General features: G+C 37.2%; 3 protein-coding genes across 18 annotated transcripts; 2 read left to right on the top strand and 1 right to left on the bottom strand.

Moving 5' to 3' along the window:
• Window positions 1-69,980: 69,980 nt before the first annotated feature.
• PAM (peptidylglycine alpha-amidating monooxygenase) lies at window positions 69,981-198,598 on the top strand. 3 transcript variants are annotated; one of them, XM_090130690.1, is made up of 27 exons: window positions 69,981-70,107; window positions 83,316-83,377; window positions 125,743-126,252; window positions 127,319-127,439; window positions 131,496-131,553; window positions 138,448-138,535; window positions 145,631-145,716; window positions 147,431-147,514; window positions 151,262-151,310; window positions 151,801-151,868; window positions 152,554-152,634; window positions 152,750-152,826; window positions 153,152-153,255; window positions 159,098-159,285; window positions 160,490-160,558; window positions 172,890-173,192; window positions 177,433-177,562; window positions 182,268-182,384; window positions 182,932-183,004; window positions 183,563-183,770; window positions 184,446-184,646; window positions 187,039-187,157; window positions 189,787-189,886; window positions 191,218-191,271; window positions 194,486-194,689; window positions 195,993-196,049; window positions 196,493-198,598. In XM_090130690.1, the coding sequence occupies exons 3-27, from the start codon at window positions 126,161-126,163 to the stop codon at window positions 196,672-196,674; spliced, it is 2,913 nt and encodes a 970-aa protein (XP_089986816.1). In that variant the 5' UTR covers window positions 69,981-70,107; window positions 83,316-83,377; window positions 125,743-126,160; the 3' UTR covers window positions 196,675-198,598. The 3 variants fall into 3 exon arrangements, with proteins under 3 accessions (XP_089986816.1, XP_089986815.1, XP_031450380.1); XM_090130689.1 differs by lacking the exon at window positions 83,316-83,377; XM_031594520.2 differs by lacking the exons at window positions 83,316-83,377; window positions 172,890-173,192.
• Window positions 198,599-204,356: 5,758 nt separating this feature from the next.
• Window positions 204,357-217,362, bottom strand: GIN1 (gypsy retrotransposon integrase 1). 3 transcript variants are annotated; one of them, XR_016462299.1, is made up of 9 exons: window positions 217,206-217,362; window positions 212,692-212,837; window positions 211,556-211,749; window positions 210,185-210,490; window positions 208,834-209,022; window positions 208,569-208,736; window positions 207,859-208,147; window positions 207,292-207,414; window positions 204,868-204,950 (listed from the first exon to the last, which is right to left on the bottom strand). XR_016462299.1 is itself a non-coding variant. In XM_090132624.1 (8 exons), the coding sequence occupies exons 2-8, from the start codon at window positions 212,828-212,830 to the stop codon at window positions 204,652-204,654; spliced, it is 1,584 nt and encodes a 527-aa protein (XP_089988750.1). In that variant the 5' UTR covers window positions 212,831-212,837; window positions 217,142-217,362; the 3' UTR covers window positions 204,357-204,651. The 3 variants fall into 3 exon arrangements, 2 of the variants coding, with proteins under 2 accessions (XP_089988750.1, XP_031450379.2); XM_090132624.1 differs by lacking the exon at window positions 207,292-207,414 and having other exon boundaries at window positions 204,357-204,950; window positions 217,142-217,362; XM_031594519.2 differs by lacking the exon at window positions 207,292-207,414 and having other exon boundaries at window positions 204,357-204,950.
• PPIP5K2 (diphosphoinositol pentakisphosphate kinase 2) lies at window positions 217,058-270,062 on the top strand. Of its 12 annotated transcripts, none has more exons than XM_031594509.2 (31): window positions 217,058-217,197; window positions 225,563-225,966; window positions 227,655-227,850; window positions 228,579-228,669; window positions 229,541-229,626; window positions 232,615-232,769; window positions 233,247-233,348; window positions 235,976-236,137; window positions 237,197-237,318; window positions 239,316-239,417; window positions 239,923-240,009; window positions 240,868-240,943; window positions 241,033-241,142; window positions 242,131-242,216; window positions 242,865-242,990; window positions 243,090-243,211; window positions 246,111-246,293; window positions 247,958-248,099; window positions 249,176-249,399; window positions 251,514-251,641; window positions 251,837-251,951; window positions 253,236-253,343; window positions 253,429-253,545; window positions 254,249-254,422; window positions 256,742-256,915; window positions 258,165-258,234; window positions 260,208-260,327; window positions 261,209-261,271; window positions 265,080-265,211; window positions 266,732-266,860; window positions 268,258-270,062. In XM_031594509.2, exons 2-31 carry the CDS (start codon window positions 225,823-225,825, stop codon window positions 268,365-268,367), a joined length of 3,756 nt encoding a protein of 1,251 aa, XP_031450369.2. In that variant the 5' UTR covers window positions 217,058-217,197; window positions 225,563-225,822; the 3' UTR covers window positions 268,368-270,062. The 12 variants fall into 12 exon arrangements, with proteins under 12 accessions (XP_031450369.2, XP_031450368.2, XP_031450375.2 ...); XM_031594508.2 differs by lacking the exon at window positions 217,058-217,197 and adding an exon at window positions 217,342-217,466; XM_031594512.2 differs by lacking the exon at window positions 217,058-217,197 and adding an exon at window positions 217,498-217,583.
• Window positions 270,063-270,461: the final 399 nt, after the last annotated feature.

The raw sequence follows: 270,461 nt of genomic DNA, 5'->3' as shown, positions 1-270,461 counted from the left end.
ACAAACTGATTCCGCTGAAGAGTATATGCTTCTGGAACAGTGGTAGTCATCAAAGGGAAACTTTGAGAAGGAATTAGGCAGAATGGAAAGCATTATAAATAAATTAAGACTGGCATGTTATCCAAGAGATAGATGCCTCAACTTGAATGGAAAGGCAAAGAAAGAACAGAGCTTGCTTAAATATACCAGCTGAAACTAGTTGACAGAGACCACACATTAGGAATTTGCCAGCAAGCCCTGCGCCATGTTAGCTTGTCCTTGCTATGATTCCATTATTTTTGCAACTAGTGTTACATGTCAAAATTACAAGTTGCAGTAGTGCATGCCCCAGCAGACACTGGGAACTGGTGTATTGTCAGGCATTTTCACAGAACTATTACATAATTTTTCACAGGTAAAATGTCTTAAATCAAATTCTGCTGAGGGATTTGTTCCCTGGGGAAATTGTACATACAGCTTCATGCACCGTTGTCTGGGTAGAGCATTCAAAATCATGAGTACTAGGATATAATGTAACTATGCATTTGAAACACTGGTTTAATGGAATCAATCTCAAAAGAGAATTTAAATTTGTTCAGAAAGAGGGGAAAAGGGAAAGAGAAAAAGCTTTTCAGTAAATAAGTTTTATGGCGGAATTGCAAATGCTGATTCTCAGTTGAAGCATTCTAGAAGTACATATCGCAGAGATTGGACTTATTTCAAAAGCCTGACATAAGAATGACAATGTGATATTTTTGAAGCTGAAAGATATCTTGTTTTTCACATCACTGAGCAAGGTTTATTTTTCCTTTGACTATAGTCATTTCGTACACTTTATCTATTCTAATGGTCCCACCCTGACAGCAGTGGGACTGTCTATGTGAGTAGGAACACCACAATGTGTATTCTCCAATGAGCAATCATCAAAGACAGCAACATCCTTCCATAAATATAGGTGAACCTGTTGAGGAAATACTTTGCACAGGATGTGAAGGGGCAGTATACACTAATATTAATAAAAAATAGTAAATGCCTTTAACAATAGATAATGTGAGTGAAAAACTCATTTTGTAAAAACAAGAAAGATAGTAGCTTTAGTTTTTTGCTAATTCTACAATTAGTTACTTGACCCAGTGAACAGTCTTTGTGTCAACCCATGGGTTCCCACACTTTTACCACTCTGATTCTTTTTCCCATCCTGCCCAGGGCAAGCAGTAAGTGAGCAGCAGTATGGAGCTCAGCTGTCTGCTGGGGTCAAACCATAACACCTTAAAACTAATTTCATCATCTGTATGTTTCAGTGGGGTGAAAAAAAGCTGCTGAATGTTTTCATGACACATGTTTCACAGGGACAGCTGTGGTGCATGTGACATCTTTGAAAATGTAGTTCACAAATGCAATCCACAGAATCTACAAATTATGTGGCAATAAGTAATTGGTAATCTTATGTCATATTTAATTTATTTGTAAGCATTAAGTTACATCCACAGTACTAAAGCCAACAGGGAAGTTAATGTCTAAAATGTTCATAAGAAAAAAATTAAATACAGAAACAGTTATGCAAAATAATTTTTCACACAGTCAATGACTGGATTTGCATCTAGCCTGAATAAAGTAGGTAGGCAGTGTCCACCCAGGTATCACCTTGTACATCGCTGTTATTCCACAGTTTCTCTTTCAGAACTAGATTAAGCTGTAAAAAATTCAGGTTTTGACCTCATGAAAAAAATCTGATTAGTCAGATCTGCTGGAAATAGCCAAAATAGGTGTGGAGAAGATGGAGAGAGGGGAAAAAGAAATGCAAGTTTTAAAGGAAAAAGAGTATTTATATTTATTCCATTCCACTGTTGTTAATTTTCTCAATTTGTACTTTACACTGTGATCAGCCACATTGAGCCATTAAATAATTCGATTTTTTTTATAAATTCTCCTTTGAGGAAGGAAAAAATATAAAGACAGCTTAATTTCAAATCTATATATCTGAGTGAGAACTTTTCCAAAAATTTCTATAAGTGTTAGGACTCTGCGTTGTAAGCATTATATTCCATTCAAATGTTGAAGGAATAGACTTATATTCAGTTAAGTTCATGACTATCACTTCAAAATTCTAGTATTTATCATTTACAGGTGTGAGAAAGAAGTCCTTCTCTCTGCTGGCATTTTTTTCAAAGAACTGAAATTTAGATTGATGCTAATATTAAGAGAATAACATTTCAGAATATATAAATCAGTAGTTTGTCTCAAATTGTCAATTCTCTACTTTCCTAAAATGGATAATAGATGGAGAATTCTCTCTGTTCCAGTTTCAGTAGTACAATGGATATATGTTTTGGTATTTCAGATGGAACTGCCATGCAAATGGAACTCAAATACAGTGAAAGAGTGAAGAAGCACTGATTCTGAGAAAGGATAATGACAGTGTGAGGTCTCAAGCATTCAGAGTTATCTGGAATTTCAGCTGGCATTCCTGATGCTTGAAAGTTCAAAGAGAGGACCAGAAAAAGTAAATAAATAAGATTCCTAGGAAGAGAAAGAAAGAAAGAAAGGGGGAAAAAAAAAAAAAAGCACCTTTGGTGGAGTTTATGATCATCTCCACATTGTGTGATAGCACCAGCCCAGATTTTGAAAAGACTGATTTATTTATTTCATTATTATTTTGTTTAGGCTTAGATTCACAAACATTAGTATACTCTGGAAACACTTAACCTACAGCTATTCTGGTTTTCATCTGTTTGCAATCTAGCACTTGATCAGCCACATGTTATGGTTTAACACCACATTAATTGATTTAGACCTCTAACTTTTTGTTAATTCTGTATTTAGGAAAGTGTTTACTTATTTCATAAAAGAAATGCTTTAGAATCTCTGCAGCTTTTTTTCCCTATTTTGTTTGCTTACCAGTATTTCCGTTTTCAAAGGCAAAATTAAAAATACAAATTTGTCTTACCAAAAGTTCTTAGAAAAAGAAGGATGGAATTCAACACATTAAATATCTTTCAGTTATTTGAATTGAGTTTCTAAATTTTTAAGGCCTAAGAACACTTTTGGGCAAATATTAATAGTGTGCTTCATTTCAGCAGTGGTCATTACACTGTGATTCCAGCATGAATTGAAAGCACATGCACCAGGTTTAGCCCATGCTATGAGTCAGTAGGTCTTAGATTAGTTTCTGTGCCTCAGCCAACTGTGGAAAAATTGCCCCGTTAGACTGGCAGTGGTCAAGAACTTGCATATCCACTAGTCATCACAGTATTGATCAGCATGGTGTGATCAACAGGCAAAACTGGCTTCGTCAGGGTGTGCCTCCAAAGAGGACAACTTTACTACAGTTTCATAAATCTTGTGAAAACAAGTGAACTGCCAAATGCATATGATATAAATATTCAACAGACACAAGTTCCAACAGTGTTCGCAGCTGCAGCTTCAGAAAGTATTACAGCTTTTCTTTGAAACACCAGCAGAAGCAGGACCCAGTGATAGTCTGCTCTGTGGTAACTCCTTTGTTACTGTGACGCACACTTGGTACCTACAATAATATCAGCTATATATTTACTTTCACAGTGGTACCTTTCCTTAATACTAAGGAAACTGTGGAGTTGCTGTTTGTTTTGGTTGGTTGGTTTTCTGGTTTTTGTGGTTTTTATTTGGGGGATTGGGGGGCATAATATTACAACTGACTGTATGAATGCCACTTTTTTAGATATTATTTCTGAAATTATGTTGCAGTATGAAAACAAGGGTATTACTGAAACCTTTTGCAGAACAGAATACCTATAAAATTCCCATATTCATATGTTTTTCACAATATTTTCATATATTTTCAGAATATTCATGTTATTCATAGCAGACACTAGCAGGTACTTATTTCACAGTTACCTCTGGGGAAAATGCAAAGGAACTCATTATCAAGAAAGCAATTATTTTTTTCCAATTATGACCTGATAGCATTGACTTTTTATGGTAACGTTTCATTCTTAGTTCTAGCTGTGCCTCTAAGATAGAGCTCATTCTGTTGCCAAAAAGAGGCATCTAGTCTCAATGATAGTTCTGGAAGAGGTGAATTCCTGCTTTGCTATTGAAAACAGAGAGAAGAATCTGCAAGACTGTGCAGTTTATTTTACATCCATTTATGCAAAGTGCGTTAGTCCATGTTTTTATCCAGCAATGGGCCTTTACAGAAACTGCACTGAATGAACATTTCAAAAGCTGTGTTTGTGATAGCAGGCATGGAGTAACAGAGATCAGTTCTGCTGTCACTGTATGCCCTTCTCAGAGAAGCTTAGAGCAGTAATCAGTCAGCTAGGGACAGCTGGGAAGGTGGGTTGTCAGGGAAGTTCCTTATACCTTTTCTTCCTATCTCTAGCCTTTCCCACTTCTACTTCCAAAGCATGGCAGATTCTTTCTCTCTGAAAATACAAAAACACATACAAAGTTTTAATTCAGATTTTAAAAAATTCCACTTCTAGATAAAAGAATAGTTAATAGTCAAGGTGCTTCTGGTGGTGCCACTAACTACCTTACCAGTTCAAAGCCTTCAGAACTCAGGCAATAAGATGTCAGATGGCAACTATTCCAGGGGCATCAAATCCTCCCTTCTTTAATACATGGGCCGCTGTGTCTGCCACCTTCCTGGTGTCAAAGAGGCCTGACTGAGACTTTCCATCTCTGCTCTGGCATTTTCCTGCCTCCGAACTCTTTGGATTTTTGATGCAGAGAAATTATGAGCTGGATTGTCATGCTTGTAAACTGAAAGAAATGTTGATGGTATGTTTTTTTAATAGAGACTTATTTTAAGTATATGAAGTCTGTACAAAGGGTATAAAATATTATAAAAAAATATGCATGTGTTTGTTGCTTGAGTAAAATGACTCTTTTCACTAAAAAAGTCTTTGAACATTCTATGAAAGGTTCAGTATTATTTTGAATAGATCGTTTATGTTAGTATATTTAAATGGCCCAGGCAATGAATAGTGCTACATTTAACTTCACTTCTTCCTTTACAGTGGGCTTGGCTCAGCAAAATTTTTTAGCCAAAAGGAAGTCATTTTCCCCTATTTCAACATTCCATCTCTAGTCTCAGAAATCTTTTTGGGTTTCAGTTGGCTTGAAACTAGAGGGAAGGTTGAGCAGATTTATTCCAATTTTAGGCAGTGCAATTTCTCAAGAAGTACTTGAATAGCAGCCCAAAGTGGAGAAAGTAAATACAAAAAGCTCAGTACCACTGCTTGGAACAGGGGTCTAAGAAGCAATTTTTTGTGTTTGTGTCTAGTTAAAACTATTACCTGAAGATTTAAGGGCAGTAAGCTATAGTAAAGCAAGATTAAATGGAGTATCTTAATGGCACTCCAAACTGATGCTCTGGTCATTGTCAAGACAGACTATAATCTGAATCAATTACAGGACAGAGGAAACTTAGGTATATAGTTTACATATTTGATGTATTACTTTATAATTAAGTAATGTCACTGGATTGGATGCTAGTTATTTGCTAGTGGATTTGATTTATTCATACTCTGAGCTTAAATAAGATGGGAAGTCTTAATTTGCATTATTCATTCCTGGGATGATGAATTGCAGGAATTAGAGTTCATATGACTATTTTCCAATGTGTTTTAGGCAATTTCTTTGCTTAATAGAAAATAACTAAGAGAAGTACCATCTTTGGGAAATGTTTCTGTTCACTTTCGAAGTTCCCTGACAGGATATCACAGTAAGACCAGCAATACTTTTTTCTCCTCAATCACTAAACAGAATATCAAAGTACACATCATTCTGTCTCTGCAGGCAAATGAAAGTTCAAGAAAGTCTTATTTATGGATTGGGTATAAACTATATGGTTGTAACAAATATTTTGCATTTAGTAATGTCATTGTTTCATTAGAAATTTGTTTCTTTTGACATTCCACATTTATTACTGTCACTGTTTCAATTGACAAGTTGATACTTTTGCCAGAGCACACACACACAAAAAAAATGATTAATTACCTGGGAACTTCTAATAATCTATTAAAAGAGAGAGAGAGAGAGAACAACTATGAAACATAATAAGGTCACAATTAAAAGTTAGTGAAAGTACACGAGAACTTCATTTGACCTTAGATTTGTTTATTAAAACAAGGTGCAGCAGCTTTAAAAAAAGTATTTCCTCTGCTACTGCTGCTTTCTGGTGCATTTGTTTTCCTCTGATACTGCTTCTTGGATTTTGTAACTAATTTCCCAGGGAAAGCCCTTCCAGCATGAGAGCCCACCAGTGTGAATGGGTACAAGTACCATGAGAAGGAAAGCTGAAGCATGCTACACAGCAGGGGAGAGCCCATCCCTTGCACTGCAGGGGCCAGCAGCTCTGCGGAATGCAGTTGAGGGGCAATACCCTATGGGACCTGTCCCAACTGGGGGCAGAATAACCCCAGCCCTGATACTGGGCACCTCCACGAGGCTGGACAGGCAGGGTATTTTGGAGCTGGAGCCCAGTAGTGCTGTGGCCTTGCTGGGGCAGAAGGTGATGAAAGCAAGGCTGGCATATGAATCTGGGCTTGGTCATATGGGACAGCCCTGGGGGACAAGCACAGGTATGTCAGTGCCTTCAAACACACCCAGCACTTGGTTTAAAAATTAATAATAGGCAACTCTATTCAATAGAAGTTACTTAGGATTTCCTAATGCTTCTTCAAGGCTATTGTTAACAGCAAAAAAAAAAAAAAGAATTCAGTCGCTGTGGCTGCTTCATCTTTTGTGGAAGCAGCAGCCCCTTCACTAAACTGAGCTGGAGTTAAATGGAGGTTTGTATGTGGGCCTCTCTGACCTTTATTTTCAGTAATTAGCAATTACACAAGAACTAAAATGTTAAAATAGCAGTGAGACCAGATGTCTGGATTCGGGTGGACTAATGGTTAGGGAAACTGTACTTTTTTGTGCTGGCATTTGCATGGATGGAAACTCTTTTAGTTACTACAGTAACAGAACTTCTATCCTCAGTGATCTCAGTGGTAACTGAGGAAAAAGATGAAAATGGAGAAACTAAATAGTAGATATTATTATAAAAGTTTCCCAAATTTCACAATTTCACATCTACCTCCCAGCATTTACTTCTCTAAAGCATCTGTTTCGGAAAAAAAAAAAAAAAAAATTACTTCTGTATTAAGCAATGATTCACTTTATTGCTAGCAGGATTAGAACTGAGGTAATTTATTTTTTTTTTTAGGACAAAAAGATTTTCAGATAAAAGGAAGTTGTAAAAGCTGTAATACCAATTTGGTTACACTTAAAATAGAATTTCACTCTGAATTAAGAAACTACATTCCTGTATTTTGTGTTGCCCCTCATTTTCTCCTACATGTCCTCATAACATGAACAAAAGCAAATACCACATCTTTTCTCTGAAATCCTCTACAAGTCATGCTGCTGTTTTCACTGTTACCCAAAGCCCTAAGGAAAGAAAGTTTGTTAATTCATTTACTAAGCTTTCTCACCCCTATGGGTCCATTAACTGTCGTCTGTACAAAATGGTATTGATGAGATAATTTTCTGGATTGTCAGGTAGACTTTCATCTTTATATGAGTTGCTCCCACTGATTCTTCTTCTCTTCCCCACCAAACTGGAAGTTTATTCCTATTCTTTCCCCTTGTATTTAATTGTTCTGATCTATATTATGCCCCGTCCCTTTTCTTGGGTTTTTATTGTCCAAGCAATATATGAATCTAATGAATAACAGATGGCATTTTCTTTTAGGATTTTTTAGTGTATCCTCAATTTTTTTTAAAGTTGATTTGAGGAAAGGACTACATTAGTGATACAGGCCTTGCTATTGCTCTGGGAATCAAGCTGCAAGGAAATGGAAGCAGCATGAATATCAGTGATTTTTTTTTTTATTATTATTATTCAAGTAAATAAATTGAATATTTACTTCTGACTCAAGAAAACTAGGACATGATTAAATTCTGAAAGTATTATGTGAAGATTACAGGACAGTCTCTGACCTCACATGACTAAGCACTTATCAAATTTAGTAATATGCTAAAAACAAAATGCTGGAATGCTATGTTTAAGAGACAGATAGTTTTCCTTGCATTCTATGCTGCTATAGTTGGGATCTTAGAAGTTGCAAATAGAATAGTTTAAATACCAGTGAGCAAATATAAAAATTTATGAAGGGAAACGAAATGTAAATATTAGGTTTCTGTATAAGAGATCATTCCTGATTCTTAGAAAACAATAAAAACTAAACTGAAATACTAAGACTAAAACTAGAACTAAAATACTAGTTAGTGTGTGAAAAAAGGAATGGCTGTTGACATGGAATGACATGCTTTTCATAATTTTAGAACTGAAGTGAGAAATAAAGGATCAGATATATTTATGTATACGCAGGGATTGATTCTGCATTCATTTTATACGAATTAACTCGTTCAAACAGAAACAGAAATATGATTGTCCTATAGGTACCACTGAACTTGCTGTTTGCTACCTGACAGTAGGAGCCATAGCTATGGTCACTTTTTATCCTTTCACTAAATTGAACATTCCCAATGATCTGCCTTGCATATTGTTGTAAAGAAAGCTATCTAATAAGACAACTGAAAGAATCAAGCTTTACAGAGACTATTAGAGAAAGCAACGAATGAGCACGTACAAAATGATCGGGATGCTACTGAACAGGCTGCTGAGGATCCTCTATTCCAGGAAATCAATTCTCAGAGGGAGTAACTCAATAACTGAGAGCACTGGTAATCACTCATTCCTTCAGAAGTTGAATGCATTACAAAGATGTGGACATAAATGCATAGAGTATATTCTAAGCTATGTGTTTAGACAACACAAATACTGGGTGGGCGTATTCTGATATTGACTATATCTTTGTACATTGCTGTGAGACCTTCACTGAAGTCAAAGCCCTGTTCGTTCTGCCTTGTAAAGGTCAGTATATGACACAAGTGAAACTGCAAAAATCTTCTTGACAGCTACTTAACACTTTCAATTCTTCCATTTTATTCAAATAAAGAAACTGTGATTAAGTCAGGCTAGAGATCTTTAGTCTTTTATTTACTCATGTTGATTGGTTTCCTGCCTAGGTGTTCTTATCTGTGTGAGGAATTAGATTAATATGTATATCTACTGTCTATCTTGGTAGTGCTGATTATGAGATTTTATTCCGTTAGCTAATTTTGGGTGGCTTTGCTGCTTTTCTGAGAGCACCAGCAAGAAGTATTAGCAGGGAGTTTTACCTTTAGAATTTCATAAGACTCCATTTTGTCATTTTTATTAAATGTACATGCTACTTTGCTGCAGTTCTGATAAGGACACTTTGATGGACATTTTAATATTCTAGTCTCACAATGTTTTCTTATTCTTTAGATAGCAGCTATTCTTTCTCAGCATCACCTAGCTAAGACTATTGCTTGGGGATCTAGTGCAGACAAGTTGAACTGTTAATAGAAACAACACACCTTTTACTGAGGAAGAACACTCATAAGCTATATTTCATGTTTCTGTTTACGTTCCTTTTCCTGCCTCTGTCAGTGCCATCATTATCAAAAGATGAAATTATAGACCAGTAGACCACATGTAACAACTTGGCAGATGTACTTACAAAGAATTTTTTTCTCACTTTATCATATGATTTTTCACATCAGGCATCTTGAGTTTCTGGTTAAAACAGAGTTGGTAGCTGTATAATCAAAGAATATTAAGATGTTATAATTACAAAATAAACAAGGGAGTTAGGCAAAGCAGATCATAATAGCACAAAGAGAATAGATAGAGTGCTTACCTGTATCCTGGACTCACTTATGAATATCCAGCAAAGTGCTTCCCCAGCTCTTAAATGGGTCTAGGAGAGATGCAGCCAGGCTCCACGCCTTCTGGTCACACAGGTGAATTGCCTTCACCTGTGCTCCTATAGCTGACTTCATTGCTCGCCTCAGGTGATCAATCAGAGGTTCAGGCCGTGATTCAGCAGTTCCCATACACTAGCACACCACTGTTTTGTGCTTTGCTGAACAGTTTGCACAGCATCATGACTGTCTCTTTTCCCCACTCTGGCCTCCCCTACCTTACTAAGTCCCTCAGTAAGAAGGCTGAGGGAACACAGATGGGAGAACTGAACTGAAGATTCCAAAGGGATGTGCCGTACAATACATCACTATGCTCATCAATGAAAGCTGGAAGTACAATAAGGATGGGAGCAGTTTCAGCTTCCAAGGTTGCTCAGAGTGGCTGAGTATCAAGCTGCTTTGGGGGATGACAACTGATTATCTTTCCATCACTTCTCTTGTCCTTCACCTATTAAACAGCCTTCATCTTGATCTACAAATTTACTTGCTCTTCTTCTTCATATTCTCTCCACATTCCGTCAAGCGAGGGAAGGAAAGAGTAGGTGCTTGGCTGCTGGATGAGATTAACCACTATACCAAGAAGCATTAAAATATTCAGGAGACTCCATTACTCCAGTTAGGTGAAGTTTCTGCTGAATGTACTGTTCCAGATAGCACCACTTGTTTTGATTGTTATTACTTTAGGCAGAAGCTCACCACCTAGATAATACAAGTGACCAAGGAAACTGCATGCACTTTGAGAATGAACTGTTAGCAGTGTCTTGTGAAAAGCTTCATCAGATCTTGGCAGATATTTCTCCAGTTCCTGCAGCAGTATCTCTGTATCTCTGTGTAGATACTTGCTTATTATCCAGATATGAAACTTTGATTACAGTGACTGCAGCAAATCCTGTGAACTGTGAACAGGAAAAAAAAAGCCATGCATTTTTTAACAAGAATTTCTGTAGAAAAATGGTAGATCCCTTTCTGGCGTGATTCATTAGTTCTGTATTTTTCCCAGAAAAAAAAAGAATTGCAATAAGCTGGAGTAATTACTTGATGTGTGTTTAAAGAGAAGAGATAAATCTGCGTGAACCAATCTATCCACAAGACTCTTTTTTTTTTTTTTTTCCTTTTAATTTTAGGAGGGAGGAGATAGGCAGGTGGAATTTAAAAAAGCAGAGCATCACTGAATACTGCCTATGAAATCAATGAATGGTACGTGGTATATAACTTGTATTAACTACATGATTATTAGGCTTGAATATTGTAAGAATTTACTTCTGATTTGTGGTGTTGAATCTCTTGTTGCTGTCTTTCTAAAAAAAAAAGAAAAAGAAAAAGAAAAAATGGGTAAGGTGGAAATACTGTAGAAGAAAATATGAAATATCCCTGTTTGACAGAGAGAGCACTGAAATCATCGATCTTACTTATGATTACAAACTGTTATGGCAGTAGTTTGGTGAGGTAGGCATTTCTTGAACCGTTTCATCTGGATTTCCTCAGACAACGTCTTTTTCTTTAAAAATATGAATGTGACCACAAAAGCAAATAGCCTTTCAGGTATACAGTTCCATTTTCAAATCAATTATCTTGTCAGATTTCCCTCTTTTCATCCTCTGGTAGACGATTAAAAAGAAGATTCAAGCTTTAACTCTTTTTGAATACAGTGTGTCTTTGTGTGTTGAGTATATTGTGAAAAGCTCCCAGCAATACTTGAATGTGTCATAAAACATTTCTTTTAAATAACATGCTTTTCAGTGGCTTTCTTTGGGATAGCCATGATCACACACACATTGTTTTCATTACTGAAACCTGAATATGCAGAAAACTTTGGTGTGATGATTCATACTGCTAGGGTAAGTAGATATTTCTATAGGATACCTGTTATTCTCTACCTAGCAATAATGTTTATAGATATAAATGAACTTGTACATGTTATGGTCAAATATTTCAAAACTTGACTGTTCTTCCTGGAATCATCTCAGAAGTACAAAAGTAGGTGAATAAACTTTTGAACATGTATTTTGATGTAATTTTCATTATTTCCTAAAATAGATATCAAAGAAATAATGCTCAGTTTCCATCAGTTCTTACACTAAAATTGTGTGTTATATTTATTGTATTGCTTAACGTAAATACCTCCAATAAAAGGATAGAATCTTTTGTTGGGCTTGTGGATGGATGATCCAATTCAATATGTATTCACTGAAAGTTTTGTGCAATATGAAATAAATGTTTGCTTACACACTGCTTCAAGGTATTTCCTTCTTATAAATATTTCAACTCATCAAACAATCTTTGTAGTTCATGGCATAGTGACAAAGCAATGACTGAGAAGGCTGACTGCACCAAAAGCATTCCACAACCACTGAACCTTAGCTTCTTTCCACCCACAATGTTATGATTATAACTAAGATAGATAACAGTGATCCTAAAAAAAAACACCATAGAAGTACAAATGCAATCTACACTGCTAAAACAATCCACACTAAACTAAACAAAACAAACAAACAAACAAACAACAACAAAAAAAAGTTTAACCTGTTCCGTGCTTTACAGTGAAATCCAAATCCAATTCAAGAGTCTCTGAAGCTAAGGCTGGATATGTCACATCTATTCATTGAAAATAATAATAATAACACCAGCCCTATAATTTACAGCTATAAGTGATTACAGACTACTGAGTAACAATACGTGAGACAGGTGCTGAATTTTCTAAATGTAAACCTTGTCATAGCAAAAATGAGGAAGTAATGAAACACATCTCTTGCAAGCGTTCTTGTAGAACACCTGAAATTTCCTTTTACCATTCAGTGACTTTTCTTCAATTCATGTAGCAAAAATTCAGATATTATGAGAAACCTTTTGCAGTGCAAAGAAAAAATTTTGAGAGGCTGTGAGCATCTTACAGAATCCCAGCTTGTTCTTGCTAAGAATGGTTGTGAATAGAAGTCGGGAAGGTTTTTAAATGCTGTATATGAAAACTGCTCTAAATTCAGGGTTCCTTTTTTCAGCACATGAAAAACTGGAGGAAAAAAATCATTTTCAAAAAAATGTAGTAATTTCAGATTTTTAAAACTTACTGAAAACACTATGCTTTTTTCTAGTTACAGAGAATATGATTATTTTAATTACACATGACACAGAACTACAATCTGGAAGATCTAGGAAAACTGTACAAGAATGCAAAAGAATCTTGATCAACTGGAGAACTGCTCTTAAAAAAAAAAAAAAAAAAAAAAAAATCCAAAGCCAGCTACAACATTTGTGGCTTCAAATTAACAAGCATATTTGTAGGCAGAAATTGACAGCTGCATAAATACAGAATGTGAGACAAAAGAGACAAAACTTGGGCGACAGATTCTTAAAACAGGATCTGAGTTCACAGTCAGTGGCAATGCAGTCTGTGTGAGTAGTGGTGTATTGCTGAAGAAAAAGGAAGTATACAGATTCAACAGAAAGGAGCAGACACTGAGAGCATGAGGTGAATTTTTGTTCCTGTAGTGCAATAAGTATTTGGGCACAGATAGAGTGTTTTGGCACCATGCTTCAGGGGACATGTAGATCAATAAGGATGAGAGCTACAGAGATGTTCAAAAGTCTAGACAGCATGTTCTAGTAGGAAGCTTGAACAGCTTCAGGAAAAGAAAAATAAAGAGGAATATAAATCCCCAACTTTGTAAATGCTTTTGTTAAAAAAGGAAAACCTGTTCTATGTGTCCAGGCTGAATAGCACATTTGCTGCAGGGAATATTTGGGTTAAATAATGGGATAAATAGGTTAACAATAAGGATTGTAAAGAACTGGAACAGATTTCCTGGCGTTGCTATACTGTTTCAGTTGCAGGAGGTTCTTACGAGCAGGTTAAACAAACATTAGTGAGAAAGGCATGATTCACAGGGTTAGAGCAAGTTACTGTGAGCTGAGGATTTTATATAATTGCATGAAATGTTGATTAATTTTAAACTAGAAATGTTACTCGAGATGAAAAATCAAAGTTTTACTGAGAAGCTTTCAGAACTAGTAATCTGTACATTTTCATAGTCATATATTTACATCCATCTTTTTGCTACACTTAATCTCATTTCATGATTACTTTCAGCCATTTCAAATGTGGGATTCTTCTTTTCAGCATAGGTAGTACCATTTTCAACATGGCTGAATCTTTGATTTTGATTTGGAAAATAACCTCATACAAATATATTGTCTTTTTTTTGTCTTTTTCATTCTCTGTGATGGTATAGTAGAATGTTAAGCAAATAGTCCACTCACACCAAGTTCTCTATTCAATTTCTACCTGCACAATTAAGATGCTAAAAGTAAGAGATAAAAAAAAAAAAAATTGAGCAGGAAAGTTCTTATTCTAGAAGAGAAAGAAACGATGGGTGTTCAGACACATTTCAGGAGCAAGGTTTTATCAGGATCTGTTTTAAAATTCTTGAATCAAATGGGATAATATGGTATATTTTCAAGTGTAGAAACCTGATCAGAAAATTACTAATTGACATTCTCAGATATGCAATCAGTTCTTTAGGAAGCATTTACAATATTTAGTTCAGCACACATGAAATTCTGAAATTTTCATAGAAACACAGAATTGTGGGGTTTGGAAGTAACCTCAAGAGATCATCAAGTCCAACCTCCCTGTTAAAGCAATCCTAATTATTGCCTTGCTTTTTCCACACAAGATCTTGAACTCCACCATCTCATGATTGCTGCATCCCTTAGCCTTCACATCTCTGACTAGCCTGTCCTTGTTGGTAAGAACAAGGGCAAGCAGCACACCTCTCCTTGTCAGCTCCTCTACCATTTGCATCAGAAAGTTATTTTCTCTTCAATGCATTGCAGAAACTGCCTGGACTGTGTGTCCCTGGCTGCATTGCTTACCCAACAAATATCAGAATGACTAAAGTCCCCCGTAAGAACTAGCACTGGGGATTGCAATGCTACTTCCAGCTGTTTGTAGAAAGCCTCATCAATTTATTCTGCCCGATTAGGTGGCCTTTAGTACACACCCACAACTGTGTCACCTATGTTATCCCACCCCTTAATTCTTTCCAGCAAGCTCTCCACTTGTTCAGCATTCACCCCCAGGTGGAGCTCAATAGCCCACAGCGAGATCATGGCCCTGTGACTGTACACATATCTCTAGCTCTCCCTGTTTAATTTCTATGCTGCATGCATTGCTGTACAGGTACTTCAGGGAAGCAGAGGGTGTAGGTGCTTCTACCAAGATGCAGAAAGATTTCAGCTGGGCTATTGGAGATTTTATTTTTTTCTGAAAAGTCCTCACAAAATCCTTTTGGGAGTTGAGAGGTTTTCTAAAATCACAGCATTCCAGGCCCTTCTCTGTCACAAGGAACACCATCTCCTTCCCCCATTGAATCTATTTTAAAGCTCTGGTAATCAATTCAGCCAAATTGCTCCCCAGAACATTTTTGCCCGATCTGCTCAGACATATTCTACCTGATGCTCACATACTCAGTGTCTCAAAGACCTGCCCAAGATCAAAACACTTAAAGCCTTGATCCTGTCACCAACCCCTCAGCCAGTAATTACCTGACCTATTCTTCTTCTTTCTGGGTCCCAACTGCCAGGACAGAGGAGAACATTACTTGTGCTTCTGATCCCTTCAGCATCATTCCAATGGATGTAAATTCCCTTTTAATTGCAATTTTCTTATTACAGTCTTCTTGACCCTACTTGAATGACAACAGGTGGGTAGTAGTTCTTGTTTTATCAGATGTGGTAGAATCTTCTTAATGTCTCTACGTTCCACCAGAAGACAGGAAACCTCTCTGGAGAGATTATGTGGGCAGCAAATGGGGGCTTAACTTTCCATATTTTAATCTGATTACATTAGATAGTGCAGATGATAGACTTTTTGAAGCGTAGGGTGATAGGGCTAGGGAGGATTGCATAAATTATTTTTTTACTTTAACATTTTTTCAGTTGTATAAGTATCCCTTCAAAACTAAATTAGACTTTGAAAAGAATACTAAGTTTATGAAGAAATAGGGAAATTGCAAGCGAGGGAAAAGGAAATAGTAAATAATTGTCGAGGATGCAGCACTGTGCATTGATTATTTTTGCATTTTCTTTACTTACCACAAGATGGCATCAATTAGTTTTTGCTGACCTGAGGTTCTCTAGCGTTACTGTTGTTGTCCACTTGTTTGTAGAATGTAGAGGAAATTGTCTATGTATTTTTAATAAATTTCAAAAGCTCCCAAAACAAATTCTAAATTTAATAATTTAAAATGAAGAAAGCGATTATTTAAACAAACTAGTTAAACAAAAGTATAGTAACATCATATCTAATCTGATTCCAAGTATGTAAGAACAAGAATACTTATGATAAAGTTATCAAGTTTACACTGTGTCAGATATCAGTTTTGTCATAAGGAATATGTTACTGGATAGAGTTAAGCACTCAGGAGCAGGAGATATTGTGAGAACTACTATCCTGCTCCACAATATATTCACAAAGTTTTCATAAAGGGGCTTCATCTAAGGAGCAAAAATTCAGCTTCTCATTTCCTTACCTGCAAAGATTCTTGGGTACTAAATTTTTTATTCACACACTTTATTTCTCCTTCTTTGTGGGTAAGCTGTAGTTTTTCTTTAAAAGTTTAAGTTCTTTCCAACATGCCTTACTGTGGCAAGAGGTACACTATTTTTCTAATGTCTGTAACTGTTCATTGGTCTCCTACAGACTAGAAGCCATGGATATAGAGGGAGGCTTTCAAACATCTGTCACAGAGGTTATTTCTTTGGGGGTGTATTAGGAAATCAGAAATCTTGAAATAATTGTGAAAGATAGAAAAAGAAAGGAAACTGTTAGAAGTCAAGGGGAAGGTAGGAAATGCCAACAAAGAAAGGAGAAGTGAAAGAAGTCTTTCAGCACCAGCAGTTATTTCAGTTTATTTAGGTAACTGTTGGTATTTCAGACTTTCACCAAACCTCAGGATAGGGATTATCCCACATAACACAAGTTGTAGTGTCCAAAGACTTACAAAATACTAGCAGAGACTGACCATCTATGACAGATTTCATCTACTCAACCTACCAAGATAGAGGAGAAAGGCAGAAGGTCTCATCTGCAACACAGAAATCATCTGCAGAATCATTGCTCCCATTATAAAGGAAAGCAAGCACTACACAACTACAAAGTCTAAAGAACAGTGCATTTTTCAGGATCGTAAGAGTTGTTGTTGCTTAAAACCAAGCATATGAAAGCAAATGTCTGGACATTTTACACAGTATTAAATGTCTTCAGGGCAAACCACCACATCTCCACTTGCTTTACAACTCCAGTTGCTTTACTACTGCTAGATCTATTACAATGGAGTAATATGTGGGTGGTCTTTCTCTCTTCATTTAGTAGCATGGGACAGCATTTCGGATCTTTTTGTCTTGTCAGCTGCAATAATGCAAACTGAGATTATCTCATTTATAGTTGTCATCAAAGTAGAGGTAAAGAAGTGAAAGGAGGCTTAGACTGTTTTAACTGACAGCATCTAGGAGCTCTTCAGTGACCAAGATGGTTTCACTCTTATAAAGGTTTCATATATTTTTATAACGTTTATATTTATATTTATATTTGTTGTTGTTGTTGTTATTGAAATAGAAGGGCTTTGTTTAATCTCAGATTAAACTTTTGTCAAATTGGCTGTCACAAGCTGGCTCAGTTTCAAGAAGCCTGCAATTCTAAAATCCAGCAGTCCCATTTGTATTGGATATTACCGATTAAGCACAAGAGAGGCTTCAAATAATAGGTCGCTCTGCTACACAGTTGCTCAGAAGCAGCTCTCAAAATTGGTATCCAGGATAAGAAGATGAAGAGGCTCGTGCTGCAAAAAGAGAATATTTGTATCTGATTCTCTGGATGTCTACCGAGGAACAAAGGGCTCAGCATGAGAAGTAAAAGGAAAAAATAAAAGCAGGAGATTGGTAGAAGATTTAGAAGGTTTCTGATGCCTATCACTAACATAACTATCATTTTCAGTTGAACTAATGGATATATCTCCTATATTTAGACAACCTTTAGAGAAAATGACAACACAGAATTCCATTACTACTAGCATATTTACTATTACCTCTCTGCATATGTAAGGAAATGCATTTTTTAAAATTGTGCTTATCATTGAGAAGATACAACTAAGGCATTTCATCACAGGAATTTGCATTTCTCCCAGCAAGTAACAAGAGATCCTAAGTGAAAAACAGAGTAAGGGAAGAAAATGATTGCCTGAAATTTATACCAAATTTTTAATGGAGAAATATCAAAAAGCTGTGAGTCTGTTCTGAAAATAAACAGTGTTAAAGACTCTATAAATTGTTGGATGTTTTTGTTTTGTTTTGTTTTTCTGTTTGGAAAAACTTTCTTTGATTTTGGAAGATAACATCTTGCATAACTAGCATTATGTTTAAAACAAGTAGAAAAAAAAAATGTATTTCAAACAAAGACCATTTTTAAATGGCTGTTCAAAGAAATTGATACAGTTACTTAGATCATGCAATCTCCTATATCACTAAATCTGTAGTTAATACTGTGTTACCTGATTTGTTTAACGTGATAAAAGCATAAACCTCAGATAGCTGAAGTCTCAATGGAAATAGGAAAGCTAATTATAGTTGTTTTAATCAAATACTTGGAAGAAGACGCTGCTTTTGTCTCATTGAGTTGAGTGAGGTCATAGATTACTATTCTTCTGGCCAAATACTGTATATTATCAGAAGTAATGAAAAAAAAAAAAAAAAAGAAAAACAAAAACAAGTTGAAAACACAATCACTCTATTTAAACAGAGAATGTGATGATTCCTGTATCCTTTCTTTGGTTCTTCTGCTTGTAAGGTCAGTACAACTGTTTTCATTGATCCTGGTAAAGCAGGAATGGGTACCCTATAGTAGCTAGTTACATGCCAAGAGAGGACCAGAGAGCAGATCTGATGTGCACAGTCTGCTGCTCTGAATAGCAGGGTCATTCATGCAGTTCAGTCAGAAAATATGACAGACATAGCATTTACCACTAGAGTCTGTGCAATATTTTAATTAAGGGATAATATCGTTGGCATACAATTCTGTCCCAGGATAATGGTCTCCTGTTCCTGGATGGAAGCCAAAAAATGACTGTTACTGCACATAAACACTGAGAGGCAAAAGCTTTCTGAAGAGTAGACATTTATCCTTGGGATATCATTCCATTTCAACTGTTTCTGTTAGAGCAGGTGGTTAAAAAATGAAACAGATCAGTGAACATGGATACATCATAGTGACAATTGTTTACTGCTAACCAGACTGTGCCCACAGGAAGGAAATTCCTCCATATTATTTGTTGCAGGGAGAGGATTTTCTTCTTCAAATAGATGTAATACATTCTGATCCAGGACCTCAAGAAGTGCTGAAGGCTGCTTTAATTTGACAAAAGCTTTTGCTGTTTTCCTAGGGTTATTTGAAGAAGCTCTGCTCTGTAGCCATCCAACATAGCTGCACATAGCATTCTCCCAGAATGTGGTTCTACTATGTTTTCTGCTTTAACTATTTAAAAAGCCACCACAACTGTCTGCTTTATTATTTATGTAGATCTGTTACTTATAAGGCCCTACATAAATAGGGACCCCATTGTGTTGCAAATACATCTCCCGGGAGATTCCAGAGCTTGTGCAATTTCACTGTTTATTAAGTGTCTGTATGTTTCCGTACGACATACTGCTGCCTGTCTTGCTGTGTCTCTATTGAAACAAAGGCTTCAATTTTATCCATAGCTATTCAAGGTGCTAGGTATTAAGATATGAATGGTATCACTAAATGTTCCTCCATGAATTATAACTGTTGAAACCTGACATGAACGCAAACAATGAAGGAGAAGACAAATAACCTCGTCATAGGCATACTGACAAATGAAACAAAGAAGCCTGAAATTATTTGGCCAGCTGATCGGTTTCTACAAATAAAGTGTTTGATTCAAAGCATATGCATAAGAAGTAGTTATCTAGCTCCTTTAGGCCTTCTTTAAATATCTCTGAAGTTTCACGTTTTTTGCAGATGTTAATGATGAAACCCTGGCATTAGGCAATCACTTAAAAGGAGTGAACCTTAATGCTTTAACATCTCCATAAGGAAAACATAGGCTGTGTCAATGTGAAAAATTTCCTGTTTTGGAGATTTGCAGGATTATGAGATAATGTCTATACTAAAATGACAGAGCCTCATTTCCCCTTAGATGCTTAGATGCTTTCAGTTAAACTGAACAGATCTCTGAGAAACATAGCATGCAGAACAAGCTTTGTTTGAAATAAGTACTTACAACCTGGTTTTAAATTCAGATGGAATTTTGCAGTCTTAGTAGGCCCAGGGTCTCACCTTTAACGTGGTAGACTTTCTAATCACAGTATTAAGGGTAGAGATTTTCTTTTTATACCCCTTTTCACTGCATAAACTGTTTGAAGCACCAGAAATTCCTGTATAACATTAATAAAGTGAAATACTGCATTTTTAAGTTTTCACTTTAGTATGAACTCAGATTTTTTTAGGGTGTGTCAACTTGGAAACAGTGTGTTTCTAATGGCATTCACAATACATTTTTTATAGCATTCTTCTGGCTGCCTTAGAAAAGAAAAATAGATTCAATATTTGGAAAGGAATATTTTTAAAATGACAAAGAATATTTGTTCCTTCTTATTTATGATTGCCTTGAAATATACAAACAAGATGTGTAGAAATCCCACTGGCCTTGATTTTCCAGATGCACTATGACCTTTTCTATCACACTGACTGCATAGAAGCCTTTAAAATGGAAATAATAGAGTGACTCAAAATGTTCTCGTTGTAAATGAAAATCAGATTTCCCTGAAATACATGCTAATCTCAGAGGGAAGTTCAAATCAGACCCTGATTCAATGGACAATGCACAGGAACCTAAGTGTGAGTACAGGCAGGTATTATTCACAGGTTGCTACAAAACCAACAGGAAGTACCCAGTCTCCTATCCTATGTCTATTGATTTTTACTGCTGCAGATGTTTCGGTTTTTTTTATTATTTTTTATTCCATATTATATATGGAGCTTTTTCATTTCACAGAAGTGATCGAAATCATGTTCTGAACCCCATCTGAAAGCCCTGGACTACTATCTTGAGAGCATTCAACTCACTGAGGCATTAAAAGCATTTCTGACTGCACTGCTCACAAAACTGTAACCTTACCAGACAATCTAACAAGGGAAATGCATACTAGATTCGAGGTGACACTTCTTTTTTTCTTCTTATGGAAAGTCAGAACACAAAGCAAATGGTGTTATCAGTTCTCTGAGTGTCCATAGACAATTGGAAAAAAATATAGCTCAGGAGAATTTATTATGAACTTTGCCACCAGATGAAATAATGACAGCAAGTATCCAAGAAAGATCACTACTAAAACTGGCACAATTCCGAAGAATTTTTCATGGAAATGTTCAAGAAGCTGGCAAGCAGACTACTTCCTTTATTATAAATAAATTCTCCATCTTCTGAATTTGAACTGCCCTCTTCACTTAAACTGATAGACTTCAGAAACAGAAAGAAACACTGTCAGACAGTAATTAAAACTAAAATGTCATCAGTGACTCTGGAAGAAACTAAGACTACAAACCTTGACTTAAAGCAAAACTATTATGAATTATTAAAATGCTTTTTCTTTTGTTTTTCTGGATATGGTAATAAAAATAGTACATAATCTTGTCTATATCCTTTAGATACAGAGACAATCACCTCACTGATGTACATTTTGGTAAATCTTAACCTTCCAAATAAGTGAAAATTAGAGCATTAACATCATAAGTTTTCTTTCTTCTACCTGATTTATCTGCACACAGTCATATATGTGTGTGTATGGAGAATGTAGCTAACCTAGAGTAACATAAAAGACATTCAGTATGGTCTATTTAAGGAAATTTTGCAAATCATTTAGAAATGTGAACCTACTGCATATACATAGCATTGTCAATCCATGTTTCTGAAATGACTTGGATTCTGTTCTCCATTTATGAAAAGAAATTATATTGTGTCCTTCGTGAGATGGAAGATCTTCATCCTCAAATGGGCAATAGGTTTTATTATGAATTTGTTTTTTACTGTCACCTTGGTGAAGCCAAGATATGTAATAAGTTATTCACTGTTTGCCAGGAGTTAGATAAGTCATTCTTGCTTTCAAAAATGATCTCCGGTAGTATGAAAGTAAGAATAATTTTATTAAAATCAAAAATGAAATGAAAGATTTGTATCAGTATCATCTGCCACCTTAAAGAGGCACCTCTTTGACTTGCAACAGGGGGAGAGATTTTAAGAATGGTAAACAGCTTAAAGAAAATCTGAGAATAATGAGTGGAAAGGCCCCAGACCAAACAGAAGTTTTGAAAATTGACTGTACAAATAGAAGATACTGGATGATATAATATCTTGAGGGAGCCAGTCAAAGTCTACCACGAGAGTTGGCCAGCGCTTGTGGAGTGGAGTGGTTCTCTCTTCAAGGAAAGGAAGTATCCAACAGAATGCATTTATCAGCTGTCTGCAATCAACTGTCTGCAGTAAGCTTGAAAATAAAATTCTGTTCTATTGAAAGCATTTACTGATGTGATACTTAAGCTTGTATTTATGTAACAATACAGCATTATGATTCCAGAACATCATCGTGAACTTCATGTTACTTACTGCTTACTGAACTGAAAAGTAAAACCTTCTCAGTAATTCAGGAGTGAAAAGATCCATTTTCCTTCCAGTTTGAATCAAGCAGTCTACAAAATGAAGTCATTTATAAGACTGTTATTGTTCCATCAGTGACAGATGTGAATAGTTATCTGAGCCCTACTCCTCTGAAGCTCGTTACAGAAGATTTAACATAATGAGTGACAACATGCTCATTAAGAAATAGAGGTGTTTGGAAGATTTAATCCAAATGAGGAGAGTTTGCAGCCATTAACATTTTTGTAGAAAATGTTGCAACGCAAATCCCTACAGGAACCTTGGATTCAGATTTGTTGTCTCTGCTGGGTTATTAATGAATGTGTGCCGCTGGTGCAAATGAGTCATGCTGAGCTGCAGCAGATTTCTGTTTTCTTAAATGTCTCATTACAGTATGTGTCAGTATGGCAAGGTTACAACTGCTAGACACCCAGAGACACCAACAGACACTAACATCGGAATTTCAGCAGTAATTTCTAAAGCCCTAAATATTAATCATTGTTTTCCATGCAGAAATGAAACAGAATCTGAACAACATCTTATGCTTCATTATGTGAGACTCAATTCTTAGGAGGTGATTGTTCAGATTAAACTGGGATTACTTTTAAGGTTTTCGGAATAAAAAATAAGGCTCTGATTGCATATAAAAGCCATCAGTGTACTTCTATCAAAATGTTATTTTTCAAAAGATGCCTACGTTTTCAATCATATTTTGTTCACGTGATTTATAAAATCATTAAATAATCTTTTCATCATAAAATAAGCAGTTCTTTTAAAGAACTGTTTCAGCAGTAATCACACGAGAAGTGTATGTACAGTAAAAATCAAAGGGAATTAAATATGTAAGACCTTCCTGTACCAGGAAGGTGAAAACACAGAATTTTTTAATAAATGTCAATACTGTTATGCAAAATGCAGCCACTGCCAATATCCTGCACCGAGGAACACTAGACAATGCCAATTATTTCAGACAAAGCTATTCTTTTTAATCATAAGAGGACAGATCAGGCATGAGTGACTGCACTTTCCAAATATTATGAAAAAAATGTTTTGTCATGCGTGCTGAAACCATCTTCCCTCTCATAGCACATGCATTTAGTATTGCTTCTCAACCTTTTTAGAACTGAAAGAATCCCAGGGGTTCTCACACATGAAGCACTCATTTTTTTTTCCCCCTAAAACATATAGATAGCTTTGTCTTAAAGATGCTTTCATAGATGTTAATAGAATGAAACGAGATGTAAGTTAGCAGTTTTCAATGGGATCATGACAAAGCTGCAAAGGAACTGGGAAATTTGAGGAAATCATGAATACCAGGATATCACTTTCCGAATCTAATGTGCACATTAGAAAACACAGAAACTGTAACCTGAAAGCACACAATTCCAAGTAAAAAAAAAAATGGTTGAAGTGCATCAGTAATATTATTTGAAAAATATTGTTCCACAAGAAATGGAGGAAAAAATTTCCATACATAAATTATTTATTAAGTTCTATCTATTGAATTCTGCAAGTAAAACTAATAATTAGCAGAGAATCAATGCATTTTTAATACTATCTCAAGTACAGCTATTTTTTACTGCAATAAATCTGAAGAAATGCAATATTTTTAAAGAGAATAAAATGTTTCAAAATGCTATGACTTTAAATTAATTTATGTTGAACACAGTGGGTACCAGAGTCAATTCTCGTTGTCATGACAACAGACACTAAAAATTTAAACATCCAGTGACAGGCTGAATTCCCTGCAAAGAAGATATTCTGCATTGGAATGATATACTCATGAAACATGGAATAAAGTGAAAGATTAAACTGATCTACATGCAAGCTATTTATTTTAAGCACACAGTTTAATTATTGCTTATGAAGCATATGACTAGTCAGACACTAAGTTTATTATGCCAGATCTAAACAGTGGCCTAAAAAGCAGTAAGTAAAAAAGATCAAGAAACCAATTAACAATGGTTTTTGAAACTATACAAATGGCTTTTAATACTGCTGCTGCTTTCTCTGTCTGTCACATACACTTGATTAAATATCTATAACTCCATACATAAAATGAAGCCTCCACATGCATCAGACTGTGCTTTGCTTACTCCTTATGTGCAGAGCATCTGTGAAGTTGATAATAACAATTTATCACACAATTCTTTAGCAAGTTACAAAATTATTTGATTTGAGAATGACAGTGCCCACCTGCATCCAGTAGAGATTTTGTATTAGCAAAGCTCATGTATTTTTCTAAATGCAGGATAATTTTTTTGTACCTGAGCAAGAAGTTTCAATACCCGGGTATAAACTAAACTGAGGGAAGAACATTTTCATATCTACCAGTCACAGTTTCCAATAAAAGCATACAGGAAAGGTAGACACAAAATGAAACAACTATATAAAATTTATAATCGCACAACCTGTAAATGAAACACAACCTGCAAATGGAACAGAAGAGGCTTCTTTCAAGCTGGTGGGTAAATCCCTCTCACAGTGTGACACCTTGCTTTAAATGGCTGTCCTTTAAAAGAATCACGTTAGCACAGATCACTCTGACAGAGTTGTGCCTGTTTTTGTATAATATCAAACTGTAGAGAACTCTAAACTAAACAGATTTAATTAACTGTATCTCCTCCATGATGTATTTGGTTCATACATTAATGCAGTGGAAATATTACCATAGGTCTACTTTTCAGTTCCCTCCTAGTGTCCCTGAAAATCATTCCCCTCAGTTCTTAACACTCCTTGTTTCCCCATCTGTGGGACTGGACTGGAAGACCCTTTGTAGATCCATCCTAAAGAATTTCAAGCACTTTGAAAAATAATGTCATAACGCCAGTCAGTAAAGCCACTCACAAACGGCTCCCTGCACACTATCTTAGTGCTGATAACACTTGCTGAAGCAGCACGGGACTAACACTGGAAATCACCATCAGCACCTCATGCATCAAGAGGCTCTGCAGCCTCTTTTCTCCCATCCATCCTCCTTCCCAGCTCTGGTAAATTGCCCATGCTGGCTCTGTTGCCTTATAGACATGCTCATGGCTCAGGCTGAGCATGGGGCCGTATGTGCAGAGCTGGAAGCAGCATCTACTTCCTCAGGACCTTCATTCAGCTCTAGATCTTGCCATGGGCCCTGGCTTGAGCTGCACTGTTGGCATTTCCAGGCCCTCTGCCCTGCGCCCAGACCCTCTGCATGCTTCTAGATTCAGTTATCTACCAGCATCTCTGCTAAGCTTCCTAATGCTTAGGAAGCACTCTAGGTGCAGTGCCCAGAGAAAGCATAGTAACACCACATCACTAAAACAACACACCCAGAATAATGCACTTTGCCCACTGTAGCACACCTTTGGGTCAAACAGTTTCTTTCATAAGTGAGAATGAAGATAGGAAGCAGAGGCAACGATTGTTTGCTTTCTCTCTCACGGGGTGAGCAAAGTCTTTGAGGAAAGGCTATCTTTATTTGTTTCCTTGGCATGCTACCAGAAGTAAAATATGATTTTTTCACTAATTGATCCCCAGTTATGCTGCAGGGGTGAGCAGGTAGCTAACTATCTCTTTGCAAGAATTTCTGCAAACAGAACTTAAAGTAAACTTCCAATACCAAGAAAAATTCTGTGTTTGTGGTGACCTTTTGGGAATGTTGGAAGGATGGGAAAATGAAAATATTTTGCAAGCAAACAGGACCAGTTCTGAGCAGAAGCAAAGTCAGGCAGCAGATTAACTGCAGTAGGAAAACATCTGGTGTCCTTCAGTGCTGCTGCTGAAGGTGAGATCAAGACTGGTAGAAGACCACTGAGGATATGAGAAGAGAAGCAAAGCATCCCTTTTAAGAAGCAGCTGTTCTGATTGTGCTCTAGAAATTTCTTTAGGAATTAGACTATCTGTCTCATATGTTCCTCCTCCTTCATACTGTTACTTGCAAAGTAAGAGCGGACAAGCTTGGGCCCTTTTGATCTAACTCCAGGACAGAAATGCTATCTGTACCATTTAGAAGTCTTCATTTGGCTCTCTTACAGCAATAAGGACCCATCTTCACTATCTCAGACTTGGAGCAGAGAAGGAAAACTTTAAAGAAAGCTACAGGGAGACCTTATAGTGGCTTTCCTATACTTAAAGTGTGCTTACAGGAGAGATGGGGAGAGACTTGATATCAGAAAGCGTATTGATTGGTCAACTGTAAAACTAAGAAAGAAATTATAAGTAGGTTCTGATTAGATCTAAGGAAGAAATTTTTCACGGAGTGATGAGGCACTGGAATAGGCTGCCCAGAAAAGTTGTGGACGCTGTGGACGCTTGGAGATATTCAAGGCCAGGCTGGATGGAACTTCAAGCACCCTGGTCTAGAGGAAGATGTCCCTGCTCATATCAGGAGCTTGGAGCTATATCATCATTAAGATCCATTCCGATTCAAACCATTCCATGATTCCATGAGCTGAAAACATAGGCTCTCCCAGTTTAATTCTATCAAAGGACTCTCCTTCAGTAAAATGAAAGATACAGGAAAGTACAGTGCATATGTCACACATCATGGCACCACATGAATGGATATCTGCCTACAGGGGCCTGTGGGATTGGAAGTGTTGTGGGGCTTCCCATGTGGATTATAGGGCAGATCCTCAAGGCCAGGGCCTATCCCATCACCTCAGCCAGGAGCAGGGTGCTACTTGTGGCCACTGGAGCATCCCCAGCACTGGAGCACTATGCACCTCACTGGGCTGTCCCAGCAGGTAGGCCCAGCTAAGCAAGGTCTGGGTGTAGGGAGAGTGAGGGAGACCTGGGACAGGGTATCGACAGTAGTGAGTGTCACAGCCTGACAGTCATGCCAATATATTTTTCATTAACATTTCAAATTTTTCCTGAAGAAATATTGTGTCATTCAAATATTGAAATCTATATGAGTGAGAATTTACAAATACAAATCCTTATCTCCATGAGTCAAAATTGAAATTTCATTCAGGTTTTACTGTGCCAAAACTCTAGACAACCACTGTTTCTCATTATTTTTTTTTAATTACACTGCAAGCATTGCTATATAAGTGTCACAGTAGAGTAATTGATTTAATTTTCCCTAGCAAGATCACACATTCTTGTATCTTGGACAAAGATATTTAGACAGCAAAGAAGGTAACTTAGGCACTGTTCTTTTACTAACAGATTATGAATGGGGGTGCCATTTGCCATGACAGTCACTTGAGAAAGAAATATCTCAATGACATTAGATGGCACACACACAGCAACAAGAATGATTTTAATTGAGATAAAGAGATGGGCTGTGTAACACAGTGATAAAGTTGGATATCAGGAACTAAACATCCATCAGTCGTTCCTGATGTACATTTTCAAGGCTGTTGTAGCAACATTAAGCTCAATAAATCCTTTCTTACTGTGCGTACAGTGGCCTTTAAGAATTCAAGGAGTCTGGGGTTCTTCTGGCTAACTTAATCCTCAATTTTTTTATCTATTTCCTGTTCCAAAGTGAGTGCAATTCTCCAGAATTGCTGATTAAAACTGCAAAGTATACATTGATATACTGTTTGGTTGTTTTTCGTGTGGTAGTTTTTGAAGTTAAACTCCTAAGGTGTTCACTAGAAAGCTATGCCAATGCATGAAGCCAAGTTACTGTAAAATTAACCCAGATATTTTAAAATGGAATTCATTTTTTCTTCCGATTTCCTGGAAAGGTTAGGTATTTTATTGTCTGCAACAAAGGAATTAACCCATCAGATGACTAAGAGGCAAAACATGAGCATCAGTGATTCATCCTAGCTCAAGAATGAGCATGTTCAAAACCAAATAAAAGAAAAAGCATTTTCTAAGTACATTTTTCTGGAGATCTACTTTACAGCAACAATAGCATATTATCCAGGAAAGGCTCGCATCAAAGAACCAGTAATAATAGCTTTGCCTATTTTTTATCTTTCCTACGACTGGAGGTAATGTGTGTAATTCAAGGTTTGCTTACTCGCTTCTAAAATGCAGCCACTCCAGAGATATAACATACTATTGCCATATCCCTTGGTATAACTGTAAATTTTCAAAAATGAAGGTGCTTTCAATCAAAAACAAAGAAAGTAGTGAAAAATATTACAATGGAAATAGAAACCATAACATTTTTTATTATCAATTTGATGCTTTTGAACAGATAGCTGTCTTTACTGAAAATACAGTGGGATATTTCCTGAAAATCTAATGTAATCTACAGTGATGTATATTTTGTGGAAAATATCTGATTTTTTAAATCAAATCAAAGATTAGTATTTCTCCCTCTTTTAGATTTTTTATATAGAGATATCTGCAGCAGCAGACCTTTCTTCAGAAATTATTTTATTATTCATAGGAGATGACCAAAGGTTACAATCCTTATAAAAATACCTCCCCCAAAAACAGAGACTTCCTTATAATCCTGTATTTCAATACAAAACAGTGCACTTTGAACCATGAGTCAGTGTGAGTGTTTCAGATAATATTTCTTAATCAGCCAGAATACTTACAATTAACCCAAGAAATATACTTGCTCTCCTGCTTTTCTTAAGGCCTATGTACTGCATCTGAAACACTTTCAATCTCTGCAGGTGGCCCATTTTTTTTCTAGAACACTGTTAAAAATGGTTAGTGATATTAACTGTTTTCACAGGGTAATCCAAGTATTTCTGGGCAATATTTGTTGGAAGTCAGGTCAAATTGCTGCAAAGACAGATGGCATGACAATGTTCAATTGTATTTTTGGATCACTGAAATGGAACATGCATTTCTTTATACTTGGTGAAATGAATATTTATTATGGAGAACCATGCAGAATCTAATACACAATTCCTTTCTCCTAATCTTTTAAAATAATGTAGAAGCTAAGTATGCTCTTACCATTTTGTAAACTTGGCTCACTGTGAAACATCTGTGGGCACTTCAATTATCTTTTTTAATGCTATGATTGGGTGCTAAACCTGAAAGAAATGGCATGAACAGGTCACTAGACTGTTAAATCAAATGAATAAGTAGCACTTGCCAAGCTCATAAAATTCCTACCTTATTCAATATGCAATTGGCAATATATGCTCATCCACTCTGTTCTTCTACTTAGGCAGGCATATATGTGCAACATAGAGAATATAAAAACAGTGTGAAAGTAAGCTATATATTATGTTGTCACAGGGAGGCAATATTTCATCCACAGATCTTGAATTATTGCCTAAAGTGTGTTAGCATTATTTATCTCACTGGCATAACAAGTCTGGAATTCATAATTAGTTTATGTAAAAGCACTATGTTCCAAAGGAGACTATTTGGGCTGTTACATCTAAGATGAAGATTCTCACTCTTGTTGGAAGTGTTTTGGCAGAGGGCACTACAAGCACTTCTAATGAGTCAAGACTTCTATCACTTGAGCTAATATGAAATAGCACCCGTAAAAGGATTAAGGCCCTTCTCGTAGAATGAGTAGGATCTGTGCTTTAAAGACATAGTTTTTATCCATCATTCATGGTCATGAGCATTCACAGCAGCTCATTCCTTCATCTGTGAAAACTTCATGATATTTTTATGTTTGGTCACTCAAGTGTTATCACATAAAATGTATTATTTCTGAAAGAAAATACCAATCTTATTCCATTAGAGACGGTGTTTGTTCTAAGCCCAAGAAACAGGCAGACTTGCTCCTACATAAAGAAATAACCCAAATAAAATGTCCCTATAATAATTTATTGATGATGGGAAAAAAAGGGGGGGAATACTGATAGAGAAACTAACTGGATAAAGTATTTGCAAGTTCTCTAAGGAATTAGACAAATTCATGGAGGAAGGTCTGTAAAAAGCTATAAAACAACTACCTAGGGGAGGACCCTTATTCAAAAATTTCAGCTGCTATATGTTTTAGTGGGCATAATGATTACTCAGTGCCTGGTCTGTTCTATGCTTTTTCCTTAAGCTTCTGATTAATTCACTGGTAGGAACAGGAGTGGTGGCTAAACAGCTTGATCTGATCAGTCTAGTCAATGTTAAGTTTCAAGAATGAAAAGAATAGTTTCATAACAAAGACTTCATGAGTTCCATTTCTTTAATTTCAACTCAGTATCTTAATTTGTCATGTCATTTGCTAGTAGTACTCTTCTCATCTTCTTTGGGATGTCATGAGCTACAAAATTCTATACATATAGTGAGAATGTGAAGCATGGACTGGATGAAAGAGCCACGTATCTCACTCACTTGGAAATGAACTGAAACTGGAACAGTGATCACCATCAACTCCTTGTAACTGTGTTAAATACCAACTTTATCTTCTGGTCCTTTTGGTCTTTTCCTTATCAGAGTAGAAGGACCTGAAACTATCCTCAGCATGTCATAAGTAAAGGAAATGCAGTTTTGGAGCTGTCCACGTGTTAGACTGTCAGATGAGGAAAGTAGGGTCTGGAATGCAAATTTAAAAGGCCATATATTCCTCTACAGAAAGATGAAAAATAAAGGTGAAGGCAATTCTCCCAGGTAAGGAAAATTTAAGAAACTGTAGTCTTACATGAGGAGAAGGCTTGATGTAATTAATTTTAAAAGAAACTGCAAACACTATGGCAGCATTTAGAAAGCTATATTAGCAATATATATTGGCAATAATTTAAATAGATCCCTAGAATCTTCAGATACAGCTATCAGCAGACTCAAAATTTTACCGTGTTTTTTAAAAAGCTTTTCAGACTTATTGAGGATGCCAAGCCTTTAAACAGAAATGCAAGATGCTAAAGGATATGTAGTGGAGGGTGTAGATGCAAGCATGAAAATCCCAAGGACCAAAACCTCTCTATTCCATATTCCAGTGACACTCCACAATGTAGGTCTCTGGGCTAAATGATAATTCAATTCACTTTCCATACTGTAACATCAACAGTGAGCTGATGAGGTGTTCAGAGTCAGATCAGAATCAGTTTTTAAGCCGAAGCTTAGTGTCTGGGCTCAGGGCCAGATGATGCTAGGGTTCGTATTCAGAGACGTAAATCTGATGAGCGCTTCTCATGAGGTATCAACTAAAAATGACACCCATTTGAAATAATGGAAATTTGAGTGCATGTGCCAGTTGTGCCACATGTGGCCTGTGTTCCTATCCTCGAAACAGCACAGAGGTTAAAGCTCATGGACAGAACTCTGGCCTGAGCTCATCAAAATACATTAAGTACATGCTTAAGCTGATTCATGATTGAAAAAGCACAAACTGAATCACTTGTTTATACTTAGCCATTAGTTAAAGTGTTTCTCCTTATCTGGGCCTGATTCTGGAGAATGAGAGGTTCTGGCAAAACCTCCTCTTTTTCTTTCAATTTTCTGTTCCATCAACATATCACCTTGTTCAACAGAGTTTTCAGATTGTGAATAATAAATAATTATCATAGCCATTTCTGCAGTAAAATTGAGTGCAAGTATAACAGGTTTATTTTAAGAATATCTAACAAAAAAGAAAGCTGAAAGAACCATGTAAAATACAAAGTCTGTATTTTAGCTTGCAGTCTAACACTGATGTCATCTCCAAAATGCTCTGATTTATCTCAGACTTCCTCTACAGCACATAATGGATATTTATATTTTCTCTGCAGTTGCTGCTAGCATTTCAGAGAATGGATGACACTCATGCTGCCAGATTTAGAGACTCAGCTGTATGAGGGAAAATAATACTTCACTACTCCAATCATAATATTTTTGTATTAATGAGTTGCTAATTCAAGATCTGGAATTGATCTTCCAGCTCCCAATTTCCTTAAAACAAAACAGAAAAAAAAAAAAAAAAAAAAAAAAAGGAGTGTTTATAATTTGTATTTTAGATTGGCTCATTATCTATTTTTTACTTGATGATTTTACTCTTGAAATTCTGTCCTTGTGGTGTCTTAGTTCTATAGTTTAAAAGCTGATTGTCTTCATTTTCTTTTCAGGTACTGTATGATACACTTCATGTGTGTCCCACAGAACATTTATGTCACTGCCTCCCACAGTGGCATATCTCACTTTCATGGAAAGTAAAGAAAGAAGAAGGAAAGAAAGCAAGAGCCAAAGGTAAGTTTTGTTTCCAGGAGCAAGAATAAGAAATGGTCACATCTTTGTGGCAATTTTCTTAAAGTAATTCAAAGACTCTTGTAGAATAATTGAAAAATAAAAATATCTAAAATATCGTAAGAGCATAAATTAGAGGATGTTCATACAGAACAAATTATGCTAAGTATGAGAGAGGAAATATGAAAAAAGAATTGAAATGGCAGGGAGCTGTACTGATTAGGAAGTGGGCAATTTAATTTCTTCAGGAGCGTGAAACTCCAGCATGAATTAATTTGCTTCATGCAGGGTCCTGCTGTTTTCTCTTCTTTTCTCAACCACTGTTTACTACATAAAGTCACATCTCACCTATCTTCTTTGATTGTTTAATTTTAGCAGGATTATCCTTTCATGGCACTATTAGTACAGCTAAACTTTACTCTGCATATAGTATATAAACACAGCACCTTGGTCCACAGGACCACTGAAGCTATTTCAAGTCTGAAACTTTGATGCAGCATTTTGCTTTCAGCAGGTCGTTTCACTGAATTTTAATGAAGTATCCAAGGCACAATCCCACATTATTATATATCCAACTCCCACCTTCTACAGTGGATGCTCTGGGTTTCTGAAGAATAAATTAACTCCTAAAGAAAAAAAATGCAGGGGACAACACCTCAGAAACTGAAATTAACCTCTACTAAGCTAGTAATGCTAATTTTAGGAAGCAACTGAAGAGATGTAAAAAGATCAGATCATACATACAAAACAGAACAACACAGAGAGAACTTAGAAGGCAAGTAGATGCTCAGCCAGGAAAGTAGGGCTCCAGGAAAGAAGACGTTTCAGGAAAGCAGAGCTTGTAACAATGAATGGTCACATGGGAAGACAAACACTATCCTCTGATTGTGTCTCTCTCTTCCTCCTTTACCCCAGTTTTTATTGCAGAGCGTGACACAATATGGCATGCAAAATCCCTTTGGCCAGTTTGGGTCAGCTGTTCTGGTTCTTACTTCTCCCAGCTTCTTGTGCACTCCCAGCTCCCCACTGGCAAGGCAACGTGAAAAACAGAAACATTCTTGGCTGTCTGCAGATATTGCTTAGCAAAAACTATAACATGTGTTATAGTTAGTGTTATCAACTATTCTCATCCTCAATCAAAAACTCAATGCCATAACAGCTATTAAAAAATTAAATTAAAAAAAAAAAAAATAAATAACTCTACCCCAGCCAAAACCAATACAGGAAGGACAACCAGGAAAATATTATGAAAAGTATCTAAAAACATTGATTCCCATTTCCAGCTCCAAAGGTCCTTGAATTCCGTTCTCATCAACAGCAGGGAATTTTCAAGCTAGGTTAATCAGAATGTTTGAGAATTGGTTGTAAATTCAGCAGCATCTTCAAATAAGTCAACTATGCTAGAACACAGCAAGGTGGCTTTGTCATATCTTACATTTTGCTACCCCTCAGGTGTCAGGTTTCAGGTGATAAATGATCACTTGGGAACAACCCACAGTTTATGCATTCACAGTAATTTCCAGGCTTCTGCAAAGGATGGATTTTTTCTGAAGGATGCCAGTGGTCAGAGAATCATTGAAGCAGACTCCTGGCAGCTTTACAATTCCTACTGGACACAACAAAAATGTTGATCTGAAGCCCTTTACATTTGACTTGTGAACTAATGATGGTAGATGTTATCAGAATAATCTCTAAATTTACATGAAGTACAATGCCTGCAGAAAGAGAAGCTGAAGACAACCATAGTGGCACCTTCTTATGCAGTATCTTGTTATAATTTTGATTCATTCCTCAAAGAACAATTACTGAGGAGAGCAGAGATAAGAGCTAAAAATCATACTCCTGGAGAAATGTAGGAAAAGAACTCTCCCAGTCTTTAAAGAAAAGAAATATACATACATGTGCATTCTACCTCTTGCTTTTTATAATATTTTTTGACATCTGTTAACAAATCTAGTGATGGAGTCACAGAATCATCTATGTTAGAAAAAAACATTAAAGACAATCAAATCCAATCACCAATCTGACCTACCAAGTCCCATCACTAAACCACATCCCTTAGTTCCACCTCCACAAATCTTTCAAATGCCTTCCAGTTCTGGGAGCTCCACCATTTCCCTGGGCAGTCTGTTCCAATGCTTGATCACTCTCTCTGTGAAGAAATTCTCCTAACATCCAATCTAAACTTCCTCTGGTGTAACTGGGGACCATTAATGTCAGTGAAGACACTATCAATGTGAATATATTTAAAGGATCTAATTCTGTTATTTCCTACATTTTCAAGTGATTCAAGTGAAACCTCATTAAATGAATGACCTTTTCCTATACTGATTTTGTTTTACCAAGAATTATTTCATTATAGGCATTAGAATTTTAAATATTCATATATTTGAAAAAAATAAAAATAAAAATAGAACCATAGAACCATAAAATTGCTCAGGTTGGAAAAGACCTTAAAGATCATCAAGTCCAACTGCGGCCTAGCCATAGTACCCTAACAGCCCTCCACTAAATCATGTCCCTGAGCACCACATCCAAACAGTTTTTAAACTCATTTAAACAACTACCTCCCTTGGGAGCCTATTCCAGTGCTTAGCCACCCCTTCTGTAAAGAAGCATTTCCTAATATCCAACCTAAACTTACCCTGGCACAATATGAGGCCATTTCCCCTCATCCTGTCGCCTGTCACCAGTAGGAAGAGACCAACCCCACTCTCACTGTAAGCACCTTTCAGGTGTTGGAAGAGAGCAATAAGGTCTCCCCTCAGCCTCCTCTTCCCCATAGCAAACAGCCCCAGTTCCTTCAGTCACTCCTCAAAATTATGATGAATTATCTGCTGGCACTTCTTTTCATTCTCAGCAAGGAAGTTTATTCTGAACTTCGGAATGCTTTCCCAACAAGAAGCTGTAGTAACCGTGATGGATGTCTCTGCTTAAAGCATAGAATGAGGTTTATGTATCAAACTCCCACTCCAAAGCTATGACATTAGCCCAGGAGTATTCTTATTCTTTGGTCACCTCGCTTGTTGTAATCTCAGCATAGAAAGGAAAGGAAATAATTTATACTCTAATAATTTATACTGTAATGATGCCCACTGAAATATGCAGAGCATGCACTCAAAGAGGAATGATAAAAGGCTATAAATTAGCAAATGATTTCTGTCTGTTTGAAGGGAAGTCCTTATAGAAGTAACACATTATGTTACTAATGGATTCTACTGAGCAGGTGGGCATCTCCTCACCATCTGCTGGATTTCTCAGTCAAGAGCCCTTGAAGTAGTCACAATTGCAACAGTACGCTAATGAATAATTACGGACATTAATCAAGAACCACATGAGAAAAAATGAGTTATCTTTTCACAGCTTTTTTTTTTTTTTTTTTTTGATGTGCAGTTGTCCAAACCATGACAGCTCTGCAGCTTTGAAGTATCAGATATTACCTCCCAAGATCTTCAGCATTTTACCTCAGAGCTTCTGGTTTAGTAACTTCTTTTCTGTTTGCTTTGCAAAAATGGGTGTTTAGCAGTTATGTCTTCATTTCAGCAGGTGCTTCATGTTGAACATGCCAAGAAGAAGGAAGATAGATAGAATTACTTGGGAGGTACTTCCCCTTTTTGTACTAGAATCGGATAAGAAAGGGCAAGAAGGATGAATTTCAATCTAAAGGATGCAACTGCCAGAAACTGTAACAGATCATTTATGTAGCAACCAGGCATTCACATCTGCATGTCTGAGGTAAAACAGAAGCCTCACATGCATGCTATATGGCTTTCTAAGAGCAGATCCGGCCTGTCCTCCATGAAAGACATGCTGTTTCTTCCTCTGATCTCTAACGGATGATTGGTGAAGGAGGGACTCGTGACTGGCTCATCACTGCCTCATCCTTCATTGTTTCTGCAAATACTGCAGGCAGTTACAGATAGCTGTGTTCTCAGATCCTTCTTCCTGCCTAATTTACTCCTGTAGAGTATCTGATTTCCAGAGGGCTCCATGAAATGCACTGAATATGTATCAGGATCATTATTATCATATGCCAGATGGGTGGTTTACAGCTGTCTGCCGTAGCTGGCATGGTAATACACTCCTGACATGAATTGCCTTTAATGAAAAATAGAGAATTCAGCACAGAAATGTACTGAATTTTAAATAATGCCCGGGAGAATAAACATCTTAATTCTGACCAAAACTTTGCACGCTAGAGCATATGGACAGTTAGCATGGGAGCCTTGGAGAAAAAGAATTAGAAGAACTTGTCCTAGGATGAGCGGCTTTGTCACCTTCATTTCCATTGTCAGTGAAATGAGGATAAATAATACTTATCTTACAAACCACTGAGGTATGAAAAAGTGCTTCTACTAAAAATCCTTTCTAAAATATCATACTTTACTAGCTTTTGTCTATTAGTATGAAATTGGCTCTCAGACCGTCCTTGGCTCTAGCAGGGTTTTGGTTTAGAGCCAAAGAAGCATATTATTTTTTCTTCTGTTTAATTTGTCTTCGCACATTTACTTTAAGGATTGCTCTTCTGGATGAAGCTTCAGCCAAGAGCTCCATGAAAATGTATGTGTTCCATATTTGCTGTCTGTGATACAGTTAACTGTGCAAACTAAATGTTATGTCAGTGGGCACTTTGCCACACAGCGTGGATGGATGATGCATATTCTGCTTCTAAATGTGTTTTCCTTGTTTAATGTGGATGCTGTCTTTCTCCTTACTGTACTATTTCATTAAAACATAAATATCACAGATAGAAGGGTAAAATTTCAAAGGAATGTACTGAAAACATTCTAGTTTTAAGTCCCGTATGAAATGGCATGGGGTTTATCTATCATACCTCTCGTTCTCCTTTTACCAGCCTTCAGGCACATGATGTATTTATATTCCCCAAGCTGACTTCACTCTCTTCAGCAGGGCATAGGGACAAAATATTTCAAATACTAGGCTTATACATTGGTCTGCCTTATTTCAAGCTTAATTTAGAATATCAAGAGGAAATGCTACCCATGGCAAGATTCAGAGCAGACAGAGCTGGTAAGGCACTTACGTGAATATATCTGTTTATTATAGCTTGTTGTGCTTCTGGCATGTATTTGGGATGGAAGCTAGGGCAGTGTATAAGAGACCTATTCGAGCATCCTGCTTGTCATTGTTCCAGGTATCTTTCCAGTGAATATAATGAAAATCTGAACCCACGTAACTTCACCAGAATTAATTAAATGCAACCCAGAAGTGATGTTTGAAGATCTTGCTCAGCTTTTTTACATGTATTAAATGTTCACTCTTTCACTATCAATATGGGAGCTTTTATACACAAACTACTGTTATTTGATGAGATGTCAGGCTGTGGTTAGAAAAGATTTTGAAATTATAATTTGAAGATTATCAGAGTAAACAAAAAGACTTCAAAGTTACATAGCCATAAGGACAGATTTATCCTTATCTAAGTAACATGTAAGTTCTTATCAGAGTAGACATCTACTGCAGCATATGAAGTTTATGAAGTAGAGCCAGTAGGATGCTAGAAGGGATCTTGATGATAAAAAGACATGTTAAGTGTACTATACATGCAAAGCACTCAAATTCAAGTGTATTTGAAATAATGAGCTTTCAGATTTAATTAAAGAGATAAATTATATATACTTGGTCCTGGAAAATTCTTAGACACATACTTGAATTTGCCTGTAAATTTCATGTAACAAATACTTTACTGGATAGAAGCCTGGAAAATATCTGCATAGAATTTTAAAGATATTATATGCTTTTAATTCATAATTATTTTATCCATATATATTCTAAAATCAGAATATTTTTTCCTTTCCAATGTTACAAAGAAGTAATATGCTAAATATTATCTTTCTTCTCTTCTTGCTTCTTAAATGAAGAAGCGATGAGGTTAGATGAAGTTGGAATGAGATTAGATGAAGTTCACATTACATATGATCCTTATGTTATCCTACAAACATATGTCAGGGCATTTTAGGGTTGATTTGAGCTCAATGCTAGTATAGACTTGAGAAAGGATTAGCAGTCATGCTAGCCAATATACTGGTTTTCTTTTGCTGACACATCTCCATTCGATATATTCATATGCTCATTTATTTCCTTTTCCAACCTGAGGAAGAAGTATTGAATTGAGCTGTTAGCACTATGTAGGAGGGCAGACTTCTCATCACATCATGGTTGTCTCCACGCTGTACACAGTAACACAGCCAGACTTTTCTATCCGGTGTAGAGATAAAGCAATATTATTTTGCCAATCACAAAGAGTCATTGCAAACCATGTTTTCAAAGATAACTCCTTAACCACTATGTGTAAACTGGAGCTTCTCAGAATACAGGAATATCTGTAATATTTTGATTGCTCCTTAAAATCTGTAGAGCTGTGTCAGTCTGTGCGTGTGCCTGTATTTGCTGTGCATGGAGACAGTTGCAGCTGTCCATCTAGCTGCCAGCAAAATGTTCTCCTTGTCCAGCTGCATGGTCCATGTATTCTTGCCCTAGATAGCTATACTTCAACAACTCCATAAGTCCTGAAAAAAAATCCTAAATATGAGAGGAAAATGGTTTAATTTAAATGATGTCATAGACTACACCCTTCTAAGGTTTCATATTTTAGTTTAAAAAGCACTAGATTCAGACTGACCTACATTGTTATTGCATGAGTGTACAGTTTCAACACGGCTGAAATTCTTGCATGAGTCTGTGATTCAGTACACAAAGTACTCTCTATTAAACTCTCCTTCACTTAGCCAATTTTTCTTTTGCCAGATAGAAAAATGAAGAAAAGACAACAGGTGAGATAAGCATCGTATTTCTTCTGATGTGGTAAAGAGAGCTGTCTATTGCTAGACAACACATTTCAGCTCAAGACAAGAGAGGTAAGCTGCCCAGCCACAGCATCAGCACTCCAAAGAGGTCGATGGAGCTGATCGAGAAGGCTGTAAACCTGCCACTACAAATCACTGTACAGAGGAATTACCAGTTATGAAAGAAAAACGAAACAAAACAAAACAAAACAAAACCCTTCCTTTGCCCAGGAATATGTGTCACTCAGAAAACTCTTGTGTTCTAGCAAGGCTTATAGACCACACATTTAACCACAACTGGGAGAACAGAAATATAACTAAATCAACTTGTATGCTCCATAATAATCTCATCGTTTCTTGAGACTGAACACCAAAACAAAAGCATGTGAACAATGGAAGTATACCTGTTCTGCTGCTTTGAAAATCCCCGTTTGTCCCCAGCTGGCTGGCTGCCTGATTACCTTCAGATAAGCTTTCAAAAACATTGCCCTTAATCTTAGTGAAATAATTCCACATTTTGGACCAAGGAAATTACTGTCATCGTGCTTACTACTGTTAATACCTTCACAAAATTAGAAGTTTGTTTATATTTTTTATTGCTTTTTTTTTTTTAACCAGATGCTTCTGAAGGCTGTTAATACTTTGCATTTTCTAACCCCCCGCTAATAAAAATGTTCTCCTGAACTTAAATTATCAAAAGCAAACCTCTGCCTGAAAAGGTGGTGATGATGAAGCCATTGATACCTGAAAATTGAGGCGGAAAATGGAAATGTTAGCATACCCTTCTAAGTAGAAATCTGCTCCTGGATATCTCTGTAATAGCCTTTGTTGTGCAAAATTATCAAACTAAAGCCAGTGAAGCTCTGCTCATTTGTACTTAGTAGTTTCCAGCTTCATTAGCTCCTGATCCCTCCATCAGTTGAGTGGTTTTCTATTTCAAACACTGGATGTTCATATTTGTGCTGCTGTTTTTTGTAAATGCCAGGAAGGCGAAACATGAGCACAGTTCTCTTCTGTGTACAGATTTACCTCAAGAAACTCTGCAATTTGTGCTGCAGAGCCCAGCACTGCTGTGATTTATCTTTGCATACAGGTTGCTTTTGCAGCAGCTGTAGGTGATATAGTATATGTTTGGAGGAGAAAATAGAATCCTGTGCACAAAGAGACAATTTGTACCGATGAAGGACATACTTAGGTGCCAGTCTTTCATTGGTCTAATCTTCTTACGTAGCCTACTCTCTCCAATTCTTCTGTTTCTGTTCACAACATGACAGCCATGATGGGTTTGGAGCAGTAAATACATGCTGCCAAAGCTCAAGAATTTTTTTTTCTTATTATCATCGTATTTATCAGTGGAAATGTGATGCCGGATGTATCCCTCCTCCTAGGCTGATAATGCTAGCGCAGCAGCACAAATGTCACCTCCTCTGCCTCCAGGGATAATCCTGTACTACAGATTTGGCATTTTAAAAATTTGCTTCTTATGAATCAATGAGTTCAAGAGCATTCTGTAATGTAGAGCTCTAGCTCAAGTGAAAAATGTAGTATAGGGGTTGCATCCAGCAGTAGCTTTCTCTGATATTTCTCACACTGAACTGAACTGCCTATAACTTAAGAGAGCTCCCGGTAGAAACTATGCTAGCAGATTTGTTGAGTCTAGGTTGTTTGAGAAAACATCTTCTATTTCCCCTGAAGGGAAAAACAAACAAACAAACAAACAAAAACACCAAGAAGGAGAAATTCCATGAATCTGGCAAGCAGTTCCCATCAAAACTTTCCTAATTTAAAAGAGACAATAGTTATTGATTCATCTTTTTTTATTATGCAAAATCATCCACATAATATCCTGGGTGTTTACAAATTGCTTACCATTGCATTTATGTTGCTTTTAACAAAGTTCTGCTTCTGACACTGTAAATTAAAAGTGTAACCCTGAAACATATAGCACAAGTGTTACTACTGTAAGAGTGAAAGTTATGCTCAAACAGGAAGCCTTTAGCAGAGCAAGAAATGGAAGGTTATTTCATTGCCTTTACCACAAAACCACACTTCCTTACTTAAACATATTGGCTAAATGTACCACATTACAAATTACTGCACTGGTCACCAAGATGAAAGCATTTCAGAACTTGTGAAAGTTTCCATTTATGCAGTAATAGAAGCTTGACCAAATTTCACACATTCTCATTAATTCTGGCTTCTAGTGGCTCATTTTTGTGGTTTCTGCTAACAAAAGAGCACTTGAACCATTGTCTGAGCATGCCTGGACCACTTTCTTTGCCAGGAAGTTCTAGCAGAGGGATGTGCTGATCTGCACCCAGTGCTATGCATATCCAGCATGCACTGGGATGTGCAGCTGCTCCAGGGAGCACAGAGACAGCCCTGCAGCAACACCCAGCCCAATCCCATATGTTTATTTGTTTCTTCTTCTTCTTCTTCTTTTTTATTTTTATTTTTTTATTTTTTATTTTCACTTTAAATAACAGCAATTCTGTTTCAATATTACATAAATATTGATATTCTGTAATCCCTTTTCCCAAGTAGATGAAAATCTGAGGAGATAAGCCACTGATTGGTGCTTAGCTTCTGTCTAATGCCTTTATTTCAGCACAGAAACTTTTATTCACAGAATGTGTACTGGAAATTAAGGTCCCATGCACAGGGCAGCCAGAACTCAGCAGGTTTTACACGGCCAGAACAGTGAACAGAAAGAACTGTTTCATAGCAGCTGAGTTACAAAGCACTGTTTTCAATTATTTGTTAAAAAAAAAAAAAAAAAAAAAAAAAAGTACCCTTCTAACTGGAATGTGACTACAGAGTTTTTCTTCTATAGTATTCGATTATTCACTTGAATCTATTTGGTAGAACAGTTAAATTTCCAGTTAGTGACCTGCTAATAGGTATACCGACAGCACTCATATCTTTTCCTCCTTTTTTCTCTGTCTCAGCTCCTTAAATTTGATCCTCCATTTCCTCTGGCACCATGGCTGACTTTTTCTGTGCTGCTGAAAGCCAGCCAGATGGTGTTTTGGAGTACAGATCTCATTAAGCCAGGAGTCAGTGGCTTAACAGGTCTTTATCCATGTTACCTCATGATAAAGACAGCAAAGCCAGATCAAATATCTTAACCCAGTTAGAAGCTGCTCTTCAAGACAGCTTTGCAATTTTGTCTCATTCCTTCAGATAATAACGTAATGTCTGATACAGGGGAGTATGAGAGTGTGTGTGTGCATGCACACAAACATACTTCCACACTCTTTTCATGTGAATGCAATTTTAGCTTTTCAGTTATTCTACCAAGGCACAAACTGCTTTATCCAGCTGTCATATTACTTGCTCAGATGGAAAATATGGCTGAGTGAATATTGCAAAATAGTATATCTGTTTTTTTTTCCCAATTTTCTCTACATTACTACCATAATTATGGACTGTAGGTATCATCACCACCCTTTTAATTTTCACCCAATGTATAAAAGTAACAAAAATAAGATGTAATAACTTTTTCTAATATAGAAATTGTTGGCTTGCTATTAATCTGTGATTCTGTGAAACAGTTCTTTAGCCTGTAGACATTGCTGAAAGCAGGTTATTGTCCAAAGCTATGTTGTATCTTCAAGTAAGTCAACCTCCTGTTTACAGAGGCAACAAATCAAAAAGAAAAGAGGACTGTCTCCACTGACATAGCTTTTGGCTACAGGAAACTGCTTCTATAGATTTGATGAATAGTCATAGAAATGAAGAGACAGTGGGTGAGACATCATAGTAACGACATAACAAAACATACCTTAAGTATCTAGGTTCCAAAAAATTAAGTGTTTTAGATAATAAATGACAGCATGACATAGTTTTTCTTTAACAAGACATGACTGCATACACAATATCTATTGCAAGACCAGGAACTAAGACGCAGCAAAATAATTTTATGTATTTAAAGAATGTTTACTGGTTTATGTGGAAGGTGGATCAATAGAAGATTTTTTTTTTTTTTTTTTTTTGGAACTTACATAGCATCTTAACAATTTCACCAAATCCAGTTGCAGAGGAAAGCTTAAAAGGCTGTGAACATAACTGCCTATTTCAATCCATCACCCTACAGTGAGCTCTTTATGATGAGATTGCAGAAAAGATAGGAAGGAAAGCAGTGCAAGAAAAGGAAGAAAATTAGAACTGAAAAAGGACATAGCTGAATATATATCTAATTTAATGCACCTCCTTAGTAGGCTCACTGGTATGCACCAGTTTCTGATCATTCTGCTGCTGTGGTCAGGGAGGAGTAGATATAGCAGCAGGTACACATGAGGGATGTCCAGTAAATATCCCATACACTGCTGCGTAATGCCAGACAAGGCTGCCACTGTAGCACAAACTAGAAAGAGCCATGTGAACATGGGTAAAGTGTAGACATGTTCTGCTTATAACTCACACTGTACAGGTGAGAGGGATTGGAAGTGAATATGGAAGGGAAAGGAGAGCATCATAGCTGATGGCTAATCAAAACAAAAGTAGCCTTGCTAGTTTTATCCCACTGTTGGCTTGTTTATGTATGTCTACGTAGGTTCCTCCATGCAGAAGAAATCTAGGACTGCAATGAAAATACAAAATAGGTACCTCCTTCAGTACCCACAATAAGTATATTTTGGCCCTAGATTTTGTGACTAGAGTAAACAGATGATAAAATCATAGAATCATAGAATTGCTCAGGTTGGAAAAGACCTTAAAGATCATCAAGTCCAACAGCAACCTAACCATATTACCCTAGCTCTAACAGCTCTCTGCTAATTCACGTCCATGAGCACTACCACATCCAAACAGTTCTTAAACACATTCAGGGATGGTGACTCAACCACCTCCCTGGGGAGCTCATTCCAGTGCTTAACAACCCTTTCTGTAAAGAAGTGTTTCCTGATTTCCAACCTAAACCTCCCCTGGCATAATATGAGGCCATTTTCCCTCATCCTGTCACCTGTCACCAGTGAGAAGAGATGAACCCCGCTCTCACTGTAAGCACCTTTCAGATATTGAAAGAGGGCAATAAGGTCTTCCCTCAGCCTCCTTTTCCCCAGACTAAACTGCCCCAGTTCCTTCAGTCTCTCCTCATAGGACATATTCTCCAAGCCCTTCACCAGCCTTGTTGCCCTTCTTTGGACCTGCTCCAGCACCTCAGTGTCCTTTCTGTACTGAGGTGCCCCAAACTGAACACAGTACTCGAGGTGAGGCCTCACCAATGCCGCATACAGGGGCAGGATGACTTCCCTAGTCCTGCTCACCACACCATTCCTGATACAAGCCAGGATGCCATTGGCCTTCTTGGCCACCTGGGCACTCTGCTGGCCAGCCAACTGTCCACCAGAACACCAAGGTCCCTTTCCATCAGGCATCTTTCCAGCCACTCCTTTCCAAGGGTTGCCTGGGGTTGTTGTGACCAAAATGCAGGACCTGACACTTGGCCCTAAATACCTAGTCAAAAATCTTTCTTCAGTCTGGAAATATGTCTTCCAGGTCTTTCCCTGGATTGCCTAAAACAGGAAAATACTGGAAGTAGATGCAGTGATCCACCTCCATCTATCTGCAGTGGGTTCATACTGTCTACTGAATTCTTCATATTCTAGTTCTACATTTCCTTTTGGTTTATGCAAAATAACTCTTGGAATTTCTTCTGGTATTGCCACAGCTTTGGAGAAAAACACTGTGTATAAGTTGCAAGTTCTGAAAAACTCTTAACTGGAGCACTTCTTTTTGCCCTGCTATTCTCAAAATGAACAGAACAACCTGGAAGTGATACAAGAACAGAATAGAAACATACCTTCTCATACTTTCATAGCACTCCCAAGTCATTTCCTCCACAACTTCAGAAAAGCAGCAAGGCACCACAACAAAACACTGAGAATTCAATTATGACAATAAAATTAAAATGAGAACACAATAACAGTGAATATGAATGCGCACATGCAAAATCTGGTTATTTAATGAGAAATGTGCTTTCCCTCATGACTCATTCACCCATGTTTCCAAACACCTTTAGAGTCAATAGGCTGGTTTGCTTCCAGCCTTTACCACACCCACAGCAGGACTCAGAACAGCTACAGATCTGTTGTGATGGAGGGAAGATGAAGCTTGTGCCTGCCCCGGCCCACTCCACCCACAGGTATCTACTTTTGGATGAAGAGTAAGGCAGTATTTTTTTATTTTTTTATTTTTTATTTTTATTTTTTTTTTTTACTGGAAGAACAGACAGTCTTTGCAAATGTTGAAATGTGATTGTCCTGTCTGCCAGAGACTTCCATCGCTGGCAGCATTTGATTTCATATAATGGGTACCAGGGTGACCTCTCAGGAAAGCTCAACAGCTGACACCTCAGCTGGTGGCCCACATGAATGCCGTGCATCTACATACACAAAGTAGGAAATCTGAAGAGTCAGGTTTGATTTTGATTTTATTTGCCTGTAATCCATCACATTCACTGCAGGTCGAGTATGTGGCAGTTATTCTATATTTTATCACATTCAAAGTAGCGTAGCAGGTTATTAAATTTCTCTCCATGTCTTTCGATAGTTATTTACTTTTCTTATCTCCTCCTCTTTCTCTGGATTCCCAAAGAGAATAGCCAGGACTGTCCCAGAATGAAACAAATGACTCTTAATTCTTGTTGTTATGTTTTGCTTTCCTATCTTTTCAAATAAATTAAAATAATGAGATTTCTTTCTCTACTTGCCAATCCCCTGAAACAAATCCCGCAGCTGATGAACAAGTCAGCTGCTGCTTCCTCGCTCATCGCCTCTGAGGCTTAGAGATCCATGCCATCAGGGCAGCCTGCTTTGTCTGCTTTAAGTGGATCTAAGCTTCTAAGAAGCAATTCTCTAATCTGTACATGGTCTAGTTCATTCTCTGTCATTATATGCAAACTGATCTCTGACTTGAACTGCTCTCCTCTGTGTTTCCTTGTAAAGGGAGATGCACAGTAAGTGTTTAACAGTGCTACTGCTGTTACAGCATCTCCTGCTTATAAACTGTCCGGTGTCAGTTTGAAGTGGCTCAGTGATTTCATTTAATCCTTTGATTAAATCTTTCCAGGATAACATTTCAAAAGGTAGCAAAGGCCATGTCATGAATATGTGTACCGAAAACTAACTGTGCTTACTTCTGCCTGAGTCAGAAAGTGGGCAAATGCCAGTATGAATAGATGCATGCAAAATGTCTTTTTTTCGACAGGAACGATGGACTGCTCCTCTTGTGCATGTTGATTCTGCTGCTGTCAAAGTCTCAGAAAACATTTTGAAATATTTTGAGTATTCAAGGGTTGCGGTTAACAACCCTGCATAAGCCTTCCTCCTTTCTTCTTAAACATTATTGCCTGAGTTCTATCAAGGACTCTTTTTGAAAAGGAACATCAAATTCAAAATCAAAATTAAAAAAAAAAAAAGAAAACAATAACAGCACATTATGTACTTGCCACTCATGCTGTCTCACATGGACAAGAAAGGCTGCGCAGTGGCTCTGCTGACATGCAATCAGGCAGAAGAGGTGGGACAGATGGAACAATAGCATCATTAGGGTCTTAGATAAGTCTGGTTCCTGCTTGTGATTTGTGCCTGTTCGATTAATTACACGGGGAATAAAGAGAACAGAGATTGAGAATGACACCTGTGTTCTTGAGAGGAATTTGTGTTGCTGTACTTGATTTCAGACATCTTGATTGTTCTACAGAGATAATCATAGTGATTGTAAGCAGAGCTTTGAGAGAATGAAGGAAAGAAACATCCAAATTCACTCTTCCAGATCAGAACTGATACATTTTTAAGAGATAATCACAAAAGTCAGAACACTCCATTTTAATATTTGCATTACTTAAATAGCTGCAATTTTCTCTGTTTAAAAATACAAACACCAAGATCTCGTCTCCAAAAAATAGCTAGATGGCATGCACAGGTGGACACACACTGAGAGAACTGGAATACAGAGTTGCCATAGACATTCATTTTCAGTGACTCAGCTGCTTGTCAAAGTCTCATTTTCTTCATTCACTACCTTTAGCAGGGGAGCAGTGAACTGGATCAAATGTTTTGCTTCTCTTTTTAGAAGCTTCCTTTTGGCCTAAAGGGAGAACACATTTTCTATAGAAAACTGTCTGGTGGAAACTCACTGCATCCCTGAGTCTTCTCACTGAGCACAGTTACAATTCTGCATCAAAACTTGCTCTCATTTAGTTCCGCTTAGTGACTAATTTGCTGCTCCAGTGTATAAGTCTCTTTCTTATGTTCTCAAAAGGACATGTTTTCTTTTCTCCTGTGACAATCATTCTGTGCTATTTGGAGTCTGGTATCTTACAGGTTTCTGGAATTACTCTGACATTGAGAAGGAAAAGCTGGAATATTTGTGTTAAAAGGATTTATTTTTTTTTTTAAAGCTGAGCGACCTTGTCAAAGACATATGTTAAAATCCTCGCTTGTCATCAGCTTTGTGTCTGGAGTGGCTGTTGAGGAACGTTTTTAATAAAACATTGACTTCCTATGTTGGAAAAAGCAAGTTAAAGTTCTACATTTGCACTGTTCTTAGCATGTTCTTCATATATAATTGCAGATATATTTCAGCCTTGCTTTCTGCCTACTATGAAGCTTTGATATAATAACTGTTCTTGCATCATATAATGGATTGTAAATCTTGTGTCACAGTAAAGAAAATATTTATTTGCACAATGGTTGGATAGAGTGAGCAATATTTAACACAGTGCTATGACTCATAGTGCACCTTTATTGAGATGACTCTTACCAACATCTTCAAATAACAGTTGCTCAGTTTTTCAGCTGTGCGCAAAGTTTCTGCAATGTGTGTTGCCCCCTCAAGGCAATGTACCTGCTGATAATAATCTATATAAAAGATGGCAACAATGAGAGCAGTGTAAAGAAAACAGCTTTCAAGGACTCTCACTAGCCTTTTTCAAGTGATTCTCTATCCTTACAGAGTAGTCCAAAACGCTAGGTGTTAGGACATGTAATTAGGTATTTCAGAAACTGAGAAGAAAAACCAAAAAATCTTTGTAAATTATTTATCTGCAAATGAAGAGCAAAATCCAGTGTAATGCTCAGGCTGAGAGGATTCTGAACCTGCATCGAGTGTTCTGCAAGTAATTCATGATGGTATTATTCAGATTAGTTTGTGAAAGGACAAGGTGATGTGGTTACTTCTGACATCAGGTCTTTTAACACAATTTTAAATGAAGCAAACCTTGTTGGACAACGTGTAGAATAAACTACTGATCTGTCCAGGGGAAAAAAAAAAAAAAAGATTAATAGAAACTAGCTGTGATTAAGAGGAAAGAGGCAAAAACAGATGAGCTTACTTTCTGTGACAGTGCACGGAAACTCTTATAGACTGCCAACCCATATTTCTTCAGCATGTAATGACCAGGAACAGAACTTCTCTACTTAAATGACAATAGGTTAAATAAATGCAGCAGTATGATGAAGGTGCTTGTGGATTGTTTTTTTCCAAGAAAAAAACTACAGCTCCATCCTCTGGAATCTGAGCAGAGTAACTGAGTAATGTAAATTAGAAATGAGCTTGTAGAAAGGATTTCACAAGACTGACAGCCTGCCTCTGAAATGTCATGCAGTATCTTTGCAATTTCCACACACATCAGTGCAATGAGCTGGTTCTAGCAAATTTTTGCACACTTAGCACCTGAAGAAAAAGCTGATTTATGGGCTGTAACTGCCAGCAACCACCCTCTTCCTTTTTTTTTTTCTTTTTCTTTTTTTTTCTTTTAACTGTCCTTCCTCTGCTTTAACCCACACCAATGCAATCAGAGTGTCAGGGGGCAAATTAATCTAGACTCAAGGCAGTGCTAAAATGTCAGGCTTAATTGCACCTCAGGCATTTATGGCCTCATATCAAGTTTCAGAATTATAATAGACTGAGTTTTGATACAGTTAATATATGCTATACAGACATCTTGTAGGAAATTACTGCTCCAGTCTCCAGTCCTGTCTTCTCTCTCTTCATCCTAAATAGCAAAAATTCAGAATGCAAATAAGATCAATATGGAGTACTGGCAGGAAATAGGGCAATGTATTTAATTCATCTGTATGAAGAATTACTACATGTACTTACTGATTGTTATTTAAACATCAGCATTATTAGCTATTGAATGTTGGTTTTTTAAATCTTTTTTTGCAGTGTCTGATGGCTCATTTTATTGTAAAAAGTAGTTGTTTGGGGGGAAATGCCTCAGTGCTTCCTTCCCTTGAACAAAAGAATGGGCAGCTTTGGAGGTACAAACAGAAATAACCTGAAGACAAAATAAGATCATGTAGCACAGAAAATCCACAGTACACATGCATCTTCACCATGTCCTCTAAGTGCTGGCATTTTCTCATTTTAGGCAACACACTGAGAGAGAGGTTACTGTGTAAAGCCTGAAGAAGTTCTCTACTTTTCCCAATAGCCTTGCCAAAAGTTTTCTCTATTTCATCTACAGAATGCATGGTTTGCATTTTTACAGAAGCTAACAAGTATTTTACTGTCCTTGGGCAAAGGCTATACTCCTTCTCTTTAAAAGTCTTCATTGAAAGAAGTAAACACATGTATGCAAAAACTTCAAGAGAAAAATTGTGAATTCTGTAGAAACTTAGTTCCCAATTCTGGATTTCTGGCAAAAATATACATTTAGCACTAGTTATAGAAGTTGATAAGAACTCTTTATATCCATGACATTAGTATGAGTGAGAACACTATCGGAACTGAATCTTGCCATTTCCTAACAGAAGTTGACTAGCCTTCATAGGCTGCCTCACAACTAAATATGGCAACTAATGTTCCAGAACATGCTGCCACCACACATACAGATCTGGACACTGACTGATGAGCATTAGGTAGCACAAATTGGAAATGAGAGGCAACACTGTCAAAAACAATGCAGAGAACATTAATTCACATACACATACTTATTTCTACCTGCCATTGGCACTGTGGCAGTAAATCAACTGGAAAGAATTGACTAGCACAAACATCTACATGAGATTAATTTACTATAAAATAAATTTGGCCTTTAACAAAGAGGTGCACAGTGCCATTATGCTCTGCTCTTTTTACTAAGTTAAGCAATCCTGTGAATCAAAATAGAAGAAAATATGTCTAGCCAGACAACCTAATGTATGCTATGATTATCCCTAAAGATCCTTTGAAATACCCTTGATATGTTTCAAGCTACTCTCTTCAGTTGTTTCTGAGAGATGAGAAAAACATTAGACTGTTATTTGGATCCCTGACAAATCTTGTAGGTTTCTGGAAACAGAACTACAGGAGACCGTGTGTGTGGAGGAATATATTTGTGATGTGGGAGTTGAAGAAAATGTTGATACTCATTATCAATCCAGCCATGTGGGGATTAAAGCAGTATTTTCTTAATTAAGTAGAAAAAAAATGAGTGCAGGTTATAAAACAGAAGTCAGAGAAGATGGAAAGATGAGCTGGAAAACAGCTTCAGGAAACTAAACTTAGAATGGTTTCTTTAATTTAGTTTGAAAGGTTGGTAGAACTGCATGGGGAATAATATGACCATGATTCTATGCAGTAATACGTTATTTTTAGGTCACTCAAGCTGTGAATAAAGCAAGTACCCCTAGGGAGACTTTTCATTTTCTTCATAGACCTTGCCTCCTGCTAAAATATTTTTGTTCAGCTGTGGTGGCAAGGGCTTTCTACAAGCCTCTGTATTGGTTCCACTTACTCCCTCTGAAAAAAAGAAAGATTTTAATTATGGATGTGGTAATAGACATTGTGCTTACAGCATCTCAGGAAATGAGAGACAAGTTAGCTAAAGGCTATGCAAAATACTGTCCAGTAACTGACCAATTCAGAATAGTCTAGGTCAAATAAACAGAAAAAAAAAAAAAAAAAAAAAAAAGGAAAAATAGATTTGTCTCTGACCTTGCAGCAATTTAATTTTCATTAAATATCATACACATTGCATCTGTAACTAGCATAATGTCCAGCTGTACCCTTCTTAAATCTTTTTCACCATAATATTTGTTGATCTAATTTATTCCAAGTGATGGAATTTTCCATTGACTTTGATTCTGCAAAAATCACAAGCTTTTCCTTTTATTACTACTGAAATGGAGGGTATAAATGTAAAGTTAATTTATCAGCTTCACCCAGAGCTTTAATTATAAAGCATAAGAGAATCAGTTAGGACAGGACAGAACGGAATACAAGACTAGAAAATGAAAATGCTAGAATCACCTGTCATGAAACAAGCAAGAATTAAGTCATGACAGCAACAGCAAGCAGCATTGGCCCCAGGTCTAAGATACCGTTGTGAGACTTGAAGGTTATGGAAACTGCAAATATTACCAATGCTACTAAGAGCTTCATGAATTCAGAAAAGCCACTTGACCCTTTATTTCCTTAGTATTCAGTCCCTTTTGCAATTAGAAAAAAAAAAAAAAAAAAAAGTGGGAAGACACTTCCAGCTCCCTTTGGCTACAAAGGAGTAAAGTTATAGAAGAACTCTTTAAAATTGTCTTACCCACATTAACAACAAGTTCTCTTCTTCTGTCCCATCTCAATGGCAAATACTTCTTCTGTCCCAAAGTGCTCAGAGAGGTCATGAAAAGCTAAGAATGGCAGTGGTATAGAACTGCAAGTTGTTTGGGCAAAAAATGCATTGCTGGGAAGAACAGCCGTATCGACTCCTTGACCAAAAGGGAGATTTTTATGTCAACTACAGGCAGATAGAACTATGTAAAATCATACAACAAAATAACTGCATATTGAAACAGTATTATATACACTATTGCTATACTTTGTTGGACAGCTAACAAATTTTAGTGTTAACATTCTATCTATATGTAGGAGTATCATTCCTCCTCTGCGTGTCAATTTTCTGTGGTCCATCTGGCTTGATGTTCAATTACAGATCATTAGGAGAAGCCCCAACCCTTGAATGGTTGTCACAATGGACCTTTATTTTTATTTTTTATTTTTTGCCTGCAGGTAACATTTATTAACACAAACACACACAATATATGTATACAGTGAGATGGAGAGCATCAAAAGTCTTTCTTCAGTATCATCTCATAGACTGGATTTTTTGTGTCTAACTCAAGAAATATTCTTTATCTCACAATATCCCCAATATCTCAACATCATCCCATCCAGAATCTAAAACATGAATGAACCAGCCTGTGCAAATCCCTTGCACTTGGAGAAACAGCACAGAGGATACTCCTCTTCTAGGACATTTAGTTGTAATAGGTTGAGACATGGGAGAAAAGAGAAGGAAAGAAGTAAAAGCAGGAGCAACTTTCCCTCATTGCCTTGCTATCCTTTCCATCACCACCCCAGTCATGTGGCAGGCCTGCCCCATGGTACTGCAGCCCTGTGCTGCTGCCTAGCCATCCAGGGCCCAGCACGGATTCTGCGCAGGAGAGGAGATGAACAAGACAGTACCAGCCTCACATCCTGGAGAGTAAACTCATGACAAGGCTGTCTGCTCGAACCGCATTGCTCATGTCATCCCTATCGGATGAGCACTCCTACCTGTTTCCAACTCCTTTTATCAAAACCTCGCTTCTTTTCTGTGTTGCTATTCTTCATGTCCTTTACTTCCCCTCCTTTCTTCCCTTTTGAACGATCTGTGCTTTGTTCATAACAGCATGTGGTTAAGCCTGATCCCTGGAAGCAATGTACCAGCATGAGTCTCACTGACAGTTTCTGAAAGGAAGAAAGATGCCTGACAGCTCAGTGGAGAAATATTTGCAATGCTCCTGAGGGCAGGTTTTCTCATTTTGGCCACGAGCCCTGGTTTGGTTGCCATCATAAGCTAAGCCCCTCCACAAAAAGGTCTATCTGACTGATGAAGCGAACAATTAATTTGCTCTTCAGCTTCAGTCTGCACGGTGTCGTTTCAATGACAAAGTTGAATTTAGTTCTTGGTCACCAAGACTACGAGAGTGTCACAGATTTTTATGATGTGCAGTCACTTTTCACACATAGTGAGCATGTCAGTGATACAGCAGAAACATAATGACATCAGAAATGCTTGTTAGACAGGAAACCTTCCTAGATTTTTAAAGTTCTGTTCTCATTACCAAAATCCTGAACAAATATGAAATTAAAACAATTAAAATTTTATATAACTACAAACCCCATGTAGCAAATGATGTAATGTAATTACTGAACTGCTGGCTAATCTGTTAAATGAACCAAAATCCTAAATGAATAAATCTGCTGGGTATTTATATATTCCCAGGCAAATAACCTTGTGATTATATCATTAAGGTTGGAAATACATTGCCCTTTAAATCAGCGCTAATGGAATGTTTGTTAAGTTCTGCTACTAATTTCTTCAGCATCAAGAATCATGTTACTATTCCAGTGTCAGTTTTAAATATGTCCTCATGTTCTTTTCTGCCTTGCATTAACATGAAACCCATCACATGCACATTTCCAGTACAAACCACCAACAGGAGTGCCGTTTCTAAGTAAGGAGTGCCATACTCTCCTGAGCTGGTAATTGTGTACTTTTACAAAATACAGCCTGTAAAGTACATGTGTGGTATAAACACCTAAGGACATTAGCTGTTGATGTGAGGCACTAAAACTAAACATACCAGCACTCAGAGAGGTAGAAACAGAGTGTAGCTTGAACTCCAGCTTTCTCAGGGAAACTTGGCACTCTTTATGAGTCAGGGACCTACTGACCTTATTCCTGCTATAAGAACCAGGATTCATATAAGTACCATGGTAGTGGTATGAGCCATTATGAACATATGCAGGTTTAGGAAAATACTAAAATCTCAGAATTTCCCAAATATTTCAATATACTCTCAAAAAGTAGTATGCATGTTAGCATTAAAAATGACAGAATCAGTTAGGAAGATAAATATTTCCTGAGGTTTTGTTTTCATTTCATTATTCTGCAAACACAATTCATAGCACCAGAAAACACAGGTTATGATTGAGTTTTGAAAATTCAGGGAGATCCAATGAATTCAGACTACAGTGAATAGACACTTGTGACTTGAAGTTATCTTACAGATCTTCAGTATGCCCCACAGTATCAGCTTACAAATGAAGAATATTGTTAGGTATATTAAGTATGACTTTCCAGCAGTACTATATACATAATTTGCTCCATAAATAATGCCTCCCCCCCCTTTTTTTTTCCCTGCAGAAACTACAAAAGCGTAAAGAGCAGAATAACACTATTAGGTAGAACAAATTCTCACCTACAGAAAACTACTTTTCAACATAGTTACCACTATTAGCTATGCATTTTCACCAGCAAAGAGCAAGAACCTGGATGTTGTGCTTGTAAATGGAACATCTGGAATGCCGTCTGGAATATAGCTTGTATTTAACACCGCTGTTGTCACTGCTGAAATAAACCACCCACTCCTCACTGTGCTCACATCCACTGTTTAGGCTCCATAAACATTCAGCAAGTGTTGATGAATGTCAGTGGGCACCGTTTTTCTTCTACATGGAGAAATTCAATGACGCACCTTTCCTTCATATGCACTTCCATGTCAGACACCATTCTCTCAGACTGCACCTCCGCTGTCATTTGTCACACAGCAACATAATGGAATGGAGTACTGGTGGGAAGGTTCAACCTCTACTGCTATGCCACCAACATTTGTTTCTGAGGTCGTGGGCCCACAGTGTAAAATAGGAGACATTACTTTCAGAGCAGCCTTCATATTTTTAGCATATATTGAAAATTCCAAGTTCCATTAGATCCTAAAGTAAAGAAAATATACTTTTAGTGTTTGGATAAGGAGGATGCTTCAATTTAATCTCTATGCTGTATCCCAACTACTTATGCTTGGATTATGAGCAGGAACCCACTGTACCAGGCATCAGTGATAAACACATAATCCTTGTCCTCTGGATCACTAGTGAAAAAATTCAGGCGGTCTGCTTGAAGAAATATGGCACACGATTTTTAGTTACTGCTATCCAAGGTAAAAAATATTCAAAGAGCTGCCTTGCTATTTCACCTGCTGTCTGCTCTGAGTGAAAAAAATGCAAAGTATATATTGAGTGGTATATATAATATTCAGACTCTAACAGCGCAAACTGCACCAATGTAAAAGACAACAGTATAGCAACAGTATAGTTCTAGCCTCTAAAACGAGAAAAAAGGGCAATTTAAATAATATAAATTGATTCTTTTTAATATTGCCTGCTGGTATACTGTCAAAAAAATGTCAGTAGAAACATAATAAAAATCACAGTAGTTTTCAAAATGTTTTTTTTTTTTTTCCCCCATAATAACTTAATTTTTGTAAGGAGACAATGGTTATTTTGATACTCTGCTATTTGCAAGATGTAGGTTAGAGAAGGCAAATGAAACAAATCTGTGAGATCTCCCAGTAGAAAAGCACTCAAGTACAATTGCTTTGGGTTGAAAATCACTGAAAATATACACAAGTTTTAGCAGATATTCATCCACAAAGTCCCTGTACAGGAGTTACTTCTTGGCTAACAGATATGTTTGTGTGGAACTCACAAAGGCCCAAAAGCAGAAATACTGACAGTTTTCAGCTGCATGAGAACTATTAATCTTAGTTCATGCTCCTAGCTAATTTGAATTTTGATCCAGTCAAATCACATTCCTGTTCTTAAGAGTTGTAGTTTTCCTAACTGGCCAAAGAAAAATTTCAGCTGTGTTCATTTCAATGATTTGTTCTTTTTTTTAAGATTGGTTTATTTCCTAGCAAATTCAGTGTCAGAGTAAGAGAAAGAAAGAGAGAGATGTATATTTAACAACAGAAAAAGATAATTATTTCTAGCCATACAGAAAGAGTTGGATGGAAATAGAAGTCTTTCTTTGAGCAGTGGTCTTTATTTCTTACGTTGTTTTAATTAAGTTAATTAATAAGGCCAAACTTCAGAGCCCTTGGAACAAACCTCAAAGAAGGCAGAAGAGAGAGAGCTGCAGGTTTGCTGGAGCTCATTTCTTTATCTTAATAAAAGATATTATTTCTTTTCTGTCAGTTACTACAATCTGGTAATTGTTTAAACTTCTCATTTCAGGCAGGCACACTGCTGACTTCCTACACTTACATATGAGAAAGTGTATTTGTGTTGCAGCCTGCCATTACAAGGAAGACAAGATCTGCCTTATTTTATATAATCTTTATCGTGTAAATATATTTGGATCTTCAATCTGCAGGTGAAGCTATCTGAAAATCTCCTGTATTCTCAGAATGGAACCTCACTCTCAAGCAAAGGGTAAAAGAAAGAGCAGATAGACAGAAAAAATATATTTAAAAATATACACCTGCCCAAGTAGCCAAGAAGGCCAATGGCATCCTGGTTTGTACCAGAAATAGTGGTGCCAGCAGGAGCGGGGAGGTGATCCCACCTATACTAAGCACTGGGAAGCTGCACCTTGAGTACAGTGTTCAGTTTTGAACCCCTCACTACAAGAAAGACACTGCGGCCCTGAAGTGTGTCCAGAGAAGGACAATGGAGCTGGTGAGGGATCTGGAGACCTTGCCTTATGGCAAGCAGATGAGGGAACCAGGATGGTTCAGTCTGAAGAAGAGGAGGTTCAGGGGAGGCCTTATTATTCTGTACAACTCCCTGAAAGGAGATTGTGGCAAGGTGAGGGCCAACCTCTTCTCCTGAATAACCATAGATAGGATCAGAGGGAATGGCCTCATGTTGCTCCAGGTTGAATATTAGGAAAAATTTTTTGCTGGAAGAGAGGTCAGACACTGGAATGGGCTGCCCAGGGAAGTGGTGGAGTCACCATCTCTTGAGGTGTTCAAGAAACATTTAGATGCACTGAGGGACATGGTTTAGTGGTGACAGGTGGATGGTTGGAGTAGATAATCTTGGAGGTCTTTTACAACCTTGGTGATTCTATGATTCTATACCTTGAAAAATTAGAAACTGTAACAAAATACCTCCAAAACAAGTTCCTTTTTCTTTGATGATAAAGATTATTGCAGAACTCTCTTTTTGTCTCTTGGAATATCATGATATTTATAGGTTATCACTTTTTCGGTCATTTTGCTAGGAACTTCAGCAAATAATTAAACTTTTAAAACAATTCTGACTTTTCATTACTGTGTATTTCTTTGGCTGTCTCCAAATTAAGCTACCTGGACTTACTTCCTGATATTTGACGTACAAACTTAGCTTTGTATCCTCCTTCCCATACACGATCTGTTCTGAAGTGAGAAGATCTACCACAAGGAAGAATGAACCTGGAGGCAATGTTGATCAACAAAGACAGATCCTGAGATGCATCATAAAGGTCTCCACCTTTATGCAGCTGTTCTGCACTCCTTGGGGTATGAATATTTATTCTAGGAATGCTTAGATACTTAATGTTGGCTGTTTTTTTTTTTTCCCCTTTGGTGAAGGGAAGTCAATATAAGGAAATAAAAATGTATATTTTTATTTGTGTAGACCTCTGCAGAGGTGGCTCATAATATTTGTTGGCTTTTGTTTTTTCTTTATGCATCACAGGTCAAACCATCCCATCGTAGATTGTGACACACATGTACTACGATCACTGAAGTTACCTGCCAGTTTTTATCTGCTGAAAATCATGCTAAAACACTGGTTCCTTTTATTAGTTGTAAATTTCCATGAAATTCAGAACATTAAAGCACAATGTTTGAGCACTATTTATTTATTAAATTGTACTTCAATGAAAAAGTATTCATTTTAGACATAATGATCTTGCTTTGACGCAGTGAAATGGAACAGGTGACTTTCTGGGCTCTCTTGTACTCCATGATTTTATATGAACGAAGATTTCACAAACGAGATATTAAAATTTTACCTAGGAATTACTATTTTTGTGGATATTTTCATTTTCTTTACTATTTTATGTAAAATAAACTGTACTGACAGACATGTCTACAGGATACAGATAGTACCAATATCCTGTAGACATACCAGAAATATCAAAAATAAGGACCAAAAATAAGGAAAGAATATGTATTAAAAATATATTTGGAACCTGATGGATTTACTTTTTGTTGATTGTCTTCACTCCATGAAATGTGGTATTAGAAGGATGCCAGAAGTAATCTGTCCAGGTGATTCCTGGGGAAAAATAAATAAATTTTAAAAAACACATTATTTAAATTCTTTTCAACACAGAAATACACAAGTGTAAATTCACATAGAATTCTGGAACTGAATTAACAAGTATGAGTTGTACCTGATATAGCAAAATATGAATGATTTTGGGCATATATACATTTTAGACAGATTAGCCAGTGTCTGACTGAATCCCCCCATTCCAGTGATGTGCTCTTTCAAGACAGCTCACTTCATTGAGTGCAGATGACTTTGTGGATAACCCACTAATGAAAGTCTTGAGCTTCTTCAAAGCTTTAGGTAGACCTGAATGTTTAACTTGGATATTCGTCAGTCCATCATAATGTCATGTAACTTAATGAGTTTTCACATTAACGAAAAGACTTACGTGTAGGACATGAAGGAATATGACATATTCCACTTCTCTTTAACAAGATAATGCTAACAGTGTTCCAACAAACTTCTGAGGCAGCCTTGCCAATGGACTGAGTCACATTTTTGATAATTCTGAACTTCATAAAAGCAAGTATCAACAAAAAAATTGACAAAAATAAATAGACTGAGAGCTTTAGTACCTTCTAAGAGGCAAATGCATGGAAGTGACTGGAAGGTTATCAGCAAAATGATGACTTTGCATTTGCTTACATAGTCATTGAAAGAATTTTCACAAATTCTTCGTATTTTTTTTATAGCCATTACCAGATAGAGCTTGTGGGAAGGAATAAGTGAGGATTCTTAACAAGTCAGTGCCTAAGTGTTTTCAGAGAGTGAGACCAGGCTTTCTTGAATCTCTGCAGTGTGTGCACAGACCTATGCATTTCACCCCAAGTAGAATTTATTTTGGTAAAGCAGAAAATCCAGAATCTAGTACTTCAGTTTTTTCTCTCCCAGAAATCTAGTGACAAAATAAGTGGGCATCCATTAGGGACTACTTAAAAACCTTTAAATATATTTTCAGGACATTTTCAAAATATACTAAAATAACTCAGTTAATATAGTGTTGTCTTTCTTTCTTTCTTTGCATTTTCTGTTGCTCCTTACTTTTTTGAGGTGGTGCTAGTGGGGAGTGTTTGTGTTTTATTATTCTTATTTGCAAAACCAGTTACTAATTTTCTTTAATAGAAATACTGGCTCCTGAAGTGAATATTTGCATTCTTATTCACTGAACACTGCACAGTATACAACTAGGGCACCACCTCTCTTGAAATATGTTTTTATTTCTTATATGAAAGCTATACTAATACACATATTAATTCATACTTATGAATAGAATGATTTTCTCCATCATATTTCCCACTGCCCTCTACCCCACAGTTAAAATGAAGAGTTTAATGGTAGCTTGTCTGAATAATATAACCCCAGCCCTGCTGTTAGAAGAGTTTAATGGAAATGTAGCTACTTTATTTTATGAACTACAGTATAAAGTTCACAAAGAGACTGACTGTGTAAGTATTTTGTCACTGTGCCATCGCAAACAACAGGCCTCCTATTAGAAAATGTAGTTTAACAGAGCTAATATTTTCTTTTCTAAAATCATGTTTATATCTGTGGTGTGAAAAAAGTTCAAGTGGGGAAAGGCTGGCTCAAAAGAACTTGTACAAATGCACAATTTTATGGTTTTAGGACAAGAACCAGCAGTTAAGTGTAAAACTCCACTTAGTGGAATTTAACACTTAAGATTAGGGGTAGCCGCTGGGCCCCATACAGAATATAGAGGATGAGTCAGGTGATTTAAAAATAAATGTATTGTAAAAGTGACCTGAGAAAAAATACTGAAAAGGTAACCTGAAATATCTACATGCTGAGTAGGAAATCCTCAAAATTTAAACTACAGAAAATAGAAGGAAAGGCTGAAAAAAAATGCAGACATCCTAAGCATTTCACTTCTTCACAGTTTATGCCTGAGTCAGAGTTGATGTAAAGACAAACGTGTTTTTATATTCAAAGGTACAGAGACAAGAATCCTCTTTTAAGAACAGTATGTTTGTGGAACATGGCACAACTTGCCATGCAAACTTACATTCTGAAGTGCTGCTACCATATTCAGTGATAAAACAACTTCCCATGAGATTCCTGGTTGGAGATACTATTGCAGCTGTACATCACTTGAACACAGAGAAACTTCAGCCACACTCTCATAGGATCAGAAGAGAGACAATGGTGCTACTGAGATATACTGAACTTCTGCTTAAATATAGGTTCCTGTAGGCTTTGGGCTGCAGACATGAAACAGGTTTCACCTCTCTCAAAGAGGGGAGGAGGTCCTTGGGGAAAGCCAGGCACGGCTCATTGGCAGAGCTTTAAACTAAATTTGGAGGGAGAGGGGAGTAATAGCAAGCCTGCCCATGATAAAGTGTGGGAAAGCATAACTAAAAAGACAAGCTGCTAGCAGGGGCCCTCAACATGCAGCCATGAGATGTGCTGGCAACACTGCAAAATACTTGAAATCTTACAACTATGAGCCAGGGACCACTGAGATAATAGGAGAAGGCAGCAGGGAAACTCAAGGGAAATACTTCAAAGGAATTAAGAAGTTATCCTTCAAGAATGTGGCAAGGCCAGCTGTCTAGCTTAAGTGCCTCTACACCAATGCACACAGTTTGGGAAACAAACAGAAGTGGGAAGCCAGCGTGCTACTACAAAACCATGACATGACTGTTATCACTGAAACCTGGTGGGATGATTCCTGTAACTGGAGAATGGCTATCAATGACTACTCAGTAGGGGCAGCTCTGAAATGAGGGGAAGAAGTATTGCTCTCTACATCAAGAAAGGAATAGGGAATGAATGAAGAGCTGTCCCTGAAGAATAGCCACAAGTGAGACGAAAGCTGATGAGTGAGAATTAGAGACCAAAGCAACAATGGGAGCTGGTGTCTTCTAAGGCCACTTGACCAAGCTGAGCTTGTTGATGTAGCCTTCTTTCTTCAGCTACAGAAGGCACCATGATCGCAGGCTTTCATCCTGATGGGGGATTTCAACCACCCTAGCAGCTTATGGAAAAGTAGCACAGTGAGCTGTTGGCAATCCAGGAGGCTCCTGGAATGCACTGAGAATACTTCTTAAGCCAAGTAATAGACAGCCCCGCCAGGGGGGATGCAATACTGGACCTGTTGCTCACCAATGCAAGTGAACTGATTGGTGACATCAGGATTGGAGCTGGCTATGCTGTGGTGACCATGCAATGGTGTATTTCACAATTCTGAGGGATACTGGACTAGCAAAGAGTAAAATCAGGAAGCTTAATCTTAGGAAAGCCAAATTCCAGCTCTTCAGAGAGTTAGACAACAAGACCCCTTGGGAATCTGTCCTCAAGGACAAGGAAGCAGAACAGAGCTCACAGATCTTTAAGGAAGCTTTCCTTCTGGCACAAAGGCTCTTCACCCTCCTGTGCAGAAAGTCAAGAGGCAAGAGGCTGGCATGGCTGAACCAGGACCTATTGGTCACAGAATCACAGAATCACAGAATAACCAAGGTTGAAAAAGACCTTCAAGATCATCCAGTCCAACCATCAAACTAAAGAGCAAGAAGAAAATGCACAACCAGTGGAAGATGGGATAGGTAACCTGGGAGGAGTATAAGGATGCTGGTAGGCTGCACAGGGAAGGGGTCAGCAGGTTTGCAGAGGACATCAAGCTGTGCAATGCAGTCAAAATGCCTGAGGGATGAGATGCCATCCAGACAGGGTCAAGCAGTGGGCCCAGGTGAACCTTATGAGGTTCCAGAAAGTCAAATGCAAGGTCTTGTACCTGGGTCATGATAATCCTCATTATCAGTACAAGCTGGAGGCTGTAAGGATAGAGCACAGTCCAGCCCTGCTCAGGAGGACTTGGGAGGCACTGGTAGATGGGAAGCTGGCCATGAGCTAGCAATGTGCCCTCTCAGACCAGAAAGCCAGCCATATCCTGGACTGCATCAAAAGAAGAGCGGACAGCAGTTTGAGGGAGGTGAGCTTGCCTTTCTCAGTCCTCAGTATAGAAGAGATGTGGGTCTGTTGTACTGCATCCAGAGGAGGACCACAGAAATTATCCCAGGGATGGAACAACTCCTCCATAAGGACAGCTTGAGAGAGCAGGGTCTGTTCAGCCTGGAGAAGGTTCCAGGGAGACCTGACAGTGGCCTTTCAACATCAAAAGGAGGGCTTTAGAAAAAATGGAACAGACTCTTTAGAAGAGTCTTTTGCGACAGGACAAGGGAAAATTGTTTCAAACTAAAAGAGGAGGCATTTAGACTGGATATATGAAAAGATGTTATTTTACAATAAGGGTGTTAAAGCAACACAAACAGGTAGTAGATGCCCCATTCCTGGAGACATTCAACTTTGTGCTGGAGGGGCTCCGAGCAACCCGGTATAGCTGTGGATGTCCCTGTTCATTGCAGGAGAACTGGACTACATGACCTTTAAAGGTCTCTTCCAACTCAAACAATCCCAAAGCTGGGTGAATGCAAGACAAATAATACACCAGCATTTTTCTTTCACAGGCATTTTTTTCTCCCCCTCACTTGCTTTCATAAGATCCAAAAAATCTATTTAAGCACACTTACTTTTTCTATTAATCAGCTTGTATGTTACACTAAATTTGCACTCAGTGCTCTTGGTTTTGTTCTGTGCCCTCTACTTTTTTTCCTGGCAATGTAAACAAGATCACTCTACATTCTACCTTCAGAGCAGTACAGAACCATGACAGAACTATGACTGGCAGCACATCTTCCAATACCTCATCAGAAAAACTATGCAATCTGCAAAAGAGGACAAACTTGGCTGGTTGTGGTGGAAGCATCTAGGCTCCTCCAAAAGGAGTATGTGACCTGGAAGAAATTTACTAAGACTGTGACAGGAATTTCTCTCCTATCCTTAAAAAAAAATACAAAGCTCAAAAAATGCTATTTCTGATTGTTGTTCTGGTAACTAAGGCAGTCACAGACAGTCATCAACAGTCTAAATCTACTTTTACAACTGTGCTTGAATTTTACATTCATAACAGCTAATTGCCATGATGGAAGCCTTTACATCTCTGCTGCCTTAGGTTGACTGAAGATGTTGTTTTTGTTTTGTTGGTGGTTTTTTTGTGCGTTTTTTCTTTTTTTTAATGCAAGTAAACACCATTTTGATACAGAAACAGAGGAACTTAGTAAAAGCATTTACACAAAAGTCTTCTGAAAGCACACAGTATTTGCATATAAAAGCATTCCCACGGTTGCATTGTTCATTCACTTTAAGGAATTTGCACTAAATGCCAAAGGAAATTCAATAGGGATTGAAGTAATGTGGTATTTCAAATATCTGCTATGTTTGGATTGATGGTCTGGGTTTTCATTGCTTTGTGAATATTGTCAGATAGTACAGAAGATCTAGGCAAGGAACGAATTGGATTTTAGAATCAGGGGCATCATTCCTTAATTTATAAACTATAAGATAGACTACTAGCAGATATGGAAGGAAAGAAGGAAGGAGGAAAGGAGAAAAATTAGCATTAACATTTATAAGAGAACTACAAAAATCAGGAAAAATACTGAAATCTACATGGCAAAGGCAGGTGTCTCATGTCTTTTTTAAAAAGAATCTGTTTGCAGTTCAAAAACTACTGTGTCCAGGTATTAAAAACAGTAACTGCATTTTAGCCAATATTTACTCCAGCATTTTCCCATGGAAATATGCAGTTTAAAATTGGATTTAAGTTGACACTGGAGTTATAATAGACTATAAAATCAAACTACTCCTTTTAGTTTTTATATTTAGAGGACTCCAGCTACATTATCAGACGGATATATCTCCCACAGTGTAAGAAATGAAAACATACAAAAAACAACTTAGTTGGCTCTAGCAATACTATTTTCAATTATTTCAGAAAAATTCTATAGCGAGATAAGAAATTAGTGTTTTCTAGTCCGTTCCAGGATCAAGTGTTAAGATTCAGTTTCTGGAAATGTAGCTTCACTAGCTGCAGATAAAAGCATGTCATGCATGCTGGGGAAATCTCAGGTACATCCAAGTATCTTGCTCAGCCTTCTTCCTGTGAATAAGGAAATAATTGGTTTTGGTGGCAGGCTGCGGAGTCACATCCCCCACATATTCCAAATTCACTCAGTTGCTTGCTATCATTCTGTGTATGTGATCATCATTCACATGAAGGACAGTGACCTCTGTTAAGAAATATCTAATTATTAACCCAAAGGCTACCTGCTACAAATCAGCATTTTGTCTTGCTGTTCTCTTAATTTGGCTAAAGGTGCTTCCAGATTAATCTTCTGGCTAGCAAGTATCAGCGACAAGGGAAGGAAGCAAGAAAGAAAGAGAATACATTACAAGAAGGGAAAAGATGAGTCCTTTTAGGGATTAAATCAAGTTCTAAGGATTTGTTTAGAGCAGTTGGAGTAAATCCATCTGAGAAGAATCTTCCTTAGAGTCCTCAGACAATGGCTGGTTCTTTGATCAGATGTCACTCAGAGTGAAAGTGGATATCTGAACTGGTGGCTCTCTTCTCAAGAACAGGTAATTTGGCCATCATACTCAAACCCATCACACTGATGGGATCCTGCCTTCTCTCTGGGAAAGGGAGATAGTTCCAGACCTCTGCTTTCTGACATGATTGCTGGTGATTCTTTTGCTCTGTATCTGTAGAACTGGGACAAAGAAATTCTGGAATAAAGAGGAATCAGGGAAAAGAGTTAACCAAGCCTTATTTAATAATAGCTTAATAAAAGAGGAATATGTTTTTTTTTGGCAGGTTATCTAATTGGTTCAATATCCACAACTGAGTATCTTTATTTTCAATCTTAAAGAACTAATAGTTGACCAGATTCTGTGGAACATGGAAGAAATGGAGGGAAATGCCCTATCTTTTTTATACTGCTGCTACAAAGCTCAGTTAGTATTTAAATATAATAAACCTAAAATACTAAATAAATGTTACATTCATCTACTGTTTCTCTTATCAGTGTCATAACTGAATTCTTTGGCATGAATTTTGAACATAAGATTGATTTCACTGAGTGAAGCAAAGTAAAAACAGGCAGCCATCCAGTGTCCCACTGCTTGTCGTGGCACATATGGACTTGGCCATGATATATGTCCGTGGTTGAATGATGTCCCCCAGTGCTCATCCTGAGGCTAAACCCTTGTCCAGAACATTAACTTTTGTGACATTTTGTATTGCCTGTGTGTAATAATCAGCTTGTAGTGAACCTATCATCAGTTATCCCACAGTAAATACATCTGCACCTATCTGGATTTTGAAAGGTGTGGATACGTGACTCACCACATAGAGAATTGCTTTAATTTCAGCCCAACACTGGCAAATTTACCCCTGGATAAACAATGGCTAAACACTGACACTTTTTTTCAATTGTTTATCTTTCAGTGCTTGTCTCTCACATTTCAAAACATAAATCAGCCCGTTCATACGCATCTACCACAGTATAATTTGTTCTAGCCTCAAGAACTGCCTCTCTGTTGAAGTGCAATGCCTGCAGTAACCTTTAAAACGTTAGCATAGAGCAAGTTGCCTTAAAATTAAACAATTGTTTGTTCGGTGGATTTGCTGGCAGATTTTGTCTTGTTCTATGCAAACAAACATTTACAGATATAGTTAATTACAGACGTATATGCAAAGAACAATTTGGCATCACTACTCTTCCTTTTCTTTCATCTCCTCTGTCCATAACTATTCATTTTCCAAGGTTTCATAACAAAAAGCACCAGGCCTCCCCACTTATTCGTGTGCCTATGGCTCGCTTTCTGAAACCTGGCACTATTCTTGAACCTCATCTTCAAACTGAGTAATGGGAACCCTTTTTAAATCCTTATAACATAGCATCAGCACAACCTCCCAGCAAGTATAAAGGACTACTGTAAGACTTGCTCAAAACACTTTTAAAGCCTGAGTTACTTCCCCTTCTATGAGCAAGCAGTCTTGCTCTAGGAAGAATTAACATCTTAGAATGATGTATCTCACTACAGACTACACCTCAATCATCAGGTATGTGTAGCAGGAATTAGTGATCTGTGATCTAGTATCCGTCACTGCTTAGAACAATCAAATGATGAATGCTGAATGACTGTTTTCTTACACCAAATCCTTACGTGAAGTTTTAAAGTGGGAGTATAAGATCTGGTTTGCATATACTAAACATTTTGTCAAGTCTCCCTTCAGTGTTACCATAGACATCTGATAATTATTTTCCCAAGACAAGGAAAGCCACTGAGAGTTTCTGAAAAAAAAAAAATCAGTGAGACCTACGTAGAGGTCCCAGAGGCAAAGGGACAAGAGTAGGAGTATGAAAGAACACATTAAAAGCCTTAGGAGATAAATGGACAGTTTTCAAGAATGTTTATCTGAGTTGGCACATTCAGATTAATGACAACTAATGGAATTACTTGCACCAGGGCATCACTAATCAACCATGTCAGATTTCTCATATTCTTCACTCCAAGATCAAAAGACCACTGTATATGTCACCAATATGTTACCAAACAGATCCAACAGATCCAACAATAAACATTTTCTGGTCTAAAGCTATGTCTTCTCACAAACCATAGAATCACAGAATGGCCTGGGTTGAAAGGATCACAATGATCATCTAGTTTCAACCTCCTGCTGTGAGCAGGGTCACCAACCACTAGACCAGGCTGCCCAGAGCCACTCCATCCTGGCTTTCATTGCCTCCAGGGATGGGGCATCCACAACTTCATTGGGCAACCTATTCCAGTGTGTCATCACCCTCTGTGCGAAAAAACTTCTTCCTACTATCTAACCTAAACCTCCCCTCATTAAACCATTCTTAGTTATATGTAAACTGTGGCATACAAAATAGTTATGATTAATTTGTTTTTACAGTATTGTTTAGTTTATCATTTTACTTCATTAATGTATCATCTTTTAAGTACTGGCCTGGCAGAGCTGAAATTTAAAACCTTCTGTTCACAGGCAAGGCATTATTATATAAGCAGCAGCATCTCAAAAAACTTACTTCATCTGCAAAGTTTTGCTAAAGGTGCTAACTGAGGTAATTGGATTTGTGACATGCTCCTCTGCTCACTTGGACAAAACAAAACCTGCAGTGGGAAGGTATTTCTTTGAGGTATTTTTATATGATATTCAGTTATGAGAAGAACATTACATAGAGCTGCATTGCATATCTATATAATAAATATCCAGCTCATTGGGGCTGTTTCTTAAATTACTGGAATTTATCTTGGTGTTTTAAAAAAGTCTTGGAAATAATGATGAGCAAGACTGCAGCCTGAAGGAGTTTATGGGCTGATTTCTATCCTCAAAAGAGCTCTTCAAAGACTTGCATCCTTTATGCTGCCAGCATGCTGTTCCATCTGCAAAGTAAAATCACCACAGAGCTCTCTAGTGTATATGCTGTCTGTGCTTTTATATATTCTAGAGAAAAAAGGGAAGGGTGACATTTTGTTTTGCATAGAAGGGAGGGGAAAAAGAAAATAAGCATCTGTGGCAAAAGCAGAGGAAACGATGCTCAAAGCAAAGAGTGAAGGAGCTTACAGTCATTCGATCTACTGTGTATTTATGTGTTTATTTATCTAAAATATGGCATCGAGATATATGCTACTGGCCTTTACAATTTAATATTTATTATAAATTGCTTGCTGGGGAAAATATTACTGTGTAATGGAAGTGCACACAAGAGAACCTCATGACTCAAAAGCTTTCTGGACAAAAATTCAAACAGTACTTTATCATATACCTATAACTGGCATGTGGCAATTGCTTACACAGCTGAGGCACTCACAGTGAAACTTCCTGAGATATGAACGAGTATACTTTCCACAACACAAAGTTTTAGGACACGAAGTTTGGTCCATTCCTACATACAAGGAAGTCCAAGTGCATTACAACGCGACTGAAAGAAGAGCAAATAAATCTTATTGTTTGACGTAACTTTCATCTCAAATGTTTGAATTTAGTTACCTAAGCATGCATCCGCTTTCTGAAAGCTTTAAATACTTGCTTAGTTGGGCCTGATGTGGAACCCTCTAGAATTGGAGACTTGCAAGTGAGAGAAAACGCCACACTGCTGTGTTTCCAACAAAAGCTTTGAAATAAATGATATTTTACGTAATAGAACAATCAGAATACTTTGTCTTTATTAGAAAGCCATTATAGAAAACATCTAATCATGTGTGGTGATAAATTTTAAACACAGTGAAGTCAGCCTTACAGGACCCAGTGCGTGACACATTTATCTTTCTGCACTTCATGCTGAGGGCTACAGTCTAAGTTGCAAAATAAAAAAATACACTAGGATGTATCATATTAAAAGAAAAGGGCACGGAAGGTCTTGTCTCAGATTTCAGAAGATGAGGAGGCAAAAGTTAAACACCACATTTCGGTGTATTCATTTCGTGGGTTTTGTGAATCAATACCAAATCGTTTGGCAAAGAGAAATGTAATATAAGCAAAATTGAAGTAAAAAAAAAAAAAAAAGCCAACGTTCAAACACTCAGAGTAATGGAAGCAATATAGGGAAATGGAAATAACTACAGCAGAATTATTTAGAGAGCCATTAAACATGAAGTTTACGGTGGATTGCTTTATGTACGCTGCCATGAAAAAAAAGAGTTGGCAGCATCTTCTCAAATGAGTGACTTCCGCAATACAAGGGTATTCATTAAAAGCCTCCAATTTTGAACATGAAACTTTTTAAAAATAAGAAGCAACATCTGAAAGGAAACCCTTGTAGGAAACCCTCACAATGTGGCACAGCAGAAGGTGGGGGCAGCCCCAGGGTGCATCAGCAGAGCAGAGCAGGCTTCTGCAGCTACGCTGCTGAGTATCACAAAGCAGGCCTGTGCTAGGTGAGAGGCCCGGCAAAGTGACACAGACAGCCGGTGTGACATGGTCGGACAGCCCGTGTGACACTGAAACTCTGGTGTGACTGCAGCCAGGGCTGTGAGTCACCGCTTCACTCTAGAGGGCTCAGTGCTTCTTGTCATCAGGGAATGAAAATGTCACTGGGACAAACGAGTGACAAATTAATGACCCATCAGGGCCACACTTTCAATTTCTGAAGGTGTTAGAAACCAGGCCAAAAACCCAATAGTGTGCCGTAATTTGGGAAAAGCAAACAGACTCCACAGGAGTGAATTCATGAATTCTGCTTATCTACATTTCATGCGAACAGGTAAAGCTTCGACCACTGCAGTGAACTTGCTCTGTGTGGAAGATTCAAACACACAAACTTGTTTTCAGAGCAGAGCCAGTCGTTCGTACGCACTGACGTATTATTTTAACTTGGAAGTGGCAGAACAACGCCTGACCAACCAGTTTTACGTTTTAAACCGAAGAGCACGCCGGTTTGACTGCCAGCCAGTTCGTACAGCACAAGCGCGAGCGGCTCTCGGCACGGCCCGCGCCTGCTCTGAGAACGGCATCTGGAGGCACTCGGTGCCGCGTGCCCGGCGCCCCACTTCGAACGAGCAGCGCGGCGAGGAGCCCCACAGCCGCCCGCGCGACCGCACCGCGCAGGCCGACGTGAGCAGCACCGCGTCCCCGCACGGGGCGGGCAGGGGCGGGGCCAATGCGGCCGGAACACGCCCCCGGGGCGGGGCGGCGGGGCGGCGGCAGGAAGGGGGTCGCGGGGCGGCGGAGCGCGGTTGTTCTCGGTGTCGCCGGGGTTGCCGCCAGTAGAGCAGCAGCGTGGCCGTGGCCGTGGCCGTGGCCGGTGGTTCTCGACTTGGTGAGTTCCGTGCTGCGCGCGGCCCGGGAGCGGAGCGGAGCGGGGCGGGGCGGGGCGGGGAGGAGAATAGCTTTGTCCCGGCGCTTCGCCCCGGATCCGCTGCGGGGCCGGTCCCGGTCCCGTCTCGGGGCAGGCGGTCCCATCCTTGGGGCGGCGGCTGCCCGGCTTCTCGGTCAGGCACGTGTGCCGTGCCGCTGCTCTTCGTCGGGCCGTGCCGAGCCGTGCCGTGTCGAGCCGTGCCAAACCGTGCCGTGCCAAACCGTGCCGTGCTGAGCCGCCTTAGGCGCGGCGCCTCCGGGCCGCCTTTGCTGTCCCACTGCGCTGCGCTGCAGCCGGAGCTGTGCCGCGCCGCGCCGCTGGGACCGAGGGCCGGACCGGGCGCTTCCCCACCGGCGAAGTTTCCTCGAGCGCCCCCCGCGCGGAGCGGGGCGGCTCCGGTGGAGCGGCGGCGGCGGCGGCGGGACGGTGCTGGGAGGCGGCGAACGGGGCGCTGCCCGTGCCGCTGGGGCCCTGCCCGCCGCGGGTGGCACGGAGCGGTGCCCGCGGTGTGTTCCGGACTTTAGGTTATTTCGAACTGCGATGTTATGGCTCCCATCGCTCCTTGGGAGTGGCTTTCCTTTCTTTTTTCTGTGTGGGGTTTTTTTGTTTTTTGTTTTTAACTCTTGCGTTAAGTCCCGCGCGCCTGTCTGTGCGGGTTAACGCAGTTGATTTGTTTCCCTGTCCACCATCGCTTTGCGGGAACCGATAGCTGGGTTCCACAAACCGGATAACCGGGTTCCCCGGGTAAGCGGGGCGCGGGGAAGGTTGCGGGAGCCGCGCAGCGCCGGGCACAGCCGCGGGCGGCTCGGGTAGCGCGTGGGTCCGGAGCGCGGAAAGGGAAGCGGCGTTACGCGGCTGTAGTCCTCTGCTGCAGTCCGCTGCTGCTCCGGGACTCCGTGTCCGGCACAGCAGTGCGAGTCCACCTTTAAGGAGGCAGGCGCTGTCACGGATCCTTCCCGTGAGATGTCAGTGTAGAAGGGATAGGCCCTTTATTTTCTTTTGGATTTGGGTGTCTCTTCACGTGAGTTGCAGTAGTTGGAAGTGTCAGTGATGAATGTAGCTTTTGGAAGAGTACATCTCAATCTCAAAATCTTAACCGAGGGCTTAAGCCCAAAATCTTAACCAAGTGGAGTGTTTTGTTTTGGGGTTTTCTTTTTTGTTGTTTGTTTTTTTTTTTTCCAGCTTGCGTTTGTGGCTCAGATTTGGCCTCTGAGCACCCTAGGTGGAGTGATGCTGCAGGTGGGCTGGCAGCATGAGGGCTTGAGAGTCTGAGCCAGAACACTGAGTCACCTCTTGTGTTACTGGTTTTCTTGTCAAGTGAGATGACTGCCAGTCCACTGAGAGCTGGATAGAGCAGGATGCAAAGGAATCCATGTTTACGGATGTTGTTTCTCTGCTTGCTGTTTATTTCACAAAATGTTCAGTTTGAGGTAGACTTTGTTCTTGATTCCTTGCTTATGGATCCTGGTGAGTTGTGGTGAGAAATACAAGAATGCTGAATGCAAGCTTGTTTTTCGCACCTTCCTTCTATTTTTATGCATGGACATTCCTCAAAGGGAGCCCGGAGTTGGGATTTCCGTAGCTCTCACATAGGGCATAGGATGGAAGTATCTGTGTTGCAGATGTGAGGACAACAACAGGTATGATGAAATGAAGATTGCTTCTAAAAGTCACCTTGCAGCTTGCTGGTCTTCCTTCTCTGGTATTTGAGATGAAAAATTCAGTAAAGCTCCTGGGATGCTTCTGTGTGTGGTTGTGCTATCCCAGCATAGTCAGTATCCGTATATCCACAATCAGTGGTGTGAAGAGAGGTCTGGAGGCCTGATTGAGCCAGGCAAGTACCTTCTGACAACAGAAGGCTGCAGTTTGAAGGAAATGAAAACGGTTGAAATACATGTAGGTTAAAACTGCTGAATGGCAGCCTTTCTTCCCCTCTGCTTGATAGGGCTATCTTCACTGGAACAGGCTGCCCAGGGAGGTTGTGGAGTCTCCTTCTCTGGAGATATTCAAGACCCGCCTGGATGCCTACCTGTGTGACCTGGTGTAGGGAACCTGCTTTGGCAGGGGGGTTGGACTCGATGATCTCTGGAGGTCCCTTCCAACCCCTACGATTCTGTGATTCTTTCTTTTCACTTTAACTTTTTATCTGTTTTCTTTAAGGCAATCAGTGAGAATATGTAAATAACGCTGAAATACTTCGGGCTGCTGAGGGACAGTGAGACTTTCCACCTCACTCCTTAATAATACTCTTCATTTCTCTTTGATAAAGGGCTGGTTTCCAATTTCCTGTCAGTCTTAACTGTGCTCTGGTTAAAGAAAGCTAAAACATTTTTTTCTGAACAGCAATTCATTACCTTTCTACAGAAGGATGCAAAGGCTTTAATATGAAAAGATATGTTGTGTCAGGATTTCTTAAAACTTAACTGATTATTTTGTAACTTGTTTTAAAACGGTGTGGTTAACAGATTTTTAGGAGAGCTGCTTTGTATGTAAGATGATGACAAATTTCTGAAAGTAGGAGATGAGCTCACACAAGACTGAGATTTAGACTGTGACCATGTGAGCAAAGAACAGGTACTGACAAAGGCGTAGGTAACATAGGCATAAACAGGAATCAGAATTCATGATCAGTACTGGCTTTTGAAGCACTGCTGTTCCTTAGATGTAAATCTCTATTACGCTGTTATTTGTTTGTGTTTTTTTGTTTTTGTTTTGTATTGAGAAACAGATTGCACAAAGGGCCCCTTTCTTATCTCCTGTGAGAATGTGAACAAAATGTAGAAGTAGTCTTCAGAGGGTGTGCGTGTAGGTACATGTAGAGATGCCAACGGGAAGACAGCTTTTCTGATGCAGTTAATAGAGATAGGCTGCCTGACCTCTGTCTGATGAAGAGGCTTCACAGTCATAACCCGGGCTGTTCAGGCTGCAGAACTGAACTTCTTACATCTGCATCTTACATCTGATGCAGTGTATTTCCAGGAAAAGGGCATGTTTTAACATTCCATGGTTCTGCAGTAGCCAAACAGAATACGTAATCTGATGAAGTCAAACAGGTGAAAACAGCTCACGTATTGCACTGCTCAGAGAGAAGCATAACTTTTACTTTGAGCAAAACCCGTGTCAGTCATTTGCATTTATTATCTCATAGGTCTTTAATCCTTTCCTACTCATTCTTTCACACCCACGTGTTCATGAGTATCAGGACTGATGGTATCCCATCAACCTGACCAGGGAGTAAGGGATGCTGGCCATCAAGTCTTCATTATATCTTTTGGGTTATTCGTGACTGATAATGAAGTTGGATGATCTTTGCTCTGTTTGTGTTCTCTTCTGATGAAGAAGGATGAGGGTAAGGCTGAGTCATACCATGTATTTGTGGCTTCCCATGTGTGGTATGCTCTTGTATGTTCTACCGGAGTCTGCCAGTTCCTCAGTTATCAATATCCTTTCTTGGATTTCATTACTATTCTCGATTTCTTTATTTGCAGCATCTATATCATTCGTCTTACTCCTGCTCTGGTTATTTTAGTCTGTGCTGATTTACGTTCATGCTCTTTGTATGGCATTATAATATTTACCATAGAAGTCTCTACAAAAGAAGGAACTGGGCTGTCTGTAGAGGTTGTGGATGCCTGGATGCCCCATCCCTGGTGCTGTTCAAGGCCAGATTGGATGGGGCTCTGGGCAGCCTGGTCTAGTTTTAGATATGGAGATTGGGAGCCCTGCTAGTGGCAGGTTGGGCTTGATGTTCCTTGAGGTCCCTTGCAGCCCAAGTTATTCTATGATTCAAAAGGTTGATTCAAAAGAAGTGCATTATGGATCTGAACATTTGTTTGTTGTATCATCTGTGTTGTGATCCCCAGTGTGATGGGTTAGTCAAGGCTTAAATAATGACGAAAAGTATTTGTTCTAGTGCTCCCATTGGAGGCTGAAAGTGGCCCACTCATTTTCACAATTTTCTGTGCCAGTGTGGTCCTCAGGTCTTTAATACTTAAGAAAGAAGAAAGCAAATGGATTATTAAGAGAAGTATTTACATTTCACTTAAGATTTGTGAAATCTTCTTATTAAGAATTGTGACTGTTTTTCTTAAAGGCACAATACTTCATTAACCCTGAATGACCACCATAAAACTGCATATCTTTAGTTTGCTTTTATTCCTCAAGTATACAGATGATTTTTTTTATCAGTTGTGCATTTGCTTTCTCTTGTCAGCCTGTAAATCGTGTGTTCCAATCTTCATAATAAAAGTCTTACTCATATTAGGACATACTCTGGATCATTTTTATTTTTTTGTCTTGTTTCCAAAATGTTCGTCAAATTTCTAGCCTAAAATAATTCTTTGTCCTCACATGGTCATTTGTTCTGGTTTAGTATGATGCAGTAGTTTAATTCTTACGTCTTTCCTTGTGATCTGTGTGAGCTCTAGCTTTTTTATAAAGGTCAATCATGTTTTGTCTTATACTGCTAGGTTGAGTGATCCAGGCTCTCACTTGTAATGTTGCTGGGAAAATTAACAGCTTATTATGAATCTAGTAGCCCTTTCTCCTTCTGGATGCAGCTTGAATACATCTCTCTTGTGTATTGTGACTGGGACTGTGCCTGGTATTCCAGATGAAGACAGTGACATTAATATAAGCACATCTGTGATGGAGTGAAATTGGAACATATCAAATTACTTTTTATTATTATTTGTTGTTATGAATATGTAATGGTAACTTTTATTATGTGGTTATCTGAAATATTTTTTCAGCTGATAAAGTGATAGATAAGAGTAAGAAAAGCCTGTGTAGTTGGCATAAGCATAAATTCAAGTATTTGTTTTGATTCTCAAAATCTCCAGATTTTTTGTGATATTCTGGGCTTACTGAGAATAAGTACTAATATTTCAGCCCTGCTTCAGCAGGTTCTGTACACATACTTCTGCATTTCATTCCAGTTTTCTATATACAACTATTAAGGATATATATTTTTTTAATCAGTCCAAGTTGATTAAACTCTGCTGTATTATTGTTTGAATACTGGATTAGACATTTTTAATGTGGTTCCTTCTTGCTTAACTAATAATTTTTCAAGTTACAGTGGGACTGAAAATATACTCAGTTCCCCCTAGACTAACACTGCAGCTTTTTAAAAATTTTATTTATTTATTTATTTGTCTGGAGAAAGGATCTTTTATTTGTTTATGAGCAACGGTATCATCTGCCAAATATAACAAATAAATTCCTGATTTGTTTCTTTGGGCAATCCACTTTTCATTTCTTTCTGTCTCTATTTTTTCTTCACTTAGCAATCTGTTTAATTTCTTCTTTTATTTGATTCTATTTTATTTAAGACACCTTCATCAAAACTGAAATGGACTTGCCTGTAGGTATGTAGATGCTAAATAGTAGTAGTTCCAAGGTGTATTTCCAAATCCCACAAGACAGTGGTCAACCAGTAAGAATAAGTTGTGTGCTGATTTCCACAGTTTTGGAGGTAGACTCTAATGTTGGCAGACTTTGAGAATTGTTGGTGATCCCATCCATGCTGCAAATGAGATACTGCTTTTCTCTGAAGACAATAGTAACTAAGAATGGAAGACAATTTAAGGAGGAGTGGGTGAACCAAGGAGAAGAAGGAAGGCTGATTTGAAGATAATTCCACTGTAGAAAGCCAGCATGCAGAAAAATGTGATATCAGTGGAGCAGTGAACACGAGGTTAATGTGAAGTGAGGCATTAACTGCTGTTTAAAAGATATCCAAATTCCATACTTGCAGATTATATCTATAATTATTGAGTATAATTGGGTGCTTTGCTCTGTGAAATTTGTTAATAAGCAATCACAGTCCAGCGTTGGTGATCCGCTGTTCTACTTCTTAACTGCATTGTTCCAGTAAACCACAGAATTTTCTATTGAATACAGATTCCTCCTTGTCCCCTTCTCAGTTGGATCAATTCATTGGGAAACTGTACTTTTACAGATATTTAAGTTGGTTATGGCCCGTTATATCTACAACAACAGTGCTTATCTTTTTGAGATTGTTTTTGGTTCTAGAGAGCTAGAGATTATTTTGCATGAATAGACTTTGTTTCTCCTTGGATCTGGTTCATGGATCTTAAAGCTGAATATTTTAAGGAATGAAGTGAAGACTGCAGAGCTCATTAGACCACTCTATATGCATTCAGCAATTTGTTTATAAGGGAAGGGCTGGGGAGGGGAGGGATGGAAAGGGGAGAAGGGGGAGGGAAGCTACAGTTCACTTTATACCACCAGTGCTCTGTTTCAGACTTCCATAAGATACTCTTAGTTTTCCTTGGATTAGGGAGTAGTTGAATTCAGTTGATTTTAATTCTTTTCTATGCATGCTGTACCCTGAACTCAATTTAAGGAATTGGATTGCATGATGCTAAGAGTTCTAATCTCATTGTGGGAGAGATAAGGATTTCTAGTGGATTTTTATACATCTTTTTTTTTTTTATATCCTGATTTAAACAAATAGGTTTTGCTTTTTAGTTGCTTATTGATGTTTTGGCTGAAACAGTGTTAATGTATTTTGATCATAAAATTATTAATTTTGGGTTGTTAATTTAGAGTAATCCTTTCAGAAGACCTTGCAGTGGTATCTAATTCTAGGAAATATAGCTAAAATGTGCCATGGCTTTTATTACTTGTGACAGTTGATGAGAATGTTAATTAAAGTGTTATCTATTTCTTCTCGTTTCTTTTTTGACAGCAAAAATATGCTTACTGTTTTTTTCTTCTGCTTTTGTTTCACCACTTAGAGGGATAATTTTCTCCCAGTGAAATTTATACAAAATCACAGAATGGAAAATATTGGAAAGAGCCTTTGGAGGTTATATAATATATACAGCTCCATGCCCCATGTAAGCAAGGTCAGCTTAATCAAGTTGCCTTGGACTGTGTCTGGTTGGATTTTGAATACATCCATGAATGTGGCTGCCACGTTTTCTCTGGGCACTGTGTTCCCATGATTTGCCAACCTTATAAGAAGAAAGCATCTTGTATTTTGTTTTATGCCTCCAGATGGGCTTTGTGCTAGTAATCACAGCCATTTGAGCCTGTCAGTTTAGTCATTTCACTAGACTATTTTTTGGACTGTTTTTTTTTTATCACATTAACTATGAGGATGTTATAAGAGACTGCAAAATACACATAGCTGGGTGTTTTAGTCTGTGCTTAAAATAACAGTTCTCCAAAACAGTACATTGTGTAGCTGTTCTAGAAATTCACAGAGAATGATAATGGAGATTCTCAGTGCATCCTTTGTATCTCTCATAAGTCACAAGCTAGTAGTGACATTGTGGAGATAAATTCAACTTTCTCTCATATAAACTGAGGACAATTATGATGATAATCATGATGAAAATAGTTATTTTTCTGACTGTAAATGATCAGTAATGCTTAGCCATCTTTGCAAGCATCAAGACTTGTGGATCTTAGCCACTCTGCTTTCAGCCACTGTCTCCCCATTTCTTAGGTTCCCATTGCTGGCACCCCCAGCTGTTGATCAGCGCAGACTTCTACTTAAACGTGCATATTTTAGTTCCAGCCTGAGTACCCGTTGTCTCCAAAATATGCTGGTCAGGTGGGATTTGGCACATCATTATAATCCACAGGCTGCCGACAGGTGTCGCTGCGGACTAGTGCAGTGCAGAGACTTCTCCGGGAGGGTACGGTATCCACTTTTTGCAAAACAGATTGAAATAGTATCTTTTTATGAAATAAGCAGAGCGTATTAAAGGGTGTCAGCTGAGCGTTTCAAGATTAGGAGCATTGCCTCTGGCCCTTGCACCAGCCTTTTGGCAGAGATCGGTTTGCCTGATGAAGACTTGTGTAAACAGGATTGCCTGTCCTCTGCCAAGGTAAACTTTGTTTTCAGACGTATCTGTATGGTGTTGACCTAACAGTAGCTGGTAACTGGTGAAACTTTGTGCTTTTTCTCTGCTATTCAGACTTAGTACCCCTTGCTTCACTGTTGTTCACCCATTCTACATGAGGTGTGTAGGTAGAAGAATTCACAATTTTTCTTTTAGTTAAGTATTAGTATTATCTACTAAACTAGCTCTGTGAAGAAGATGGGATGTACAATAAATCCATGTTACCTAGTTTTCACTGGTCTACTTCTGGATAGCATTTCCTGTGGACCATTATCTGATTAAATATAAGTTGAGAGTATCTCACTATTGCCTTAATTGTCAGCAGGTGCAGTAGGCAGTACAGCCACGTGTTTTCTACTTACCAACTGTAAACCCTGACTCTTTGAAAGAGTTCCAGTGTAATGTGTATGCAAGGTGTGGCCAGGTGTCAGGACTTCGAAAACCCTGGAGAGGGGGTATTTTATATTACCCAGTTATCTGCTTAATGTCACTAGCCTACAGTGTAAGGCTTTATGCCATCCAGGAGTCAGTATGAAGATTTCTCTAGCTGTCTGTCCTTCCAGTGCCATAGTCACAGCCATCAATTTGACATATTGGCTGTTTCTCCCATGCCTTCGTTAGGATAGCAAGGCTTGCTGAGCCATTTTAAAGGCTGCTGCTTTCCATTGCTGTTTCTCTTTCACATTATCTTCCTGACTGATCACTGAACCGTACATTCTGCTTCTGCTCTTGGGTTAATTGCTCATGTGGCATTTATTCTGTGGCCAGGATGGAGACAGATCAGATTGTAGATGGACGCTGTCATTACCCAGGCCAATTTGTGCTATTTTCTCCTGTAAAGAACTTAGTCTGTTTTGGCTAGTAGAGGCCATGCAGAAATGCGCCACCTCTACTTCATAGTACTGGTCTGTTGTGCCTTCCCAGTGGACTGACTGCAATCAGTTGGCAGTACCCACTGTAAAACTGGGAGCCCTATTGTTAGTTACCTTGGCTCTTCTAGTGACTATTTGTTGCAGCTAGGACTGAATAAGCAGTCCGGATTTCCAGCTTTACAGCGATGGGATCAACCTCCAAGACCAAAAGTCCAACTGTGTATTTAGCTTGTCTGTTTTGTTGTCATAGGCTTCAATAAGCTTTATTTGATGCTATGACTTGAAGCTTGAAAGGCTTATTGGCTAGTTTGTGGCCCAAAGCTGCTTCCTTGGAAACAGCTTTTTTTTGTTTCGTTTTGTTTTTTTCTCCTGACTTCTTTTTGCTTGCTGTATAATAGCATCTCAGTATCAAATGCAGTATATAGTGTTTCCCAAAAGGCTAATGAACTTCTGTATTTCTATTTCTTGTCTGCATTATTTCCATGTAGATTTGGTTTGTGTAGTGGACTCAGATATCATTCTGTGAAAACCCTGCTGAATTGTCCCTCCTAGGCATGATTTTGTGTAGTATCAGCAGCATCACTCAGTGTTTCTCCCATTTCTTGCTCTGTGGGACCAGTAGTCTTTACAGTAATATTGGTAACATCTTACAGTGTCTTAGGATGGAAGATCATCTAGTTTCATACCTATGCTGTGGGCAAGATTTCCGACCACGGAATCAAGCTGCCCAGGGCCTCTTTCAACCTGACAGTGCTTCCTGGGATAGAGCGTCCACAGCTTCTCTGGGCAGTCTGTTCCAGTGCCTCACCACTCTCTGAGTGAAGAATTTCCCCTAACATCTAACCTAAATCTTCCCTTTTAGCTTAAAATCATTTCCCCTTGTCCTATTGTCACACTGGAAGAGGCTGCCCAAGGAGGTTGTGGATGCCCCATCCCTGGAGGCATTCAGTGCCAGGCTGGATGTGGCTCTGGACAGCCTGGTCTAGTGGTTAGCAACCCTGCACGTAGCAGGGGGGTTGAATCTAGATGGTCATTATTCAATCCAGACCCTTCTATAATTCTGTTACTGTCAGACTGTGTAGAAAGTCAATCTTGCTCTCTTTTTTTTTTTTTTTTTTTCCTTTAAATAAGCCACTGTATGTTCTGAAAGACTGCAGTGAGGTCTTCCTGGAGCCTCCTGCAAACTGAACAAGCTCAGCTATTTCAACCTTTCTTCATTAGAAAGGTGTGCTCCAGCCCTATCTTCGCAACCCTGCTCTGGAACTGCTCCCAGCAGTTCTACATCCCTCCTGTATACTTGGGGCCCCAGACCTGGACACAGCACTGCAGGTGGGGTATCATGAGGGCAGAGCAGAGGGTGACAATCCCATCCCTCTCCTTGCTGACCACTCCTCTTTTGATGCAGCCCAGAATACAGTTGGTCTTCGAGGCTGCAAGTGCATGTTGCTGGGCCCAGTTCTGCGAACTTGCTGAAGATGCACTTGATCTCGCTGTCTAGACTGAAGATAAAGAGCACTAGTCCTAAGATAGACCCCTGAGGGGCACCATTCATCAAAGGCCTCCTCCTGGTCATATTGCTCTCTGGCTGCAGCCATCCATCCAACTTCTTCTCCACCAAATAGTTCACCCTTCAGATCCCTGAGAATGTTACATGCGACCATGGCAAAGGCCTTGAAAAAGTCTAGATAAGTGATGTGTATCAGTCTTCCCTTCTTTGTGGAGTTGAATGTTTTATAATGCAGGAAGAATATTACAGCCTTCCAAACATGGGGCTACCAGCACATGACAAACTAGGGGACAGCGCTATGTACTGTTGGCCTCACATGAGAATGCAGATTGCTCTTGCAGTTTCTCAGCAACTCAACTGCTGAAGATAAACACTGGATTGAGTCATGGCTTCAGACTCAATTCTCTTGAAAAGAGTGGCAGTCAGATCTTACAACTATGAGGCAGCCTGATCTGATGGTCAGTAGCCAGCTATTGTTATTTGGTAGTTGTCGGATACTTTCATTCGCCAAGTGGGGCAGCTGAATGAAGAGCAGGATCCCAAAATTATTTCAGCCTTGGATGGCTGCTTAGCTGTGTGGGTGATCTCTGTATCCTTTGTGCAGCCTGTACTGTTTGGAGGAGTGCCCAAATCAGTAGGAACTGTAACTGCTTCCCCACAGTAATGGTGTGAACAAACCACTAATGAATATTTGCCCCTGCCTTTTCATGGAGGTTTCTGCCTGCCAGCAAGCCATGTCCTGTATATATTCACCACAAAAGTAGGTAAGAGACATCTGTATTATCACTGATCCCACAAGTGGCTTCTTTTGTTCCCTCTCCTGAAAGCATTAATTTTCATCAATTTGTTTTTCAGCTATAAGGACAGGTCTCTGTGAAGTAATGTGATCTCAGTCCCTGCGTACTTTAGAGCCATCAGCCACTGCTGGTTGACTGCTCTAGTGTCCAGTGGAACACAAGGCTCATTAGCTCTCTGTGGCACTCAGCTACCCAAAATTAGTCAATTGGTGTGGATTTTTTATGCCTTGCAGTGCACCACAGTGACAAGATTGGGGTAATAAATTGGTACTGACATGCTCACCTTTTCTCCAGAGAAGGGAGAGGAAAGAGTGCAATCAGTCTATCAGTTGTCCTCATTTTTTTTTTTTTGTGGTCTATTTTTTCCCTTTTGCTTGTTTATGCTTTACACATAAAGTAGGTTTCCTGTCTTCTTTGTCTTCTGGGTCTTATGAACTGGAATAAAGTTAAAAATGACTGCTTTTGGCTAACACTTTTCAGGTTTCTATACAGAGTGTATATATAATATCTCACCTCCTGACATGCTTGACTGGTTTGTCTTTCATTGCATATAACAGCACCCTGCACAGGGCACTGTGGGACACTTGAGCTCATTCCCATGTGCTCAACACCAGATGACCAGCTTATACATGGGTTTCACAGACCTTAAGTTCAAGACCCAATAGAACAGCTGTGGCTCGCTTGAGATACAAGATCCTCAAACAAAATGTCTGTCTCATAGCTATCAATCTTACCCTGTAGTATGGCAATTTTGAAATGATTAGGCTAGAGGTTAAAAAAGAGATAATTAAAATTTTCAGAGCATTGTGTGTATTTAGTATAATGGAATTCTTTTTTGATACATACCCATGTAGCTTCTGAAAGCAGAAGTACCTACAATACATATTTATACATTGATATTGTACAGTAGAAAAAATTATGGTTGAGGCTGTCTGTACCTGGCTTGAGACTGTGAGAAGTGACTGGATTACATGAAAAAGAGTGAACTGTAGTAAAACCTTCTCAACCTTCTTTTGAAGAGATGGAACATGTGGCATCTTATGTCTGTCTTTTTTTTTTTTTTTTTTTCCATATTATGGTACTGTTGTGATGTGATAGGAGATTTGTGGAACGGCCATTGTTTCATTTTTCACTGCTTTTACTTAATGTCATTTCATCTTCGGAACTAATTGAACTGAATGAAGTGGGTGCCTACCAATCTTCTCTTCTGTTTTTCTTGTGCAGAAAAACAGAATTAAACAAACAAACAAACAAAAAACCACAATGATTTGGAGCTGCTTTTAGAGACTGACTAATATTTTTATGCACTGCATTACTTTGAAAGGCAGCCGGTGTTGGTCTTCTAAAAGTAGTCTAAATCGTGTACTGCTTAGCCTTTTTTTCCCCCTAAGAGTTCATAAGAAAGATACAGGTAGTTAGTGCAATACTTCTTTGTCTATGTTATTGTGTCAATTAATGTGCTATTGTTGCAATCATGAAGCACTTCAATGGAGATCGTCTTTATGCGTGCCTCAGTTGGCTTTGGCATTTGAATCTATGATAACTTTGTGGGTTTAGTTTGTACATTGTAGGAATAATACTTATTGATGCTGTGTTGTTTCTTTGCCATTCTTTAGCCTGCTGTGGAAGTATCCTATTTTTATCTGTAACAGCAAGAAAGTTATATGCTCATTTAATTACTTGTGGTTATTTCTTGCGAGAGCTGCTGATTCAGAAATTAATAGCAAGTATACATTTGATATATGCTATCCTTATAGATAATTGAAAGAAATTTATTTTGAAAAATCTACTTTAAAGAGGTGTAGCTTTCCTCGGATGTCTCTGCTTCGTATTAGGTCACGAGTTGATCATGCAAGAAGATCTTTTATATGTGGAAATTTGTGGAGTTTTGGTTTATCCTGTTCTTCTTGTTTGGGAGTAAATAATTAGCTTCTAGAACCAGTTGTCTCACTTTTTAAATAAGTACCAGAAGATTTAGATAAGTACTGGAAACATTGATAGTATTCTCAGTGGGTTTATTATGAGAGCCTTTTATTCTTAACATATTGTATTTTACAATCTCAAACTTCAGTAAGAAGCCTGAAAAAAATTACTTCTTATTTGTTACTTACAGGAATCTAAACAGAATTCCAATGCAATGGGTCTTTGGTTTTACTGGAAATATCCTCGTGCCTCGTAAGTGAATTTTTTTTGCACTGTTTTTGGTATAAAACTTACATCTATGCAGTGCTTACAGAAATGAACGTCTATCTGTAGCTGAGTTACTGTGCAGTCCAGGTAGGAGATTTAGTGGCATATCTTTGAGGAAGTGTGCATTCCTGTGTTTTGAGAAAGTGTGTATTCAAGATTGCATGAACTTTTCCTTGGGGTGGGATTTAAATGATTATCAAGGCTTTTGAAGAAGTGAGTCTTATGAGAACTGTATAATACAGTCTGCAAGTTCTCTTTAGAATGTTTTTTAGTGCATTGATTAAATATTTATGTAGATAATGTTGTTTTTGTTTGTTACTTTTTACTTATTTCAAGTTAGTTGCCACTGGTTAGTTATTAGTTAAATTGAGCTGCTCAATTCATTTTTGACATTGCCACTCTAGATCCAGAACCTATCACTAGATAGGAAATAAACCTAGTAGATCTGTCTTACTTCTTGCCCAGCTGGCTTTTGTGCAATCATCACTTTGGGGGTGAGGGGAATCAGCTTCCATTACAAATGGTTCTTTATTGCCATCTCTTATACTTGAATTGTGTAAAATTGTTGGAAATATCCAAAGAATTTATCAGGCCAGTATCTCTGATAAAGCAGATTTTATTTGCAGTTGCAATGGAGGGCTTCCTGCAAGCAGGAGAGCACGCAGAAAACAGCGTTACTTCTTTTATGCCCTATTACTCAATGCTTATCATTTTCTTCCCTGGTTCCTCATGCTGATTACTTCAGGTTCACAATCTTCCCGATGCTCAACTAAACATGGATACTGGCTAAACATAAATTCTTGCTAGCTAAGCATATATCACTAATTAGTTAAGTTCTCACACTTGCTCATTCAACATTTGGTTATTGTTTCTGGACATCTGCTCGTCCTTGCATAGAGATGTGCTTGGACAGAGGATGGGGGGAAGTATGTTGGTGCCTGCCTGTTGCATCCCATCCTACCCACAGAGCAAGGCAATCCAGCCTCGAGTACAGGCCATGGCTTCTTTGATGTTTAAATCTGTTTTTCTTATGCTGAGAGTCTCTTATCCAAACAGAATAGCCCTACAATATGCTTTCTAGTCCATAATACTATACCTATACTACTTGATAGCAAGAATTACTCACACAGTTCAGCAGCTGTATTTCTAAAGTATGTTACTAACATATATGGTATTTCTACTTTTTCACATCAGCTATTTCTGAGGATGAGTTACAAAACACAAGTACATTGTACTCTACTTCAGATCAATTCCCCTTTTTAATATCTAATGCAGAAACAACATTCCATTCTTACGAAATTAAAACTGAAAAGAAATAGTTATTAAAACTGCTGGGACTGATATTATATCTCAAAGAAAAAGGGAGATAGAGCTTTAGGAGAGTGTAGCAATATTAAGATATTCTCTTGGGTCTGTATTAGTGATGATACATCTTAGAATATCTGTACCAAGGCTTTACACATTCCCAATTCAGAGCAAAAAGTTTTGTTTTAGTGTGAGGGATTCTGGAGGAGGTTAGCTGTATTCTGTAGTATCTTTTGGCAAAGCCTATCAAAGTGAATCAAAAGCACCTTGCCTTGATCAAGAATATTCCATTAATTGTGTTAAATTTAGTAGACTTCCTGCCTGGGGCTTCATAGTCCAGCATCTTACTTTTTCAGGATCCTGTGTGATAGTAGAAGAATAACGTAGTCTCAAGGAGATTTTAAAATGAATTTGTACTGGAAAACCAACTTCAGCAAAGAGTGAAAAAATGCTTCAGAGACTGCAAACTAAGGACTTTTTTTTCTTGTGAATACAGAAGCAATGTCAAAATGTTGAAGATGACTTGTATAAAATACTGCGTGTACAATTCTTTCCTAAAGTCAAGCTAAAGAGTTTTCTGAAAATGACTTGCAAATAGAAAGGATTAATGATTTAATTAATCTCAAACTCAATTCTCTTTATTTGCATAAGTGCAGTTTTCTGTCATCTTCAGGCAATTTGCAGATTTTTGCAGCTATAAATAGTGTTCTTGTTATTTAGCTACTTTATTAGGCTACTTTTATTCAGATTCTGTTCTGAATATCCATTTAGGGGACATGTTTGTACTAAATACGCCTGCAAAATAGACTATAAATAATTTTCTTGTTATACTTGAGTGATTCTTGTAGAATTCCTATTTGCTGTAAAAATACAATATGAGAGTTTCTCATGGTTCAGTTCTTACAATGTTGGCAGCTTCAACTGTAAGATACTGCCTGTAGTTACAGAGGTCTGTTGGTACAAATTTAATGGAAAAATGTGTGTGCCAGAAAAGGGGTAACTGTGGCTTAAAACTACCTGTGTTGAAGTTCTTGATGCTGCCAAGATCTTTCTGGAGAAAACTTAATGGACACTTGTGCCTGACGGAAGAGGTAGTTGCCTCTCGTGTCTTTTATTTCCTGGCCCTGTGACTTGGGATTTCCATCTTCCCTGCTGTTAGCCAGCCTGTCCTTTTATCTATGTTGCCCTGTCCCTTGATTTTTTTATTTTTTTTTCTTTAACCATTTTTAGTAGTTGTTCCACTGATAATTTTTTCCCTCACAGTACCCAGACAGTTGTCCCATCTGGTTTTGAATTGGGGCATTTCTGTTATAATGGCAAGGGATTTGCAAATATATATATATACACACACATATATAGCATTAAGAGAAAAGGAATTTCTGTCTGTTAGTTGAGGTACTTGGATCTGGAGCTGGACCTTGCTTCTTTGCAGTGTTGTGTATGTATCAAATCTGAGTATTTTTGTGGAGTGGGAGGGAAAGTGCAAAGTGCTGTTCTTACAGTACTATCCTAATTTGCAAGTAGGGAACACAAGAGCTGTTGTGGCTGATGCTTCTAGGCTTTTTGGTTTAATTTTTTCCTACATTCCCATTTCTAACAGTTGCTTATTGATAAATGGAAGGTGATCTCATTAGTTTACTACTTTATTGAGAACTTTATATCTTTTTATCTTTCGTTTTTCTTTCAGGAGAATTAAAAATAGCTCTCAGCTTCATAGCTATATATTCAAAATGCTCATTTGAAACAGTTGTTTATCTATAGATAGCTTTTTCAACTTAGGCTGGTTTTCTACAGGTTTTTATTTCATTTTTCTGTTCTGTTTACGGTTTGAGATTTTTTTTTCCACTTGTTTTATGTCTGTCATGCAGTACTTCCATTTAATATGGAGTAGTTTTCTAGCTTCTCTGTAATCACTCAAGTTAGGAAAATCAACACTGAGGCATTGTTTTACTGAAAGTTGGAAGGCCATTATTGTAAACTGTATGCCCTCTTTATTTAGACTGACCTAAAGTCTTGTGTTAGTTTGTATTAGATGTGTCCAGGAAGTTTTTGATAAATCGAATATATTTTTGACTAGTATGCAAGATTTGTTCTGTCAGTCAATGCTAATGAGCTGTGTGTTCACAGCAGTGCCATGATGCCTTGTGGTTATTCTGGTTTTTGGCTAAATCAAATGAGTTTTTCCATTTGAGGATGTTCAAATTATGAAGATCTCCATCTGTGTCTTATTTCATCTCTTTCATTCCTGCTAAGGTGACTTGACCTACATACAACAGTGTCAGCTTGCTTAGGAAAAAAATTTGTTTCTGTGTGTGAGTATAATTTCTTTTCCATCACCTGCTGACATTGTTACACTCTGCAAACTGAGGTTACAGTTGAAGGTGTGTTGGCATACTGGCATCCAACTGATCTACTTTGTTTTAGAGTTGCATAGCATAGTCTGTGAGCAGTTTTGCCAATCATTTAGAAATGGCATGCCTGTTTTTGTATTGTGTGTTTTTTTTTTTTTTTTTTTTTTAAATCTCGATGGACTAAGTGTCTGCATGGCCTTGTCTAGCTGCCATACTCTCACTTTCTCATTCTGCTTACTGAGTAGGGGAGAAAGAATAAGTTGAAAAAGAGTAGGGATCGAGATAAAGGCAGTGAATGGCATGCTATCACCATAACAAACAAAAGAGACTAGACTTGGAAAATTAATTTAATTTATTGCCAATTTATTTAGAGTTAGATGGTGAGCACCTGAAAGTGCTCAGTCATTTCCCACTGTAAACTGCTTGCTGATGTTCAGAAGAAACCTGCTATGTTTCAGTTTGTCTGTTAACTCTTGTTGTGACACAAGGCACCACTGAAAGTAACATGGCTCTACACTGCACCTGTTCAAGTATCTGTAAGTCTCAAAAAGAACCACCCCTGAGTCTTTTTTTCCCCATGCTGAACAGTCCAAGCTCTCCCATAGAACTGATGCTCCAGTCCTTCACCATCTTTTCTAACCTTTGGTGGAAATGCTCTGGTATCCATGTCTCTCTTGTAAAGAAGAACCAAGAACAGGACTCAGTACTCCAGCTCTAACCTTACCATCCCTGAGAAGAGGAGAACAATCACCTGCTCTGATGAGCTGATGATATGCCTGCAGCCACAGTTGGTCTTTTTTGCATGCTGATGGTTCATATTCAACTTGGTGTCCATAAGAATGTCCCATAGGTCCTTTTCTCACAAGCTGTTTTCTTCCCTGTGTTCAGGACTTTGCACGTCCTTTGGCTGAACTTCATAATGTTCCTGTCAGCCCATTTCCCAAGCCTGTTGAGGTTGCTTTGGATAGCAAAGTAACCCTTTTGAATATGCAATTGAGCCACTCCTTCCAGTTCTTTATTATCAGCAGGCTTGCTGAGGATACCCTGCTCCATTGGCTAGATCATAAATGACAATGCTAACAGAACTGACCTGGTATTGACTGCTGGGGTACAGTGCAAATTACTGGCCTCCAGTTAGACTCAGTGTCTCTAGTAAACACTCTGTGATCCTGTCTGTTCAGGTAGTTTTCTCTACCTCACTCTCTGCTCATCCTGCCTATTCATCAACAGCTTATCTATGATAGTTGTACTAGAGACTGTTTCAGAAGCCTTACTGAAGTAAGGCAAGGTGTGCAGTATATCTCTCCCCTACTCTAGCATCCATTCATTTCATTGTGGAAGCCTGTGAAGCTGATAAAGTATAATTTCTTCTTGGTGAATCCATGCTGACTCCTCGTGATTTTGCCCAGAAATTGTTTCTGGAATTAGCTGCCTCTCCATATTCCCAGGGTTTAAAGTGAGGATAACCAGCTTGTGGTTTCCTGGGTCTTCCCTCCTACTCTTTTTGAAGGTGGGGGATGTTATTTGCTTTTCCTTGGTGCATTTCTCATCACGTAGTGATATCTACCAGCTCCTTCTGTACTTTTGCATTCCATCAGGGCTCATCAGCTTCAATTTACTTAAGCATTCCCTGACCCAGTGTCTCCTACCATCTAATTACTTTTGACTTTCCACACTGGTGTCCATGCCTGGAATGTAGTTACGTTTAATATGACATTTGTTCACATTTTCCTAATGCAGGAGTTTGTCTCAAATAAGATTTGCTTCTCTGTAGGCATAAAGCATTTTATGCTGTAATTGAGTAGGTTTTATTTTGATGGTTGTGACCTGTATTTTAGCAGTAACATTCCTGCTCTGAGTTATCATTCTTCTAGTATGTGAGAGTGGAGATGTGGTCAGCTGTCTGTCTTGGAGCACTTTCTTCTGCCTGTCAGTGTTGATTTGACAATAGAAGAATATGCTTTTAAAGAAATGTGATATTTAGGCCAGGGCACACATCCTAGGCAGGTGGTTGGGCAGTTATTTCAAGCCTGGCAGCTCTTGTCAATTGCTTTTTTTTTTTTTGTAGAAAATGGACTTAAGTCTTGGCAACCCTTCTGTTTCAAACTTAAACATTGTTAATGCATGCTCAAAGAATGCTCCTTCAACCCAATAAAACAAATATTATTACAGTCTGTATTTTTGTCCTTTATTTAACATAGTTTCTGGAAAAGGGAAGCTAAGAGATTTTGTAATGTAGCAAACTATTTCTCATCTTAAAAGAATTCTAGCATCTTGCATATGTGAATTCTCTAAGGCCATTTACTTGCAGTACATAATCTTTGTTTGTTTTTTCTTTTTCTTGCTCTTCAGATCTGCTCCAGATATCTCAAAGCTTAAGTATATGCAGTTCTAATTCTCCATGAATTATGCTCTGAGTTGTCTCATTTTTACAAATAGGGAATAGGGAAAATCAGATTGTTTCATCTTGTCACACAGCATCAGATAGGGTTAAACCTGGGATATCTGACTTCATGCTTGTCATTTTAGACTCATTTGGAAGCCATAACTTCAGCAGTGGAGGTTGTCATATTCAGAAGTTTAAAAAGGTAGCTTATTTTTTGGTTGTATAATGAGCAGTTATGTTCATTATATGTTTGTCTATGTTACAGGTTCATAGCTGTACAGTTGCATAAAACACAAAGCAGTTGTATTGCAACAAGAACAGGGATAATATGATTTACCTGGTAGCTGCATACTGATCTTCAACACGTCTTTCATTTGTATCAAATTCTAAGTTGGTTCGTATTCAGTGAGTTCTTGAGAACTATGTCAGATTTTGGTTTCTTCAGCATCTTTGTTGCTAAAATCTTAATGCATATCTGTGTGGTATTTCCTGAGGCTCATTTTGCAAACTAAGTGTAGCATGTGCATAGGGAGCATACCTTTATGATTTTGGGCTTCCCATAAGTAGATATGTGTTGTCCTAGCAGCATGAGCTCCAGAAAATAAACACTGAAACTTTCTGAGGGTGAGGATTTGGGTGTTGATGTTCTTTCATTGTTAGGAGATAACAGCTGAGATGAAAGTGTTCAGCAGTGTCACTACATGGTGCTGCCTGAGACAGTAGTACTCTTCCCTGAAACCAAACCAAAATATGATTTATTGGAGTAGATATGCGGGCTGACATTGTGTGCTTAGCTTGCTACTACAATAGCTGATTGCTTTATTTTCCAAGCAGTCTGATTAGCAGGAATTAAAGAGTGGCGGCATCATATATAGTTTTGTTAGAACCATTTGCGATTTTTTGGTGAAATTCAACTATGAAATACCCTCCTGTAACAATCAGTTTATTTAAATTGGTATTAAGGACAAGAATTGCATGCATAACTATCAGAGGTGGATTTAGGTTCATAGCAAAGTGAGTGTTGTTAATTCTCAAAGGAGAGCTAGGAAATCAGAGGGATCTTGCAGTATCTACATGTATGTAGTAAGTAAAAAGGTGCTTTGCTTAAAGGTCTGTTAAACTACTTTTTCTAGCATGCTATGTCTTTCCAGTTTAAGAAAACATGTATCCTGATGCTGCTTACATTTTCTGTACTCTGCCAAACAAAGTTCCACTTAAATTACTTATCCTCATCAGAAACGATTATATTTTTTTTATATTTTCACATGGAATTCTAAATTTGCATTCCTTATGCCTACGTAGGTACAGTTTGTGTCAGGCAACTAAGCAAATCAATAATAACACACAATCTGTTTTCTTATATCTATGTTTTTCTGAATGTGTGAACTCTTCTTGTGGAGAATATTAGAATTGTGTATACTGTTCTTGTGACAGTTTTGCATGGGTTGATGTAATACAGTACTTTTGTTCTGGTACAAATTTTAAATTGCCTAGTTCAGATTTGTCGTCTTCTGATAATGTTGACTATTTCAAGTCATCTGTGAGGGAAAATAAACCTTTCAACATAATCTGTGTTTGCTCACCTGCTGGGCCTATGTGGAAAAACAAATGGCAATGTAAGGTGATGATTTCACTGTCAAGTCTCCACTGAGCTAATTTAGGGAGTGCCGCCTTGCTAACCTTGCTTGCCAGATGATCCATAAGGCATTCTCCTAAGTAAATATTAACGTTTCCTTGATCAAGATTTACCTTTTTTTATTTCTGTCTAAAAGCTGGACAGGAGCAAGTGGGCATCACAGATGCTGTGTGCTCCTATTGTAAAGTATCCAGTACTGAGATTTATAAGTTCCAAAGTACTGTGACACAGTAAATCACTTTAACATGAAAACAAAAGAATTCCAATCTCTGATGAGCTTGTCTGTTCCTCACACTTTTCTTGATTTACAGGAAAATAATTGCAATTATGATTTTTAAATTTTCTTGTGCTTTCCTTTCAGCTGGGATTTGCTTATCTGGAAAATTTAACCCACTTAGTTCAGAACAATATCTCATATTTGTCCAACAGTCTTAGTGCTTGATGCTGAGAATATCCATGGCAAAAAAAAGTAACTCTTGTGCCACAAGCAGGTAATATCCTTACTCAATTTTCTGTAATAAAAGTTAGAGGCATCTTTAAAAATGCAGTGAAAAGGGCAGGGTCATTCTTGTAGAGAAAAAAATTCTAATTGAAGAAAACAAAGCATGCGCAAAGTATGAGATCTTTATGAGATTTAGAAATTACATAAACCTATTATGTCTCTTGAAGTGGAAGTGTTAAAATTTTTGGACAATGGTGGAGTGGATTAAGGAATAAATATTCGTTCTTTCTAGTATAGCTGGTTTTCAGTGTGCTTTAATCAGCTCTCACGCTAGCAAAGCAGTGAAGGAATAGCATTTAGTGGCAGAAGGATAACCTTATTTTAGGGATAAGCAGGAATTTTTTGCCATGTGTGGATGAAAAGCATTGCTGTCATTCCCATAGGCAGGACTGCAGAAGCTATCTTATAATTAAACGTGCACACATGACACAAAGGGATTGCAAGAAGGTTAACATGCCTTTCTTTTTCTATATCTGTGAGGCGCAGTAGGACAGAGCAACAACAGGGTATTCTTAGATGATGGAAAATTGTGATTTGTTTTGAAATTCTTATCTGAAATGCAGAAATCTAAGAGAAGCAGTGGAACTAGTGGTGGTGAGTGCCTCATTATTCACTTTCAAGATGTGGTGAACTGCTCCATGCTTAGAAATACAAGTAGTTACTTGTGCGTGTTGATGTTTTCACATCTCTGATACATTTCTTCAAAGGGAAATTTTGTTTTGTGCAGGAGTACTGCTTGTATGTTTCAAAAATCAATGTTTACAAGTTTTAATTGGGTGTGAGTATTACAATACAGTGTTTAAGTTTAAATGTTCTTCAATTCTAAGCTTGATCCGTCGAAAGGATTTACTGAGCATATTTCTTATTACAATTTTTCAAATATGGATATATCCATACAAGTGCCTGGATATATGCTGTTTGTAAATACTTTGCGCCATAACTGCTTTAGAAATGTGTAGTCCTGTCTCTGATTCTTCCGCTTTTGCTAATCCCTGGCTATTGTGTAAAGCAAACTTGCTCAGGCAGGAGACAGTCTGTTCAGAACCCTAATTAACAGGATTCACAAAAGGAGAAAAATAAAAATGTGCTTCAGGTGCTTTGAGAACAGTTTTGCTTCCTTTCTTCTTTCTCTCCCTTTCTTTTTTTTCTTTCTCTCCATGGCATACTGTGAGCCTGGCTCTTATTTTTATTGTTTATCTGGTAGCGGCTGCCCTGAAGAGATAGGCACTGGTGGTGAAGGTCATTCCAGAAGCTGTGGTTGGTCCTTTTTCTCACCACTGCGGTATCAGCAAAAGATGTATGTTGTGGAGGGATGCTGGTTGTGTGGAGGAGAATAAAACAACATCCACATGCCCTCTATAAAGGGAAAGCTATAACAACATTCTGCTACTAAGCTGCTTCTGTGGAAGCCTTCTAGGACTATCCAGTCCCTGGTGGGGACCCCTGGTAAGTGGGATTGGGGTCAAATAAGAACCAGATTTGCACAGGTTTCATAATAGAACCAGATGAAATATTTGAAACGTTTTGATTGGCTTGAAGTGGCTGAATGCGTTAGTTAAGCTTTTAAAAAGAACAGAACTTAAGAATATGGTGTCATGATTGCTAAAGAATGCAAACTGATGTTTTCTTTTTTTTTCCACATTCTTTCTATTGCTGTTGAAATTAGATTTTGGATAATTATGAAGCTTAGGAATGTGAAGAAATGATTGCATGTATCTGCAAAAATGAAATTTAGATTGCTATTGTATACACTGATCTTAATGTTCCAATACTTGACTTTTTAATCTAAAGAAGGAATTTGTGTGCTGTTTTCTCATTATTTGCAATCTCATTCTAGCATATGCCAGTGCCCTAACCTTGTGCCTGTCTAGTCATAGCTGAAAATACTATGATTGCTTATTCTTTTTCTTCTTGGAACTCACACTTAGCTTAAATCAAACTCTAAAAAGTATGCAAAATGATCTGTTGGAATTTTGTCCACTTTTCCCTCTTCTCCTTTTTTCCTTTTTTTTTTTCCTTTCTCATTGTCACTTGTACTTTCACCTAAATTGGTAGGGATTTTGTAGGGACTTTAGAATGTCGTATAGACAAACCATAATGGCTGATAGTATCAAGTTTCTAAGCAAATTTAGACTACTTTCCAAGGAATCATAAAGTCATGGAATATCCTGAGCTGTAAAGGACCCGCAAGTATCACCAAGTGCAAACCTGGTTTCACAGAGCACCACCCAAAATCAAACCCCATGTCTGAGGCAGGTGTCCAAATGCTCCCTGAACACCAGCAGCTCAGAGAAAGCAGACCCTTTCCCTGACCCCCTCCCCTGACTCAGCTCCATGCTGTTCCCTTGGACCCTGTTGCTGTCACCAGAGAGATACCTGAGAGAAGACTTCCATTGTGGGTTTTATAAATAAATATAAAATGTTCCTTTTCTCCAAAGAACGTTCTGCTGTCTAGTATTATTCTGTTTATAAATCAATGAAGTGGATTAGCTTCAGAACTTGAGAAAAGAAATTTTATAATTTGCCCAGCAAAATACATCCATGGGAGATTTTAACTGAAGAAACAAAGGCAGTGCCTTTCTTAATAAATCAAGACATGCAGGTGGTGGTTTTATTGGAATTATTTACTTTTACGTTCTCTGGGGGGATATGGGTTTCATTTGTTAGTCATTGCAGATACTGTTCCTCCTTTTCTCTAAGCTGAAAGAAATCTGTGGTAAAAGCACTGTAGATGAATGTTGCTTTAAAGCCCGTGTGTAGCTTGGCAGTTGAAGATTATGGAAGTTTTCATTTTCATCCTTTGCAACTACATTTTCAACTTTGCTATCATGATTAACGCTTCAATTCTACAGTAAGCTTTTATGTTTTTCCTTCTCATTTTATTCATTTGAGTATGAGTTAAAAATGACATGTACCTTTCACACCCTGGCTTCAGAAGAAGTTTCACTTATCAGTTGCTGTGGCCCTTCTGGCATTTGGGCACATTGACAAGCACTAAGTAGCTGGTTACGTCAGTCTCTGAAGGGGCAGAGAGAGGCTGTGTGGGTTTCTGCTTCTGTTTTGAGCAGCTGTTTCTCTCTGCATCTGCTCATCTGTGAAGACGATTGCTGTTGGACCCCTCTGGGGTCCAAATCCCATCCCAGCAGAGAATTAAAAATAACTAATTGTGGCTCTCCTCATGGTTGCAGTTAGAGTGAATTTTCTTGAGAACTGTATGTAGAACTTTGTGAAAATTCTTCAACTCTTTCTTATTTCTGTTATATATTTTCTTTTTTCCTGTTGTGTACGTAGCATTACATGCATAAAGCAACAGGGACTGTGATGGAGAGCAGTACATCTCTTCATACCTTAGTTCAGTGGTTTAAAAACCAGGCATGCATGCAGAGAGCTTGCTTGCTATGATAAGTAGTCTTTGTGTATTGTAAGTAGGCTCTGTGTTGTGTTTGAAAAAGGGGCACCACTTAAAAAATAAAAATAAAAATGCCATGTTGAATGACAGCTAACTATAAATTTTTGAAATATAGGGCTAGAATTCTTCTTAATCTACCACGTCATGATTATAGTTTTCAACCTTCCTGTGGAAAGCGACGCTTCCTCTCGAGAGTTTGATTAATGTTAGAATTGAAACTGTGACATACATAAACAACCCATTTACAGCAGCTCTTCTGACATCCCAAATCAGGAAGAATCCTAACTGATAAAGCATGTCTATGATCTCTACATATTGGTGCAAAGCTGACAGCAGCCTCTTGAATACAAGGCAATTCTGATTTCTGTAAAAAGAAGAAAATATTTCTGCATGGGCAGACTGCAATCTGGCAGAACGCTGCACATTTTAATCAGCACCTTGTGCTCAATACTGGATAATAATGGTGTATGTGGGTACCAGATTGCCAGCCATACGGTTCAGCATAGTATGCTCTGTTGTCTTCCCAGGTATGGAGTATGAACCAGCCGTCTCAGCTGTGGTATTAAAGAATTTGTATAATGAGTTGTCTTATGAACTCTAGGCTTTAGATAAAAAAAAAAAAATAATAATGAAAGTGCAGTAGCATTTCTGCTGCAGAATTTCATTTATGCATTTATACATTGGAAATTACCCTTTTTTTAAAATATCTAATGCTTGTGGAAAAGGGGAGGTAAGGACTAGGTTGAAACAGAAGCTATTACAGATTTCTCAATTGTTGCATTTTTAAGGAAGGAAATGAATTTTAAGAGTCTAACTCGCTGTTTTGATCAATGGACAAAAATTACTAATTCTGTCCTTTCTGGGTAACTGCCATATTCAGTTAAAAATTCATAATTAATCGTAGTGCTCAAGGAGAGGATTAGCCTGGGAGATGACTAGTAGTGAGTTTGTGTAGAAATGAAAACTGGAGTGTCTTCATGGATCTCTAATTTTTCTGTTTGTGTCTAGTGAAGCCTGATTCCACAGAAATACTATAATAGTGAAGTCAAATGTACGAACTGTGATTAATTCATACCACACTACCCCCCCTAGCCAACCTGCCATTGTTCCCAATGCCCTTAAGAAACAAAAAACAAAACTCAAACTAGTTGGAATTAAAACCTAAAACCAATATGAGTGGGAGGAGTTTCCCCCCATCTAAGGCTTACATTTTGGTTTTTATGTAATTCTGATCGAGTTGTTATTCATGTAGTTACTTTTTAGTTTCTAAAATTGGTATAAACCCTAGCTGAGCCATTTGCATGCAAAACAAAGAGAAAGTATTGCAGTTTTTTTGAAAGTTTAGTCAAAACTTCATGCTCAGCTCTCTTGGCTATATCATCTCACAGCTGTTAATATTTACATGAGCTTTTTCCTTCGTAAGTGATGCATTGACATAGCCACTGAAATTGAGGGACACTAAGACGAACATGTGACAGCCTTCTCATTTTAGAGCATGTTAGTTTATATTGTACCTGAGCTTTAGTATTGGGATTCTAGGTTTTGTTCTGATCGATCTGTCGACCCTCTGTTGGAGAAGGGCATCTGATACTTAAAGCTGTGCCATTACTTTGTGAAACAAACGTCTCAGTGCAATGATATCAATGTGTGCAAATAGAGAAAACAAAATACAAATGCTTATAAAATTGCTACCTGACAGAATTATTTCTTGACCTGTGACTTCTGGCAGAGCTTGCAGATGTCAGAAAGTGTTAGTAATGGATTCAGGCTGTGACACTTGTCTCTTAAAAAGTCACATCACAATTAATAGATTCAGGATTCACTGAGCTTTTTCCTACATGGTGTCACACTCACTGCATCTGTGACAGCCTTCATTTCCTACTTAGCAAATCGAAGTCTGGTAGCAAGAGCCTCAGGAAGTTGTTAAAGCAATTAAAGGCTTCTCTCTCACAGTACATTGCGTGGTTACCATAGTATCCTCTGCCTCCAAGTCTTTACTGATGATGTCAGTATGCATACAGGGGCTATTCAAAGCATCTACATGAATATGATTCAGCCTCTGCTAAAGATTGTAAGTGTCCCTCCATATGTTCTATTGTCTAGTATCATTTTAGAAATTCATGAGGCTGGAAGGTAAGTGGCTTTTTCTTCATATTATTTTTTTAATATCCTTACACTGTGAGGCACTGCTTTTTTGTCCTCAGTTGTATAGTCCACAAAATACACAGTGTTTCATTTGAACTAATTACATAGACCATATAAATTAAACTTGGCAAAGTCCAGTTAATTTCGTCAATAAGAAAAAAATGCAAACTAAAAAATCTTTAATGAAAAACTGCTTTACTAAGTCACTAGAGCGGTTTTTTGGTTTTTTTTTTTAATTGTTTTTTTTTTAAATAAACTGAAATTCCTTGAGCCCTTATTTTTAACCATCAGAAGAGAACACAAAATATGTAATGGTAATTAACATCATTGAAGGGAAACAAGTTCAAGCTTCTAGTAGGAAAGAGAAAACAGCAATAAAAAAGGGGGAGAGTGGAAAGAAGAAAAAAAGGGGGAGAATAGGGCTATGTGAATAAAGGGATAATTATATGGGGCAAGTGTGGTTAAACATAGCCTACATACAGTTCTGCTTATGTAAAGTGTTCTGTTCTTACTTATTTCAGTTCTTACTGAAATACACAGTCATCCTTCAGAAAAGCAGAGGTTCTGGCTTTTATCCTGAATAGTGGACAAATGTAATGAAACACTGAAAGAAACTGATGTTGAAAGGCTGAGAAGACTCTTGCACATTTTGGCCTTCCATACGAAGTTTATTAGTAAGCCCATCACAAAAAGCCATTAACTGTTTGGTTTCACAGTTTTTTTTTGTTTTTTTTTTCCTTCTCACAGTCCACTTTATATGACCATTATTATGCTTGACTATTATTGATATTTAATGTTTTTCTAAAAAAAAAAAAAAAAAACCAAGTATAAATCTAAATGCGGACAAACAAGCAAAGATCACCAAAACCACCACCACCTAAAGTAAAACACTGAAAAACAAAAACAAAAAAAAACAATACCAAAACCAGAAAACAACACTACTGGAACTAAGCTGTAGAATTATAACAAACATTCTTTGTGTTGTTTTTTTTTTTTTTTTAAATGCCTTCACTTCATCTTGGTTTTATAGTCTCAATTTCTCCACCTTGAAAATTCTGTGGGGTTCTACTTCTGAAAGAAAATTTGAGTTTAATATTTACAATTAAAATAATTTTTGTATTAGGAGAGAATGAGGGGTAAATTATTGGTGCATAAGAAAACAAATTTGTAAAAAGTTGTTTTGGTGTAGCAGCAATATGCACGTTAATGCAAATTAAAACAATGGGTTTTGTACAAGCCACCAGTTTATTCTTTTTTCTTTCTCTTATCTTGACCGCTTGCAATTTTTTTTAATTTCCCTTTACCTGTTTTATTTTGTGTGCTCTGACCACAGTGTCTGTTGCTTTATTTAGATTATAAGTTGTCTCGGAATGGCATCCTATAGGGATATTTCTTAAGTGAAGTACTTAGTATGCTGTGCCTATTAAATAAGGCACTTAGGCAGTCAAATGCTATGTCTAAGATAGGATCTGGAAGCACTATTAATCATGGTAGACAAGGTACATTATAACAGTTAGACTGACTGCTGACAGTCATGTTTTTTTCTTGGATTTTTTTTTCTTGGTGCAAGTAGTTTAAGGATTTTTTTTCCTTTCAAATGCAAGAATACTTATGCTGTTTTTACTCTACTACTTCATCATTATTGGATATTGATATAAAGAGCAGTGGAATAAAAGCATATCTGGAGTATATCTGAGCATATGAGTGCACTAAACTGCATGTACATTGTGTTTATAAATTATTTTCATTAAACAGCTTCACTATATTTTTCGACCTTTTCTTCAGTGGGTCTAAGTGAATCTATACATAAGTAGGTGATCTGCAAATTAGGTTATATATATTTTAAAGAACAAACCAAATACGTTAATTAAAAAAAAAAAAATACTGTAAACAGTCATACAGTAAAATTTAGCATAAATCTGTCAGGTGTGGTCCCGGATGACTGGAGGAAGGGTCACGTCACTCTCATTTACAAGAAAGGGAGCAAGGAGGACCCCGGGAACTACAGGCCGGTGAGTCTCACCTCTGTGCCTGGGAAGATCATGGAACAGATCATCCTGCATGACATGCTTGATCACATGAGGAAAGGGCGTGTGATCCGTGACAGCCAGCACGGCTTCACCAGAGGAAGGTCATGCTTGACCAATCTGGTGGCCTTTTATGATGGAGTGACGGCATCGGTGGACAAGGGAAAGGCGACCGATGTCATTTACCTGGACTTGAGCAAGGCCTTTAACATGGCCCCCCACCACATCCTTATCTCCAAACTGGAGGGATGTGGATTTGATGGGTGGACCACTCGATGGATAAGAAACTGGTTGAAAGGCCGCAGACAGAGGGTGGTCATCAATGGCTCTATGTCCAGGTGGAGGCCAGTAATGAGTGGTGTCCCCCAGGGATCTGTCTTGGGACCGGTGCTCTTTAACATCTTTATCAGTGACATCGATGATGGAATTGAGAGCACCCTCAGCAAGTTTGCTGATGACACCAAGCTGAGTGGTGTGGATGACACAGTTGAAGGAAGGGATGCCATTCAGAGGGACCTCAACAGGATTGAAAGGTGGCCCAGGTGAAGCTAATGGGGTTCAACACAGCAAAGTGCAGAGTTTTGCACTTGGGCCAGAGGAATCCCAGGCATCCCTACAAACTGGAAGGAGCGGTCCTTGAGAGCAGCCCTGTGGAGAAGGACCTGGGGGTCTTGATGGATGAAAAACTTAATATGAGCCAGCAGTGTGCCCTTGCGGCTCAGAAGGCAAATGGTATCCTGGGCTCCATCAAAAGAGGGGTGGACAGCAGGGACAGGGAGGTGATTGTTCCCCTCTACGCTGCTCTTGTGAGGCCCCATCTGGAGTACTGCGTCCAGGTCTGGAGCCTCCAGCACAAGAAAGACAGGGAGCTGTTGGAGAGGGTCCAGAGGAGGGCCACAAAGATGATCAGGGGACTGGAGCACCTCCCCTATGAGGACAGGCTGAGGGAGCTGGGCTTGTTCAGCCTGGAGAAAAGAAGGCTGCGGGGTGACCTCATTGCAGCCTTTCAGTACCTAAAGGGAGCCTACAAACAGGAGGGGAATCAACTCTTTGAAAGGGTGAGTGAGAGCAGGACAAGGGGAAATGGTTTTAAGCTGAGGGAAGGGAGATTTAGGTTGGACGTCAGGGGGAAATTCTTTACAGAGAGAGTGGTGAGGTACTGGAACAGGCTGCCCAGGGAGGTTGTGGATGCCCCGTCCCTGGAGGTGTTCAAGGCCAGATTGGATGGGGCCCTGGGCAGTCTGGTCCAGCATTAGGTGGGAAGGTTGGTGGCCTTGCATGTGGCAGGGGGGTTGGAGATTCATGATCCTTGAGGTCCCTTCCAACCCTGGCAATTCTGTGATTCTATGATGATGATACTATTCTCATTATGGAGGGTATAACCTACATAGCTTTCTTGAGTAAGCACTTCAAATCTGTGAAAAGAAATAAAACAAGTTTCAAATACAGATACTTTCTCCTTATGCAAGTCAAGTTACATTCTAACATGGAGTACCTGCTGTATTGAAATGTAGAAGGAAGTTCCTTTAGATGCAGTTGTGGTTGGAAATAAAAAAAAATCTGGAAAATTGTTAAAATGAGAATATCCTTCTAAGATCATGCAGTGAGTTCTAAATTGAGTTTATAATTTTATCCTATTTAACCTAGGTACTAATAATTCTTCTTGAGATATGCTTAACCTTTTGAATGAAATTACTAGTTTCAAATGTGACTTTGTGTAGTATGGGCTAGCAACAGTGATGTAACCATTTTTATAATCTTTAGAACTATATTTCTTGTCCTAGAGATGTCGTTGTATTAATTACCTTTTTTACCGTTGTATTTTCAACATATGCTTTTGTTTTTAACTACAGTCCCAGTTAAAAGCAAAGTGCTTTTAAAGATGTCTTAAAGGAGTTAAAATAGCTATTGATTGTTGCATTTTAGATTTGCTTTTTAACTGCCTTAATTGTTACTACCTTCTGGATGCAAACAATGTTACATGATTGTCACTGAAATGAGGCAATTTAAGAAAAAAAAAAAGTTCCAGGGGAAAATTTGAGAAAAGAATGAATTTCTCCGCCCACTGCAAGTTATTTACTCTTGCTTTTGAGAAACTGTAGGAAGAAATTATTTTCTTAGACACAACTGTCCCAAATGTAGTGCGAGGGAGATATCATTTTCCAATGCACAGTCGGTTCTCCGATGTCTACTTCTGTTTCAGGATGTAAACAGTCGTTTAGGGCCAGGGGCTTCTTTCTTCCTTGCTTTGTGCCTTTACTACTTCCTTTTCTCTGGGATTCATGTACACATTTCACTGGCAAATGTTTCTTAATCAAAACAAGACTTCTCTTTGTTCTTCCACTGTAATTTTGTTAGGTCGTTCACAGGGGTTCATGTTTGAGTGGACTCCAATTGTATTGTGAAATTACTTGGGATTCTCTTTTAGAGCAGCATCATTAATCATTGACTTGTTTTCTCCCCTGAGTGGAAAATAAACAAGATGAAGTGGTAGCTAGAGGAAAGGATATATACTTAAAAAAACAAAACCAAAAAAGCAACAACTTTTCTCAGGTCTTTAAGCTATGTAATCATGAATTCTGTTGTAGTAAGAAGATGGAAGTGAGATCAGTGGACATACAGATCATAGTACCTGAGCATTCACCTGTTTTTTAGAAACCATTGTGGTGGGGCTTTGTGGCTTTTGAAATCCTTGTGCTCAAGGCAACTGTTATGTTAAAGAGCCTTTAGCTGGTGGTGGTCATAGTTAATTGAATTGGTTTGAGTGCAAAATTCTTGAATGTTTTTCGTAAAACTTAAGAGAGTTACTATTCAGATGAAAGATACATTTTTTGACCTTTTTGACCTTTGAACAAAAGAATTTATTTTAAGATTTGGCAGTAAGAATGTGCTGTTTTTAAATGATGACCAAAAAAAAAAAAAATCTTTGAAGCAAGGGCAGTATAGAAGACTGCTGCAGCAGCATTAACTTTAATGTTAATCTTGTCTGCCTGACAAAAGTCCATTAGGTTATATGTTAAAGCTAGCCTGTAGAGGAGTGAAGGAAAAGAGAGGCAATGGCAAGAGTGACCCAAGCAGCAGCTGGCCCTGGCTGTACACAGGCCTCTGCAGAAGCCATCAAATGCCAGTCTCCATAATGCCGGATGAGCACAAGGGCAGGAGAAGGTGGCAGGATTACCCTGCATTGAGGGCTGGGAAGATGGGCATGCCTGTTCTGGGGCCCCTCCTAGCACCTCAGTTCAGTGCAAAGCTGTGAAAGCCAGTGCCTTTCAGAATGCAGGAAGACTTCCCAGGAGGATGGGACACAGAATCGTATGGAAGTACATTTTATGGTTGTGTGAGAATGCTAATGGGACTAGTAGAGACAGAATCAGAAGTGTAAAATGGGCTGGAATGAGGTGGTCTGAGTATAAGTGGGAAAAAGTAGAGGGACCGCGGGTTAAAAGGGCTGACTGTGTGTAGGTGGCAGATGAGTTTGGACCCTCATTGGGAACTCCCTGTGTGTTGTACCGTGCCATCTTCTCACCTTCCCTTCCAGTCTGTTGCCTGGTGAGGGCTCTGATCTGCATGCACGGGCCCAGAGTTGTGCTGCCCCAGGACCTGACCACAGTGCCCGTGACAGACCGCACCACAGCAGGTGGATTCAAGAGCTGACGGCACAGAGTTTTTAAGATGTTTCCAAATTTTTGTATTCAAAGAATGCAGCATGTGTCTTTCTTTTTTCCACAGAAATTAATCATAATGAAGGAAGCGTGTAGTCTTTGAGAATCAATCTGTGATATTTCCTCACCTGCCTCCTGTCTCATAAGACCTTAATTGTACGTGTGTATGTGGAACGCAGGAAATGAAAGATTTGCAGCTTGCATATTGACAAAAAGGAGACAAACTGTGTTCTGTTATGGCTAAGTCCTGATTGCTGGCAGGGGGTGTGTAGTATTTTAGTCTTACTGAAATAAATGCATGTGATTTGAGAAGATTGGATCCTGTAGTCAGGAAGACTACAAAAATGGAAAAATCCATATGCAACTCTTGTTGTCTTCTGTATTATTCAAAAAATCTCCATGAAAACTTTTCTACTGCCTGAGATGTGGTATTTTCCCTCTGTAACCCTATGAAAATGAGAAATGTAATTTTCTTAACTTTGTATTTTGTAAGTTAAATTCCTTTCTTTACCCTGAAGTCATTTATATCTTCATGTGTATAACAAAATGATGATAAAAGAAGTGGAACTGGTAGTTTGAACTTCTTTTAAATGGATTCCAGAAGTTTTGGGGGTTTTATGCATACTTCTAGTATATACTTACTGATAACCTGTTTTCATTCCACGGGTGTATTTATCTCCGAAATTACATACTCATGTTCTGAAACTGTCCCTTTTGGTGTTGGGATTATTATCATATACTCTAAATATGATTACTTTGTAATGGTGAGTTTAAGGTGATCATTCTTTGAAATATAAAGATGAATATAAAACAAATGTATTAGCATACTGAGAAAACTGTTGTAGTGTTCTGTGGAGCTTACAGTATCCTGAGTGTTTTGTGTCTACACTGTCATAACTACAGCACCTAATTTTGGAGAACTTCTTTGAAAACTGGAAGAATCATTTGACACTGTTTAGCCTGTTCTACATGATGGAGAAGTAGCAGTTCAGTGTTTCTTGTAGGGTTTCATTTTGGATGTCCATGGGCTTTGTTTGTGCTATGATTTACCAGCCTTCTCCTCTTCTCTTCCCAAGTTGCCTTATTGATGATTTTGTGATCTGAATGGGACTTAGTGATGAAGCCACACAATTATTTTGCTTTTTTTCTCTCAGTCCTTTGGTTATTACTTCAGAACATAAGTAGTGCTGTACTTCTAACAGAAACATTAATTTATCATTCAGTTAGGTACCTCTGTTTCTGTTGTAGAATTATGTATTACCTCAAAGAGGTTGAAGGTGAGCTTTATGTTCTTTTTTTAAAATCACTACAATTTTTTTCAGTGCATTAAAATTTATATCAGAGAAAGGGAATTTCCAGCGGGGGTGCTGTAAGCCCCATGCTTGCAAATAAATTATATTCACTTTAGTGGAAGCTGCATAGTTTAAACTAAGAATGAATTTGATATGCGTTTCTCAGAATGCGGATCTGTAAATGATTTACAATGGAAAAGCATGGGAATCAGAAGGGTAATGTAATTCCAAAACTAAGCCAAACCTCCTAGGTTTATGTAGAAATAAAGTACCTCTGCAAGATACCAGTGTCTCTCTTCTTTAATTATTGAGTAAGTACAGTAGTTAATTTATCAGTCTGATGTATCTTTTTACATTATAGTATGTAAGGTGTCTTTTACCCTATGTCCTTACGGACACCTGAAAGAAGCTTGAGTGCAGTGTTGAAAGTTAAGTCAATCATTGTCTTTAAATGCTTCAGCTACACAAAAATAATGCTGTGAGACTAGCGTAGGAGAGCAATCAGATTTCTACTGTTATCATCTCTGTATTACTTCCAGTTACTTTTATTTTAGTTACTTTTTTTAATTAAAAATTGAGCATAACTTGAAGGCTTTGGAGGCTTTTGATTTATCAGTAAGGCATCCATGAAAAAAAAGGATTCTAGTTTGTTCTGCGGTGCTGGACAGAATAAGTTTTCCATAGGGAAGCAGTGTTTAAATAGAGCTTTATCCTAAGAGAAGGAATGCAACAATATGGAGGTTTCCCTAGGGTATCCTAACTTAGTAGTTGTGCTCATTTAGTGGTAAGTCATTCCTCCCTTTGCTACCTGGGAACAGGTGCCTGCTGTACCGTTCCTGAGAGCAGTGGTGACAAAGTGACTCCTGAATGCCAAGTCTCCCCTGGCTGGCAGCTTGCTGTTTCAGACCTAATGGACACGAGGATGTTTTAAAGCGTGACCAGGGCAGGGCTTTTCATGAAGTTACTAGGTAATCCTATAAAATGAATGAATCATGAATTCAGTTGGATAGGAAAATACATCAATACGGATTTTCAGAACTGCTAATAATATTTTCTTTTTATTTGGCTACCATCTTAACTGGCTCACCAGGGAAGGAGAAAGCTGATTCAGTCCTCCTTCAGTCTGAAGATCATCTACCATTCTCAAACGATTGTTTTAAGAATAGCAAGAGGGATTCCAAATTTACGAAGCATGCCCTTGATTCTAAAACAAGGCACAGAGTCATATGGTAGACACTAACCCCTGATTGCTGAGAATCTCAGGGAGAAAATGTCTGGTTTCACATATTCTTATGTCAAAAGAAAAACATGTGGTAGCCTTACACCTCTCACCTCCCAGGACACATTTGTGTTGGAAAAAGGAATTAAACCTGCTTCTCTTCTCCTGAAAGGCAAGCAATTTTGTACCTTTGTTGTGGAAAATCTAAAGTTTGGTGTGATACAAAACTTATTTCTTTCATCAGCTTAAAAGAACTGAAATTTTGATGCCACTCTTGGTCATGAAACCTAAAGAGCTTTCTTGAATCTATACTCCTTCAAGGTATTAAGAACACAATGTGCTTCTTATTTTACTTATCAGTTACAGTAACCCAACAGTAATAGAAGTTAGCAAATAAAAATCATGAATGATAAATATTCTATTTGTTTTAATTAAAGTGTGATATTGTAATTGGAAAATACATACCTGTCATTCTTAGCTCTAATATAATCTTTTAGAAGTGTCCAAACTAATTACAGCGTATTCTAGCTCCGTTGAGTTTTATTGAGGACACTGTGACTTTACAAGAATCAGTTATGATGATGGGTTGTGAATAGCAGTTTGGTGCATGCGGAATTGATTTTAGTTCTTGGCTGGGTCCCAGGGTGTCTTGCAGGGGACTCCTGCTTCAGTTCCTGCTCTGTGTAGTGAATTAGCTACTTAATGTCACAGAAGCACTAGGAATAGAATTTGGTAATGCTTGCAAATTAGTCTCTTCAGGTAGAACTACAGCTGCTGAGATACTTGTATGAGAACAGAAGTACCCACTATTGTTATTGTGTATGCTTCATATGCTTCATCAGTGTTACTTAGAAGTGATTATGTAACTCACCAGCGTACATCGTTTTCTTAGCTTTATTCACTATTTCAGAGCTCTGTGATGTTTGTGCTTTACATTTCAAGTATGATTTAATATTCTTCATGTTAGGATGAATATTGCTCTTTGTTAGAGTTAGGTTACGTCTTGTATGTGTTTTTCTTGTCATGTCTCTGTGACATCAGACTATGAAATGTAACTTAAAAGCTTTATGGATTTTTAGAGAACAATTGAAAAAAGGGAACAGACAATAAATATAAGGTTGTTGTGTTTATTAAACACAATATTATTTGCTATTTATGCAAAACATAAGGCTGAAACCTGCTTTTGTATTTTGATGAGTAATTTTGATGAGAGTTTAAATGTTTTATTGTATGCTTTATTGTCATTGTTGTTATTTTTTTCAGGATGTTGTGAAGTTTTGTTCATTTCTCATTACTTTAGAGTTACTCTCTGATAACAATGCACAACAGCTAGTCCTGGGTAACCTCCTTTGGTTAAGAGTTTATCTTTTAAACTTACAAAGTTGTGAAATCACTGCATTTACAGGGAATGGTTTTGCTATAGTAATTAAGTCGCAGATGGAGTTCATTGTTCAGATGTATTTGAGTGGCACACATTTAGTCGATGTTACATGATGCTGAACGTAGGCACCATCTGTCTTCAGCCTGCTTGAGAGTGTGGTCTTGGGAGAATTTCTTCTGATTAACATGAGGTAATTTTATTTTTACTACTTAGCAAGGCGTCTGTCTCCCGCCCAAAGAAATTAAAAAGAAGAAGAAGAAGAAGAAGAAAATGAAACTAAATCTACACTGCTGAGTAAGGCAGAAAAAGTGACATCGTCGGGCATTAAATTTTTGGAACATTTTTGTCTGTTGTTGTATCTAATAAATTTGTAGTACAACAAAACCACAGTGAGAATCTTTCCAGTCTTGGGCAGTACTGTGGGCTAAATTTTTAGAAAACTTTATGTAGTTTCTTAAGTTTATTTATTTAGAAGGTTGTATGAATTTTGTCTACATAGGAGAACTCTTTTAGATTTAAAGGTAACTAAAATACAGACCTATGAAAAATCGATCTAAATATTTTGTTATTTTTTCCCCACTAGGGAATTTATTTATCTTTGAACTTACTCCTTGTCAGATTTTTTTCTTAATCTCCCATCTAATCAAAACTCAAATTTTATTTAACTATGAAATATAAAATCCTTCTGTTCCTTATGTGCTTGCCTGGATATCCTTAAAATGTGATTTAAGTGGAAACAATGCACGTCCGTTGGAGCTGACAGCCGGAAAGAAAAGATTTAAGACAACCGTGAAGTATTCAAGCTTTTCATTTCAAGAAAATGTTGTATTAAATCTAAATTACAATGCTTTAAATTTCAGAAGTAACCATTTTGTTGCTGATCAAAACAAATACAGATGCTGTAGGCAAAGGTACAGATAGGGAAGCTGCAACTCAACTATTTGAAATGCCATTGAGTTCATGGATTAGAGCTTAGAAGCAGGAGTGGGCTATCTGGGCTGGAAAGCCTGGTCTGTTTTTTGAGGCATTCTGATTTTCTTCAACTCAAAGTATATTGTTCATGATTATCGCAAGCTTGTCTCTGGTATGGAAATTAAAGCAGTTGCTGCTACTGAATAATAGAGATTTCAGAATGAGCTAAACTTAAAATAGTAACCGTTAGCTGAGGAAATACATCCACTCTGTACTGTAAAAGTTAGATGACTTTTTGAAAATTGAATTTTTGCACTGTTTTAATTTGAGCTCATTGAGTCTGCTCACAGATATATTTCATTATTTAGATAATCCATGTTTTGTATTATTTCATCCATTCATTTATATTGCAATGAAGATTACCCATGTCCTCTCCTCTGCATGTCTGGGAGACTTGTGGAAAGAAGGAAGGAACTTGAGTAAGTTTAAAACAAACTTTGTGAAAGCTAAGCATCTTTTCAGAGAACTCAGCTTACTGTTACACAAATATTTTATTTTTATTATTATTATTATTATCTCATATTATTATTATTATCATCTCACCGTACATAAATCAGTATTTCATTCATTATGGTTATGAAAAAATAATTAGTGATTTCTGATTCTTAGATTTGACTACAGTTATATCTGATAGTTTTGAAAATAGTGTTGAGGTTGTTTTGAGCACCAATACAACCTGAACTTTTATGATTAGTTTTATGAAAGTGATCTTTATATTACTTGCAAAACAAGATTTGTTTTGTGAATAACTGACAGATATGTTTTATAACTCTCCCTTTCTTAATACAAACAAAAAACAATAAGTTGTTAAGTGTTAACTTATGAATGTCCAAAAAAGGAATTAACATTTACTTCTGTACTAGTTTGTACAGCATTAGGATTGGCAATTAGTAATTAGTCATACTAAGCACCACTCTGTATACTACTGTGACTTTTTGTGACCAGTTGTCTTTGAAACAAACAAAAATTTGATAGAAAAGTAATCCTAATATACATTCCTGTATTTTCAGAGCAGTATCTCGGGAGGGCAGTTGCAGCTAATGCTTTACTTTCTGCGTGTTGCGGAGGCACAAAGATGCTACAGTGTAAATTGGTTGTTTGCCTCATGTCAGCATTAGCTGCCCGAGCCCTCCAGAAAGCTGTTAGATTTTCTACTCAACATTGCCAATATCAGGGTAAAACAGAACAGTATTGGCTTGTATTCATTGAATGTTTGATAAAGCTGGAATTAGCACTAACAAGGACACTTTTTTCCCGGAAACATTACAGTGATGATAAAATTATATCAAGCCTCTCTGAATAGCTTACTGAATAACTTGAGAACATATTTTTATTTTCAACTTAATGCAGAGTGGTATGATTCTCTTAAACCAAAACAGAGCCTGAAACTGGTAAATGATGCAGCTCTTGTCTGATGATGATTTGAGGAAAAAAGAAAATTCAAAGGAGGAAAGCAGGAAACAACATTGGAAACAATGGTGTCTGTTTTTACTGGAGAATGACTATAGGCCAGGTTTTGTCTTCCCTTTCAAAACCTCGCGGTCACTTTTTTGGGACAATATTAAAATCTGTTAAGACAGTTTGAAAACAAATGGAAGATTACACAACTGCTAGCAGTATGTTTTTGGAAAGTTCTTTCACATGGCATATGTGTGGTAAGGAAAAAGCGGGCTTTCTCTCTAACGGTTACAGAATCATAGAATTTACCAAGGTTGGAAAAGACTTCTAAGATCTAGTCCAACCATCCACCTATCACCAATATTTCTCCACCAAACCATGTCTCTCAGTACAACATCCAAACATTTCTTCAACATCTTTGTGGTCTGTGACTCCACAACCTCCCCAGGCAGCCCATTCCAGTGTCTGACCATTCTTGGAGAGTAATTCTTTCCTGACATCCAACCTGAATCTCCCCTGGTGCAACTTGAGGCCATTCCCTGTCATTCTGTCACTAATTACATGGGAGAAGAAGCTGACCCCCACCTCACCACAACTTCCCTTCAGGTAGTTGTAGAGAACTATAAATCTCCCCTGAGCTTTCTCTTCTCCAGAATAATCTATCACAGCTCCCTCAGCTGCTCCCCATAAGACTTGTGCTCCAGACCCCTTACCAGCTTCATCACCCTTCTCTGAACACTCCAGGGCCTCTATGTCTTTCTTGTAGTGAGGGGCCCAAAACTGAATGTAGTATTTGAGGTGCAGCCTCACCAGGACTGTGTACAGACAGATGATCACTTCTCTGCTCTTGCTGGCAACATTATTTCTGATATTTCTAGTATGATTCAGGTGTGTGAAGACCACCTGCACCAGATGATGTTGGTCTTTTGTGCTGTGCCCCTTCCTTCTGTCAGTGCCTTCCTTCGTTCTTCCTGCAGAAGTCAGCCTCCTGCATGGTGCCCAGCAGCGCTCACCTGAGGAGCTGTGTAGTTTCTGCAAAACCTCTGGGTGTAGGTGTCTTAGTGGCACATTCACCTGGTTTTTCAAAACTGCTTGTTTCTGCTTGGTCTAGGTGGTCGTCTTAGCTCAGAAAGATGCCTGTGGGATGACTACAGCTATCCCTTGTGCATCATACCTTGTGCGATTCTTTTTATGTATTTTGTACAGTTGCAGTACCAATAACTAAAGCTTTAATCTGTGAGTGAAATCCTGTGTAGATCTCCCTCACCTGCGCAGCTCAGATGTTTGTCTGCCTGCCACAGCTCACCTGATGCTGAGCTTATGTGCAGATTGTGGTGCAGCTTTGAAGAAGTGGCCATCAGCACTGTTTCTCAAGTAGTCTGTGCTGAGGAAGTGGCAACCAACACATGCAAACCTAGGCTGGTAGTTAAACTTCTAGATAGTCTTTACTGGGTCTACTGAGGGCACAGAACTATGGAATTGAAGATTAAGTACAGTTATGTTTCAAGAGTTAACTTTGATTTCATACACTATCTCTGGTGAATTCTGCAAGGAATTAATCAGGTGTAGGCAATTGTTTTTCTATTAGTAGCTTTCATTTCTTTTATGTAGCTGCCTTCATCAGAGGAGTATCATCACTGTTAGAATTAAAAGTGATTGTTCCTGTTGTGTTGGAGAGGAAGGTGGTTTTGGAACTGATAGTTCTCAGTGTACTATGCCCCTAGCTGTGGCAAGGAAGTTGCATGCACTGTCTTACTCTGTGCAGAGCAGTGACCCAGCTCATGTTTATTTTGTATTTTCTTAGAATCACAGAATGATTGCCTTGGAAGGTCTCTGTAAGCCCACCCAGTTCCAACCTGCTGCTATAGGCAGGGTTTCCATCTCCAGATCAGGCTGTCCAGGGCCCTGTCCAACCTGGCTCTAAGGATGGGGCACCCACAGCTTCTCTGGGCAGCTGTGCCAGGGCCTCACTACTGTCTGAGTAAAGAATTTCTTTCTAACTGGACTATCGCTTCTTTTAGTTCAAAGCATTTCTCCATTGTCCTGTCATCATCAGGCCATGCAAAAAGTTGATCTCCATCTTTTTTATAAGCTCCCTTCATTTTTTCAAACACCATACAGATACAGCTTCAAAGATCTTTTAGTTCAAATTTGGATACCTAATGTGTCCAATTGCTTTTATTTAACATTGTTAAACAGGCAGTTTCAGTACCTAGGCCTTGCTAAAATCTTCTTTTGCCTTTTTGTTTAATGGTGACATGCAGTGGTTGCAGAATGCAGTAAAGATTTGAAGAGGTTATTCATTAAGCAAGATGAGACATCCAGTTGTTGCATGTTGGAAAACTGAAGAATCTCTGGCAATTGCACCAAGTAACAACTGAATGAAGAATGTAACAAATTTCCTTATTACCCATCTGCATAACCCTTCCGGTTCCATAGTATCTCTCTGCATTTCTCCATCTCTATGCAGCTCTCTTTTTTTCTATGCATACATATGTCTGTTGATAGCTTCCAGGCTTAGGGAAAGATGTGTGAGAAGGAAAAAGTGTAAGGCCAGAGGAAGGTACAAGGAACTTTACAAGGTAATGGCCATTTTCCTCCCATTGTTTTCAGTGTTTTGACCAGCTGTTCTTACCTTGTTGGTGTTATCTTAATGAATACTTTCTTTCTTTCTTTGATATTCTTGTAAATATCATATGTAAGCATTGCCTAATCTTCTATTACACGAGTGCACAAAAATCTGATCTGTTTTTTTTCTTTTTTTGTTTTTTTTTTTTTGGTTTTTATTAAGAAATGCCAGCCAGTTGCTTGGCTTTGGAGTTACCTCTGCGTTCAAGTATTATGTGGAAAAGCCACCAGTTGTGTGATTAATCACAGCACTTTATCAGATCCTTACCAATTTTATGTAAGTGGTAGATGTGAAGTCTTCGCTGGTACAAAACACAGATTTCCCTCTTGAAAGCTTTAGTTAGAAATGGCATTCATTCGCTGCACAGGAACAGCACTCTGATAATTCTGTATTCCTCCTGAACAATGGGACTCTATATAAACCATTAAACAGCCATAAGAGGATGATTGTAAAAATGTTTTACTAGAGGAAATTGCAAGTGCTCGATGGTCTGGCATGAGTAGCTGCCTCAGTAAATCTAGTTTTGTGTAGAGAAAATCAGCACTGAGTTTTGAAGCCCAGTTTTCAGAAAGAAGTTAATATCTAAATTCAGTACTCCTTGTTTTTCATTCTCAAAGTCTCCGATGCCGTAGTCGCTGGGTACCAAGTATGATTTAGACCATGGAGTATCTTGAGGTTTCTGGTGTTCCTATTTCCAAATTCTCATTTCTATCTATTTGTGAGGCTTGTGGACCATGTGTTCTGTAGTATCTCTGGTACATATTTCTGCTTTGTAATCATACAGCGGTTTTTCAGAATAAAGAATGGTTTGAATTGGAAAGGACCCTGGAGAAAAGAGTATGTAGAGTTTGATTTGAACCAGGGAAGAAAAGTCACTTTCTGCTGATGCAGATGGTTAGCTGTTGGAGTTCTGCTCTCCCATTTCTAACACTTACAATGTCCTGAGGATTTCAGCTGAATAAGCCCTTGCTGATCTTGAAGTTCCAGAATCGCTGTCTGTTCTTATTATTTTGTCACTTAACTTCCATCTTTGAATTGCAGTTACTCTGCACCTTGTTGTAATAGATTCTGCAGTACCTTAGTTTCAAGCTTGAAGTGCCAGAAGGCAGTTCAGGTAGAGCGGATGTGGTAAATTTGTAATTTCTAAATTTACAAATCTTGTTGGAAGTGGGGAGTACAGGGAAGCACTGCACATCCATGTTGTTTTTTTGCAGTGTTCTTCGTTCCCTTCCAGCCCATAAAACTCCATATGAATATCAAAGTTTCAAAAGTGTAATGAATGTGTAATGCTAAAATGTGCCTGTTCTATCCATTACCACTGTTTAGGCTGCCCAGTTTCTGTGGACTAGCTGGTATGATCAGATCTTTACAAACATTTTTGGGGGTTCCTAGCTAACTTTCTTTTCACACCTCTTGATTTTTTTTTTTAGTCAGTGAAATAATCTGCCTAGCAATTAATTAATAACAGTCGATTAATGTAACCCATTGGACTGAAGTGCTTTCTTCCTTGAAACAGTAGTAGTGTTGAAAACATTAAAAATTTCCAACAACTAATGTAGGTAGTGACCTTTCTGGTGATGTACCTGCCCGTAAGTGATCTACTTCTGTTGCATGCTGAGCAAATTTTTTGGTAAAAAATTGGGGTCATATTTGATATCAAAGTATGTAAGAAAGTATTGGGTTTTTTTGTTAGTAGTTAAGAAGTACTTAAAGCAGGACAATGAAATGTTTGCGTAAACGATTTTTTAATGCTGATCTAAAAACTTCCATCTTAGAGAGCCGTAAGCAAAACAGAAAAATTTCAATCTTAATACCTTCAAGTATGATATTTTACAAGTCTTTTGGGATTCAGTTTTGGGAATTCAGCTTAAATTATTTACTTCTAAGTAAAAGTGAAATTAGAAATAATTTTTTATGCTAAAATCTACATAGTGTTTTGCTTAGCACTTCAGAAGTAGTTGTAGGGAAAAACAGCTCAATATATAGTACTTTATGTAAAATATATATATATGTATGTATTTTTAATAGAGGATTTCAGAAAACTCCCTATTGATTTTTATTTGTTTATTTTTCCTGCATATTCTTCCCCTGCAGGACTTTATGTAGGAAAACAAAATGCTTTTTTCATGTTTTATAGAGTATAAGACATGTTAGGAAAAAAAAAAAAAAAAAGCTAGCTAGGAAATATTAGCTTCTGTTTCAAAAAATGTTACGTTTCAGATGGGCGTGTTGTGGGCTTTTTGTGTTTTTTCTTTGGTGGTGGTGGTCATTTTAGCTTTTCACTGCTATTTCTGTGTGGTACGAGAGGGCCTACTATCTCTTCTTTCCCTAGCTACCACTGCTGAAGCTTTCACCCTTTCAAAGAAAAATGAGATTGACAACAGTTCCTAAAAGTTCCTAAAACTGGCTACATTTAATCTGATTTTGACTGTTGACAAAGAACACTAAGCTATGGTCAGTAGTAAGAATGAGCTAATCAGGGGGAAGGAGCATAGACAAATGAAGATCCGTATCATAAATGTTAAAGTAGGCTGTAAGTGATAGTATTGTTTAGGCTACTCTTAATTCCTTTTCATAAAATTATGTTTCTCTGTAACTAGAATGAGAGTAGGGAGAAAGACATATTTTTCTTCCAAGTTTGACTTATCTTTAAATTTGAGAGGTTCTGAAAGGCTTGCTTCCTGTGATATTTTCCTTTTGCCATTGTTTATCAAGCCATGATGCCAGTAGTTCCCCTGGTGACTTCTGGGATAGTTAGTTTTTCCTGGATCACTTAATTCTTCCATAGGATCTGTTAGTTAGCAAGCATCAGAATGGAGTTCTGGCCTAAATCAGTTACATGGTGCTTAATAAAAGACAGTGTTTTGACAAGACAAGTCACTGATAAAACCCACCTGCACCTTGACAATCAGAATAGTTACTTCGGAAATAGGACAGAAGAGAGATTGTGGTCTGAAGAAAAAGACAAACTATGTGTAATGCATACATTGATTGACAGGTAATCTTACTTCAAATCAAAAAATAAAAATAAAGAAAAAAAGGTTGAACTTTGTTTTTACCTACTGAACTATTGCTTTTGTCAGTGATGTGTTGAGTGGGGACAGGCAAGGGAAAACTCCTTGCAATACCAAATAAGATCCGCTAAGAATGGCAATAAACAACGAGGCAAAGAACTGAATCTTCTCTTTAAAGCTGAAGAGCAATTTGTTGTTGTTATTTTTAATTAGAGGGGATCAATTTAATAAGTAATACAAATACGTGTGAGATGAGATGCTTACAGCACGCTTGCTAAGGCCCAGTCCTGAGGAGCTGATGTGCAGTGGAGCTTCCTAGAACTTTGTTTCACTGTCTTTATTGGTATTATAAACTCGTGTATATGTATGCAAAGAAGAATTTTAATTGTGAGAACTTAATTACTCTGGAACATTGGTGAGCAGAATTGCACAGTATAGCTTTGTGTGTGCTGTCTGGCTTTGTTTATCCCTGTACAACAATGCTTATTGCAGTTCAGTACTCACAAAACTGTATGTTTTTTTTTCTCACAGCAAAAGATGATTTGTTAATGTTTACACATTAGGAATTTAAATTTATGTAGTCTTGAAATTTTGTAAGGTTCAGAATGTAACTAAATGAATGTATGTGTCTGTATTAACAGATTTATTGTTAACAAGATTCCTTGTTTCAAAAATAAATAAAACAAATGTATCTTCTGGTTTTAGAGCACTTGATTGCATAGAGTTTCCAAGATGGTTTAATAAAGGCCAGATCTTAATAAAGACAGAGTCTTTATTTTTGGCACTCACCCAGGCTTGAAATGCGAAAGACATCAGTAGTAGCCTCTTATTCCTTGTTGTGTGTTCAAACATTATCTGATTTCTCTTCATTTGATCAAACATACATCTGCTTTTAAACCATGTGCGGTAAGCTTGCTGATGATAGCTTTGATTATTCCTAAAATTGGGATACCTCAAAAACTGTGAAATTACCAAGAAGACTCTGAAAGAGAAAAAAATGGTATGAACCATGGCTGTTGGCAAAAGGTCTAACTTTTTTTAGGTTAGATTGTTTTTTAATGCTAGGCAAGATTTTGAGGGTAAGTAAAACCTAATGCTACTCAAAAATGGGAGTAACAAGTAAAGCTTTTAGAATTTCAAGTGCCATCAATCTCAAAAGTGTATGATAAGGTAAGTGTTTGAATATTTACCATGCTGGGAGATAATTTGCTTACATCTAACCTGTTACTCATATATGCTCCTGTCTGAACAAGCATAGGAAGAAAAATATGAATTAAAAGTGCCCATCCTCTTAAATATGCTGCATACACCAAGATAGACGAGTCTTATTGAAAAGTCTTGGATTTATACTATTTTCTACATCTGTGACTTACAAAAAAAAAAAAAGGATTGAAAACAATTTCAGTTTGCCAGTTAGTTGAATTAAGAAAGCTTCCTAAATTTTGAAAGCAACTTCTACATAAATAGATTTTAAAGCATATTTTTTCTTAAATCCTGGAAAACAGTAATCTTTCTTTCCCAGTCCCATGCAGATTTAATTTCATATCCAGTTCTCTTACACGTATTTCTTTTATTTACTTATTTGATAGCAATTCCATTTATTTAGCTGTTGAGTCTAAAAACAAAATGTTTCAAGAAAACAATAAATGGTATAAATTTTTTTGCATCACCTTTCCTAATCCTTCTGTAGCTGAATAGCATTTGTCAGCTGGGAGTGCAGCACCCTGGCGCATTCTATTCTGGAAGTGAATAAGCCTGATTGAGTCGGAGGTTCTTTCCATACATATTCTTGAATCTCCCCTCACAGACCATTGAGAGTGAGGGTGCATGTCCAAAATAGCGTGATACTAAACCTGATGATTTATTTCCCCTGCTCAATTATCAGTCATTACCACCATTTATATTCTCTCTCAAGACAGATTGCGGCTAATTTCCTTTTACTCCTACAAACATTTCATACAAAGACAAAATAAATGCTATTGAGAGATTCTTTTATCAACATTACCCATTAAGTCATCAAGTTGGCTGTCAATTGGAATTGTGCCCAAAATTTGCACAGTCTTGGGGCATGGACTTTTTTGCGTGTTTCCTTGCTCTCACCTGCTCCACTGCTTGATTTTTGTTTGCTTCTAACTGCTCCACTGCTTGATTTTTGTTTGGTTTTCCATGTGAGTGTACAGTGTTTGAAATGGCTTCTTTTTCTTATGCTGCTGTTCATATTTAACTTGCCCGCACCTAAGGCAGGATATTGTTTTTATGAAATCTCTATGTGTATATACAATTCTTGGCATATAGTCTGTTACATTTGTCTAAATTCCAATTCTAAGTTCTTCAAAAACAACTGTACGTTTACTGTTTTTAGTGGTTAAACTATTTTCATGAGACTTTGTTTTTTAATAAATGTGTTATCCATTATTATGTCAGTTTTGTTATCTTATGTATACCTTTTTAAAGAACTACTGTTTAAATCTTAAGAGTAGTTTCAGAGATCATTCTTAACAAGGGATATCCATTACACAAACTTATTTTTCTGTGGAAGCTTTGACCTTTTCTGAGTATTAATTGACTCTGTTAAATTTGATCAGGCTTTAACAGAAGATAATTATTTCATCTGACTTGCTGTTTCCTTGAGAAGATTTTGACTTTTTCTGTGTAACAGAGCTTTATATGTTTTCAGCATTTGGTTCTTACATTGGTTTTCGTTTCTGTGTATTTTTCTTATTCCTTCATTTCTCTTTGTCCTTTTTTTTTCTTCTGCCCTTTCCTGTGAACTTACTTTGCCATGCATAGTGGTGAGTTTTAGAAAAGAAACTCATCTTTGTTCTATACATTCCATCTCTGTAGACACTACAGAAAATCAGCTGCTTGTTTTTAACTGTCATTTTTACTTTTAAAAAATTTCTCCGAATGTTCTGCTGAAGTACTAGTCAACTTTATTGCATTAATTACCTTACTATTAGTGTTACTGTATTTTATGATAGTGAAAATTCAACTAGAGAAATGTTCATCCTATAGAAATGGAACTATAATAGTAGAAAATTCAGTTATCTGCTTTTTGTGATCTTAAATGATCCAGCTGTTAACTACTGCTAAATTGAATTAGGTACAATGATCTGCTTTTTCCTCTCTCACTCTTCCCATTATCATTTATTTAAGTAGTGTTACTATCTGGCCCCTTTGGAACACGGAAATGGTACAAGATTAGTTTTGTATTACACTCACAAACTTTATATATATATATATATATATATATATATATATATGTATGTATGTATGTATGTATGTATGTATGTATGTATATAATTTTATATATATTTTATTTATATATATTTATATGTTTAAGTTTGAGAGTGTGTGTATATATATATATATATATATATATATATATATATATATATATATATAAATGAATGAAAATTACTTGTTACTTTAATGGAGCTAAAATGCTCAAAGTCTCAGTTTATCTACATCACATGTACTCCACAGATCCAGCCTATCTTGGATGATAATGTTGTAGCTCACAGTAGAGAGTATCCTACTACAGTAGAAGGCAAAACTATTCTGATTTTCTTGGTTGTTGTTTTTTGTGGGGAGGGGAGAGTGAGGGGGAGATGGGGATGGGGTGTGGTATACCTACAACCCTGTTCCTTAGATTTCTCTTAAATGTTTTACTAGGAGATTCTAGACTAAGAACTAAAGTAGTTACTGCCTTACTGTACTTCTTTAAAGGCAGTTCCCTCCATTGTCTCCATCTAACAGTGTGTCCCTGCTAAAAGAGGCTTGTTCAGGTGGATTTGCATGGGTTGTGCAGAGGGTCAGTGAGATGTCCAGGCTGTGAGGGGGTATTCCTCAGGCACACAGGGCACCTGTAAATAACCGTGCTCTCTGTCTGCCAATCTGGGAGAATGGCACTAGCACTGACTGATGCCTTTCCCTCCTAGCAGTACACACTTTCCTGTTTCCTTCATCTTTTTCCAGTGCTTATATTCAACTGTTAGCATTGTGGGCTGGTTCAGCTCAGCAGCCTAACAAGCAAAGGAGAAGGAGAATGGACATCCCATGGTGACAGGCAGGGAGTACCTGCTGGAGATGCTGCATGGGCCAGCCTGGTAGGTCACCTGTTGCCTACCACTGCGTGTCCAATTCCTTGTGCTGCTTCTCACACTGTTCAAAACAGTCTGGACAGCTACATGAACCAACTCCTGCACATCCTGACTGAAGAATGTTGCTTTTGTTCTTGTTTGACTAGATGCACAAGGAAGCAAGATTTGAAGTTCTTTCTAGTGAAGAATATGCAATGAATTTAATTCATTGTTCGCACGCAATGTGTAATTTAACTTAAATGTTTTTAATGATCTTTCCTTTGATTTATCCTTGGAGGTTAATCCAAATTCTTGAAAGATATTCTCCTTAGTAAATTCTATTTTTCTCCACAAAAAAGGGAGATAAAGGCACTTTAGTGAACCTTTATCATTACTGCTCTGTGCTACTGATAATGATCTCAATACTAAAATGAAAGATGAAGATTCTCATGTGCTTTCCCTTTTAAGCAAGTAATTAGTGCCGTCCAGCTTGTTCATTTTTTTTTTTCAGAATATGAAATTAGCATTTAGTTAAGATGTCGTCTTTCAGTGGAAAGCATTGATCTTCCTTGACAAGAGAATTTTACTTGTATGATGGTTGTACAAAGCAGAAGGATTACAAGGTGATTTGTGGTGAATAAAATGCTTTTCAAATATGTTTAGAAGGCAGCATGGGCATTTTAAATGTGCTCTGTCTGGTCTTCAGGGTTCTGAGAAGATCTGACTTCCATAAGAAAGAAAGGACTTTCTCAGTTTCACTTTTTAGGAAGGACTCAGAGGTTCTGATGGAAAAAAGCTGGACATGAGCCAGCACTGTGTGCTTGCAGCCCTGAAGGCCTACGATATCCTGGGCTGCATTAGGAATGGCCAGCAGGGCAAGGGAGGGGATTGTTTTCCCTTGCGAGGTCCCATCTGGAGTGCTTTGCCCAGGCGTGGGGTCTTTCGTGCAGAAGGGATACAGAGCTGTTGGAGCCAGTTCAGAGGAGGGCCGTGAAAATTATCAGAGAATTTGAGGGAGTTAGGCTTGTTTTTCTTGGAGAAGACAGCGCTCTAAAAGCCCTCACTGTGAACTTCTCGTTACTTAAAGGGAAATAAACTTTTTTCACATACAGATAATGATAGGACAAGACAGAATGATTTTAAACTAAATGGGAGATTTAGATTAGAAACTCTTCACTGAGAGGGTGGTGGGATGCTGGAACAGGCTCAGTTCTGGGCTCTCTTCAGTTTTAGGGGCGGTAGGGAACTTCTGAAGAGACTCCAGTGGAGGGACCTGGACCATCTTCCTTCTGAGGAAAGACTGGGATTTGGGACTGAAGAATAGAAGGAAAACTGAGAAGGGGATCTTATCGATGTTTATAAATACCTGGGGGATGGATTTCAAGTGGATGGGGCCAGGCTCTTCGCAGTGGTGCCCAGTAAAACAGCAATGGACAACCAGCGTGAACTGGAACGTAGGAAGTTCCATCTGAGCATGAGGAAAATCTTTACTTTGAGGTTTACAGAGCACTAGAACAGGCTAACCAGAGAGGTTGAGAAGTCTCCTTTCTTGGAGACATTCAAAACCCATGTGGACATTTTCCTGTGCAACCTACTGTAGGGAACTTAATGTAACAGGGGGTCGTACTTGATGATTTCCAGAGGTTCCTTCCAATCCCTACAATTCTGTGGAAATAATGCTCCACTTAATGAAGAACTCATTAGTGATTAACAGATCAACGAAATCGCTCAGAATGAGTTTAAGTATTCAGGTAGTCAGTTGTTTTTTTTTTTTTCTTTAGCACTACTTAGTATGAATTTCCATTTAATACTAGTCATCAAATAGGGGAGAAAACATATTGTCCAAATTCAGTATATTCTGAAAGCCTGCAGAGTATAAGACTGTTTAGAAATCATCCAATTAAATTTCTGTAGCATACAGAAGATTCAAGTTGTAGTTCTTTATTCAAATTATAGATGCTGTACTTCTTCCTGGAATCAACAGTAGATTTTATTACCACAAATGTTTATTTTAGAAGTATTCATACTGCTTAAGCTCAGCCTGTCAAATTGTAGGAAAAATTGTTCCTAAAAACAACAATAAGAGCAATCATATTTCTTTTTTTCCTTCGGTATCCATATTTGAAAAGGTTTTGGTAGTAGAACATGAGAATTAGCGAAATCTAAATTAAACCAAGAGGCCAGTTATATCTGACAACTTATGAAGATAAATATTTTTAAAATGAGAGTGATATTACACATAGTTCAGTTGCTCCGGAAGAAGGGGATTCCTTGCCATCTGCATGTTTGCGTCATTTCTTTTATGATAGATATGCAGCAGCTACCAGCAGGTACTCTGACCAGTTGATCTGATCTGAAGATGAATATACTGCTGGGGATTGGGGGGAGGAGGGCATCAGCTTGCTGAACCATTGCAGTGCAAGAAGAGAAAGAAAATACAAGGCAGTGTGTGATTACAGTGGATATGGATGGTGCACGATGGAAGTTCATCATTAGTTAAATCAGAAGAACAGTCCAATGAAGTCTAGTCTGAAGCAGCAGTTTCTGTAGAAAGCTCCTTAGTTGGTTATGGGTATTTTTTTTTTAATGGTTTATAATCATGCTGTAAATGTTTTCCTGGAAAACTACTTGAGTTGCTTCAAGGAGAGTAAAAAGTTCTACAAAATACAACATTTCAAAGGTTTAAAGAAAGTTTTAGAAGCTGGTAAGTGTATTATTTTAAAGTTTAGTAAAATGTGACACAAGTCAGGGCATTTCAGAAAAGAATCACTAAATACAGGACTGCATTTAGTTGGCATTCATGATGTTAAAATCTGAATGGGTCCTCTGTTTTCTGCAATCATGAGTTAATTATTTTCCAAAGAATTATAAGCTCTAAAACCAGTTTATCTGGGGAAGACTTTTCTGGTCTTCCTGCCATCTTCTTACAGATTCATTTCCCTTCATAGACAGTGGCATAGTAAAAGTAATGGAGACCTATGCAAAAAGAGAACTTTCACTATTTGCTGCCAAAATCCTTAGAAAAAAAATCCTTGGTACCATCTATCTTTGGTTCCTTTAATCTTCTTGTTATTGTGAAGAATGCTTGATCTTTCACAGCTGTTACTGAGAAATCTTAAGCTTTGCTTTCTAACTATGAAGTAGAAGACGTACATGCTAGAAGAGAACTAGTTTGTCTTACTGGGGGTGTGAGCGCTTCTTCTTAAGATTTTTTCTTTTTTCTGAAGGATTGACTGTGTGATGATGTGAGTAAAACATCATGATAGAGAATAAAGGAATACTCCTCTCCAAAATGTGAAGAACTGTGCAGTAGGTTGAATATAACACTATTTTGCCATATTTATCTAACTTTTTTTTTTTTTTTTTTTTTTTTGCAAACATTAATTTTAATCTCTCTTTTTAACTATGATCTAAACATGTCAAACTTGCATTGCTTAAGCTTCATGTTTAGTTGAGATGAAACGTGGCCTTCCCTGCTACGGCTAAAAATTTGATTCTTGCATGCTGTAGCTGGAGACTGAAATCAAGTTGTCCTGGCTCAATTCCATGCTTTCAGTGCATAAGAATCATGAAACAAGATTCAGCTTTGAGAACTTACTGCCTTTGAACTTTCAGATCAATACTGTTTAGCTTTCTTTTTATTTTTCCTTTGAAGCCAGTGGATGTTGAAGATGAGGCTTCTCCTTGCGGCGAGTTCAGTTTGTACTGTGTGTAAAATGACTAAAATGGAATGAAGAAATTACTGTAGTATGCTTTATAAGGTTGTGGTTAATACAGAGCTTTCTTTGTCAGAAGGTGTTGTGGGGTTTTTTTGTTTGTTTTATTTTTTTAATGGATCATTATTAAGGAATTAGTATTTTTTAAGATTTGCAGTTGAATTTTTATGAAATCACTTTGAGATGTCGTTACTTAATTTTGCATGCTAGTTTGAATTCTGCTTTGAATTCCAGCTCTTTCAGTGCCTGTTCTTTTTCTTTTTTCCCCCAGCTTGTTCAGTAAGATTTCTTCCTGCTAGATGCAGTTAGTTTTCTGTACTTGTGTGTTTTTTTATGTCTTCTACTATGTTTGTATAGGACCTGGTGGATAAAGTAACATGCTTATATTGCTCGAGCAAATTTCTATCTTCTCTCCTTTCACTATAGCATTTGTTATTAATTACATCTTTTTTACTTCGCTTTTTCCATTCCCTTGAAAACTCTTGTGAAACAGTTTTATTTTCTGCTCTATTGAAAGCAGAATTGTAGTATCAGGATGTCCATCTAATGAACTGAAGTAACTATGTAATCTTACTGAATCTCTCATCCTCACTTTTTTCCTCCTTGTCTGACATCAATTATGGCATCTCTCCCGGTGGAGTCAGAGCTGTTTCCTCCTCCTTACTCCCACCCCCAATCTTAACCCGACGTCGCACTATGAGGACAAGCAGGAGCCATATGTTATGTACCAGATGCATCAAACAAAGCGTTCATATTACAGATAAGGGAGGACCATAAACGCTCACCTTACTCCATGGCTTCCTTTTATTAATCTACATACCAAGTAGCTGCATGTAGCAGACTTCTTATAAACAACCTCAGACTCTCCTAAAGCTGGAAAAAATATTTATATCCACTGGAAGTTAACTTTTTGTATTCCAGAAAATTAAGTGAGAGCATTGTTCCAGAAGTCCCAGCACATCACAGAATCACAGAATGGCCAGGGTTGGAAGGGACCTCAAGGATCATGAATCTCCAACCCCCCTGCCACATGCAGGGCCACCAACCTCCACATTTAATACTAGACCAAGCTGCTCAGGGCCCCATCCAATCCAGCCTTGAACTTCCTACTTTGTCACTGTTTAACGTATTTGTTAAATAGAATTTGAGATGTTAAGTTTTTTCGGCAATTCAACTTTGTGCAACAATCGAACAACATCTAAATAGCTGATAATTTGGTTAATGTGTCTGGGGACACATTCAGTAGTTTTCCAACCATTTTATGCTCACAATTACTATAGAAGGAAAGAAGGCTAAAAAACGTTGATGAAAATCTATACAGGGAGAATTGCCACAAAGAATTACCACAAAGGAACAAAAGGATCAAAGCATAATGGTTGTAATGCATCAATACTCATTTTTAACTTGCTGGGGAAAAAAAATGCAGCAAATTCAATCAGTATTGTGCAAACAACTCTCACTTTTCTTTTTTTTAGGGGGATTTGATTTTTAGCCTAATTGTTAGGAAGATGAGTGTAACATGGTTTTCAGTTCTTATGAGAAGTAATTTATTTATCTATTTATTTATTTTGCATATCTGTGAAAATCTCATCAGTGTATGTTTATTTTTCTGCCTGGAATAACCTGCTTTCCTTTCTTATATGGAAATATGCTTAAGCTGTGCTAGAACTTTCAGGTGGCTTACAAAGATGCTGCTCTGTTACTATTGTACAATCGTACCTTCGTGTAAAAAGTAGTGAAGCTCTACGTCTCTATAGAGATCTTTACTTTTTGTGAAGCATCTTATTAAATATATATATATGTATATAAATATAGACTTGACTTTCTGTCATAGTGCAGTTCTCGACATGTTTTACAGTTTTCCATAGTTTAGTAGTCAAGATGATGAAGATGGTAGAACTGAAGGCTTAAGAATTTACATAAAGAAAAAGAATTACTGTTGTATCACTAGTTCTCACGGATAATTTTGGACAGGTTTGGCATGTTTTTGGCAACTTCAGACCTAAGAATCTGTTGGCAGTTTGTGTGACTCAATCTTCTGTCATCTTTCAATGAAGAAAATATTTGGGTTTTATAATGGTTAATTTAATCAGATTTTAGAATCAGTGCCTTTTGCACACTGCTCAGTGCAAATCTGACTGCAAGCTGCCAGGTTGGGCTTCAGTCTGGAAGCACTTTTTTTCATATAGCATCCTTTTTGGTGCCCTGAGATGGGAAGTGATTCCTATTAAAACCCAGGAATTTCACAACCCTTTGTTTCTTCGTCTTTATAGCAGTATTTTCACTGTGTTTTCAGCATCCAAAGAATAGATTTTTTTGTGTGTTTATATTTTATTTAATTTTTATTTTAAACAAATTACTAACTCATTTGAAGGGTTGATTTTCTTTGTCTATGAGATTTTTTTTTTCTTACATAGTTGTAAATGCTGAAAAACAAGCCCAAACATTAGTGTATATTTTCAGTAATACACACTTCTATTTTCTAACATTCTTAAAAAAAAAACAAAAAAAACCAAAAACCTTTGTGAACTTGTGAAATTGAAGTGTGAAATCAACCACTGTGTCAAGATAAGGGCCGTTAAGGTTAAATTTAATTAAAGCAATGTGAATAGTAGTGTCTTAAGCTGAAATAGCATTAATGGAAGAATATAGAAACAGTATACAAGTAGTGTAAAGCAGTCTTGTTTTAGTATTTCTGAAAACAATTTGTTACTGTCAGTTATGCACTACGGTGCATAAGCAGTGGGTACATTATGACAGAATGGTATAGTATTGTATTGTTTTAAAAGTAAAGTATCCCAATCTCCTACTAATGCAGAAACTCTTAGTGATAGTTCTTAAAATTCATAGAGCTTGATTTTTGCTGTACCACTCTTTGGCTCTTCTAGCTGCATGCAGAACACATTATACAATACTGTTGTATATGTGAAATATATAGTTTACCTTTTGCTTCTTAATGTTTTTGGTGTGGGTTTTTTTTTTTTTTTTCTTTCTCTTTGTGCTATTTAAAATGTATTCCTGAGTGAGTTTTGTATGTCTGTATTGAAGTATCAGTTTCTGACTCTGGATGAGTGGGAGAGGATTAAAATGAGATACATTCTTCACTGGCTTCGGCTGCATCTTGTGAGAATATGTACTAATGTTTCAAAAACTCCCAACAGGGATTTGCTGAGAATGGATGCTGTGATGTGTTAGTCATCCTTTATCCTCTTCTATTTTTACAGGTTCTAAAAGATGACTGATGCTGGTTTCTGCGATGCTACTGGGTGTCTCTGGCACCATGGACTGATACGGAACACACGAATCTAACTGTGCAACCTGGGGAGGAAGCATCAGGAGTGCTACTTCATTTCGGCTCCTTAAGTGGACAAAGGCACAGTCTCATCCATCTCCAAGGGAAAACCCTTCAACAGATTTTTAGAGCTAGTAATAAAGACAACATAGCATCATCCACCTTCCCGATTTACAGTGCATCACCTTCCAAGACAGATGGTCTGTCAGAAGCTGGAGGATGCCTGCAGAGCACATAATAATGAAGTAATGAATTGATGCTGCTGCCGCCTAATAGTCAGGATCACAACTGATAGAGCTGTGCTGCCCTTTTTCTGGTCCTTTAATCAGGCCAGGAACGGCAGGGTGGACATGGCTGGCCTCGTTAACAACCTGCTAATACTGATTCTTGTTCTTCAAAACATCTGTTTGGGTTTCAGAAGCCCACTTTCTGTCTTCAAGAGGTGGGTTATGCAGAAAAACCTTATGTGTTGAGTGCACGATTTTTAGGGCTGCCCTCACTTTTACATGGAAATACAATAAATGTATGAAAAAGCATGTCCTTGATAAAAAAAAAAAAAAAGTGCATGTTGGTTGTTTTGGTTTTGCTCACTTGTTTTGTGTTCTACTTGAGAAATTTTGAAGTGTCACTCTTGTCATAGTGAGGACAAACTCTTCACAAATAGCTCATTAAAATAGAAGTTAAGGATGACTGTCATTGGGATGATAAAAACAATAATGAATACATTGTGTTACATAGTGCCACAGGTGTATTTGAGTCTTTACACAGTGAGTAAATAATACATTTCCCCTGCTCTTATTAGCTTGCAATATAAAAAGCTGTTCCAACAGCAAAGAAAAGTTAATCTTCTTAAACTGCTGAATCCTTGGAAATACTGGGGAAGGAGTAAATGTAAGTGACTGTAAGATTGAATAGGCAAACTTAATCTAGTTAATACAAGAGAAACAGCCTCTTAGCTCTCCAAAAAGCGTTTTACTGTATTGTTTTTCATTTTTCAATGTTTTTTTTTTTTTCTTTTTTTTTTTGTAATTTGCCATGAATATAGACCTTGATATTCATGTGAAATTCTAAAACTTACTGTTTTGCTTCTCTACTGGCAGTGGGAATTGCTATAAATGTCATAGTACTGGAAGGTAAAAAGGAAAAAAAAAAATTCTCCTTATTGAATTATACAGCAGGTACATATTCCTAACAAAACAGCAATCTGTTTTGAGTGATTAATAGTACTTGACATATATTAGTGAATTAGTTCTTTATCTGTACATCTATGTACCTAAGACAGTGATTTAGATGAGATTAATACATCTGATTTTTTTTCATAGGAATTACTTCAGCAATTGCTTGATAATGGAGATGTTTTTTATGACCTAATGAAAGAGGGAATTTTCCAAATCGTTCCTGGAGCCCATTCCGTGTTGTCAGACTTCTTTACTATTTCTAATACAGATCTTTTAAAAATATATTAAAAATATATATATTTATCTTTATATTCCCTGCTTCTTTTTAAGGTACAAAGATGCTACTAGATCTCTTTCCAGTGAATGCTTTGGGAGCACCAGACCAGTTGTTTCATTTGGGCTGTCAGATTTCACATTGGACATTCGTATGCCTGGAGTGACACCCAAGCAGGTGGGAGAAGTATAGTTTTTCTTTTTGCCAATTATTGTTTTTTCTTTTTTCCAATGGGCTAGAGAAAGAAAGTCTTGCCCAAAGTATGACTAACATAAGGTGAATGAAGAAAATGGTAACTTCAATAGGTATGTGCATGTCCAGTGAGAAATAGAAATCTGAAAAAGTGTTTCAAAGGATAGAAAAATAGCTTCACCTGACAAATTTTATTTCTAATATGTTGATTTCTTACAATTAATTGCTAGAGCTTATTGAAACAATTATGAGATTTATTAAAAAGAAACTTGCACAGTTGTGCTGGTAAGACAGATTAAAATTGCAGTTTACACCAAATCTCAGGTAATTTTTTAGTTCAATTTTAGTTGCAGTAAATTGAACATTACTGCAACTTTGACAAGTTGAGAAAGAATGCCGGAAAGCATTTTTACAAGAATAATACTTTTGATTTAACATTCTAAAATCTTGAAATATTCCAGGAAGTAGTATCTCTTTGTGGTTTGACATAACTTATCTTCCACTGAACAAAGACAGTAAAAATGAAGAATTAATTTTTAACATCAGCATTTTTGAGATTCACATTAAAAGTCTAAAATTCTGCTGTCACTTTCAGATGCAGTTTTATTTAGCAAGATAAACAATGTTTAATTTTCATTTTCTTCGCAGAGGCAATGCAGGGAACTATATATGTCATTAAAAGACACGTCTCTTTGAAAGGGCTGCAGATGCTTGGAAAGAGTAGGATGTGCTGCAGTAGATGATGACTCATTGTTGCAGATAGCACTTTCAAAAAATAGTGAAAGGAGAATGAGGCTCTCAGTTACTGGGGAGCAGCCTCCTGGAACATAAAATTTAGAGTAAGTGGCATCATTCCAGTAAGTACAAACAGAGAAAGAGTTTCTATTGTATTTTATTTGTCTGCAACAAAATACTAAGCATCCCTTTCAGAGAGAATGAAAGGTACTCTTAATTCTTCAGGGTGAACGTTTCTAGTTATGTAAGTTCTAGTGATATGGCATGAGGAATCTTTAGTTAAAATGTTGGGAAACTTGTATGAAGGGGTCAGTCTCTTCCTTTTCCCATTCAAAAAGAAAAAATAAAAAGCAACACCATCAACAAAAAGCTGGGATAATTGTTAGATGGGAAGTATGCGTGAGTATCTATATCCAGCAGTGCTTATGAAGACAAATGTTTTTCTCTAGTGTAGATTTGTGAGAGGGGAGAGGGGTGGGGAAGGCAGGCAGCAATAAAAAGCAACTTGCCACACTAATTCTTCAGAAGATAAGCAAAAATAACACCTAACCTCATATGCTGTAGTCCAGCTAGTCCAACTCTTCTGTTATGTTCTATTCTCTGTCTCACCTCTTTTATTTTTCCCTTTCTCCGTTCCGTCCATTCCTCCTTCCACACTGACCTGCTCTAGCAGCAGGAAATGTGGTTCTTATTTATACAAGTTAAGCACAATATGCTTCGTGAGAAGAAATGCAGAAAAGGCAGTCTTTGTTTTCTTGCAGTTCACAGAAAGAGGTTATCAAAAGCATTTTATCCCACAACAGTGAACACTGGTACTAAGTGGACGGATGTTGTATTCATTGTTGTGGCATAAGTGGAATGGAGGTGAATTATCCTCTTTAGAGAGGAGATTCTTCTGTAGTGGCCTCTTACTAACTCATTATCTTCTTCATGCATCTCTTAGCCCTCTAGATGTTCGTATGCAGTTTCAAGGTCTGTATGTGAGTCTGTATCTAATGAAAAAAGATGCCAAAGTGAACCAGTGAGCAAGGGAACAAGTTCAGTTTTTTAAAATGCAGTGGTAAAGGATTTCTGGAGATGTACTGCTGTATTCGTTATGACTGCATTTAGTTCCTGAGTTCTGAATCTAAGCAACTTATGTGGGAAAAAAGATGAAAAAGTTACTAGAGAACATATAAATTAGTTTAATTGTGGAGACAAAATTAGTATCTTCAGAGTAATCTATGTGTTCTATGTTGTCTGTTCTTCATCATGCATTTTTCTATGAAAAGAAAATCGTATGCTTCAACTGGATCATTATGATGTGATGTAGTGCAAGGAAGTGGAACTTTCATTCAGATCAACAACTAGCTAATCTGAGAAATTGCATGATACATTCTTTTGTGATGTTAAAGAGTTCTGTTCTTCACAATGTCCTTCACAAATGATATAAATGTGGTAGTGCTTGTGGAAAGGCTTCAAAGAGTACGAATGAACAGCCTCAGACATGCTGCTCATGTGGCTTCTTTACAGCATCTTCATTGGAGCAGCTTTGCTGCTGTTGACTTGAGAAGTTTAAGTTTCTAAATGAAATTCTGAATCCAAGCTAAATAGAAAACTATTTCCTTTTCGATTTATAAATGGCTTTTGTATGTTCTGTAAATGCATATACCTGGAGTTCAGAAAAGCATTCAGATTGTTTGTATCAGCTGACCTATGTTTATCCTTTCTATCTTCAAGCAAACCACCAGTTCAAATTTCTTATCTGTGAACATCACTGCTTTGTGTAATCACATGCTGTTATCACCATTGTACTTGTCATTCCTTCTCAGCTGCATTTAATTGTTTAAGCCTATTTTCAGTGTACTTTATTTTCTCATTAACTTGAAATGTTTTGTAGCAGGAATTTTGTTTTCATCCGTTTTGGCAAGTAAGAGTGAAAGAGGACATCCTATTGGTCTTGGAGTTCATGGATGTAGTGAAGTACCACCAGTATAAGATATTTTCTTTTTTAAACAACTTTAAAGCTGAAAAATAATGTTTAAATTAGATAATAGCATAGCTGTCAACCCACAAACCACATCCCTGACCTTGTAGAGTAATCTCTGTTATATCTAAATAAAACATGGAGATGTATTAATTCCTTACAGCAATGTTGACATTCTACATAATCTTTGGACAAATATCTCAGTAAAGCAACTTGTGTTTTTTTCTACGTGGTGCTGTTGTAGGGAACTGGCCTCCACTTAGCAGATAAAAATAAAGCTCATATCATTTTTTTGCTTTTGTAGTTCATATGCATTTAAAATGAATAATTTTGTGCTGTACCAATGATTCACTGTTTTGCTGATGAGCAATGAAAGAGCTTTCCTTTCCATAAATTTGCCCGGTTTTGTTTTCAGGGACATTATTTTGTGTTCCAGAGTACTTGTAGATTTCACATCTGGCCACTGTTCTGAGTACACTGGTTTTGTGTTTTAATTGATTTTTCTATTTTAATCCAAGAATAATACCAAATCTGACGTGCTGAGTGCTTTAAACTCAAAGTCTTTTAGGTTACTAAGGTAGCTGTAACATCTTGCAGAAGTCGTTCTTGATATGTTTTCTTCATGGACTGCCCATTATTCTGTATCTCATCTGTCCTGTTCATCCAATTGCTCCAGGAAATTGCAAGTCCTTTACAATGTTTAAGCAAGAAAATTATAAATTGATTTTATTATTAATTTTTTAGTTAATTATGTTCTTTGTTTTCAAGGGCATGTGATGATTGTTGTAATGTCCGGGGAAAAATAATTTCATCGATTGTCATATAATTAGATGCATGAATCATAAATAAATGTATTCCTATGATTGCTGTTACAATGGCACTGTATTTTTACCCTTTTTTGTCCAGTTACATGCATCTTCGATTAAGGAGACATACAGCTAATGGTAGAAAAATCTTTAGCTCTGAGATAGTCTTTATTCTTAGAATATAGGAAGTTATTAAATACTGAAAAAATGCATATCAAAAATACAATAAATCAGAATCTTAGTAATTCTTGTCGTTTTTATGTATCACACATGGATTTATTCTGCTTATTTGGACATCATCAGAATACTGTTACCCCTTCAAATTTTTGCCAGGCAGAGAGCGTGGTGTTTGTTAACTATTGCAAATAATCTCAATGCCAACACTTATAAAGTGTATAATTTCTTAATTCATAATTTTTTGTATTTCAGTTTTCCTCCCCCGTTCATCCTCTGACAGAATTTTGATACTTTGTTTCTTTTCATTGTAAGAATGCCTTATTTTAAGGGAATTTCTGTTCTTTTGTCTTTGAGCAGTCTGATACCTACCTCTGCATGTCAGTACGCCTGCCAGTGGATGATGAAGCCTACGTAGGTGAGTGTTGGTTAACTGAAAGAGCTTAAGCAAGCCATTTTGAAGAAGCTCAAGGTTTGTTTTTTTTTCTTTTAATTTGACTTGTATTGACTTAATCTTTGCCTGTCAGAGTTTCTAAAATGCATTCGTCATGGCTAATGCAGAAACTAACTAGAGAAAGCTACTTAGAGTCAAGATAACAAACTGTATCTGGAGAGATTCATGAGTAATAGTAGTTAAGGAGCTGCATGCAAATGCCTCTGGCAGTCAATATCAAACAGTCCCATTTGTGAAGTATTGGCTTTCTGTCCTCTGGATGGATACTTAATTCTGCTCCACTGAGCAGGCTGTTTATTTACCTGCTGGTGTAGGCTGTAAATCCTTTGCACTTACAGTCAGCTTTGGCTGCAGTAAGATTTTATTTATCTAAGAGGAAAGAAAGCAAACAAAAAAGAAAAAAAAACAGAATAGAGCAAAACCAACCTAAAATCTTACTTCTGTTTTTGTTTTTTTTTTTAAATGCTGTCACATGAGTAAGGTGACAGATAAACACTTGGAAATAGTACCAAAATGGATCTGCAAAACAACAAATCTGTAAAGAGGCTCTTCACTGTACTTCTGATGTTATTTTTCTTGCTTATGAATCTATGAATGTTCTGATAAAGAGGAAAGGTGATGATTTTCCTGATGAAAGTTTCATTATCAGAATGTTCTTTAAACTGAAATCTGTTTTTTATTCCCTGTTGCCTTTTAGGATGAATATGATGGAAAATCTGTGTAGCTTTTGTTGTAGGGTATTGAGGAACTATGTTCCATGTTAATTTCTATGTGGAAATCCTTTGGAAATAGAATCTCATTTTCAGACTTTCTGGTTACTTTATGTTAACTGGGGAAAAAAAAAAAAAAAAAAAAAGGATTTTTTCAATGCTTTATCTGTATATCTGTTTAGTACAGAAGTTGGCTTCTAACCATGAAATTACACTTTGGCTGTTTGACTCATATGGAAAAAAAGTTAAACAAAAACAACAAAACAAAAAACCCCACAAGAGTATAAAATGGATTTGATGTTCATGCTAATTTGCTAATAAGCTATATTTACTATGCAGTATGTGCAAGTTGACTTTTTTGCTTTCAAGTAATTCATAGAAGGGCATACCACTAACCTGTTGCTTATGCAATTTAGATTTAGTGCTTCATTGAATTGCAAAATTGCATAGCTCAAATCTTTATTAGATTGCTTCAATTTCCATCTGTCATTTGTTGCTAACGTGTATTAAGTCCATAAAATACTTTCCGTGTTATATGCATTTAGAAGGATTGACTAAAGTAGTTTTATTAAAAGTCCAGTTTTCTGCAAAATCTCAATGTGACTCATGCCAGGCAACTCCTTTTTTTTTTTCTTTTTTTTTGATCTGAAAAGTGAACAACTTCTATTCTTTAAATGTTTTGTTTTTATCAGCTTTTTATCAGATATCTTCAGCTTTCCAGTGATCACCATGCTTGAGTAAATGTAATGCATAGTAGTATAAAGTCTGGAAACAAAACCATTCTAGTGTTTAGAAGGAGCTTTGGACAGGAAGAAGAATTTCACTGAAAAATTAATGAGAAAATTCTATTCTGTTAGCAAAATTTCTTCCCACAAGATTACTGCATAAAACCTCTTATATTTGAACGGCTTGAAAATAATCTAGAATTGCTTTTTTCTTCTTTGGTCACTTCCACCAAGATAGACCAGAATACGGTCAATCTTAAGCATGTGATCAATTCCATCTGTCTTCAGTGAAGTCACTGAAAAGTGATTTCAACTGAATGGATTTCCAATGTTAGAGTCTTCAGAACCAACAGAAGTTATCTGTTCATTTAAAGAACTAGATTGAAGCTTATTTAATTGCAGAAAATGTAGGGTGTGCAAACTGACCTACCTTAAGAAATACGTGAATAACAAATTATAACTTCTTAGGAAAGAGATTTCTTTGCTATAGACATTGTTACTCAAGAAACATGACGACTAGTGATGTTTTGTGTAATGATTTGTTAATGTTATAAAACTCGATATTTACTTACTTGCATAGATTTATTTTTTGTTGCATAAATAAGCACAAAACTGACACGGAACTAAATTTTTATTTTTAAAAGCAATTTGTCTACACTTTTACGTGGTTTAACCAGAGTCTGCATTCATTGGATTGGCAATAGATTGTGTAATTAACTCTCATTAATTACTGTGGTAGTGTTTGACAACTAACAGATGTACTATTGCACTGACTTGCCATTCATCAAGGTATGGAAAAGATAGTGTATGTTCTCTGGAACTTCAAAAGACAGGTGTGAATGATACGTAGAATGAAAACAGAAAACTGAGTTTCTGACATAGTTCAGTGGTAAATCTGAGACCAGAACCTATGTTCCTGCCTCCAATTCAATTTGTTTACATAATACTGCCAACTAAATTTTCTCACTTCTGTTTTTTTCCTTTATTTTCTTGTTTGCCTCCGTTTAATCTATTCTCCAGCAGGGCCTGGAAGAACAAGTTCTGTCTGTTAATAGAACATGCAGCAGTTTTGATGAAATGTGACTTGTTTTTTTTAGCATTGCATGTAGGTTGTACTGCATGCATTAATAAGTAGAAAATATAAGTCCGTAACTTTTCAGTATTTCCTATCAAATTTATATTTGAGGTGAGGACTTTGAATTCTGACTTCAACTTTGTTATTTCCTGAAAATTTGAAACCAGCAGACTGTTACACTAGCACAGGAGCAAGGGGTATAAGATCATATCGCAAAGCTGGGAGGGTGCTGTACCAGAGCCTACCAATTAGTTCAGGGTGCGATCTCAGGCAGCATCAAAAGAAGAAACTGAGCAAACTTAAGGAGTGTTAACAAATTAAAAATAGATATAGAGCAAGTTTTGCTCTAGAGGTCTCCTGTAGGGATACGTCTGTTTCTCTAGATACTGTTGTGATCCATTGCAGTACCTGTTAGTGGAGGGGCATCCTGTCAAGGTGGAGATTCCCTTTTTGAATCAGTCTGTCTTCTGTCCCCAGATGGGCTAGAAATGTTGCAAAACAAGTGTAGGAAGGAACATTTTTTTAGGTTGATATTAGGAAAACACTCTTTGCTGCTGTAAAATGAAATGGCTATGAGATTAGTATACAATAGATGTTAATAAATGAGATTAGTATGTAATACTTAAAGAAGGTATGATTCCACTTAAATTTGTAAAACATATCACAGTTCTGTCCTTCTAAATTTGATTCATGATTACAAATAAGACTGAGTAGAAACTAGATTGAGTCCTTAGTGATACAGACATTGATAAGTACTGGCTTTTGATTACTGAACTGTAGTGAGAGCTAAAGGATATTCCACACATATTCTTAAGAAATGAGTCTGACAGCAAGTCAGAAATTTGGCTGTCTTCCTTACCTTCACTCGTGTGCGTAACCAGTAAATTTCTTTGAGGATTCCATAAGTTCTTGTGTGTGAGAATGTCCTGTAGAAATGACACAGAGCCTATTACAATTAGCAATGCAAACAGAAGTAATTATAGGACTTATTATTTTTCTTCCATGCATGCTGCAAAGTTGTTTCTCTGGTATGGTGTATATAAACTTCCCTATTACAAAGTGATAATGCCTGTGCTATATTGAAAACCTCTAGTATCTAATCTACCAAACTGTGAACACTGATGTGTTGATGCTCTCGTGTATGAAAAAAACTATTTTTTTTTTTAAGGATAACAACAATTACTGAGTTTTCACTCCTAAAGATGAATATCCAAGAAATCAATTTTTTAAATATACATATTTGCTAAGTTTTAATTATGTCCTTTTGTTCATTTCTGCTCCTTCTAGAGTTTGTTGGTCAAAGTAGTACTTGCAGATTCAGACTGAATTCACATTTAGCTTATGCAATGAAACTGTTATTTCAGTAATCACTCTGTAGTGCTTATCTGTGCATTAAAAAAAAAAAAAAAAAAAAAAAAATCCAGTTTATATAACTGCTACACCTAAAGGAAACTAAATTAGAAGTGGTATTGGGATTTTCCTTTTCAAACTATAGTCTTGTGGGATTTTTCCAGACTAAGTATTTTGTATGATATAGAATAAGATTAACAAATGAGGTACATGTAAATGATTTGTTAAAAAGAGAGCAGTAAACCATAACTTTTTAGAAGTTCTTTTATTAAAAAAATGTTGAACACCTATTTTGAGGGCTTTTGTAAGAAAAGTCTTGTTCTTTAGCGAATTTGCAACATTGAACAGTGAACAGGGATTGAACAGAAGAAATTCCAGTCACGTATTATAATATGTAAATAGCACTCGTGGTATGCCTATTAATTTTCTAATTTGGGATGATAAAATTGTGGGGGGTTTTTTTGTTGGCTTGTTTATCTTGTGTAAAAACAGTGAAGTCAGGTGTTGATATTCTCTTGGGCCGAAACCTTCTTCTGCAAGTTGTCATAGTCATTTAAACATTGAATTTTGTTATGTTTCTTATTTTAAAATGTAGTGGCTGGCAATTCAAAGAATAACTGGAAGCTTTTGTTAATATTTCTTAAGACTTTGGTAGTAACAGGTATTGTATTTGGTTTGAATGTCATGCTGGTTTGCATGACTTTTACAACTTATATCATTAAATTGCTTTTTAAAAAAAAAAAAAAAACTCCTGTTTTTGGAAACAGATAGTGTTTGTAATAGTATTTGCTTGTCAGTATTGCTAAGATATCTACATAGAGAAGCTTAACTGACTCTGCAAAACTTTCTTTAGCTCACAGACAGACTGAGATGCTGTTCAGCTCTTTCTGTCAGAAGCAGTGATGAGATATGAGCTAAACTAGTGCATGCAAGTGGTTCAAACAGATATGTGATTTTGCTTTGCTAATTATATTCTGTCTGTACTAGTATTACCTCTTAAGCTATTTGTAGTACCTTTTATAACAGTGCTTAAAGGTCTCAGCCATGCACTGGAATGTCATTGCGGTAGACATTGTGCAGGAAATAAAAGATGTCTGGACTCACTTGTTACAGTAATTAGAAAGATGAGAGGGTGGCATGGAATTGAAGAGAAACAGTGAGACTGTAATGGCTGCAGAGACTTGCAGTTGAGAGGCCCTGTGGTTAAATTTGTCTTTATTGAAGGCTGTTGTTCTAAGTGTTGCCTACAGTACATTCTGTACAAGTATTGAGTTCTGCAAGAAAAATCGTTGCAGCTGCTTATGAATTTAGAAATGTCCTCTCACTTACGGTGGCAACAGCAGCATAAACACTTGATAATTTAGTCTGCTTAGTGTGACACTGACAGTATGACAGTTATCCATCCTGTGCATGAGCTAATCATAGTTTCACTTCGTTAATGACAAAAATACCAAAACAAAAGGTCTTTCTGTAATGCAGATCAATTTTATGTCTAAGGACTGAGTAAAATTTGCTAATAAAAAGATGGTTGCGTACAGTCTTTGAACTCTAATCTTTCAAGCAACGGGAATGATTCTGTAAATTCATTCTTAAGAATACGTGGTACGCTTTGCTTCCTCTCTTCCCTGTGTATGTGGAGACACCCCTTATTTCTCAAACCTGACCCTCAACTCTATCATGCTTGTTTCTTTACAGCCCATCCTGGCTGCACAGCTTATATTCAAGCTAGCTAGCTTTTGAATTCTGTGCCTTATCTTCTGGCAATACTACCTCGTCACTTTTCCCTGCAAACCTAAGCTCCAAAAAGCAGGGTTGAGAGCTGTCTGTTTGGATTTTGTTTTTCCCTTTGTAGAACTGGGACAATAATCCACATCATAATTCACCTCAGAAGCTCTGTGTCAGCTGATAAACTTGCAAATTTATGAAGCAGAAGTAATTTATGTGGTCTACAGTTTCACTGTCTGACCATACTAAGACCCTTGAAAAACTAAAAGGGATTTGGAGACTCCTAAATGTCTATGTCTAACGTCAAGAGTGACTCATTTTTTCAGCTGTTGAATAAGGTTAAAAATCCTCCAGCCCATTGCTCTGTCACATATTAAGAAAAATTCCTTTATATTGCTTGCATCTGGCACAGCATTTCAGTAATAACAGAGGAAGTTACACAATGTAGCTTGTCTTATTTTTAGAAATTCTGTCATTGTAAGTTTATGATCAATATTACTACACTGTGATGTTGGTAACCTTTTTTCAGTAGTGAACAGGATCTTGAATATTTGAGAAATGAAAATAATGGCTTTCTGGTACTTAATGACAAACAGACATTTGAATACTGAATAGTCATCATCTTCCAATTTTCTAACAATGAGAAGTATTTGGGCAACAGAATTGTGTTGTCTTTTAGGGAATCTCATTTTCCATTCCAGAGGGTTTGTCAACGTTAGTGAGAATAAATCATAGTTCTCTTCTTGGAACTGTAGTCCCAAGAAAGATGCAGCAAAAGCATAGATTAAATGAAATGCTGAGAAAAGATAGAATTTCAAACAGTGTGCAAGATAATAGTTGCTCTTAACTGTAACTTTATGTTTGTATTTTGATGAAAAAGCTAAAAAGAATTTTAAAAAGTAGTGCTAAAGTACAAATGCAAATTTTGAAGCTAAATTTACATATGACTGGTTACTACAAAAACTGTGGTTTGGGATATATTAGTATGTCTACTAAATGTTTATTTGACTATTGGGGAAAATAGAGAGGCTTTAAGTAGTAACTTGGAATTTTTTATTTAAATGACTAAATGAAATACAGTTTTAACTTGGGTGAGAAGCTGTTGAATGAAATGAAGCGAAAGCTTGTAAGTGGAATGAGAAAGGTAATTAAATGGTTAGGGGGGATACGTACTTTGTTTCCAGTATTACAGAGAAATATTAACTCAAAATGCTCTTTGTGTAAAATATAGTGAGAGTGATGGTAACATTTATTTTATCATTTTGTTTTTCAGTTGACTTTAAACCTCATGGTAGCATGGACACTGTCCATCACATGTTACTCTTTGGATGTAATGAACCCTCTTCTAATGAAAATTACTGGTAAGAATTGGAAGCTTGCTTTCAGTATTGTGTCCAACAGTTCTTGTGTTGATTGTCTCCACATATACTGTTTCTTTCAGAAGTAGAAAAAATCGAAGAAAGAAGCATATAACATAGCAGTCTTTCTACACTTGTGTTTTTTGTTGTGTTTTTTCTTAATTGTATCATCTGTAAGATGCAAGAAAAAATTTTCACTAGCTCCAGCCTCTTTTCTGGAAACACAGCGCGCACGGTGTCATTGGATGCCAAGAAATCTAGGCTTCTAATTAGAAGGGTTTAGTCATTTTTGTATTTAAAAGAATAACCTGCTTGTCAAAAGAAATACTGAAGCACATTTAGAGCTACAGAGAAAATGAAGTTATCCATGGGAATCATTAAGCAGGCTATAGCTTCTAAATCAAAAAATTTGTGATGCCGGTTAGATTATGAGAATAAAAATCTTAAGCTTTTTTTTGTTTGTTTATTGTAAATCTAGTTGCCACTAATCTCTAGTGTAGCTCTAGCAGCTCCAATTACTATATGTATATGCACATAGTTACTTATATTTAAATATTTAAAACATAGAGTATACTATTAATTTAATTTATGTGAAATTATGTTCACATAAAGATATGTATATGTATATATGTTCAGAGTTTATTTACTGAGAGAAAAGTGTAATCAACCTCCAAAAGCAAGGAAACTTTGAGGAAAATAGTGCTATATGCAAAACTACTATACATAATGCAGTTTTTTGTTAAAATCTTGGTCAGCATTTCTTGTATTTCTGTTCTGACAGACATATCGTTTGCAGTATTTAGATGAAATTTCTGCAAATAATTAGTAAATCATCTGAATTCAGCAGGTACTATTTTATGAGTCTGGAAGGGGCTCTTGTAATAAGGATTTTTGTTTGTTTGTTTCAGGAAAACTTTTTCTCTTCCTTTTATGTCCTTAGAGTTCTGTCATAGTGCTTTGGACAGATTTTCTGGACTGGAAAAAGATACAAGGTTGTGCTTAATCTTCCTAGAGAGGGAAATCTGCTTTAGTCTTTAATGTAGATTTTCTGTGGAGAGCACTCAGACTTAGGGTGATTGGTCATAAAGACACAGATGCTCTTTAATCTTATTTTTTGGCAGTTCTTGTGAACCCAAGTTCGAAATGAAGTTAACATGTTTATTGATTGACGATTTGAGTCAAATAGGAGAAAGTCAAAGCTTCCTCCCCCTTTTTTTTTCTTCATTATCAGCATTATTTTTTTACGTTGTGGACATACTTCAAGCTGTTTGAGACAGCAGTCAGTAACAAAACAACCTCACATCTTGATTTCATTGATGATGGGGAAATATCTACTTTTGGTAGTATTTACTCATCCCATCAGCTGTTTTTCCTACATCACACTTTTCTGAATAAATTTTTTTGTATGCATTCCTCATCTTTCTTATCATAATTTTTTAGTTTATGAGAGGGGAAACTATTAGTGGAAGTTTTGGAGAAAGCCTGGTCCCTAGCTTTGTTTCTCTTTATATCTGTATGGAAGAATATTTTATCAGATGTCCAGAAGGACATAAGGAAAGCGAAGAATAAGTTTAAGGAAATAAATTCCTTAAATTCCTCAAGTGGTTTGGTAATTGACTTAACCTTCAAAATGCATAAGTTCTGAGAACAGAGAGAAGTTCTCAGGCCCACTAAAACCGCTGGTAATGTGAAGAATTAGTAATTAGAGAATGAAATCACTAATGAAATCAGTAATCTGTCAGTAATTTCTCACACTTCTTTCAAGTTTTCAGGCAAGACCAGGTGAGATACAGATTGTGTAAAGCTTGTACAACTTATTGTGACCTGTGTAACAGGTTAAATATAGATATATTTTTTTTGTGGTTGAGTTTTGTAATCTCACTCTACCCTCTATATACTTACCAAGATGATAACTAGAGTTGGACTCTTGGGCTAATAGTATAATGTATTTTATCAAAAAAAAATTTTTGAAAAGTAGCACTTTTAATCTTTTCATGGTTGGTGGAGATGATTTAATCTATACGATATGATAAACTTTCATCAAAAATTTTATTTACCTTTTTCCTCTCAGCTAATGGTTCTAATATTGATAATGAATGTTACAGTCTTCTCACGAGAAAAATAGCTTATTTAAAAGTTGAGGAAAAAAGTTGAACTCTGAAAGCACTGTTGATTTATGTTCTCAGTAAACAACTTTTCTGTGTTCTTTGTATTGTCTTATATATTATAATATAGTTTTAAAGCGTTTAGACTTATAACAACATGTGTGACCTTTTCAAACCAATTCAAGTCTTGTGTGCCCTTCAAAACCATGTAGATTGTGCTTGTAGTGTGATTTAACGTGTCTGGAAGTAATTTTATCAAGATGAAAACATGAGGTGATGCCTGAGTCATATCTAGCTGACGTTCTGAAGATCTAGCTTAAATGTTAAACTTCTTCATGGTGAGGGTCACAGAGCACTTGGAGCAGGCTGCCCAGATTGACTGTGGAGTCTCCTTCTCTGGAGGCATTCAAAACCCACCTGGAATCATTCCTGTGTGACTAACCTAGGTGTTCCTGCTCTGACAGGGGCATTGGACTCGATCATCTTCCAAGGTCCCTTCCAGTCCCTGACATATTGTGATTCTGTCATGTTTGGTTCCTGAACTTTCAAATATAAAGAAATAAATCAAAAGCTGGAAAAAGCTTTTCAAAGCTGAATTTTGACTCAAATCAGGCTTATGATTAGAGTTCAGGTATTGTTTGCTCCCTGACTATATCATCACTTTTCCTAGGAGAAAATGATTGCCCAGCAAAGAGAACTCAGCAGTGGCAGCGTGTGCAGTGTGGCATTCATTCTTGACTGGTATACTTAATACCAAATGATGAAACGTAATTAGTGTTGTATTTAAATCTGATACTTCTGATTATTTTTTTTTATATCCAGGTTTTGCTTAAATCACAGAATCACAGAATCACAGAATTGCCAGGGTTGGAAGGGACCTCAAGGATCATGAATCTCCAACCCCCCTGCCACATGCAGGGCCACCACCATTCCACCTAATGCTAGACCAGACTGCCCAGGGCCCCATCCAATCTGGCTTTGAACACCTCCAGGGACGGGGCATCCACAACCTCCCTGGGCAGCCTGTTCCAGTACCTCACCACTCTCTCCGTAAAGAATTTCCCCCTGACATCCAACCTATATCTCCCTTCCCTCAGCTTAAAACAATATTACTATTTTTTTTTTCCAGTGTGTCATTTCTGAGGTCTAGCATTTTTTTTTTTTTAATTCTGAAAAATTTCTCATTCATTATCTCATCATTTCATATGCTGTTGCAACAGACTGCACCATTTCATTTTGCACTGCCTGTAGTCATCTGCAAGACTAGAAACATCATCACATCTGTTCTACATAAATGCCGAACACTAAAGCTAGGTTTTTTTGCCTTTTCTGTATGCAAGTAATGTAGTTTGTATGTGTATAGCCATGTATGTGCAGATCTATAAATGTTTCTCTGTATTCCTTACTTCGGTGTTCAAATGTAGAGAAGCTGTTGCATGTTTTTGTAAGTCACTGTAGAGAGTAATTGCTACATGAGTAAGCATACTACTAATGTAAATTTGCTGGCTTAATTTGGTTTTCAACCGCAAGAAACAATTTTGTTTAAGCAATTGTGGAGACTGTGCTGTTAGTTTTCCTCAGAAAAAAAGCTTTAAAAAAAAAAAAGAACAATTTTTTTTTTAAAAAGACTTCTGCTCCTTGATCATAATTGGCACTGGAAGTATCAGAGCTGATAAACTGTTGAAATCAGAGTAGTGTGCTTGAGCTGATTCATCAAAAGGTGTGACTCTCCGTAAGTTGTTACTCAGAATTTCAGAGCCTCTTGGCAGGACAACGTCTCATGCAATCTCAAACTGTGCTGAAATGGGAGATCATTTCAGATGATTCATAGGCATAAACTTCAATGAGATTAGGCATAGCAACTATATATAGCTATCCAGTCTAAACAAATGCGTAGATTCAGGCCATAGATCACCACTCAGTAATTCCTCCGTTAGACTAGTTGCTTTTGTGGCCAGTAGATGATGATTTTGGAAGCTTTTTACTGGAAGAACTGCATCTTTAGTTCCAGTGAAGTTTGTGAAATATGTTAAGATTGTTAATTATTGATTTTCTTACTCAGACACATCAAATTTTTTTTTTTTTTTTTTAAAGTCTTGGATAGAATCAAACAGGTAGAACGTAATAGAGAAATAAATTGCAGAAGATTTGGTTTTGTTTTTATAAACAATGTAAATATCCTGAGAGGACAGCAAAATACTGGTGATGTTGATGTAGTAAAATATTTTGCTTTCAGACTAAGTAATCAGTCAAAACTAATGTCATTAAAAACTAGCTCCTGATCTTACTCAAAGTTGAGAAGAATGTATTTGTGAAGTTCATGAGATCTTTCAGTGTAGGGAAGGTAAGAGGGACTAGACAAGAAGTAATCAGTAAACCCTGTTCTCATGCAATAGGTTAATATTTTTTCTGATTGTAAACACACACTTTTTTCTAATTTCCTGCCTGTGTTTTCTTTTTACTGTTTTTAAGTCTGATTGTCAACTGTCTTATCTCTTCTTTTGAATCTACTTTGACATTGGTTTTATTATCTGAATTTACAAGATCAGCAGTGTTGCCTAAATGGAAGTTGACAGTTTTGTAAGCATAGCAAAAGAGCTGTGTGAGTATTTCTTCTTTTTTTCCTCCTGATGCCCAAGAGAAGTTTAGAACAGCTTATCTTTTCTTTGGTTGGTTGATGTAGCTGATGTGATAGAATCTCCTTATGTGACAGACCTTAGCAAGTACTGTGGTTTAATGAAGGTAAGCTGCAGAACTGACTGTGCTTGCTTGTGGTTTCTGATCTTGTTCCTCCCAGCCAGCCTTCTTAATATATTCTGACCTGTGCAGCACAGTAGCTGGTTAGATCCCTGCAGTCTTTTGTTGAATTAACTTGCACCAGTTGAAAGCTGCACAGATTTTTACCTGCAGCTGCATGGCTTTTTTTTTTTTTTTTCACTTAACCTTAAATAGGTTTCTCTGGAGATATGTTTCACTGGAGGATATGATAAAGGGGAGGGGGGTATGAAGGGTTGGGAGATCAGGTTAGTTGTTGTGAAGGTCTAGAAATTATTTGCATTACAATCAAAACTAGCAAGGGGGTAGAAGTGACATCTTCCCTTTATTGTAGGTAGTCTAGTGATCATAGCAGTGCTTTCTGTCCAAAGAAAACAGTAATGCTTTGCTGCATTTAGGCTTTTGGGAATGATAGAAACTCAATGTCCAGCTGACCCGCTTTTTCTTATATACATTTAGAACTAGTTATCTCTGGAGGAGAGCAGACCAGGATGAATCCTCATCTGAGAGCTGTCCTCAACAAAGAAGTTACAGATCCTGCATCTGCCCTTGTTTTTTATGTCTTTATTCTTTTTGCACTGTGTGTGAAACTTTATTTTTCCCAGTTTTCATTTTACCAGCAGTGGTAAACAGAGAAAGCTGTGCCTTCCATTTGCACAAGGAAAACAGAGGTGACTGGTGGCAGCCTATAAGACTTCACTAAGAGTGAATTGTGCCTGATGAATTTGGTGTTTAGTGAATTTGGTGAACTGTAGTGAATAAGGGGTTATAGCATTAGTGGATAAAGGAAGAGCAGTAATGTCATCCAGTTGGACTTGTGAGAAGTGCGTTCTTGTCTGTATATTGAAGATAGATTTGTCAGATAGGCCACTAGCTGGTTAAAAAATTGTCTGGATAGCTGCACTCAGTTGTAGTCAACAGCTCAGTGTCTGTGTGGTTAACAGTGTTGTTCCTTTTGGTTGTTATTGGTAGTATGCCATTTAACATCTTCATCAGTAACATGGGCAGTATGATAGAGTGCAGTTTGCAAATGATACCAAGCTGTGGTGAGGCTGACATACTGCTGAAGAGAGGGGTTGTCTTCCAAAAGGACCTCGATAGGCTTGAGAGGAGAGCCTTAGTGAACCCCAGCTAGTTCAAGAATGCCAAATGCAGAATGCAAGGTCCTCGGCCTGAGTCAAGTGTCCTTGCCCATGGCAGGTGTTTGGAACTAGATGATCCATAAGACTCCTTCAACTCAAACCATTCTATGAGTCTGTCTTATTGCAAGCTACTTTCTCAGCACATTGCCTTCATCTCTTTTGCCTGTTGGTTTCTGATAATAAAATATCCATGCAAATAGTAGATACCTTTAAAACAAACAAAAAAGCCACTCAGACAAGAGGAGCTATTGTCGCTTGTGTTGCTGCTGAGTGGCGTTGGCCTATGTAGGTGTGCTGACTAAGGAAGACAACGTTGCAACATTTTAGCCTCAGAGGGTAGGATCAAATCTAGAACTCATAGTTCTACTAAAAATTTCTGATGTGTTCGTGATAGGTAGCCTGACATGAATTTCTCTTTTTTATAATTTTCTACTAAAAAATTTTCTTCTAAAAAAAACAAAACAAACAACTGGGAGAGTGTACTGTAAAATAAAAATTTACAGCACTATGCTGGCAGTAAGTGCAGGAAAGAGTATGAGTGCATCTACTTATTGTTTCTTAAGCAGTCTTTTTGCATGCTTTTAATTGCCAGTGATTTTTAGATGAATTCTAAATAAATATCATTTATTATTTAAAGTGTTCATGTCTGTGTTTGCCTAGCGTTATCTTAAAGCTGAGGGAAGAAAAGAGTAAAAAAGATGGGAGATGTAAGGATAGCTGGGAAAGTAATCTACATTAAAAGAAACATGTTGAATCAAATTACGTCCAAAAGCATCTTCATACATATTAGGGCAGTGAGGCCCTGGCACATCTGCCCAGAGAAGCTGTGGTGCCTCATCCCTGGAGGTGCTCAAGGTTGGATGGGGCCCTGGGCAGCTGAGCTGGTGGGGGACAGCCTTGCCCATCTCAGGGGGTTGGAACTGGGTGGACTTTTAAGGCCCATTCCAACCTAAACCTTTCTGTGATTCTGTGAGCTTAAAATCAGTAATTTTCCCTATAACTTACCTGTTGATTTCAGAATTTTCAAAATTAAAAATGTTTCCTTTTTTTTTTTTTTTCTTTCCTCGTAATTTTAGGGACTGTGATGAAGGAATCTGCAAAGACAAATCAAATATTTTGTATGCTTGGGCAAGAAATGCTCCACCTACCAGGCTTCCCAAAGGTATCATACTTTAATGTAAAGTCCTTGTGTACAGAGGCAGAGGAGAGGATGTGAAGATGAGCAGTGGGCGTATCTAGGAATCTTGTGTAAAATCATGTTTAGTTAATGGAAAGTGTATGAACTTAAGCTTCATAAAGTGGGAATATATTGTGCTAGCTAATACACTTGTGGTTTTTTTTTTGTTTTTTTTTTTGTCGTCATTTTTGCTATGTCATTATGGTCTTCAGTTGGGAGAAAAAAAGTAACTGGAAGTTAATGCTTTATTCTTAAATAACATTAATCTCACATCTCCTACTGTGTCTTTTCAGAATGTATACATTGAATGTATTTTTCAGTGGCACAGTTAATGCAATCTTTCTGAAATTGAAATATTTTTGTGTTAGGAAAGAATAGACAAATTGAATCTAAATAATTGATTATTGTGTGTGTGTGTAAAGTATAGTGGGTAATTTTATTTGGTTTTAGTTTCTTGATATTTCATTTTTAGCAACGTGCTTATGTACTCTTTTGAATGTATGAGTCCATTTTGCTGATTTAAAATCAAAATTTTGTGGGCTACTAGTAAGACTTGTACAAGTTGTACCTATTTATATAAGTATAACCTTGAAATTGAGAATCTTTTTCTCTTTTACTGCCTCTTTACAAACAATACATACTATCATCAAGCGGTTTATTTGAAATACAATTTTCATGGTTATGACCATAAATGTTAGTTGATTTGGTTATCAGAATGTCAATTAAAAAAAAAAAATTGTTGCTTAGAGGATTCTGTGGAAGTCTGTTGTTTGCTCTGCTGTTAAACCTCAGCTTGTATTCATTTTTCTGCCTCTAAGCTGCCCATAAATACAAGGTATTGCTTTTGTTTTTTATCGTAGCGATATCATACTTCTCAGCAGGGAAACTGCAGTCCCTTTTACAAATTGGCTCCTGCCATGAGCGGTTTTAATCTACTGGGATTCAGTGTCTGTAGAAGTCGAAATTGCTTTTGGTGCTTCTTTTCTAGAGCATTCGCTGTATAACCAGTTTAGAGAATTCCCTTTGGTGATGGTGATCTTTTGCAATTTCATTATTACAAATTATTTCAGATTCCTCTATTTTCTTCTCTGCCCGTTGTTGCTTCTGTTAGCAAGTAAAATAGCTTCATAAGTACCACAAGACATTTTCAGCATACAATGTTAATTTTTGTCTTAAAGTATTTTACTGCTGATCTTTTTTAATTACTATTTCTTATCTTATTTTACAGTGTGTTTTCAGTTAGTCGGCATTACTCAGTTTGTATTCTTCACAGGTAGTAGGAAAGACTGGGAGATGAGAGGAAAGTTATTCCAAATTCTACAGGGATGATGAAAATCTGATTTTTTTTTTTTTTTTAATTATTATTTTTTAAATTATATTATGTGTGTAATATATACCTCAGATCTATGATCTGAATTTTATGTTTAGAGAATTCTTAGCTTGAAATAGGTATCTGATCATTAATAACTGAATTTTGTTCTTATATTTTCAGTCTGGGAAAATGTGTCATGACAGTAGTTTTTCTGGGTTTTAGGGTAGTGCTTTTCTTCAGTGTTATTTCAGTAAAATTATATACTCTTTCTCTCTAAGCAGTTTCAGTGATTTGTATTTGATAGATTTGTATATGTAGAGATATGTTCAGCCCTGGTGAACTAAATTGCATTTTATTGTTTCTGAAAGCGTGTTTTCCTACCTTTAGGTGTTGGATTCAGAGTTGGAGGAGAAACAGGGAGCAAATTTTTTGTACTGCAGGTACACTATGGTGATATCAGTGCATTTAGAGGTATGTATTTTGGAACTTCATTCTGTAAATTATGTTAGTTACAGAAATTCAGATCATTAAGAATATTTACATTATCTGCACAAAAGAATTTCTCTGCTTGCACCACTCACAGAGATAAAAATCTACAGTTGTATTTGTAATAAAGTTAATGTATTAATTTTACTTCTTTAGAGTCTTCCTTTCTCTCTGGTAAACAGATTTATTTTCTTTTGAGGATGAGCAAATGACTTAAATTAATAAAATAGATAAATAAGTCTGTGTTTAGGGAGAAAATTGTTTGCCCCTATGTAACTTGTAATTGTATTTTAGAAGGTTGGAACAAATACACATGAACATGCTTACCATTAATTGAACAGCTGGTGCAGAATATGACATATACTTGCCAATCAATTGCAGTGTCTGTGTTTGGAATTGTGAAGTTGCAGTGTTTTTCATATTTCAAACAAGGTGAAAATCACTTCAAGCATGGTATGATGTAAACAGTTCCTCATACAGTGCAGCCTCCCTTACGTATACCTCTTTGCTGCCAAGTCTGAGCACACTAGTGTCCTACTCAGTAGTGTCCTACTGTCTTTATAACTTTTCTGAGGTTGAAGTTTCTTCTGTGACATGAAAACAGAATGTGACATAATGGTGATAGTGCTAATGTGGGAGGGCAAGTAGGATGAATGAACTGAGTATGCCGGAACTGTTTAAATGGAAGATGTGTGTAAATGTGCATGACAGAAGTTGAAAGAATTGATTTTCATGGACATGTACAGCCTGTGATTCCTTGCCTGCTAAAATCATGCATAATTAAAGTTACAAACCTCTGAAGAAAACTTGTTAGCTGAGAGCCTGGTCTTCATTATTGCTTGGGGACAGTGAGAGTTCTCAATGTTCATTTTCTCTTTTAAGTACAATTTATGTATACATACATATGAAAAAAAAATGAGATTAGTAACTCCTATTGCACATTATTTGAGGATGTGTTAAGAATTTTGGGGGGAAAATTGACTTGGTTATCAAATTTCATAGTCAAAAAATCCCTTTTCTCAAAGAAAGAAATGAAAGAAATTAGCGCCTGAAATAAAAACCAGCACCTCAACATGACATCCTTCCTTATTACTTGTGTGTCTTCTGTGCACTTCTGTGCAGGTCTCCATATAATCAATGTAATACAAACCCCTAGAAATATGGATGTTTAGCAAGTAGGAACTGATAATGATATAATTTAGAAGACAGTACCAGCATTGTGTACTGTTCAATAGTTAAGGAATTTGACTGGATCTTCTCTATTTTGTTTTCAGTTTCATAGTTTTATAGTTTTCATAGTTTTCATTTTTTTAACTGTTAATGTGAGTGGAAAATATTTGATTCTGTCTGTGAAAATTCCAGTAGTAAAAAATGTAATTTAAATCCAGCAATTTAAGTGTCCTAAACCTTGATTTTTTTGTGTGTGTTCAAAGACACCCAGTAGAGAAATCTAGACTATTTCCAGAGATTCTTACACTGTTATTTACAACTATTTGTAAAAGAGATTTCTTCATTTCTTGAACAGTTATTAAACTATTTATACTTTCCTTCTGTCCTTAGCTATGATCCATATTTAAATATTCATATTTAGGAATGCATTTTATGCCCTGCTATCAAAAGAAAGCATTCTGTATCTTGTCTGTAGTGCACCTTATAAAACAAGGTGGCAAACAAAAATGGATTCAGTGAAAGTAATGGAGAGAAAGGGTGGCAGGAGGGGTTTGTGTAAAAAGCCATTTAGAAAAATAATAATTGCTCATTGTGATTTTTTCTATTTTTCCTAAAAACTGTAACTGTATAAGCTATTTTGACTTCTTACTGACAGCAGATAGTAACAAGTGAAAAGTAGGTCAGAAATTTGTTGCTTTTATTACTTCCTAGGTGTTTAGCACTCAGATCCAGATGTAAATAAATCTAGCATCCTAAGATCTGAGAAGGTACCAAACTTTAGATATGCGTTGTAGAGATAAGCAGTGCAGTTGTTAAACTATTTATGATTTATTTCAAATTTTACTTAAAAAATACATAAAATCTCAATGTATAGAATTTCTTTCATCCTGTGCCAAAGTCTAACATGGTTTCTTACCTATCATGTGATTACCTTTGTAGTTCCCAGCACATAAGAATATAGAAATATTCCCTAGAATCGAAGTAATTAAAAGTGTCAGTAATAATCTGTTTTAACTTATTATGAAAGAAAGGTAATCATGTTCTATCAATTTCTCTGTTTGTAACCTGTTGCATTTTTTTGAGGCAGGTACTGACAGTATCTTAATTCATTAATTGTCATTTGCTGTTATCTGATCTCTCTTGGTCTTCTGTTTCGTCCTTTCACCTTTACTTCTACAGCTTGGTCGTCTTTTCTATCTCCTGTTCTGCCACCTGGCAAATGGCTTGCCAGGTGAATGTGTTTATTTCACTGTTTTAAAAGTAAATTAAAACATTTGAGGATTCCATCTTACAATGTGTTTATCTTAAAGTGTAGATTACTATATCAGTGTATAATATTTTACTTTACAAACTTGCATGTTAGCACAAACATGATATAGGTAAGAATGTTATTTTATTGAAAGACACTCTTAGAGAGTTGGAGATTTTATGAAATCAGCTAAAATATGAGCAACAAAGTGACAATGACCAGCTGACTGCTTGGCTGTGTGTGTGATTGTAGGAGCAATTGTCAGTGCTCTAGCAAACCCATGTTGGATCCCCCGCACTGAACATAGATACATAAGTCTTTATATCTGAGGCAGTATTATGTGTAGCTTTAGAAAGACACTCGAATTCCATCTGCTTTGAATCAGTTCTTTTTCTTCACTGCCACTTGAATTTTCATCCGCTTTCCATCTGTTTCATCACGGTTGTTCTGAAAAGTTCTCATTAGATATTCTTTCCAAGCATTCAGTAAAACTCCAGGTGTACTCTGGATAAGAGAGCTACCATTCCAGTGAAAGTTTGCCTTTTGTTGTTTTTGCTGTTAATTACCGATTCAGATTTTTAGAAATGGAAGTGTTTATTATCACTAAATAATAAAATGCCGTGACTAGTGTTTTTAAAAAAAATACTGATTCATTTTATTCTATATAGTTCCACTGTCATCATAATCCTTTCTTCTGTTCAAATGCCTGGTTTTTCAGTTCTGACTCTTACCTAAATATTGACAGGAGGAAAATATGTCTGGAGTCACTACATGTTAGCATAGGCATAGCAACTCCATTTTCTTTCTTTTCTGAACTTAGAGAGTAAAATAGTATGTTTCCTGGCTTTAGAGTTATAACCTTCTTCTCACTATATCTAATTTTTTTGTGTTGACATAACGTCACTTTCTTGCAGAACAGAGATTAAAGTCCCAGGACTGCTTTTTTCCCCTATTTTATCACTATACGATTTTTCTAATGCAAAATAGTTTTTCTAGCTATTGCAAAAAATGGCATGGCTTCATCTCCCCAAAACTAGTTCTTAAAAATCTGCAAGTTCTAGTGACAAGAAATGCAGTTAGCAAAGCTCTGAAGGATGAAAAGCAATGTTATAGGTTTTGCTATAAATGCAGGTTTGGTCAAATTTGAGTAATATTTCCACAGGAATTATTTACTGAAAATAGAAGAATTAAAGCCTATTTTGTCTGTTATTATTTTTTATATCACAGAATAATGTTGTTTTTTTACATACTTTTGTATGTACTTTTAGATAAATTTAGTTGGCAATGATTAAACTATTTAATTATTTGTACAGATAAACACAAGGACTGCTCTGGTGTAACTTTGCATCTGACTCATCAAAAGTAAGTCTCATTAAAAATACTGAATGTACTACAATTTTTTTATCAGAAGAGAAGACATTGAAATCCCTTAGATTTCTTTTGAAGTGTGTGAAGTAAAAATACGACAAACTTAAAATATTAAGAATTCTGAAGCATCATCTGCTGGCTAAAGCTTTTATTCCTTTCATGAGACTTGGTGATATGTTGCTGTCAGTGCGGAATTAATCCAGGTTAAGAGGCTCACACTGAGAAATTCAGGATAAGAATAGCAATTACGTAGATAATCATATTGTGCTATTTCTCCTATTTTGTAGAAGATGCTTTAAAAACTGTAGTTACATGTGTAACATAGGAGGGAAGAGAATGTGTTGTGCAGCAGGTTCTGTAGCACAGTTTCACAAGTAATCAAACACTTAGAAATTAGTGGTGTTAAACAGTATTGTGTATCGTGTCACTTGTAATCTAGTTTTACAAAGGGCTTGTTTAAAAGAGCTTGGGTTTTGAATTGCAGGCAGCCTTTGATTGCTGGAATGTATCTAATGATGTCTGTGAACACTGTCATACCACCTGGAGAGAAAGGTAAGTTGTAGCTCTACAAAGGGGTATGTAATGCCAGTATCTGATTATTATTTTTTTTCTGCTGATCATGGAAGAAAAAGTATCAGAGCCATACTGGTGCAAGAGTTAATTGTTATAATGAAATGAATTATCACATTTCCTACATTGGCAAAGGAAACCAATCAGTGTTGTACAAAACAGCAATGATCTGCGCAACGTTGGAGTTGCTGAGCTTCTTAAAAGTATTTCTTTGATCTGTTTTCCCTTTAAAGACTTTTTTACTGATAAAGTCTTACCTATTTTCTCCCCTTTCCCACAAATCCATAAAATTTGGATACTTCTTCATCTAACATTTGTATTTATGCTAAATATTTGAGATTTACATAAAAGGTCAATTTGAATAAATGAATTTCTGTAAGAAGCTGCTCTTTTGAAACTTTCGTTCCTATGTTTCTAATCGGTTAAGAGGTTAAAACAGAAAATACATTGTAAAAACAAATTTCTGAACATCTTCTATTCAGAATCGCATTCAGTAGTTTTTATCTGAAACTTAGATTGGATAATCCCAATAAATTAATTTAAAATTCTCTCTTACCCACTGTAGACGTACTTTTTGAAAGTATTTTTAGACTAAATGAAGTGTAGTAGTATAGCATTTCTCTGTTCAGTAACTAGTGTTCTTGGTTTTTTTACCATATTTTAACAGTGGTTGATGCAGATATTGCTTGCCATTACAAAAGATTTCCAATGCACCTTTTTGCCTACAGAGTTCATACACACAGACTAGGTAAGAATGTCATTGCAATATTAAATATACCAATCATTTAATGGCATGATAACTGAACCTGCAGCATCACTTTTTAGAGGTAAACAATGTTCATGTACATATCTGTATGTTCCAGGTAAAGTAGTGAGTGGATACAGAGTGAGAAATGGTCAATGGACATTAATTGGGAGACAGAGTCCACAAGTACCACAGGTTGGTCATTGGATTTTTTTTGTTTACTATAACTTTCAATTCTAATCTAAACTTCAATTAGAATTGAAGTTTAACTGAGAATTAGAATTGAAGTTTAACTAAGAAGTTTAACTGATATCACATGCCTTAGATTTGCGTCACGTTTCCACTGGTGTGCGTTATTGTGCCACTAGACTTGAATACTGGCAAGCATTGCTGTGATTACTTATGATGCAAATACATCTATGAAATTACTTTTCAGACACGTACTGGTTTTGTGTGTGTATTCTGACGTCAGTAATATAGGATGTTTTTACTAATTAGGGTGACTCATTCTCTCTTGCAGGCATTCTATCCAGTGGAACATCCTGTTGATGTTAGCTATGATGATATTCTTGCAGCTAGATGTGTGTTCAGTGGTGAAGGCAGAACTACAGAGACACATATAGGGTAAACTTGCTCTACTTTGCCTTTCTAAACATTTTGTAATCCAGTATATTCATTGTATGAAGAAATGCTTTAGTTTTATTCTTCTGAGGTATTTCTATCAAACTTAAATTCTCCTGGAGTAATATGTTTTACCATCTAGTTTGCAAGACTTTTATCTCTATTACTCAATATTTAGGGCCTTTATTTTGTGAATGATCACTTTTCTGAAGTGTTCAGAACACTCTTCAGGTGAAGCTACTCTATCAGACTCCTTGCTCTGATGTCTAGCTATTCTACTCTTAGATTAATATTTTAAACAATGTATTTTGAATAAATTTAAGTTACTGGTCATTTAAAATAAAATATTCAAGCTTTGTTATTTCTCTTTCTATTTCAGAAAGAAAATTTCTGTAAGCTTTTAAAATAGTGATAAATATTGAACCATCATAAAACCTAACCTTAAACAGTCACCTTTTTTGTCAGAATGAAAATATACAATTGAACTATAAGTGACTGTTGATAATAAGTAGGAAAACCTGAACTGTTCCTGTCAGTGACACTATTCCCTGAGAAGACAGACAGTGCTATAAGACCAAGTTGACAAACATGCAATAGGAGCATATAAGCAGGAGGGGGAACAGCTGTTTACTAGGGTGGATAGTGATAGGACAAGGGGGAATGGTTTTAAACTGAGACAGGGGAGGTTTAAGTTAGATATTAGGAGGAATTTTTTTGACACAAAGGGTGGTGACACACTGGAACAGTTTGCTGAAGGAGGTTGTGGATGTCCCATCCCTGGAGGCATTCAAGGCAAAGCTGGATGTGGCTCTGGGCAGCCTGGTCTGCTGGTTGACGACCCTGCGCATAGCAAGGGGGTTGAAACTGGATGATCATTGTGGTCCTTTTCAACCCAGGCCGTTCTATGATTCTGTGATTCAGTTCTTTAACCTAATTTACTGCACATGTAGAAAATGTATGGAAATACCCTGCTCAAATGTCTGCGTTCTGGAAGTAGATGTAATAGTGGCTCAAGGGATAACTTAGTGCTCTCCACAACATAAGATTGCATTCCAGTAGAGAGCTAAGTGTTCAGTGTGCATTTAACCTTTCCATGGTGTTCTATGGTTAAAATACAGAACAAGAACAACTTGAGGTTCTTCAGTACTAACAAAAATATATCCAAAACATTTATTTTAAATATTGTTTTTCTGTAACTTTCCTTGAAGTAGTTCTTGTTTATTCAGTAACCTTCACAGTTTTAAGAGAACTATGTCTTTTCTGTCAATACGCTATTCAACTTCCAATACAGAAGTGATAAAATCTTGTATTACATAATTTCTACTGTCTGTTTTGAGGAAGAATGCAAGCATTTGAAGGAAGTTTTCAAACTGTTAAGCAAAAATAGAAACATTGTGGAAGTTTAAATGATCAGGAAATATGGGGAAGCAACTGTTATCATAATGTGATTCACATATGATGTGAATGAATGAAGAGCGATGTATTCACAATACTTGGGCATATGAAAAGATAATAAACAGTTAAAATAAAATTTCTGAGATTTAAACAATTTTCATATAATGTTTCCCCTATATTACAAGTGTCTTAACTTCCTATTCAGAATGATTCATTCGTCCAAGAAATGTTCAGTTCCAAATATAAACGCTGAGAAAACAGGAAGTGCAAGAACAAAAGGAAAGCTGTAAGATAATACAGATCCAAAATATGTATCAGATTGTATGTTCACTTTCAGTCTCTCTTTCTGCTTGTATTTTTGATTTTCCTTGAACTAGCTGAAAAATTATCTTAAATTCCATTTGTGATACATCTTTAGTATATATAGAAATTAGGGTAAAGAGGAACTTGAGTTCACTTGGTCCATTCCTCTTTCCAAAGCTGATCAATTAAAGCATAAGTATTCCTAATGCAGGCTTCCTGACTGTAGTTAAAACATGATGTTTTCAGTGTCACTACTCCTTAATTTCACAATAGCTTCCATGATAGCAGTCAAGGCCCTTGCATGTTACTAAGCAGTTTATTTTGTTTGGTATTTTTTATTTACTGCAGGTGTTGCTTTTCATATATTCTAAACCTCTAAATGGAGTTATTTTCACAATATAGTATTCTCTGCTTTACTCAATGAAGATTATGTACACTATAGCTTTTGTGTAGGACTTTCTCTCACTGTCTTTCTAAGCAACTATTTTGCAAAGCAGTTACTGTTTTAGCCATTTTTCTACACTAACTTCCAGATACTCTCTTACTTAACGTACTGATAATCTTTTTTATGACATAGAACTCATTTCAGTTAATTTATCTTTATTTCCCTATATTTTTATTTAAGTAAGATGGAACTTGTCATTTTTCACCAAGTCTGTTACTAAATATGGAGTAAATGTTCTTGTTTTGTTTTTAGACTGCTTATATCTTTGTTTGTTTCTTTACACATTACATTTTTATTAATGTTTTCATTTAGTTGCGCTAGTTGATTTTCACTATCTTGCTCTATTATTTTGTGACCTTGATAGTTCATATTAATCTTTTTCAGCCTGCTGTTTCTAGTTGGACAAATGAAATTTTTACATCCAAACATTCCTTTATATACTTAAGTCAGTCTGAAAGTACTGCCTTTTATTTTTTTCCCAGGGAGATTACAACAGGTACAAAGAGCACTATAGTACTACTTGATAGATAGAATTCTAAGCTGCAAAATACTATTTTTCTGAATAATCACCACAGCTAGCTATGCATTTTTACCAGCTATGAACAAGAACCATGCTTGTAAATATCTGCGTGATCATTCAGAATGTGGTTTGTCTTTCATGTCGCTTTGGCCATATAGAGGAATTCAGTGACTCAGCTCTGCTCCATACACAGTTCTATGTCGGGCACCATTTTGTCAGATCACCTTTGTATTGCCTCATCACATGGCATCAGAATGTAACAGAACATTGGTGGGAGGGTTCAGCCTCGTACTGTAAAAATGTGCCTCTGAATTCAAGGGCCAACACAATAAAATAGGAGGCATTACTTTTAGAGCAGCCCTTGTATGTAGGATTTGGTGGACAAGGGTTCAGAAATGAAACCTGATTTTGCTAATGCAGTTGACTATATATGTTTTCAGGGTAATTAGAAGATCACAGGCTTAAAATCTCTGGGGTAGAGAGGTGAAGCAAGAGTCATCCCTTCAACAGTTTTCATAAATTGACCATTTTAGCTGGATTTTTCCTCAAGCTCAAACTATTGCATAATAGAGGATTGAATTACCCTCAGCCAAGGAAATTACCAATTATACCTAATAAAAAAAAAAATCAAGTGTTTTGCTTTTTTTTGAGGGGGAGGAGGAAGAGGCTGGGTAAAGACCACTAAGTACTCCATGCAAGCACCACTGTTTTATAACAGAGAAGTTGTTGATGTTTCAGAGTAAACACTGTAGATACAGTATCAAGTAGATTATTGCTACTAGTCTAAGGAACTTTGAAGGATTGGAGCCCAGTCAGTGTAAAGATGGTGTCTTTGTAAAGGAAGGTGCCACTGGCTGCAATGACTGCTTGCTCATCCCATTGCAGTGCGCAGTGTATTGCATAGGACGATGGTAAACAGCATATCCAGTATCTTCTCCTTTCCAAAATAAACGTTTTTATTTTCAAAAATATAAATCTCAGAAATTTATATTTTAAAAGAGAATAATATTGTATCATTCTGGAGAAGGTTCGTATTTCTGTTGCAAAATGTTCCAATTCGGTCTTAAAGATTTTTTAACTGCATTATCTTGGTGATTGATGCCAAATCGTAGAATCATAGAATGGTTTGGGTTGGAAGGGACCTTTAAGGTCGTCCAGTTCCATCCCCCTGCTGTAGGGAGGACACCTCCCTCTAGACCAGGTTGCTCAAAGCCCCATACAGCCTGGCCTTGAATGCTTCCAGGGATGGGGCATTCACAACCTCACTGGGCAACCTGTTCCAATGTCTCGCTACCTTTACAGTAAAGAATTTCTTCCTAATATCTAGTCTAGACGTATCCTCAACCAGCTTAATACCATTTCCCCTCTTCCTGTCACTACATGTCTTTATAAGAAGTCCATCTCAGCTTTCCTTTAGGGCCCCTTCAGGTATTGGAAGGTCACTATGAGGTCTCCTCAGAGCCTTCTCGAGGCTGAAGAGCCCCAGCTCTCTCAGCCTGTCCTCATAGGGGAGGTGCTCCAGCCCTCTGGTCATCCTCTGTTTCGTTTTACTTCACTGTGTATGGATCATATACCACAATCTGTACACACTTGTAGGTACTTGTAGCTGTGACATAAATGTGATTTACAGGATTATTTTTATTTAGATTAATTCATCAGCATTTCTACTCATTAAACTCATTCACAAAACTACAGCTTTCTCAGTTGTTCAGGTATCTGATGGTAGGATTCTATGTTTTCCATGAGTTTACTAAAACAGTTGTTAACAGTATTTTTCTCTGTTCTTTTTTTTTAAACTACAGTAAGTATAAAAGAATTAACTTGGCAGTGTTTAGACACAGTAATGCATCTGGTGACTGGTGTTGATGTGAGTTCCATGTCCTCTTTTTTTGCTGGAGGCAATTATGGTGACAGATACTCAAGTCCAGCAGTGAAGTGAATGCTTGCTAAAAGCTTACGCAGAGCTTGCCAAGTCAGAATCTGATTTTTGTAGTCTCCAAGGGACTGTAAATTTCCAGTGCATGGAAAAATCCCAATTCCCCTTTTGAAAAAGTCTTCTCCCATGTTCCCCCTGTCCCCCCTCCGGCTGGTGTCATCATTGTTGCTATGGTGAATAAATGAATGCTTGAAAAGTCAGCACTGACGTCTTCCACAAATAGCTAATAGGCCACCCCCATGTAATTTTATGAGAATAAAATGAGAGCTGATTAAAAAAAAAATTAACATAAAATCCTTTGTTGATTTGGTGAACCTTTGTTTTTAAGATATAGCTTATTCTATTGCCAGGATTGTAGCTATAAATAAAAGATATGGAATAAATAAACAGAAACAGATCACAGTTGCAAAGAGCCTCTGTGTAGTCTGCCTCATAAAGTAATGTTTTTCTGAAAAATTCTCTTACCAGCTGTTCCTTTTATTGATGGCAGGATTATGTAGCAGTACAGAAGAGCCTCTTCTGTTTCAAGTACATGCCTGACAAAGAACTGTATTTCGCATAGTGTGTAATCATTCCTCTTGAACACATTTTATTCCTACAGAAGCTTGTGATCAAGTCGTTCTCAAGATGGCAATGCCATCTTAACCTTAGGAGTTATTTATGCTGTTTTAATACATAATGAAATCAGGTTTTGCTTTGTTAGAAACACTGTGGAGGATGGCCAACGAATTGATGTACTTGAACATGGAAGGACTGTCTTAAGTGATAACTGCTGAAATTAAACACAGAAATTATTTGCAATTATTTTAGATTAGATTTGCCCCAGGGTATCAGAATTATAGGGATTATGGCAACATTAATGGTACAGTTCTGCCTCTTCTCGTCAGAACATATACATAGTTGATGATATATTGGGGAATACGAAGAATGTACTGGAGAAAAAGAGAAGAGGAAAGAGCAGTTTAAATCATTGATGCAGTTTTCTGTAGAATCAAAGCGTTATTCTTAGAAATTCCTGAGATATCTGAGGAGCTTGTGCAGGGTGTTATTCTCTGTTATAGAAAGAGAGAATGCATAATGAAAGAAACCTTAAGCTGTGAAGCTGTGAAAAGTTTTAGTGAGTGAGGGACATATAAGCACTTCATTGCACCTTTTAAAATATTCTGTTAAATTAGATGGATTGGATAGCAGCTGTATTCAGCTCATTTTTCTCTACTTACTGCTGTATGCTTTCTTTGTTCTGTAGGGGAACAGCCAATGATGAAATGTGTAATTTTTACATTATGTATTATATGGAAGCCAAGCATGCTGTCTCGTATACAACGTGCACACAGAATGCAAACCCTGAGATGTTCAGAAACATACCACAGGAAGCAAATATTCCTATTCCAGTCAAGCCTGATATGCTAAAGATGGCACATGGGCATCATGAAGGTAAGAAAAAAAAAAACTTGAAATCCATTTTGTGTAAGACTTTTATGTTTACTGATGCCTTTGTTTTACTTTAATGTGATAAATTGTCATAGAAAGGAAATGAAATTTTGAATAAAACACAAGTGGTTAATTAGAGAGCATCATGACCATCTGCTCTTAATTTTGATCAAAATGTCTTCCACAGTCTGTTGTCCATTTCTTACTACGTTCGCTTCCAATTTCCAACATGGTTTTATAGCTGTGTGACCTATGTACACACAAAAAAAATTGACCTTGTTGCTATGGTACGTGGATATCAGTGCTTTAAATAAACATTTTCTTAATAGTTACTTTAGCTTCTATCTATTTTCTGCCAAGTTAAAGTTTGCTAGATCCTAGTGCCTTGTTATTGGAACAATCAAATGTTTCTAATTACATGTGTGTAATGTGGTACCACAGTAGCAGTATTCAGAAGTAATTTTCTTGATATGGCTGCATTGTATAGTTCTACACAAGGCAGCAAATACTGTAAAGCAGTATGTTTAACCAGAAAACTGATAATTATTTGTGGCAAAATACTGCCTGGATAGAACTAGATTAGTTTCTCATGCTGGAGCTGATTATATTGGAGTCATTTGTTGCACCATTGTTGGGCAGTCTTTTGCATTATATAGACAAAAAAACTCATAAAAGTTGGGATATATTTGAAACCAGCTATTAATTAGCTTTAGGACTAGCTGAAATGATCTGTGGTATTTTTTTCACTGACATCACTGGGGCTGCCATTTAAATTAGGCTTTGACCTTTGATCAAGTAGATTTATGCTACCATTTCACAAAGGTCCATAAGAAAAAATTCTTGGCAATTGCATACATTGTTCTTAAACTAACAGCTTCAAAAAAAAAAAAAAAAAAAAAAAAAGCACAACAAAATATAAAAACCCTAGATTTTACTGCAACTGTGGAACATTTCTATGTGGATGGGTAAATAGGTGATGCAGAGAGCCTAAACCTCTCCTACTGTCCTGTTACAAATGCGAATAAATGTTTCTTTTTCATTACATTTCTTTTACTGCTGTATTGATTGGTACATGTATTATTCTTAGAAGGTAAAAAAAAAAATACTGATTTTAGAAGGGCTTAGAAGGGCTTTTTTCTCTAGCAGATGATGTTCATTTCCATTCACATACAGAAGTTAACAGCTTATTCTAAATCCCCTTTTTTAGAAACCAAGGATACTGATAAAAGTTCTTTGCAGTTGTCAAAAGGAGAAGAGGAAGAGATTTTGGATCAGAGTATGTATTTGTTTATTTCATCTTCAAACAAGGAGCTCATTAATGTTAAATACTGCTAAATAGAATTCTGCTTATTAAAGATAAATGCCATTTTAGATGTTTCTTCCTTTAGCTGATGCAATTTATAATGTTGTATTCAGTTAATACTATCAAAAGTTACATACAGCCTTCTAGGTAAAATTTATTAGAATGGAGACAAAGAAATTGTGGCAGCCTAAAAGCAGAAAAATTCATTGACTATTCTTTTACGTGATAATTAAGGTAATCTACTACTTTCTTTTTTCCTATTCCTTAATTTGTTTTACCATGCATATATTCTATACATAGTATTTTATTACTCTTCACTATCAGTAGTACATGCAGTGGGTAGAGTGCTGTTAGTGTGTAATACTAAGTTCTTTCTCACAGCTTACACATCTGCATATGTGCATAACAACTCATGCATGGCTGTGTAGAGTACTTGTAGGAAAAAAGAACTCATGACTGTTGTAGCATCTAGAAATATTGTGGCATGCTTAGATTTCAGAGAGATTTTAATATGTCTGTACTTTACAGTGCTTCTAGATTGGATCATTATTAGGTAGATTGGTTTACTATCTTAGAGTTTTATTCACAAGGAGAAAATCTTGTCAACTGGAGCTCCATTTTGTTTTAGTTGAATGTTACTGAGGCTATAGAACTTTGTGGTAGAAGTAATAAAAAATGTAGGGTTAGTAGGCTGACTGTTATGAAACGGGATTGCCAAAGAAGTATGAATTCATAAAATATGTCAAAGGCAATATTTTTCAAAACTGTATTCCTGTGGTATTAGTTAAATTATAAATTTTCTTTCACTTGTATTGAAAGATTAGATGACTGTATAAACGAACGTCTCCCAAATGTTTGGCTTACATTTTCCAGAGGTGTTAGGCTTTCTTTATACTCTTCTGTTTTGAAAAGTTAACACAAATAATTAAGTCAGTTACATAAAAACTAGCTTAGAGAGCATAAAAGGCTTCGCATGGTAATGGAAGTACCACAAGCTGCTAGAGACAACATCTACAATTCTGTATTTGAAACTTACCTGAGTTAATTTTAAGTTGGATTTCTTAGAAATAGATATAATTCTAAAAATATTTTATTTTAAGCCCATTTCAGAGAAGAATGAACTAACTGCTTACAAACATCCATAAAGTTTTATACTGACACGCTACTTCAAGTAAGTGCTTGAGCATTAGGTTGAAGATCTTGTTACAAGTGTGTTTTACTGAATTCATTAATGTTTGAAACAAAATGTTTGAAACAAGATCCTGTCTCTAAAATACTTTTTGTCTTTGAAATGTATTTCAAAGGCACATTTCTGCCATCCAATTCTGTTTCCTTAGACCACTAGTTGGTATACATTCTCATCTAACTTGTTTCTATGGAAACAGACTTCTTTGTGTTGTCCATTTGAAGTTAGTTGGTTTCCTGATGTAAAATTTCAAAATATTGTGGTGATGAGAGAATATTGTTTCATCTTCTTAGCTGTTAACTCTCCCATCATTTACAGGAGCCTGGCTTAAATTTTACATTGATGTACCTCAAACTTCAGTCCTGTTATATCTATGTAAGCAAAGGAAAAAAGAGATCAGGTTTAGTTTTATTCTCTCCATAGAAAGAAAACTGAATGGCTCTTTTAGAAATATTTTTTGGCACTGTAATTGCATAAACGTGATAAACTACAGATGGAAAATTGGGACCTAAAAGTGGTCTTGTCAACCTTCTTTAGTAACTTTAGTGAGTTAGTCAGCATCTGAAGAAGATCTTAATGGTGTGATGGTTCTAAGGTTCAGTGGCAGTGGTAGATCCTACCAATGCAACAGCAAGTAGATGATGTATTAAAGGTTATAATATAAACTTCTTATTTATGGTCTAGCATGAAATGCTCATCTTTATGAAATGATCACTTTCTGGACAAAAAAGGACCCAAACTCAGGCTTTGATTTGTCCTACTGCTTAGTAAATTCAGCGTTTAATTAATTTTGCTGAGGTAACTTCATTTTACCTTCCTTAGCTTCAGGTAACTGAAGTGAACATTATTACTTTACTAGAAGTAGAATATTCGTGTTTTCCCTGGAAATACTATCAAATCTGGATCTGGGAGGCTAGAAGCAAACTTCGGTGTGCCTACTAGTGATCTGAGCATTTACATCAGAAGGGAAAAACAGAAAAAAAACTGCTGTTTGTAAATATCAGCTTGGTAATAGTAACATTTCCGTAACGTAATTATCTAGTAATTATCTAGGTTTAGTATATGTATTTTGCGTGCAGTCAGTTCATTATGTTAGTACTTGAGGAGTTTCAATTGCTTTTACTATAAATTCTTGATTTCATCACCTTTGCTTATGAGAAGTGCATTAATAAATGACGTAAATATACTAGAATAGGCAGTATTCATCTCAAACTGAGCCATCATTCAGCTCAAAGAATAAGCTAAATCCCTCTGATGTTAAAATTGAACTAAACTTAATCTAAGTAAAGCTGGCCTCATTATATTGTTTCTAAAGCAGTAGTGCAATAGCTTGATGGGGATAAAATGTTTACAGAGACTTAGTTATAGCCGGAAGTTCAGTTCGCTTAGACATTTATTCATATTTGAGTGTTTACAGTTCCTGTAAACCCTCCAGCCCCCAGAAAAAAAGCTTGCCACGTTATTTTTTCTTCATCAGTGGAAGTTCATATAAATTAGATTCAATAGATATGGTACTGAAAAAGCTGTCTCTTCATGGCATTTTCCATAGATGTCTCTTTCCTTGTGGGGGAAAAAAAAAAAAGTCCTAAATGTGTTTCATTCTGATTGCCCAAGACTATCCCTGCTGTAGCTTGTGGCATACCAGAGACTATGTTTATATAAAAGCATAATGCAGCCTAGATTTGTTTTAACACTGAAGCAGTCATACAGATGCCTGAAAGGTATGTAGGCGCAACAGCAGGAATCAATTCTTAATAACAAGAAGGAATATACAGTGATGGTGAATCAAATGTACGTTATTTTAACTATTGGCCCATGGCTTATGATATGATACTCATTTTGTGTGCACTAGGTTTTGAAGCATAAAAGTCAAATATTTTTTCTGGTAAGGCCAATGTAATTACAGTTAAGCAGTTTGGAAAAAAAAGAGTATTTCTAGACTGGCTTGTACTGAAAATTTGCTTGCAATGTATGAAACAAAAATCGGAGTTGATTTTTTGTTTCAGGTCGGTGCATACACTTGTATACATTGTTTGCACATGGACTGCAGAGATAAGAGACAGGATTTTCATTTCTTTTCGTTTAATTTCTGATATTACCATTTACAGTGATACTGAGAGAAGTACATCTTTGCTTGTGTATGGCTTAGGGAATTTATAAATTGGAACTGAAAAATAGCTTGTATAATTTTGTTGTGTTGTATATAATTGTTGTGTTAAAATCTGAAATGGAAGACATGGTTGTATTTCTTTTGTTTTCAGTACTGATAATTTTACTGGCAGTATTTGTTTTTTTTTTTTTTTCTTCATTTCTCATTATTTTGTGACTTACGTGAACACAAGTTATTCCAGGACCTCAAATGGTGAAGTTCAATAGAAGGGAATTCAGAATCTCTCTTTTTGAGCACTCTGTTTAAGCTAGTCTTTTTTACGGTTGAATGTGTTAACTGAGATCCCATTAAAACCTCTTACATTTCAAGCAATTTTTGTAACTACATCAGTTCAGAACTTATTTTTCATAAAGCTGGTCTTTGCCTTTGATCACAGAACTGCAGTCTTGGTGGTAAGGTTGTACAGAACTCTCCATAGTATTTCGTTGTTTTGGAAGTTAGGAAGTATCTAGCGAATAAAACAGAATGATGTAAAGAGAAGAATACAATTTCGTAGTACAAGGCCATTTCATGTTATCTTGTAAAGTGGTCTTTTATTCCAACTCCAGTCTTTGAAGATCATAGAGTTGGAATGGACTTGAAAGATCATCTGGTTAGAACCCCCTGCAGTGGGAAGAGTTGCTACCCATTAAATCAGGCTCTCGATCAGATTGCCCAACCTGGCCTTGAACACCTCCAGAGATGGGGCATCCACAGCTTCTCTGTGCCTGTGCCAGTGCCTCGCCACACTCTGAGTGAAAAATTTCCCTCTAACATCTGATCTAAACCTCCCCTTTTTTAGATTAAATCCGTTCCACTTGTCCTGTCACGACCTGCCTATTTGTAAAGTCAGTCTCCCTCATGTTGATAAGCTCCCTGTTATTTCTGGAAGGTCTCAGTGAGATCTTTCCAGAGACTTCTCCAGACTGCACTAGCTCATCTCTCTCAAGCTTTCTTCCTAAGAAAGGTGTGCTCCAGACCTTTGATCATTTTCATGGCCTCTTCTGGACTTGCTCCAACAGTTCCACAACTGGCTTGTGCTCAGGACCCCAGGCCTCTGCAATGCTGAAGGTGTGCCTCACAAGGGCAGAACAGAGGGGGACAATCTCCCCCCCCTTGGCACTGGCAAAACAAGCAACTGTGGCTGTCTTGAATATAAACAGCTCTTACTGAAACTATCTGTAGTTATGGCTTGAATGTGGGATGTGAAATACAATGTTAAGTACCACAGAAATCAGATTTTGGGATGTTTCTAGTTGAACACCCAAAACATATGGATATTAGTGTCAATTCAGGCTATGATCAGTAGTAAAATAGTAGCAGTTACAGAACTGAGTCTCATGGGACAGGCTGTTGTAATGAAGTAATTTAGAGTAATCGTTTCATAGACAGAACAGAAATACTAGGGAAAAGTCTGTTCAATAAAATTCTTTGCTCAGGAATGCTTAGGATATTCTTTGAAAGGAGTTAAATTCAACAAGCAGAGAATGCTCATTGATTGCGTAATGAGATTTCTTGGAAAAGTTGCATGCATTAAGTAAGAAAAATTTACACTGTAGCATGTAAAAAATCCAGGCTGAATTAAAGTTACATTTAGTTCTGTTCCTTATTACTTGTTGCATGGCTACTCAATCTTTAAATTACTTTCAGTTGTCAGAAGTTATAATTGCATGTGCATGTGTGCACATACATGCATAGACAATTACTAAATAGCATTATCATAACTTTCTTTTTTTTTTTTTTAAACAGAAATTAACTTTTTGCTAGCTTTTGTGTTGCTTTAAGAGAGAATAGACATGTTCAGTATGGTAGGTGCCTAAAATATTGTAGGCTGGTGGGAAAAGGTTGAAGCTTGAAACAGAAAGAAGTTTCTTGTATGGATGTGTAAGGGAGTAGAATAGACATTTTTAGATTAAGGAAAGATATATATGTTTGAGAAATTATTTATGGTTTCAGTGTTGGGGTGCTTTTTTGGTGCTAAGAGAGAAATTTCTGAAATGGAGTATAGAAGGAAAAGTATCTAAATTAAAATTGGCAGAAGATGCTTCTGAAAGGTACTAGGAATAATACTTACGGTTAGAGAATTAGAATTAGGAAGATTGAAAATCTGCAATTTGTTTCAGGGCTACAAGATCCTGCCATAATTTTTAAATAAAAGATTAGCCTTCAATTAGGCTAAAATAAGAGTATTCATAATCTTTACAAAAGCATCTTCAGCATAGCAGAGAGGAAGCAACAGATCTAAGCAAAAAGTTGGAATTGGTATGGGCTACACACCTAAGCAGGAGACAGATATAACAAGCATGGAAAGAAGTAACTTCAAACTGTGTATTATAGTCTTAACTGTTTAATGCATGATTTATCTTCTTTGCTTAGGTATTTCCTGTAATGCTGAAAGAATACTTAATAAGGAATAACTGCAAAAACTGCTCATAAGATCATTAATGCATTTGAGGAAATGGAAAGTAGGCATTGTATCAGTCTATGAAGTGTTCAGAGACATGGCTGTTGTTTTCACAGATTTTCAAATAATTTGCATGTCTTCTTTTTTTTCAACTAAAGCATCAGAACTTTAGATATCAAAAAAAAAAAAAAAAAAAAAAAGGAGGGGGGGTAATTGAAGAAAGCAGAACAACTCTTTACTAAACATGATCACATACATGCAGTTCAGTGACAAGAAATGTATTTACAAATCTATGCTACGCAGAACAGAGATTTTAGGTGAAATTGGCATTCTGTGCTCCTGAATTACAAACTTGTTTAATATATCTCACTAGGCACAGCAAAATTGAGTGTAAAAGCTTTTTGATTTATTGCTGTTCATTTGGAAGTAGGTGATAAATATATTTGATTGTAGCAAAATGGTTGGTGCTTGTCAGTAACTTAGTACTGCTCAGGAAGGGAGAGGTTAAAGCAATTGAGAAACTAACAAATGTGGCAGTCAGTTTTCCTGAAAAATGTATAGTGGTCATTACTGTACACAGTCATGGAGGAATGTAAGATTTCTATATGCTGAGAATTAAGTGCATCTATCCCTGAAAAGAGTAAAAGAAGGAAGAGTAGATTTAGAGGAACACAAGTCAGCAACAGTTATTTATGACTAAGTAGCAGGCATACTTACGTATCTTTTGTTATTATTATTTCATCAAAAATAATTTAAAAAAACAAAACAAAAAAAGTAAAAGTAATTCTAATCCTGGCAAGAACATGCGGACATTCTCCTTGCAGCACTGTTACACTCCATGAGGAAGCATTTTGTTTTGCTTTGAGAATAAACTACTTCCAGTTTGGGGTTTAAGTATCAAATTCTAACTTGATGATGAAGAAACCTCCATCTGTAACAAAATGTAATTCTTAAGTAAGGATTACTTTGTCATCTTTAGTAACTACAAGGTTAGTTGTTGTAATTCTTAAGTGAAAAGGAGAGATACTTTAAGTTTAAACCTGTGTTTGCTAGTTACAAAATCTAGTGAGTTTAGCAATCTGCTCTTGGGTTTGCAAAAGCTTCATACATTAACAGATTTCGACAGTTGAATTTAAAGGAAAAAAATAAGTAAAAATAAAGAGGCTACATTTACATTGGGTTAGTAATAAAAGCTCTTCTTAGGGACACGTAGACATAGAATAAGACAGGAAACAACATTACTTCCAACAAAAGCTAATGATGTCATTTTTTTTTTTTAACCTTTACTTCTACAAGGTTTTCTCTCTTGTAAGCTGTTTATTTATGGCTTGAAAGCAGATAAAGTTCCTGTTCTTCAGATGTGTCAGTTTGGGTGTTCTGTCTTCTAGGGCATCGTGGTGGCAACCAGCAGTCTTTAGACTGACTTAACAATTTTCACTTCCTAATAGCTATATCTCTGCTCCCAGCTCCTTCAAATCCCTTCAGAAAGAAACAACCTTATTTAATAGTTATTAGTTTTCAGGAACCGTTCTAGTCCTTTCATCAAAACAATAGGTCAAATCAGTATGAAAAATAATGGGTTATGAACCATTTTGAAAATTATTTTGTTCCATTATCTCAGACTATGTCCAGTGTCACCTTAAGCAGGCTTTAGATTTTACTCACTTCTGTAGTGTCTTTCCAACCTTTCTCCCCTTCTTTTCTACCAGTAGTGTTATGTCTTGTGTGTCTGTTTTAGTCATCATACTGACTTCATGTTGAAACAAAAAAAAAAAGGCATGTTTAAACAGATACAGAAAATGAAACCTGATTTTATTAAATACTGATACATACTTATTTGACAGGTATTTAGTTACAAGGTCATAGTCACAAAGGTGACGCTGACAAACACATTTTGATTTCTTTGTCAGTAAGATAGCTGTTCATCTTAAAGGCACTTCCTCTAATATTGAGAGTACGTACTTTTAACATAGTACTTAATTATTCCCTGGCATTTAAGGTGAGGTGATGTCATTACTGGAATACATATCATTTGGACCCTAATTTCACCACTTCATCTGACTATTTTTGCCAAAACAACAAACTGAACTGTTCTGATAAGACAGAAATGTGCAGTTTCAGAATACAAAAGATTTTATTCAGAGTTAATTAGAAAAACTAAAGCTATCTATGAAGGCTTATCCCTTACTATAATATAGTAAGACTGAAACACTGAAGTTCAGAAGGAGTGTTATTACTGACTCTGTATCTAATCAGACATGCTCAAAATAAATGTACTTCAAAACAAGTATTCACAGTCTGGTTAAAACCACCTGAGCTGAGGCAACACCCTGACCAGCCTTGCAGTAGTGGTCCCTTTGTAGAGAACTGTTTACTAGACTTTTGCTCTCAATTACTTCAATTCTGGTTATTTCTAGGCAAGATATTGTTCTATCACAAGGCCTGGTGTTGGAAAGCCTCTTCAGTTTTATTCCTAACAAAAGTTGGAAGTAACCAGGGTCAGAGTAGGGGACCTGTCTCAGTAAGGCTACACAGATGTTATGAGAGAAATACGTGTTTTGGAGATGAGAATTTTCAGGCACTCCTAGAATGTTCCTGCCTTTTTTCTAAAATTTGATAAAGCAAGTTTTCACCTGTATGTCTTAACAGCCATGCATTCAAATGTCTTAGCTTGATCTTGCAGCACCATGGTACTTCCAACATTATGATGGTGCAGCTTAAGAACCATGGACAGAAATGATGTAGAGGTGAAAAAAGAAGACTGGTTTTAGTCCTGGGCCATACCTACCATCCTGATAGTTCAACACCATCAGGATTGTGGTGGTCAATATGCTAAACTTAACATACTAAACTGTTTTCTTATCTTCAACTAATTCAGCCCTCTGTAGAGGTTAGGTTCTGTTGCTAGCATCAAACTGACACAGAACTTAAAATTAAACTTAATTGTACTATGCTTCTGAATTTTTTTTTGTTGTTCTGTAGATGTTGGTTCTAACAGCTTCTCTTCCTTTAGAACAGATAAAACTAGTTATTTCTAGCTGGTTCTCTCATACTTTGTTAGCTAGAGGTAAGTGTCCTGATAGCTTAAACATAGAAGTGCATGGAAGTATCCTCTCTGAAACTAATCTACTCAGCCAGCTTTCCTGAAACTGCACTGAGTATTGTAAGGAAAAAAATTATTCATGCTAGACTTCAGTTATCCCAACAAGAACAAGCCGTGCCTTCATCCATATTGTCTTCTAGCCATACACAGATACTCTAAAGGTCACATTGTCTCATCTCAAACAAAACCAAACAAATAATATAATGTATCTTGCTGGGGTTTCTTTCCCACTGAGAGTCTTCAGACAGGCAACATCCTTCAGCTGTTCTGGCTAATACAAAACCACTGTGAAATAACGTTAGTTCTTCTGACATTTACTGGATATTTCTTGCTGAAATCCAACTGTTAATAAGAAACAAGAAGTCTGCTTGTTGCAAGTTATCTATAGTGAATTCTGAATAACTTCTTAAAATGATGTTCTGTCACATTGGTTGGAGTCTGCATGTGGTTTATAAAGCTGAGAAAATCTGGTTCCAGATAATAGAGGGCCTCCAGGCAAATATGTGAAATTCAGAGAGAAGCTGGCTACACTTAGTAACCAGGAGTCCTCAGTGCTTCCCACTCTTTACTGTGCACATCCTTTCTCCTTCATAAATACTGTGTGTAGTGAAAAGATGTCCACTAATAAGCAGGACTTCAGGCTTGCTGTTTATGCTGAGCATATGGAGCTGTTGAGCAGGTCTGTAGCATTTGCTTATGTCCATTGGAACCTTAGATGTAGGGATTTCTTACTTACTTTGTCAAAGAGACTCACTTAAGCTAAAGATTGTGGGTTTTGAGCAGCATCACTTCATAGTGCTTTCACTCTGTTGAGGCACACGCTTTTTTTTTTATACATTCAGACAGTTCCTAAGTACTTTCAAGTGTGGTGGTTACCATTTAGCACAAATAGGACTCAGTCCAGAAAATATCTGTAGTCACTGTCAGTGACCTTCTGAAACCCCCCTCACTCATTACTCTACTGTTGGAATGTTGTTAACGTCTCTTATAATTGGTGCTGGGAGAAAACTAAATCAGCTTATTTGGAGTTGCATCCCTTCCCCTCCTGTGAAGGCAGTAGAATTATCCCTGAAAACACTTTGTTCTTACAATGTTTCTCGGGGCTTTTATTGTTTTTATGTCAGATTTTGTTGTTCTCTTAGTTCTTATCCTCCTCTGAGCAGCTTTTGGTTTTGTTTTGTAGTAAGAGAAGCTAATTTCAGACAGGTAAAATAAAGAGGTTTTCCTACCTCTTTCTGTTTTTAATATAAGAAAAATCAAGCAGCATGTGTTTTAGAAAGTCAGTTAATTGTATCAAGTATTGCACGTTGGAATTAGAATGCAGTGTCTGCGGCAAAAGCAGGAAGCTGGCAGACTTGCTTGTTTGAAAACAAGGAATATATTAGTTGTGAGTTACAAATCTGAAACGTTTTTACAAACTGTAACATACTGTTGTTCTTATTGCGACCGAGATCTACAAGCAAATTAATTGACTGAACTCACTGTTGATACAGAGCTAAGAAGGAACACTAAAGATGTTTAAAAAGGTCTGGAGGAGCACCAGACTTGCTGGTTTGGGGAGGTTCACAGTTGTATCAAATGCTCCTTTTGCCATTCAGTCCTCTCCTTTGGAAATGATTGCTTAGAAAGAAGTCAGCAGACTTTTTTTCTTCTACAGGTCTCCTTTCATCCATTGGTAAAATCAGAATGTTTGTACTTAGGAACTCAGTTTTATTTCTAAAATGGTGGAAATATTTTATTTATAAAATGGTATTTTTAAGGCTAATGAAAACTACATTAATGCCATATGTTTCTATATAAAGGAAATTCCAGATACATTCCTGCATCATCATCAATTCCTGGATGCTTTCAGAGGCTACTGAACCTGATTAAAATAATTATAGAAGTTTCTTAAAGTAAATATGATATTTATTTGAAATTTCCATTATATGATACTACTTGAATGTCTGGATTTGTTCTTAGTACTTGGACTAGTGGAATGACGCTGTAAGGGTTATGAAGCATTCAGGCTCCATAATTCTACTGATGCGAATAATTCATATTTTTTAAATAACAGTTTTTTTCTCTTACCTAATTTGCTTTGTTCGTTTAATTTCTTTGAAATTGGCCCTGTTACTTCAGTAATTATTTTCTGACAGGAGTTTTCACCTGGGATATTCCATTTGCAAGGACGCTGAGTAGAGTGCTACTCAAAATCATTGAAGTAGGACTGTTTATAAATATGACAGATCCTCTTAAGGATGTTTTCAAAAGACATAATTTCCAGGGTGCAAGTGGTTTCTGATTCTGATTTCTTTGTGAAAGCTGTAGTAGTTACAGTTTTTCTTATCTAAATTATATATATGTACATATATTTATCCTGTGATGTGTATGAAATAATGAAATTTTTAATTATGAGTTATTTTTTCTTAAAATGAAATAGAAGTATACTTGTTTGAATCAGATCTGTATGCGTATTGAATGTTTCTTTCTGTTCAAATCATGTAGCTTCTGTTGTTCATAACAGAACTGATGATAGTTTCTGATACTTGTTTACACAACTCTCAAACCTCCTGTTCAGTAGAATATACATTTGTTATCATTTTCGTTAAATCCCACCAAAAAAAGTTGAAAATGGGCTTCACCAAAACAATTGGGTTTGGCTTGAATATTTTGTGAAGAAGATTGTTCTTGTGGACTATGCATATTTAATTTTGGGTCCTTTGAGCTATTGTTCTGGAATTTACTGAGATACTTGTCTAAGACAGCTGTACCAATGACTGTAAATGGGAAAATACTGTTCTCTTCTTTACTAGCTGAATCTGTGGCTGAAGTCCGTTCTTATTTGCAGGGAGGGGAAGGGCAAGACCCAGACTGAATTAGTACAGGAATATTTAATAGACCACTCTGTGTTTCAGTTTTGAGTCTTCTTTCTGCTATGTGCTATGTGGAATCTGCTTGCAGACGTGAAGCTTTATTCTCTTTCAGACTAATCTCCTTATGTGGTGACAGATTTCAAAAGAATGTATTTTGGCGTGTATTGTGACTGTGTATTATTCTCTTTACAAGTGAATAACTGAATAACTTTCCACCTCTGTTATATAAAAACCGAGTAAGTCAGCAGTGACCTGCAAACCTCGGTAATTGCTCAAATCTAGATAAATAATCTTATAATTACATACATCCCTTTTCTTTTTCCCAAGGACATACGTACAGGAGTAATGAGTATTGGATGCCAAAATGTCAGGTATAAGTAGATTTCTATGTGTAAATGAGAGATTATAATGAATTGGCATCAATTTTTCATACCACAGGATTGGCTCATTGAATTCCTGAGACACAATTCCCTCTAATGCTACTACTGACAATGACTGTTCGAATAACTGTGTTAGATGTGCTTTGCTGAAATTTTCTAAAACTGATCTGTTATAATTGTTGTTTTGGGTTTTTTTCCTCCTCTCCTCTTTTCTCTTTTCTGTACAGGTGATTTCTATTCACTGCTTTCCAAGCTGCTAGGAGAAAGGGAAGATGTTGTTCACGTGCATAAGCAAAACCCTACAGAAAAGGCAGAATCAGATCTTGTAGCTGAGATTGCTAATGTAGTCCAAAAGAAGGACCTTGCCAGAGAGATCACAAATCATGAGAGGGACAGTACTGTTCTTGTCAGAGACAGAATTCACAAATTTCACAGACTAGAGTCTACCTTGAGGCCACCAGAAAACAAACAGTTTCCTTTACAACAGCCTAAGCATGGTGAGGGAAGCTGGGAAAAAGAAAATACAGGAGGTGGGTTAGGGGTTAATTTTATACAGTGAAATGCGATGTAAGAGCTGTGATCCACATTAGCAAATCTGAAGGGAATACCAGTTGATACTTGGAAGTATTTTATCTAGCAGCTTTCCTAATTGTGGAAATGTTTTTTAAGAGGGGTTTCATTGTTTTCTTTCACCTCCATATGTTAAAAACAGTACCGATACTGTTTGGATCATAGAGGTTGTTTTCCAATTTAAAAGATTTTATATCACTAATGCTAAAACTGGCTAAAACCAAAAGTACGTACTAATCACAGGGAGTGAGGAATTTTCTTAATACAGTTAATTACTGTGAAGCAGTCACTGAGATAACTTCTGTACTTGAATTTTTTGGATTTATTTGGTTTGTCAGACACAAGATTCATTGCTGTAATTCTATTGGCTGTTTTTCGCTCATCTGAAAGAGTTGTGGTTAATGATGAAAAAATCTTCAGAACTGAAATGTTCGTTACAAATTGGCTTTGGCTATCCTAATATTCCTGGACAGACTGTTTCATTATACTAGGATTATAATTAATTCCCTTCAGGTTTCTATGACAGCAGAAACCTTAGAAGTGTTGTGTTTGTTTTAGTTGCATTTTTGTCTGTGTGATTGTGCTTAGTTTTGCTAATGTGGAAAGCCAGATAATGCAGCATGTGATCAATATCTTATTAAAAAACAACAACAACAAAAAACTGGTATGTATGCATGGAAGTCATCTGTATGCGTAAGTTGCAGCAGCACATGCTTGCTTTTATGTTGCAACCAACAAACTTGATGTTTCGAAGTACTGTTGTATACAATTATACATCATTCATTTGATTCTTTATTTCTATTCAAAATGTAGTGTTATGTGAGCTTTTGTTACAGTATTCAAATTCAGCACAGTTCTAGGTATGTATTAAATGGAAAGCCAAAGCTAGGGACTCTTATTTCAGTTGGTTAAATGAAAGCCTTGTCAAATTATTAGCATAGAGGCAAAAAAAAGCAGTTGGGATATTGTCAGGTGCCTAACAAGTTAAACATAAGTGATTCCGTAAGCAACAGTGGAACTAAATGATTGGAAGGGTAACGTGTATATTTCTGCAAAACCATTTTGTTAACTTCAGAATGATCACATGTGGTGTGTAGAAGGAAAAAGGCTTGGAAAAGCCTTTCTTTTAACTGATTCAGATGAAGGAGTATCAGCAAAGTGAATAAATGCCTTATTCACAAGACGATATTATGGCATTAATTCTGACTGAATTTCATAATTTCTGACTGAAAGTGCTTTCTCTGATACTTTAGTTGCTCTATATTTATCTGAGGGGAACATGTTGGTGGAGCACTAATAAGTGGACTTCTAAAAGGTGCAGTTCTGAGATAAAGCAAAACTGAAATGATGTTGTTTTCAATTGTTTCTTATACTGCTAATTACAGAAATTCTGAACAGCAGAAGCTGTCAGCGCCATCTTTTGGTAAAATTTTTAGTGAAATAGTCTTTAATCACATTCAGATTTTTGGATCTGCGCATACTAGAGAACAGAACCATGCTTCTTTGACAGTTTTTTTCTCTAATAAAGAAAGAAGATTTAAGGCTTTAAGTTGTGATGATTTAATGAAAAGAAACATTGCACCCTTCATGAAACTGTTATATTGAGTTTAAAAAAAAAATTAAAAAATCTGCTTGTTAAGAGAGGACTGTGGCTTCTGTTAAATTATAATATCAATTTCATTTAACTGCTTAACAATTACCAGAATTGTAAAAGTTTAATATTTTTAGTCTTGCCAAATATTCTGTTTTTTTTTTTAATATGTTACTGATGTGACATTTCTAGTGACCAGGTAAGTAAGGTTGTTGTAATTATTATGCCTGTAAGCTAATGCTACTGCTCTTCCCGCGCTGTTATATTCTTACTGTGTGACTGTTCATTGGTCAGTCATGTTCTATATCACTGCAACAGCACAACTACATTTCCTAATTGTAGCTTACAGTATAATTTTCCAGTTTTAAAAACTCCTTTTAGAGCTAGCTCTTCTTTACATTTGTCAAAATGTAGATAACAACTATGGTGGCAGAAGGTAAATGAAGTGAAGGAATAAAATTCATAAAGTTAAGATCTGCCAGGGGGTTTTACAGAGAGTAAGTTGTAATTTTACCGATGAATAGAGCCTTTACCCTTTCCATTCTAGGGAGGTTAGAACCTGATTTGCATTTTGGAAGTCTATTTAATTCTTAATAATGTTATTGAATCAAGAGAATTGCCATGCGGATGTCCTGATCCTCAGTTTAGAAATCACATTTACAACAAAACCACTGACTGTTGTATAGCTGTATTTTTAAGTTATTTTAATGGGTATAAGTCATTGCTTGGTTTCATACGTAACTGGTCCGTGGGCTGCTTTTGTAGGGAGTTAATAATAGCCTCAGATGTATGTGAACTTAGCATGCAAGCTTTTGTAAGAAAAGCAAGTTCCCTTTTGGATATACCTTTTTGTGAGGGCTTCCTGTGTGAAACAAAAGGAAAAAAAAAACCATAATAACTGAATTTTGAAAAACTGTAAGAAAATGCAATGTTTCGTGATTAAGAATATTTCACTTTAAGGTCATTTTCAACCTAAACGATTCTATTATTTTATTGGTTTTATCTATCAGCAATCTTTTAGCCTTTTAAAAAGGACAACAAAATTCTGTATTTTGTAGTACATGACTTTTGAGAAACTGAATTTTACAAAGACCAAAATGTATGTTTCTGTGTTTAGACTTTCAGATGTTCTAGATTTTTTTTTTTTTTGAAAAGTCTTAGTGATCAAGAAAAATCAAAACATTAAACATGCATAAGTATGGGATGGACAAGTGACACTGGATTTGCATCCTTTCATTCCTTTTGAAACCCTAGTGTCCTTGTGCAGGCGAGTGTACCCAGCACTGTGCCTGCTGTTAATGAGCAGTACTGTATAGAGGTACTGTGGGTTTTTTTGAATATGTGTAATTTTCTTCTTCAAAGTTCTTCTTTTAGCTTGAAGCTTTTTTTTTTTTTTTTTTTTTTTCTAGACTAAAACTACTACAGGTTAGAATATAATTTGTTTCAGAATTTTGCAGTTGATTGTGTTCACAGCAGATGACGACTATCTTAGATTTGCCTTAGTTTCTCTGTAACTCTGTAATCTAAAACTACAAAGATAAAACTGCAAAAAATATCAAAGTATCTTTACAAAGGTAAACTATGTCTTAGCTAGATTTCAGCACTGTTTTTCTCTTTTCCTGGAGTAGATAGTAGAAGGTTGTTTTCTGTCCTCTGCATCTGTTTCTCCTCAGACTGCATCTCTTCCCAGTATTAAGGAAGTGGTGGTTATGGTTATCGGGTTGCAGAGGTTGGGGATTGTGTCCCATCTCATTTTTTCTTTCATAATGCAGCAGCAATGCAAACCAACCTCTTTGATTTCATATTAAGCATTTTATTTGTGAGAAATTAATTTTCTTAATCAACACTGCAATTTTGCCAATTTTTTTTCCGCCTTTAATCACTCAATTTTTACATACAACAGAGGTTAAAGCAAACTTCTTTTTACATTTCTATATTTTTAATCTTAAAGTAACAGCTATGTTTTTCATTTTTAATTGAGGAGTTTTACAATTTAAGACAAGTGCAGGAAGTATCCTACTTGTTAGTAGTGGTTCACTTGCCTAATTCCTGTACTTTTGTTTTAGTAAGAAGATTACATTTGTGTTACTCAAAAACTGCCCAGCATTTGTGCTTTAACAGTGTCCTAATCCATAAACAGTGATAGATATTATGCCCTTTGTTTCTTTCATCAGAGTTGGGTATCTGTTTCCTATTCATGCCTGTAATATACATAAAAGATATGTAATTATATATGTACTATAATACATATATAATTTTATATAATGGATAACCATTGTGTATTTCTGTAATTGATCAGTGTTAGAAAGTATTGACAGAACTCCTCAGACATTTAGAATCTGTGTAGCTATATGCTTGTAAGACACAGAAGAATGAAGTCGGTGGATGTTCTGAAATTTCTGTGTTCCTGCAAATAGCAGGATGCCAGTGTTTGTGCATGCTTTACTGCAATAAAATTATGCTTGGAATTGAATTGCAGTGTTTTCATGAAAATTATGCATGTAAGGTAATATTCATACAATATGAAATACTTCTGTTTACCAATTTTATGTTTTGTTTTGTTTTATAATTACACTGCATTAATGTCTTTTCTTTGTTTCCTTGATCAGACTTCCACATAGAAGAGGCTATGGAGTGGCCAGGGTTAGACCTCAAACTAGGCCAAGTTTCTGGTTTGGCTCTGGACCCTGAAAACAACCTAGTTATCTTCCACAGAGGTGATCATGTTTGGGATGAAAAGTAAGTAGATCCTTTGCAGAATTACATGTTAAAAGATCAAATTGGTGTATGCTGTTTGAGTATCTTCTTGAAGAAACAAAGTAGATTGCAGATCCTTTTCTATTTAAGATTCAGCTCTTTGTGCAGATCCTTTGCTGTTTAAAATTCAACTCTTTGGCTGAAAGTGCCTTGAGGAGACTCAGAGCTTGCTACTTACAAGTGTCATTTATGGGGTTGCTAGATCTTTAGACAGTAAGAACATTTCTCTAAGGATTAAGATCATTGTACGTTAGGTTCCAAAACTGCATACCCAAATTTTACTCAAATTAATTATCCCTGCTTCTTCATGTTGTTGCCTGGATTAACTAGCCTGGGAGAATGATATTTTAGTAATATTTAATGCTATGAATGTAAGGCATGCAGAGCAAGTTTTGGTTCATCTGGATTGAGTGCATCTGTCTCTATATCCACTGGGGAAAAAAAAAATGGATTGTTAAAGAGAACATGCGCAAAACATTTTTTCATTACTGACTTAATTAAAAACTATTGTAATCTCAAAAAGAGAAGAAAAGTCATTATTCTAGTGTTTAATACACCCCAAAATATATAATCTAAGGACAGAACATTCCAAACAGAGTATGGTGGCCTTGTTTATATAATGCTGTCTTTCACTTTTACTTTTATTTATAGCTCAGGAATCCCTGTGGAACCTTTACACCATTATCAGTGAATTCTAGAGTTTGACTGTTGGACACTGTGTGGAAAAAGTCAGCTTCAAAGAATTATTGTATCAGCTGGCTAAGCACTTCATTCGATTTTGCTTAGTTTCCTTTTGCAAATTAAGTGCATTCATTTTTAGTTCATCTTCTTATGACTTCTTACTTCTGCTGCTTTTTTATTTCTTTATCCCCATCAGTTACCTTGTTTGGAAGTTCAGAGGCCTAATATAATTAATACTCCTTTGTATCAAAATAATTGTGTAATTCCTGTCGCTTTTAGATGTGAAGGATAAGAAATTAACTTGGAAGTTAATGTTTATCATTGTAACAGGAAATACACAGGAAATTGAGTATAATTTTTCTTTGCAAATCTTAAACATGATGAATTGAGCCTGAGGGCTCAGAATTTTTCTATTTTAGTGCATAGTACAGGAACAAATCAGAAAGAAAAAAAAAAAAAAAAAGAATCTGTGCTGTTAGAAACTGCACAAGTATTTCCAATGCATTATTAATATATGCCATAAAAGCTGGATCCTTGATCAACTAAATATAGCTGAATGAATGGTCTGTGCTGTGTTAAAAGGCAACCTTAGTTTACTTTTGGAGCACAGAAGCAGTTACCCAATGACAAGTCCTGTAATATAGTAGCAGTTTTTCAGTGGCTCTTAGTTCTTTCTTGGCATGGTTTAAAAAATAAAATAACAATAATTCCTTTAAATTATTCATGTTCTCTTACCACATACTGTTTTCAGTTTAGTCTTTCGTGCTGTATGTGCAGTGTGCAATTCAAAAAGAAGATGGAACTATTCACCTGGTTGAGCAATTAATCATTCGAAAGTTTTTGGTTTTCGTGATGAAAAAAAGATTCACTGTGAGCAAATTATAGAAAACATAACAAAGAATATAGAATCTTTCTTGAACATCTTTATTGCTTCCTGATAAGCTGGGTAGGTTTAATTTAGTCTGGATATTGACTAAGAATAGAGCTCTGGGTACTTTCAAGGCTTATGAGGTCAGGTGATCTGTCTAAGCTTAATACACAGCATGCCAAAGAGGCACTAGATGTGGTACTGAATTGTTTATGCTAGTATGAAGTGTCCAGCTGAGAAGCAGAAAAATAGCTGTGAAATTATATTGGAGTTTGGAGTTCGAAGTTGTGACATTCAGCATATTTTAGTTGTCCTTTGATATGGAACTGCAGCATCTATTAGAAAACCATGATGGGAGCAGAACAATATAATATTTAACAGTAAGGTGTTCAATTCCTTTGTTTGCTTTTTCTTTTTTTAAACCAGCAATATTTTTTATTCCCATTTATCAGATAAAAAAGAAACGTTGACTACCTTGTAAAATGGTCTTAAGTCCTAGGAAGAGTGGCTCTGTAGCACGCTAGTCTAACTCCTAGAAAAGAATATTTTACTGAGAGGAGGTGCATGAAATTCCATTCCATACCCTTGTTTCAGAGTTCACTAAGCTTCCTTTGCTGAAAATACTGTACAGTCTCATATTTATGCTGAAAGCACTCATTTCCCAGAAGAGCTGAGTACTTATTAGCAGAGAAAGCTTAGAATTCTGGGCAGGGCTGTTTCTAGGATCCAGAATAATAATAATAAGGAAAGTTGATCAGTTTTTTAAGCTAACTAGTCAGTTAGAGTTATAATCTCATTTTCTTCTTGTTGTTGCTGCTGGTTTTGTGCAATACATCCCCTCACTAAGATTCTCTAATGTGATTAGCTGTGCTGATTAATATTAATAGCGTCCACAGAGCTTGAGCTTCAGCTCTTTTCACTTGTATCCATTAATGTGGGCGTAACTAACGCATTTTAGCAAAGATAAATAGGTAGCAAACAAGTATCCATCATGCAGCTGTGGAAGGCAGGAGTAAGATTCCTGGCTCCAAGCCTAGGTCTTTGCATGCATACATAAACATACAACATTAGCCAAGCACCTTAGAAACTGGTGTGCTGCTGCCAGGCATTAGTTCTGTCTGTCCAGTGTTGTTTTTCCAGTGGTCAGGTATGCCTGCAACAAGGTCTTACGAGTACCGGGATCTTGGGCCTCTGCCATTTACTGAAATCAGGCAGTGTGAGTTGGGCCTTTCTGGGAGACTTCATGGGTTTGTTTTTTTATTACTTTTTTTTAATAATTGTTTAAAACGAGAGAGGTTATCACAGATGATTATTGTCAATAACGATAAAGCATAGAGCAAAAACTGTCAAGCCATCGTCAAAAAATGAACATTAGTAGGCTATTGTTGTGTACCATTAGTGTTACACTTGAGCATGAGCTGTCAGCCTGTTTGTGCTGCTGTAAAGGCTAATTGGCTGCGTTAGGCACATTATTGCCAGCATGTTAAAAGCTGTAACCTTTCTCCTCTACTCAGCACTGGTGAGACAACACCTGGAGTGTTGTATGTGAAGATGATAAAAGGACTGGAGTATGCACTGCTATGAGGCAGCTGAGAGGGCTGGTGTAAATCTCGTCAATGCCTATAAATATCTGAATAGAGTGCTGTTTCTGTGGTGCCCAGGGACAGGACAAGAGGCAGTGGGCACAAACTGGAGCAAAAGTAACCTCAGGTCATCAGGAAGCACATATGTGCTGTGTGGGTGGTGGAGCACTGGCACAGATCCAGGCTGTGGGGTCTGGAGACCTTCAGAAGCTGCTTGAAGGTGGGCCTGGGCACCCTGCACTGTGGCCTTTTCGGAACAGGCGTTGGACCAAAAGACACAGGGGACCATGCCAACCTCAGATATTTTGTGATTCTGTGCGTTTCGCCATAGCATCTTGGCAAAGTGTTCAGGAAGAGCTCTGCAGAGAGTTTTAGTAATAGTAATATTCGTGATCATTTCCAGCTAAAAGGATGTATTGATTTTTGTCAGCAGATAAATAAGTAGCAACAGATAATTAGCATACATAAAGATGATGTCTAAACACTATTTTTTTTTAATCCTAGTCTATGTATAAACTTGAATGCATTATTTTACAGGTTTTCTGGTTACAAATGAAGCTGGTATTGCTTTTCCACAATACAAATTCTAGACATATGAATATTTAATATTTTGGAGAGACTAGGCTGTTAGGACTATGGAATTTAAAGCCTTAATAGCTTTACTCATTATCTTGTCTGTGACTACAAAATATATACTTGTTTACCAAGTTACATCAGTCATGTCTGGGTTACTCTTAGAGGGATTAAAAATGGTCTTAAAAATATAAGGCAGGAGGACAGAACACGTCATCTATTAACATTTCTTGTCCATAATCTAGTACCATTTTTAACATTTATATCTAAACTTTGTTGTCAGAGTTTTAATGAAGGTTAACAAAGGCTGAATGTGTTCAATGGGGTTGAAGGAATAGCCAGCTTCTCCATAGGGATACAAAAAGCTAGTTTTTTTGTTTGTTTGTTTGTTTTTGTATGGTAGTTTTATGTCTGGAACATTAATTAGTTGTGGTTTTTAATGTCCAGAATACACAGTAATGTTGTAATTGTTTAAATATTTTTTTATTAATAAATTCTATTTACTTTGAAAATTGTGCATGGAGCTTTGCAGGTAAGATGTATTTATGTATGTATTACACTGGGTCATACTGGTAATTATGCCCTGGTGATTAACTGTGTTTGTACTTAGACTGAGTTGTTTTTATTTACCATAGCAAAGAAAAACAAACAAACGAAAACAACAATAAAAAACTCAGAAGGCTTTTTTGTTTGCCAGCTTGCTTTAGAATTATCTCTAATTGTTGCTGAGTTGGTTTTGTGCTCCTTGAGTTAGAATGTCATAACCTTAGTAGGAAATGCAGACGTCCTAACGTTAGAACTCCTAGGATCATAAAATAATGAAATAAGACAAAAATGATACAGTAAGAACATAAAAATAAAAATAAAAAATCAAGTAATCCGCACGGGAATTAAAATACAAAACCTGACTCGAAGTTTCGTGTGTACTGCTCACCACTGGACTGTTCTAATACTGGCTTTGTATTCCAATGTTTTTGTTTAGTTCTTTTGATAGCAAATTTGTTTATCAACAAAGAGGACTTGGACCGATTGAACAAAACACAATTCTTGTTCTGAATCCAAGTAACGCAAAGCTGCTGCGTTCCACAGGCAGAAATCTGTAAGTTTTGTGGTTTGTGTGGATTTTGTTGCCTTTACTCATAGAACTAGTAACATTTCCATATATTTGAGTCCCAAAAGTAGCCAACCCATTTTCACATGCCTGTTTTGTATTGCATTGTGTGATTGTAACCTCTTGAGTTTTTCAGACAACAGAAAAATCGGAAAAATTATTTACCTTCTTTATTACATCTGCTTTCTACTAATTTATATCATTTAACCTACCAGCCAGATTAGCAGAAATGCAAAGTGTTGTTTGTTTTCTTTAAAGTCACCAAATGTTAGCCTGACTGAGAATGCAGATAAAGTGCCTTCCAAATTTGAGACACTTTTGTAAAGAAAATTCTGTACTGTTAGATAAATCTTTTTCTTTTTTGTGAAATGCCAAGAAGTTATTAGTTTGTAGAGCAGTACCTTATCAATTTTTTTTAATGTATTAAGATAAACATAATGCTATTTCATGATCAAAAAATGAAATCTTCAAATCTACTTTACATCATTATTCTTAGATGTTTTTAACTTGATTCTTCTTATATTTATGCTTGCAGATTTTATCTACCACATGGTTTGAGTATAGATAAAGATGGTAACTACTGGGTCACTGATGTAGCTCTCCATCAGGTACGTTTGTGAAGCTGTAATCACTGAACATTAGTAATTTGCTAATGTTTTTTTATTTTTTGTTTGCTTTCTTTGAGATTTATGTGAATTTGAGATTTATGATGTAAACTATTTATATAGGTCTGTTAAGACAGACAGTAAGAATATGCCCACAAAAATTGATCCCTATGGCCTTCATGGAATATAGTTGTGTGGGGGTAATTTGAGCTTAGTATTCAGAAGTAGAAATACCTGTTTTGAAAAAGTGATTCTTTTAAAAGAAGACAGCTTTTTCTGCTAAATCTTTGCTAATCAGCTTTCTTGTGCACTCTAACTCAGAATGTGCAGCTGTTTTGTTTGATGTACTCCTGGGAAATCTATGTGTTAAGAAGAAATTTCTCAGAATCAAAACTGTTATAAAGCTGATAGTAGATGTCATAATCAAAATGTTAAGGTTGTGCTTAGTATATGCAGTTATTTTATTCAGAATAATATTTATACTTTCTATTGGCAGTTCTCCCTCTTCTTATTTCACCCACCATAGTTGAAACCTCTTCTCTTTTCCCATTGACTAAAAAGGTTTTCAAACTGGGAGTGGATGCAAAAGAACCACTGCTGATCCTCGGAGTAGCTCTGCAACCAGGCAGTGACAGCAGTCATTTCTGTCAACCAACCGATGTGGCTGTGGATCCAGTCACTGGCAGCATTTACGTATCTGACGGCTACTGCAACAGCCGCATCATTCAGTTCTCTCCAAATGGATTATACATCATGCAGTGGGGAGAAGGTTAGAATTCTTGGTCCTTCTGTCATCAATTCATGTTATCATGAACTGTGAAACTGCTGACATTATTACTCTCATTTAAAAAAAAAAAAAAAAAGTGAAATTCTGTTACCATCGTACCTTCAAGGCCTCAGTTGATTTATTTTTTTTTTTTCCTTTATCATTGGAATCCAGGTTTCTCCTATTTATTCCACTGTGCAATTGTGTTGTTGTGGGTATCTATATATTTACTAAACATAAGTACAGCAGCCTATTAGCATGCATTTAGCATAAGTGTTGGTGTGTCTTTTTGTATCAATAAAATGTTCTGGCTTTCAAGAAAATAAACATTCTTTTTGTAGGAATTTGAGCAAATTGTTTAAGCCTTCACCATTTTTCTAAGACTTGTGTCATTACCTCACCCATTTTAAGTTACATTTCAGCCTGACTGAGGAATTGGAGACTAAGGTTTACCAAATATTGTAGAGGAATAGCTAATTCATAAGTTTGGATTTTACGAAGTTAATGTGAAAGACAATCACATCTTCCCTAAATGAGTAAAACTACTTGAAGAATGGAATAATGTTTATTCTTTTCTTCAAGTGCTTTGTTGCATTATGTGAAATAATGATATTTGGAAACAGAACTGACAGTTTCAGTGTGTACCTCAATAGATGTTGTGGATATTTTGTTTTGCAGAGACTTCTTCAGGCAAAGCTGGACCTGGACAATTTCGCATCCCTCACAGCTTAGCTCTGATCCCTGAATTAAGTCAGCTCTGTGTTGCAGACAGGGAAAATGGTCGAATTCAGTGCTTCAAATTAGAAACTGGGGAGTTCGTAAGAGAGATAAAGCACAAATCATTTGGAAGAGAGTTGTTTGCTGTTTCGTATTCTCCAGGTAATTCTTTTTCCTGTTCTTGAGATTTCAGGTAGTAGTTGTGTGATTGCCAGTATGTCACAATATGCATAAAATAATATTTTATAGAGTTCTATTATGTATCTTCAGCCAGGTATTTATTCTCTTTCAAGGTGGTGTTGATGTAATGGAAAATTTTAGAGCTGTCTGTTTTTCCAATTTGCAGGAAGGGAAGCTTGCATAAATCTCTGCTGCTGAGAAATGACTGATTATGCTCCCTAAATGTGATGTCAACAAGTAAATTATATTGTTTGCTTCCTAGTGACTGCACAGTCAATAATTCGTTAGAAATTATGTTTTAAAATATTCATTTCAAGCTCCATTAAGAAGAGCAAACTAAAGAGCTTCCAAGCCATCAAGAAAAGTGTTGAGTTTCTTAAAACAAAAAATCTGAAAGCAAGTAGTTCTAATTTAAAAGTTGGAGGATTTACTGTTAAAATTTGATGATTAATACAATTATCATATTAAGGTTTTTAGTCAGATTTTTAATACCAATACCAAAGGTAATGGAAATGTTAAGAACTGGACTAGGAATTTTTGAGTGTCTGACCCCTGACTCTCTAGTTGGTATCAGATTTAATACTGAGTTTATCTCTGTTTCATTTTCCAAGAATTTAACAAATGCTGTACAAGTTGAGATACTTGCTGTGTAAAGTCCACTGCTGTCTCTGGCAGTGGCAGCAGGAGATGCGTTCTAGGGAGGAATGCAAGTCAATTGCATTTTGCAGTCTGCTCCTCTTTCTCTCCCCACACACCCAAAACTGCTTTGTCTTAGATGTGGTAGGTGATAACTTCTGGCTTTGTATTCATAATTTCTCTCAATAAACCTGTTGCCCATGAGTTTTTCTAATAGTTTTTTGAGACGCAGACAGTTAACCATCACTCAGTATTCAGCATGTGGGCATGAGTTCTTACCTGGTGGCAAGCTTGTGTCCTCCTTTACTAATGCTCTTTCTGTTGTTGCTCAACATTCTTTTGAAATTGACTGTCACTGCACATGCAGCCAAAGATTTCAGAGACCTTTTGTTGTTGCTCTTTGATCTTGAGCTGTCACTGTGAGTTCCAATCTAAGCATCACATATATAAGATCTAGATTTTTTTTTTCTCACAGCAGCAACACCCTGCAGTTGTCTTTGAAGCTCTTCTGCCATCTGTTTGACAATTCAATTACTCTTGACAAAAAGTCTTTCCAGATGCTTTTGTTATCAAGACACATAACTATTCCACAGAATTTCAGTATCTTCCCCAGTCTGGGAGATGTCACTGTTCACCCCTATTCTTTACATCACTGTTGAAGACCATTTAATGAAATTGTTTCTGCTTCTGATCCCTGAAGGAAGGATCCCACTACTCAGACTTTCCTGTCCTGAAAAATGACTTTTAAGCTTTGGCCTTTGCTTTCTGTTCATTAGTGGATCTTTCACCCAATAATGGTGACAACTCTGATTCTTTAATAACTTCTGATGTATAACCTTGTCAAAGACTTTTTGAAAATCCCAGGTATGTCTACGGAGGCTCCTTGTGTGATTTTTATTTTCAATCAGGTAAGGCTGAGTTTTCCATTTGAGAAATCATGCCAACTTTTTTCCAACAGGCCATGTTTACTTGTCATGCTCACCAGTCTTGTTCTACCCTCTTATTGGAAATGAAAGAAAGGTCTGTCATTCCTAGGCACTCTTTTTGACCTCTTTTTATAAATGGGAAATCTTTTGGCACTCTTTCAGTCTCTTGGAAGTGTGGCTGTTAGCAGAGCTAGATGACTCAGTTTGGTTTGAGTTATTTAATTTCACATTTGACTTCCTTCTGAACTTCAGTAGATGGCATCCAAGCATAGAGTCTTACTAACCTCCAACTTTTCTAAAACTTTACATATATCTCCTTGAAGTTGATCTGGCTTCTCTGACATATTTGCTACAAAAAAAAACCCAAAAAAACTGTGTGTCAGAATCCCCAGCATACTCAACAGTGAGAAGTAACCAGTACTGAGCTTCCTTTTCACATTCTTGTGGTCCCATTGATTGCCATTTTGATTCTCTGTTTTAAATTCATTTTAAGAACTTTCTATTGCCAAAGTAAACATCCACAGCAAAGCATGATTTCAACTCTTTTACTTTCCTTTTTTTGTTTGCCCAACGTGTAAAATACAGCCTTCTTCATTCTTGACATTTGTACAACATTTCCAGCTCTTAGATGGTAAACTTTTGCCCACTGACACCTTACTTAACTTCCCTGTTGTTATTTAGTTTCCCGTTGTTCACTCTGTCTCTGCCTGTCTGTCTGACAGGTTTTTTTTCATGTATACTATCTATTATCATTGATCTGCACTGTAGTTTGCAATGTGTGGGTTATTACAGAAAATCCAATGTTGTTGCAGGTGGTCTGCTCTTTGCAGTTAATGGAATGCCTTATCCTGGAGAGTCAGAACCAGTGCAAGGATTTGTGATGAACTTCTCTACTGGAGAGATAATTGATAGTTTCATTCCACTTAGAAAGGTATTGTACAGAGTTTATGGTGTGTATACTTACGTTTAGGAGATTGTTGAAATGTTCTACTTCTGCAACTTATGTAAGATTATTATGTTATTGTTACAGAAATTGAGATGTTTTCAAATTTATGATTTTTCAAAGGAGTTGTTCATAATAGGCTTGATAAGGAAGCTAAACTATCAGGTCACACTCAAAAATTTTACTACCTTCAATGTGATCTCTTTGGTTAACACCATCAGTTAAGATAAGTTTACTTTATAGTTGAAAGAAAGTTATTAAAAACAAATATAAAAGGAAAACAAAGGTCCAGAAATATTCATACAGTTACATGCTAGCAGTATATCTGAAAGAAAGTGATATTCCTAAGCAGAAATAAAATTGAACATCATGGTTACTTCCTCCCTTTGCAGAAGATTAGTGTAAGGACTAAATGGCATTTATACCGTATTAAGAAAGATTAAAGTAAAATTGTTGACTGTAGATTGTCTTAGACTAAAGAATGAATGACAAGATTCCCATTTCTAGCTGACATGTACACTCTGTGATTTGCAGTCCAATTTCAAGTGATACTAGAGAGAGAGATTTATTCCTGAGTATAGCAAATTGCTGTGCTGCCTACGGATTCTAACAAATACTGAGTATGTGGACTTGTAACTAGGATTCGTTATTTCTGTATAAACACAGAAATTTTTGTGCTTCTGAGGATTTTTTTATCTAATGGTTTTCAGCAATGTGTTCATTTATAATTGCCAAAGTATTTTCATTATTGTCTTAGAATCAGCGTGTATTAGATAATTTCAAGTATTTGTGCAGTTACAGATTCTTGGGAAAGAATTGCTGTGTACTTCAGTTTTGTCTCCATGCGATAGAACAGGTATACAGCTTTCATAATTTGATCCAAGATCAGTCTTTCACCTAGGAATATCTTGAATGAAATAAGTGAAAATTCTGCAAATTCAACCTTGAAATACTTTTGAATTGTTTTTATGCTTTTATAAAATCTTATTTGCACAAGTAAAATAGGCACAATTCATCTGGGAAAAAAAATCACTAAGACTTTTATGAAAAACAAAAAGTAATGAAAATTCTCTCATTAATACTTTGAAAGGATGACTGTGCTGAATTTTTTAGTACTTATTATCTGTATTTCTAGTTACTTTCATTCAATTTGGCTTACAAGAAATTTTACCCACAAGGAAACATGATTTAGGATTAAAGTGATGATTTTTTTTCTGGTTTCATATGTTTTTGGTGGTGGTTGGTTTGGTGGTATTTTCTTTTTAAAGCGAGAGAGGTGGTTCTGTCTTCTGTAAACAGTTCTTTTTGTTAGCAGTGTGTAAGGAATGCAGTTTTCAGTCCTGAGATCTAAAATAGAATACTTAACAGAATTTGACATGATAAATAAGTTTACCATATTCAATATTCCAGGCTACTCAATGGAAGAAAAAAAGTCTTAGTATGTCAGTTCTGTTTGTCAAGAAAGTAGTTCTAGATTGAGTCAAAGCCTACAGCTGCAAGTTGGAGTATCCCTAAGTCATCTGTAAAAGAAATGATACATTTAGAATCTTTTATTAGGGAGGAATCTGTAACTCCCTGTGTCCAGGCAAATATAGTAGATTCCAGGAAAGGCATTTAGGAAAGAGCAGCATATGCTTCTACAAAAACACTGCCTTATCTCAGTTTTTATTGCAGGTTCTTTGATTTCCCAGGGCTAGGAAAGTGAGCTGCCATTTTCTCCTAATTCTTGGGAGCAGTAATAATAGCTGGGAAGAGACATACGTTAAAAACAGTGCCTGATAACTTTTAGTTCTTCTTTGGTATATAAATTATAAATTGCAAATGGAGTAAGTGTTCCCTTGGAATGTACTCAGCACTGTGGCAGCTTATTGCTTCTCCTTGAAGTTCTTCATTTAATTAGTTTGCAGAAACCAAGGAGACTAATTCAGGTCAAAAAGTTAATTTGAAGTCTAAAGCCATGTGGAAGAGCCCATTCTGGAAAGACATAATATCTTTGGCTCTGTTTGTTTACCCCTCTCTTATTTTTATCTTCTCTCAAACAGTTATGTCTCACACTTGTCTGTACGCCTTATGGTTATGACTGAGAGGCCATTCATATTTTTAATATTATCATAATGTATGATAATAAGCAATATCAGCTTTTAATAACCATTCTAAACAATAATTCAATATCATGCTGATATGTTGTATCTGGAAAATCTGTGCTTAGGAATATTAAGATTGCTTTCCTTGATTAAAAAGTAAGAAATGTAAGTTTACACTGGGGGTAGCCACATAACACTATCCAAAATGTCCACCTTTAGTAAGCTACATTTCAATACCACTATCATTCATAGCTATATGTGCAGTATGTATCTCATATTTCACTGGATAAAATTGAATGCTGGAATATAAATATGAATTGTTAAGCATTAATGTATCTGACAATCTTCATGATGTTATCCCTGGAGAAAGCAAGTGAACAATAGAGGTCTAATTCCTCTCCTTTCACTTGCATTAGACCTGCTATGTTTTCCAGTTTAAGAACTAGATATGACCATTCTCAGGCCTTCGAGTGAAAAAGGCCTCATGAATGTGTAGGCACTGAAGAGTAATCTGTTGCTGCTTATCTTCACAGAGCTTTGAGATGCCACATGATATTGTCGCTTCAGAAGATAAAACAGTGTTTGTTGGAGATGTTCATGCCAGAACAGTGTGGAAGTTTGCATCCACAGAAAGTATGTTCTTTTTGTTCTTAATGTCACATCCTGACATTTTGTGTTTTCAGATACATACCACTTATCTGTTACTGGTTTAATCACAGTGATTTCAGTACACAAAATGCTCTACCTGCAGAAGTCCTGTTAGAAGAACAGATTACTTTGTGTTCTGTCAAAGGGGAGTCCTGTATATGAGGAGATATCAAAATGCATTTGCCTCGTGGTAGATCTGTCTCTAATTATGTCAGTGCATGCTTACACAAAAGTATTAACTTTTTAGCATTTTGTTTGTTCTTGTGTGTCATATGCTGATAAGTCCACTGCTTCCTTTGGAAAATTTCTGGGGCTGAAAGAAATCATGAATCAGCTTTAAACTAATTATCCCTGGAAAATGAATGTAGCATCCTTTGAAGTTCTATTCCTATCAAGTAGAAACATTTCCCAGTTTTAATCTAGTAACCCCCAAACCTTGGGGGTTGACATCAGGGAGAGAAGCTTTATTAGTCAGACATCAATTTAGTAGGATTCAGAGAAGAGAATAAATGGAATAAGGATATGTAAGGATAAATAAGGAATAAACTTCAAGGGAATAAAAATATAATATACCATATACCAATAAAAATATACCATTACATCATCTTGGATTAAAAAAAATATGTGAGAGAGAGAAAGTCTCTCACTTCAGGGTGTTAGACAAGCAGCAACAGTCTGCTGTTATAAATGAACTTTTGACTAAGCCAGTTACTCCACATTAGTCTGTTCATAATTCACAGATTTTCCTATGGGGCAGTTGGCATCAGCTGCTGTTAGTAAAAGGAAATGGGGCCAGATAAATTTTAAGTCTGAATGGATGTGCCTTTTTTCTGCATATGGTAACCTGAACAAGAACACTTCTAGTCTTTTATTCAAAGAAATCTGAGAATAAGAACAAATTGATTTCTTCATGACTTACACATTCAGAGAGAAAAGTCTTCATATTCTTTTTGGCTGAAGCTGCAGTATAACACTGCAGTAGCTAAGGAGTCCTGGTTCAACCAGTCTTTAATCTGTCATGGTTTATGTTGTAATCGGCAGTGTTAGTCTTTGTAGGACTCCCTGGAAGCCTTGCACATATCCATAAAGCATAAGAATTAATTATTGCAAATACTCTTTATGAATCAAAGTCTCTTCTTTTTTAAGGCCTTGTGTGCTGTTGAATAGTTTGTATTTACTCTACTTTCTAAAGTTCAGATGCTAATGGGATTGTTTAGTATAGGATTGTACTGTACATTTGAGAAAGCTAGCAGGAAAATGTCACTGAGTGTCCTTCTGAAATGTCAGTTGTCCTGATGAATGGTTTTGTTTTACAGAAATGGAACATCGGTCAGTTAAAAAGGCTGGTATTGAGGTGCAGGAAGTAAAAGGTTAGTCTGATCCTGAATGGAAATGAAGGAACAACACTTTTCATACAGACTGTGTCCATTTCTGCCTAACTGGTGTAAAAAAAAAAAATGCTAACTAGTTTGATTGTTTTTTCACCACTATTTCATACATAATATTCATTGATAAAATGAGTTGGCACAGAAATTAAGAGAAAGCAGCTTATAACCATGTTACTTAGTAGGCACTAACTCACAGCCACTCAGCGCTTCATTTTCAGTAATGACATGTGCTTCATTGCATGCATGAAGATAAAAATTTAACAAGGGGTTTAATTTCATATCACTGTCTACCATGGTCCAAATTGGCATCTGTAGGTGCTAAATAGCTCTGAAACATAACGGTGCTCCCAGCAGCCTGCTCCTTATTCTACCATCCTCAACAACAAGGAAGGGTTTTTTGGGACAGTAATTGATTCATCTTTCTGCACAGTCTTTTCAGCATGCAGTCTCCTTGGTTACACCATACATTTAAAAAAAAAAAAAAATCATTCATTGCATTCTTATCTGTTTCTTTCTAGACTTACTGCTTTTATTTTATCTGAATGAGAACAGGGGATACAGAAGGAAAATGTAGAAATTTAATATGAGTGTATTAGGGAATGTATGTAGATAAATTTGAAGGGGGCAAAATAGTAGTTCGTGAAGTTGAAAAGTAGTTTTAGCCATTAATCTTCTGTCCTATAGACTTTTATGCTGGAGAGGAAAAGTTTATTTTTTGTTCAGAAAAACAGTGCCTGGTAGCTAAGAGAATTTTATAAAATGTTCAGCTGCTGTTATTTGGTTTCCTTTGGTTTCCTTCCTTTTTTGCTTTACTTTATGTGTGTATTTGCAGACAGAGAAATGGACTAAAAGATCTCAACTGCCAAATGCAACATGTAGCAGAAAAAAAGTAGATGGCCGTTACAAAGCAGGAAAATTCTTACTGTCAAAACAGTTATCCTGTTTTATCTCTATCAGATCTCTACATCAGTACTCTTGAAGCATTCAGTAGGGGAAGTGCTGACAGTGAAGCATCCACAGTATAAAAAATCTAGGGATGTGTCAATGTATTTCAGCTTTTTTTAGGTAGATACCATGCTAGCTGACAACTCGGATGGTACAGAGAATATTGAAATAGTATCTCATGGGGTAAGAAATAGTTCTTAACTTAGAATCTGTAAAGAAAAAATATGGAATCATAGATTCACCGACAGCTTCAAAAAGGCCTCCAAAATCTAGTTCAATTATCCACCTAAACCAGGTTCCATAGTACCACATCTGAACATTTCTTGAACACCTCCAGGGACTGTGACTCTACTGCCTCCCTGGGCAGCCCCTTCCAGTGCCTGATCACACTTTTGGAGAAAAAAATTTCCTAATATCCTACCTGAACTTCTCCGGGCACAACCTGAGGCCATTCCCTCTCATCCTATTGCTAGTTATGCTAGAGAAGATACTGACCCCCACCTTGCAACAGCCTCATTTCAGGCAGTTGTACAGGGCTATAAGGTGTCCCCTGAGCCTCCTCTTCTCTGGACTAAACAGTCCCAGTTCCTTCAGCTGCTCCTCACAAGATTTGTGCTCACCAGCTTCACTGCCCTTCTTTGAACACTTTCCAGGGCCTCAATGTCTTTCTTGTAGTAAGGAGCCCAAAACTGAACAGAGTACTTTAAGTGCTTCCTCACCAGAGCTTAGTACAGGGGGATGATCTCTACCTTGTTCCTGGCAACACTATTTCTTATGCAAGTCAGGATGCCACTGAGCTTCTTGGCCACCTGGGTGCACTGCTGGCTCGTGTTCTAGCTGAGTGTCAGTGCACACCCCAGGCTAGTTTCTTCCACATAGTCTTCCAGCCACTCTGCCCCAATCCTGTAGCATTGCCTGGGGGTGTTGTGGTCAAGGTGCAGGGTCCGCGTTTGGTCTTGAACCTCATACGTTGGCCTCAGCCCATCCAATCCAGCCTGACCAGATCCCACTGAAGGGCCTTCCAACCCCCAGGCAGACTTAAATCCATTCCCCACTACTCTCTGGGCCCAGCCATCCAGACGTTTCTTTACCCAGCAAAGAGTGTACCTGTCCAAGCCACAGGCTGACAGCTTTTCCGGGAGAAAATTGTGGAAGACAGTTGCTGAAGTCAAGGTAGACTATGCCAACAGCCTTTCCCTCATCCACCAGGTGGGTCACTTGATCACAGGAGGAGATTGGGTTGGTTAAGCAGGACCTGCCTTTTGTGACAGCTGGACCTTGATGGACTGGTTGTCCAGCACATGCTGTGTGTTCTCACTTTTTTTGGAGGACTGCAGCATTGCTTGAAGGTTGGCAAGAATACAGATAGGAAAAGGAATTCATGGCTATTTGAACAGAAAGTGGGTTATCTTTCTAATAACGTTAGTTGAAATTTGAAGTGTCTAATATTCATTCAGATCATTTTTTAATAGGATACAGAATAGAATCACAATTTATTCAATTTTTGTGATGTAGCTACCTTTCAGACAGGCAGTTAAAGTTAAAACAACGTAGCTAGACAGTTTTAGTCGTGAAAAAAATAGCATGACGTAAATGGTCTTTCATACACTTGAAACATTATGTAAAAGATTTTATTGAAACTGTTTTTCTCAGCGTAGGTGGACAGGAAATAGTTGGGAATGACTGGATGAAGTTTTCAAAAGCTCTTTTCAGAGCCAGAGTTCTTGCATGAGACACAGCAGTTCTGAAAATGTAACCCTCAGTCACAAGTTTATGGAAAATAACATTAAGTGCTATCTTTTTTTTTGTCTGTGATAATACAACCCATATGAGATTTCTGTATTTATTATGAGAAAGTAATTTTCAAAAGGAGATATGCTTATTTGCAAAATAGAATTTTTTTTGTCAGGATCTGTCCATATTTAAAATTAATTAATTTGTTAATTAAAGGCAAAACTCTGCCTGGCATCTCTCTTCTCTGAGAAAAAGAAAAAAGTATTCTTGCTGGTAATCTCTGCCTTACATTGTTCTTCTCTGAGGTTAGAAGTAAGCATTTGGAAGGAAAACTTTCTGGAGCCAGACAGGGCTGGAGAATGAAATCCTTCTTTAGCGAGAGCTAATTATGTCTCCATTTGCCTTTTGTTTCCTTGTCACTCAGCACTTCAGGCGTTCTAGTGGCTATTTTCTTTAATTCCTCATTCTGTTGCTTGATGCTTATGAATTACTGACTGAAATTGTCTTCTTTTTAAAGCATCAGAAACAGTTATAGAAGCCAGACTGAAAAACAACCCAGAATCAACAGACCCTCTGAAGAAGCAGGAAAAACAGCATTTGGTTCGACAAGCGAGCACTGGAGTTTCCTTTGTTCTTATTACAACTCTTGTAATTATCCCTATTGTTGTCCTGCTGGCAATTTTACTATTTATTCGTTGGAGGAAGACAGCAGTCTATGGAGGTAACCATAAGTAACTATACAAAACAGGTTTTGATGGTTCCATTTCAGCACAGCTCTGAACATAGAGGGATATGGGTGTGAGGAGAGGTGTGCTGTCTCCTTTTACCCTTGTATGCAGGTTCAGTGATGCTGCATACAAACTAAGTGTCAGCACACATGTAGCAATGACACCTAAATTTGTTCTTGCACCTCAAGCCACCATCCTTTCAGCATATGTATCCATCACTTACCTTTAATTGGTCTCAAGAATGTATCTGTGTTGTTGGCTGGAGTCTGTGAACAATGCAGTTTGATTTTCTCTTTGGGATCTTTATATTGTTGAGAACAGAGGGATGTGGGTATTACAAATGCATAACCATGCATTGCCACAATATACCTTAATTCATTGCTCTGAGAATTTTGCCTCGTGATTACAGTGCTACTTAAATTTGTTCTCAATTCATATTATATAACAGTATTGTTTCTGAGAAGCTGATAGTCTGTAGTAGGAGTTTGATAATTAGGTGTTTTTTTTTTTTGTTTGTTTGTTTTTTTTTTTTGTATGGCATAAACAATTTTGTGAAAGGTAATTCTCAGTAAGGAAAGAAAGTGTACGTGGAACAGGCAAATGATGGTTCTGCCATTGGCTCAGACATAGTATGAAAGAGTGGGCCATTCAGCAGTCTGTTTTCACTGTGCCACTGAATTGGATATAATTTTTGATGTGTTAAAATCTCCTTCTGACTGTTTTCTGTTTTCAAGCATGTATGGCATACCTAGCGTGCTCTCACTGGATTACTGCACTACTGTTTTCAGTGATTGCATCACGTAATTTTGGTTATGGCTTTTTTTTTTTTTTTTTTTGAGATCAAAAATTGGAAGTCTTAGCAAGGTCAAGGAGGATATTCTTTGTAGGGAGAGGGATTCATCTTCAAAGGCAGACTATGCCACCTGCAAATGTCAAGCTGTATTTCGTCCTGTGCCAGAGTGTTGGTTGTGCACATTATCAACCGTGGAGTTCTTGTCCTTTCTGTAAGCTCTTGGTGGTAACAGAAGTGAACACTTGAAGGAATGAAATTCTCAGAAATAATTTACGTGAGAATCTTCTCAATGGTTGAAGTGCCATACACTGAGTATTTGTGGTGTGATTGTTTTGTTAGGAATTATCACTCTTCACCTTAACCGAGAAGTTGAAAATTAAGTGTTCTTGGTGCTCCCAATCACTGTGTTCAATGTCTGTGCTCCGTATTAAAAAACAGAAGTAGTTACTGAATCATAGAATATAACTTTTAAGCTAATTTTTGAATTCTGTGTTATCTTTCAGCTGATGGGGAGCACAAACTTGACTCAAATTCAGGCCGAATATTAGGCAGACTTAGAGGTAAGTAACATCTAAGATCTTTTAAGCACTGAGTAGATGAAAGTTTTTTCCTTTTGATAACTTCTAGTGGAACTTTCTCAGTGAAAGTTCTGGGAAAATGTCTTTTCCAACTCTCTTCATCCAGCAGTATCTGCCCACTAAAAAGGAAGTGGAAGATCAGAATTTATCTGGTGAATGGGATGAAGTGCTTTGAGACGTGGGCAATCTGGTAGAGATGCAGATAGCCTTCATACAGACTTTCAATGAAACAGTGTTGCTGCAAATAAATATTTGAAACTTCAAACATGAGTATCCTTCCTGTTCCACAATCTATGTTTAGCTCTTGTGCAGATCACTAAGAACACTTTCTAGAAGGACTCTTAAAAGTACTGACTGTGTAGGTAGATTTTTATTTTCCCCCTTCACACTAGATCAGTTTTTTGACAGTGATTTCCTTCCCACAGGAAAAGGTGGTGGTGGCCTCAACCTTGGGAACTTCTTTGCAAGTCACAAAGGCTACAGCCGAAAAGGGTTTGACCGTCTCAGCACCGAAGGAAGTGATCAAGAAAAAGATGAAGATGATGGCACAGACTCAGAAGAAGAATACTCGGCACCTGCACCCCCACAAGCACTTTCTTCCTCCTGAAAACAGCCTTTGCGTTCTCCATTATATGATTCAACCCAGAATGTCAGATTCCTTTTCCCTTAAGCACGTTTAAGATTTTGTGTATTTAATTGTAAACTGTACTAGTCTGTGTGGGGCTGTACACTGGTTTCTTTTAATTTTTGTTTGGTTTTGGTTCTCTTTTTAAGTGGAGGAGTGTATGGAAGTTCCATATCAGTGCCGTTGTTTTTTATGTGACTATCTTAATAAAGCATAAAGTCTTCTGATTGCAGCACTGATTTAAAGCAGTAGTATTTTCTCATAACAAATTGGGGATCTTTTCTGTATTTGTAAATAAATTGTATTACCTGCTTCGAGAAAGTATTTTTCCTATAAATATTCAGTTGCCAATTTCTTTTTTGTGCCTTTCCTCTTCCATGTCCTTAACCTGTTGCAGTACAGAGAAAATACAGTGCCACAAGAAAATAAAGCTGCTAAATCCTCTTCTATTTTTTTAAAATCACTAACATTATATTGCATTGAAGGAAAAAAAAAAAAGTATCTATTTAATTGTTTTTTCTTCTTGACTTGATGTGTTTCTGGGATGTCTTATTTTTAGATGGTATCACTGTTAGAACACTATTTTCAGGAATTGAATGTAATTTGTGTAATAAAGTGTTCGCAGAGCATTAGCTGGCTGAGCGTACTCTGGAATTTTTGCATGCTTTTAAGTTTTTTGTATACAACTTTTGTAAAAGTTACACAGACCACTTAATACAGGTTTAAAAAAAAAAAAAAAAAAAAAAGTCTTCTACCAGAGGAGAAAAAGTGCTATTTTGTGTGAAAGATGAAAAATATTTTGCTGTGGCAAACAAGGTTTGGTTTCTTTGTTTTGGGGCTTTTTGTTTTGCTCTTTTTTCTGTTTTGTTTTGTTTTGTTTTTACAACTCATGATTTACATACACGTACAAAATCAAGCTTAACCATATAACCATTCCTAATGTGCTCCCTCTTGGAACAGAAGACCTGGCAGATACTTGTCCTCCTGCCTGAGTCATCAGTGTGTGAATCACTGTGTGACGCTGTCACGATTTATCAGTCTAGTTTGAGGATCACAGCGTGATTAATCTCCTTCTAAAACCTGAGTTATGAGCAGAGTGTACACAGCTGTAATTGCCACAGGGTTTTATGAAACAGCTTCTATGATCATCATTGTGGGTGTTATAGCACACTGCTGCTGATGCAAAGAGCTCAGAAAATAGGCTTTGGGTTCCTTGTGGCTGCAGCTTTTCCAAGGCAATAAAGGTAATTGTACAGCAGCAAAAAGCAGGATTTCTCACCCAGCCTGAGGGGTTTTATACATTTTCTCCTTATGGAAAAAATACTTTGAATCCTAGACAGATTTTTTTTTTTTTTTTTTTTTCTAAAATAACTTTCTAAAATGATGGAATATAGGCTCCATTTCATGAGATGTGTTCTGTGTTGCTTCCTCTCCAGATACTGTGTGTTTTCCTAATGCTGACAGTGTTTTTCTGTCCTGCTTTTGGAAGCAAAGGGGGGGAAGGGGAGGGCAGGGGACGTGGCTCCCACAGAAAAAATGGTGCAGAGCCATCCCAGGAGCCAGCTGTGAGTCAGCAGTGGGTAGGATTCCTTGGGAAGCATATTGATTAAGAAGAATTTTTTAATTAAGCTGTGTGCTGTAGTAGTTAATAAGGATTTATAGATCAATACTGTAAATGGCAACTGCTTCTAGTTTGTGAAAGCTGGATTTATTTCTGTCTTACCAAAACTCTTGGGTGAGCAATGTGTGCCCAGTGCACGGCATTATGATTCAGTGGTGTGGGTCATGGTACTGAGCCACGTGTGAATACTACAAATAAGTCCTTGTCACAATTAAAAGCTGAAATTAAGCCACTGTGTATTTTCTGTATAAAAGAGATGGTAATAAACTCTGAAGTTTTAGCACCCTCTTTTGCCTTTACGTACAAATAAGCGTATTTTTTAATTCTTAAAAATGAATATGTTGTATCTCCATTGCAAATAATCAAAATTAATAGCAAAATATTGCTATGGTGTAACTGCTCCCAAAACCTCTCTCCAGTTCCTGTGACAAATTTGCCTGCATGCTGAAGGAAAACCTGCACACTGCTGGGTTTGGCCTTCGTAGCTTCAAAACAAAAAGAGCATCTGACCGGCTTTGTTAGGCAAGCTCTGGGAGAGCTGCATGGGAGCCAGGGTGCATCAGATTTTTCTAAATGCCGAGCTGCTTCCTTCAGGCAATATTTCCATTAGTTATTCCCACGCGAAGCAGGACGTTCTGCTAGGAAACCCCTGCCTGCTTTCATCATACAAAATAATTATAGAAAAAAAGCCACCACAAAATATGGAGACATTTGTTTAGAAGCCTGCACTAGAAGTATTATTAAATCACCATATAAAGATGGCACGGAAAAAAATGTTTCTTGTAAATAGTTTTATTAATTAGGTGCTGATTTTAAACTAACAAATACAAGAAACTTTTTTTTTTTTTTTTTTTTAATAATTAGAATGTGAAAAATGTAGCAGGGTGGGGTAAAGCAACCCAAGTTCCTGGTTGTCACAAGCCATAGGAGACTGAAAGTGGTTTCTGTTTACACAAGTGTTAACGGCAGAACCCCGCCCCAGTTCCTGCCTGCCACCACCACGCTTCTCACTGCGTTTTTAGAATGTTCTTAGGATGCAGCTGAAGAGAGAATTGTGTTAAAAAGGAGAGAATCTCTCAACATTGCCTTTTTTTTCTTTTTTTTCTCGAGATGGATCTCAGGCCCCATCACTGCTCTGTGAGCCCTTGCTCCCAACCATCACGGTTCGGTGGGTGCCCATTTTGGTGTAAACCACAAAGCTGTGTGGAACGTTTGGCACCACAGTCAACGCCTAATGCACAAGCAGACTTTTTTTGTATAATGCATATTTTGGGAGAGTCATGCAGCATTCAAACAATATGGGTCGTGCTGCTTCAGAAATACATCTATACTTTCACAATTATCATCTGGTTCCAGTCTCTGTTCTGGAAGAGACAGGGAGCAGCGCTCCAGGCTGCATCCTGCCGGCTGCCCACTCCAGGTCCACCTCCCACCATCAGTTCTGCTGTATTTCCCCTGTCTGCTTGCACCGATCCAGCCTGCTGTCAAGGCCAGGAACATATTGACTCTACCAAATGCAAAACTGATGTTATGGCTGCGGGTATATTTGGAATAAAAGTGTGTTAAAGCAGAATTCAGTTATCATGTTAAAAACAGCATGCATCTGTGAAGTGAGTACCAAAGTGTTCAAGTGCAGCCTTTGCTGAGAATGTAGTTTGAAGAGGAAAGGCCTTCCTGGAAAAATGAGCCACTGTATAGCAGCTTCACGAGCTGTCATGCCTTGCTAATGCCCTGGTGGCTGTTGGTGCTGGGAGCAGAGCTGAATGGAGCCCATGGCCACGCCAGTCGCAAGAGCTGGGTCTGGCACCTGAGTGAATACACCACACACTGACAGACAGACAGCTTCTGCCAGACAACAGAGGTAATCAAACTGGAAAAGCTAAGTTTGTTGAAGCCTCTCCTATTCCTACAGGATGAGTTCCTGCTCTCCTTTTTCTGGGCCTTTAATCTGCAGAACTGATCGATGATACCTCTGACTGGATGAACACTCAGTGCCAAGTTTATCCCTCTGATGGGGAACACCATGTATTATTTACCACATATAACTGAAATTCTGCACAGAATACAGACCTCATTTTCCTGTGGCCCTTTTCCTGTGGGTCTCCCATTGGCTGTGCCTGCCACCTTTGTGAAGAGTAATGAGCACTTCTTTCAGTGTGCCTGGGGACTGACACGGTGATATGCACTTTGTACAGGAGGCAGCAGTGAGGCATAGAGAGATTTAAGGCATAAACTGACAAAAAAATTCAACTACTTTGAAGCATAGAGTCTATGTAATCTGATTTATTCCCTTTCAACCCACTTGGATAGCATTTTACACATGCAAGGCTCTGCTTCTTGCCATCAGCTGAAGCTCTGAGTACTCCCCTTCTGCAGATCAAAGCTTGGTGATTCCTACTGAGCACCCAGAAAAAGCCCACCTGAGTTAATAGCTGGTAAATTATGGAAAGCTTTATCCACATGATTTCAGGGCCATCACATTGGCAACTCGCAGTGAGGCAGCACAGTCTGCAGCTGGGGATGCTCTCCTTCCTACAGCCTGCTCACAGCCCACCTATTTCTGCTATCCAGGCAGCGCAGCTCCTGCAGGCCCCTTCCCACCATCAGGATTGTATCCAGGAGCCCTGCAGGCAGAAGAACACCCACTCTTGGAGGCTGCAATAACTCCTGCTCCAGCAGGACGAACAGACAGGCAGTGCCCATAACTGGGGTATGGCTCCTGTACACTAACACTTGCAAGTGTGGTGTTGGGCTGTGTAAAAGCAGAGGGGAGGAAAGGGGAACTCATTAGGGAACACAGCTCTCAGGCAGTTCCTGAATCAAAAATTTTAAAATGAAGTCACTGCCTGGTTTGCTGTTACTTCTTTCTGAAGAGGCTTCCATGCCAAATTAGAGCTTATGTTCTGCACTGTTGTGCGCTGTTCTTCATCGTGACAAGCTGAGAGCTGGGGCTCTTCAGCCTGGGGAAAAGAAGGCTCTAGGGAGACCTTCTGGTGACCTTTCAGTATGTGAAGGAAGCCTACAAAAAAGCTGGGAGGGACTTTTTATAAAGGCAATTAGAGACAGGATGAGGGGAGATGGTTTTAAACTGGAAGAGGGAAGTTTTAAACTGGATATTAGGAAAAAAATATTCACTGTGAGGGTGGTGAGACACTGGAACAGGTTGTCCAGTTAGGCTGTGAATGCCTTCTCCCTGGGGGCATTCAAGGCCAGGCTGGATGGGGATTTGAGCAACCTGGTCTAGAAGGAAGTGTCCCTGCCTATGGCAGGGGAATTGGAACTAGGTGATCCTAAAGATGCCTTCCAACACAAATCATTCTGTGATTCTATGATCATAAATGTCTACACACCAGAATTTCCATAGTTGGCTCATAGGTTATCTACTGTGTGTAAAAGGGATTAATATCAATCATCTCCTGAAGACACTGCTAATTCCTATTTATTTATTCTTCTAATTGTCTGCCTGGTCTTAATGACTTCCGTTGGATTCACATGCAAGCAGCATCCTCTGTGCTGATTTTCTACTGCCTGGTGAGAGTGCAGTGCTTGTGTGTTTTAGTTCTAGTTAGTCGAGTGAGTTAGCTGAAAACATAAAACATCTACTTAACTGATGTAATTGGTAACATAATATTTCTTCTTATTTCCTATTTTGAAAATATCAAAGAGGCAACTGCAAACAGATTTTGATGTCATTAGAGTAATGATGTCTGCCACAAAAGGTCACTGATACGGACATTGCACAGCCACGAGTAAAGGAAATTCATTTATTTCTCAAAAGCAGTATTTCCAGAAGATCTGTCAACGGCTTGCTGTGAAAAGCAGCTCATAAGTCATTGCTGTTCTTCAACAGGGAACTTTCAGTTCTTGGGAGAAGGAGGGAAAAACTTTAAAATATCAAATATTGTCTAGATCTGAAGCATGTTAGCACAGAATGAGCAAATGCAACACAAGAGTTAAGGAAGCATTCAAATACAAGATATGGTTTATCATTCACTACTGAAACGCTTTGAGTGTTCATACACAGTTTTCTCACCAGCAAATTGTTTCTTCGTTTTTTTCTTTTTTCCTTGACATGTTTTCCATCCAACTAATTGCTAGCTGGTAATTGGTACCAGAATCAAACCCAAAGGAGAAACATGCTGGGAGGTATGAACAAATTGGCTGTTATTTCGTGCTGCGTTCTCCTATCTATTTCTCCTTCCTGAACAACTTGCCACGAGGGGGCACAAACTCTATTAAAGAACAGAATTTCTAAGAATTCTGTCAGGGAATAAGAGTCTTCTGTGACTGTCCCACCATAAAACAGGCCCTCACGCCTGGTTGCTGATGGGCACTTGTACATTTACTGAGCAGGTTTGTTCTCATCATGCTGGCAAGTGTGCACCATGCAGCGCTTACCAAGGGTGAGGGCAGAAGCTTCCTCCAGTTTCCCAGAGCACCATGTGCTATTTGCCATGTCTCAGCTTTCCTGGTGGTATCTTTTCCACAGTTTCCAGTGATTGTTTTTCGAATCATTACCTTGAAAACCATCTCCTTTTTTCAATAAACCTCCTATGTGCAAAGAAGGCCTCATTTCGGTGCACCCAAGGGGCACTAATGCTTGCCTGTTAATGCAGTAGACCATCATTACCAGGAAACTTGAATGATCAGCATTACACAGACTGTTAAATGGTTACTGTTTTTTCTATTCCACTGTCAGCTTAGCATTTTATTTCTCTCCAGTGTAGCTACAACAGGCACACAGCATGTGTTACGCCAGAGCTCCCCCATGCACCCACCACAGAAAATAGCTCCATGGAACTGTGCATGAGCAATAAATAGAGCTTTGCTGGCAAAGCCTGTGAGCCCAGCTCCTGCCTTCTGAAACAGTCTTAATGGAGAAAACATACACAGGAAAAAGAAAGCATTTTTAGGTGGATTTTAAGATCAGATGCTGGAATACTGTTCTTTCATCTGGTGTTGAACCATTACACCACAGGCATGCCATGTAAAAGGCATGAGTTCCCACATTACTTAGTATCTAATCAGACTTGTGGATAAAATCTTTTTACCTAAGTTTAGTGAAAGCCTTTAATAAATAATACTTTTCTTTTCCAGGTTTTGTGTAAAGACTACCATTATAACTAGTCCTTTAATCTAAAAGCCACCTGCATTAAATGCCATATGATATCCAGCAGCAGAGACGGTAAGGAACGGAGGTGTTCAGAGAACAGGAAAAGCAAGTCTTCTGCAGTATTAAATGGATGCTACTCCATTTCTAAATTCAGCCCCTTGCTAGCATTCATCCTCTTCCTGTCAATCCCTTATAAACGGAGCAGCTTGCACTCATCAGTTTTCTACAAGAGTTTTTGCTCAGCTGACTTTAGGAACAGCCACATTTTAATCTTACCATGAAATACAGACTTCTTGGCAGGAAGTCCAGGCCTGCAACAACTTATTCAATGAATTCAGAGAATGAACAACACCATCCCTCACCTTTCCCCGGGCACCATCAGCAGAAATCTCCCAATCTATGCTAGCTCTGGGAAGATGTATCACTCAGGGAAACCAGATGCTTGTGAAAAAAGAACAAATGAATGCTGACTGCTCTATGATTTTGGCATGCGTGAGGAACAAAAACTGCTCTCCTAGCAGAGTTTTGATGAGCAGGGAGCAGCTGAAGGCCTCGCTGTTCCATATGCAAAACATTACCTGTACTTTTGGCAGCTTTACAGTTTTGTAGCACCTTAGAGCTGTGGACTAGAGTATAAATTCAAAGATGTAAAAATCAGAGCTTGCAGCTTCTCATGAAAAACAAAAAACAGTTTTATAACAGGAACTTCTTGTTCCTGTTATATCAGGTTTTTTTTGCCCTTCTACAGGGAAGACAGAATTTCTCTTGTTTAGATTATATTTATCCCACAACATTTCTACCAGTTAGGAATGAGTCGTATGAGGACTAATGAAAAGGTCATTACAGTGAAATGTTGTTGTGTGCTAAGAGGGTAACAGTAAGGCTGGGCCTTATAATCATTTTACTAATAGAAACTGAGCTACAAAAGCATGATGAGAACACATGCTTTTACCATATTGTGATAGTACTGGTAATTCTTACTTCTCAATGTCCACTTAAATTAACACTGGCCATTTACTTGTTTTTAAGTATATACACTAGGACATGTGCTTTTACCAGGTTGCGCCTACATTTTGTTAACAGTGATTGCTTTTTAATGCCCACTTCAGTATTCTTAAATTCATACAGCAAAGTGGATTTGGCTGAGGAACTTAGAGCTATTCAAACTTTGTCTGTCTGCCATGTGTGCTCCAAACTGTTTGTCAATGAAAAGTAACAAGACTGCTTAAGTATCTTCTAGCTTGGTCTGAAGTGTCCAGCAAGGTGAAGGCCATTGTTCTTGCTTTGCACTGTTCGGTTCAACGCAATGATCTTCTGTCAACTCAGACTGATGTCCACTATCTGCTGATTCTTGGTCTTTGCAGGCTGAAGGTAGTGTTTGCACAGCAGACGTGACACCTCTCACATAGGCATTTATTTCCCCTTCAGCAGCAGGGTCCTGCTGGTCTGCATTATATGGTCTCTCAGATAAGCCAATGTAGTCATGGTCAACAATTATTGCACCTTGTAAGAAGTAGCGGTCATCTGCAAAACAGAAAGCACCCTTCAATGCAGATCCTTCTAGTTCACTGAAAGCCACACTGAAGATGACAACAAGGTGCCATCTGGATTACTGAAGCAACAGCAGACTGATCATGTGGCTTTCCTAATTTTACTAAACAATAAATATCTAGTTGCATTTCATATATCCATGAAATGATGCTTGTGATGCTCATGTTTAGAAGAGTTGTTGGGTTTTTTTGCTGTGTTATAGACTAGTTTGAAGACTGTCATAGTCACCTACTAAGCTGGTAACTTAAATGAATGGACATGGATATTCTGCTTTGTGCACCAACATTCACAGAAATGTGGCATCTCCAAACTCTTGCTGGGAAATTGCAGCACAGCACAATAGCTTCTTTTTTTTTTTTTTTTTTTTTTTGGGGGGGGGGGGGGGGGGGAGAGGAGGAGAAGGAGAAATAAAATAGAATTAAAATAAAATTAAAACAGTTCTATAGAATTTTATGACAACAGCATTGATTAGTACTATATAGCACTACTGAACTTTTCTATATATTACTGTGTTTGAGTTTTCCAAGGGAGACAAAATAAAATTAAATGCCAAATTAAATGCTCGTCAGCATGAGATTTATACTTTTCTCCTGGAATATGGCATTACGGCCCATCTTCTTGCTCAGATAAGGACTCTATTGGGAAAATAAGTTTTCTAGGGGCTATGAATTCATTCACGAGTTACAATTCTCAACAGATGTGTCCTCAATCTGTCTATGTACATTCTTGAATCACTTGAGCATTGGAACTGCAAGAATTCTCCTGAGTTTAGTATTTAAACTAAACCACATTAATGCATGAAAAAAATTGCATGAATGCATGTGTACACAGGGTGCTCTGCAACCTCTGCCAGACCATTCAAATACCTGGTAGCAAGCAACCCAGGTTTGCATAGACTTCTAATTTATAATGCTTCTGCCAAGAGTATATACCAGTGCACTGACTCCAGATTTATCTTTAGACCAAGAGTGTTACAAAAGGTTAGAAAAATGCCTTGCTTCTACTTTCTTAACTGCATACAACTTTAAAATCATGTAAAAAAAATAAGCACTTAATTTTCAGCCTTTGTCCTTCCTGCTAAAAAAGTTCAGACCCATACTTCTAGTGCAATACACAGAAGAAAACCTGCTCTAAAAATCTGAACTGTAAGCAAAATCTTTAGTAGCACTAACAGGTCACAGACACCTCACCTAAGATGCACTTTCCCACATTCATTTCAGAGAGACAGCTGCAAATACTTTGTCCCCTCTCAAGGTTATGCAAAGGGACAGCTATCAGCCTGACACACCAGAACCAGAGGAACAGTAAGTTAGTTGCTAACAAAGAACAGTCCTTTGTTAAAATAAAGATAGTTTTGTCTTTAAGGATGAAAAAGCTGTAATTCACTGCCAGTTTAACTACCATTATTGTAATGAAGCAAAGCTTCCTTTCCTGGCTTCTGTTAGGCCATTTAGTAAAGGCTGTCTATTACTTCAGACAAACCTAGTTTACTTCTCTCCGCAGTGTAAATATGTATGAATATAAAAATGTAATTTTAGAATTCATACATATTCATAACCCACTGATTTCTCCCCCCCCCCCCCACCCTCCCCAACCTGTGTCAGATAACAAGTCTTCAGTTACTCCCTGGGAAAGGGAAGAAATCCTCCCTTTACTTTCTGCTTCTGCTTCTGCAACGTTTGTTGGTGAACCTGTCAGACTCACCCTACAAAGACTACTGCACTTCACTTCCAGACTGAGATACAGTTTACCCAAGCTGCTGCAGCAGCTGCACAGGAATTGCTTTGCAGACCAGGCATGTGACTTTGTATCTCAGCTCAGCAGCTCAGACAAGAGCTGGAAGCCACAGAGTCATGATCCTACAGCAACAGCGACATCTGAGACAACCTATGTGACACTGCAGTCCTCGTGAAACAAGCTGTAGCAGAGGCTGACAAACAGCCTTGATACCAGCTCCTGTGAAAATCCAGAATAACTTTCAGCTTTGTAACCCTCAGTTTTAGTGATGGAAGTGATGGCCATCTCAACATAACTGATGCACTTTAAAGAACTAGTGCTCAACCACACATGCAGAGGAGGTGGAAATCCCTCCACTTTTCTTTTCAAGAATCCTGAACAACAGTTCTGTGACAGAAGTCTCCCAAATGCTGGGAATTCCTTTTCCTACAGCTGCCTGAAGTGACCCACAGACAGCATCAGCAGAACATAAGTGGCTGCTGTTGTTTGATTAATACAGAACCACTGTAAAAGGGTTCTGTATAGGATGTGCAAGAGAAACAATGGCAGCTAGTTACCTAAGTTTTAAGGAATTTACCTCTTCATGAATGCAGTTTAAAACAAACTCTCCACAAGTCAAGTTTTTGATGTAGTTTTTGTAGTTCAAGGCTTTAGAGGACAGGCTTTTTCGTCTAAACATGTACCATCTGCATCAGTCAGACTAAGCACAAACAAACAAACAGACAAATGTTTCCATTGCACAAAGAAAATTAATGTGGATCCTGTCTGTATCAAAAACAAGAACACAGTCAGACGATGCTTTATGAATACAGTTCAGCCTAATTATACTTCTAGAATATTTCTGTCAGTCAGCATGAACAGGGCCAAACCACATTTTAGAAGCAATCACAATTGAATTCTTTTTTTTTTTTTAAAGACTTCAAATATGATTCATTAACTTTGCTCCACACTCTGCATAGGTTTGAAGTTATTAACACATACTGTTCTCATTAATAACAACTGCAATGATTTCTCCACTAGCTAGTATTGGTTCCATTCACACTGGTATCCGTTACTTTTTCATTGCGATAACCTTACCTAACACCCACACATGGCAGGAAAAGTTAACAATATATAAATATACATATATAAAATACACACACACCTTTTTCATTGGACCCTCTTATGTATGGCTTGAGGTGAGACATCTTGATGGGCCTTTTCAATCTGGATCCTGTGGCATCTCGTAATATTGCACAGCCATTTTCTGTGATATAATCTATAATACAAGGACCAACCCATTCTGACTGGAAACGACCATCTTTCCACCAATTTTTTCTTTGTCTGAGGACTTCATGACCAACTTTAAGTTGAAGGGTATTTAATTGCTTGGGCTTTCTTTTGACATTGATTTTATTTCTACGTTTCTGTTCATCTGAAGTGGTTTTCTCCACCTGCAATAGACATTTACATGAATTACATTTTCTTTATCCAGAAATAATCAAGTATTTTCATAACATTAGTTAATAATGCAGAAGTTCAACATTAAGTATCTTTAGATGTCATAATGTGTAGAACTGGAGTGTTTTGAAGAAATGTATTTTATCTTCATGTCCTAAATCAATAGTCCATAGGAAATGATTTTCAGTTTCCACGAGTATGCAGCCCTGGAAGTCAAGCGCAAATCTTCTGGAAACATATTTCTTTTCTTACACATAAGCATACATACACTGGACCCCAGGGATTACAAGCTGAAGGAAAAAGAAAAAAAAAGCATTGCTTTAAAGATTGGTTTTATTTCAAACTTAAATCTCTCCATCTTGTGTTTCTTGTCTCAGTCTCCTTTCTAGTAAAGTTTGAAATTAAAACATGTACCTGGCCATCTAAGGTTCTCTCTTTTTCAAGTGCTCGACTGGCTCCTCTAGTTGCTTCAAATATTTTTGCAAACATGTTGTCTTCTCCTTCCACACATATGTTCATTGGTTCAACAACATACGGGTTACGACTAAACATTTGGAAATATGGGGTGTTTTGATCTGGATCCTATTTATTTAGGAGGCAAAAAGCAAGCCAATTTAGAATGTGGTTTTTGCAAGTATTTTGTGGGACTTCAGTCAAAAGAGGAAGAACACTTACTTACCAAATTAGTCAAATTGAAAGCATAGGCAATAGCAGACAAATGTTCATCCCAGTCGTTCGGATGATCTATGCAGTATTTGTTAAGGAAAGCTTTGACTGTCTTGCATGTTCTTTCACTTACTTCATCGGTTTGAGGATAAGACAGTACTATTTGTTTCATTCCAAACAGTGCAAACAGTTCTTTGTTTATCTTAGAGAGAAAAATAGGACAATTATTGGAATTTTCCATTTTAAGTACCACGCAGTTAATGTAAACATACTCAGTAAATTTCTTTGTATTTTGTTGTTGAGGTGGGGACTCAGCAAAAGTCTTCTATATAAAGACTGTTCTGAAAGTAATGCCTCCTATTTTATTACATTGACTTACAGTGGTTGTTGGTGGTATGGCAGAAGATGTTGGACCTTTCTACCAATATTCCACTACATTTTGTTGACATGTGACAGACTGCAGCAGACTGCAGCAGTCTGATAAAATGGTGCCTGACATGGAAGTGTGTGCATATAAAGCAAAGATGTGTCATTGAATTCCATCATGTAGGGGAAAAAAAAAAAATGGCACCCACTGACATTCATCAACACTTGCTGAATGTTTATGGTGACCCAACAGTGGATGTAAGCACAGTGAAGTGGTGTGTTTCAGCAGTGGCAACAGTGGGTCACTTCTATTAGCGCAGATCTTGATGAGCAGGTTCGTGTTCATAGTGTAGTTAATGGTGCTATGCTGAAAAGGAGAGTTTTGTAGTTGAGAAGTTGTTCTGGGAAATAAGAGCTCTATCAAAGAGACTGCTCACGGTACTGTTGTCATTCCCATGGAAATAAATGAGACACTACTTTTGAAGCAACCTTCTCCTACATAACAGTCCAGACCTAGGAGTGAGTGCTAAAGGAATCAGTATGGTTTAGCATACAGTAATCAACGGTTTCTAAATGTACTTCTGCCACTAACTCAGTTTATTATTTTCTTCATATCAAAGCCTCATGATTTCACAATTTCTGTGAGGATCAGACAAAGTTCTGCAAGATCGCTAGATCTAGGGGTATTTTGACATTGCTCTATCTGCTATACTGGGCAATATGAAATACTGGATAGATGAAGTACAGTGGAATGTTGGTGTGTAAAATATTGTGCCAGTCCAACTAAATGACAAAATATGCAGTAAGACTATTAAAAAGTAATTTTGCTTTGCTCTTTACCCAAGTAAAACAGCTCTGGAAAAAAAGAAGAGAATAAAGAGAATAAGCATTCAAGATTTACCTTTTTTTTTCTCCTCACTAATGGCCTAAAATGCAAATTTACTGAGGAGAAAAATGTATTTTTCTTGAAAAAACAAATAATCTATGTAAAGACTTACCTGATGAACAAGCTCCTTCCCTTGGTCAATAGGCATTTTTTGAGGTGGTCCATATAAGAAAAACACAGTGATGATTGCCTTAGCAATTTCAGCTGCTGAAGTATCATGCAGAGGCAAGATAACAGTCCATTTTGTAAACAAATCTATCATGATTATGACATACTTGTGGCTTCTTTTGGTAGCTCTAAATGGACCCATTAAGGCTACAGTTACCGCTGTCCAGGGGTCTTCTGCTTTGATAGGGTATGGCTTGAGTGTGGTGGTGGTTGTACTCTTTGCCACTTGGCAATGTTGACACGCATACACCTAGTGAAGAAGCAAGGGAAAATCCTGTCAGTAAAAAGTGATGCCAAAGGTTTACAACAATGAAATATCATAAATCTCTACTATTCCTCTGTAAGTCAGGTCAGATCACATCACATCAAATTCATTTTATCATCTTTCTTATGATTTGTTATCCTTAGGTTTTCCAGCCCTAGCATGAAAAAATAAAACCAAACAAAACCATAGTGAAATCCAGGGGAAGAGTGTGTGCAGCAGTTCAGGGCTGAACTCCCCTCATCCCGTAAGCACTGTGCTAGCTCAGGTGTATAATATCAAATTCAAATTTCATCACCAGCAGTAAATACTAAAGGAAGCATGAAGCATCCAAGCTTGAAATAAAACAATTTCAATCATTTTCCTTTTGCTTCTGTTGCAAATGCTGCAGCCAGTAAGCAATGGCAGTGAGCAAAATCTGCCACATACAACACACATCAGCTTTATCTATGGGACAGAACTCATCTTCCCGGTTTGAGTGAAAACAAAGACTCATTTTCGGTTCATGTTACAGTTGCACTAAGTACTCAGGTGATGCAGCAAGCTGATAGCAGCAATAATTTGGTCACAAGGAACAATATTTACATACAGTTTGCTCAAAGATCAGCTTCTACCTAGGGATTATATCAATGTATCTTTGGGTGAAGGAGGAGAAGGAATGTACCAAAGTAGTGATTTGTTTAACTGCTTCCCCAACACATTAAGTTGCAAGGCAGAGGTCCATTCTCATCTACCAGCTATACACTCAGGGGATGGTATGCTGCAGCCTAACAAAGATACGTAAGAGGGCTTGCCAGAGAAATGCCCAGTATACTGAAAGAAATGTCTTCCTACCAGTAGCTAACATAAGGCTATGTGCAAGCTACACAGTTGAGTTGAAAAAAAACAAGGTAGCACTGTTCTTTGACACAAAAGCTACTTAAAGTTTGATTGTAAGCTTCTGTTACCTCATCATTAAGCAATGATGACTTCTGTATCAAAGTCATTTAGTTATGAAATGTTTGCAACAAAGGCTACATTTTTAAAAAGTATCCTGTAGCTATGTGACCATACCCACTGTTTGACATCATTTGTAACAGAGGTCCAGTAGTAATTAGATTCCACTAAAGTCAGTGTCCTTGATATGCCATGATGAGCGCCTGCAGCATTTTCATGGCATTTCTGAAGCACCTTTTTTTTTTCTTCATCTGAGACAATTACTAGGCGCATTTGTTTTCTGTCTTTTCCAACGTAGAACAACTTATTTTCTGGAAAGAGAAAAATACCAACAAGTTACAAGCAAGAATATTGCCTTCTGTAGTTGGTCAGTTTGCTGAACTACTGGGAATGATTCAGTACTGAATTTATTAAATCAACTTCATTTTGCCTTTGTGTGAAAGCAGATTTGTTCTGGGTTCTTTTTTCTCTTTCTTTTCTTTTCTTTTTTTTTTTTTTTTTTTTCCTCTGATTTGTTTGATTTAAAAAGACTCTCATTATTTTCTCCTAAGAACCAATTGTTCACCAACATTTATCTATCTGGACATGAGGTATTAAAAGGCAGGTCGGAATGCAAACTGTTCCCACAGATCTCCAACATTAACACAAGATAGTGCTGGGGGTGTGAAAGGGACGCAGGCAGTATCATGAAATGTATTGAGTGCTTGTTAAGCAACCACACATTGTGATCTGTTGCTTTAACTCCTTTCTGTCTTCTCTCTAAAAAAGCTGGGTGGATTTGATGTGACTGAGAGCACAGGGCAGATGCAAAGGCTCACTACGTCTTCCCAGGGATACAACAAAACTAGGGTGGGTCAGGAGGCTGTAAGATGACAGAGCAAAGTCCTGCTGTCCAGTCACACACAAAATGCTCCAACCAACCCAAACCTTCCTTGTCAACAGCCACAGAGCAGGACTTCTACTGTTGTCCTATGAACGAGGGGTTGCAGAAGAAAGTTTCCCAGTATCTAAATTAATGTTTGGCTTTCAAACAGATATATAAAACTTTTGAGCAAAAACTAAAGGAGACTGAGTTTCTGTAAACATTCTGTTATATATTAACAAGGGACAGGCAGGCTGTTTATTCATGGAGGATGTATATTAAGATCACAGTGCATGCTGCACAGCAGGATATCACTCTCAGTGTTTGTATCAGTAAATCTTCACCTAAAAATCAATTTCTCAGACTAGTTTAAAAAAAAAAACATGTTTACCTTTGAAAACAAATTTTTTGGCTGCTCTTCTGATTCCACTTCTTTCACTTGATAGCGTTGTGGGATGGTACTCCCCCGTTCTTTTGTAGTATGCAATCTGTTTCAGGTGGAGTCCACCATTTTTTCCACTACGAACCATTGCTAACCTGTTCAAAATGCACAGCATTTGTTAGTTGAAGCAGCTATCAAACACATCTTCACTGGTTTAACTCATAAAATTACTGCAGTTTAGACAGAGGTACCCCAGTGAAGTAGCAAATTCATTTATCTAATTGTGCTCTTCCTCCCAGAAGCAGCTGTATTTCAATCCCACAAATTGCTTCAAGTGCTGTTAAGCTTTGTACACCTGAGGGCCTTTTATACCATTCAATTGCATGTTATCATAGAATCTCTAGAGTCAGAAGGCACATCTGAAGGCCATCTAGTCCAACTCCCCTGCAGTGAGCAAGAACATCAGAGCTAGATCAGGCTGTCCAGGGCCTGATGCAGCCTTGCCTTGAAAGTCTCCAGGGACAGGGCATCTACCACAACACCGGGCAACCTGTGCCAGTGCCTCACCACCTCACTGTAAAAGATTTTTTCCTTATGTCTAACCTAAATCTACCCTCCCTGAGCTTGAAGCCATTTCCCCTTGTTCTGTTGCCACAGACCCTGCTAAGGAGTCTGTTCCCTTCTTTCCTGTAGCTTCCCTTTAGACACTGAAAGGCAGCTATCAGATCATTTCGCAGCCTTGTCTTCTCCAGGCTGAACAGCCCCAGGCTCTCTCAGCCTGTTTTCATAGGTGAGGTGTTTTGTTCCATCATCAACACGGGCAATCATGAACACCTTTTGACACAGCATTTTGTCATACACACCATTGGTTTTGTCAGCGTGTATTCTAAAATTTCTAAACAGTGGGATCTTCCGTTATATTCACTGGAGAATGACAGGTGAAATTAAATCAGAAAAATTGGTTGTCTTATTTTTAAACATTTAGACAGCTCTCACATGGAGGTGTGCTGTGGACTAGTTGTGTCCAAACAGTCACCCTGATCTGAAAAAAAAAACAACACAGACAAATGGGATAAAAACAACTTCCCAGACAGAGGCTGACAAATTTATTTTCTTCATTAATTCATTTGACAACCGTATTCTGAAGCCCCAAACGAGACTGTCTGCAAGTTAATAATTAATTCCCTGACATGGGCTGACTTCTCTGATCACATTAATAAACTAAAATGTCATTAGTAAAATGCGTCATTCGTACAGGAAAAGCTTAGGTGTACCATGAATAGCCTAAAAAATAATTACCAATTAATGACAAGCAGAAATATTCACACAGGCCCAACAGGCTCATGATTTCTTTTCTTCAGATCTGTTCCTGCAGTAATGAACATGTAAATGGAATAGCTTTTTGATCCTGCTCTAATTGACTTGTACTAGAGCAGGATCAGGTTTAGAGCCTGCCACGTTGTAATTTTTAATGAATGCCTGTTATCCACAGCATTAAACCAAACTTCTTTCTCATCTTTCCAGCACCACAAGAGTAGACAATGTGACAACATGCAGCCTGCTAAAAGGAATAATCAGGTTGTCTGCCATATCTCCTAAGTGGCACATAAGTATTAAAAAAAAAATGACAGTATCCAGTCACTCCAGAATCCTCCACCTCTTTACATGTCAATGTTATTTGAAAGCACAATGTATAAGCTAGGATATTTAGCTTCCAATTTCTAGATTCTCACTCGCCTTTACTATACTTGGGGTGGAAAAAAGGTAAAGAGCTCCACTGTGATCATATCTTTTTTAATCACTGTTTTCCTGAGAAAGTGAAATGCTGTATGTTATTTATAGAATATCATATTCCCTGTATGTAGGTTGGCTGTGTTATCAATGCCAAATGCATGCCAGGAACTTCTCATTCAACCAATGACAAGACCTTTGACCCACTGAATATTTCAGTTTGCATAACCTAGATCCAGCTTGCACAAATAGCCAAGTCTGTCATCATTCAACATTACAATTTCAAAGTAAAATTCTCATAATTGAGAGAATTTCCACAAATAAACAAGCGTTCCTATCAGAAAAGAGAGCATTTCAGAAAAGGAAGGGATGAATCCAGAAGACAGTACTGTTTCTAGATATTTTAGCTGGCATTCCTTTTCTTGGAAATTTATATCTGACAGTACAAGCCAAAGCAGCTGAGTTGGTAAACTGGATAACAGCAATAAGTAAGGTAAAGCTACCATGATAAATGCACTGTTTCTGCTTTGTTAAAGCAGTTGATTAACTAGCATATCTGATAATAAAAGATTACTGGTAAAGAGCAGTTAAAATATTCCATCTGCTAAGCATATGCATTCAATATGTCTCCACTTAGGCCTACTCCTGAAGGCTAGCCTGAAGTTACAAGAGCATGGCTGGAAGTCACAAGTGGCTGGGTATGATTTCTTATGTAATTGCAGAGATACTGGTCCATTTTGGATGGACACAGATTTTCATACGCTGCATGAAAAGATGTTCCAGAACAATCTTTATTCTTTCAGCAACTTCTGCTCATCACACACGTCTTGCTTGAGACAGTGACAGTTCCCTATGTAATATATGGTTATAGGTTCTAGAAACATAAAGTTGTGCAGCAGTAAGATCTATTTGAGAAGCAGTGTGGCTTATACTTTATCTGAACAGAAGTTTTGACTTCATTCCTGCAATGTCAGTTTCTGTTATAAAAATTTGGCAGAGTGCACATAATCTGATGAAGAAAGAACACGTTATGTATCTTGTGTAGCATTCACAAGCATTTAGAGTATTGCGTGTAATCCTGAACCAGCAAATTTAAGTGCTTCAGCAGGCTGCTGGACTCCTGCCTAGAAGGAAAGCATTAAGTGAATTTCCTTCCGGCATATTCAGATTGCTATGTCCCCACTCATTTTTAGGTCTGTGCATTTGGTCTAAACAAAACAAAACGCTGAAAATAACAAGTTACACAACCTTCTGTTTCAGTTATTTTAGAATAAACCATTACCACAGATAATTTACACAGTACCTCTATCAGTGTTCATACCATAACTAGTACTCTATGCAAATGAATTAATTATATAATGAGTCATCAGTCCTCAGTACTTTTAAGTAGGGAAGGGATGTATGGCTTTACAGTAAAGGAAGAGGCTGATACTTCCCTATAAGCAGGGCTGCTCTTGTGTTAGCATCTTTGCCAAAACAGCCGCGGCTATTAATACTTCACTATTTCACCTTTTAATGCCCATCTTCCATCCCCACACAAACTGCAATTAGATTCTGAGATCCTGTAAATGAAATGTTTTGTCAGGAACGTTTTTGTTTCTTTTCCCTCTTTTCCTGAATCACAGGATCATATGGGGCTGGAAGGGACTTCTGGTGATCACCTAGTCCAACCATCTACTAAAGCAGGTTCCCTCCAGTAGATTGTATAAAACAGGCAGATTCTAAATATCTTCAGAGAAGAAGTATGCATGACCTCCCTGGGCAGCCTGTTCCAAGGCCCTGAACCCTCACGGTAGGTAAAGTTCTTCCTCATCTGTATGGAACTTCCTGTGTTGCAGTTTGTGCTCGTCGCTCCTTGTCCTGCCTCTGTATGCCACTGAAAAGAGCCCAGCCCCATTCATTTGACCTCACTCTTCAGATATTTATAAACATCGATAAGATCCTCTCTCAGTTTTGTCCAGACTGATCAGTCCCAGGTCCCTCAGCCTTTCCTCAGAAGGGAGATGCTCCAGACCCTTCATCATCCATCCCTCTGCTGGACTCTGTCCAGAAGTTTCCCCTTATTCTTGAAGGCAGGAGCCCAGAACTGGACACCGTATTCCAAATGTGGCCTCACCAGGGCACAGCAGTGAGAAAGGATCACCTCCCTCGACCTGCTGGCTGCTCTCTCCGTGATTAACCCCAGAATACATCGGCACTCTTGGCCACAAGGGCACGCTGCTGGCTCATGGCCGACCCGTTGTCCACTAAGATCTCAAAATCCTTGTTTGCAGAGCTCTCTTCCAGCAGGTCAGCCCCTAACCTGCACTGATGCATGCCTCAACAACACTAAATCAAAGCTGTTTTCACCCTGACCGCACAGTACTTCCCACCAGAAGCAGGAATTCTCCGGATAGCCTTGTATGATCTCCTCAGAACCAAAACCCTCCCCGAGAGGTAACAGACTTCTGCCGCCCCAGGGCACGCTTGCTATAAGGCCCCCAGGAGCGCCTCAAGCGAGGAAGGAGCCGCTCCCACGCCCCCCCGCTAGGACTACAGCCCCCATGGTGCACTGCGCCGCTCCCCGGCCGTCAATGGCGGCAGCGCAGCCCGCGCAAAGCACGCTGGGAGCTCAGAGCAGTCACTACCCGCCGAACGGCTCCACCTGGCGAGGCTCGCGCATGCGCGAAGCGGCACCGACGCGATCTTTTTCCTCCCCCCCGTCCCGCTCTTTACTATTGATTCGCACCCCCTATCTTCGGGATCCGCAGCGAGGTCAGCGTCACGCTAAGCGCAGCGCAGCAGGTACGCACCCGCTCCTGCAGAGGTACCAGCGCATCCACAGCCTTCTCCCGCTCGCTCGGCAGCGACGGCGGCGCCGCCGCCCCTCCGCTCGGGACTTATGTGGCGCCCCCGGAAGTGCGGCGGGCAGGGTGGGGGCGGGGGCGGGCCGCCGCGGGAGGCGGGGCGGCGGCTCTTCAATGGATCGCGGGGGCGCGGGCTGCGCCGCGGGCAGGCGAGGCGGCGGTTGCTAGGCGCCGCGGGGCAGCGACGGCCGCGCCGGGAGTTTGTAGGTTAGCGGTTCTCGCCGGGACCTCGCGTGGCCGGGGCGGCGGCGGGTGAACGAGGCGGGCGGCAGCGGGAGGGATCGGGCCCCGCTCTGCGCGGCGGGCGCGGCTCTGCGGAGCGCGGTGAGGCCGCCTCGGAGGCGGGCGGGGCTCCGAGCGCAGCGCTGTGTGCGGGGCGGCGGCGCGTCTCCCGAGCGGCCCCGGAAACCGCTGCGAGCGCGGCGCGGGGCTCGGGCGGGGCGGGCTGCGGTTCTTTGGGCGCCTGGCGGCACGGCCGCGCTCGCGGCGAGCTGCCGTGTGGCTGAGGCGGAGGTGGAGAGCCCGCGTCACGCCGCGCTTTGTCCTGCGGAGCGGCGGCGGTCCCGCTGCGCGCTGCCCTTCCGCACAAGTGCCGCTGCCGTGCGAAACTGCGTGTGGCGGAGGGAGCTGGGCGATGCTGTTGTGAGGCGCGCACGTGAGAAATGCGGCTTCGTGCCTGAGGTCGGCTGCCCCGCGGCTGATGCTCACTGTGCTGAGAGCGGAGCCCCCGGGAGCTGCACCTGCTGCAAGCGGTTGGTTGTCTAAACGAAGTGGCGTGCTCTTTGTGAGGGTATGGGGAAGCTTTTTTTGACAGGCTTGAGTGGGATCTCTAAAGAAAGACTGTCCTTCTTGGGACGCTCGAAATTGGCACGAGTGTGAAGGTATTCTTGTGATGCGTTTGACAAGATTCGTCTTGGAAATGAACTTGGAAGTCAAAGGACGAAAAGGTTATCTGCTCTGTGGCTGTGCAGGAGACTTGTGCTTAATATGACTTTGATTACCTGCTTAAAAAATACTACCCCTCTATCTTAAAGGGATGACAGTGATACTTACCAGAAAGCTTTTTTTTAGCCTTCTGAAGTGGTTCAGATACTTGTTTTGAAGGATTGTAATAGCCGCTTTCTAGTTTACACTCTCTCTGCTGAAGGGCTGGAGGCTGCTGCCCTGCTGAAAGTGCAGTGCAGGGAATGGCTCAGCTTAAAACTTGGAGCGAGTTTTAGCAGACTCATTGCAGGTGCAGAAAAGTCACACTTTCAGTGGATGAGATGCTAGGAAAGTATCATTTTTCCCAGTAAGGAAAGTTGTAAGGGGAAAATACTTGTTTTGAAAAGGTATTTCATGTTGTTTGGTGATTCTGAATGTCTGGAAATTATTTGCCTAGAAAACTGCAGTTACTGGGGAGGAGAGTAAACATCGGGAGGTCAGCCAGAAGGTTACTGCCTGCAAACTACAGCGATTGTGCTTTAAGACCAGAAATCTAATTCACCAACAACCTCAAAGGCATGTCTGTTTGTCATCTGTAAGTTGGCTTTATGACAGCGTCCTGATTCATACGGCACTGTGCAACTGTCAATTTTCAGTACACGATAATAAAATGTATGCAACTGCTGTTATTTGGCTGGCCTGCCTGCACAGCACTTCCAGAAATGTCAGTGCTCCTCTAAGTAGCAGAGCTGCTCCCAGTGGGAAACACTGTTAAGATGGTTGTTCGTGGACTCCTGTAGGCATCTCACTGGGGAGATACTTCACGTCAGGTACCTCCTGCTTGAAATCTGAAGCAGTGAGCCCTCAACAGAAAGAAGGAGCCCCTAGCTTCAAAAGAAACTGCAGGTGAAGTTGTTTTATGGCAGCCTAGTGGTCAGAGCATTTGGGTGGAACAGGTCAAAGCACTGTTTTTGTTCCCTCCTGTCTTGGTTTTGAGTCCCAGTTTTCTGTTTATTGGAAGAATGATTTTACCTTCTCCCTCCCAGCCTCCATGATTCTGTAACTACTGAGCAGAAAAAAAATGTGAGTAAAAACACCTGTACCCTTCACAGCTAAAAATGGACGGCAGGTAATTACAATACAGTAGTTCTTTGACCAGGGAGAACCTTTGGAGCACCTGACTGAGAGAGGAAGGCTTCTGGCTCTTCTTCATTCAAGTGTTCCTTCTGGTCTCAGTAGCACTCAGTGGAGCGAAACTGAAAGATTGGTCAGTTTCAGTTGTGCAGTGGGAGCTCTTATAATTTTTCTTGTGGTGTAATGCATAAAGTACTGTGTAAGAATGCTTTTGGAACACTGCTCAAAATATTTGTGGTGTTCCTGTAAGCAAAGACTTTGGCATGTTCACAGCTGTCTGTAACGTCAATTACGGCTTTTAACCTGACAGAGAACTCTTCTAGGCTTTTGGGTACAACCAATTGGCTTCTTAAAAGCAACAAACAGAGAAGCTGAAGAATTGTCTTTTTACTATAGTTCTCATTGTGTCACTGTTTTCTGGCAGATTTTTGAAGTGCTTAGGCTCTTACCCTTAAAGATCCTATACTCAGTGCTGTCAGCTCTCAGAATGCAGATGACTACCAGTATGTTCTCTTTTTCATCTCACTTCCGCTACCCCCTCCTGTATTTTCTACACCACCAGTAACCTATCAAACCAACCGCCTTTTGTGTTTTTTTTGTGCCTTAAATTGGGTTACAGAATTTAAGTTCTAAACAGACAAAATGCTTTCTAGCTACAGTAGGGCAAACGTTTTTGCTGTTGTTAGTGCTGTTAATGAAAATGGTAGTTGCAACGGCTGTAACAGGAAGAAGTCTTTTGACATCTTACTGAGACAACATGGAAAATTGGTATTAAAACTGTTCAGGCTTTCACTGCTTGATTTGAGTTGGATGAAACATAATGGATTCCTAATGGTTTGGTGATCCTTGGGGTCCATTCCAACCCAAGCCATTCTGTGGTTCTATTGTTTTATTTATAGAATCATGTAACAGATGAGCACCAGTGATACTTGTACAGCTGAATGCCAAGATGTCACAAAAGTGTTCTGTAGTTTTCATGGCATTTCCAAAAGAAGTATGTTTGAGTGGTTCCAGACTAATAAGCATTTGGTAGCTATTTCTTGTATGATGTGTGCTTTTTCTTTCCTTGAGATAACAGATGAGAAATGTTTTTATTCTATTTCTGTTCCATTACTTTCCATTAGAGTTCAGTGGAGGCAATATTTGTTCTTTGATAGGTGTGACTGCACCAAAGAAGAGTTAGTTAAATGCTTTACCTTTTCTTTTAAAGGACTTGCCTGTGCTTTTGTTAGTATTCATAACATAGCTGTTAACACTGAGCCTCTCTTACGTGTCTGTTCAGACCATTGCTGCCGTGTTGAGCGGATTTGATGCTGGCTTTTCCTGGAATGCTAATCTTCGTGGTCTAAGTAAGTTTGGGAAATAGCAAGGTTGGATTCCTAAGCTGTTGAAACATGTAGAGTGGGAACAGAAAAGCTGGGAGAATACATATTAACATTTGGTGAGGACTACTTCTTGTCTTAGTGTTCCTCTGCTAGAATATGTGTTCTGCATGTGTATATTCTGCTAGAATATATGTTCTGCAAAGACACGTATGTAGTATGCCACTGGAGTGAGCACTGTACTTCTAGTGCTCAGCAGGCTGTTAAAATGTGTGATGCAAATACTACTCTATTTGTCTATTAATTTTAAATTTGTGTGCACAGTTTTAAATAATTAGGATAATTCTGTGTACCTTCTATAACTAAATGTCTGTAATAGTAACAAAATTTAAGAGCTTATACATCTCCTTTGCAATGCATTATTTTAGTGCCATCTGACTTGCTAGGTAAAAGCCAAGATACATTTATTCTAAATTAACCAATTTTCTCCAAACACTTGTTGGTTTTTTTTTATTGTTGTTTTGGCCAGGAGATACCATGCTGTCATGAACAGGAAGTTTTAGGACTGGTGGATTGAACAGGATGTACATTTGATTTCAAGTCCTTTTTGAAACAGCACTCAGTTAAATTGAGGCTTTTGAAAATAGATTTTTAATTTGTAAAACAGAGCCCATGTGTAACAACAGAGATTAGAAGGGAATCTAGACTAATTAATTTTACCTGGGTGTAGCTTGTGCAGGAGGAGATTGTTGCCTGCATTTTCTTGATGTTATCTCTCTGCAGGTGGGTCAGTGTATACTCCAGCAGGAAGCTTTGCATGTTGTCTTGTTTAAATTGTAATCTTCTCTGTTTGAGGCATGCACGTAATCTTCTAACCTTCTCTGGCTGAAATGTATGCTCATGCTCCAGGTGCAGGAGAGTCTTGGATGGAGAATGCCTGCCCTAATACTCTGCTTCTGATGCTCACATCTGGTGGTTTAATGTGGCAGGCAGCTCACACACAGCCAGTTGCCTTCCCTGAGTGGGTTAGGAAGAGAATTGGGAATGTAAAAGTGCTACGGTAGTGGGTTGAGGTAAAGACAGTTTACTAGGTAAACCAAAACAGCACAGAGAAGCAAAGTGAAACAAGGTATGCATTCTCTGCTTTCCATCAGCAGACAAGCGTTTGGCAACTCCCAGGGCAGCATAGCCTATCACGCTTAACAGTTTCTTTTTAGACAGATACTGTCACTCCCAACATCCCCTCTTCCTCCTCTACCCAAGCTTTTCATGCTGGGCATGACGCCACGTGCTATGGGACATCCCTTTGGCCAGTGTGGGCCAGCTGTGTGGGTTCTATCCCTGCCCCCCCTCAGCCCCTCGCTGGCTGGGCTGTATGAGGAGTGAAGTCCTTGGCTCTCTGCAACAACCCCAAGCGTTGCTGTGTTTCCAACATTATACTCATCCTAAATCCAAAACACAGCACTATGCCAGCTACTGGGAAGAAAATTAACTCAACCCTGGTCAAAACCAGGATACTTGTTAATACAGAAAAACAGTAGCTAGAAAGACCATCCTTGCTTCTGGTGCCTTCTCCGAACAGCAATGAAACACCTCTCTGACAGACCTTCTGAGGTACTTGGGACTATTTCAGAAGAGAACTCCAACCTTTTGCTCTGCTGTTATTGTTTCTACATGGTATACAATTTGAGAAACAGCATTTATCAAATTACTACATAGTAGTTTCTGCTTTTTTTTTTTTTCTTATCAGGTAACTGTAGATGTGTTGGAAGGGTTCTGTAAATTATTCGCTGTATTCACAGTTACTCTGAGATTTCTCTTTCCATGTTACTTTCCTTGGATTCTTGTTACTTTTATGGGAATGGGGTGGACTCCTATTTTTACTGTAGCCAAAGTATTTGAAGGGAAAGAGTTTCAATTCCGGCCTTTTAAAGCATTTATTCTGAACATAAATTATTTATATCCCGACTCAATTTTATGCTAACAAGAGTGACCTGCAGCATCTGCTGTCTGTAAGATAAGCTGCTATCCGTCAGTAGTCAGAATGCCAATTTATATGCAATTCAGTGAGTCCATGAAGTAATTTACAGGAGCATCAATAGCTTTTCTTAATCCTTTGCCTTTAGTCCTAATTTTACAAACTGTGTGGAAGCTTTGGGGTCCAGTGGCAATAGTAGGAGATGGCAATTAAGTAACCTACAACCTGATTCCAAGATTTCTTTCACGTCATCTGCAGACCTTTCACTTGTGTATGCTCTCCTTAGGATTGCAAGCTGCCCCTCATAGAATGGCCTGGCTTGAAAAGGGCAATAATGATCATCTAGTTTCAACCCCCCTGCTGTGTGCAGGGTTACCAACCACTAGACCAGGCTGCCCAGAACCACATCACATTCATTCTCTTATCTTTTCAGCTAGGAAGTAATCTGTATTTTGAGCTGGTGTTCATATAGCTGTGCCTAAATAGTTCTGAAAATTTTATCTCTCTTTCCCTGAAGAGAACACCAGAACAGCAGTTGAAGCTCTGCCAGTTTTCTTGGCATTTTATATTTTGCCAAGTTGCACATTTTATGTATCTGGGATAGGAAGACATCTGTATTCCTAAGAAAAAAACCATGAACTTTTCCTTCAAAGTCATCTTTGTCTCCTTCCCTCTAGACTTACAGCCTTTCTGCAGTAATGCTGAATATAAACTTTTCTGCAAGAGTTGGAGGAACTTGTGCAGTTGGAAATTAGGTGATGACTAAAAGAGTTCTCCAAACTCGCGTCTTTGAAGTCTTGTAAACTGGCTGTAGAATGCTGCATAGGACACATGGGTGCAGTAAGGTAGATTTATGCCTTACAGGATAGTTGAAAAATACCAGTTGTGGAAAAGACACTGCCTTCAGAGAGGTGAACAGTGCAGTTTACCTTGCAGAAAATGTTAACTCCGAGGAGAGTAGGGTGGCTGCCCAAAGTCTGCTTTTTGTAAAGCTCTGCTTGGCAGGTTTACCCATTGCCAGTGAAACCAGTAACTGCTCTGCAGATTCTGAAGAATGTAGAAACGCACTAAGTTTCAGATCTGCTGACAAGTTTAATTTTGCAATTTGTAGACAAACATGTGCTTTCCCTTCAATATTTATTTTAAGTACCTGCTTTGGGAAGTGATCTTTTCAGGTTGGAGAAATCTGGCTGAAAATCCTCATGAAGTAACTAGTTGTTAATTGCTTGACTGCACAGCTTCTACTGCTGTTGCAGCATGGACTGTAGGAATATGTAGGGGAAAGAAAGCCCACCTTTCTGGTGGCCTTCTGCTTATCTGCTTCAAGTGAATGTTTTTCCTTCTTTAATATCTTTTTCAATCTTAAGGTTTCCTCATGAGACATCTGTTTCAAAATTACACTGTCTGGCTAGGGAAAGGGAAGCAGACAAAACTGCTCCAAGGGGAACTCTTAAACTTATTTTTCAGGCTCTACCGGGTGGAGATGTTTTGTTTTGTCAATCTTTAATGCTATTTCAAAATTTGTTTTATTTGCCAGTATCTGCTGGCAATAACCTTTGCCTTCCTGAAGCTTGCTGGAATTAGGATTTGGACACCTTGTTTTCTCCACCTTTTTGTAAACAAGGTTGATTTCTTGAAACCTAATTTCTAACTCTCACAGGGGCAAGGTGATGCCAGGTATTTGAAGTTTCATTTTGTTCTGTTGCTTGAAGGACAGATAGGTACATTTTAACGGGATAAGAGAAAATAATCTTTTATCAACGAAATTGAAAGAGCTAACATGTAAAACATGTTTAAGAAAGAAATATTTTTAATTGCCTTTTGTCAGTCTGGATACTTGTGTACCTGTTGTTCAGATCTCTGAAACTGCTGTTTTGTTTGTCCATGCTTAACCTATTGCTCCCTCACAGATCCTTTCTAGGTAACTTTTGCTCTGTTTACCACCCTCTTTCTGAGGAAGCTGAATGGCTCACTGTTGGAATTTACTATTGCTTCACATGGTTCATGGAACAGTCATTTTGACAGATATTTAAAAATAAATTCAGTTCTGCTGAGACATCATTATTGAATGGCACATAATGATCTGTGTAACGGACAGCCTAAAGCATCAGATCAGCTTCTGAACAACTGCTTTATTAACATCCTAAATAATTGTAATAGATTATAATTAATGGTATAAAGCCGTGCACAGCTTACAGCAAGAAGAATTAGCAATTAATATGTCAGAAGGCTGGGTGCTGGGTTGTTGTTTCTGTAGCCAACTTACTTGGTCAAGAATTTATTTTCATGTGACTGTTGGAAGGTTGAGTGCTCTCTTCACTGGTACAGTGCTGCTTCAAACTGCTTCTGGTAGAAGGCAGTGGTAGTGCATACCTCTGTAAATATTAGCTTTCAGTGTGAAAATGAAACAGTGTTTTGCTGGAAATAAATATGCATGTAATATCAAGGTAGCACGTAGATTTTGCTTTTAATGTGGAGATCTGCTTTCTGCTTTAGAATGGTTTGAGTGGCAGCTTCACTCTTTTCATGTGGGATTTTATTTGCTTGCTGTTCCATTTGATCAGGAAACTTTGGGGAAAAACAGCTGATTGAGAGTTAGAAATATGAAGACAAAAAAACAAAAATATTTAGCATATGGTCTCAACTTTACACTTCTGAAGTTAAAAAATGCAACTGACAGCTTTACTTTCCTGAGTTATATTGTCTGTTTTTAAAACGTTGGTCAGTAGTTCAAAAATACCTGGAAAATATTTCCCCTACTCTAAAGACACATGTAAAAGAAAATCAACCAATTGATTTTCTTTTGTAGCGTTTTCTTTCTGATATTTTCCTCAGTGGTATATAAATGTTCAAATACTTTTTATAAATGAGAGGTTTATTTTTATGTATCTTTATCAAGTGTGAGAGTTTGTTTGTTTATTTGGATATTTTTTTCTTTTTTGTAGGTTCAAAAGCAGTACCATCTCGGGGAAGCAGTAGCCTGTTGTGGGTCTCCTGAAGCAATAACTTAAACTAATAATGAGCAGATGATACCAGGTAAATGGTGTTTGGTTGATGCCACAGTGCCATCACTGTGGCAACACTGCTCAAGCAGCATCAAGAAGCCAGGGACTTCTGTGCTCCCAAGTCACTAGGAAACATGCCCAGTATCTCAGCTGCCAAAGTGACTGCAGTCTCAACATAAATATCTGTAGATCTCTCAGCCATGTCTGTTAGTGCAACAGAGAGTGATCCTCCTAGATTCTTCGTTGGTGGAGAAGATGGAGAAGAACTGTTGGATTCAGCCAGATCTACAGATTATGAACATTTCTATGACCATGGGGAAGAAGAGGAGGAAGAATATGACTCAGTATGTACTGTAGGGGAATATGTGTTATTTGTATGCTCTCTAGCATTATTTTACTTTGATATGATGTTAGATTACAAAAGTGTAATACTGAAGTGATGTTCTGAATGGGAAAATAACGTTCAAATTCAGTTGATCTTGTCACTTACGTTTGGAAATGTGGCACCCTTGAGATGTAAATGTACCTTGAATTTTGAAGTAGATGTACTTTACCTTATTGCAGTTTCAGATCAGCTAAGCTTTGCAGGCCTGATTAAGCTTCTGTTATTGAGCTTGATGTCCTAAACTTTATTATATTTATTTGTACAATCAGTCGCAAAAAAATATGGATAGTTTTTCTTCAGCGTACATTGTCAACTGATGCAGTGTCCTTTGATCTTCAGTTTGAACAGGCTCTTTGTATAATCAAAGAACATTAAGATGTTATAATTATAAAATAAACAAGAGAGTTAGGCAAAGCAGATTATAATAGCACGAAGAGAATAGATAGGATGCTTACCCGTATCCTGGGTTCGCTTAGGAAACTCCAGTGGAGTGAATCCCCAGAAGAGATCCTTCCCTACTGGTAGTCAGCTCTTAAATGGGTCTAGGAGAGGTGGAGCCAGGCTCCACCCTTTCCGGTAACACGGGTTAATTGCCTTCGTCTGTGATCCTGTGGCTGACTCATTGCTCGCCTCAGGTGATCAATCAGAGGTTCAGGCTGTGACTCAGCAGTTCCCTTACACTCTTCATATCTCTTTCTTCATCATATTGTTTTCTTTAAGACCATACGTGTCTTTGTTTTTGTTTCTTATCTTGGTGTATAGAAAGTGTATGGTTGAGGTTAATGTTATGTTATGGCTTAGAGCGCTCTGCAAGTATAATGAACTGAGTTGTATTACCAGGTCTTTGTCCAGCTCTTAACTTTATCATGAGTTGTCATGTTATGAAATTTTTAGCTGAATTTTACTATTTTTTTACTCTGTAACATTCTACTTTAGGAAACATGATATTAAATTTTCACTGACTGCAAGCGTGTCTAGGAAATTTGAAAGCAAAGAAATGTTAACAAAGCACTTGATGGTGATTAAACTTAACTGGGGAATGCCATGAAGGTACTGCAAGATTTGTAGCTCAGACTGTTCAGTGCAATCAGTGTATTTTAGCAAGGAAAGGTAACTGTCTACCTTTTAAAGAGCATTCATTTGAAATAAAAGATTTTTGTAGTTAGTCTGTTTCTGTCTTTTAAAACAAAGAAATATATTGGCTGTTCTCTTATGAATACCACCAGTGAAGGTTGTTTTTATTTATTTATTTATTTTAAAGCCTCACAACATGAAATAAATATAGAATACAAAATATAGGTATAGAATACAGAAATATAGAGTAATAATTCTTAGCATTAATTCCCTTTCTTATTAGGTAATGAACAGAGAGGCCTTGTGACTATGAGATTTAAAAATATTAAACAGTTTGAAAACAAATTGCTGGTTAACATCACAGGAAGTCATAGCATAATTTAATTTCTAGGCACATTTTTCATAAGGATGCAAAGAGACATGCTGTCTTATTGCAACATTACCTTCTGGTAAAAACTGACTTAGAGGTAGTAAGTGAATTTTATCAGAAAAGAAAATGCCTTCTCTAAAACTGTGCTGCTCTAACACTATTGCATTCTGAGAAAACCTAATATTTTTTCCCCTCCTCTTCAGCCACCTGAAAGACAGATTGCAGTTGGAATTTGTTCAATGGCCAAGAAATCAAAGTCTAAACCAATGAAAGAAATTCTTGAACGTCTCTCCATGTTTAAGTACATTACAGTTGTAATATTTGAAGAAGATGTTATTTTGAATGAGCCAGTAGAAAACTGGCCATTATGTGACTGTCTTATTTCTTTCCATTCTAAAGGTAAATATTTTAATAATACCATAAAAAATTTTGACATCTAAATGCTTTGTTTCCTAACTGTTGTTGTTGCTGGTTTTTTTTGCCTGTCAAAATCAGTGGTTTGACCTAGGAGTTGATTACTTCTGTCTTTTTAAGCATCAGTTATATTACATATAAGAACCCAAGCTTCCTAATTGATACTGTTTTAATTCCTTGAGAAAGTCCTGTCTGATGTGGTATATTAAAAGCTATTCCTTTTGTGAAACCAGTGAAAATAATGAGGAGTGTTAAACCAGTACTTACTTTGTCCGTTAATTCTGAATGTGTGCTCCTCTCTCTGTGGAGTGTTGGCTCTCTTGAGTTCATCTATCTGTGTTAATAGTTAGGTTTTTTTTGTGGGTTTATGCAGTGAGCCTAAGATGACCAAATGAAAGTTTTAATTTTTTTTTTTTTTTTTTAAATTAGGCCAAAGTAATAGAAGCCTTAGTTCTGCCTCTAAGAAAATAGGAGTCTGGAGGATGGAATAGAAGTCAAGACCTCTGCTTTTACGAGTCTAGAATGAAATCAGGCTACAGTTTTGTGATCATCTTAAGGAAATGTTAATGTTATCTGTTATCTGTAGCTGAGGGAGGGCCCATACCCCCTTTTATGCCATAAGACTTTCTAACTAAAGCTTGAAAAAAAATGTTCTACACTGTTTACTGGTTTTGTGTCCTGTAGTTTTAATTTATTTCTTAATAATATTGTAGGATTTCCACTGGACAAAGCAGTTGCCTATGCAAAACTCAGGAATCCATTCATAATCAATGACTTGAATATGCAGTATCGCATACAAGACAGGTAAGCAGTGATTACCTCTAAAAGTACATTTCTTCTAAGTCAGAATATGAGCACTGCATAACACTGCTTCTAATGTGCTATACAGTAGAACAAATAAAAGCACAGTGAATTTTGTTTTCCTAATGTGTTACTAGTTTTCAATGATATGCGTTTAGATATTCTTTTTCTTTTAATACTTTTATTTTGGTACTCTGAAAGTTACCAAGGTTGTAATTGAGTAATGCATTAGTTTAATATCTAGCAAATGTGAAACTTAAGCTTTGGAAAAACTAAGTGTAGCATAGATACTGATAGTAAGCATACAACCCTCTATAAGTAGCTTACTTAGGAATTTTTTTTTTAATGTTCCATAGGAACTTCTGGGAGTTGTTAATATTAGGAGATTGTGTGGTCCTTCAAGTCAGTTTTCTTCTGGGGCTTTGATCATGCACAGCAAGTAGTAACAAAACAATAGTGAACAAAGTACATTAACACTGGAGCATTTGGACAGTGTGTGGAGTTGCTATTTTAGATGCCTTTATTTGCTGTCATGCATAAACATTTTCAGTCTCTGTTAGTGTCTTTAACAAGAGAGCTATTAAAATTGTTTCTCTTGTCAGAGTGGAGAAGACAAGACTGGCACAGCAAATGGCATTTTTACTGGTACTGATGTGGTCACTGCAAAGGAACCATTGTATCAGTGACCTTTAGATTGTTATGTGCAGAAGTACAGTACATGTGTATTAAATATATAATAGTAATATATGCTTGCTACGTAGTGTTATTTTTTTAGATAACAATTGTATGTATTTTCCTCCTCCCTTCCTCATGGTCTATAAAAATTCAAATACTGTCAGGTTTTGCTGTCATGCTTTGGAACTTTTTCTTCTAGGAGAGAAGTGTATGGTATTCTTAAAGCTGAAGGCATTTTACTTCCTCGTTACGCAGTTCTGAACCGTGATCCAAACAATCCACAAGGTAAAAACTGATTACAAAACTGTTAACTAATGGCATCTCTTTGTTTCCCCTGGTGAGTGGTAGATACATAGCAGGAAGCTATTTCACTTCCTGGAAGATTAATTCAGTGCCTCAGAAATTTCTTATGCAATACTGAAGAGTTAACCCACAAACTTACTTTTGCTGCTTGCTGCCAGGGAAGTGTAAAAAACAGAAAAGGCATTGACACTGTGTAAGCCCTGTTCAGTCATACTTCAAACATGCATGTGTTTACAATACTTCTTTGATCACAAACCCAAAGCATAGCATTGTATGACCTCCTGTGAAATTCATTAGCTCTGTCCTCACCAAAACCAGTACAGTATGCATCTGAAAATTTGTGGTTCTGAACTGTGGGCTCACAGTCCTCTTGTAGCCTTCATAGACCAACTAGAATGTGAAGGCCTTCCAGCTTGCACTGAGATACAAATATGTCACTGTGCAGAGCAGTGTTCATGAACTTAACACTACCCACAATAAACAATAATTTCAGTTAGGAACTGGCAGAAACTACTCAGGCTACTGAATGCTCTTTTTTTGTAGAATAGAACAGATTAGTTTGGTTAGAAGGGATCTACAAAGATCATCAGGTCCAATTGCATGACCTCTTCAGGGCTAACTTTGAGTTGAGTGAATTACCCAAATGTCTCTTGAACATGGCAAGCATGGAGCACAACACCTCACTAGGAGGCCTGCTGGACAACCCAAATGGTGAGGAATTTTTTCTATATGTCCACTTGAGCCTCACCTGTTGCTACTTTGTGTCATTTGTATGTCCTGTTACCAATTACAGGGGAAGAGGAACTGACACTTCCCTTTGTGCTTCCCTTCCATAGGGAGTTGCAAAGAGCAATGGCATTGTATCTTGGCCATCTTTTTTGCAAACTGGACAACCCAAGTGCCCTCAGCCTCTCTTTACAGGATGTGCCTTCCAGCCTTTTTACTAGTTTTGTTGCCCTCCTCTGCTTGGTTACAAGGACCTTAACATCTTTTGTTTTATAGAGCCTGTGTGCGGTATTCAAGGTGTGGCAGCCCGGTGCTAAATATAGCAGAAGAATCATCTCTTTCAGCTGACTGACTGTGCTGTATTCAGTGCATTCCAGAATGTACTTTGCCTTCTTGGCTGTAAAAGCACACTACTGGCTTTATGTTGAGCTGCTGTCAGCATTGCCCCCAGGTTACTTTCTGCTGAGCTGTTTTCCAGCACTTGTCTCCCAGCCTCTACCCGTGTCTGGCATTACCTCATCCAAGCTGAAGAACTTGGCATTTTCCTGTGTTGAATTTCATTCCATTGCTGATTACCCAGTGTTCCAATCTATGTAAATTCCTCTGTAAGACCTTTTGTTCAGCCAGGAAGTCAACAGCATCTTTTTGTTATCATTTGCAAACTTGCTGAGGACACATTCTACTCCTGCGTCCAAATAAAAATGTTGAACAGGACTGGCCCTAGAATTGAGCCCTGTGCTGTCCAGCCACTGGACAAATATACAGTTTGAACTGTATCGAGCCAGGTCATTGCCCAGTGTAGTGTCCACCTGTCTTCACAGCTGGACAGTCTTTACAGAAGGATGCTGTGTGAGGTGGTATTGAAGGTGTTACTGAAATAAAAAAGAGCATATCTGTCCCCTTCCTTGTCATATAACCTTATCATAGGAGGAGATCAAATTATTAAAGCAAGACTTTCTCTTCATGAGCAAGCAAACAAATGTATAAGGGGAAAGTCAAATCTGCAGATAATCTGCTCTGAATACCATTTGCAATTATTTTCTTTTCTGTATTTGAAAGAAATGTAAGAGCTTTTTCTCCTAAAATGAAAACTGAGTAACAATAAGAAATTGCAATGACAGGTCAAGACAGTATGAGATAAACAATTAGTAAAATTGAAGCATTTCCATAGTTTGTAACTTCTAAGGGACAGAGAATTTTATCTAACAGTGTCTGCCCAAACCTGGGGGGAAAAGACTCATTTATTCTACATTTCTATGGAAATTAAACCTGCTGCATGCAGCCAGCCAGTAGTGGAAAGATCCATTAACTGAAATTCCAAAGACCCTAACAATCTGTGAAAGGTTCATCTGTTGTATGTTAAGGTAGTTCTCAGCCTCTTGAAAATATTGCATCTGGCACCACAAAATGGTTTGCTGTTTGGTTGTCATATCTCTGATGTTTGAAAAAAGAGTTCTAAAGAGAAAACAAACAGCTGGGAGTGGTTTCACGCTGAAGGGCAGCTCTGCTCCACCATGCTGCTCTCTCATCCTTCCTCCTCAGCAGAAATGGGGAGAAAATATGAAAATAAAATGGCCATGGGATGAGATAAAAGCAGGGAGATTACTCGCCAAATACAAGCATGTGCAAAACAGATGCAGTTTAGGGAGATTAATGTAATTTATTGTCTGTTGCTAGCAGACTAGAGCAGACTATCTTGCTCCGCTTAGATTCCTCCCACAGCATGCCGTCCTTCCCCATCTGATTCTGCGTGGGCTTCCCACAGCCTGCACGTTTCCTGGCACAGCTCTGACACCGCTCTGTACCATGGGGCCCACCCTTTCAGGCACTGGGGGAACCCTGTTGGAGCAGCTGGAGTGGTGCTGCTCTGACACAGCTGGGCTCTGTGAACACAGGCCCCCCTCCAGCCCACTTTCCACCCCTATTGCCAAAACCTTGCCGCATTACACTAGTGTCCTATCTTAAAAAATAAATAAATAAATTTTATGCGTGCAAGATTTGGAGGGAAAATTTCCTGTGTGATGCCACAAGAATCTACAGAAAGCCTATTAATGTAACACAATTGAGATGTGGTACAGCAGGTGTTCAGCAAATGTTGATTAAGTCTTTGTGCATTAATAACAAATCAGTGAACCAGAGATTCACAGCAGCCTTTTTATTTCAACCTCCAAAATTACTCCAAATCCCTAATAATTTTGTTCCGTGAAAATATTATTACATCTGTTGTTTGCATTGTTTCTTCAGAATGCAACTTGATTGAAGGAGAAGATCATGTGGAAGTGAATGGGGAAGTTTTCCAAAAGCCTTTTGTAGAAAAGCCAGTTAGTGCTGAGGACCACAATGTTTACATTTATTACCCAGCATCTGCTGGGGGTGGAAGCCAGAGGCTTTTTCGAAAGGTGAGGATAGCACGCTAAAACTATGGAGATTCCATCATGTTAAGTGACTATATTCTTGGATATGTTTTAATGACTGTAAAAGAGGTGAAATTAATTGGTGTTGAATTTGAAAGCTAGTCTAGCTTCCCTCCCCTGCCCCTCTTTCTTTTTTTTTTTTTTTTTTTTTTTTAATGTTGTAGATGACCAGCAGAATTGCTGAGCATGACGTGTCATTGTAGGGGTAGCAGCAGATCAGATAAATGCTCTTCAGGGGAACTTATAGAATGACTGAAGATTCCTGTTCTTTTCAGTAGATGTTCAGCAGGTGCTAATACTTACAGGTAGAAGCATAAACTATCAGTGCGTTTGGGTATGATCAAAACCTACTTGCTGTGTTTGGTACAGGAAATGTTTTCCCAGTATAGGTTTGTTATTTTAAGGAGTTTTGCAATTTCTCAGTAGCTTTCAAGTTTATTAATAGAAAAATATTTGTTTCAGATTGGCAGCAGAAGCAGTGTTTATTCCCCTGAGAGCAGCGTGAGAAAAACAGGCTCCTATATTTATGAGGAATTTATGCCTACGGATGGCACAGATGTGAAGGTATGATAACTACATGTTCTGACTTATATTTAAAGCAATCAAGTACTCCATGAATTTCTCAGTTTTAAAGATAAAAGTAAATCATTGTGTTGACGATTAATTTTAATTAAATTTTGGTAAAGTTCATAAAAAAGAATGACAGTTTTATCTAGCTAAACTCAGTACTTATAATATAGAGAAGTGGGGTTACGTCACTGGAATCTGATGCAGGAGGCTTATGTAATGTAGAAGCACCAGCACTTCTGCAAAAGGATTACTCATCCTGAAGACAGCATGTGGAGGCAAATTAACATTCATCAGTTTAATAGAGAGGTACTCACGTTAGTGGAAGTGGCTCTCAGGTACAGTGTCTGCTCTGGGGTTTCCCTCAACAGATACTGGTGGTGGCAGACCTGCAGTATATGCACACCACCTCTTAGCATCATATTAACTAGAGGCAGTTTCCCAAGCTAACGCAAATCCTTTCTTGTGGGTTGGACTCCTGTTCAGGCCATGATCTCTATTTTTCCATACAGCTCATAACTTGACACTTTTTTTTTTTTTTGTGATAGTATTAGTACTATACATACTTTTCTGTGTGAACAGACAGATATTGTCTAGGTGTTTTGTCTAAATGTTAAAAAAAAAAATCTGTAGCTGAGATACATTTTACCAAATAAGATATTCTTCTAATTAATAATCAAAAGTTATTTAATAAAATGATATGAAGTTGAAAAAGTAGTGAGTTGTGCTTATCTGTAATTATTTTTACTCTTTTGTTTATTTTCTAAATAGATTTAAAGATTAAGCATCATAAAAGAGTGAAAAGCAGTAACAGCACAGGTTCTACCTACAGAGATTGCCTGCTTTGTGTTAGTTCTGGCTGTTTTAAGCCCAGCAGTGAACAAGTATAATAAGTGTTTTACCATGTACATGAGAGATCACCATATTTAGACAAAGAGAGGAAGTTAGAGTGTATGATCTAATCCAGTCTTATGCCAAATAAGCTCTTGAAAAATTGCAGTTAACTTCTTCCACCTGGTGATACATGAGGGTGATGCTAATATTGTGTTCGCAGGCAAATTCCCCCCTTCCTAAAGATGTTCTGCTTAGTCTTTGTATGATTTTAGTGTGGAACACTTTACTCTAGGTTAATCTATGTAAGAGCTTTACTATATGTTTCTGAGGAGAAAAGTTTATAGGAACTTGAAGAGATGCATATGACTTGAGGGTGCAGCCTGTTTTGACTGCTGTTAAATGGTAGACATCAGACAGCATCTGCAGACTTGAACAGCGCATATAAATAATGGATTTATTTTTTTTTTAATAACAAGAAGCTTTACACTACACAGTTTTATCCATTTCATTTTTGGCGTCTGTTTTCTGTCTTCTAATCTCAGCTTGCTAGCAGCCTAAGTATTGCAATTGTCATTCAAATAGCAGATTCTCACTCAGGTCTTCAAGGATATTGATGATAATCCATGCCTTAAAATCACTGTCTAAGACACATTTGTTACGATCTCTTTTTCAAACGATGTCCTGCAGGACTTTGCATCTGAGAGCTGTCTAAGGAAGTGTAGCTGCCTACTGCTGCTCCCTTAAATCGAACACAAAAGGAAAACCCGGTAGAGACTAGCCACATTTACTATACATACTCTCAGTATCACTTTTTAATCTCACATCGTTGAAGGCATTACATGGAAGGAATGTTGTCAGCTTAAACTTCCAAACATCATGCAGAAAGATACAGTCACAACTAGTGCAGTTTCTTCATCTAAACCATGCTGTTATTCTACTTCTTAAGAACTAAGAAGTTATCAAGAGCATGGCAGTTCTCATGACAGCACTCTTCAGTTTTGTTTAAAAGTCGTTTTAACGTTTGATAGCAGCCATCTGTTTTATCTGAGTACTATTTTGGTCAAAGATTAATGGTCTTGTTTTCAAGTACAGTAACAGTATCCCATTACTGAGAGCTGTTGATGAGTGTCTTAATGCACAGGCCAGCTAGTTGATTGAAGTGAGTATGAAAATTGTAGCACAGGAGGTAGTACAATCATTCTCTCAGGCTGCTGTCTTGTAATGCCAAAACTGGGCAGATTGTCACTTCCTTCAGTCTTACCTAAAATATGAAAGTATTTTTTTAATTATTTTTTTTAATTAATTTAGTCCCGCCACCAGGTTTCTAAAATCAGTGGAGCTCAATTATTTTTGAGTTAATCTGCTTTCCGAGTGCTGCAGATGTTTTGAAGAAAAAAGCATTCTTTAACTCTGTGTATTTGATGAACAAATTAATTTTTGTTCATCAAGTTCTATGTTTTATTTTCTTTACATGTGTTTCAGCTTCATCCTCAATGGCCACTAAATAGTGGGTGCTCTGTGAATGCCATACCATAGAGAAGGGTACTTCAGAGCAGAATTATCAATGATAACAACTGCTAGTATCTTCACAAAATCATAGAATATAAGGTTGCATAGGGCCTCTGAAGGTCATCTGTTCCAAACCAATGTACAAACAGGGACATCTAGAAGAGACTGTGCTGTGTGATTGCAGTGATTATCACATTTGAGATAAACTCAGAAGGATGTATGGATAAGTGTGATGTAACTTAATTATACTGAATCAAGATAATTTATCTTTTTTGATAAAGGTGTACACAGTAGGTCCTGACTATGCTCATGCTGAAGCCCGGAAGTCCCCAGCTCTTGATGGCAAGGTAGAGCGGGATAGTGAAGGAAAAGAAGTGAGGTATCCAGTCATCCTGAATGCAAGAGAGAAGTTAATTGCTTGGAAAGTATGCCTTGCCTTTAAGGTAAGCTGATTACTTTCCTATCTGATCAAACGTTTAATACTAATTAATTGTTTACTACCTGAAACTTCTGTAGAGTTTAAATGACCAGAGCCAGCAGTGATATTGTATACTCTGTGCCCCTGATAGTGCATATTTTAGACCTTGAGCAGAAGATGAAAAGTTGAACTTCCACACTGATGTTTTTTTAATGCAAAAAAAATCTTTAAATGCAGCGAGAAGTTCTGGATGTGTTGCTTAGTTGCATGAGTTTCCCATATGTTTCCTTACATGTTACTTTTGTGCTTTGCTAGTCCACAGTGTATTTGTTCTATGCATAACCATATTAGTGGTTTCTAATTAGGGAAATGCATCTTCAGTAGTCAAGTTTTTGCTGCTCTTGTTACCTGGTGTCTGCATTGGACCTCAGTAAACATTAATTTCTTATTGACATGGCTAGCTTTTCTTTATTCAAAGTGTTTGATAGAGTCCATTTTTGTATAGTTCTAAGTTTCCTGTATTAAGACTTCATTCAGTCTTTTCTGTCCTTTTCAGAATTCTTTTTGAAAAGCTGTCTTTCAGTCTGTCTCATAAAGGGTTGCAACCCTAGAACACTAGAAACTGTGGACAACTGTTACCTAGCAAAGGGGACTTTGAAAGTGAAATTGCATTTAATATCTTTTATTAACAGTATCAATACTAAGTCTTTAGCAAGACTATCCTGCGAAATTTACATTTGGACAAAAATGTCTTTATTAATGTTTTATCATTTCTTGCATACCACTCTTAAAAACAGTGTGTAAGGGGAAACTCCGCTGTCCAAATGGGAACTTGTAAGTCTATAATTGCCTGAGCTATATGTTTTGAAGGCTAAGCTTGTGTGCATGTGAACTTGATACAAAATACTGATTCTGTTGGGGTCATATAGGAAGGTTTAATTCAAGTTGGGAGTACAAAGTTAATAGGTAAGAAGATATTTATGTGTTGAGCGAGCTAACATTGAATTGAAAAAAAGTTTTAAGTATAAAAAAAGAAAACTTAAGGAAAGTGATCAATGACTTGAACTTTTATTCTTAAAAACAGCAAACAGTTTGTGGCTTTGATTTGCTGCGTGCTAATGGACAGTCGTATGTCTGTGATGTGAACGGCTTCAGTTTTGTGAAAAACTCCATGAAATACTATGATGATTGTGCTAAGATACTGGGGTAAGAATTTATTGATTTACTTCGGGAGTTTTGCCTGTTAATTCTGTTGCGTGTAACTATAGATTATATACTACTTACTCCTTAGTCCTCAATGATTATTTAAAATTAATTATTTAATAAAATAAGTAAAATTTCGGATAAGTGCTAAAGAAGAACTAAGAACTGTAAACCTATAAATAAATCATAAATTGATTCCTTATTCCTAAAATCATCTAAAACATCTGAGTGTTCTGCAGGTGCTGAAAGCTAACTAAGTACTGTGAAGGGATTAATTTTTTAAAGGTAGTTGAGATTTTTTTCAAGTAGAGAAGTACCACTGGATAATTATGCATGCTGCTATTTAGTAAATGCCCAAATTGATGTGTTTTGTCCTTGTTCTTGATAAATCTGGCATGTACGTATGTATTTCGTACCCTTACATCCAAGCGGATGTAGTATCAAGATATCTTCTATCATACTGTGTTTCCTCTGCTGTACTGGGAGCAGGAGTAGGTAGAATAGTAGATCAAGCAGAATTGTACTGAACTTTATAACACTGAAATGCAACCCTCAAATAGGACTGATCCCACTTCGGCCAGCAAAATTGCTTTCACAGTGAGATTGCACTGATAAGATAGAGCATGACCTTTCTCATTATCAAATGGTCTGACATCGTATCTAAATTGAGGAAGAGATAAGGTAAAATCGTAGTTAATGATTGTAGTCCTCCTGTTTTAGGCCATTTTTTTGAGTTAAGAGTTAGAATTCTATTTTGAGTTCCCAATTATTTAAGTTGCTGTAGATGTTGAATTCTCTTAAAAAAAAAAAGTTTTCCTACCATTTTTTCCTCGTGTTTGCATGTAGTACAATGTAATACAAAAAAGTAGATTTTATTTTTTTAACCTTTTTATAAACAAAAGCTTGAGTAATGCTAACTTAAGATGCACATTTTTTTCTTGATGCTGGAGCAGGTCCAGAGGAGGGCAACGAGGCTAGTGAAGGGCTTGGAAAATCAGCCCTATGAGGAGAGGCTGAGGGAGCTGGGGTTGTTTAGTCTGGAGAAGAGGTGGCTGAGGGGAGACGTTATTACTCTCTTCCAGTACCTGAAAGGTGCTTACAGTGAGAGCGGGGTAGGTCTCTTCTCACTGGTGACAGATGACAAGATAGGGGGAAATGGCCTCAAGTTGCGCCAAGGTAAGTTTAAGTTGGATGTCAGGAAACACTTCTTTACAGAAAGGGTGGTTAAACATTGGAATAGGCTCCCCAGGGAGGCGGTTGAGTCACCGTCCCTGGATGTGTTTAAGAGCCATTTGGATGTGGTGCTCGGAGATATGGTTTAGCAGAGGGTTGTTAGAGGTAGGGTGCTATGGTTAGGCTGAGGTTGGACTTGATGATCCTTGAGGTCCCTTCCAACCTGAGTAATTCTATGATACTATGATTCTATGATTCAATATATTTTGATATAATACTTGGAAATAGAACATTAGCAAGATATAATAAACTCCTGTATAGTAAACTCCTGGGAAAGCAGAGTTACCATTTTGTAGTTAGGTTATTCACATTTTTTCAGTTTTACCAACAAACTTTTTGAGAAATGAAATTATCGCTAAAGCTACCAGTTACTCTTTGATCACCATGGCTTGCTGATTTTCACGGACTTTCAGGTTGATAATGGAGTCAGATATCCTAATATTTAAATAGACTAGACCAAACTGTTTCCATGGAACAATTTTAGGAACTGGAATTCAAAGACTAAAGTTTCTTAAGTATCCTGTACTGTTAGGTTAGTATTAGCTCTGTTGCAGTTTTAGTAACTTTAAATTATTCTGTAATTACATTTTTATGTGTGTACAATTAGAAGAAAAACTTATTTTTCTCTCTAGGAGAGACATATTATGATCATTACTCTAAAACTACATAGATAAAAGTGCACGTGTATTAATATGTTTGTTATGGAGTGCTAGTGTGTTTTGTAAGATCTTCTCTAAATTTTTTTTTTCTTTTTAATTTTTCTGTAGAAATATCATAATGAGAGAACTTGCTCCCCAGTTTCAGATACCATGGTCAATTCCATTGGAAGCTGAAGACATCCCTATCGTGCCAACCACCTCTGGGACAATGTAAGAGAATAGTAGCAACACCCAAATTATGGAAAATCCTAACATAACTCTTGTGTGCATTGTTTTTTCTCTTCACAAGGTTTACCCATTTTGATGAAAACAAGGAAGGAATCACAATTGCTATGCCAGCAATCAGAATTTCTGATCCTTAGTCAAGCTGAGTATAGAACAGCAGATTTTCAAGTGTAGCATCTTCTGTGCATAGCTTCCTTCACTGCTAATCATTTTTCCAGCACCAGCTTAATATGCACTTCTAATAAACATGCTCTCTCATTTAATGAACTTCAAAATCATTTTAAAATATTACCCAAGTAGTTACTCAAGTCTTAAAATCAATGTGTATATTTTATACTTCACATCACTTTCAGTTAACCTTATATTCTTGCATATCCTTCTTTCACTTTTGTAGTTATGTCAGATAATGACAACTTTGTCCATTGTTTGATTTTGTAGTGGTCTTAATAATAAATAAAAATTTCATTTATAAAATTGTGAAACATTTCAGGATGGAGCTTAGATGTGTTATAGCTGTAATACGTCATGGAGACCGAACACCAAAACAAAAAATGAAAATGGAAGTAAAACATCAAAAGTAAGTGGAACTTGTTTCTTGGGGATGTGCAAGCAATGAATTAAGTAGGAAGTCCATCATATAAGATATTTTTTGTTCTATTTTTTCTGTCTTTTAAATGTAGCTGTTGTTTCCACCTAATTAACAAGGTTGCACCTCTTTCTAAGAGGACTGTCAGATTAAGTTTTCAGACTTCCTTCATTGCATGATATGCTTTGTAAACAGACTTGTTTGATTTTAGTTTTAATGAAAAATATATTTGTTTCCATACATTTCTTTATGAGTAATCAATAGAGAATGATTCTGGTTCACCATTTGACTTTGACTTCTGACTTTGTTTTTATTGTATGTTTCTTGTGTGACTTGCTTTCTTACTGTACCACTTTTTTGTCTCTTAATTTTGTCAAAATTTGATTACTGTGTATTTCTGGTAGATACCATTTTTTTAGCATTCAAAAGTTCCTGGAATTAGGTGCAGCGTCAGTATCTCGTGTATTCACATACACCTGCTTTAAACATACATATGAGTATATATATGTGTGTGTGTGTGTGTGTGTGTGTGTGTGTGTGCATATCCTACTTGAGGATTGTTCTTGAATGCTTAGGTGAATCACTGCTGTATATTCTTTCCTTTTTGTATGTACCACTTAGCAAGTCAGCAAGAGACTGGTTTTTTTTTTGTACTTGGATTTCTCTAAAGTATAGAGGACTTTCTTGAGAAATTAGATTTGAATGAAGGATCACTTGAGCTGTTCAGATTTTAATATGCTTTTCAAATAATGTAAAGCTACTAATTTCAGGCCATTTTAGGTTTAAAAGCTATGTGTTTGACAAATATTTTAGGTTATTAAAAGTATATGTATATTCTTTCTCCTAAAGATTTTTTGATCTCTTTGAAAAATGTGATGGATATAAATCTGGAAAACTAAAACTGAAAAAACCAAAACAGCTGCAGGCAAGTTTGTCTCTATTTTCTTGCTCTAGTATTTTATGACTAATGGAAAATAATCTGTCTTAAATTAGTCCTTTGTTTGCTTTCTTTAGGAAGTGCTTGATATAGCAAGGCAACTCCTTGTGGAACTTGGGCAGAACAACGATTCTGAAATTGAGGAAAGTAAAGCAAAACTTGAACAGCTAAAGACTGTGTTAGAAATGTAAGTGTCTATTTGCGGTCTTCATAGCAACAAAGACATATCTGTTATTTTTACCTGTTTGACCAGTTACTGCTCAGCTGCAATGATTATCAACTATGTAATGTTCAATTGTAATTGAAACAGATAGGTCTTCAAAGAACAAGAAAGGATGTCCTGTTTGACATTGTGAAGGAGACTGAGCCCTCTCTGTGTTTTCTCATTATCTTTTTAATGGAACTTACTGTTTAATCCATCTAGTATCTCAGTGTGCTTTCTTGAAAGAGGTTAGGTTTTAAGTTTGTTTTTTTGTTTTGTTTTGGCTTTTTGCATGCTTGAGTGTAGAGTTTGCCTCTTAGCTATGTGTGGCATAATGAAGTTTCTTGGAGCCTGCTGGAATTTTCATTGTGTTCAGCAAACTGTACAAACTGGGGATTCCAAAAAATAAAGCTTTGCCTGAAGTATTTAATAGAAGGAAATAAAGGCTTCAAGGTTTGTTAATATTCTGGGGTCTCAAGACTTGACACAGTGGAAGATAACTTTAACTTTTAGAGATTGGGGCGAATACAATTAATTATTCTTGAAATTTATGAAGATGACTTAGAATACTTAGTTTTACTTGAAAACTTCTGTGGCTGGTGAGTGGCCATCTACACTGCCAGATCAGATTCTGTGTACTGATGGCTAACGTATTTGCAAACTGCTCATGCTGTCTGCAAATGCATAGGTAGTTTTGTTTTCACTTCTATGCTTAGTGTGCTGAAAATAACTAGTGTATAATAACATTTGGAAATGTTTCATCACTTAAGGTTTGTTAGGTATGTAATTTCATGTGCTTCATGTATAAGGCTTGATTTAAGATTGCAGTGCTAAATGGTGGTCAAATGCTCAAATGAATGACCAACATAGTTTTATTATATTCTGCTTCAAGAGCACAGTAGCTTTGAGTTTGTATAGGAGAACAGTTTTTTTTTCTATTTTCCTTTCTCATCTCACCCTGTTCTTTCTTTAGGTATGGGCATTTTTCAGGCATAAATCGCAAAGTTCAATTAACGTATCTTCCTCATGGCTGCCCAAAGACTTCCAGTGAAGAGGAAGGTGTAGTATTACTTTAGTGTATATTCACTTAAGAACATATGTATTTACATATACTAGTGGTATCATGTCTTGACATTAAGAAGAAGCAGTAAGTTGATTTGAATGAATGTTTATGTTGATGGCAAATACTCAGCAGTCTCTAAACCTACTGAATCATACGCCTAAAATTATGTAGTAAATTTACATTACACACTTTTTTTTTGTAAGGAAAAATGGGGAAGAAGCTTCAGTGATTCACCAAAAATGGTCTATTGGGAGAATGATAAGAAAATCCTGCTTATCACTTACCGCTGTCTATAAAATTTTTCTGAGCTCTTTCTGATCTTTGCTCCATGGTCATTAACTGAAATAAGCCCGGGTATTTAAAATCCTTTTTTTTTTTCCAAATTTTTTGACTCAATATATGTTTTAGTTTCTTACTCAGTATTTTTTTTACTTTTTTCTATGTGATGCGATTATTTCAGGTTTCTCTGTAAAGTGCCATTTTAGTTCTCTGGTTCACTATCTTCTTAATGTTAGAAAGCTAGTAAGGATTCCTAATGTTAAAGAGGCTCTTTACTAGCCTCCATAGTTCCAGTATTTTTGTTTATGTGCAAAAAAAAATTTACAATATATTTCTCTACTGAAGTCCTCTCTCTGTTCAATTAGATAACAGAAGAAATGAACCATCCCTCCTACTGGTTCTAAAATGGGGAGGAGAACTGACCCCTGCAGGCAGGGTTCAAGCAGAAGAGCTTGGAAGGGCATTCAGGTGTATGTATCCAGGTGGACAAGGTAAAAAAAATAAAAATAAAAAATATGCTGAATGGCATAAATCACTTTTGAAGAAATGAAGTGCAAAATGAGAATCTGAGCAAAGTGTTTGTTTGGTAGGAGATTATGCTGGATTTCCTGGCTGTGGTTTACTTAGATTACATAGCACTTACCGACATGATCTCAAAATCTATGCTTCTGATGAGGGAAGAGTTCAGATGACTGCAGCAGCTTTTGCAAAGGTACTGTGTCAATTGTAAAAGGTACTGTGTCAATTATAAAATTCTGAAATTTTTTAGCTTATCACTTCTAAACATTTATGGAGATTTATTTTTTATTATAAACACAGAGGCTGTGTGAGGTTTTGTTTTGTTTTGTTTTTTTTTAAAGAAGGTATTCTGAAAGATTATTCAGTAATATGCAGGAAAGTTTTCACTTTATGTACCATGCTTTGAAGTTCTTTGAGCCATTGCAGTCAGGTTTTCATTACACAGTCGTAGCATGCCATAGTTCCTGCAGTAAACAAGAAACAAAACAGAGAACGTTTTTAGTTTGCTTCTTTCTTATTTCTTTAGGGCTTACTTTCTGAAATGTTCATGAAATTTTGTCAGATTTCTTTGACAAATTGTATGGGTGATGGGTAAGAGCACAGGCTCTTATAACTCTTATAACTGAGTTAATACATTAATTCTCCCTGAGCAAAAATTGTGATTTTCAATTGATTCAGTGAACTGAACCAAAAGATTTGGGGTCCTGAAAGCAATTTTTTCATAGAAACCATCTTTCTCTTATTGACTAATCACCCTATAGAGGTAGTGAGAGCATTTGAAGCTATCAGAAATATGGAATTAATAAACTACTTTGAAAATATTTAAATGAGAAATTGTAGAAACTTAAGATTAATTTGATTTGGGTTTTGTTATTGTTGTTTTTGTATGTGTGTGTTTGTTTTCTACCAGTTGAAATAATTTATGTAGAAGCTAAAAGGATACTTTTTAATTTTTAAGTTCAGAACTTCCTACATCTCCAGTGTTTGCCAGAGTGTTCCTTTACCCCTCTTCATGCTAGGCAAATTCCTCTTTTGCTCCTCTTCCCAACTAGCCTTTTTTATGTATAATACTTCCACTGTTAATAATTTTATTTGCTTCCTTCTTGCAGTGATACAGATGTTGAATTGTTTGAGAGAACTCAGAGCAAGTGCTACATAAAGACTTCTTTATGTGAATGATTTTCATAAATACAGAGTAATAAGAGTGAGTTAGGTGAGAGGGAGCCTCTGTAGGTCATGTAGTTCAGCTTCAGACAGCACAAGGCTAGCCTGAATGAGGTTGCCTTCAACTGTATCCAGTCAAGTTCTGAGCATCTACAGGAATGAAGATTCCACAGCCTCTCCAAGTTTTTAATTCCACCCCTTCATTCTCAGGTAGTTTCTCTATTTCTTCTAGGTAGCCCATCTCTGCCTTTACCTCCCTGTATTCCTTTTGAATCCATGCTGACTTTCTACATGACTTTCCATATCTCAGGTTGGACTGCTTTTGTATGTTGAGCATTTTGTCCTTAGGAAGCTTTTCTGCACACCTTTGGTCTTTGGGACACTCCTCCCCAGGAGTTGCATGAAAAGCTGAAGTATGATCATTTGCAGGGGCTCTGATACAAATATTTGTCTTCTTCTCTAAGAATTGTCACAATAACATGGTTTCTATTGCCAAGGCTGCCACTGACCTTCACTTTCCTGACTTTCTGAGAAACAGCTCCAGGAAAATGTCTCAGCTAGATAGATAATCACTATCCTTTGCCATGGAATTGTCCTGGATGTTCTTCAGAACTCTAGGATTCTTGTCACATGCAATATTGCTCATGCATTAGGTATCCAGAATTAAGTATTAAAAAGGTATGAAATCAGGAGACATTCTTAGCTTAAGAAGGCTTCAATTTCCTCTTTTAGTTGGGTGGTCTGTAGTAGAGGCCTGCCTTGATATTACCATTTATCTATCCTTTCCTAACTGCTTGTAACTGGTTTGAAAGCAAAGGTCCCAGAGGTCAAGTCACTTCTTTATACAGAATCCAGATCTTCCTCCATGCCTTCCTGTAATTGTAGCAAAGCTCCGCTCATGTGAGCTATTCCACCTGTCTATGTGATCTTTGTAAAATTAAACCTTTGCAGTGTTCAGAATTTCTGTTCCCCTTGTTTGTTTCCATGCTGCATGTGCTGGTGCACAGGTATTTCATGTGGACAGCCATCTGTCCTGCTTTCTCCTCAGTCAGCAGACTTGAGGGGAACACCACTCCATTTCCGTACTTACCTCAGTGCCCTTCTGTTGCCAGAAGAGTCACAAAAGTTTCTTTATTTTGGAAGTCTCCATCCACCTTATGTTCAACTATAGAATTTCATTGTCCTTCTATGCCACACAGGGTTTGGGCTCTGTAGGATCTCTGCAAAGGCTTTGTCTGTGTCCTCTGTGTCTCAGTCTCTTTCCATAGCTCCTTCATCTGGTTCTTTGGACCAGGGCATGTCCCTCACAAGTCAGGTTGCTGTTGCACCATGCACTCCGTGTTACCTGAGACCTGCATAGCTATGGCCTCCCAGAAGTGCTCTTGGCAAGATGCCAGTGTCACACTGGAGCTCACACTGGCAATCACGCTGTAAGGGCACGTCACCATCACTGTTGCACCAACTGAAGCAATCCTACACACCAAGGCAGTGCTTTCATAGAATCTTGAACGGAATCACAGAACGTCTTGAGTTGAAAGGGACCTTAAGGATCATCAGGCTCCAACCCTTCTGCCAAAGGCAGGGTTGCCAACTGCTGATCAAGCAGTAGATCAGATTGCCCAGGGCCCCATCCAACCTGGCCTTAAACACCTTCAGGGACGGGGCATCCACATCTTATCTAGGCAACCTGTTCCAGCACCTCACCACACTCTCAATAAAGAACTTCCCCTGACATCTAATCTGAATCTCCCTTCTTTAGTTTAAAAACCGTTCCCCCTTGTCCTAATGACTGAGTCCCTGTATATCTAAGCTTTAGGCAACTAATATAATATTGAGTTTAAATTAGTATTTTGAGTGGGTTTTTTGTTTATTTTTAAGGTACTGTTATTATCGCATATTTGCTTGATTAATTATATTATTTGCTTCAGGGACTACTGGCCTTAGAGGGCGAGCTGACTCCTATTCTTGTCCAGATGGTAAAAAGTGCTAATATGAATGGTCTATTGGACAGTGACAGTGATTCTTTAAGCAGCTGTCAGCATCGTGTTAAAGCAAGGCTCCATGAAATTCTCCAGAGAGACAGAGAATTTACTGCTGATGACTACGATAAGGTTAGAACATAAGTAGTTTTTAGTGAAATGAAATAAGTAGACAAGTAAATACTTATATTAAAATAATGAGCAGTTATTTTATGTATGTCCTTTGAAAAACCATGTATGTCTTTGCAAATAGTTTGATCTAAGAAGGAATCTGTAGCAATTGTGGTATTAGATATTTTGAGCTATTGAAATTTGACTAATCAGAATAGTTACAGACTTTAAAGTAGGAATATAATCGATGGCAGGGACCACGTTAGTAAATCTTTTTCATTGACTTTTTTTTTTTTTTTTTGATTATTCAAGAGATAAAACTGTATTTTTATACTTTTTTCCTAGTCTTCACTTTGACCTTTTCAGTAAGTGTGATACTGTATCCTACAAGGTGCTGGTTTCCTACAAGGCCTTTTTTCTGACTATAAAAGCAATAAGAGGCAGAAAATCAGTAGAATAATTCCTTACCTTTGAAAGGAAATGTCTCATTATCATAATAACCTAATACATAATAAAATAGTTAATGTTGACATGGTATGATCTGCATGATTGTTTCTGGTTTAAATGAAGGTACCTCAAATGTGGTCTCTGTAAATTTTAGCTGATATTTTCTAAAATGTGTTGAGAGCGAATTATTGAAAAATAATTGTACTAGCTGTATGTATGCTCTTTGTGAACTTATTGAAGTATGCAGATTAAAAGAATGACTCAAACCATCGCCAGCAGTAGATTTTCCAGTACATGGAAAAAGTGAGAGGATACAAGGTTTCAAATATTTATTTTATTTTCCCTTTTTTTTGCTCTGTATAGATAGAATGGGATGTAAAAGAAGACTGAAACTATAGTGCGTTCTCTTTTAAGATAGTCGCTAAGAGTGACTAATGCTTGAGGTTATAAAGTGATAATATCTTTTCTGTATTTTTTCTTATTTTCTTTCTTTTTTAACTTACTTGCAATCAGGTAAGTTAACAATTTGCTTTTGCTTTTTTGTTATATTTTGCTTTCTCCATGTCAGAGTATTATTCCTATGGATATAATAGGGAGGTAGGAACTGCTGTGAAGAAGATCTGGAGATACATTTGTGCTTAAAAGGGTTTATTTTTGTCTGTGTTTGTTGGGCTATGTCCTATCCAAACAGAAAGCTAAGCCAGGAGGGATTGGCTTTTTTTCCAGGTGTCTCATTCTTCTTTCTACTTAGGCTAATACAGGTACTGCATAGAACAGTGTGGGTTTTATGGAGATACATAGGCTAACTGTAATTTCTTATGAATCTTAGTTTTTTAATACAATTGTTGAACAAAAGTTACAGAAAGTTGGTAAGTATACAACTTACCAAGTATACAACAAGTACACAGAATCATAAGAATCCTTAGAATTTTCTTATAATTTTCTACATCTTAGAACAAAGTAGAGTTTTAGGAACTCTTGAAGCTGCTCTTGTTTACTGTGTGACACAACTTCTTGACATCTTTGAATCTCTAGTAAAACTTACAACTTTTCAATATATTTTTGATTCTTAGTTTCTCTAAGGGAGTAGGTGATTGCGAAATGGTTTCAAAAATTAACAACCTGCATCAATGTCTTTCATCTGATACTTAGAATATTTAGTACTTTCCATCTTATTTCCAGAGTTTGTTTGTTTGGGTTTTTTAATCTAATCAGTTTGTGTTTATCTCAAATTGCAGCTTACACCATCTGGAAGCATCTCATTGATAAAATCAATGCAGGTTATTAAAAATCCTGTTAAGACATGTGACAAAGTCTACTCCTTGATCCAGAGCTTGACTTCTCAGATTAGGCAAAAAATGGAAGAACCAAAGTCTGCAGGTATTTGAACAGTTTTTTGTAGCTGTATGTAGTTTCTTTTGTTTGCAATTGAGAGAAAACTGCAATATAACCCTTTTGCAGTACAGTGGCTTTTAGCAGAACTTTTCAGCGATGGCATACGGATTTTCACAATCTGATTCAATGTGCATAATTTTACAGTAAAAAGCAGAAGGAACACTTGGTCATATTGCAGGTAAGAACTCTTTGTGGTATTCAGAAGTTCAGGCTAGTTGTCATGTTTTTACAAAAATTCTTTACATAGAAATTTGTAACTCAGCAGTCCACAGATGAAATAGGCAAAGCAGATGGTAAGAAAGCTAAGTTTTACAGGTATGCTTTTACGTTTAAGTATCTTTGAAGATTTGTTACTCCCTGCAGATAACGCACAGAAGTACTGCATAGAATTATGCTCTGTTTTAATGGTATTGAACCAGTGAAAAAGGAAAGCTGAAGCTGGGAGCAACCACATTGCATTTTCTGTATAAGCTAAATATCTGAATATTTGTTATCTGGTATTCTTTGCAGTGCATTGCATACAAACAACTACTCTTCTGAGGTTGAACCATGAAAGTATCACTTGTAGACAGTATCACTCGTTTTTGTCCATTTGATCCAGTCTTCTGTCCTTCAAATGAGAATAGTCTATCCTTTCTGCCAGTCTTTTACTGTTGACACTTGGAAGAGAGCAAAAAATTGGATTTGCATTCTGCTCTGAAACAGATGTTGTCTTCTTCCTCTTCCTCCCTCTTAGAATTTTCTAATAGTGGGGTTTTATTTTAATCTTTATATTTATTATTTTAATTATCATATGTTCTGTAGGACATTTATTCTTTGTGTTGTAGCTTTGTTTAAAGAGCTAGTGGTACAGTACCACAGGGAAGCGTCTACTGTCTTGATGCAACTAGATGATTTCAACAGTAAAATTAACAATATGCACATCTGTTCTCTCAGAAATAGTACAGTTATTTACTTTTACCCCTTTAAATATACTTTACAATTGTTTTCAACTATTATTATCATGTAATTAACCTTTTTTCTGTTATTTGGATACTCCTGATTACTTACTGTTTATCCAGATATTCAGCTGTACCACAGTGAAACACTAGAACTGATGCTGCGCAGGTGGGCCAAGCTGGAAAAAGACTTTAAAACAAAGAATGGAAGATATGATATTAGCAAAATTCCTGATATTTACGACTGTATAAAATACGATGTGCAGCACAATGGCTCCTTAAAATTAGAAAACACAATGGAATTATACAGACTTTCAAAAGCTTTAGCTGACATTGTGATTCCTCAGGTAAACATTTTCAGTTATGAAATAGAATACTTTATCATCTTTTAACAGACCATACGTAAGATGTAAGACTTTTCTATTAAAAGCCCCTATAACGTCACCACTTATTTTCTGATCACAATAAGATTATTTTGTGTAAGAAAAATTTTGATTCATAATTCATTGAATTGTGATCAGAGTGAACATGTCTGCCTCCTCTTCTACAGTGTATTAAAGTGATGCGGTTCATCTCAAACATTCTTCATGGATGTAAGCGGAGCCCATGTGGACAACTACATACTCTTAAATCACATTTAACTTAATTCCTGTTGCTTTTCACAATTTTGTTTTCAGGCTTTATGCAACTGACACTGAATCCTAATCTGTCTAATTTTAATTTACTTAAACAAGTTACATTTAGAAAGACCTTTCTGGTACTTTAAAACGCTGTCACTCCCTGATAAAAACGTACACTTTAAGTTTCACAGAATTCAAGGACAGATGTACTAGTTAAACTTCTCTGTAGTCCAGTCTGTTAAATTCAGATCAGTGCTAAATGCTGTAGACTACAGGAAATGAAATTGTATTGTAATGTAGGACAGAACATGCAAAAGCTGTCCAGAAGTGTCCTTGAAATTATATACCGCTGTAATAGAGAGGTATTACTCATTTTCTGCAGCAAGTGAGGGAACTTCTTTTCGTGCTCAAACTGCCTGGCAGCAGGAAGGATGAAAAGAGCAATAATTCTAAGTGTATTATGTGGATCTGCTAAGCTAAATTTTGCATAGAGTATAAGGGAAAAGTAACTAAAAATAAAAGGAAGGAAGAAAATAAAAGAAAGCTTGTAAACATGCACAATCCATATGGAAAAGCACTTACACTGCTTTCTGGTGAAACCAAGAGATCCATGAAAATGATGTAACCACTTTCATAGCATATGTAACACAGACTGAGAAGCTTCTGAAATATGTTGCTTTTTACTGTTGTAAAAACCGTAACAGATACAGTGTGTTCCAGTTGTGTTTAACTGCAATTTTATTGCTATTTGAGGTGAATAGGAGATCCTCTGTTGGGTATTTTAACTCAGACTAAAGTACACATCAAATGAGTAATGTGCCTGTCTTCACTGACTGGGAAAAAAAATAGGTAATTGAAATTTGTATGTCTAAATCTGTATAGGAGAAAGAATAATCTTTTTTTTTAATCGTACCAGGCAGGAAATCCACTTCTGTTGATGAAGAAGTGTTTCTCTGCTTCTCAAATAGGAAAAAGGAAAGCCTCTTCTAACTTAAAAGTGGATTAAACAGAATTGTTTAACTGTTTGCAGTAGAACAGTAGTAGGTAGCTAACTGAATAACTGCATACTGGTTAGGGGCTGACCTGCTAGCAAGGAGATCTGCAGAGAAGCGTCTGGGTGTGCTGCTGGACAACTGGCTGGTGCCCTTGTGGCCAAGAAGGCTAATGGTATGCCAGGGTGCATAAAAAGAGTGTGGCCAACAGCTTGAGGGAGGTGATCCTTACCCTCTGATCTGCCTTAGTGAAGCCATATCAGGAGTACTGCGTCCAGTTCTGGTCTTTTCAGTCCAAGAAAGAAGGGAACTTCTTTAAAAAAAAAAAAAAAAAAAAAAGTCCAGACGGGTGCTACAAAGATGATTAAGGCTCTGGAGCATCTCCCTTCTGAGAGGAGGCTGAGAGGTCTGGGGCTATTCAACCTAGAGAAGTCTGAGAGGGAATCTCTTTACTGTTTACAAATATCTAAAGTGCAGATGTTGAGTAGATGGAGCTAGGCTCTTTTCAGTGGTGCCCAACAACAAGACAAGGTATAATGGACAAAGGCTGGACACAAACTGATATTCCGTCTGAAAATGAAGAATAACCTCTTTATTGTGAGGGTGACAGAGCACTGGAACAGGCTGCCTGTAGAGTTTGTGGAGTCTTCCTCTGGAGATAATCAAAACTCACTGGCACTTTACTGTGCAAGGGAATCTGCTTTTAGCAGGGAATTAGACAAGATGATCTCCTGAGGTCCCATCCAACCCCGTAATTCAATGATTCTTTGATTTTATTATACAAGCCTTGTCTTAGAAAGTATGTTAATTTTGAACTGGATTTTAAGACTTTTTTTTTTCCTAATATAGGAATATGGTATTTCTAAGGCTGAGAAACTAGAGATTGCCAAAGGTTATTGCACTCCTCTAGTTAGAAAAATCCGTTCTGACCTTCAGAGAACTCAAGATGATGATACTGTAAATAAGCTTCACCCTCTGTAAGTCTTCCAATATTTCTATATGATTATGTTAATTCTTATAAGACTTACTGGAGATACTCCGTAGCTTCTATGCTTGAAATATCTTACTAGTTCAGAGTAATTTAAAGGTATGATTCATTTATTAGTTGATGGCTAATTCTAAAATAGTCACATATCATTATGGTCTAATAAGTTTTTTTTTTTTCTTTTAAGTTACTCCAGGGGTGTTATGTCCCCTGAACGCCATGTTCGTACACGACTGTATTTCACCAGCGAAAGTCATGTTCATTCCCTCTTATCCACCCTTCGTTATGGTGCCTTATGTGATGTAAGTTGAACACTTTTTCTGTGAAAACTGTGATATTTTAAGAAAAAAACAAAATAACTAACTTCTTCTAAAACTGTATTAAGTGAAAGCTTAATTTTTCCAAGTGTTTTTGAACGTTATTACGCTTTTTGATACACTGGATTTCTTAGTAAATATGCAGGGCCATATTTCAGATTCCTAATGGGATAATTTGTTGGAAAAGAGCATGCTCTTTTAAAGTAGTGCTGGGTTGCATTGGTATGTTCAGTTATACAGCTGATATCGTGGTCTCAAAAGGCTTTGCAAAGGGCAGATAACCCATTTCTTTGTCTTCTATTGTCACCTTTCCAACTCTTTTTTCCTTCAAATTGCAGTTCAGATGTCTCTGAATTTTTTGGATTGGCTTGTTTCTGCGATTGTCATATTGTCAAGACCTTTCTGCCTGGCACTGTTGCATACTATTTTAAAGCTATGCTTTATTTTACATCTGATTGGCTTGGAAACCAAAGACTTTAAAAAAATTAATAAATAAAAAATAAAATTAAAAAAGACCAACTTTCAGGTTCACCAGTTACCCAGATAAGCTCATGGAGAGGACAAATGTAGCACCACAGGGCCTATACAACTGATTCTAAGTTTGATGTAAATCTAAATGTAATTTTTGTAGTGGCTGTGTTGGCATACTTTCTTCTGGTAACAGATTAGTAAACTCATTGGTTAAACTTATAAACCCCTGTGGCATGCTGTAGCAGATACACATGTACTTTTAGGCTTATAAACTTTTTAGTTTCCTTTAAGATGAATTACTAAGTGTAGCAGTTTTTCATTATTCATGAGCATGTCTTTAGAGCATGAAAAAGGTGAATATTCATATCAAATAATTCAGACTGATTATTTTTCTTTTGTATTTTGGAAGCCTTTTCTATCTGCTTAACTGCTAAAGAGATACCTAGAAACATTTCCCACAATATGCCCACACTATATGAAGGGGATTTTATTGCAAAATCAAAAATTCCAACCAGAAAAATGTTAATAGTACTTCTGTTTACAAAGCATTCAACATTATTAACAAAATAGCTAAGAGATACTCTGAAATAAATCCACTTTTTATTCATTTTATGTGTATTTTTACTTCACTTTTTCTAGATATATCTCTTGTTTTTCATTAGCTGAAGTAGAGCTTCATACTTTTGCTGTTAATATAAAAGCCATCTAAAAGGGGTGAAAATGGAAATCATCAGTCTTTCTAAAGAAAATTGCTGGCTTTTATTTGTCAAGATTCTAATATTTTTTTCTGTTCATAAGGAAACAAAAGATGAACAGTGGAAACGAGCTATGGATTACTTAAATGTTGTCAATGAACTCAATTACATGACACAGATTGTTATCATGCTCTATGAGGATCCAAATAAGGTATTTGAAATGTATGAATGCCTTCAGAAATGAGTAGTGCTAAGCCTACATATTAAAGTGTAAACCAATTTATCATTTTGTTCAGGAACTTTCTTCAGAAGAACGTTTTCATGTAGAGCTGCACTTTAGTCCAGGAGCCAAAGGCTGTGAGGAAGATAAAAATTTACCATCTGGGTATGGATACAGACCTGCCTCCCGAGAGGTAATAATCAGGCCTTTGTTTCAAGCAAAAGTTAGTTTTTCTGAGTGCAGAAATAACTAAAACAAACAGTGGGAAATTTTTAGGTTAAAAATACAAGTGTGATTTTTCTTTTTGGTCCACTTTAAATGGACACAGATAATTTGAGCCTTCTGTGGCCTTGCCAGTCTGAACTAGGAATACAAAGTACTCTTTGTAAGAAAGGTGGTAGCAATGCTAGTGTCACATCAATGATATTCTGGCAACTGAAAGAAATATTTAAGAAAATAAGGTAGTTTAGCATGCTTATAAATACAGATGATTGGGGAGTGCTTAATATCTTCGAGGTTGTGTGTGGAGTTACCACATGATTTCTGAGAACTGAATGAAAGCAAGGTGGCAATTCAAATATTGACTTTCAGGGCTAGAATTTTACTACTGTGGAAACAGAAGATTGAAGTAGGATATGTTGGCTGAATGGTTTGACTAATTAGAAACCCGCTGTACAGGCAGTGGTTAATTAGGAGCAAATACACATGGATTATTAAAGTCTACAGCAATATGTATTTTATAACTAGTTGTTCAGTAATATGTGATTTACTTGCATCTTTAAAATTTAAACTTAAAATTTAGTAATTAAAAAATTACTAAAAATTCAGCAGTCATTTCTGTCTACTTGATACAAGGTGTGCAGCTAAATTGAAAAGAAATTATGTATTGTTTATAGAATGAAGGCTCGAAGAAAACCTCACATAGAAATGATAGTGATGAGGAGGCACATACTTCTAAAAGGGATGAAACAGATCGGTCAGTAGTGATGTTCAAGCCAATGGTATCAGACCCAATTCATATACACAGAAAGTCACCCCTTCCGAGATCCAGGATGATTGGTTCTGTTGAAGTAAGTGTTTATGTTTTGGACAATATCTTTTACAGAAGTTAACTTCTGTTTGTTTTAACAAAAGAATAACAAGGGTAATTCTGTTTTCAATTATACATAATATTAAATATGGTGTTCCTCCATGGCAGTAATTTGCCTGAAGGATTTTGTTTTTATGAATGATTATTTTTCCATAAAAGACTTATGTCCTTTTTTCTTTTTAAGCCATATTAGAAAAAATTCATATTTGAAGATATGTGTTTAGATTGAAAAAGTCTTCATCTTCAAACTAACTTGTATTGCTTCTGTATTCATCCTTACAAGACATCTGGTATTGGGAATTGAGAAAACCTTCAGGGTGATCTTTCATAGAGGAAACAGAGATTGGTGGGGGTTATGGTGGGGGGGGAGTAGGAGACAGAGAGAAAATGTCTTCAGCTGTATTTATTTTCATGTGGAGTGGAAGTGACTCCACTTGTTCAACATTTGCATTTGAAGGTAAGAGAATAAACTGTACGTTGGTTTTTTGTTGTTGTTGTTTTTAATGGATGGGGTTTGCATTTCATGAATTCTTTAGATAACAGCTTGAACAGTCTAGTCTCCTGCCTTGAAGGCCATGACATCTAGGTGTGCTTCACGGATATGGCTTTAATGTCACAGAGGTGGGGAATGCATAGCATTGTCACTGATACCACTTGCGCGATTGAGTGGCAAAGCTTCAGTTGGTGCATAGTGGCACTTCTGCGACTTTAATGCTAGAAGCAGACTAACAGCTTCTTATTGCCTCATTTTTAGTTGCTTAAAGCCATCAAAACTTAAGATTCACACCAAAACCTTTTCCTTTCATGTTTGTGTTGGGAATGGACTGTTTGTATGCAATGCAAGTATTACATAAGTAAGATTTGCAAGTTATTAGTTGGTTATTAGTAGCGCAGAGAGAAAAAGGTGCATGGTTTCCTTCTGTAAGGATATCTATATAACTTCATGTGACTTTCATAAATTAACAAAGATAAAAAATGTGAATGTCTTACATTTTCTATTTCCAAGTTTTATCATAAACAAATGCTCACAACATCAATATTTTAGATTTTTAAATGCTGTTTTCAGTATGATCATGCAAGCTCCCCTACTATTTATGAGTTCATATAAACAAAATTTTTTAGACTGTTTATTTCAAATCTTTAACCTTTTTGATTTTTGTGGATCATGTGGAAGTTACTTTCAAAAGGTATCAATAACATGAATTGCTAAATTTTGACTGTGTGAGTAACAGATGTCTGGATAGAACATGTTCCAGCTTTCAGTGATTGTCTATTTGCTGGAATATTCAATGAAAACATATACAGTGAGGATCAGGTTTTTTATTTGTTTTTTTATAGGAAAGTTGAAAGTTTAATCTGGCACACTGAAATTTGCAAAACCAGTATTTGGAATATTTATGCCAAATGGTATTTTTCAAGTGTTTTAAAAAAGTGATTTTACTGAACCTTAAACTGCAACTGCCTTGAACTTTTTTTTTTTGTGTGTGTGTGTGTGTGTCTTTAAGGCAATTCTCTTTTCCTTTATATCCATTAATTTGAAAGGACACTGACAGGTATTAGATGGAAGTTTAAATCTGGGTTATGTTCAGCAATATTTCTAAAAATATTTCAACTGTGATTGAATAATGAAAAAAGAGTTCTAGGGTTGAAATCAAAAAGTAAGGCTCATCAGTGTTTGAAATTAAAATCTCAATTGCAAAAAATGTTGTTTACTATTGATATGTGGTATTTTAGGGCTTGTGGGTCTCTTAGTCTGATCCTGTCTTCTCTTTAAGTCTTCCAGCTGTCTAGCTTCAGATAATGTTTAGATGGTATTTAGGACTGGAAATCTGCTACAAGTCAGGCTGTATTGCCTACCAGACAGTTAGAAAGTCTCAAAGGCAGTTACAAAAATTAGTCTATTAAATAAGGCTATGCATAAACTAGAAATGGAAACTCATAATTAAATAGGAAAGCTTGATGTATTTAGATGAGAAAAACTATTGAACAGTATGTCAAGGTTACCAGTTATTGGTGCCCACTGTTTTTTCTCTCATGCCATTTAGTAAGTAATCTACCAGAAATATGATGAAAGTGATGTATTAAAAGATAGTTGATTGAGTGGAACTGGTAACTTTCTAGTGTTTTAATAAAATTCTTCCCTAGTCTCTGTTTAATAGTTTTAGAAGTAGTACATAAAAAGGTGCGAGCAGACTGGTTTTTTTGGTTTTGTTTTTTTTTTTTTCTTTTCTGTTCATTTGGCTCTGTTGAATCTAACTTTGCATGCTTTGCTGTTTTTTGCCCCCTTTCTCACTTCCAGGAAGAGAGCCCCCTGAGTGTGTCTAGCCCAGAGTGTATTGGTACCTGGCTGCATTACACCAGTGGTGTGGGTACTGGGCGTCGAAGACGCAGATCAGGGGAACAAATCACTTCTTCCCCTGTCTCCCCCAAATCATTGGCTTTCACATCCAGTATTTTTGGCTCATGGCAACAGGTTTTTAAACTTTACTTCATTAAACATTATTATGCATTCCAAGCAACAACCAACTGTCTTTAAGGACATCTAATCCCTTGTAATGGATTACATTTGAAGCAAATTCTTCCACTTTTTAAAATTACTTCCCGAGAATGTTTGGGGGAAAAAGAGCAAGTGCATGTTTTTCCACTGAATGTGTTACACACTTTCCTGAAAAATTGGTTTGTTTTTAGGAATTGCAAATGTTACCACAGTAGAAAAGACACAGTCTACTGCCTAATAAAACAGATTTCTGCTTTGGTTTAGTTGTCCTTTAAGACTTTAAAAATGGCATTGCTTAATTTGGTGGTAGGTAAATTGAAATTTAATTTTTATTTTTTATTTTTTAATAATTGCAACCAATACCATTTAAAATAATTTATTTGGAACTTCATACTGCTATTCAAAACTTGTTTTGCATTTATCATATTTTCAGTGGCCTGATATTAACTATGCAGGGAACAAACTCTAGCACTAATAATTCTTGCGTTCTGTATCTGGAGGTATCTAAAACTCCCAATGCAGTACATCATCCATTGTCTTGTACAATATTTTGAAGATTTTTCTAATTATGTGGGGGAGGAAGCTGGAAAAAAAAAAAAAAAAAGAATTTTTTAAAGTACCAGTGAAAATCCAAGACTCTTTGTATTTCAAGATATTGTTTACCTGTATGACAGTGGATGGTGTTCTGTTAATTGTACGCTTTTTCTTTGAAATTTTTTGTAATTTCCCTTTTGTGGAAGATTATAAAACTGTGTGCATAGGAAAAGTTTATATCAGTAAAGGCTGTGAGCATCTGAAGATTACACTGACTGAGCCCATGCATGGATCAGTGATTGTATGGTGTCCTCAATAGCCTGTCTGTCTTTCCTTCCCTCCCCTCCTTTTTTCAATACAGGCGCAGTTTAGGAGAGTGAATTTGGTAAAATAAAATAAAATGTCTCAAACGTCTGTTCTCATATCTGTCTTGGTCTGTGTCCTTTCTCATTCTGAATGCTTGCTTTGCATCACTCCATTGCAAGGAATTCATATGTGAAATGGACTCCCTTCAGAAGGGGATATTGCATGATCTTTCATGTTTCCTTTACATATTTTTACTAACACTTATCATACAGCTTATTAACACTTGTCTGTATGAAACAGGCTACTGTATCAAGTTAAATGGACATTTCATGCTGCTGTTCTACCTTCCCTTATTTTTCTGTTGTTTTGTTTTTTTTATACTCAGGTCCTATCAGAAAGCAATAGTAACTTACGAACACCGAGAACTATTCTGGAACAAAAGCAGAGCGGTCTAGGTATGTGCATACAAGTGAAATTTTCTTTCATGTTAGCAGCTTTTCATCTGCCTGTTGTTCTGCACAGTTGTACATTCTTAAACTTCTGTGTTAATAGGACCTGGTAGTGTTTTGCTATCAATAATGTACTGAGTGTCTGCCTATTGAACTGGACAGTTTTCTGCAACAGTAGTCTCTAAGTAAATCACTACTGAAAAGAGCAAATTGTTCGCACTGCTGACTGAAAGAGGTAACAGGATTATTTTTAACAGAAAGATTTTTTAGATGTAATTTGACACTGAGGTTTTTGCAAGAACCTTTTGAATAGAAATTACCTAAGTTTCCGAAGTGGAAATTTAGAACACATTTCTTGAGGGTGCTTTACCAAGAGGAGGAGGAAAGGGGAACTAACATCAAGTACTGTGATATATTAGGGTTTTTGCAGACATTCGCTCTCCTAAAATCAGTTTCTTCTTTTCAGCGTTAGAACGAATCATGCTATAATTCAATCAATTGTTTCAAATTCTTTCAATTCACATGGGATTTTTCTGTTGCTTCCTGGGACCTGGCATTCATATGGCTGAAATATAAAACCATGAGATCTTGCACTAATAAAAATTAATACTATATTTTTTTTTCTGTGTGTCCTTTCATGGAAAAAAATAAAGTGTACAAAGTGCATAAGCTATATATACATAACTGAAAGTAGCTTTTTAATTCTTTGTAAAGATCTGTTGTTTTTTTTTGTTTGTTTGTTTGTTTTTGCATGTCTAATTATTCTGTGATATTTTTCTTCCTACTATATTTTTCCATTAGTGAAATGCATACATCAGGTGCTCTTGTTTATTGAAGTAATTTTTTTATTATGTGCTTGCTAAAGTTAAGTAACTTTCTTTTGCCAATATGACACAATATGTCTTGTGGAAGTTGGTTTATTTCTGTGCATAGGTCAAGATATTGCATTTGATGTTGAAAGCTGTTGCCACAGACCAGGCACCAATTTATTTTGGCTGTGATTAGTCACATGTGCTAGTAATGTTTCCTTTTTGGGTCATCAAAATCAATAAAAGGAAGTATTATTGGATAGATAGTTGGTCCTCAGAAGCAGCCAATCTAAAATGCAAAAGATGAGTCCTGAGTGAAAACACTTCCTTTCAACTAATAGTGAAGAATTGAGTAAAAAATGAAACTGCTTTTTTTTTTCTCCATTTCAGTCAGTGTCCTATGAAAATTCCAGATACAGTGAATTATGAAAGTTATTTTTCTCTATGGGGCTTTCAGTGATTTCTCAAAACTTCCATTCCAGTGACAGGATTGTATGAGTTGTAACAAAGGACTGTTACTTGCATGGAGATGTACAAATGTCTTCTCTGGAAAGGAAGTCAAGCTAAACACTGTAAAACTCTTAGATGTTTTCAGTTTCTGACATTGTCAGTGATGATAAATGGACTATGAATAGAGTATTTCCAATCTGATTTATGTTTTATTTGAGTTAAAGGGGAAATATTTCCATGTCTGTGGAAATATCTGCATATTTCATTGCAGCCTGTCATCTCAAAAGCTGATTTGGATGAAAGCAATGAGCAGTATTTTCCCAGTTCATATTTGTTTCAGAACTGCAGGTTTTAAAGCACACAGGATTCACATCATCATCTTGCTTTTGTTTTTTTGTTTTGGTTATATTTACATTAATGCTAACTAGTAACTTTTCTTTACCAAATGTGAAAACAGGATAAGAAGTCACTATGTTAAACTCAGTCCTCTCTTTGCACATATGGCAGAGAGTGCTGTCTCATGAGTAGAAGCACAATAAATTATGGTAGTTTCAGCCTACAAGTACCTCTGACATTACAAGCATATTGTGAACCTGTCCAAGGCACTGCCAAAAGCTGCCTTTTGTGTGGTAAGAGCCATGTGCTTGCATGCTGCATGCATCCCCAATGTGAATGGACGAACACCTGGTTGTTGTATGTATTTTCTCTAACTCCCATCAGGGTCTCACTGTGCGGGCCTGTTTAGCACCTCAGTGCTCGGGGGTTCTTCAAGTGCACCTAACCTACAGGATTATGCTCGTACTCATCGTAAAAAGCTGACTTCTTCTGGCTTCGTAGATGGTATGTGCACACTCTCGCACATGCACGCACAAACCCATGTGCCACATTAAACTTCTAAAGATAAATCTTTTTCTAATGGAATCCTAGAATCCTTTGCCTTAGTATTAGTTATATGAGGTTCTGTTCTTTCATAATTGCCCATAGCTTGCTTATGTGTAACAACAGCGTATTTAATTCTCATTTCTGTCTTGAATTGAATATTAGCTCACAAAATTGTAATACGTGTCAGATAACTTCAACAAATGCTTTTTTTTTTTTTTTTTTTAAGAAAACTAAGATTTTAGTTTTGAATTTCTTTTCTCTAAATGTCAGGTTTTATCATCAATTATTGATCTTGAAGTAAATTACCTGAAGCAAGAAATGAAAGAAATGACAAAGTGATAATTTAAATACTGATGGTGAAAATTTTAGGATTCCTGACTTGTTTTTCAGTGGGGTTTGGATTTACAAAAGAGCAGGAGGTTTTCAGTTTTTAATAATCTGGGGTAGAGAAGAAAGTTTTTCACTAGGTTTCAGAACATAAAAGTGCCAAAGGACACCTTTATAGCTCTGAGGTGAGACGGTATTCATGCTGTTTCCCCCTCACCATTCACTACTCAATGTTCAACTCAAACTTGATATAACGTTGTATGCCAGAATCACCAGCTCATTCTGCTTGTTTTCATACACTTCATTACACATCTTGTAGTTAGCGGCAATCCAAATTTTCTTCTTTTTAACCACTATTTAGATTTTAGCCCTTTTCCTTGGTCCTTTCTGCATGCCACTCAGTTCTAATACCTTCTCATCTTTTTTTTTCTTTCCTCTTCTTTTCCTTTTTTAAAATGTCCCTCTTTTGGTAGCTGTTACAAATTTCAGGTACCTGTTTTTCTCTTTCTTAGACACCACACGTGGTTCTGCTGTTAAAAGGTTTTCTATCTCATTTGCTCGACACCCAACCAATGGTACGTTTTGCTTTTATTTTAAAAACAAAAACAAAAGGTTCCTTGCTTCATCCCTTTTATTTTTATTTCAAATATGGGGTGTACAGTATCATCCAGCCGTCTGTCATTCCTTACTTCAAGCACAATTCCAAATATATTTGTAATCATTAGATATCCTAATCCCCTTCTCTACCATTCATTAGTTAAAATATAATATCAAAATTCATTCCTCAGAAAAATTCTTGAAAAAATTGAAGTGCTACTGTTAATCATGATCTTTGTAATAAATTATTGTCCCCGATTTCTCATGTAATCAAGACTGTATGGAGCAAGATAAAAACAGAAATAAATCTGATCTTTATTGGGCATACACTTCTTGATAGCAGCTGTTGCTTCTTCTTCACCTTTCTCCTGCTGAGCTTTTTCTCTGATGCAGAATCAGCCGCCTGATTCTAAAATAAATCACTGAAATGACAACTCGAGTTTGACTATCTTCTTGAAGTGATGCTAAATTAAAAATATAAAGAAGACATTTTGTTTCCATTCCTGCTTAATTGCTATATTTATCATCAGACAAAAGTTTATTTTACCTTTTCATGCATCTCATCAGATGTGCAAATTACTTATATCTTGCACTAAAAAAATCACAGCAAGAGAATTGCCTGTTGCTTACATTGACCTTTCGAGCTTCAAGAGTAAGAGTTAGATTATCTTCAGACTAGTATATTTACGAAAAAGGTCTCATATAACACATAGGACAGAAGTATATCTTTCTCTTTCTCAGCAAAATATTTCCTGTCTAACTTTATACATGATTAAATAAGACCAAAATATATTCTTCATGTTATATCATTCACGGAAACCAAACGCAATCTTTAGTATCCACCTGATCTTAAAGTAGCTTTTCCAGATTTCTTAACTGTAGTTTTAAAATACGTGAGGCCACTGGCTGAGCTCCGTAATGATGATATCATTGAAAGTGCAGTGGAAGTCATCAGCATTTTTGTGTTAGATTCAAAATGAATTTGTTTAGAAACAAGGTTAAAGAAAGAGTATGTTTTTGTTTTTTGTTTTGCTAAGAAGCAAGGTAGACTTTTACTATATTCACTTGGAAAACATAGGAAGTTTTTCACACTGCAGTGCTTATTGAAGGAAAACTGGTATACTAGGAAAAATAGGAACCCATTATTTATGTTTAGAATCAAATCAAGTAATATTTTCAAAACATACAAGGTCAGAAAGGGCTACATTTGAATATATCAGTCTAATAATTGGTTACTTTCTGTTCCATTTAGCGCTCTCTTTTTGTGACTACATTCTTTAAAAACAGATCTAAATTGCTTTTAATGAATGCATTGATTGTTCTGATTCATTTAATACAGATGTTTTACCACACATCTTTTACAAAACTAATGCATGCTCCATGAGCTCTTATAGTATCTGAATACATTGCAGATTTCTGAGTTCTCTACTAACATAAGGACATTTTGGTGTTGTTTTGTCTGTCCTATGGACTGTCATTTTGATTCTCTCTGTCCCTTTCACTCTGTTTTTTCTTACTTTTATGTTGTTATCACACCCTTTAACTCATATCAGACTCCTCCCTCTCCCACCATCTTTAGTTCAAGGAACATGGTGAAACAAGTATCTTCTGACAGTGCTTTACCTTATTTTCTGGGCCTCTGTGCAGAACACCCACACCTCTTTAGGTGCTGTTCCATTTCCTCTGTGGAATTTCTAGGCTCCAGTGGTATGTCTCTACAGCTTTTAAATGTAAGGCAGCAGGGTGGCTTTTTGAGATGCCGCGTAACCCTTTCATTGTCTTGCATTTTCATGGGGATGATGTTTTATGAGTCAACGTAGACAAAACTCAAAAGTTGTTAGTTTATAGGATATTGCTTTTTTGAAGGGATACTGTCAGGCTTCTTCATCTTTAAAATTCAAACTTGTTTGTCATAAAATTATATTTAAAAGTTTCATAATTTATAAAATATTCAAATAAAACACAGCAGAGAGATTTCCAAGATGTCTCTTAAGTTGTATCAGCTGTGAAGATATTGCAGCAACATGCTGGTATATGGCTATCAGCAGAATTATCAAGACTGAATAAAAAGCTATGAAGGGGCAAATTCCTGAAAGAAAAATGTTTTTTTTTTTCTCTTTGTGAAGACTGTGAGTGCACTTCAAATTCATTTATGGTTTTCTATAGCACTGCACTGTCACAGTAATAGTTATTAAAAAATTAACCTGACATTGTCCCACTACTTTCATTGCAAAATTAAAAAAAAAACATTCAAATGATTGAACAACTGTGATTTTTCTGTCAGTGTAAAGAGAGAAGTCTTAACCTTACTGTAATGCAAAGAAAGGGTTTGCGCTTTGCATGCATGCATAATTACTTAAGATATTAACATGTATGCCAAACATATTTTAGTGCTTACACTGAAACTTAAGTCATTGTGTTCACATGAAACTAGAAACAAAAATATGTGGCGGTGTTTCTTTTGTACATGAAAATAAAGTTTCCATGAAATGCATAATTTTATTTGTAGTATAAATGAAGCTGACATAAGTATGCTTTGGTTGTTCATATATTTGGAGTGGCTGTCCCTCCAGCTTTACGGCCAAGGTGGATTCAAATATAAATATAGGCATTTGGGTATGAAATGGGTATTAGGCATTAGGATGAAATTTTTCTTTTCGTGCAAAGCACTGAATGAGTTAATGAGAAACACTGGATAACAGAGGAATATTGATGCTTATTTGTCCGGGGGGGGGGAACAGTTCATAGTCATAACAATATTGCTAATAAATGTACCTTGAACTGAAACTCTAAACATTATTTCATTCACTATTGTTTCTTCATTTAAATATATCTTTTTAAATGTAGCAACTGTAAATTTACAATATTTAATTTCAAAGTTGTAACGTTACAGCTGTATGTTGAAAATACCAATGGATATATTTTCTGCTTTTGAAATACAATTGGATGAAGAGCTGTTCATTGAGTTACCAAGTATGCACTAGTTTACAGAGATACAGGGTGTTTTTTATTTCCCAAGATGTGTTTAAATACTTGTCCTTAATTAGTAATAGGAATATGCATGGTTGCCTTATACTAATATAGAAAAGCAAAGTCTAAAGAATTGTTAGATTTTGGTTTGGAAATACGTCCCTGGTCTAATGTATGAAACTTCTAGTATTTTAAGTAAGGTTTTAAAATGCCTGAAGGTAGGTGTAAAACTGTCTTACAAAGTTAAAACTCATTAACAAAAGGTAGAGAAGTGCGAATAGTGGTTTTCCCTTGATAGATAAGGCTACAGTTTGTTTCTGTGGAATAATGAAAGTGATAGAATTTGAATTCTGAAAATATATTACTTCCTGGAAGTGGTAGCATTTGTAGTTCTTATCTTGGCTAACTGTTTACAACATAGCTGTCTTATTGCACTTACATCACCTATTTGTTGATCTGTGAGGAATGTGAATGAGTAGGAAAAATACTGCCATACATGGTTTTTTTTTTTTTTTAACTACATTTGTCTTAGAGGAAGTTTATCTTTCATTAACTAATTTGGTGGAAGAGTACGACTGTAAAGTTTGTAGACTGCACATGGGCTTTATATCCCATGATATGCTGTATGGTACCTTGAGTTTTGTATAGCCTGGAAACTGGCACATCTTGTTCCAACTCCTGTAATATTTAATATGATTTCAACAGTACTATGTCTGCATGTGCTCTTTGTCATGGATTAATTCTTGCTGATGCAATAGCTTAAGTCCTGTCCTAAGTCTGGAAATCTCTTTTTTTTTATTATTATTTTTGTTACAGGTTTTGAACTATATTCCATGGTGCCTTCTATTTGCCCTTTGGAAACTCTTCACAACTCCCTGTCTCTGAAGCAGGTGGATGAATTTCTTGCCTCTGTTGCTGCTCCATCAAAGGAAAACCTACAGGAGACATGTACTGATTTTAGTTTGTAATTATGCTCACTTTAAATTGTTAGATGTTGTCTAGTGAATCTATCTAGTATTCTACAGCTAACAAGCAAACTAAGAATATTGCTTGAAAAGGGGGGAAAAAAAAAAAAGATGATACTGCAAAAGTTTAAAATTACAGTGTATCTCACTGTATAGACACTGTCATTATCCAGTGAATTAATGCTTCTGTTGATTGATATAGTAGACTAGGAACTTCGCAAAATCATAATTCATTTATTTCTTCACATTAAGAACTTGTCTGAGCTGTCCACGTTGTTAGTTGAACGATAAGGAATCCTTTCTAGTAAGCACACAGTGTATCTGGCTTTGTATTGTATTGTTCTACTAGAGTAACCTCAGGAGATTAGTTGCCTTTCATTTCTTAAAAATGTATCATTCTCTATTTATTTCAGTACCACTTAGTGTTTAACCTGTAGAGTGCTTTGCCATTACTCCGTTTTTTTTTAAATGATTTGTGCAGTACATTTAATGCTTAAGTGGTCTTGAAGTTAAATGAAAACTGAGTTTTCTACATGTGTGTGTCTCTGGGAAGATGCTTTTCCATTGCAAGTCTACTGCAATGGAAGTTTCTTCAGAAGCAGTTTCAGTTGGGTCCAGTTGACCACTTGTTAGGACAGTTATAATTTGTATGTCAGGTGAGTGAAAAACAGTCTTGAGGAAATGCTTACAAACTCATGCTTTGATGAGGAAAAACTTGTACTTGCTGATGAGAAAATTTGTTACATGGGTGCTAGGATTTTTCCTTTTTTTACTATTACTTTGTTTATACACTCTATATTTGAATCAGTAGCTAATTTGATAGCGTGGGGCTCCTATATATAGGAAGGGAGATAAATTAAGAAAACTGATTTTACTGGAAAAGATCTCACTAGGTCATAAGTATGTCAAAGTTCTCAGCTATTTAAAATGCCTTGCTACGCTGGTTGGGAAGATATTGTTGCTTCAATAGAAGTTCAAGTTTTCACAGTGCACAAGGCGTGACAGTATTTTTAAAATATTCTGTGGTGGTCTGGTTATCACCAGTTGGAAATCTGACCTGACAAAATTGAGGGCATTGGTGCTTTGTTCCCCCTCTGCATGCAGTTGTTTGGAGAATAATGTATCGTACACACATTTCATTCACATTTTGTATTAAATATACATTCCAGTGCAATCTTCGTCACCTGTGGGAAGCAGCATTAATGCTATTGCCAGTTTTCTTTCAAGGCAGTAATTCCTGAAACTTGGATTAGTGGCAGCATGACCACTACTGCTGAAGTTATATCACTTTCCAAAGTAAATTTCTAAAAATTTTTTACTGGCAATGCAGTAGTCAAAAACTGTAGTTGAGTTGCTTGTTGTGTAACAGTGACTTTTATAGAACATGAAAGATAACAGATAACAGACAGAAAACAGTTTTGTAGCTACAATTCTTAGCATTTTTCGAAGCTGAGAGTTTTTACAGTTAATGTTTTGTTTTGGTTTGTTTTTTTTGCCTTTCAGCTTCTCCAACTTACATGAGTCCATTGTCAGGAAGAAAAATTCCGTTGAATACATACACCCCTGCAAAAATTCAGCCAACACCACTTGAAACTTTGCCAGAAAAGCCAGCAGTAGAGAAACCAGCTTCACGTAAGTAACTTCTGTCAGGGGCAGAATTGTAAAATTTCACTGAATTATTTCCAGCAGTATTTTCATTTGGTTCGTTGGTTTTTGTACATATTGCATTGTTTCTGAGGGAAGCTATTTCTTAACATTCCTTGTCTGTGAGATCATTTTATGGGTTAATTTGAATTCAGTACTGTTGCACAAATAGTTTTAATGATGAAACTGAACTAGTGATTATTTTCTCTTTTTCTCTGAGATGTTGGAAAGGATTTCCATGGCATCAAAATTGATAGTTTTTTGTCTTGAAATATGACAGTAATATCTGGCTATCCCCAAGTGAGACAAGCAGAGGAAAATTACTTAAATGCTAGAATTTCTACCATGAAGTGTAGTAATGGTCCAGCAAAAAAAGTTGACTGTTTGTAACTGAAGATCTCCTTTTGACAAATCTGAAGAAGGAAGACAAATATCCTGGATAATTCAGATACTGATGCTGTATATGTGAATTTTGATCGCTTAAAGAAAAACTTCCACACAAAGCTTGTAGATGCAGAAATTTTATATACATGTAAACAAGATCAAAGGAAAATAATATTTTTAATGCTTTTTAAAATAACATTATCTTGCCACATGCAATATATTCTTCCCTTAGTAATTAAAATCACACACATGAACAGGGTAAAAAGCTTTCTTTTTTTAAGTGTTGGGTTTTTGGGTTTCTAATTGAGCTCAGCTGCTCATTTGTATACAGGCCAAAAGCTGCAAAAATATTTGCAAAAAAAGAAAATATTTTTTTAGCCTTTTTGACCTAAGCTGAAAACGTTACCACAATGGATTTTTCTTTGAGTTATGCAATTTGTGGATACAACTTGTTTGCAGTATCTCAGGCTTTGTATAGTAGCTGGAACTTAATGGTCCTTTTCCTGAAAAACAGTTTTAGAATCAAAGTCATTTTGTGTATTTTCTTTACAAGTACATTTTGTGATATATATTTTAAACTGAAAATATGTTTTGGTTTTTTTTTTGCTTAGTATTAGTCCTTTTACATATGGTAAAAGGTCTTCAAAATTGAAAATTACAATACAAAAGTACTTTATCTAAACAAGTGGAAGATAGTATGTAAAAGATTTTCTGAAAGATGCTGTCTGAAAAGGTGTAAATGCATCACCTGAGAACTTCAAGGCCTTCATGAGAAAGTTCACCTTCCTGTGGTTGTTCATGAGGCAAGAATGTTTTGTTGGAAATGTGAGATGCTGAAATCAACTGCAATTCCTTTCTTTCTGTATCTCATTGCCACTCTCAAGGCAGTATGCTATTTCTTATGAAATAACAACTTTCCTCACATTTTTATTGCTTCTGATATTTTAGCGTGGATATTCTTAACTATAAAATCTAATAATTTATTTTGTTTATCTGTACAGCTTCCAGTGAATCTTCTGTGTGTGTACCTGATGTTAAGCTAACTGTTGAAGAAGCCTCACTAGGTGCAGAATCTAGTAGTGACGCTCTTTCTGAGAATAAGTGCATTTGATCGGAAAAAACTGGAAAGAACTTCTTAAACGATTTCTTATTGTTCATTCAAATAAATAATTGATCACACAAAAGCCATTCATGTCTGCAATTTATAGTGCATTTAAGAACATTCTGTTTAAACAAGATTAATTAATGTGCATTGTACATATATTTGTCAAATGTTTTTTCTCATTTTCTAAATATTTCAGGAAATGCATTTATTTATCAGTTTGAACTGCACACCTCTAAAGAAAAAGCTGCACATGAACCTTTTCAGTGTCTTCAGATATTGACTGTAAACTTGTACTAAAGTAGGATGTGTTACAGAGGCTCTGCTGATGTCACTGTAATGAAGTATTGTCTGTTGTCATTATGAACTTCTATTTTCAGGAGTTTATAATTTGCCTGCAAATTTCTTTTGTGGGCTGAAATGTAATACACATCTTGGCTAAAAGCTTTTTTCTTTTTTCTTTTTTTTTCTTTCTTTCTTTCTTTTTTTTTTTTTTTTAAGTTAACTACATATCCAAAGAGATCTCTTTTGCCTGTTTTTTAAAAATGAGCAGGTAATTTCTGCATTTGAACAATTTTATACCGTATATGCTGCAATAATTAGGCATGATGGAGTGAGTCAACTTTTGAGTCTCTTTATTTTTACTTTGTGTTTACATCAGACCTATAACATTCAAAGTACCTTCTCTTTTCTTGTTTAGTATACATGCTTGTATACGGGTACCTGTATATCATCCAGCAGATAAAACTGTCTTTTATATGTTTTTATCAAAAAAAAATCTTTTGTTTACTAAAAGGACAGCTTTATTTGCTTTGCCATATCTTTCTACAAAAAGATGATGTTAAAAAGCAAGGTTTATAAAAAGAGAAAAGGTTACAGCTGGTCTGCTAGTCAGTTTACCCTAAAAATTGTAAATATTCTGTCTATACTTTATTCCCACCCCTTCAGAGTAAAGAGAGAGTGTGATCTGCCAGGACTCAGTTGCTGATGTTGCAAAATACTCAGGCTTGAGCATGGCATGGGGATTTCCATAACCCTGTCCTTCCAATCTAGGGGATAGACAGCAGCTCTTATTAAAGGACATTAACTATTTTGTAAGATCTGTGAGAAGCATTACCATATCAGTGGAACCTTGAGTTACTGGATCATATACAGTAATCATCCAGTCTCAGCAGTTCTGTCATTTTCTGTGGCATGACAAACCATTCATGATTATACGTATTCCAAATGTATGAAAACAGTGTCCACTTCTTTCAGTCCAAGTGGAAGATATTTATTACTGACTTAATAAGCTACAAGTTAAAGTTTCACGTTTAAGTTGCATAGCTTCTGAGTAATATTTTTCAGTAGAGCTCTTTTTCATCTCCAAAGTCAGTGCAATGTAATTTTTATTCACCTTGCCACAGGGTCTGTGTCTTTACTATGTGTGAAATAGCTTTAGCACACTGATTATAAAAACTGCTGGTTAAATACCAAAAATATGAAGGGTTTCACAGCTATCTACTTAAAACATTTCATTTTTGTAGTGTAACTGTTATTGACGGTGTTTGTCTCGCACACGACTGAATGTACACATTGTTTACTGTTTGAAAAAATACTGTTAGAAGTATGCATACCATTCCAGTCAACCAAAGCTGTGGCATAACTTTTTTTATGTGCTCCTAAATAAAAACAAGGCCATTGGCAACTTGTGTCTGCTTTGTTTTCTCTTTTAAGAATATCTTCGAAGTGTCATGAATCGGTCTAACTGGAGAAAAAAATGCAAATATGCTAATAATATACAAATGAGCCAGATTTACTCCTGGTGGTTGAAGATGTAATGCGTTTACCATTTGATGCTGAAAGCACTCCTCACAAAGGCACAAAGGAGCCCAGGAAGGCTGGGAATATTTTAAGGAAATTGTTTTAAAGGTGCAGGAACCTGACCATCCCCATGTCACAGAAGACAGGCCAACGGGCAAGGAGGCTGGGCTGGCTGAACAGAGACCTTTGGCTGGAACTCAAGAACAAAAGGAAAGTTTATGGTCTCTGGAAGAGTGGGCAAGCTACTTATGAGGATTACAGGTATGTAGTGAAGCTGTGCAGGGAGAAAATCAGAAAAGC

The sequence above is a fragment of the Phasianus colchicus genome, chromosome Z (genome assembly GCF_987193195.1).
Source record: "Phasianus colchicus chromosome Z, bPhaCol1.hap1.1, whole genome shotgun sequence".
In the NCBI taxonomy this organism is placed as follows: Eukaryota; Metazoa; Chordata; class Aves; order Galliformes; family Phasianidae; genus Phasianus; species Phasianus colchicus.
This window is presented reverse-complemented; position numbering and strand designations above follow the sequence as displayed.

Coding starts and splice junctions, on each gene's coding strand:
- PPIP5K2 (XM_031594509.2), top strand. CDS start 225,823: ATGTCTGTTAGTGCAACAGAGAGTGATCCTCCTAGATTCTTCGTTGGT. Junction 256,916..258,164: donor TTTTTGGCTCATGGCAACAG/GTTTTTAAACTT, acceptor TTTTATACTCAG/GTCCTATCAGAAAGCAATAG. Junction 261,272..265,079: donor TGCTCGACACCCAACCAATG/GTACGTTTTGCT, acceptor TTTTTGTTACAG/GTTTTGAACTATATTCCATG.
- GIN1 (XM_031594519.2), bottom strand. CDS start 217,231: ATGCGCTGGTACCTCTGCAGGAGCGG. Junction 209,023..210,184: donor GGAAGGAGCTTGTTCATCAG/GTAAGTCTTTAC, acceptor TTTCTCTCTAAG/ATAAACAAAGAACTGTTTGC. Junction 208,148..208,568: donor AGAGAACCTTAGATGGCCAG/GTACATGTTTTA, acceptor TGTCTATTGCAG/GTGGAGAAAACCACTTCAGA.
- PAM (XM_090130689.1), top strand. CDS start 126,161: ATGGCTGGCCTCGTTAACAACCTGCTAATACTGATTCTTGTTCTTCAA. Junction 159,286..160,489: donor GGCACATGGGCATCATGAAG/GTAAGAAAAAAA, acceptor CCCCTTTTTTAG/AAACCAAGGATACTGATAAA. Junction 196,050..196,492: donor AATATTAGGCAGACTTAGAG/GTAAGTAACATC, acceptor TCCTTCCCACAG/GAAAAGGTGGTGGTGGCCTC.